Source organism: Anser brachyrhynchus (genome assembly GCF_964034855.1).
Source record: "Anser brachyrhynchus genome assembly, contig: SCAFFOLD_86, whole genome shotgun sequence".
NCBI lineage: Eukaryota > Metazoa > Chordata > Aves > Anseriformes > Anatidae > Anser > Anser brachyrhynchus.
In genome coordinates, this window is record NW_027664065.1 from 4,312 (window position 1) to 283,065 (window position 278,754).

The 278,754-nt window shown below is 53.5% G+C and overlaps 14 protein-coding genes, 1 long non-coding RNA gene and 4 pseudogenes across 19 annotated transcripts; 7 read left to right on the forward strand and 12 right to left on the reverse strand.

The window, feature by feature from the left end:
* Window positions 1-1,658: 1,658 nt before the first annotated feature.
* Window positions 1,659-4,260, reverse strand: LOC308186395 (olfactory receptor 14C36-like). The gene is made up of 2 exons (XM_080608541.1): window positions 3,594-4,260; window positions 1,659-3,429 (listed from the first exon to the last, which is right to left on the reverse strand). Exon 2 carries the CDS (start codon window positions 3,111-3,113, stop codon window positions 2,097-2,099), a length of 1,017 nt encoding a protein of 338 aa, XP_080464667.1. The 5' UTR covers window positions 3,114-3,429; window positions 3,594-4,260; the 3' UTR covers window positions 1,659-2,096.
* Window positions 4,261-14,033: 9,773 nt separating this feature from the next.
* On the reverse strand, window positions 14,034-197,111 carry LOC308186393 (uncharacterized protein). Its single transcript, XM_080608538.1, has 39 exons — window positions 197,071-197,111; window positions 63,041-63,098; window positions 62,539-62,795; window positions 62,070-62,140; window positions 61,555-61,643; window positions 61,321-61,438; window positions 60,298-60,424; window positions 59,622-59,827; window positions 59,237-59,382; window positions 51,641-51,897; window positions 51,172-51,242; window positions 50,657-50,745; window positions 50,423-50,540; window positions 49,400-49,526; window positions 48,726-48,931; window positions 48,341-48,486; window positions 40,745-41,001; window positions 40,276-40,346; window positions 39,761-39,849; window positions 39,527-39,644; window positions 38,504-38,630; window positions 37,830-38,035; window positions 37,445-37,590; window positions 29,847-30,103; window positions 29,378-29,448; window positions 28,863-28,951; window positions 28,629-28,746; window positions 27,606-27,732; window positions 26,932-27,137; window positions 26,547-26,692; window positions 18,951-19,207; window positions 18,482-18,552; window positions 17,967-18,055; window positions 17,733-17,850; window positions 16,710-16,836; window positions 16,036-16,241; window positions 15,651-15,796; window positions 15,246-15,371; window positions 14,034-14,675 (listed from the first exon to the last, which is right to left on the reverse strand). The coding sequence occupies exons 3-39, from the start codon at window positions 62,605-62,607 to the stop codon at window positions 14,605-14,607; spliced, it is 5,079 nt and encodes a 1,692-aa protein (XP_080464664.1). The 5' UTR covers window positions 62,608-62,795; window positions 63,041-63,098; window positions 197,071-197,111; the 3' UTR covers window positions 14,034-14,604.
* On the forward strand, window positions 62,810-79,956 carry LOC308186433 (olfactory receptor 14A16-like; annotated as a pseudogene). The gene is made up of 2 exons: window positions 62,810-71,105; window positions 79,318-79,956. The product of its transcript is annotated as an olfactory receptor 14A16-like (transcript).
* LOC308186434 lies at window positions 71,139-74,318 on the reverse strand. The gene is made up of 2 exons (XR_013944049.1): window positions 73,795-74,318; window positions 71,139-72,098 (listed from the first exon to the last, which is right to left on the reverse strand). It is a non-coding gene; the product is annotated as an uncharacterized lncRNA (long non-coding RNA).
* On the reverse strand, window positions 81,348-104,333 carry LOC308186392 (uncharacterized protein). The gene is made up of 3 exons (XM_080608537.1): window positions 102,474-104,333; window positions 84,326-84,381; window positions 81,348-84,127 (listed from the first exon to the last, which is right to left on the reverse strand). Exons 1-3 carry the CDS (start codon window positions 103,400-103,402, stop codon window positions 83,088-83,090), a joined length of 2,025 nt encoding a protein of 674 aa, XP_080464663.1. The 5' UTR covers window positions 103,403-104,333; the 3' UTR covers window positions 81,348-83,087.
* On the forward strand, window positions 92,981-96,473 carry LOC308186404 (olfactory receptor 14J1-like; annotated as a pseudogene). Its single transcript has one exon. The product of its transcript is annotated as an olfactory receptor 14J1-like (transcript).
* On the reverse strand, window positions 104,562-110,941 carry LOC308186430 (olfactory receptor 14A16-like). Its single transcript, XM_080608569.1, has 2 exons — window positions 109,049-110,941; window positions 104,562-108,392 (listed from the first exon to the last, which is right to left on the reverse strand). Exon 2 carries the CDS (start codon window positions 106,576-106,578, stop codon window positions 105,664-105,666), a length of 915 nt encoding a protein of 304 aa, XP_080464695.1. The 5' UTR covers window positions 106,579-108,392; window positions 109,049-110,941; the 3' UTR covers window positions 104,562-105,663.
* On the reverse strand, window positions 159,797-161,296 carry LOC308186418 (olfactory receptor 14C36-like). Its single transcript, XM_080608558.1, has one exon. It carries the CDS (start codon window positions 161,279-161,281, stop codon window positions 160,340-160,342), a length of 942 nt encoding a protein of 313 aa, XP_080464684.1. The 5' UTR covers window positions 161,282-161,296; the 3' UTR covers window positions 159,797-160,339.
* LOC308186407 (olfactory receptor 14C36-like) lies at window positions 170,927-172,204 on the forward strand. Its single transcript, XM_080608548.1, has one exon. The coding sequence runs from the start codon at window positions 171,029-171,031 to the stop codon at window positions 171,986-171,988; it is 960 nt and encodes a 319-aa protein (XP_080464674.1). The 5' UTR covers window positions 170,927-171,028; the 3' UTR covers window positions 171,989-172,204.
* LOC308186381 (uncharacterized protein) lies at window positions 179,507-194,498 on the forward strand (the record flags this gene model as incomplete). Its single annotated transcript, XM_080608528.1, has 3 exons — window positions 179,507-179,732; window positions 192,113-194,434; window positions 194,466-194,498. Exons 2-3 carry the CDS (start codon window positions 193,370-193,372, stop codon window positions 194,496-194,498), a joined length of 1,098 nt encoding a protein of 365 aa, XP_080464654.1. The 5' UTR covers window positions 179,507-179,732; window positions 192,113-193,369.
* LOC308186408 (olfactory receptor 14C36-like) lies at window positions 182,257-185,471 on the reverse strand. The gene has a single exon (XM_080608549.1). It carries the CDS (start codon window positions 184,556-184,558, stop codon window positions 183,599-183,601), a length of 960 nt encoding a protein of 319 aa, XP_080464675.1. The 5' UTR covers window positions 184,559-185,471; the 3' UTR covers window positions 182,257-183,598.
* Window positions 197,112-200,910: 3,799 nt separating the features above from the next.
* Window positions 200,911-206,405, forward strand: LOC308186424 (olfactory receptor 14C36-like; annotated as a pseudogene). Its single transcript has one exon. The product of its transcript is annotated as an olfactory receptor 14C36-like (transcript).
* A 2,768-nt stretch (window positions 206,406-209,173) lies between these two features.
* LOC308186425 (olfactory receptor 14C36-like) lies at window positions 209,174-211,370 on the reverse strand. Its single transcript, XM_080608564.1, has one exon. The coding sequence runs from the start codon at window positions 210,641-210,643 to the stop codon at window positions 209,720-209,722; it is 924 nt and encodes a 307-aa protein (XP_080464690.1). The 5' UTR covers window positions 210,644-211,370; the 3' UTR covers window positions 209,174-209,719.
* Window positions 211,371-212,033: 663 nt separating this feature from the next.
* LOC308186427 (olfactory receptor 14C36-like) lies at window positions 212,034-213,161 on the reverse strand (the record flags this gene model as incomplete). The annotated part of the gene is made up of 1 exon (XM_080608566.1): window positions 212,034-213,161. The coding sequence occupies exon 1, from the start codon at window positions 212,946-212,948 to the stop codon at window positions 212,034-212,036; it is 915 nt and encodes a 304-aa protein (XP_080464692.1). The 5' UTR covers window positions 212,949-213,161.
* Window positions 213,162-222,078: 8,917 nt separating this feature from the next.
* On the forward strand, window positions 222,079-223,011 carry LOC308186384 (olfactory receptor 14C36-like; the record flags this gene model as incomplete). The annotated part of the gene is made up of 1 exon (XM_080608530.1): window positions 222,079-223,011. The coding sequence occupies one exon, from the start codon at window positions 222,079-222,081 to the stop codon at window positions 223,009-223,011; it is 933 nt and encodes a 310-aa protein (XP_080464656.1).
* A 7,200-nt stretch (window positions 223,012-230,211) lies between these two features.
* LOC308186385 (uncharacterized protein) lies at window positions 230,212-239,701 on the reverse strand. Its single transcript, XM_080608531.1, has 2 exons — window positions 238,188-239,701; window positions 230,212-232,098 (listed from the first exon to the last, which is right to left on the reverse strand). Exons 1-2 carry the CDS (start codon window positions 239,142-239,144, stop codon window positions 231,109-231,111), a joined length of 1,947 nt encoding a protein of 648 aa, XP_080464657.1. The 5' UTR covers window positions 239,145-239,701; the 3' UTR covers window positions 230,212-231,108.
* Window positions 239,702-243,733: 4,032 nt separating this feature from the next.
* LOC308186414 (olfactory receptor 14C36-like) lies at window positions 243,734-245,152 on the reverse strand. The gene has a single exon (XM_080608554.1). The coding sequence runs from the start codon at window positions 244,854-244,856 to the stop codon at window positions 243,912-243,914; it is 945 nt and encodes a 314-aa protein (XP_080464680.1). The 5' UTR covers window positions 244,857-245,152; the 3' UTR covers window positions 243,734-243,911.
* A 6,678-nt stretch (window positions 245,153-251,830) lies between these two features.
* Window positions 251,831-258,260, reverse strand: LOC308186396 (olfactory receptor 14C36-like; annotated as a pseudogene). Its single transcript, XR_013956128.1, has 2 exons — window positions 252,458-258,260; window positions 251,831-252,154 (listed from the first exon to the last, which is right to left on the reverse strand). The product of XR_013956128.1 is annotated as an olfactory receptor 14C36-like (transcript).
* Window positions 258,261-264,931: 6,671 nt separating this feature from the next.
* Window positions 264,932-270,634, forward strand: LOC308186421 (olfactory receptor 14C36-like). Its single transcript, XM_080608561.1, has one exon. The coding sequence runs from the start codon at window positions 267,645-267,647 to the stop codon at window positions 268,578-268,580; it is 936 nt and encodes a 311-aa protein (XP_080464687.1). The 5' UTR covers window positions 264,932-267,644; the 3' UTR covers window positions 268,581-270,634.
* Window positions 270,635-278,754: the final 8,120 nt, after the last annotated feature.

Below are 278,754 nucleotides of genomic sequence, written 5' to 3' on the forward strand. Positions count from 1 at the left end.
AGCCGGCAGGGGGTGGGGCTCCGTTTGCCTGGCGGCTCTGGCAGCCAATCGGAGCCCGGCAACCGGTGCTGCTTCTTTCCTCTGCTCTCACTTCCGCGCTCTCCTCCGGGGCCTTGTGTTGGGTTGGGCCCGATTGCTCCTGGAGCTTGGGCACAGTGCTGCTGTGTGGCAGTCCTGTGACTGCAGGCGGGGACGAGCAAGGGATAAGTCTTTGCCACAGCATTTGCATCACGTGAAGGGAAGCTGCTCGGGATAGCACCTGAGGGCTTGGGTCTTCTTGCGCAGTTGCTGTCAAACACACTCACCAGAAAACAGACTCTAAATAGGGACCTTGTTTTGCTTGTTTCTACACGGGCTCAGGGTGATAAGGGACGTTTTTAGCCTAGAGAAGAGGAGGGTCTGAAGGGATCTCACCAATGCCTATAAATACGAGATGAAGGTGTTTTTTTTTCATATTTGTTTTTCCCCTTATATTTGTTGGTTTTTGTCTTTCTTATGAAGTTGTTAACTATCTGAACCCACGAGTTCTCACACTTTTACCTTTTTCAATTCTCTCATTCATCCTGCTGTGAGGGGAGAGGGGAAAAAATGGCTGTGCGGTGCTTAGGTGCCTGGCAGGTTTTACAGCATCAGTCCCTGTGTGTCTTCCCTTCCTTGTGCATGCTGTCTCCCACTGGAGCTGCAGAGTCATCTTTTGCCTGTGGACATCTTAATTCGGTACTGTCCCTATGGGTGACTCCAGCTTGACTGATCTCTCCCTTTGTGAGGCTCCAGTCACTGCCTACCCTGGGCAAATGCTGTTCCCAGTTGAACCGGTTTGTGTGTGCTCAGCTGTATCCGTGTGTGCACATTTGTGTGTGTGTACAAGACACTGTGTTTATGTACACACATGGGCGTATTTGCTTGTTAGCGCAAGAGTGTTGGGTACTCTGGGGCAATTTCTCCTGGTTGCTGATGCAACAAGAAGCTGGGCTGGATCTTAGGACTGAGGGACCTTTCCTGATGGCCTGAGGGGATGGTATATGGAGCATCAGGATGTTCTCAGTAGGCTCTCTTTTCCCATGGGGCTTGCAGAGGCTTCCAGCCATGCAGAGATCCAAGGATGTTGCAAGGATCCAAGGGCTTGCTCTTTCTGTGATCACAGCTTCACTCCAGTCCTTCAAGTGTACATGAGCTGAGAAGCCTCGTCCGGTGGTGACTTTTGAGGTAAGGGCCAACAGATAGCTTGGGGGAAACTGTCTCAAGGATGCGTGCTGGCCCTGGGAACTGAAGGACAGAAGCAAACAGACACAGCTGCACAGGGTGAGAAGTAGACCCAGCTGGGTTGGGATCACTGCTGCCAAACCCTCTCACTGGGTTCCATGGTTGTGGCAGGTGCTCGGAAAGACTAGGGAACATTTCAAGGACACCAGAGGTTTCCAGCTGTCTTTCTAGATCCACCTGATGGTAATTCCTCGGAGATGACAGCAATTCCTCTCCATACTCCCCACCTTGTGCGTGATGGTCCCCCACTGAATCCCCCAGGCATTGCAGAGTCCTTGTGTGCCTGTGGACATCTAAGTTTGGCACTCTCCCTATGGAGACTTCATCTTGGGGGAAGTGATCTCTCACTTTGTGGGGCTCCAGTCACTGACCACTCTGGGCACATGCTACTCAGGGAGAACACCTGGGCTCTTCAGGCAGCTCCCCATTAATTTCCTGGAGGATGTCCTCTGCCCTGACGGTTGTGGGACAGTCACGGCTGTGTACCTCAGTGACTGTTCACCATTTCTGCTGTCATCAGACACCAACAGGTTACTCCTAAATCCTACCCTCGGTCTCTCACAGCTCACAAAATGAGCTTTTTCTTTCCCTTATCCGTGGAGCAACAGGCTTTTCGGGGAGCAGCTGCTCAGCCCTGGTCTTGGCACCAGCTTTGAAAGAAGAACCAAGTCTTCAAGAAGAGCACTGGGGAGATGCAATTTTATTAGGCAGATGCTATCACAGAGTTTACTCTGGCCTGCTGTTATACACATATTATAAAGCCTCAAGAGTAAACAGAACAGTTTCATTCCGCAGTAGATGGCCGATGAATAAAGAAACATATTTCTAAGAAATTAGTAAATGCAAATGATACTGAGGATAAAAACTTCAATAATGATAAACAAGGAGCAGGCCTGCAAGGGAAGTCGTTTGTGTAGATAGAGGGGAAATTTATCACTAATCAGAAATATCCATGCAATCACTTTCCTAACAGCACTCTTAAGCTCCTTGTTTCTCATGCTGTAGATGAGGGGGTTCAATGCTGGAGGTACAACCGAGTACAGAACTGCCACTACCAGGTCCAGAGATGGTGAGATGGAGGGGGACTTTAGGTAGGCAAATATGGTCATGCTGAGAAACAGGGAGACCACGGCCAGGTGAGGGAGGCACGTGGAAAAAGCTTTGAGCTGTCCCTGCTCAGAGGGCATCCTCAGTACAGCCCTGAAAATCTGCACATAGGACAGCACGATGAAAACAAAACACCCAGACGCTAAACAGAATCCAACCATAATTATCCAAACTTTCCTGAGGTAGGAGTTTGAGCAGGAGAGCTTGAGGACCTTTGGAACTTCACAGAAGAACTGGTCCACAGCATTGCCTTGGCAAAGTGTCAGAGAAAATGCATTAGCAGTGTGCAGCACAGCATGGAGAAAGCCACTGCCCCAGGCAGCTGCTGCCATCTGGGCACAAGCTCTGCTGCCCAGGAGGGTCCCGTAGTGCAGGGGCTTGCAGATGGCAACGTAGCGGTCGTAGGACATGACAGTGAGAAGATAATACTCTGCTGAAAACAAAAAGACCTGGGCAGCACATCCTGCATAGGAAATGGCCCTGGTGTCCCAGAGGCAATTGACCACGGCTTTGGGGAGAGTGGTGGAGATGCAGCCCAAGTCGAGGAGGGCGAGGTTGAGGAGGAAGAAGTACATGGGGGTGTGGAGGCAGTGGTCGCAGGCTACGGCGGTGAGGATGAGGCCGTTGCCCAGGAGGGCAGCCAGGTAGATGGCCAGGAAGAGCCCAGAGTGCAGGAGCTGCAGCTCCCGCGTGTCTGCGAATGGCAGGAGGAGGAACTCGCTGATGGAGCTGCTGTTGGACATCTGACGCCTGTTGGGTATGGAGATGTGTACATGTAGTAAAAGGCAATGAAAAGTTAGGACAGGTTTCTCTGAGTGAACCCTGTGCCATTTCTTGTAGACCTCCCCCTGCCATACTCAAATGCTTTTTGTTTCTCTGCTGGAATCTTTCATTTAGCTCCATGACACGAGCTTCATTTTTAAGGTTCAGTGTGCAATGAGGAGCAGGCGCCTCTGCTGCTGGTCTCGCGAGGGAATCAGTCCTGACCCAGTGCAGGGAGTACATAGGAACATAGCAGGAGGGCAAGGTTTTATTTTCAGATTTTGTCAGATGAAATCCCTTCTTACGCAAAAGAGCATAGAATCACAGAATGGCTCGGGTTGGAAGAGACCTTACAGATAATCCATTTCCAAACGCCTTGCCATGGGCAGGGATGCTACCCACTAGGTCAGGATGTCCAGGACCTCATCCAACCTGGTCCTGAACACCTCTAGGAATAGGACATTCACAGCCTATCTGGGCAATATGTTTCAGTACCTCGCCTCCCTCTGAGTGAAGAATTTCCTGCTAATCTCTAATCTAAATCTCCCCTCTTTTAGTTTAACAAATTTCCCCTGATCCTGTCATGATTTGATTGATCAAAAAAATAGCTCTCCATCTTTTTTATAAGACCCCTTTAAATATGGAAAAGCTGCAGTGAGGTCACCCTGATCAGCCCCAGCTCTCTCAGCCTTTCTTCGAAGGAGAGGTGCTCCAGCATGCTGATCATCTTCATGTCAGCATGTTAACATCTGCATTCCGGAGCTACATAATGTAGTTGGCAGAAAGGAGTTTTAGGGGCAATTTTTTATACACATTCTCTTCCCCCTCTTCATGCCCAAACAGTGTTCTCTAAAGTCAGAAATCCTGAGCATTTCTGCTGCACTCACAGGGAATGGTTGTGAGACCTGAGAGGCAAAGGGATTCCCTGTGGCTCAGAGCAGAGTGAGGGAGCTGGCTGGACTTGTCCCCAGCTGCCTGAGCTTTTGTAGATGGAGGGCAATCACATTTATGTTACCCTGAAAAGAAGCCAGATGCTGCTGAGACCAGATGAATCCACTGCCAATCTGTCAATGCCCAGCCTTTCTCAAGGTACCTGAACAAGGTCGCAGCACCACACCTCTAGTCAAGGACACCCATCATTCGTTTCACCAACCCGACAGTTGCATGTAGCATCTCTCTGCTTCTTCCCTGGGTTTCACATAACACAGAGATGCTATGGAAAAGATTTGCATCCTGCAGGACAGCTCACAGATTGAAAGGACACCCCAAGGAGATAACCAAATGGCCTAGTGATGGTCTTTCGTGAAGGGAAAGTCAACTCTCTCCCCAGCCTCAAAAACTGCATTGCCCACGACCCCCAGGCAGCTGACCCCCTCTGCAGTTGCAGCACAGGTGGAAATGGGCGCATGGCTGGAGAGATGCACCTCTGCTCTGCTGGAGCTCTGGCTGCAGAAGACATGCCCCATGCCTTGGACCCATGGGCGTGAGGGCAGAGGGTTTTCTGGGTGGGAGAGGAGGCAAGGGGGCATGCTCAGAGGAAGGGGTCTGCACTGAATGGAAATAATATGGAGTTTTCTGATGAATTCTCCCTCTGACAAGATTTCTGATTAACTTTCCCCTCATTCCTTGATCATATCCCTGATGCCTGAAGGTTTTATTTCTGGGAGTTGTTTCCCTGTCTCATGTCTTATTCCTGTTTCTGCTCACAGCCTCAACCAAATCTGTGTGCAGTAATCGTTGCCCTTCAGAAACCTGCCTGTATGCAAGAGACTGCCTAGGTGCATGTGCATCTTTGCAGGTGCAAAAGGACCTGTCAGAAAGCCCTGCTGGGTTCAGCAAAGTTGATGCTGTCACTTTCAGTATGAAGAGGAGAGGCTGAAGGTACATTTGGGGCAGCTCACAAACATACCGATCCTCAGAGTTACAGTTCAGGAGTCTCAGCAATGTGCTCAAACTCACAGCTCCTCTTCCACTTCTTCCTGCTTCCCCTCCTGTCCAGTAGAGTAGGCAATTGAAAAGAGGGCAGAAAATCCCTATTTTGACCTTGTTTGCTTAGAAAAAATTGCTTGGGAAATGCCCTTGTCGTACAATGGAGCTGTGAGCAGGCTGCCCCAGGCAGCAGCCTCCCGCCAGCAGCAGGACCCTGCCCTGCCGGGGGGGCTCCTTCCACCCGCAGCTTCTCCGCGCAGCGCCCTGGGCAGCTCCCCGGGCAGGCTGAGTGCTGAGCCTGGCAGGCGGCAGAGGCCCTGCCCCGGCACACAGCCCCTGGGGCACAGCAGGGACCCTGCTCTGCACCACAGCCCTGGGCACCCCTGCCTGCACCCGCGGCTTCTCCTTCCTCCAGGAGCTGCGGCTGCATTGCCCTCCAGCCAGAGACTTACCGGGGTCAGGGCTGGCAAGTGTTCTCCCCCAGTGAGCTCTGTGCATCCTGCCACTTCTGCCTGCCTTTACCCACTCTGTCTCTGCAGGCAGTGCCCCCAGCCCTGCTGCGCTGGGCAGAGGAGCTGCTCCTGGGCAGAGCTGGCTCTCTGCAGCGCTGCCCGCTTGCCAGGAGCTCCCCTTGGGCCCAGGAGCCCGGCCCAGCTCAGCAGCACAGGCCCAGCCCAAGGCCTCCCTTGCTCTGCCCCCCACCAGGCTCCCTGCCCATGGCCCTGGGGCTGCAGGGGAACCTGCTGGGAAACAGCCCAAAGGGATCCCTGGGGTTCCCTCCCTCACCTGGCACACACACTTCTTCACACCTGGGTCATTTCTCCTAGCAGAAAACCAATTTAAGTGTAACAATCTCATCTTGTTGTCCCAGTATCAGTTTGGACATGAAGTCGTGGTCAGGGACTGATCTCCTTCATCCCCACTTGAGGAAGGAATTCAGCAGAGTCAGTCGAGGCATCTCATGCTGCTTGTTATTCCTGGGGCTGGAAGGGGTCTCAGCTCCCTCCCATGTCTGCCGCAGACCCGCAGGAGCTGGGATTCCTCTGGCCTCAGTTCAGGTGTCCACAACATAGGCAGCTTAATGCGAATTACTGAGCCACGATAGCTCCTTAGTGGAGATGGAGGACAGGCAGGAGCTGTTCAGATGCAAACATCTGGTGAAATTTGTGGATGATCCCCTGGGAGTGTGGTGGAGGCATATGTCCTTTGGGTAACTGAAATGGCAGCAGATGCCACATGTAGGACAACTGAACCTGTCCCTACTCCTTTTGTGCAGGGCAGCCTGCAGAGGCTGTCAGCAGAGCAAAAGGAGTCATGTGTCACAGGGAGAGCTAAACCTATTCTGTTCTCTTTTAAATGTTCTGTTCTCTTTTAACTGTTCTGTTCTCTTTTAAATGTTCTCTTTTTCCTTTCTCTTCTACATGTCCCTTGGCTGTAATGGCTGTTGTGTCACGGACATCTCCACAGGGCCTCAGCTCTCACCAGCAAGGTCTCCCTGCCCTTTGTGCCTTGAGGCAGGACTCTGCAGGGGTACAACAGCTGGTGGGTGGGGACAAAATCAGTGGTTACTTTGCAAACTACACCCTTAACAGTTCATGGGACCTTAGGGCGTGCATCCACGGGTACAGGGAGAGTGTTCTGGCCTGGAGGTACTGGTTCCTTATGATCCCAGGAAGGGATCGGACAGCAGCATTCAGATACTGTAAGGGATCATTTAACTGCTCTTAGAGCTAAGACTGTAAGGAGAGAAGACTATAGATGACCTACTGAATTTGGTGTGACTTCATTCTAGACTCAGTACTCCACTGTTAGTTGCAGCTCTCCATTAGACATTTGCACTGACCCTATGGGATTATTAAAGGGTGAACAAATTTTGCTGATCAGTCCTTGGCTCTCCAGTTAATGAATCAGCATATATATGGTAATCAGGGAGTCTCGGATAGTGCCATATTGCCACTGGTGCACCATTTGGGTAGCTACTGGCACTTTGACCCTGAGCAACCCCACAACAGAAGGTTACCATGAGAGACTAGGCAAGGTAGAAAAGTGTTTAATGTGCATAAATCACCTCCAGCATGGCCAATTCCATCAGATACAGGCTCCCTCTCTCCCTGGTGGTCCATTTGCCTGGGTGACATGCAACATCTTCCTTGAAGGGATACCTTTCCTTTACACCTGACAGGAGTTGCCTCAAGAGAGTGAGGGTTTGTGCCCCCTTTCCAACTGCTTTGTCAATGCCCCCTTCCCTGGGGAGGGATCCCAGCTGCTTGGCATCCCTGCCCTCTAATTCCAGGCTACTGGCCCTGTTATCCCAGTATAAGATCAGCTGGGTGACAATGTGCTGGCCTAGATGATGGCTGAAATCTTTTTACACATCTCACAACTCCCCAAGGAACAGTGATCAGGTGCTTACTGATGATTTTATGTTATCTCACTCTTCATCCACCTGTTCCTCTGATGGCCCTGCTTGGGAGTAGCCTGCCTTGTCATCTTCTTCCTCCTTCCCTGTATGAGTAGGAGCTTCTTTCCTTGCTAAACAAGCTGATTTTATCTCTCTTGTTTCTTCTCATGTCTACGTATGACTGATACAGGCACAGGTTGGTTCTGTGGCCCAGTCGCAGGGATTGGAGTTGTGTAGATTGCAACTCAGTAAGCAAAGGCCAAGCCCCAGCACATTGCAGTGATTTCTGTCTCTTTGGAATTGCCAGGGTGATGACAGTCCTTTTTCAAGCATTCTGTGATTATTTTTTTAGGATTCTGCACTTGTTCATGGGTGAAGTAACAAAGCATTGCAGGTGCCTACAGTTCTAGGTGCCTGCCCATATCCTCCCACATTCCCTGCCACTCACAATTATCCTGCCTCAAGGCACATCACTGTGTGGCATTCTAGAAGTAGGTTACCCTAACCTTAAACATACCTGAAACACATTCAGGAGAAATAAGAATAAGTTGGTTTGAACATCCCAAGGATATTGAAAGTTTTGAAGAGCTATTGTAACTAGCCTGGAGGAGAAAGGGGGAGGTGAAGGAGAAATGGAGAGGGAAGAAGTAGGGAGAAGAAGTGTCCCCCCTCATCCCTCCCATAGATTGTCTCCCCGAGGAGAAAAGGTAAAGACTGTTAATTATGAATAGTTTCCGAGAGAAGGTTCCTCAAGTATGGAGGTGACAGCAATGCTGAGTACAACTACCAGATTAGTCTCATGACCAGCAATTTCATCATAACATGAGGCAGCGTCACCCAGTAGAGTAAACTAATAACCATAAATCAGCCCCCAGAAAGCCCCCAGCACAACAGGGAATACACTGAGTACGTAATGTGCTATCTAACAGAATTCTGAGGCGAAACACAACTACTACACCGAGATTAAAAAATAAATAAAAAAATACACCTTGTGGTCAGCAGCTATGAAGCAGATATAATGCTTGTAACCATTTTATTTTAACATGATCTGGTCATATCTGTTATTATCTCAACCCTTTGGGCCCCACGCAGGACCCATTCAGGAAGGAGGGCATCCCACAGGAGAGACCCAGAGAGGGCAGAGATGGATTGTCAAGGAGCGGTGGAGACAAGTGTCATGGACTGACTGCAATCCCCATTCCCCTGCACCACTCAGGGGAAGGAGTTACAAGGGGCTGGATGGGGGGAATGGTGTTTTTAGTTTGCTTGTGGTTCCTGCTGGTTGTAGTCCACTGGTAATAGGCAATACATTCTATTAATCTACCTATGCTAAGTCTGCCTTTCCCGTGATGATAATTGGTGCCCATGATGGTATTTGGTGGGTGACCTCGTGCTCTGCCTCAACCCCTGAGGTCTTTTCATCATATTTTCTCCCCCTTTTCCTCGTAGAATCATAGAATCATAGAATATCCCGAGTTGGAAGGGACCCATAAGGATCATCAGGTCCAACTCCTGGCACCGCACAGGTCTGCCCAAAAGTTTAGACCATGTGACTAAGTGCACAGTCCAATCTCTTCTTAAATTCAGACAGGCTTGGTGCAGTGACTACTTCACTGGGGAGCCTGTTCCAGTGTGTGACCACCCTCTCGGTGAAGAACCTCTTCCTGATGTCCAGCCTAAACTTCCCCTGCCTCAGCTTCACACTGTTCCCACAGGTGCTGTAGGTTGGAAGTGAAAGAGCAGTTGCCGTGGAGTTCACCTGCGTAGCTGGATAACACCACCACAGTAATGGAGATGGAAAGGGTTCAGCACCAGGACTGTGGCCACCCAGGGATGGCATCTCAACACCCAGGACATGCTGTGCCAGCCTGGCTGCACAGAAGAGAAGGAACAGAGGTTCCCCTGAAGGAGAGCAGTAGAAGAGGAAGGCTTGATTTCCAACACAGGAATTTCTGGCACATCCCTGAGAGGCCTGTGGGAGCTGCAGGCCACACCAGTCTCTGGGACACCAGAGGTCTTTCCTCCCAGAGCCAGATTCCAAAGAGGCACCAGCTCCCAGGGAAACCTGGCCCTGGATTGTCCCCATCAGGAGAAGTCTGAGCCATGCCCAGAGGAGCCCTGGGGCTCAGGGCAGCCCTAGCATCAGGACCCAGGAATCCTGACTGCCACATTGTCCCCTCAGCCCAGAAGGACCCTCAGGCAGGGCTCTTGCAGCAGCCATCAGCCCTATCCAGCCTCCTCCCAAAGCCCTGGACATGAAGCTCTGGACAGCTGACAGCCCCTCGGCCACCCCTTGGGAAGGGGCTCCTGACACCCTCACCTTTGGGGGAGAGCTGCAGGAGCACTGGGAATGCAGAAGTCAGATCAGAGGTGATGGTCACACTCCAGCAACCCTCCATCTCACTTGCTGCTGGCCCTCAGCTCAGGACAAGGGATGCCCGCCCTGGCTCCTCAACCACAGCTCCTCTGCAAGGTGCCCCTGCTCCTCCGCCCGTCAGCGAGGGTCGCCCAGTGCAACCTTGCTGCCTGCTGCCCCCACTCCTGGCCACAGAAGGACAGCGGTGGGGAGCACCCAAGCAGTGCCCAGCAGGGACCAGGCCTTGCAGGGAAGTGCCGGCACTGGCGCTGCTCCAGTGAAGATATCCTGGTGATGCAGTGCATCCCTTTGTGACATCAGCACGTGTCATCTGAAGGCTTATGATGTCAGCAGCATGGAGACAGCACAGCTCAGGAGAGAGACGAGAGATTTCCTTTCTTGTCCTGAGAAACAGTCACCTCCCTTCTGCCCAGTTCTTTAGCAGCAGTTCCTGGCAAAGCCACCAGGAACATCTCCACATGGTGACAAAGGCCATAGAATAAAGGATTGGAGTGCTGGAGAAGTCCCCACTGTCTGCCTGCCCCAACACGCCTCTGCTCTGACCCTCTGACATCCCCCTCTGACATCAGCACGTGTCATTTGAAGGCCTATGAGGTCAGCAGCAAGGAGATGGCGCAGGTCGGGAGAGAGACGAGAGATTTCCCTTCTTGTCCTGAGAAACTGTCACCTCCCTTCTGCCCTGTTCTTTTCCACAGGATCTTGACAAATCTACCAGGAACATCTCCAAATGGTGACAAAGGCCATTGGATATAGGAAGTGGAGCGCTGGAAAAGTCACCGCTGTGTTCCTGCCCCAACACACCTCTGATCTTGGAAGCCCTTCCAGGAAGGTGGGGTTTGAGGCCTGTCCTGGGGCTGGGCCTTTTTCAAGAAAAAGATGGGAGCAAAGGCACCTGGGATACAGCAGTCCCTCACCGCACCTGAACTTGGCTGAACAACAGCCAGCCTTTGCTGTTGTCCGAGTAGGATGTGTTATACGGAGGGAATTGCAGCCCCGCACATCCCACGGGGCTCTGTGCTTTGAGGAGGCCTCAGCACCATCCCCCTGTCTGCCATGCGGGAGGCAGAGGTGGTACACGAGGGAATGGCAAACATACCCTCAGCACGTCATGGTGAGGGAGAGGAGTAGGGCATGCGCTGCAGATGAAGAGGAGAGTGGGGAGAACCGTCTGGGACAGACGCAGCGTGCTCCTGAAGGCTGCCGCAGCCTCCCCGCGGCCCGTGGCCATGATTCCCCCCCCTGCCATCACCCCACCCCCACTCCCCCCCGGCTGTTTTCCAGGTCAGCGTGGATCATCCCACAGCCTCAACAGAACGTATGGGTGACCATGGCTAATGCCACAGGCCAGGATATTACGTGCCTGAGTCTTGCTGCACCGCAGCACCCCTTTTGCATCTGTCGGGTCGGAGCGCTGCTGAGACGGGAACGGCTAGCCCGCTTATGTGACCAAGCCATGGCCTGAGAGCCACGCTGCGAGGCCTGGAGCGACTCCTGGAATGGTTGGTTATCCAGAGCTGGGCAGACACCAAGCCTCCCGTCCCAAGAATTGAGCCTCCTGGGCTCGTTGCCAGCGACCTACTGCACATTTTTCACCTATACAGGGAAAAACAACTCAGTGTCATGGTGGGTGAATAGTACGGAACCTGGTTTGGCTAGTGCTCGAGCGTTAACCACCCTGAATCGCCTAGCGTGCTGACTAAGTAAATTTAGTGATGCCACTAGTGCTGCGCTACCTGGCTTGCTGCTTGACGTAAATATTAATAAGGCATGCTACGCTACAAAATAGAGCTGGGATTGATTTTTGTTACTTGTCCATGGTCATGATTGCGAGGACTTTGCAGGTATGTCTTATATGAACCTGAGTGATCATTCCCACTTGGTACACGTGAAGATACAGGAATTACAAGAATTAACCAAACAACTGAAGACAAATGATAGCAGGACCCCATTTGGAGACTGGACATGAGGGTGGCCGTGGCTACAAAACTACTGTTATTTGGTTGCTTATTATGTGTAATTTTTCCTGTGCATTGCATTCTGTCTTCCATGTCTATTGTCCCTGGTGCGGTCAGTAAGAGCTTGACTCAGCCCTGATCGGGCACTGCCATGTGCGGTGCCTTGGCAGCATGGCTGTGGGACCACGCGTGGGGCAGTGGGGCGATAAGGTCTCCCTTGAGCCTCCTAGGAGGAATGCAGGAACATTTACCGAGCAGCCAGGGATCAAGTTCAGAAAGCTAAGCCCCACCAGAATTGACTCTTGTCAGGAGCGTCAGGGGCAACAGGAAGGGCTTCTACAGGTATATTGGTGATAAAAGTAAGACTAGGGAAAACGTGGGCCCTCTGCTGAAGGAAATGGGAGACCTGGTTACGTGGTACATGGAGGAGGCTGGGGTAGTCAATGACTTTTTTGCTTCAGTCTTCACTGTCAAGTGCTCTAGCCACACTAGCCAATTCACAGAATACAAAGGAACAGACTGGGAGAATGAGGTACTGCAGAGCCTCCTGGGAACTATTCCAAGGCACGTGGAAAACAAAGAGGTGCTTGGTGACAGTCAGCGTGGCTCCAGTAAGGGCAGATCATGCCTGAAAAATCTGGTGGCCTTCTACAGCAGGGTTACAGCACTGGTGGATAGGGGAAGAGCAGCTACCGTCATCTACCTGGACTTCTGCAAGGCATTTGACACTGTCCTGCATGACATCCTTGTCTCCAAATTGGAGAGTCGTGGATATGATGGATGAGCAACTCCATGGGCAAGGAATTGGCTGGATGGTTGCACTCAGAGAGTTGTGGTCAACGGCTTCATGCCCAAGTGGAGATCAGTGATGAGTCGTGTCCCTCAGGAGTCAGTATGGGGCCGGCACTATTTAATATATTTGTCAGCGACATGGACGGTAGATTGAGTGCACTCTCAGCACGTTTGCTGATGACTCTAAGCTGTGTGGCACGGTCGACACGCTGGAGGGAAGGGATGCCATCCAGGGGGACCTGCACAGGCTTGAGAGCTGGGCCAATGCAAACCTCGTGAGGTTCAACAAGGCCAAGTGGAAGGTCCTGCACCTGGATCAGGGCAATCCTAAGCACAAATCCAGGCTGGGTGGAGAATGGGTTGAGAGCAGCCCTGAGAAGGGCCTGGGAGCATTGGTGGGTGAGAGACTCCGCATGAACTGGCAATGTGCACATGCCATAAAAAAAAAGAAAGCCAGCCGTATCGCGGGCTGCATCAAAAGAAGTGTGGCCACGAGGCTGATCAGAGGGTTGTCCCACGAAGACAGGCTGGGAGAGTTGTTCAGTCTAGAGAAGAGAAGGCTCTGGGCAGACCTCATTGCAGCCTTCCAGTACCAAAAGGGGGCCTCCAAGAAAGCTGCGCAGGGACTCTTTCTCAGGGGGTGTAGTGATAGGACAAGGACTAGTGGTTTTAAACTAAAAAGGAGTAGATTTGGAGTAGATATAGGGCTACTCGGCTCCACCAGGTCTAAATCTCTGAACGTTAAGGCTACTTCTTTGCAACTGTGCATTTCCCGTCTCTACCTGATTCTTCAGGCATTTGGAAAGTTCGGTCTGTAGAAGGCTCAGCCTTTGCCTGATTCTGTCAGTTTTCTTCCAGCTCTCTACTATCATTTCTCATCTCCAGAGCTGGAAGTGATCAGGATCCAGGAGGTCTTGTACGTGCTTTGGTGAGCATTTCTTTTCAGCCCCTAAACGCTGAATACCAGCCACCAGGCCTGCAGTTTGAGCCATCTGTGCCTCTTACTTGTCTCCTCATGCTCTGTAAACATCTTTTCAATCCACTTGTTCCAATCAACCCAAGAATTTACTAGCACAGGTCCCATTTGGGTGCCCACACAATGCTCTAGTTTCCTTGTAAATATAACCCTAAGGGAACAGAAGCAAAGGATCGGTCCCCCAGCATATTATAAGCATTATGTACACGCAATCTCAGCAAGACACACAACTTGACCAGATCCTGCTGACTACCCCAGATGCTCTGGAGCCCAGTACAGACCGATACCACCCAGCATGGTCCTGCCCGGCCACTGGAACCCAGCCCAGTGCCCAGGGTCCCCAGCTCTCCGCCCAGGCTGAGGGACACGGCTGCCAGTTTCCCCTTTGCAGGTTCAACCAGCAACGAAGCTGAGCACCTGTGCCAGGGACACCCAGGGAGGACACTGATACAGCTGGTCACACAGATGACCACAGACAAGGCGCTGCTTGCAACAGCACCCACACACAGGACACACGTAACACACAGGCACAGACAGCCGAGTCCCCTCCTGACTGGGGCTGGCAGAGACAGCAGGTCACTGCTGCAGGCACACACACGGCACTCTCGGGGTTCACAAGCACATACACACCCGCACACCTGGCCCTGAGAGTCCTTTCAGATGCCCTCAGATTCCCCATGCCTCTGCCTGCTCCTCGTCCCCATGGGCCTCCCCTGCAGGTCTGCCACGGAGCTCCCCTAGCTAGGAGGGAGCTATGGGGACGTGGGCTGAGACACAGACTTCTGCACTGGAAATGCGCGCAACTGGCAGCGATGAGTATCATGACGGGAAGCCACACTTAGACAGCGCAGGCATAGCAATGGGAGCCTTGGAAAGAGCTCTCCTTTCAACCCACATTCCTCTTTCAAAGCAGAGATCCAGCTTATGCGTACTCAAGTCTAGGGTGGATGAAGTGACACAAGCAGTCTGTTTGGGAAGAGCCCCGGTGCTCTTTATTTTCCATTCAGGGGTGGAAAGCGGGGGAGCGTCCCAGCCCCTTTGCTCAGAGCTCCGCTGCTGCCGCCGTCACCATTCCCAGCACCTTCCCCTCCACTGCGGTACCAGCATCTAGCGCTAGGGAGTCAAAAGAAAAAGAGGATGAGCAGGTTGTGTACAGGCTGAACACAGAGAAATACTGCAGGCTTAGCTCGGGCCGTGCACGTAGGGGTCTGCTTCCCAGGAAGCTTCAAGGCTGCCGTGAAGTGAGACAGATGCCTCGTGCCCAAGCTCACGACAAGGTCCCCAGGGGTGCAGCTCACCAGCCTGGGGCTGGGTCAGGTGGAGCGGAGGACCCTGGGTATTCTGCACAGGTATTCCCCCTCAGGGCAAGGTGTCCTGGTGTCAGCGCTCTCCAAAGGAAGGACAGACTCTTGGCTTTGGAAAGGGGAGAGGCAGCCATCCAGGGGACCCCTCTGTTTTCAGACAGGACTTTCACATCCCACATGGGAAAGCCTGTTCTGGGTGCCCAGCCGCTCCCCGTCAGGTGTCAGGGAGCTCCAGTCCCAAAGTCTCCAGAGTCTCCAAAGCCCGCGTCTGTCTCGGGAGGGGTGTTGGAGACGTGCCCTCTTTCTCCCAGTGCTGCCCCCAGGGGAAGGATGGGCCTTGCAGCAGTGGGAAGCACCATCCCTTTTTGGAGATACTTACCAGGGGAGCTGCTGCTGCTGCTCTTGCCGCAGCCGGTTTGCCTCCGCAACATTTCTGAATACGCTTTGTTGATGGCGATGTGGCTCCAACCTTTCCAAAACTTGGCGTGCTCGTGGGGAAAGGCGGCTGCAACAACAGGAGAAAGGGATCCCTCAGCCTCTCTCAGACACCCCTTCTGCCTCTCCCCTCATCCAGACCCTGCACCCATGCAGTGCCACCTGCACCCACCCTTCCAACCTGATTTTTAGGCCTTGGTGGTAACCAAGGTCATGCCCGCTTTAGGAGGAATCAAAGGGTGTTAGAGGCAAGCCCAGGACTCAGGGACCAGGCTCCTGGACATGTCCTGACATCACTCAACAGCTACTCCAGTGCCCCAGGACGGGAACGGAGCCGGCACACACTTACTCAGGCCGGAGTCTCTCCAGCTTGGCTGCTGCTCCCAAATCCTCTGCTGGGGCAGGGTTCTCAGCCTTCCTCCACCTCCTCCTGACCTCCTTGCTCCTGGGCTGGGCTGGAGGATGGGGGGTCCAAGCATGTTGGCTGTTGAATCGCTGCAAGGAGAAGACACTCTCATCAAACAGGACTGGACACACAGGTGCTGTTTCCCAGAGGACCTCTTGAAAGGGCCCTGCAACAGGACCTGCGAACCAGGCGACTCGGCGCTGCCAGCCCACGTCTGGCTGCTGCTTTTATCCCTCCCTTTCTGCTGACAACCTCTCCCTCACAGGGAGGAGCAGGCAAAGCCCTGCCCTGCGGCCTGGTGCCCGTCCTGCTCCCACCACCCTGGGACCTGCCGCCCTCGGAGCCCTGGCGGAGAGGATCGCTGCTGTTCTCAGCGCTGTTGATCACTGCCAGTACCTGGGGTATCTGTTGGTCCTCCCCATCAGACCAGGCTTCCCATGCAGCCATTTCTGCCCGGGCTTGCTCTTGTAGCTTTTGGTACGTGGGCCATGAGCAGTCTGTTTGGTCCCACTGTGAAGACAGGTTCCAGACCTCCTGGAGGAAAAAAAAAAAAAACAAAAACACAACAGCAGACAGGATTGGTCTCAGCTGTCCCTCAGGCCTAACCCGCACTCCTGCCCCCTCGCCTCAGCCGGTCTGTCAGCAGTGCTTCGACCCTCAAGGATGAGGGGCCCTGAAGCTAGGCCAGGCTCCTCAACTCGTGACAAACACAGCTGAACAGCCCGCGGTGACCAAAGCCCTCTGCCATCAATGACCCAGAAAGGCCTTGTTCCTTTTCCATGGCCCCTGGTCAAAATGAAATGGCTCGTGGCAACACGGGAGGCAGTAAGAGGCAGGGAAGGTGTGCGGGACGCCACCTTCCGTCTCCTGAGGAAGAGATGAAGGAGGTAACAAACGTGAAAATGAACGCATCCCAAGGGACCTGCTCGGGATCGCTCCACACAAAGAGGCTTTTGCACAGGCCCAAACAGCACGGTCATTGCAGCAAGGCAGAGCAGGTACCTGCAGCGCTCTCCTGGAGGCTTCAGGAGCAGGGAGCGCAGTGGTGGTGGACATGGCTTCAGGAGCTGTTTCCTGCCTGTCTGTCCTCTTCGTCCTGGGGGTGCTGCCTGGACACGGGGGGAGCACGCTGCAAACAGACACCAGGAGGAGGCTGCATGAGCCCAGGGGAATTCGGTCTCCAGTCCGCGCTCGCAAGCTGCGTCAGCCTCTGCAGCAGACGACAGTTCCGCAGCGAGCGGGCATATTGGACTGGCCGTGTTCACTTCAGCAGAGACAGAGAGAGCCAAACGCGAAGCTGTGGCACCACCTGCCTTCAGGAAGGCTCGGGATGCCCGTATCCAGGCCCTTTTTGGTGGAAGAAGGAGAGGAGCGGTGTCTTGTGCAAGGACAGGAGCCGAGAGACACCATTATGGCCCACCCGGGCTTTACCTCAGCTTCTCCTCTGTGGCCCTGAAACACGGTGCGCTTACGGGTGGAAAACAGGTTATCGCTGGGGAGCCAGTAGCATCGGAGAAAACCGTCAGGTAAGGAGGGCAGTCATGCCACCTCCCTACCTCAGCACTCTCTTGTGCCTGCCACAACGTTTGGGATAGCATTTGAAAAAAATGCCTGAAAGAAACTTTTCCATCTGGTATCACAGCTCCTTAGGCTGGAAGAAACAGCAGGGGAGATGGGGCCACGGCAATCCTAAGCCACGGTGAGACATGTTAGAATGAAGGCAGGGGACATTTGCTCCCACAGACAAGAAGATGGACTCTGCTGCAATGTGGGGGGACTCCTGAAGGGAGAAGAGCTTCTGCAACAAGGCCCTGCATTCAGCTCCCCCAGGGATCGGGGCCCTGGTGGAAAATGAAGCTGGTGTGCCAGTCTCAGGCAAACGTGCTGCACGCTTGCCATCCGTTGAGAGAGCGGCCTCCGCTAGGACGTGTGTCAGGAGCCACCCTGCGGCTGGTGGGTCCAAAGGGGACATCTCTCCTGTGTGGCTGCAAGTGGCTCCTTCCTCCTTTCCCCCAGGGGTCTCACCTGGTAGACGGCTTCTTCTCCACATCTTGCTGCCTTGTGCCCGGCTCCCAGCTTGTCAGGATGGGGACGGAAAGCCTCTTCCTCCTCTGCAGCAGCTTGCCAGGATGGCACTCTGAAACTAGAAAAGGAGGAAGCTCTTCAGAGCAGCCGCGTGGGCACTGCCTTTTAACCTGGTTCAAGTCAGCCAGCACGGGACAGGGACCACCTCCAGACAGCAGGGACCTGTTCCCTTACCTCTTCTCATCCTGCGCTCTCCTGCAGCTTCCTCCTGTGAGGTGGTGGAAGCTTTGGCCTCTGGCCTTCTCCTCACAGTCAGATGAAACCTGGAAAACAAACGATGACACGGGCTTGAAGAAGGCTGGCCTCCTTCCCGTTGCAGCTTGCTGGCAGTAATCCTCCTGGTGTCGCGCAAGGCATGGCATCCCTTTTCCGTCATGTCCATGCATGGGGTTTGTTGTCAGTCTTCCCGCAGCACCAGAAAAGGTAGCCTAAATTCCCCTCCACATGCAGGCAACTCTCTCTGACGGGAATCGCAGCAGCGCGGGCACAAGAAACACAACCACAATGCCCCTCCTCTCCAGGTGAAGACACTCGTAGCCGAAACTCAGCAGTAGATAACCAGGAACCAGTCCCCGGGGTTTAGCCCTGACTGGGTGCTGAAGGTGGAGACCCAGCCGCGCACGTTCCAAAGCAGGAGGTGGGAAGCCTCCCGCTGGGTCAGCCAAGGGCTGCGGAGGAAACACACTCACCTTGGGAACATCGGGATCCCACGAGCGGTGGTCTCTCCACTGAAGGCGGTCAGATGCGCCGGCCACATTCTCTGCAAAGAGACACAGACCTGCTGGAGGGTTTCTGAGGCGGTTTTCTCACGGCTCTCATTGACAGGAAGCAAACCTGTCTCCCAAGCCAAAAGAAAGCCTTCTCTCCAAAGCCCTCCTCCAAAGCCTCTTCCATGAACCTTTGTTCTGCTCTGGAGGAGCTGCATGGCAGAATATGGAGGCTGTACAGTAACACTGCCAGGCTTTTTGCAGGGGCAAGCGCCCAGATGCTCAGAAGAAACTCTCTTTGTTAATGGAGAAAGCAGCTAAGGGGGCAAGCGTGGGGAAAGGCATTTGACTGGCCTGCCATGTCCAGGCTGGCCAACAGCGGTCGGATTCCTCACCCTTTGCTAGGATTCCCAAAGAAATTGAAGTAGCCCCCAAAACCTCACCAACTTACACTGTGGAGCAGTGCGACCAGGTCCGCAGTGCTCTCCAGACGTTTGACACAGTCCAGATAAAAGTTCATGCAGAGGAAACCATCTTTGCACGTCAGAACACCAATGTCCCTGAAGGCAAAGGGGACGTGCTCCTTGCTCCTCAGGAGGAAGCAGTACAACAGGATGGTCTCTTGCACACAGTTCTTCACCACGTGCAGTGGGAAGGAGGTGGCTCGCGATAGCTGCACGTAGTTCAGCGGCTCGATCTTGACACCATCTGCAAGGAGAAGCAACATCCTCAGTGCCACAGCAAGCCCAAGTTGCTTGCAACATTCAGAACAAGTTCCCAGAGAAAGGGTCGCTAAGAGAAAGAGCTCCTGGGGCACGGTTTCTTTTGGGGAACTCAAGCTGTACCCTGACCGTCGGAGACAATCCTCTACTTCTCCCGGGCCTTTCCAAAGAGCAGGGAGAACAAACCGTTCCGGACATGGGGCAGGAAGAGGGGGGCTGCTGCCTTCTCACCAGGGAGGAGCTCAGTGGGACAGTAGATCTCCTCCAGCCACAACTCGTCGATGTCTAGCTCGAAGAAAGGCCTTCGAACCAAGAGCGGCTCTTCTTTGCCATGGAATTGCTCTTGGACAACAGCAAAGGTCCCGAGTCCCGCAACCCGAACGCCCTGCACACAGAAAAGACAGAAAGGCCGATGAGGGAGTTCTTGAGAGACGGGAAAAGGGATGACTGTCAGAGCAGGGGGACACTGCTCTGTGCCCTGCCCGCTCCTGAGGGACAATGGGGCAAGGTGGGGCACTTTGGAAAGCTTTGCAAAAGAGCCGCATCCTCTGTTTCTTTCGTCACCCCCCTCACAGGATTTGCCAACATCCCTTGGCTAGAGAAGCGCCCGGAGGTTTCCAGCACACGGATTAGGCCTGGGACTGACTCCCAGCAATTGTCCTAGGCACGGAGCCAGGATATTCCCCCATCTCTCTGCTCGCCCTCCCCACTCAGACCGCAGGGAAGAGGGAAGCCCTAGGGTGTGCCAAACACCTGAGAGGCAGAGCACATCTGGCCTTGGTTTCTCTCCCAGCTGGCCAAGAAGCTGCTCCGGGCACCCCGGGCAGTCTTAGAGCACTGCCACGGTGCTCGGGCAGGGATTGCTCTGCAGGGCCCAGGACACCAACCCACCTTATCCCGCTTCAGCTCTTCCAGGATGTACTTGGATACAGCATCCCAGATAGCCTCAGTCTCTGGAAAGCGAGGAAAAGACACGTCAGGCTCCAGGCCAGCCAGCTCACAACCTCTTGGCAAGCACCTCACCCAGGCGATGACACATGCAGGCATACACAAGCATCCCAGAAAAACACCATGCAGGCACTCCTGGGACATTCCTGAGAGGCCTGTGGGACCTGCAGGCCACGCCAGTCTCTGGGACACCAGAGGTCTTTCCTCCCAGAGCCAGATCCCAAAGAGGCACCGGCTCCCAGGGAAAGCTGGCCCTGGACTGTCCCCCATCAGGAGAAGTCTGAGCCATGGCCAGAGGAGCCCTGGGCCTCAGGACAGCCCTGGCATCAGGACCCAGGAGTCCTGGCTGCCACATTGTCCCCTGAGCCCAGCGGGACCCTCAGGCAGGGCTCTCGTGGCAGCCACCAGCTCTGTGCAGCACCACCACCACCCCCCAGCCCAGGACCTGCAGCTTGGGACAGCTGACAGCCCCTGGGACACCCCTTGGGAAGGGGCTCCTGACACCCTCACCTTTGGGGGAGAGCTGCAGGAGCACTGGGAATGCAGAAGTCAGATCAGAGGTGATGGTCACACTCCAGCAACCCTCCATCTCACTTGCTGCTGGCCCTCAGCTCAGGACAAGGGATGCCCGCCCTGGCTCCTCAACCACAGCTCCTCTGCAAGGTGCCCCTGCTCCTCCGCCCGTCAGCGAGGGTCGCCCAGTGCAACCTTGCTGCCTGCTGCCCCCACTCCTGGCCACAGAAGGACAGCGGTGGGGAGCACCCAAGCAGTGCCCAGCAGGGACCAGGCCTTGCAGGGAAGTGCCGGCACTGGCGCTGCTCCAGTGAAGATATCCTGGTGATGCAGTGCATCCCTTTGTGACATCAGCACGTGTCATCTGAAGGCTTATGATGTCAGCAGCATGGAGACAGCACAGCTCAGGAGAGAGACGAGAGATTTCCTTTCTTGTCCTGAGAAACAGTCACCTCCCTTCTGCCCAGTTCTTTAGCAGCAGTTCCTGGCAAAGCCACCAGGAACATCTCCACATGGTGACAAAGGCCATAGAATAAAGGATTGGAGTGCTGGAGAAGTCCCCACTGTCTGCCTGCCCCAACACGCCTCTGCTCTGACCCTCTGACATCCCCCTCTGACATCAGCACGTGTCATTTGAAGGCCTATGAGGTCAGCAGCAAGGAGATGGCGCAGGTCGGGAGAGAGACGAGAGATTTCCCTTCTTGTCCTGAGAAACTGTCACCTCCCTTCTGCCCTGTTCTTTTCCACAGGATCTTGACAAATCTACCAGGAACATCTCCAAATGGTGACAAAGGCCATTGGATATAGGAAGTGGAGCGCTGGAAAAGTCACCGCTGTGTTCCTGCCCCAACACACCTCTGATCTTGGAAGCCCTTCCAGGAAGGTGGGGTTTGAGGCCTGTCCTGGGGCTGGGCCTTTTTCAAGAAAAAGATGGGAGCAAAGGCACCTGGGATACAGCAGTCCCTCACCGCACCTGAACTTGGCTGAACAACAGCCAGCCTTTGCTGTTGTCCGAGTAGGATGTGTTATACGGAGGGAATTGCAGCCCCGCACATCCCACGGGGCTCTGTGCTTTGAGGAGGCCTCAGCACCATCCCCCTGTCTGCCATGCGGGAGGCAGAGGTGGTACACGAGGGAATGGCAAACATACCCTCAGCACGTCATGGTGAGGGAGAGGAGTAGGGCATGCGCTGCAGATGAAGAGGAGAGTGGGGAGAACCGTCTGGGACAGACGCAGCGTGCTCCTGAAGGCTGCCGCAGCCTCCCCGCGGCCCGTGGCCATGATTCCCCCCCCGCCATCACCCCACCCCCACTCCCCCCCGGCTGTTTTCCAGGTCAGCGTGGATCATCCCACAGCCTCAACAGAACGTATGGGTGACCATGGCTAATGCCACAGGCCAGGATATTACGTGCCTGAGTCTTGCTGCACCGCAGCACCCCTTTTGCATCTGTCGGGTCGGAGCGCTGCTGAGACGGGAACGGCTAGCCCGCTTATGTGACCAAGCCATGGCCTGAGAGCCACGCTGCGAGGCCTGGAGCGACTCCTGGAATGGTTGGTTATCCAGAGCTGGGCAGACACCAAGCCTCCCGTCCCAAGAATTGAGCCTCCTGGGCTCGTTGCCAGCGACCTACTGCACATTTTTCACCTATACAGGGAAAAACAACTCAGTGTCATGGTGGGTGAATAGTACGGAACCTGGTTTGGCTAGTGCTCGAGCGTTAACCACCCTGAATCGCCTAGCGTGCTGACTAAGTAAATTTAGTGATGCCACTAGTGCTGCGCTACCTGGCTTGCTGCTTGACGTAAATATTAATAAGGCATGCTACGCTACAAAATAGAGCTGGGATTGATTTTTGTTACTTGTCCATGGTCATGATTGCGAGGACTTTGCAGGTATGTCTTATATGAACCTGAGTGATCATTCCCACTTGGTACACGTGAAGATACAGGAATTACAAGAATTAACCAAACAACTGAAGACAAATGATAGCAGGACCCCATTTGGAGACTGGACATGAGGGTGGCCGTGGCTACAAAACTACTGTTATTTGGTTGCTTATTATGTGTAATTTTTCCTGTGCATTGCATTCTGTCTTCCATGTCTATTGTCCCTGGTGCGGTCAGTAAGAGCTTGACTCAGCCCTGATCGGGCACTGCCATGTGCGGTGCCTTGGCAGCATGGCTGTGGGACCACGCGTGGGGCAGTGGGGCGATAAGGTCTCCCTTGAGCCTCCTAGGAGGAATGCAGGAACATTTACCGAGCAGCCAGGGATCAAGTTCAGAAAGCTAAGCCCCACCAGAATTGACTCTTGTCAGGAGCGTCAGGGGCAACAGGAAGGGCTTCTACAGGTATATTGGTGATAAAAGTAAGACTAGGGAAAACGTGGGCCCTCTGCTGAAGGAAATGGGAGACCTGGTTACGTGGTACATGGAGGAGGCTGGGGTAGTCAATGACTTTTTTGCTTCAGTCTTCACTGTCAAGTGCTCTAGCCACACTAGCCAATTCACAGAATACAAAGGAACAGACTGGGAGAATGAGGTACTGCAGAGCCTCCTGGGAACTATTCCAAGGCACGTGGAAAACAAAGAGGTGCTTGGTGACAGTCAGCGTGGCTCCAGTAAGGGCAGATCATGCCTGAAAAATCTGGTGGCCTTCTACAGCAGGGTTACAGCACTGGTGGATAGGGGAAGAGCAGCTGCCGTCATCTACCTGGACTTCTGCAAGGCATTTGACACTGTCCTGCATGACATCCTTGTCTCCAAATTGGAGAGTCGTGGATATGATGGATGAGCAACTCCATGGGCAAGGAATTGGCTGGATGGTTGCACTCAGAGAGTTGTGGTCAACGGCTTCATGCCCAAGTGGAGATCAGTGATGAGTCATGTCCCTCAGGAGTCAGTATGGGGCCGGCACTATTTAATATATTTGTCAGCGACATGGACGGTAGATTGAGTGCACTCTCAGCACGTTTGCTGATGACTCTAAGCTGTGTGGCACGGTCGACACGCTGGAGGGAAGGGATGCCATCCAGGGGGACCTGCACAGGCTTGAGAGCTGGGCCAATGCAAACCTCGTGAGGTTCAACAAGGCCAAGTGGAAGGTCCTGCACCTGGATCAGGGCAATCCTAAGCACAAATCCAGGCTGGGTGGAGAATGGGTTGAGAGCAGCCCTGAGAAGGGCCTGGGAGCATTGGTGGGTGAGAGACTCCGCATGAACTGGCAATGTGCACATGCCATAAAAAAAAAGAAAGCCAGCCGTATCGCGGGCTGCATCAAAAGAAGTGTGGCCACGAGGCTGATCAGAGGGTTGTCCCACGAAGACAGGCTGGGAGAGTTGTTCAGTCTAGAGAAGAGAAGGCTCTGGGCAGACCTCATTGCAGCCTTCCAGTACCAAAAGGGGGCCTCCAAGAAAGCTGCGCAGGGACTCTTTCTCAGGGGGTGTAGTGATAGGACAAGGACTAGTGGTTTTAAACTAAAAAGGAGTAGATTTGGAGTAGATATAGGGCTACTCGGCTCCACCAGGTCTGAATCTCTGAACGTTAAGGCTACTTCTTTGCAACTGTGCATTTCCCGTCTCTACCTGATTCTTCAGGCATTTGGAAAGTTCGGTCTGTAGAAGGCTCAGCCTTTGCCTGATTCTGTCAGTTTTCTTCCAGCTCTCTACTATCATTTCTCATCTCCAGAGCTGGAAGTGATCAGGATCCAGGAGGTCTTGTACGTGCTTTGGTGAGCATTTCTTTTCAGCCCCTAAACGCTGAATACCAGCCACCAGGCCTGCAGTTTGAGCCATCTGTGCCTCTTACTTGTCTCCTCATGCTCTGTAAACATCTTTTCAATCCACTTGTTCCAATCAACCCAAGAATTTACTAGCACAGGTCCCATTTGGGTGCCCACACAATGCTCTAGTTTCCTTGTAAATATAACCCTAAGGGAACAGAAGCAAAGGATCGGTCCCCCAGCATATTATAAGCATTATGTACACGCAATCTCAGCAAGACACACAACTTGACCAGATCCTGCTGACTACCCCAGATGCTCTGGAGCCCAGTACAGACCGATACCACCCAGCATGGTCCTGCCCGGCCACTGGAACCCAGCCCAGTGCCCAGGGTCCCCAGCTCTCCGCCCAGGCTGAGGGACACGGCTGCCAGTTTCCCCTTTGCAGGTTCAACCAGCAACGAAGCTGAGCACCTGTGCCAGGGACACCCAGGGAGGACACTGATACAGCCGGTCACACAGATGACCACAGACAAGGCGCTGCTTGCAACAGCACCCACACACAGGACACACGTAACACACAGGCACAGACAGCCGAGTCCCCTCCTGACTGGGGCTGGCAGAGACAGCAGGTCACTGCTGCAGGCACACACACGGCACTCTCGGGGTTCACAAGCACATACACACCCGCACACCTGGCCCTGAGAGTCCTTTCAGATGCCCTCAGATTCCCCATGCCTCTGCCTGCTCCTCGTCCCCATGGGCCTCCCCTGCAGGTCTGCCACGGAGCTCCCCTAGCTAGGAGGGAGCTATGGGGACGTGGGCTGAGACACAGACTTCTGCACTGGAAATGCGCGCAACTGGCAGCGATGAGTATCATGACGGGAAGCCACACTTAGACAGCGCAGGCATAGCAATGGGAGCCTTGGAAAGAGCTCTCCTTTCAACCCACATTCCTCTTTCAAAGCAGAGATCCAGCTTATGCGTACTCAAGTCTAGGGTGGATGAAGTGACACAAGCAGTCTGTTTGGGAAGAGCCCCGGTGCTCTTTATTTTCCATTCAGGGGTGGAAAGCGGGGGAGCGTCCCAGCCCCTTTGCTCAGAGCTCCGCTGCTGCCGCCGTCACCATTCCCAGCACCTTCCCCTCCACTGCGGTACCAGCATCTAGCGCTAGGGAGTCAAAAGAAAAAGAGGATGAGCAGGTTGTGTACAGGCTGAACACAGAGAAATACTGCAGGCTTAGCTCGGGCCGTGCACGTAGGGGTCTGCTTCCCAGGAAGCTTCAAGGCTGCCGTGAAGTGAGACAGATGCCTCGTGCCCAAGCTCACGACAAGGTCCCCAGGGGTGCAGCTCACCAGCCTGGGGCTGGGTCAGGTGGAGCGGAGGACCCTGGGTATTCTGCACAGGTATTCCCCCTCAGGGCAAGGTGTCCTGGCGTCAGCGCTCTCCAAAGGAAGGACAGACTCTTGGCTTTGGAAAGGGGAGAGGCAGCCATCCAGGGGACCCCTCTGTTTTCAGACAGGACTTTCACATCCCACGTGGGAAAGCCTGTTCTGGGTGCCCAGCCGCTCCCCGTCAGGTGTCAGGGAGCTCCAGTCCCAAAGTCTCCAGAGTCTCCAAAGCCCGCGTCTGTCTCGGGAGGGGTGTTGGAGACGTGCCCTCTTTCTCCCAGTGCTGCCCCCAGGGGAAGGATGGGCCTTGCAGCAGTGGGAAGCACCATCCCTTTTTGGAGATACTTACCAGGGGAGCTGCTGCTGCTGCTCTTGCCGCAGCCGGTTTGCCTCCGCAACATTTCTGAATACGCTTTGTTGATGGCGATGTGGCTCCAACCTTTCCAAAACTTGGCGTGCTCGTGGGGAAAGGCGGCTGCAACAACAGGAGAAAGGGATCCCTCAGCCTCTCTCAGACACCCCTTCTGCCTCTCCCGTCATCCAGACCCTGCACCCATGCAGTGCCACCTGCACCCACCCTTCCAACCTGATTTTTAGGCCTTGGTGGTAACCAAGGTCATGCCCGCTTTAGGAGGAATCAAAGGGTGTTAGAGGCAAGCCCAGGACTCAGGGACCAGGCTCCTGGACATGTCCTGACATCACTCAACAGCTACTCCAGTGCCCCAGGACGGGAACGGAGCCGGCACACACTTACTCAGGCCGGAGTCTCTCCAGCTTGGCTGCTGCTCCCAAATCCTCTGCTGGGGCAGGGTTCTCAGCCTTCCTCCACCTCCTCCTGACCTCCTTGCTCCTGGGCTGGGCTGGAGGATGGGGGGTCCAAGCATGTTGGCTGTTGAATCGCTGCAAGGAGAAGACACTCTCATCAAACAGGACTGGACACACAGGTGCTGTTTCCCAGAGGACCTCTTGAAAGGGCCCTGCAACAGGACCTGCGAACCAGGCGACTCGGCGCTGCCAGCCCACGTCTGGCTGCTGCTTTTATCCCTCCCTTTCTGCTGACAACCTCTCCCTCACAGGGAGGAGCAGGCAAAGCCCTGCCCTGCGGCCTGGTGCCCGTCCTGCTCCCACCACCCTGGGACCTGCCGCCCTCGGAGCCCTGGCGGAGAGGATCGCTGCTGTTCTCAGCGCTGTTGATCACTGCCAGTACCTGGGGTATCTGTTGGTCCTCCCCATCAGACCAGGCTTCCCATGCAGCCATTTCTGCCCGGGCTTGCTCTTGTAGCTTTTGGTACGTGGGCCATGAGCAGTCTGTTTGGTCCCACTGTGAAGACAGGTTCCAGACCTCCTGGAGGAAAAAAAAAAAAAACAAAAACACAACAGCAGACAGGATTGGTCTCAGCTGTCCCTCAGGCCTAACCCGCACTCCTGCCCCCTCGCCTCAGCCGGTCTGTCAGCAGTGCTTCGACCCTCAAGGATGAGGGGCCCTGAAGCTAGGCCAGGCTCCTCAACTCGTGACAAACACAGCTGAACAGCCCGCGGTGACCAAAGCCCTCTGCCATCAATGACCCAGAAAGGCCTTGTTCCTTTTCCATGGCCCCTGGTCAAAATGAAATGGCTCGTGGCAACACGGGAGGCAGTAAGAGGCAGGGAAGGTGTGCGGGACGCCACCTTCCGTCTCCTGAGGAAGAGATGAAGGAGGTAACAAACGTGAAAATGAACGCATCCCAAGGGACCTGCTCGGGATCGCTCCACACAAAGAGGCTTTTGCACAGGCCCAAACAGCACGGTCATTGCAGCAAGGCAGAGCAGGTACCTGCAGCGCTCTCCTGGAGGCTTCAGGAGCAGGGAGCGCAGTGGTGGTGGACATGGCTTCAGGAGCTGTTTCCTGCCTGTCTGTCCTCTTCGTCCTGGGGGTGCTGCCTGGACACGGGGGGAGCACGCTGCAAACAGACACCAGGAGGAGGCTGCATGAGCCCAGGGGAATTCGGTCTCCAGTCCGCGCTCGCAAGCTGCGTCAGCCTCTGCAGCAGACGACAGTTCCGCAGCGAGCGGGCGTATTGGACTGGCCGTGTTCACTTCAGCAGAGACAGAGAGAGCCAAACGCGAAGCTGTGGCACCACCTGCCTTCAGGAAGGCTCGGGATGCCCGTATCCAGGCCCTTTTTGGTGGAAGAAGGAGAGGAGCGGTGTCTTGTGCAAGGACAGGAGCCGAGAGACACCATTATGGCCCACCCGGGCTTTGCCTCAGCTTCTCCTCTGTGGCCCTGAAACACGGTGCGCTTACGGGTGGAAAACAGGTTATCGCTGGGGAGCCAGTAGCATCGGAGAAAACCGTCAGGTAAGGAGGGCAGTCATGCCACCTCCCTACCTCAGCACTCTCTTGTGCCTGCCACAACGTTTGGGATAGCATTTGAAAAAAATGCCTGAAAGAAACTTTTCCATCTGGTATCACAGCTCCTTAGGCTGGAAGAAACAGCAGGGGAGATGGGGCCACGGCAATCCTAAGCCACGGTGAGACATGTTAGAATGAAGGCAGGGGACATTTGCTCCCACAGACAAGAAGATGGACTCTGCTGCAATGTGGGGGGACTCCTGAAGGGAGAAGAGCTTCTGCAACAAGGCCCTGCATTCAGCTCCCCCAGGGATCGGGGCCCTGGTGGAAAATGAAGCTGGTGTGCCAGTCTCAGGCAAACGTGCTGCACGCTTGCCATCCGTTGAGAGAGCGGCCTCCGCTAGGACGTGTGTCAGGAGCCACCCTGCGGCTGGTGGGTCCAAAGGGGACATCTCTCCTGTGTGGCTGCAAGTGGCTCCTTCCTCCTTTCCCCCAGGGGTCTCACCTGGTAGACGGCTTCTTCTCCACATCTTGCTGCCTTGTGCCCGGCTCCCAGCTTGTCAGGATGGGGACGGAAAGCCTCTTCCTCCTCTGCAGCAGCTTGCCAGGATGGCACTCTGAAACTAGAAAAGGAGGAAGCTCTTCAGAGCAGCCGCGTGGGCACTGCCTTTTAACCTGGTTCAAGTCAGCCAGCACGGGACAGGGACCACCTCCAGACAGCAGGGACCTGTTCCCTTACCTCTTCTCATCCTGCGCTCTCCTGCAGCTTCCTCCTGTGAGGTGGTGGAAGCTTTGGCCTCTGGCCTTCTCCTCACAGTCAGATGAAACCTGGAAAACAAACGATGACACGGGCTTGAAGAAGGCTGGCCTCCTTCCCGTTGCAGCTTGCTGGCAGTAATCCTCCTGGTGTTGCGCAAGGCATGGCATCCCTTTTCCGTCATGTCCATGCATGGGGTTTGTTGTCAGTCTTCCCGCAGCACCAGAAAAGGTAGCCTAAATTCCCCTCCACATGCAGGCAACTCTCTCTGACGGGAATCGCAGCAGCGCGGGCACAAGAAACACAACCACAATGCCCCTCCTCTCCAGGTGAAGACACTCGTAGCCGAAACTCAGCATTAGATAACCAGGAACCAGTCCCCGGGGTTTAGCCCTGACTGGGTGCTGAAGGTGGAGACCCAGCCGCGCACGTTCCAAAGCAGGAGGTGGGAAGCCTCCCGCTGGGTCAGCCAAGGGCTGCGGAGGAAACACACTCACCTTGGGAACATCGGGATCCCACGAGCGGTGGTCTCTCCACTGAAGGCGGTCAGATGTGCCGGCCACATTCTCTGCAAAGAGACACAGACCTGCTGGAGGGTTTCTGAGGCGGTTTTCTCACGGCTCTCATTGACAGGAAGCAAACCTGTCTCCCAAGCCAAAAGAAAGCCTTCTCTCCAAAGCCCTCCTCCAAAGCCTCTTCCATGAACCTTTGTTCTGCTCTGGAGGAGCTGCATGGCAGAATATGGAGGCTGTACAGTAACACTGCCAGGCTTTTTGCAGGGGCAAGCGCCCAGATGCTCAGAAGAAACTCTCTTTGTTAATGGAGAAAGCAGCTAAGGGGGCAAGCGTGGGGAAAGGCATTTGACTGGCCTGCCACGTCCAGGCTGGCCAATAGCAGTCAGATTGCTCACCCTTCGCTAGGATTCCCAAAGAAATTGAAGTAGCCCCCAAAACCTCACCAACTTACACTGTGGAGCAGTGCGACCAGGTCCGCAGTGCTCTCCAGACGTTTGACACAGTCCAGATAAAAGTTCATGCAGAGGAAACCATCTTTGCACGTCAGAACACCAATGTCCCTGAAGGCAAAGGGGACGTGCTCCTTGCTCCTCAGGAGGAAGCAGTACAACAGGATGGTCTCTTGCACACAGTTCTTCACCACGTGCAGTGGGAAGGAGGTGGCTCGCGATAGCTGCACGTAGTTCAGCGGCTCGATCTTGACACCATCTGCAAGGAGAAGCAACATCCTCAGTGCCACAGCAAGCCCAAGTTGCTTGCAACATTCAGAACAAGTTCCCAGAGAAAGGGTCGCTAAGAGAAAGAGCTCCTGGGGCACGGTTTCTTTTGGGGAACTCAAGCTGTACCCTGACCGTCGGAGACAATCCTCTACTTCTCCCGGGCCTTTCCAAAGAGCAGGGAGAACAAACCGTTCCGGACATGGGGCAGGAAGAGGGGGGCTGCTGCCTTCTCACCAGGGAGGAGCTCAGTGGGACAGTAGATCTCCTCCAGCCACAACTCATCGATGTCCAGCTCGAAGAAAGGCCTTCGAACCAAGAGCGGCTCTTCTTTGCTATGGAATTGCTCTTGGACAACAGCAAAGGTCCCGAGTCCCGCAACCCGAACGCCCTGCACACAGAAAAGACAGAAAGGCCGATGAGGGAGTTCTTGAGAGACGGGAAAAGGGATGACTGTCAGAGCAGGGGGACACTGCTCTGTGCCCTGCCCGCTCCTGAGGGACAATGGGGCAAGGTGGGGCACTTTGGAAAGCTTTGCAAAAGAGCCGCATCCTCTGTTTCTTTCGTCACCCCCCTCACAGGATTTGCCAACATCCCTTGGCTAGAGAAGCGCCCGGAGGTTTCCAGCACACGGATTAGGCCTGGGACTGACTCCCAGCAATTGTCCTAGGCACGGAGCCAGGATATTCCCCCATCTCTCTGCTCGCCCTCCCCACTCAGACCGCAGGGAAGAGGGAAGCCCTAGGGTGTGCCAAACACCTGAGAGGCAGAGCACATCTGGCCTTGGTTTCTCTCCCAGCTGGCCAAGAAGCTGCTCCGGGCACCCCGGGCAGTCTTAGAGCACTGCCACGGTGCTCGGGCAGGGATTGCTCTGCAGGGCCCAGGACACCAACCCACCTTATCCCGCTTCAGCTCTTCCAGGATGTACTTGGATACAGCATCCCAGATAGCCTCAGTCTCTGGAAAGCGAGGAAAAGACACGTCAGGCTCCAGGCCAGCCAGCTCACAACCTCTTGGCAAGCACCTCACCCAGGCGATGACACATGCAGGCATACACAAGCATCCCAGAAAAACACCATGCAGGCACTCCTGGGACATTCCTGAGAGGCCTGTGGGACCTGCAGGCCACGCCAGTCTCTGGGACACCAGAGGTCTTTCCTCCCAGAGCCAGATCCCAAAGAGGCACCGGCTCCCAGGGAAAGCTGGCCCTGGACTGTCCCCCATCAGGAGAAGTCTGAGCCATGGCCAGAGGAGCCCTGGGCCTCAGGACAGCCCTGGCATCAGGACCCAGGAGTCCTGGCTGCCACATTGTCCCCTGAGCCCAGCGGGACCCTCAGGCAGGGCTCTCGTGGCAGCCACCAGCTCTGTGCAGCACCACCACCACCCCCCAGCCCAGGACCTGCAGCTTGGGACAGCTGACAGCCCCTGGGACACCCCTTGGGAAGGGGCTCCTGACACCCTCACCTTTGGGGGAGAGCTGCAGGAGCACTGGGAATGCAGAAGTCAGATCAGAGGTGATGGTCACACTCCAGCAACCCTCCATCTCACTTGCTGCTGGCCCTCAGCTCAGGACAAGGGATGCCCGCCCTGGCTCCTCAACCACAGCTCCTCTGCAAGGTGCCCCTGCTCCTCCGCCCGTCAGCGAGGGTCGCCCAGTGCAACCTTGCTGCCTGCTGCCCCCACTCCTGGCCACAGAAGGACAGCGGTGGGGAGCACCCAAGCAGTGCCCAGCAGGGACCAGGCCTTGCAGGGAAGTGCCGGCACTGGCGCTGCTCCAGTGAAGATATCCTGGTGATGCAGTGCATCCCTTTGTGACATCAGCACGTGTCATCTGAAGGCTTATGATGTCAGCAGCATGGAGACAGCACAGCTCAGGAGAGAGACGAGAGATTTCCTTTCTTGTCCTGAGAAACAGTCACCTCCCTTCTGCCCAGTTCTTTAGCAGCAGTTCCTGGCAAAGCCACCAGGAACATCTCCACATGGTGACAAAGGCCATAGAATAAAGGATTGGAGTGCTGGAGAAGTCCCCACTGTCTGCCTGCCCCAACACGCCTCTGCTCTGACCCTCTGACATCCCCCTCTGACATCAGCACGTGTCATTTGAAGGCCTATGAGGTCAGCAGCAAGGAGATGGCGCAGGTCGGGAGAGAGACGAGAGATTTCCCTTCTTGTCCTGAGAAACTGTCACCTCCCTTCTGCCCTGTTCTTTTCCACAGGATCTTGACAAATCTACCAGGAACATCTCCAAATGGTGACAAAGGCCATTGGATATAGGAAGTGGAGCGCTGGAAAAGTCACCGCTGTGTTCCTGCCCCAACACACCTCTGATCTTGGAAGCCCTTCCAGGAAGGTGGGGTTTGAGGCCTGTCCTGGGGCTGGGCCTTTTTCAAGAAAAAGATGGGAGCAAAGGCACCTGGGATACAGCAGTCCCTCACCGCACCTGAACTTGGCTGAACAACAGCCAGCCTTTGCTGTTGTCCGAGTAGGATGTGTTATACGGAGGGAATTGCAGCCCCGCACATCCCACGGGGCTCTGTGCTTTGAGGAGGCCTCAGCACCATCCCCCTGTCTGCCATGCGGGAGGCAGAGGTGGTACACGAGGGAATGGCAAACATACCCTCAGCACGTCATGGTGAGGGAGAGGAGTAGGGCATGCGCTGCAGATGAAGAGGAGAGTGGGGAGAACCGTCTGGGACAGACGCAGCGTGCTCCTGAAGGCTGCCGCAGCCTCCCCGCGGCCCGTGGCCATGATTCCCCCCCCTGCCATCACCCCACCCCCACTCCCCCCCGGCTGTTTTCCAGGTCAGCGTGGATCATCCCACAGCCTCAACAGAACGTATGGGTGACCATGGCTAATGCCACAGGCCAGGATATTACGTGCCTGAGTCTTGCTGCACCGCAGCACCCCTTTTGCATCTGTCGGGTCGGAGCGCTGCTGAGACGGGAACGGCTAGCCCGCTTATGTGACCAAGCCATGGCCTGAGAGCCACGCTGCGAGGCCTGGAGCGACTCCTGGAATGGTTGGTTATCCAGAGCTGGGCAGACACCAAGCCTCCCGTCCCAAGAATTGAGCCTCCTGGGCTCGTTGCCAGCGACCTACTGCACATTTTTCACCTATACAGGGAAAAACAACTCAGTGTCATGGTGGGTGAATAGTACGGAACCTGGTTTGGCTAGTGCTCGAGCGTTAACCACCCTGAATCGCCTAGCGTGCTGACTAAGTAAATTTAGTGATGCCACTAGTGCTGCGCTACCTGGCTTGCTGCTTGACGTAAATATTAATAAGGCATGCTACGCTACAAAATAGAGCTGGGATTGATTTTTGTTACTTGTCCATGGTCATGATTGCGAGGACTTTGCAGGTATGTCTTATATGAACCTGAGTGATCATTCCCACTTGGTACACGTGAAGATACAGGAATTACAAGAATTAACCAAACAACTGAAGACAAATGATAGCAGGACCCCATTTGGAGACTGGACATGAGGGTGGCCGTGGCTACAAAACTACTGTTATTTGGTTGCTTATTATGTGTAATTTTTCCTGTGCATTGCATTCTGTCTTCCATGTCTATTGTCCCTGGTGCGGTCAGTAAGAGCTTGACTCAGCCCTGATCGGGCACTGCCATGTGCGGTGCCTTGGCAGCATGGCTGTGGGACCACGCGTGGGGCAGTGGGGCGATAAGGTCTCCCTTGAGCCTCCTAGGAGGAATGCAGGAACATTTACCGAGCAGCCAGGGATCAAGTTCAGAAAGCTAAGCCCCACCAGAATTGACTCTTGTCAGGAGCGTCAGGGGCAACAGGAAGGGCTTCTACAGGTATATTGGTGATAAAAGTAAGACTAGGGAAAACGTGGGCCCTCTGCTGAAGGAAATGGGAGACCTGGTTACGTGGTACATGGAGGAGGCTGGGGTAGTCAATGACTTTTTTGCTTCAGTCTTCACTGTCAAGTGCTCTAGCCACACTAGCCAATTCACAGAATACAAAGGAACAGACTGGGAGAATGAGGTACTGCAGAGCCTCCTGGGAACTATTCCAAGGCACGTGGAAAACAAAGAGGTGCTTGGTGACAGTCAGCGTGGCTCCAGTAAGGGCAGATCATGCCTGAAAAATCTGGTAGCCTTCTACAGCAGGGTTACAGCACTGGTGGATAGGGGAAGAGCAGCTGCCGTCATCTACCTGGACTTCTGCAAGGCATTTGACACTGTCCTGCATGACATCCTTGTCTCCAAATTGGAGAGTCGTGGATATGATGGATGAGCAACTCCATGGGCAAGGAATTGGCTGGATGGTTGCACTCAGAGAGTTGTGGTCAACGGCTTCATGCCCAAGTGGAGATCAGTGATGAGTCATGTCCCTCAGGAGTCAGTATGGGGCCGGCACTATTTAATATATTTGTCAGCGACATGGACGGTAGATTGAGTGCACTCTCAGCACGTTTGCTGATGACTCTAAGCTGTGTGGCACGGTCGACACGCTGGAGGGAAGGGATGCCATCCAGGGGGACCTGCACAGGCTTGAGAGCTGGGCCAATGCAAACCTCGTGAGGTTCAACAAGGCCAAGTGGAAGGTCCTGCACCTGGATCAGGGCAATCCTAAGCACAAATCCAGGCTGGGTGGAGAATGGGTTGAGAGCAGCCCTGAGAAGGGCCTGGGAGCATTGGTGGGTGAGAGACTCCGCATGAACTGGCAATGTGCACATGCCATAAAAAAAAAAGAAAGCCAGCCGTATCGCGGGCTGCATCAAAAGAAGTGTGGCCACGAGGCTGATCAGAGGGTTGTCCCACGAAGACAGGCTGGGAGAGTTGTTCAGTCTAGAGAAGAGAAGGCTCTGGGCAGACCTCATTGCAGCCTTCCAGTACCAAAAGGGGGCCTCCAAGAAAGCTGCGCAGGGACTCTTTCTCAGGGGGTGTAGTGATAGGACAAGGACTAGTGGTTTTAAACTAAAAAGGAGTAGATTTGGAGTAGATATAGGGCTACTCGGCTCCACCAGGTCTAAATCTCTGAACGTTAAGGCTACTTCTTTGCAACTGTGCATTTCCCGTCTCTACCTGATTCTTCAGGCATTTGGAAAGTTCGGTCTGTAGAAGGCTCAGCCTTTGCCTGATTCTGTCAGTTTTCTTCCAGCTCTCTACTATCATTTCTCATCTCCAGAGCTGGAAGTGATCAGGATCCAGGAGGTCTTGTACGTGCTTTGGTGAGCATTTCTTTTCAGCCCCTAAACGCTGAATACCAGCCACCAGGCCTGCAGTTTGAGCCATCTGTGCCTCTTACTTGTCTCCTCATGCTCTGTAAACATCTTTTCAATCCACTTGTTCCAATCAACCCAAGAATTTACTAGCACAGGTCCCATTTGGGTGCCCACACAATGCTCTAGTTTCCTTGTAAATATAACCCTAAGGGAACAGAAGCAAAGGATCGGTCCCCCAGCATATTATAAGCATTATGTACACGCAATCTCAGCAAGACACACAACTTGACCAGATCCTGCTGACTACCCCAGATGCTCTGGAGCCCAGTACAGACCGATACCACCCAGCATGGTCCTGCCCGGCCACTGGAACCCAGCCCAGTGCCCAGGGTCCCCAGCTCTCCGCCCAGGCTGAGGGACACGGCTGCCAGTTTCCCCTTTGCAGGTTCAAGCAGTAACGAAGCTGAGCACCTGTGCCAGGGACACCCAGGGAGGACACTGATACAGCCGGTCACACAGATGACCACAGACAAGGCGCTGCTTGCAACAGCACCCACACACAGGACACACGTAACACACAGGCACAGACAGCCGAGTCCCCTCCTGACTGGGGCTGGCAGAGACAGCAGGTCACTGCTGCAGGCACACACACGGCACTCTCGGGGTTCACAAGCACATACACACCCGCACACCTGGCCCTGAGAGTCCTTTCAGATGCCCTCAGATTCCCCATGCCTCTGCCTGCTCCTCGTCCCCATGGGCCTCCCCTGCAGGTCTGCCACGGAGCTCCCCTAGCTAGGAGGGAGCTATGGGGACGTGGGCTGAGACACAGACTTCTGCACTGGAAATGCGCGCAACTGGCAGCGATGAGTATCATGACGGGAAGCCACACTTAGACAGCGCAGGCATAGCAATGGGAGCCTTGGAAAGAGCTCTCCTTTCAACCCAAACTCCTCTTTCAAAGCAGAGATCCAGCTTATGCGTACTCAAGTCTAGGGTGGATGAAGTGACACAAGCAGTCTGTTTGGGAAGAGCCCCGGTGCTCTTTATTTTCCATTCAGGGGTGGAAAGCGGGGGAGCGTCCCAGCCCCTTTGCTCAGAGCTCCGCTGCTGCCGCCGTCACCATTCCCAGCACCTTCCCCTCCACTGCGGTACCAGCATCTAGCGCTAGGGAGTCAAAAGAAAAAGAGGATGAGCAGGTTGTGTACAGGCTGAACACAGAGAAATACTGCAGGCTTAGCTCGGGCCGTGCACGTAGGGGTCTGCTTCCCAGGAAGCTTCAAGGCTGCCGTGAAGTGAGACAGATGCCTCGTGCCCAAGCTCACGACAAGGTCCCCAGGGGTGCAGCTCACCAGCCTGGGGCTGGGTCAGGTGGAGCGGAGGACCCTGGGTATTCTGCACAGGTATTCCCCCTCAGGGCAAGGTGTCCTGGTGTCAGCGCTCTCCAAAGGAAGGACAGCCTCTCGGCTTTGGAAAGGGGAGAGGCAGCCATCCAGGGGACCCCTCTGTTTTCAGACAGGACTTTCACATCCCACGTGGGAAAGCCTGTTCTGGGTGCCCAGCCGCTCCCCGTCAGGTGTCAGGGAGCTCCAGTCCCAAAGTCTCCAGAGTCTCCAAAGCCCGCGTCTGTCTCGGGAGGGGTGTTGGAGACGTGCCCTCTTTCTCCCAGTGCTGCCCCCAGGGGAAGGATGGGCCTTGCAGCAGTGGGAAGCACCATCCCTTTTTGGAGATACTTACCAGGGGAGCTGCTGCTGCTGCTCTTGCCGCAGCCGGTTTGCCTCCGCAACATTTCTGAATACGCTTTGTTGATGGCGATGTGGCTCCAACCTTTCCAAAACTTGGCGTGCTCGTGGGGAAAGGCGGCTGCAACAACAGGAGAAAGGGATCCCTCAGCCTCTCTCAGACACCCCTTCTGCCTCTCCCGTCATCCAGACCCTGCACCCATGCAGTGCCACCTGCACCCACCCTTCCAACCTGATTTTTAGGCCTTGGTGGTAACCAAGGTCATGCCCGCTTTAGGAGGAATCAAAGGGTGTTAGAGGCAAGCCCAGGACTCAGGGACCAGGCTCCTGGACATGTCCTGACATCACTCAACAGCTACTCCAGTGCCCCAGGACGGGAACGGAGCCGGCACACACTTACTCAGGCCGGAGTCTCTCCAGCTTGGCTGCTGCTCCCAAATCCTCTGCTGGGGCAGGGTTCTCAGCCTTCCTCCACCTCCTCCTGACCTCCTTGCTCCTGGGCTGGGCTGGAGGATGGGGGGTCCAAGCATGTTGGCTGTTGAATCGCTGCAAGGAGAAGACACTCTCATCAAACAGGACTGGACACACAGGTGCTGTTTCCCAGAGGACCTCTTGAAAGGGCCCTGCAACAGGACCTGCGAACCAGGCGACTCGGCGCTGCCAGCCCACGTCTGGCTGCTGCTTTTATCCCTCCCTTTCTGCTGACAACCTCTCCCTCACAGGGAGGAGCAGGCAAAGCCCTGCCCTGCGGCCTGGTGCCCGTCCTGCTCCCACCACCCTGGGACCTGCCGCCCTCGGAGCCCTGGCGGAGAGGATCGCTGCTGTTCTCAGCGCTGTTGATCACTGCCAGTACCTGGGGTATCTGTTGGTCCTCCCCATCAGACCAGGCTTCCCATGCAGCCATTTCTGCCCGGGCTTGCTCTTGTAGCTTTTGGTACGTGGGCCATGAGCAGTCTGTTTGGTCCCACTGTGAAGACAGGTTCCAGACCTCCTGGAGGAAAAAAAAAAAAAACAAAAACACAACAGCAGACAGGATTGGTCTCAGCTGTCCCTCAGGCCTAACCCGCACTCCTGCCCCCTCGCCTCAGCCGGTCTGTCAGCAGTGCTTCGACCCTCAAGGACGAGGGGCCCTGAAGCTAGGCCAGGCTCCTCAACTCGTGACAAACACAGCTGAACAGCCCGCGGTGACCAAAGCCCTCTGCCATCAATGACCCAGAAAGGCCTTGTTCCTTTTCCATGGCCCCTGGTCAAAATGAAATGGCTCGTGGCAACACGGGAGGCAGTAAGAGGCAGGGAAGGTGTGCGGGACGCCACCTTCCGTCTCCTGAGGAAGAGATGAAGGAGGTAACAAACGTGAAAATAAACGCATCCCAAGGGACCTGCTCGGGATCGCTCCACACAAAGAGGCTTTTGCACAGGCCCAAACAGCACGGTCATTGCAGCAAGGCAGAGCAGGTACCTGCAGCGCTCTCCTGGAGGCTTCAGGAGCAGGGAGCGCAGTGGTGGTGGACATGGCTTCAGGAGCTGTTTCCTGCCTGTCTGTCCTCTTCGTCCTGGGGGTGCTGCCTGGACACGGGGGGAGCACGCTGCAAACAGACACCAGGAGGAGGCTGCATGAGCCCAGGGGAATTCGGTCTCCAGTCCGCGCTCGCAAGCTGCGTCAGCCTCTGCAGCAGACGACAGTTCCGCAGCGAGCGGGCGTATTGGACTGGCCGTGTTCACTTCAGCAGAGACAGAGAGAGCCAAACGCGAAGCTGTGGCACCACCTGCCTTCAGGAAGGCTCGGGATGCCCGTATCCAGGCCCTTTTTGGTGGAAGAAGGAGAGGAGCGGTGTCTTGTGCAAGGACAGGAGCCGAGAGACACCATTATGGCCCACCCGGGCTTTACCTCAGCTTCTCCTCTGTGGCCCTGAAACACGGTGCGCTTACGGGTGGAAAACAGGTTATCGCTGGGGAGCCAGTAGCATCGGAGAAAACCGTCAGGTAAGGAGGGCAGTCATGCCACCTCCCTACCTCAGCACTCTCTTGTGCCTGCCACAACGTTTGGGATAGCATTTGAAAAAAATGCCTGAAAGAAACTTTTCCATCTGGTATCACAGCTCCTTAGGCTGGAAGAAACAGCAGGGGAGATGGGGCCACGGCAATCCTAAGCCACGGTGAGACATGTTAGAATGAAGGCAGGGGACATTTGCTCCCACAGACAAGAAGATGGACTCTGCTGCAATGTGGGGGGACTCCTGAAGGGAGAAGAGCTTCTGCAACAAGGCCCTGCATTCAGCTCCCCCAGGGATCGGGGCCCTGGTGGAAAATGAAGCTGGTGTGCCAGTCTCAGGCAAACGTGCTGCACGCTTGCCATCCGTTGAGAGAGCGGCCTCCGCTAGGACGTGTGTCAGGAGCCACCCTGCGGCTGGTGGGTCCAAAGGGGACATCTCTCCTGTGTGGCTGCAAGTGGCTCCTTCCTCCTTTCCCCCAGGGGTCTCACCTGGTAGACGGCTTCTTCTCCACATCTTGCTGCCTTGTGCCCGGCTCCCAGCTTGTCAGGATGGGGACGGAAAGCCTCTTCCTCCTCTGCAGCAGCTTGCCAGGATGGCACTCTGAAACTAGAAAAGGAGGAAGCTCTTCAGAGCAGCCGCGTGGGCACTGCCTTTTAACCTGGTTCAAGTCAGCCAGCACGGGACAGGGACCACCTCCAGACAGCAGGGACCTGTTCCCTTACCTCTTCTCATCCTGCGCTCTCCTGCAGCTTCCTCCTGTGAGGTGGTGGAAGCTTTGGCCTCTGGCCTTCTCCTCACAGTCAGATGAAACCTGGAAAACAAACGATGACACGGGCTTGAAGAAGGCTGGCCTCCTTCCCGTTGCAGCTTGCTGGCAGTAATCCTCCTGGTGTCGCGCAAGGCATGGCATCCCTTTTCCGTCATGTCCATGCATGGGGTTTGTTGTCAGTCTTCCCGCAGCACCAGAAAAGGTAGCCTAAATTCCCCTCCACATGCAGGCAACTCTCTCTGACGGGAATCGCAGCAGCGCGGGCACAAGAAACACAACCACAATGCCCCTCCTCTCCAGGTGAAGACACTCGTAGCCGAAACTCAGCATTAGATAACCAGGAACCAGTCCCCGGGGTTTAGCCCTGACTGGGTGCTGAAGGTGGAGACCCAGCCACGCACGTTCCAAAGCAGGAGGTGGGAAGCCTCCCGCTGGGTCAGCCAAGGGCTGCGGAGGAAACACACTCACCTTGGGAACATCGGGATCCCACGAGCGGTGGTCTCTCCACTGAAGGCGGTCAGATGCGCCGGCCACATTCTCTGCAAAGAGACACAGACCTGCTGGAGGGTTTCTGAGGCGGTTTTCTCACGGCTCTCATTGACAGGAAGCAAACCTGTCTCCCAAGCCAAAAGAAAGCCTTCTCTCCAAAGCCCTCCTCCAAAGCCTCTTCCATGAACCTTTGTTCTGCTCTGGAGGAGCTGCATGGCAGAATATGGAGGCTGTACAGTAACACTGCCAGGCTTTTTGCAGGGGCAAGCGCCCAGATGCTCAGAAGAAACTCTCTTTGTTAATGGAGAAAGCAGCTAAGGGGGCAAGCGTGGGGAAAGGCATTTGACTGGCCTGCCATGTCCAGGCTGGCCAACAGCGGTCGGATTCCTCACCCTTTGCTAGGATTCCCAAAGAAATTGAAGTAGCCCCCAAAACCTCACCAACTTACACTGTGGAGCAGTGCGACCAGGTCCGCAGTGCTCTCCAGACGTTTGACACAGTCCAGATAAAAGTTCATGCAGAGGAAACCATCTTTGCACGTCAGAACACCAATGTCCCTGAAGGCAAAGGGGACGTGCTCCTTGCTCCTCAGGAGGAAGCAGTACAACAGGATGGTCTCTTGCACACAGTTCTTCACCACGTGCAGTGGGAAGGAGGTGGCTCGCGATAGCTGCACGTAGTTCAGCGGCTCGATCTTGACACCATCTGCAAGGAGAAGCAACATCCTCAGTGCCACAGCAAGCCCAAGTTGCTTGCAACATTCAGAACAAGTTCCCAGAGAAAGGGTCGCTAAGAGAAAGAGCTCCTGGGGCACGGTTTCTTTTGGGGAACTCAAGCTGTACCCTGACCGTCGGAGACAATCCTCTACTTCTCCCGGGCCTTTCCAAAGAGCAGGGAGAACAAACCGTTCCGGACATGGGGCAGGAAGAGGGGGGCTGCTGCCTTCTCACCAGGGAGGAGCTCAGTGGGACAGTAGATCTCCTCCAGCCACAACTCATCGATGTCCAGCTCGAAGAAAGGCCTTCGAACCAAGAGCGGCTCTTCTTTGCTATGGAATTGCTCTTGGACAACAGCAAAGGTCCCGAGTCCCGCAACCCGAACGCCCTGCACACAGAAAAGACAGAAAGGCCGATGAGGGAGTTCTTGAGAGACGGGAAAAGGGATGACTGTCAGAGCAGGGGGACACTGCTCTGTGCCCTGCCCGCTCCTGAGGGACAATGGGGCAAGGTGGGGCACTTTGGAAAGCTTTGCAAAAGAGCCGCATCCTCTGTTTCTTTCGTCACCCCCCTCACAGGATTTGCCAACATCCCTTGGCTAGAGAAGCGCCCGGAGGTTTCCAGCACACGGATTAGGCCTGGGACTGACTCCCAGCAATTGTCCTAGGCACGGAGCCAGGATATTCCCCCATCTCTCTGCTCGCCCTCCCCACTCAGACCGCAGGGAAGAGGGAAGCCCTAGGGTGTGCCAAACACCTGAGAGGCAGAGCACATCTGGCCTTGGTTTCTCTCCCAGCTGGCCAAGAAGCTGCTCCGGGCACCCCGGGCAGTCTTAGAGCACTGCCACGGTGCTCGGGCAGGGATTGCTCTGCAGGGCCCAGGACACCAACCCACCTTATCCCGCTTCAGCTCTTCCAGGATGTACTTGGATACAGCATCCCAGATAGCCTCAGTCTCTGGAAAGCGAGGAAAAGACACGTCAGGCTCCAGGCCAGCCAGCTCACAACCTCTTGGCAAGCACCTCACCCAGGCGATGACACATGCAGGCATACACAAGCATCCCAGAAAAACACCATGCAGGCACTCCTGGGACATTCCTGAGAGGCCTGTGGGACCTGCAGGCCACGCCAGTCTCTGGGACACCAGAGGTCTTTCCTCCCAGAGCCAGATCCCAAAGAGGCACCGGCTCCCAGGGAAAGCTGGCCCTGGACTGTCCCCCATCAGGAGAAGTCTGAGCCATGGCCAGAGGAGCCCTGGGCCTCAGGACAGCCCTGGCATCAGGACCCAGGAGTCCTGGCTGCCACATTGTCCCCTGAGCCCAGCGGGACCCTCAGGCAGGGCTCTCGTGGCAGCCACCAGCTCTGTGCAGCACCACCACCACCCCCCAGCCCAGGACCTGCAGCTTGGGACAGCTGACAGCCCCTGGGACACCCCTTGGGAAGGGGCTCCTGACACCCTCACCTTTGGGGGAGAGCTGCAGGAGCACTGGGAATGCAGAAGTCAGATCAGAGGTGATGGTCACACTCCAGCAACCCTCCATCTCGCTTGCTGCTGGCCCTCAGCTCAGGACAAGGGATGCCCGCCCTGGCTCCTCAACCACAGCTCCTCTGCAAGGTGCCCCTGCTCCTCCGCCCGTCAGCGAGGGTCGCCCAGTGCAACCTTGCTGCCTGCTGCCCCCACTCCTGGCCACAGAAGGACAGCGGTGGGGAGCACCCAAGCAGTGCCCAGCAGGGACCAGGCCTTGCAGGGAAGTGCCGGCACTGGCGCTGCTCCAGTGAAGATATCCTGGTGATGCAGTGCATCCCTTTGTGACATCAGCACGTGTCATCTGAAGGCTTATGATGTCAGCAGCATGGAGACAGCACAGCTCAGGAGAGAGACGAGAGATTTCCTTTCTTGTCCTGAGAAACAGTCACCTCCCTTCTGCCCAGTTCTTTAGCAGCAGTTCCTGGCAAAGCCACCAGGAACATCTCCACATGGTGACAAAGGCCATAGAATAAAGGATTGGAGTGCTGGAGAAGTCCCCACTGTCTGCCTGCCCCAACACGCCTCTGCTCTGACCCTCTGACATCCCCCTCTGACATCAGCACGTGTCATTTGAAGGCCTATGAGGTCAGCAGCAAGGAGATGGCGCAGGTCGGGAGAGAGACGAGAGATTTCCCTTCTTGTCCTGAGAAACTGTCACCTCCCTTCTGCCCTGTTCTTTTCCACAGGATCTTGACAAATCTACCAGGAACATCTCCAAATGGTGACAAAGGCCATTGGATATAGGAAGTGGAGCGCTGGAAAAGTCACCGCTGTGTTCCTGCCCCAACACACCTCTGATCTTGGAAGCCCTTCCAGGAAGGTGGGGTTTGAGGCCTGTCCTGGGGCTGGGCCTTTTTCAAGAAAAAGATGGGAGCAAAGGCACCTGGGATACAGCAGTCCCTCACCGCACCTGAACTTGGCTGAACAACAGCCAGCCTTTGCTGTTGTCCGAGTAGGATGTGTTATACGGAGGGAATTGCAGCCCCGCACATCCCACGGGGCTCTGTGCTTTGAGGAGGCCTCAGCACCATCCCCCTGTCTGCCATGCGGGAGGCAGAGGTGGTACACGAGGGAATGGCAAACATACCCTCAGCACGTCATGGTGAGGGAGAGGAGTAGGGCATGCGCTGCAGATGAAGAGGAGAGTGGGGAGAACCGTCTGGGACAGACGCAGCGTGCTCCTGAAGGCTGCCGCAGCCTCCCCGCGGCCCGTGGCCATGATTCCCCCCCCGCCATCACCCCACCCCCACTCCCCCCCGGCTGTTTTCCAGGTCAGCGTGGATCATCCCACAGCCTCAACAGAACGTATGGGTGACCATGGCTAATGCCACAGGCCAGGATATTACGTGCCTGAGTCTTGCTGCACCGCAGCACCCCTTTTGCATCTGTCGGGTCGGAGCGCTGCTGAGACGGGAACGGCTAGCCCGCTTATGTGACCAAGCCATGGCCTGAGAGCCACGCTGCGAGGCCTGGAGCGACTCCTGGAATGGTTGGTTATCCAGAGCTGGGCAGACACCAAGCCTCCCGTCCCAAGAATTGAGCCTCCTGGGCTCGTTGCCAGCGACCTACTGCACATTTTTCACCTATACAGGGAAAAACAACTCAGTGTCATGGTGGGTGAATAGTACGGAACCTGGTTTGGCTAGTGCTCGAGCGTTAACCACCCTGAATCGCCTAGCGTGCTGACTAAGTAAATTTAGTGATGCCACTAGTGCTGCGCTACCTGGCTTGCTGCTTGACGTAAATATTAATAAGGCATGCTACGCTACAAAATAGAGCTGGGATTGATTTTTGTTACTTGTCCATGGTCATGATTGCGAGGACTTTGCAGGTATGTCTTATATGAACCTGAGTGATCATTCCCACTTGGTACACGTGAAGATACAGGAATTACAAGAATTAACCAAACAACTGAAGACAAATGATAGCAGGACCCCATTTGGAGACTGGACATGAGGGTGGCCGTGGCTACAAAACTACTGTTATTTGGTTGCTTATTATGTGTAATTTTTCCTGTGCATTGCATTCTGTCTTCCATGTCTATTGTCCCTGGTGCGGTCAGTAAGAGCTTGACTCAGCCCTGATCGGGCACTGCCATGTGCGGTGCCTTGGCAGCATGGCTGTGGGACCACGCGTGGGGCAGTGGGGCGATAAGGTCTCCCTTGAGCCTCCTAGGAGGAATGCAGGAACATTTACCGAGCAGCCAGGGATCAAGTTCAGAAAGCTAAGCCCCACCAGAATTGACTCTTGTCAGGAGCGTCAGGGGCAACAGGAAGGGCTTCTACAGGTATATTGGTGATAAAAGTAAGACTAGGGAAAACGTGGGCCCTCTGCTGAAGGAAATGGGAGACCTGGTTACGTGGTACATGGAGGAGGCTGGGGTAGTCAAAGACTTTTTTGCTTCAGTCTTCACTGTCAAGTGCTCTAGCCACACTAGCCAATTCACAGAATACAAAGGAACAGACTGGGAGAATGAGGTACTGCAGAGCCTCCTGGGAACTATTCCAAGGCACGTGGAAAACAAAGAGGTGCTTGGTGACAGTCAGCGTGGCTCCAGTAAGGGCAGATCATGCCTGAAAAATCTGGTAGCCTTCTACAGCAGGGTTACAGCACTGGTGGATAGGGGAAGAGCAGCTGCCGTCATCTACCTGGACTTCTGCAAGGCATTTGACACTGTCCTGCATGACATCCTTGTCTCCAAATTGGAGAGTCGTGGATATGATGGATGAGCAACTCCATGGGCAAGGAATTGGCTGGATGGTTGCACTCAGAGAGTTGTGGTCAACGGCTTCATGCCCAAGTGGAGATCAGTGATGAGTCGTGTCCCTCAGGAGTCAGTATGGGGCCGGCACTATTTAATATATTTGTCAGCGACATGGACGGTAGATTGAGTGCACTCTCAGCACGTTTGCTGATGACTCTAAGCTGTGTGGCACGGTCGACACGCTGGAGGGAAGGGATGCCATCCAGGGGGACCTGCACAGGCTTGAGAGCTGGGCCAATGCAAACCTCGTGAGGTTCAACAAGGCCAAGTGGAAGGTCCTGCACCTGGATCAGGGCAATCCTAAGCACAAATCCAGGCTGGGTGGAGAATGGGTTGAGAGCAGCCCTGAGAAGGGCCTGGGAGCATTTGTGGGTGAGAGACTCCGCATGAACTGGCAATGTGCACATGCCATAAAAAAAAAGAAAGCCAGCCGTATCGCGGGCTGCATCAAAAGAAGTGTGGCCACGAGGCTGATCAGAGGGTTGTCCCACGAAGACAGGCTGGGAGAGTTGTTCAGTCTAGAGAAGAGAAGGCTCTGGGCAGACCTCATTGCAGCCTTCCAGTACCAAAAGGGGGCCTCCAAGAAAGCTGCGCAGGGACTCTTTCTCAGGGGGTGTAGTGATAGGACAAGGACTAGTGGTTTTAAACTAAAAAGGAGTAGATTTGGAGTAGATATAGGGCTACTCGGCTCCACCAGGTCTAAATCTCTGAACGTTAAGGCTACTTCTTTGCAACTGTGCATTTCCCGTCTCTACCTGATTCTTCAGGCATTTGGAAAGTTCGGTCTGTAGAAGGCTCAGCCTTTGCCTGATTCTGTCAGTTTTCTTCCAGCTCTCTACTATCATTTCTCATCTCCAGAGCTGGAAGTGATCAGGATCCAGGAGGTCTTGTACGTGCTTTGGTGAGCATTTCTTTTCAGCCCCTAAACGCTGAATACCAGCCACCAGGCCTGCAGTTTGAGCCATCTGTGCCTCTTACTTGTCTCCTCATGCTCTGTAAACATCTTTTCAATCCACTTGTTCCAATCAACCCAAGAATTTACTAGCACAGGTCCCATTTGGGTGCCCACACAATGCTCTAGTTTCCTTGTAAATATAACCCTAAGGGAACAGAAGCAAAGGATCGGTCCCCCAGCATATTATAAGCATTATGTACACGCAATCTCAGCAAGACACACAACTTGACCAGATCCTGCTGACTACCCCAGATGCTCTGGAGCCCAGTACAGACCGATACCACCCAGCATGGTCCTGCCCGGCCACTGGAACCCAGCCCAGTGCCCAGGGTCCCCAGCTCTCCGCCCAGGCTGAGGGACACGGCTGCCAGTTTCCCCTTTGCAGGTTCAAGCAGTAACGAAGCTGAGCACCTGTGCCAGGGACACCCAGGGAGGACACTGATACAGCCGGTCACACAGATGACCACAGACAAGGCGCTGCTTGCAACAGCACCCACACACAGGACACACGTAACACACAGGCACAGACAGCCGAGTCCCCTCCTGACTGGGGCTGGCAGAGACAGCAGGTCACTGCTGCAGGCACACACACGGCACTCTCGGGGTTCACAAGCACATACACACCCGCACACCTGGCCCTGAGAGTCCTTTCAGATGCCCTCAGATTCCCCATGCCTCTGCCTGCTCCTCGTCCCCATGGGCCTCCCCTGCAGGTCTGCCACGGAGCTCCCCTAGCTAGGAGGGAGCTATGGGGACGTGGGCTGAGACACAGACTTCTGCACTGGAAATGCGCGCAACTGGCAGCGATGAGTATCATGACGGGAAGCCACACTTAGACAGCGCAGGCATAGCAATGGGAGCCTTGGAAAGAGCTCTCCTTTCAACCCAAACTCCTCTTTCAAAGCAGAGATCCAGCTTATGCGTACTCAAGTCTAGGGTGGATGAAGTGACACAAGCAGTCTGTTTGGGAAGAGCCCCGGTGCTCTTTATTTTCCATTCAGGGGTGGAAAGCGGGGGAGCGTCCCAGCCCCTTTGCTCAGAGCTCCGCTGCTGCCGCCGTCACCATTCCCAGCACCTTCCCCTCCACTGCGGTACCAGCATCTAGCGCTAGGGAGTCAAAAGAAAAAGAGGATGAGCAGGTTGTGTACAGGCTGAACACAGAGAAATACTGCAGGCTTAGCTCGGGCCGTGCACGTAGGGGTCTGCTTCCCAGGAAGCTTCAAGGCTGCCGTGAAGTGAGACAGATGCCTCGTGCCCAAGCTCACGACAAGGTCCCCAGGGGTGCAGCTCACCAGCCTGGGGCTGGGTCAGGTGGAGCGGAGGACCCTGGGTATTCTGCACAGGTATTCCCCCTCAGGGCAAGGTGTCCTGGTGTCAGCGCTCTCCAAAGGAAGGACAGACTCTTGGCTTTGGAAAGGGGAGAGGCAGCCATCCAGGGGACCCCTCTGTTTTCAGACAGGACTTTCACATCCCACATGGGAAAGCCTGTTCTGGGTGCCCAGCCGCTCCCCGTCAGGTGTCAGGGAGCTCCAGTCCCAAAGTCTCCAGAGTCTCCAAAGCCCGCGTCTGTCTCGGGAGGGGTGTTGGAGACGTGCCCTCTTTCTCCCAGTGCTGCCCCCAGGGGAAGGATGGGCCTTGCAGCAGTGGGAAGCACCATCCCTTTTTGGAGATACTTACCAGGGGAGCTGCTGCTGCTGCTCTTGCCGCAGCCGGTTTGCCTCCGCAACATTTCTGAATACGCTTTGTTGATGGCGATGTGGCTCCAACCTTTCCAAAACTTGGCGTGCTCGTGGGGAAAGGCGGCTGCAACAACAGGAGAAAGGGATCCCTCAGCCTCTCTCAGACACCCCTTCTGCCTCTCCCGTCATCCAGACCCTGCACCCATGCAGTGCCACCTGCACCCACCCTTCCAACCTGATTTTTAGGCCTTGGTGGTAACCAAGGTCATGCCCGCTTTAGGAGGAATCAAAGGGTGTTAGAGGCAAGCCCAGGACTCAGGGACCAGGCTCCTGGACATGTCCTGACATCACTCAACAGCTACTCCAGTGCCCCAGGACGGGAACGGAGCCGGCACACACTTACTCAGGCCGGAGTCTCTCCAGCTTGGCTGCTGCTCCCAAATCCTCTGCTGGGGCAGGGTTCTCAGCCTTCCTCCACCTCCTCCTGACCTCCTTGCTCCTGGGCTGGGCTGGAGGATGGGGGGTCCAAGCATGTTGGCTGTTGAATCGCTGCAAGGAGAAGACACTCTCATCAAACAGGACTGGACACACAGGTGCTGTTTCCCAGAGGACCTCTTGAAAGGGCCCTGCAACAGGACCTGCGAACCAGGCGACTCGGCGCTGCCAGCCCACGTCTGGCTGCTGCTTTTATCCCTCCCTTTCTGCTGACAACCTCTCCCTCACAGGGAGGAGCAGGCAAAGCCCTGCCCTGCGGCCTGGTGCCCGTCCTGCTCCCACCACCCTGGGACCTGCCGCCCTCGGAGCCCTGGCGGAGAGGATCGCTGCTGTTCTCAGCGCTGTTGATCACTGCCAGTACCTGGGGTATCTGTTGGTCCTCCCCATCAGACCAGGCTTCCCATGCAGCCATTTCTGCCCGGGCTTGCTCTTGTAGCTTTTGGTACGTGGGCCATGAGCAGTCTGTTTGGTCCCACTGTGAAGACAGGTTCCAGACCTCCTGGAGGAAAAAAAAAAAAAACAAAAACACAACAGCAGACAGGATTGGTCTCAGCTGTCCCTCAGGCCTAACCCGCACTCCTGCCCCCTCGCCTCAGCCGGTCTGTCAGCAGTGCTTCGACCCTCAAGGACGAGGGGCCCTGAAGCTAGGCCAGGCTCCTCAACTCGTGACAAACACAGCTGAACAGCCCGCGGTGACCAAAGCCCTCTGCCATCAATGACCCAGAAAGGCCTTGTTCCTTTTCCATGGCCCCTGGTCAAAATGAAATGGCTCGTGGCAACACGGGAGGCAGTAAGAGGCAGGGAAGGTGTGCGGGACGCCACCTTCCGTCTCCTGAGGAAGAGATGAAGGAGGTAACAAACGTGAAAATAAACGCATCCCAAGGGACCTGCTCGGGATCGCTCCACACAAAGAGGCTTTTGCACAGGCCCAAACAGCACGGTCATTGCAGCAAGGCAGAGCAGGTACCTGCAGCGCTCTCCTGGAGGCTTCAGGAGCAGGGAGCGCAGTGGTGGTGGACATGGCTTCAGGAGCTGTTTCCTGCCTGTCTGTCCTCTTCGTCCTGGGGGTGCTGCCTGGACACGGGGGGAGCACGCTGCAAACAGACACCAGGAGGAGGCTGCATGAGCCCAGGGGAATTCGGTCTCCAGTCCGCGCTCGCAAGCTGCGTCAGCCTCTGCAGCAGACGGCACTTCCGCAGCGAGCGGGCATATTGGACTGGCCGTGTTCACTTCAGCAGAGACAGAGAGAGCCAAACGCGAAGCTGTGGCACCACCTGCCTTCAGGAAGGCTCGGGATGCCCGTATCCAGGCCCTTTTTGGTGGAAGAAGGAGAGGAGCGGTGTCTTGTGCAAGGACAGGAGCCGAGAGACACCATTATGGCCCACCCGGGCTTTACCTCAGCTTCTCCTCTGTGGCCCTGAAACACGGTGCGCTTACGGGTGGAAAACAGGTTATCGCTGGGGAGCCAGTAGCATCGGAGAAAACCGTCAGGTAAGGAGGGCAGTCATGCCACCTCCCTACCTCAGCACTCTCTTGTGCCTGCCACAACGTTTGGGATAGCATTTGAAAAAAATGCCTGAAAGAAACTTTTCCATCTGGTATCACAGCTCCTTAGGCTGGAAGAAACAGCAGGGGAGATGGGGCCACGGCAATCCTAAGCCACGGTGAGACATGTTAGAATGAAGGCAGGGGACATTTGCTCCCACAGACAAGAAGATGGACTCTGCTGCAATGTGGGGGGACTCCTGAAGGGAGAAGAGCTTCTGCAACAAGGCCCTGCATTCAGCTCCCCCAGGGATCGGGGCCCTGGTGGAAAATGAAGCTGGTGTGCCAGTCTCAGGCAAACGTGCTGCACGCTTGCCATCCGTTGAGAGAGCGGCCTCCGCTAGGACGTGTGTCAGGAGCCACCCTGCGGCTGGTGGGTCCAAAGGGGACATCTCTCCTGTGTGGCTGCAAGTGGCTCCTTCCTCCTTTCCCCCAGGGGTCTCACCTGGTAGACGGCTTCTTCTCCACATCTTGCTGCCTTGTGCCCGGCTCCCAGCTTGTCAGGATGGGGACGGAAAGCCTCTTCCTCCTCTGCAGCAGCTTGCCAGGATGGCACTCTGAAACTAGAAAAGGAGGAAGCTCTTCAGAGCAGCCGCGTGGGCACTGCCTTTTAACCTGGTTCAAGTCAGCCAGCACGGGACAGGGACCACCTCCAGACAGCAGGGACCTGTTCCCTTACCTCTTCTCATCCTGCGCTCTCCTGCAGCTTCCTCCTGTGAGGTGGTGGAAGCTTTGGCCTCTGGCCTTCTCCTCACAGTCAGATGAAACCTGGAAAACAAACGATGACACGGGCTTGAAGAAGGCTGGCCTCCTTCCCGTTGCAGCTTGCTGGCAGTAATCCTCCTGGTGTCGCGCAAGGCATGGCATCCCTTTTCCGTCATGTCCATGCATGGGGTTTGTTGTCAGTCTTCCCGCAGCACCAGAAAAGGTAGCCTAAATTCCCCTCCACATGCAGGCAACTCTCTCTGACGGGAATCGCAGCAGCGCGGGCACAAGAAACACAACCACAATGCCCCTCCTCTCCAGGTGAAGACACTCGTAGCCGAAACTCAGCAGTAGATAACCAGGAACCAGTCCCCGGGGTTTAGCCCTGACTGGGTGCTGAAGGTGGAGACCCAGCCGCGCACGTTCCAAAGCAGGAGGTGGGAAGCCTCCCGCTGGGTCAGCCAAGGGCTGCGGAGGAAACACACTCACCTTGGGAACATCGGGATCCCACGAGCGGTGGTCTCTCCACTGAAGGCGGTCAGATGTGCCGGCCACATTCTCTGCAAAGAGACACAGACCTGCTGGAGGGTTTCTGAGGCGGTTTTCTCACGGCTCTCATTGACAGGAAGCAAACCTGTCTCCCAAGCCAAAAGAAAGCCTTCTCTCCAAAGCCCTCCTCCAAAGCCTCTTCCATGAACCTTTGTTCTGCTCTGGAGGAGCTGCATGGCAGAATATGGAGGCTGTACAGTAACACTGCCAGGCTTTTTGCAGGGGCAAGCGCCCAGATGCTCAGAAGAAACTCTCTTTGTTAATGGAGAAAGCAGCTAAGGGGGCAAGCGTGGGGAAAGGCATTTGACTGGCCTGCCATGTCCAGGCTGGCCAACAGCGGTCGGATTCCTCACCCTTTGCTAGGATTCCCAAAGAAATTGAAGTAGCCCCCAAAACCTCACCAACTTACACTGTGGAGCAGTGCGACCAGGTCCGCAGTGCTCTCCAGACGTTTGACACAGTCCAGATAAAAGTTCATGCAGAGGAAACCATCTTTGCACGTCAGAACACCAATGTCCCTGAAGGCAAAGGGGACGTGCTCCTTGCTCCTCAGGAGGAAGCAGTACAACAGGATGGTCTCTTGCACACAGTTCTTCACCACGTGCAGTGGGAAGGAGGTGGCTCGCGATAGCTGCACGTAGTTCAGCGGCTCGATCTTGACACCATCTGCAAGGAGAAGCAACATCCTCAGTGCCACAGCAAGCCCAAGTTGCTTGCAACATTCAGAACAAGTTCCCAGAGAAAGGGTCGCTAAGAGAAAGAGCTCCTGGGGCACGGTTTCTTTTGGGGAACTCAAGCTGTACCCTGACCGTCGGAGACAATCCTCTACTTCTCCCGGGCCTTTCCAAAGAGCAGGGAGAACAAACCGTTCCGGACATGGGGCAGGAAGAGGGGGGCTGCTGCCTTCTCACCAGGGAGGAGCTCAGTGGGACAGTAGATCTCCTCCAGCCACAACTCATCGATGTCCAGCTCGAAGAAAGGCCTTCGAACCAAGAGCGGCTCTTCTTTGCTATGGAATTGCTCTTGGACAACAGCAAAGGTCCCGAGTCCCGCAACCCGAACGCCCTGCACACAGAAAAGACAGAAAGGCCGATGAGGGAGTTCTTGAGAGACGGGAAAAGGGATGACTGTCAGAGCAGGGGGACACTGCTCTGTGCCCTGCCCGCTCCTGAGGGACAATGGGGCAAGGTGGGGCACTTTGGAAAGCTTTGCAAAAGAGCCGCATCCTCTGTTTCTTTCGTCACCCCCCTCACAGGATTTGCCAACATCCCTTGGCTAGAGAAGCGCCCGGAGGTTTCCAGCACACGGATTAGGCCTGGGACTGACTCCCAGCAATTGTCCTAGGCACGGAGCCAGGATATTCCCCCATCTCTCTGCTCGCCCTCCCCACTCAGACCGCAGGGAAGAGGGAAGCCCTAGGGTGTGCCAAACACCTGAGAGGCAGAGCACATCTGGCCTTGGTTTCTCTCCCAGCTGGCCAAGAAGCTGCTCCGGGCACCCCGGGCAGTCTTAGAGCACTGCCACGGTGCTCGGGCAGGGATTGCTCTGCAGGGCCCAGGACACCAACCCACCTTATCCCGCTTCAGCTCTTCCAGGATGTACTTGGATACAGCATCCCAGATAGCCTCAGTCTCTGGAAAGCGAGGAAAAGACACGTCAGGCTCCAGGCCAGCCAGCTCACAACCTCTTGGCAAGCACCTCACCCAGGCGATGACACATGCAGGCATACACAAGCATCCCAGAAAAACACCATGCAGGCACTCCTGGGACATTCCTGAGAGGCCTGTGGGACCTGCAGGCCACGCCAGTCTCTGGGACACCAGAGGTCTTTCCTCCCAGAGCCAGATCCCAAAGAGGCACCGGCTCCCAGGGAAAGCTGGCCCTGGACTGTCCCCCATCAGGAGAAGTCTGAGCCATGGCCAGAGGAGCCCTGGGCCTCAGGACAGCCCTGGCATCAGGACCCAGGAGTCCTGGCTGCCACATTGTCCCCTGAGCCCAGCGGGACCCTCAGGCAGGGCTCTCGTGGCAGCCACCAGCTCTGTGCAGCACCACCACCACCCCCCAGCCCAGGACCTGCAGCTTGGGACAGCTGACAGCCCCTGGGACACCCCTTGGGAAGGGGCTCCTGACACCCTCACCTTTGGGGGAGAGCTGCAGGAGCACTGGGAATGCAGAAGTCAGATCAGAGGTGATGGTCACACTCCAGCAACCCTCCATCTCGCTTGCTGCTGGCCCTCAGCTCAGGACAAGGGATGCCCGCCCTGGCTCCTCAACCACAGCTCCTCTGCAAGGTGCCCCTGCTCCTCCGCCCGTCAGCGAGGGTCGCCCAGTGCAACCTTGCTGCCTGCTGCCCCCACTCCTGGCCACAGAAGGACAGCGGTGGGGAGCACCCAAGCAGTGCCCAGCAGGGACCAGGCCTTGCAGGGAAGTGCCGGCACTGGCGCTGCTCCAGTGAAGATATCCTGGTGATGCAGTGCATCCCTTTGTGACATCAGCACGTGTCATCTGAAGGCTTATGATGTCAGCAGCATGGAGACAGCACAGCTCAGGAGAGAGACGAGAGATTTCCTTTCTTGTCCTGAGAAACAGTCACCTCCCTTCTGCCCAGTTCTTTAGCAGCAGTTCCTGGCAAAGCCACCAGGAACATCTCCACATGGTGACAAAGGCCATAGAATAAAGGATTGGAGTGCTGGAGAAGTCCCCACTGTCTGCCTGCCCCAACACGCCTCTGCTCTGACCCTCTGACATCCCCCTCTGACATCAGCACGTGTCATTTGAAGGCCTATGAGGTCAGCAGCAAGGAGATGGCGCAGGTCGGGAGAGAGACGAGAGATTTCCCTTCTTGTCCTGAGAAACTGTCACCTCCCTTCTGCCCTGTTCTTTTCCACAGGATCTTGACAAATCTACCAGGAACATCTCCAAATGGTGACAAAGGCCATTGGATATAGGAAGTGGAGCGCTGGAAAAGTCACCGCTGTGTTCCTGCCCCAACACACCTCTGATCTTGGAAGCCCTTCCAGGAAGGTGGGGTTTGAGGCCTGTCCTGGGGCTGGGCCTTTTTCAAGAAAAAGATGGGAGCAAAGGCACCTGGGATACAGCAGTCCCTCACCGCACCTGAACTTGGCTGAACAACAGCCAGCCTTTGCTGTTGTCCAAGTAGGATGTGTTATACGGAGGGAATTGCAGCCCCGCACATCCCACGGGGCTCTGTGCTTTGAGGAGGCCTCAGCACCATCCCCCTGTCTGCCATGCGGGAGGCAGAGGTGGTACACGAGGGAATGGCAAACATACCCTCAGCACGTCATGGTGAGGGAGAGGAGTAGGGCATGCGCTGCAGATGAAGAGGAGAGTGGGGAGAACCGTCTGGGACAGACGCAGCGTGCTCCTGAAGGCTGCCGCAGCCTCCCCGCGGCCCGTGGCCATGATTCCCCCCCCGCCATCACCCCACCCCCACTCCCCCCCGGCTGTTTTCCAGGTCAGCGTGGATCATCCCACAGCCTCAACAGAACGTATGGGTGACCATGGCTAATGCCACAGGCCAGGATATTACGTGCCTGAGTCTTGCTGCACCGCAGCACCCCTTTTGCATCTGTCGGGTCGGAGCGCTGCTGAGACGGGAACGGCTAGCCCGCTTATGTGACCAAGCCATGGCCTGAGAGCCACGCTGCGAGGCCTGGAGCGACTCCTGGAATGGTTGGTTATCCAGAGCTGGGCAGACACCAAGCCTCCCGTCCCAAGAATTGAGCCTCCTGGGCTCGTTGCCAGCGACCTACTGCACATTTTTCACCTATACAGGGAAAAACAACTCAGTGTCATGGTGGGTGAATAGTACGGAACCTGGTTTGGCTAGTGCTCGAGCGTTAACCACCCTGAATCGCCTAGCGTGCTGACTAAGTAAATTTAGTGATGCCACTAGTGCTGCGCTACCTGGCTTGCTGCTTGACGTAAATATTAATAAGGCATGCTACGCTACAAAATAGAGCTGGGATTGATTTTTGTTACTTGTCCATGGTCATGATTGCGAGGACTTTGCAGGTATGTCTTATATGAACCTGAGTGATCATTCCCACTTGGTACACGTGAAGATACAGGAATTACAAGAATTAACCAAACAACTGAAGACAAATGATAGCAGGACCCCATTTGGAGACTGGACATGAGGGTGGCCGTGGCTACAAAACTACTGTTATTTGGTTGCTTATTATGTGTAATTTTTCCTGTGCATTGCATTCTGTCTTCCATGTCTATTGTCCCTGGTGCGGTCAGTAAGAGCTTGACTCAGCCCTGATCGGGCACTGCCATGTGCGGTGCCTTGGCAGCATGGCTGTGGGACCACGCGTGGGGCAGTGGGGCGATAAGGTCTCCCTTGAGCCTCCTAGGAGGAATGCAGGAACATTTACCGAGCAGCCAGGGATCAAGTTCAGAAAGCTAAGCCCCACCAGAATTGACTCTTGTCAGGAGCGTCAGGGGCAACAGGAAGGGCTTCTACAGGTATATTGGTGATAAAAGTAAGACTAGGGAAAACGTGGGCCCTCTGCTGAAGGAAATGGGAGACCTGGTTACGTGGTACATGGAGGAGGCTGGGGTAGTCAATGACTTTTTTGCTTCAGTCTTCACTGTCAAGTGCTCTAGCCACACTAGCCAATTCACAGAATACAAAGGAACAGACTGGGAGAATGAGGTACTGCAGAGCCTCCTGGGAACTATTCCAAGGCACGTGGAAAACAAAGAGGTGCTTGGTGACAGTCAGCGTGGCTCCAGTAAGGGCAGATCATGCCTGAAAAATCTGGTAGCCTTCTACAGCAGGGTTACAGCACTGGTGGATAGGGGAAGAGCAGCTGCCGTCATCTACCTGGACTTCTGCAAGGCATTTGACACTGTCCTGCATGACATCCTTGTCTCCAAATTGGAGAGTCGTGGATATGATGGATGAGCAACTCCATGGGCAAGGAATTGGCTGGATGGTTGCACTCAGAGAGTTGTGGTCAACGGCTTCATGCCCAAGTGGAGATCAGTGATGAGTCATGTCCCTCAGGAGTCAGTATGGGGCCGGCACTATTTAATATATTTGTCAGCGACATGGACGGTAGATTGAGTGCACTCTCAGCACGTTTGCTGATGACTCTAAGCTGTGTGGCACGGTCGACACGCTGGAGGGAAGGGATGCCATCCAGGGGGACCTGCACAGGCTTGAGAGCTGGGCCAATGCAAACCTCGTGAGGTTCAACAAGGCCAAGTGGAAGGTCCTGCACCTGGATCAGGGCAATCCTAAGCACAAATCCAGGCTGGGTGGAGAATGGGTTGAGAGCAGCCCTGAGAAGGGCCTGGGAGCATTGGTGGGTGAGAGACTCCGCATGAACTGGCAATGTGCACATGCCATAAAAAAAAAAGAAAGCCAGCCGTATCGCGGGCTGCATCAAAAGAAGTGTGGCCACGAGGCTGATCAGAGGGTTGTCCCACGAAGACAGGCTGGGAGAGTTGTTCAGTCTAGAGAAGAGAAGGCTCTGGGCAGACCTCATTGCAGCCTTCCAGTACCAAAAGGGGGCCTCCAAGAAAGCTGCGCAGGGACTCTTTCTCAGGGGGTGTAGTGATAGGACAAGGACTAGTGGTTTTAAACTAAAAAGGAGTAGATTTGGAGTAGATATAGGGCTACTCGGCTCCACCAGGTCTAAATCTCTGAACGTTAAGGCTACTTCTTTGCAACTGTGCATTTCCCGTCTCTACCTGATTCTTCAGGCATTTGGAAAGTTCGGTCTGTAGAAGGCTCAGCCTTTGCCTGATTCTGTCAGTTTTCTTCCAGCTCTCTACTATCATTTCTCATCTCCAGAGCTGGAAGTGATCAGGATCCAGGAGGTCTTGTACGTGCTTTGGTGAGCATTTCTTTTCAGCCCCTAAACGCTGAATACCAGCCACCAGGCCTGCAGTTTGAGCCATCTGTGCCTCTTACTTGTCTCCTCATGCTCTGTAAACATCTTTTCAATCCACTTGTTCCAATCAACCCAAGAATTTACTAGCACAGGTCCCATTTGGGTGCCCACACAATGCTCTAGTTTCCTTGTAAATATAACCCTAAGGGAACAGAAGCAAAGGATCGGTCCCCCAGCATATTATAAGCATTATGTACACGCAATCTCAGCAAGACACACAACTTGACCAGATCCTGCTGACTACCCCAGATGCTCTGGAGCCCAGTACAGACCGATACCACCCAGCATGGTCCTGCCCGGCCACTGGAACCCAGCCCAGTGCCCAGGGTCCCCAGCTCTCCGCCCAGGCTGAGGGACACGGCTGCCAGTTTCCCCTTTGCAGGTTCAAGCAGTAACGAAGCTGAGCACCTGTGCCAGGGACACCCAGGGAGGACACTGATACAGCCGGTCACACAGATGACCACAGACAAGGCGCTGCTTGCAACAGCACCCACACACAGGACACACGTAACACACAGGCACAGACAGCCGAGTCCCCTCCTGACTGGGGCTGGCAGAGACAGCAGGTCACTGCTGCAGGCACACACACGGCACTCTCGGGGTTCACAAGCACATACACACCCGCACACCTGGCCCTGAGAGTCCTTTCAGATGCCCTCAGATTCCCCATGCCTCTGCCTGCTCCTCGTCCCCATGGGCCTCCCCTGCAGGTCTGCCACGGAGCTCCCCTAGCTAGGAGGGAGCTATGGGGACGTGGGCTGAGACACAGATTCTGCACTGGAAATGCGCGCAACTGGCAGCGATGAGTATCATGACGGGAAGCCACACTTAGACAGCGCAGGCATAGCAATGGGAGCCTTGGAAAGAGCTCTCCTTTCAACCCAAACTCCTCTTTCAAAGCAGAGATCCAGCTTATGCGTACTCAAGTCTAGGGTGGATGAAGTGACACAAGCAGTCTGTTTGGGAAGAGCCCCGGTGCTCTTTATTTTCCATTCAGGGGTGGAAAGCGGGGGAGCGTCCCAGCCCCTTTGCTCAGAGCTCCGCTGCTGCCGCCGTCACCATTCCCAGCACCTTCCCCTCCACTGCGGTACCAGCATCTAGCGCTAGGGAGTCAAAAGAAAAAGAGGATGAGCAGGTTGTGTACAGGCTGAACACAGAGAAATACTGCAGGCTTAGCTCGGGCCGTGCACGTAGGGGTCTGCTTCCCAGGAAGCTTCAAGGCTGCCGTGAAGTGAGACAGATGCCTCGTGCCCAAGCTCACGACAAGGTCCCCAGGGGTGCAGCTCACCAGCCTGGGGCTGGGTCAGGTGGAGCGGAGGACCCTGGGTATTCTGCACAGGTATTCCCCCTCAGGGCAAGGTGTCCTGGTGTCAGCGCTCTCCAAAGGAAGGACAGACTCTTGGCTTTGGAAAGGGGAGAGGCAGCCATCCAGGGGACCCCTCTGTTTTCAGACAGGACTTTCACATCCCACATGGGAAAGCCTGTTCTGGGTGCCCAGCCGCTCCCCGTCAGGTGTCAGGGAGCTCCAGTCCCAAAGTCTCCAGAGTCTCCAAAGCCCGCGTCTGTCTCGGGAGGGGTGTTGGAGACGTGCCCTCTTTCTCCCAGTGCTGCCCCCAGGGGAAGGATGGGCCTTGCAGCAGTGGGAAGCACCATCCCTTTTTGGAGATACTTACCAGGGGAGCTGCTGCTGCTGCTCTTGCCGCAGCCGGTTTGCCTCCGCAACATTTCTGAATACGCTTTGTTGATGGCGATGTGGCTCCAACCTTTCCAAAACTTGGCGTGCTCGTGGGGAAAGGCGGCTGCAACAACAGGAGAAAGGGATCCCTCAGCCTCTCTCAGACACCCCTTCTGCCTCTCCCGTCATCCAGACCCTGCACCCATGCAGTGCCACCTGCACCCACCCTTCCAACCTGATTTTTAGGCCTTGGTGGTAACCAAGGTCATGCCCGCTTTAGGAGGAATCAAAGGGTGTTAGAGGCAAGCCCAGGACTCAGGGACCAGGCTCCTGGACATGTCCTGACATCACTCAACAGCTACTCCAGTGCCCCAGGACGGGAACGGAGCCGGCACACACTTACTCAGGCCGGAGTCTCTCCAGCTTGGCTGCTGCTCCCAAATCCTCTGCTGGGGCAGGGTTCTCAGCCTTCCTCCACCTCCTCCTGACCTCCTTGCTCCTGGGCTGGGCTGGAGGATGGGGGGTCCAAGCATGTTGGCTGTTGAATCGCTGCAAGGAGAAGACACTCTCATCAAACAGGACTGGACACACAGGTGTTGTTTCCCAGAGGACCTCTTGAAAGGGCCCTGCAACAGGACCTGGGAACCAGGCGACTCGGCGCTGCCAGCCCACGTCTGGCTGCTGCTTTTATCCCTCCCTTTCTGCTGACAACCTCTCCCTCACAGGGAGGAGCAGGCAAAGCCCTGCCCTGCGGCCTGGTGCCCGTCCTGCTCCCACCACCCTGGGACCTGCCGCCCTCGGAGCCCTGGCGGAGAGGATCGCTGCTGTTCTCAGCGCTGTTGATCACTGCCAGTACCTGGGGTATCTGTTGGTCCTCCCCATCAGACCAGGCTTCCCATGCAGCCATTTCTGCCCGGGCTTGCTCTTGTAGCTTTTGGTACGTGGGCCATGAGCAGTCTGTTTGGTCCCACTGTGAAGACAGGTTCCAGACCTCCTGGAGGAAAAAAAAAAAAAAAACAAAAACACAACAGCAGACAGGATTGGTCTCAGCTGTCCCTCAGGCCTAACCCGCACTCCTGCCCCCTCGCCTCAGCCGGTCTGTCAGCAGTGCTTCGACCCTCAAGGACGAGGGGCCCTGAAGCTAGGCCAGGCTCCTCAACTCGTGACAAACACAGCTGAACAGCCCGCGGTGACCAAAGCCCTCTGCCATCAATGACCCAGAAAGGCCTTGTTCCTTTTCCATGGCCCCTGGTCAAAATGAAATGGCTCATGGCAACACGGGAGGCAGTAAGAGGCAGGGAAGGTGTGCGGGACGCCACCTTCCGTCTCCTGAGGAAGAGATGAAGGAGGTAACAAACGTGAAAATGAACGCATCCCAAGGGACCTGCTCGGGATCGCTCCACACAAAGAGGCTTTTGCACAGGCCCAAACAGCACGGTCATTGCAGCAAGGCAGAGCAGGTACCTGCAGCGCTCTCCTGGAGGCTTCAGGAGCAGGGAGCGCAGTGGTGGTGGGCATGGCTTCAGGAGCTGTTTCCTGCCTGTCTGTCCTCTTCGTCCTGGGGGTGCTGCCTGGACACGGGGGGAGCACGCTGCAAACAGACACCAGGAGGAGGCTGCATGAGCCCAGGGGAATTCGGTCTCCAGTCCGCGCTCGCAAGCTGCGTCAGCCTCTGCAGCAGACGACAGTTCCGCAGCGAGCGGGCGTATTGGACTGGCCGTGTTCACTTCAGCAGAGACAGAGAGAGCCAAACGCGAAGCTGTGGCACCACCTGCCTTCAGGAAGGCTCGGGATGCCCGTATCCAGGCCCTTTTTGGTGGAAGAAGGAGAGGAGCGGTGTCTTGTGCAAGGACAGGAGCCGAGAGACACCATTATGGCCCACCCGGGCTTTACCTCAGCTTCTCCTCTGTGGCCCTGAAACACGGTGCGCTTACGGGTGGAAAACAGGTTATCGCTGGGGAGCCAGTAGCATCGGAGAAAACCGTCAGGTAAGGAGGGCAGTCATGCCACCTCCCTACCTCAGCACTCTCTTGTGCCTGCCACAACGTTTGGGATAGCATTTGAAAAAAATGCCTGAAAGAAACTTTTCCATCTGGTATCACAGCTCCTTAGGCTGGAAGAAACAGCAGAGGAGATGGGGCCACGGCAATCCTAAGCCACGGTGAGACATGTTAGAATGAAGGCAGGGGACATTTGCTCCCACAGACAAGAAGATGGACTCTGCTGCAATGTGGGGGGACTCCTGAAGGGAGAAGAGCTTCTGCAACAAGGCCCTGCATTCAGCTCCCCCAGGGATCGGGGCCCTGGTGGAAAATGAAGCTGGTGTGCCAGTCTCAGGCAAACGTGCTGCACGCTTGCCATCCGTTGAGAGAGCGGCCTCCGCTAGGACGTGTGTCAGGAGCCACCCTGCGGCTGGTGGGTCCAAAGGGGACATCTCTCCTGTGTGGCTGCAAGTGGCTCCTTCCTCCTTTCCCCCAGGGGTCTCACCTGGTAGACGGCTTCTTCTCCACATCTTGCTGCCTTGTGCCCGGCTCCCAGCTTGTCAGGATGGGGACGGAAAGCCTCTTCCTCCTCTGCAGCAGCTTGCCAGGATGGCACTCTGAAACTAGAAAAGGAGGAAGCTCTTCAGAGCAGCCGCGTGGGCACTGCCTTTTAACCTGGTTCAAGTCAGCCAGCACGGGACAGGGACCACCTCCAGACAGCAGGGACCTGTTCCCTTACCTCTTCTCATCCTGCGCTCTCCTGCAGCTTCCTCCTGTGAGGTGGTGGAAGCTTTGGCCTCTGGCCTTCTCCTCACAGTCAGATGAAACCTGGAAAACAAACGATGACACGGGCTTGAAGAAGGCTGGCCTCCTTCCCGTTGCAGCTTGCTGGCAGTAATCCTCCTGGTGTCGCGCAAGGCATGGCATCCCTTTTCCGTCATGTCCATGCATGGGGTTTGTTGTCAGTCTTCCCGCAGCACCAGAAAAGGTAGCCTAAATTCCCCTCCACATGCAGGCAACTCTCTCTGACGGGAATCGCAGCAGCGCGGGCACAAGAAACACAACCACAATGCCCCTCCTCTCCAGGTGAAGACACTCGTAGCCGAAACTCAGCAGTAGATAACCAGGAACCAGTCCCCGGGGTTTAGCCCTGACTGGGTGCTGAAGGTGGAGACCCAGCCACGCACGTTCCAAAGCAGGAGGTGGGAAGCCTCCCGCTGGGTCAGCCAAGGGCTGCGGAGGAAACACACTCACCTTGGGAACATCGGGATCCCACGAGCGGTGGTCTCTCCACTGAAGGCGGTCAGATGTGCCGGCCACATTCTCTGCAAAGAGACACAGACCTGCTGGAGGGTTTCTGAGGCGGTTTTCTCACGGCTCTCATTGACAGGAAGCAAACCTGTCTCCCAAGCCAAAAGAAAGCCTTCTCTCCAAAGCCCTCCTCCAAAGCCTCTTCCATGAACCTTTGTTCTGCTCTGGAGGAGCTGCATGGCAGAATATGGAGGCTGTACAGTAACACTGCCAGGCTTTTTGCAGGGGCAAGCGCCCAGATGCTCAGAAGAAACTCTCTTTGTTAATGGAGAAAGCAGCTAAGGGGGCAAGCGTGGGGAAAGGCATTTGACTGGCCTGCCATGTCCAGGCTGGCCAACAGCGGTCGGATTCCTCACCCTTTGCTAGGATTCCCAAAGAAATTGAAGTAGCCCCCAAAACCTCACCAACTTACACTGTGGAGCAGTGCGACCAGGTCCGCAGTGCTCTCCAGACGTTTGACACAGTCCAGATAAAAGTTCATGCAGAGGAAACCATCTTTGCACGTCAGAACACCAATGTCCCTGAAGGCAAAGGGGACGTGCTCCTTGCTCCTCAGGAGGAAGCAGTACAACAGGATGGTCTCTTGCACACAGTTCTTCACCACGTGCAGTGGGAAGGAGGTGGCTCGCGATAGCTGCACGTAGTTCAGCGGCTCGATCTTGACACCATCTGCAAGGAGAAGCAACATCCTCAGTGCCACAGCAAGCCCAAGTTGCTTGCAACATTCAGAACAAGTTCCCAGAGAAAGGGTCGCTAAGAGAAAGAGCTCCTGGGGCACGGTTTCTTTTGGGGAACTCAAGCTGTACCCTGACCGTCGGAGACAATCCTCTACTTCTCCCGGGCCTTTCCAAAGAGCAGGGAGAACAAACCGTTCCGGACATGGGGCAGGAAGAGGGGGGCTGCTGCCTTCTCACCAGGGAGGAGCTCAGTGGGACAGTAGATCTCCTCCAGCCACAACTCGTCGATGTCTAGCTCGAAGAAAGGCCTTCGAACCAAGAGCGGCTCTTCTTTGCTATGGAATTGCTCTTGGACAACAGCAAAGGTCCCGAGTCCCGCAACCCGAACGCCCTGCACACAGAAAAGACAGAAAGGCCGATGAGGGAGTTCTTGAGAGACGGGAAAAGGGATGACTGTCAGAGCAGGGGGACACTGCTCTGTGCCCTGCCCGCTCCTGAGGGACAATGGGGCAAGGTGGGGCACTTTGGAAAGCTTTGCAAAAGAGCCGCATCCTCTGTTTCTTTCGTCACCCCCCTCACAGGATTTGCCAACATCCCTTGGCTAGAGAAGCGCCCGGAGGTTTCCAGCACACGGATTAGGCCTGGGACTGACTCCCAGCAATTGTCCTAGGCACGGAGCCAGGATATTCCCCCATCTCTCTGCTCGCCCTCCCCACTCAGACCGCAGGGAAGAGGGAAGCCCTAGGGTGTGCCAAACACCTGAGAGGCAGAGCACATCTGGCCTTGGTTTCTCTCCCAGCTGGCCAAGAAGCTGCTCCGGGCACCCCGGGCAGTCTTAGAGCACTGCCACGGTGCTCGGGCAGGGATTGCTCTGCAGGGCCCAGGACACCAACCCACCTTATCCCGCTTCAGCTCTTCCAGGATGTACTTGGATACAGCATCCCAGATAGCCTCAGTCTCTGGAAAGCGAGGAAAAGACACGTCAGGCTCCAGGCCAGCCAGCTCACAACCTCTTGGCAAGCACCTCACCCAGGCGATGACACATGCAGGCATACACAAGCATCCCAGAAAAACACCATGCAGGCACTCCTGGGACATCCCTGAGAGGCCTGTGGGACCTGCAGGCCACGCCAGTCCCTGGGACACCAGAGGTCTTTCCTCCCAGAGCCAGATCCCAAAGAGGCACCGGCTCCCAGGGAAAGCTGGCCCTGGACTGTCCCCCATCAGGAGAAGTCTGAGCCATGGCCAGAGGAGCCCTGGGCCTCAGGACAGCCCTGGCATCAGGACCCAGGAGTCCTGGCTGCCACATTGTCCCCTGAGCCCAGCGGGACCCTCAGGCAGGGCTCTCGTGGCAGCCACCAGCTCTGTGCAGCACCACCACCACCCCCCAGCCCAGGACCTGCAGCTTGGGACAGCTGACAGCCCCTGGGACACCCCTTGGGAAGGGGCTCCTGACACCCTCACCTTTGGGGGAGAGCTGCAGGAGCACTGGGAATGCAGAAGTCAGATCAGAGGTGATGGTCACACTCCAGCAACCCTCCATCTCACTTGCTGCTGGCCCTCAGCTCAGGACAAGGGATGCCCGCCCTGGCTCCTCAACCACAGCTCCTCTGCAAGGTGCCCCTGCTCCTCCGCCCGTCAGCGAGGGTCGCCCAGTGCAACCTTGCTGCCTGCTGCCCCCACTCCTGGCCACAGAAGGACAGCGGTGGGGAGCACCCAAGCAGTGCCCAGCAGGGACCAGGCCTTGCAGGGAAGTGCCGGCACTGGCGCTGCTCCAGTGAAGATATCCTGGTGATGCAGTGCATCCCTTTGTGACATCAGCACGTGTCATCTGAAGGCTTATGATGTCAGCAGCATGGAGACAGCACAGCTCAGGAGAGAGACGAGAGATTTCCTTTCTTGTCCTGAGAAACAGTCACCTCCCTTCTGCCCAGTTCTTTAGCAGCAGTTCCTGGCAAAGCCACCAGGAACATCTCCACATGGTGACAAAGGCCATAGAATAAAGGATTGGAGTGCTGGAGAAGTCCCCACTGTCTGCCTGCCCCAACACGCCTCTGCTCTGACCCTCTGACATCCCCCTCTGACATCAGCACGTGTCATTTGAAGGCCTATGAGGTCAGCAGCAAGGAGATGGCGCAGGTCGGGAGAGAGACGAGAGATTTCCCTTCTTGCCCTGAGAAACTGTCACCTCCCTTCTGCCCTGTTCTTTTCCACAGGATCTTGACAAATCTACCAGGAACATCTCCAAATGGTGACAAAGGCCATTGGATATAGGAAGTGGAGCGCTGGAAAAGTCACCGCTGTGTTCCTGCCCCAACACACCTCTGATCTTGGAAGCCCTTCCAGGAAGGTGGGGTTTGAGGCCTGTCCTGGGGCTGGGCCTTTTTCAAGAAAAAGATGGGAGCAAAGGCACCTGGGATACAGCAGTCCCTCACCGCACCTGAACTTGGCTGAACAACAGCCAGCCTTTGCTGTTGTCCGAGTAGGATGTGTTATACGGAGGGAATTGCAGCCCCGCACATCCCACGGGGCTCTGTGCTTTGAGGAGGCCTCAGCACCATCCCCCTGTCTGCCATGCGGGAGGCAGAGGTGGTACACGAGGGAATGGCAAACATACCCTCAGCACGTCATGGTGAGGGAGAGGAGTAGGGCATGCGCTGCAGATGAAGAGGAGAGTGGGGAGAACCGTCTGGGACAGACACAGCGTGCTCCTGAAGGCTGCCACAGCCTCCCCGCGGCCCGTGGCCATGGGCCTCCAGAGCAGGAGGAGCCCGTGGAAGAGGCTGAGGTGGAGGGGCAGCCTGCCCCTTGCAGCCAGGCTGCCAGATCGGCCTGCAGAAGACCACTTCTGCCTTTGTGTGCACAACGAAGGAGGAACCCGTTATGATTTAGGATCTAAAGTCTCTCACTTCAGGAGACCTGTGGCATACCGCACGCAGAGGCACGTGGTCTTGTGTCAGCTGGACTATGACAAATGGGCTGCAGGGAAAGACAAGAGTGAGCCAGTGCAGCGCTGGGTGTAGGGTTGGGCCCCGAAACCTCATCTCTTTCCATGTGCTGAAAAGCAGCTGGACTACCACATGCATTTGGCAAGGGGAGTGTCAAGATACAGGTTGTCCTGTTTCCAAGTCCCAGATCCTGGTGACCATCACCTATGTCGGCCCATCGCGTAGCTGTGCACAGAAGCTGTCTCCAAGAACCCACAGGAACCTTGGGAATGTTTGCACCCAGCAGTGTCCCTTTCCTGTGACCGTCCGAGTGATTAAAGGCCCCCAGGGTGACATGGAGTCATTGAACTCAGCTTAGTCCAATGGCTTCCACAAGACTTTGTCCACTTCTTCAGCCTGACTGCAGGCATTTACCTCCGACCACACTGTCACCCTAACTGGCTCTGCTCTGACCCTCACCCACAAGGGCTCCCCCAGTCTGCTGCCCATCCCATAGAGGAGCTCCATGCATCCAGACAGATCCTTCACATGGAGGGCAACCCCCTGTTGATCATCCCCGCTTGCCTCTTCTGAAGAATCTGCACCCATCCAGCACAGCACCCCAAGCTGAGGGACCTGTCCCCCCACACCTCAGCAGCTCTTCCATCCATGTCCCAGCCCTGTGACAGCAGGCGGGGATCCAGCTCCTCCTGCCTGTGCCCCACGCTGAGGGCATTGGGGCACATCTGGGCTGCAGCACCTCAGCTGTGGCACAAGGGCCAAACTCAGCCTTGTCCCAGATCCTGTGCCCAAGCATGGGCATGCAGAGGCTTTCCTTCACAGCAGAGACCTGCTGCCGTGGATGGCAGATGGCCATGGGAGGATGAATGAGGGGCCCGAAGCAGAGCACGCCCTGGTGTTCCTGAGGCCAGAAGGCAACAGGCCTGGGCTGTGCTGCCCTGACAGCAGAGGGTCTTTTGTGGTGTTGGTGCAGCCCTGAGGGCCAGTGCTGGAGCTGGGGCTGATCTCCAGGCAGGAGAAGGGGCTGCTGCCAAAGTCCTTGGCTATGGGCGTCCTGTGATCCAGGGACACAGAAAAAATCACTGGGCTGTGTCTTGAGTAGAGGATGGGGGTAAGAAGCAGCAGCAGTGTTTGCAAACACAAGTGGAAACCCCGGTGTGATGTGCCTCATATCCATGCACTGCCTGCCTCTACTGGATAGAGGAGGGACAGACCTTGGCTTGCTGCAGCCCTGAGAAGCAGTCACTTGCTCATAAGCACCAGATCTGTCGGAGATGCCATCAGGGATTCCCGTTAAGTACCAGCTATGAATGGCCAGAGCTGTCCTGTGGGTCCTGTGCTGCCCGTGTCAGCTGCATGCTCCAGTGGTGCTGGGCAGCGTTGGCATCTCAGGTAGCACTGCAGGCCTGGAACTGGCTATTACATGGAGCAGCTGCCCTGAACGAGGTTAGGCAATGTAGGGATGTCCGTGAGACAAGTGCCGTTACAGTCACTGGAGATGGAGGGAAAACTAAATGGAGAAGAGGGAGAGAGACTCAGGTCTCCCTGTGGCACAGTTCTCCATGGGTCAGGTGGATACCTCTACAGGCTGCCCTGAGCCTACTGAGGAGGGACAGGTTTAGTTGTCCTAAATGTGTGCATTTGGTGTCACTTCAGCTGGCCAAAAGTATTCCCCACCAGCCTCAATGGGATTCCTCCAGGGCAATATTATTGCCCTGTCCCTCAGGGTAGAGCAGGGTAGATACCTGCACATCCCTCTGCCCCCTGACATGTCACCAGGTGTTTGCAGCCCCCTGATTTCCTCCATCTCCATTAATGATGTTGGAGCTGAGACAAGGAGCTCACCTTCAGGTGCCCATGTGGTGTACATTAAAGGGAGGGCAGAGGAATCCCAGGTCCTGTGGGTCTGGGGCAGGCATGGGAGTGAGATGAGCACCCTTCTATCCACAGGACTAAAATCCTGAATGAGATGCTTTAACTGACTCTGCTGGATCTCTACCTTAAGGGGGGATGAAGGAGATCAGTCCCTGACCATGACTTCATGTCCTAACTGATACTGCGACATGAAGAAGTTATTGTTACAGCTAAATCACTTTCTGCTAGGAGAAAAGACCCTGGTGTGAAGAAGTGTGTGTGCCAGGGGAGGGAGGGAAGCCCATCTGCTGCCGTTTCAGTTACCCAAAGGAATGCCTCCACCACACTCCCAGGGGATCAACCTCAAATTTCACCAGATGTTTGCATCTGAACAGCTCCTGCCTGTCCTCCATCTCCACTAAGGAGCTATTGTGGCTCAGTAATTCGCATTAAGCTGCCTATGTTGTGGACACCTGAACTGAGGCCGGAGGAATCCCAGCTCCTGCGGGTCTGTGGCAGACATGGGAGGGAGCTGAGACCCTCTTCCAGCCCCAGGAATAACAAGCAGCATGAGATGCCTCGACTGACTCTGCTGAATTCCTTCCTCAAGTGGGGATGAAGGAGATCAGTCCCTGACCATGACTTCATGTCCAAACTGATACTGGGACAACAAGATGAGATTGTTACATTTAATTGGTTTTCTGTTAGGAGAAATGACCCTGGTGTGAAGAAGTGTGTGTGCCAGGGGAGGGAGGGAACCCCAGGGATCCCTTTGGGCTGTTTCCCAGCAGGTTCCCCTGCAGCCCCAGGGCCATGGGCAGGGAGCCTGGTGGGGGGCAGAGCAAGGGAGGCCTTGGGCTGGGCCTGTGCTGCTGAGCTGGGCCGGGCTCCTGGGCCCAAGGGGAGCTCCTGGCAAGCGGGCAGCGCTGCAGAGAGCCAGCTCTGCCCAGGAGCAGCTCCTCTGCCCAGCGCAGCAGGGCTGGGGGCACTGCCTGCAGAGACAGAGTGGGTAAAGGCAGGCAGAAGTGGCAGGATGCACAGAGCTCGCTGGGGGAGAACACTTGCCAGCCCTGACCCCGGTAAGTCTCTGGCTGGAGGGCAATGCAGCCGCAGCTCCTGGAGGAAGGAGAAGCCGCGGGTGCAGGCAGGGGTGCCCAGGGCTGTGGTGCAGAGCAGGGTCCCTGCTGTGCCCCAGGGGCTGTGTGCCGGGGCAGGGCCTCTGCCGCCTGCCAGGCTCAGCACTCAGCCTGCCCGGGGAGCTGCCCAGGGCGCTGCGGGGAGAAGCTGCGGGTGGAAGGAGCCCCCCCGGCAGGGCAGGGTCCTGCTGCTGGTGGGGGGCTCCTGCCTGGGGCAGCCTGCTCACAGCTCCGCAGCACAACTGGTATGTATCCAAGGGGACGTTGCAAGAGCAGGGATAATGATAGGAAATTCCTGCTGCACTCTTAGCTTTCCAGACTCTCTGCTTTCAGTTTTCTCTTCTTTGGCTCAGTGAGAATAGAAATAAAGGCTGTCACTTCAGGTCACTTCAGGAGCATTACAAGGACCCCCAACAAGTCCCTTTCCTGCCCCTCATGCCCTAGAAAACTCCACCACCACATGTGCAGTGCCAGCAGGGTCTGTGTGACCTGGTCTCTAGGACGTGCCCCCAGCGAGCTGCCCGTGGGCAGAGCCCTGCTGCCAGGAGGTGTCTGCAGGGCAGAGCTGAGCACCCAGCGGGTGGGATGGGGGCTGTGACCTGCAGGCAGGAGGCGTGGGGACAGAGACCCAGCTGCAGGCAGGGACAGCTGCAGGCAGCAGAACCATGGGCAGGGAATGGCAGGACAGTGCTAGCAGAATACTCTGGTACTTCCCTTTCCGCCCTCAGTCCCACAAGATTCAGGACGTGACTCATAACCTCAGCAGCACGACTTCCAGCAAAGCAGACTCTCCTGAGTTTCTGTCAGTACCTCTCTGGCTTTGCCTCTCCTGGCAGAAGCCCTGTGATATTTTTCTCTGCTCCTACACCTACTGTTGCTGTTGTTGCTTTATGGCTCCCTGTAGATCTGGCTTTCAGCTGAAGCTCAAGCTCTGACCCTCTGGGTCCCACCACGCAGACCTGTCCTTAGGGGAAAGGTGCCCAAACCCCGTTCTAAACTCTGGGACTTGGGGCAATGCAGTCTATGGGGAAGGAAAAAGCTGAATCACTTTCCAGGGTGTTCCTGAAGCCACAATAATTGAGCAGCTCAATGTGGGCAACTGGACTGAGCCCTAGAGGAGTCTGGCTGAGGCCAGGGTAGATGGACAGACTGGCTACCAACACTGCACTAAGGACATTCGCTTTGCCCCTGGGACTCACAAAATTGCACCTGGAATATATTACAAACGCCATGGTATTCTACCCTCAAAAAAACTCTTCCGAGTGTCACACATGCAGTTGGAACAAATTAAACCACAAACGCTGTTTGGCAGTCAAGAGTGTTGAGAGTGGTAATGCTGGGAAGTCGACATACATCGGAGGTAGATTTAATCAGAGGTCACTCCTGATTTCTTTATACCTAGAATTGTAGGGCAAGTGTGACGCCTCCAAAGTGCACAGCAGGGTCCCCTGCTCCCAGAGGCACTCTCCTCCAGCACCATCCAAAGCTCAAGCAACAGAGCAGCAGAAAGGTCTCAGAAAGGGGAAAGTCACTGTGGGGGGTTTCAGTGAGAGATGGAGTAAGGTTTTCTCAGAGATGTCTCTGCTAATTATCACTGTCTTTTCTTCCTTGGATCGTCCCTTTGTCCAGGAGGATCAGATGTCCAACAGCAGCTACATCACCGAGTTCCTCCTGCTGGCATTCGCAGACACGCGGGAGCTGCAGCTCCTGCACTTCGCGCTCTTCCTGGCCATCTACCTGGCTGCCCTCCTGGGCAACGGCCTCATCCTCACAGCCGTAGCCTGCGACCACCGCCTCCACACCCCCATGTACTTCTTCCTCCTCAACCTCGCCCTGATCGACCTGGGCTGCATCTCCACCACTCTCCCCAAAGCCATGGCCAATTCCCTCTGGGACACCAGGGCCATTTCTTATGCAGGATGTGCTGCACAGGTCTTTGCATTTGTCTTCCTGATATCAGCAGAGTATTTTATTCTCACCATCATGGCCTATGACCGCTACGTTGCCATCTGCAAGCCCCTGCACTACGGGAGCCTCCTGGGCAGCAGAGCTTGTGCCCAGATGGCAGCAGCTGCCTGGGGCAGTGGGGTTCTCTATGCTCTGCTGCACACTGCCAGTACATTTTCCCTGCCCCTCTGCCAAGGCAATGCTGTGGACCAGTTCTTCTGTGAAATCCCCCAGATCCTTGCTCAGATTCTTGCACAGATTCCTACCTCAGGGAAGTTGGACTTCTCATGTTCACTTCCTTTTTGGGTTTTGGATGCTTTGTTTTCATTGTGCTCTCTTATGTGCAGATCTTTAGGGCTGTGCTGAGGATGCCCTCTGAGCAGGGCCAGCACAAAGCCTTTTCCACCTGCCTCCCTTGTTAGCGTTCATGAAAACACATAATCCACAAAGTGATTATATGAAGGTGCTTTATTAGGCGCCGGAAGTTAGGGGCATGCCTGCCCAAATCTAACTTCGTCTGATTTGTTTTCTTAGTTCTCTTTTATCTCCTAAGATACTACATATGCATTAGGTTTCACAACTCATCTATGCATATTCATTTCCTAGCTCCACCTAGCCTCGCTTCGTATGCTAATTATCTTATCAGTCCTTCTGCGCTTGCGTATTACTCTCTGGTGGTCGTCCGGGTGGTCGTCGGGATGAAGTAAGATGTCTTCATCAGAGTTGAACTTTTTAACCTTTCCTTCTCACACATGCTCTCTGAGCCCTTGGTCTCAGTCCAAACCGCAAGGTTGGTTTGATCCAGTTCCCAGGGTCCAAGAAGCCCCAGTTATCTAGATGTCTTGCAAATTGAGCATTCTTTTAATCCTCCTTACTCCTCATCATGAATTGGTGCATTCTCATGTTACCCTTGCACATATATTTTGTATCTTCCAAGCGCAGCCTCGGAACAGTACATCGCAAATGTAACATATTAAACAATATTGTATTATTTCTTCTTCTATTACTAACATTTCCCCCCTTTGAAAGCATTTCACTCCTTTCAAGGAGGGCAAATGCTTTCACTAACTAACTAAAATGTTTTACACTGAGTGCTCACCAATAATATAATCAAGGAAAAGTACTTCATTAGGAATCAAGAAAATTACAAAGATTAGGATTGTCACAACATTTCATAAGTCCACCACTTCTGCTTTATGTTACGTTCACTCTTCTGGTTGGGTTCACTTGATCTGAAACTGATCTTGTCTATTCGGTTTTCATTCCATTTCACCTCCTGGGTTCCTCAGATTCTTTCTCTGAAATCCAAAGTTGTTAGATGCCGGTGGAGGATATTGAGAATGTGGTTCCATTTGCCGAGCAATAGTTTGCATCACTGTCCGGTTCCAGGTTGTCTTCCTTAGAATCAGACTTTTCAGCATTATAAATGTTAACCAAATTAGTACCCCTACAACCACCAATATAATTATTGTCTCCAGTAAGGACTTAACCCAATTACTAATATTCCATCCACTAAAAATTTTATCCAACCAGCTTGTTGTCATATCTTTCTCTTCCTGTTCTGCATCTTGTTCCACTCGAGCCAGTTGTTCTATGTCATGTTCTACATCAATAGTCACATTTGGAATGTGGATGCAGCAATGATCAATACGATCTTTTAGAAATCCACATACTCCATGTTCCTTTAATAACAGTGTATCTAATGCCAATCGATTTTGTAGCACCATTTTAGTTGTAGATTGTAGTTGGATATTAAGGTCTCTAAAGCCTTCTTTCGTGGCTCTCGTGCGCCTACTCACTTGTCCTGTAAGTTTATAAATCATTTCCCTATTTCAATAAGTAGCTACCTTTGCAAATAGAGGTTCTAATGCCCAATTGAATTTTACTCCATCCGAGGGTTCATGCCATATATCTTCATCTGCCCCTTCTTCTAAACTTCTTTTTGCCCTACTAATTTGTAGGGTTTCCAACTTTCCCTTAAAAGGAGACTTTTTCCATATTGGACGCAGTGTGGGGAGGGAGTCCTAGAGTTATTTCTTTTACTTCCCCATCTATCGGCGGGTGTGTAGTCCAAGTTCCATTACTGGCTGCCCATACAAATTGTCCTGGACTTTGTATGGTACTATAGCTACAATCCACTGCGACTTGACTAGCCTGGCTATTTCTTTCCGAATTGTACTTAATTCCTCGGCAAGCACATCCTGCCCTAAGAGCTATCAATACCGGAAGTAAGTGCTCGATATCTTCATTATTACTGTCGCAAGTATATTTCTTCTCACAAGTCCACCAAGCTACCTTTGTTGACTCTTGTCTACCACTCCTATCAACCCGGCTTACTGTATAAAACTGATCAGTTCCATTCTGCTTCCCCTGCCATTTAATACACCATGATGTATTCCCTCCATACTGGAATTTCTGCAATAAACTTACTGTCCAATCACTATCCCACCCTTTCATTCCTTTTGGCTCATTTTTCTCTTGACATTCCCAAACAATCTTTTCTCTAACTCCTTCTACTACACGTAGTTCGTCGTAATAACACTGTCCCACATTCTTAAATCTGCCTATCGTTATGAAATGATAGTTCTTCTTTTCACATTCAGACCTCGATGTTGGGGGGCTCAGTTTCCTATAGTATTGTGTACCATTTATCCTCTCTAAAACTTTCACTTCTTTACATTGAATTGTTTCATTTCCTTTTACTTGGGGCAGTGGGGAGGTTATTATACCCCACTCAAGCGGGTCCCCTGTTGCTTTTGGGATGGGCAAACAAGCAGTAATTCTATCAGTTCCTTTCATTATGGCAAAATCTTTAATCAATCCTACCAGTAAATTCTCTGATGGTTGCCTAGGTGGGATCTGTACCACTTGTGTCCATGGTGCCTGGCCCTCTCTTCTTCTTCTAGATCCTTTTTGGTGGGCTACCAATATTCCTTTATCCAATTTCGGATATACCAATATCTCTCTTATCCCGTAATCTGTGCTATTTTCATGTGTTACCATGCACCGGTAGTTTCCTTTGTTGACTTTAGTAACACTAAACAGGGTTCAGGTGGTAGCTCCTCTCAGTTGTTGGCCCAATTCTATGGGTTTATGTATGCCTTACGTATGCCTTCCCCTTCCATCCAGCCTTCAGTCCAGTATTGTCCCTGGTTGTGTCTACGTATATTTCCTGGCTCTGTCCGGAGTCATTTATTTTTCCCCAGACCACCTGTAGAGAGCTAATTGTTATTGGTTTATCGTTGTGCATTCCACATTCCAAAGTAACATTTTCTCCTTTGAATATTTCCTCTTTCTTATATTTTCCTGGTATTTCTAGGAACTCAATTACAAGGTATTTACAAAAAACAATTACTGTTATCGTTACTGTTGTTAAGAACCCCAACATTGTATGGTTATACGCGCCTCATCTGTAGTTTTGTATCTCCGATTGCTCGCACTGACCAAAATTCGGGAACCTTTTTCACCCGAGTATAATGAATCCAAGCATCCACCCCTTCTACCTTTAAAAGTAGTCAATAATACTTAATAAGGTCCAGCCCACCGTTCTCTCAGGGGTTCTTCATTCCGGTTTTTAATGTACACTTGGTCACCTGGCTGAATGTCGTGGACAGGATTTTCCAGTGCCAACGTTCGCTTCCACACCAGAACACTTTGAAGTTGAGCTAAAGTTTTACCAAGAGACAATATATAATTATAAACATCCTGGCTCCCTGTTATATGCATATTAGGATTTGGTTCTGGGGATTCATAAGGCTTTCCATACGTAATCTCATATGGGCTTACTGACATTCCACTCCTTGGCTTTATCCTTATTCTCAGTAAAGCTATAGGGAAAGCTTGTGGCCATCGTATTTTGGCTTCCTGGCAGATTTTACTGATCTGTCCCTTTAGAGTTTGGTTCATCCTTTCTACCTGTCCACTAGATTGGGGTCTCCATGCAGTATGTAAATTCCAAGAAATTCCTAATAGCCGACTTACGTCCTTAACCACAGATGAAACAAAGTGCGGCCCCCTATCCGAGGATATTCCTAATGGTACCCCAAACCTCGGAATGATTTCCCGCAGTAACCATTTTACTGTCTCTTTAGCTTGATTGGTGCGACAGGGAAGGGCTTCTGGCCATCTGAAAAAGGTGTCAACCCCTACTAACAAATACCTACATCCCCCGGTCCGAGGTAACTCTACAAAATCAACTTGCCAGTAATCTCCTGGTTCTATTCCTACTCTAACTCTTCCCATTTCAGCATGTTTTTTTGCTACTGGATTATTTTTCAGAAATCTCACACTTTGACATTACTGATTTTGCCATTGTTAACATATGTGTAGAGATAATGCTACGTTTTAAAATGTTACCATTGCCTCTGCACCCCAGTGACACTCATTATGTCTTGTCTGAAGTATTTCTCGCATCACCAAGGGGGGTATTACTACTTGGCCCGTAGCGGTTACATACCGTCCATCAGAGTTCTTTCGGGCCTTTAGGAGATTTGCTAATTTCTCATCCTCTGGTGAATATCTTGGTTCCTTGGGAAGATTAAGACAAGTGGGGCCTACCTTAAGTGGTACCAAAGCCATTACATTCCACACCTCCCGAGCAATTTGTCGAGCTGCTCGATCTGCCAGCCGATTCCCTTCTGATATTTTCAAGGTTCCTCCTTGATGAGCTTTACAGTGCATAATAGCCACTTGTTTTGGTTTTTGTACCGCATTTATCAAATTTAACACCTCCTCTTGATATCTTATATTGGCTCCTTGTGAGGACAACAGCCCTCTTTCTTTCCATAATGCTCCATGAACATGGACTACTCCAAAAGCATACTTTGAATCTGTCCAAATATTTACCATCTTTCCTTTACTCAGTTCCAGTGCTCGAGGTAGGGCTATCAGTTCCGCTCGCTGTGCTGATGTTCCAGGTGGTAAAGGTTTTGCTTCGATCACTGTCTTCAGGGTTGTTACTGCATACCCTGCATATCGTGTTCCATTCTCCACAAAACTACTACCATCAGTAAAAAGTTCCCAGTCATACCTTTCAAGGGGTACATCCTTCAAATCCTCGCGGCTGGCATGGGTATGTTCAATTATTTCCACACAATTGTGTTCCAACAGTCCTTCTTCTGGAACAGTTCCTAGAAATACTGCTGAATTTAACAGGTTAGTTGTTTTCAAGGTTACGTCATCTTGTTCAGTTAGTATTGCCTGATATTTCATCATTCGGCTGGGTGATAGCCAGTGGCCCCCCTTTTGTTCTAAAACAGTTGTTACCATATGTGGTACAAAAACTTCAATATGTTTTCCCATTTGAAGGCAAATAATTTTCTACTATCTTTATCAAGAGGTATGCAAAAGAAGGCATCCTTTAAATCTATCACAGTAAACCATTTATATATCTCTCTCACAGATGTTAACAATGTGTAAGGATTAGCCACTACCGGGTAAATGTCCTTTGTTATTTCATTTATTGCTCTAAGATCTTGTACCAATCTATACTCACCATTCGGCTTCCTTACTGGAAAAATTGGAGTATTGTATTCCGATTTACATTCTTCCAGAATCTGATGTTTGAGAAATTTGTCAATAATTTTCACTGTCCCCTGCCTAGCTTCTATCTTAAGTGGATATTGTTTGATTCGAACAGGTTTGGCTCCTTCCTTTAATTCCACCTTTACCGGTTGTGCCAGTTTCGACTTCCCTGGTATATCTGTTTCCCATACTGTTGGTATAACTGCATTTTCTACTTCTCTTGGAATATTAACAAAGGGTTTATCTTTGATCATTAGGATTTGTCCTACTTTGGACTCAGGTACCTTCATTATTAATTCTCCATCCTCAAAGGTTATTGTTGCATCTAATTTAGCTAATAGATCCTGTCCCAAGAGTGGAATCGGGCATTCTGGTACATACAAAAATTCATGGGTTAGTTCCTTACCCCCAAAACGCAAATCAAGGGGTTGTAAGAATGGCCGTTCCTCCTCCTTCCCTGTGGCTCCAATTATTGTAGTTGTCTTAGTTCCAAATCGTCCTTTTAAACTATTTAACACTGAATATGTTGCTCCTATTACATTTACAGACTAATTAACACAGAGAAAGAAGCTCCTGTAACCAACAACAACAAAAAAATTCAAGCCTCTCTCTTCGTTTCCTAGCTTTATTTCAACTAGTGGACCTGCTAGGGTAGATGCCCCAGGTCCCCGTCATTTCTGACTGTTGTAAGTTTATCCTGCAGCCTAAGACAAATTCTTTCTGATATCAGGGGCCGATTGCCCTAGAAAGAGGCTAGCCAATTGCCTCTGTTTGTTTTCTGAAGCCAGGTCCAAATTTTCTGTCTTTTTTTTTTTTTTTTTTCCATTGCATTTCAAAGTTGGTCCAAAAATTCAAAAATTCCATAGGGTTTTCTTTTGGACCTTGTTGGAACAGATTCTCATTTCCCAATTTAACCAGATTTTGGTATTTACATAATTTCCGGGGTGGTAAGGGTCTCGGGGGGGGGGGGGGGGGGGGGGGTCGGTCAGGGGAATGCAATGGTTGAAAGTTCCCTGAGCGGTCCCATTGGCAATCTGAGCTCACACAGGAACTCAGGTTGTTTTAAGAGTTAGCTGCTTTTCTGTTTCCATGACAACTCTCTCCCGGACCCATCATGGTCCCTCCGCCCCAGAGGGCTCACACCGCGATTTTGAGATCTCAGCCTCGGGTTGAGGCGGAACTATTAACATTCCTACATCCTCTTCCCCTGCTCATTCAACTTCAAACAGCTCTGTTAAATACTACATGCCACACAGCCTTTAACACCTTCAACAACCCTTTTAACACTTCCTTTATCTTCTTCCAGCCTGTACTTTTCTAATGCCAACACCAAAGGCTCAGTCAGGGACCAACTTAATTCCATACCTTTTCCCTCCAAGATGCTGAAACAACATATCAGTATACAACATTTCATCCTATTTTCCTTCTCTCCTCAAAAACAACATTAATTGCAAGACACTGTTATAGTCGATTGATCCATAAAGTGGCCATTTAGTTTATATAGTGGCCACAATTGATTGCAATACTTAGTGGAAATCCTCTTGCTTTCCGCGCCCGCCTCCCCCGATACTTGGGAAACTGACCAAACACCACCGCAAATATACCGAAACTTTTAAACTGTTACTTAGATAATGCTCCCACCTTCCTCCTTGTCACACTCAAAACATTTAAGAACGAAATAGGATTGCAAGATGCACCGCCGGGCCCGTGTATTGGGCACCACCAATCAACATTTGGATAAAGCAGCACTTCTTTTTGGTCTGTCATGCGCTTCGTTCATCTCCGGCCGCTCCCCTCGCGGAGAATACGGAACCGCGGATCAGAACTCCGCACTCGCTTCGCAGCAATGCTGCGTCTCACTCACAACACAATCACGCAAGCACACAGAGAGGCCCCTTGCACTCTCGCTCACCAAATAACATTAATTGTAAGATAGTATTGTACTGTAAGGTTCCGTTTTCTGGCCAACTTTCTTGATCTTCTAGTTCATACTGTGGCCACCAAACATTACAGTAATCAACCAGTTTACCCTTTCGTAACTCCTGCCCGAAACACCCCTCCTTCCAGTGTGCTAGTAAACAGCCCAAAGGGGAGGATCGCTGGTACCGAAGCATTACCGCCCAGAATACTTTTAAGTTTTTCCATTATCAGCTATAGCTTTTACCGAACCGAACCAGATGCTGAGCCTGCAGCAAAACCAGACCACTGATGCCGAACCTGCAGCGCTTTCGCGACTGTCTGACGGACGGCGCCTAGGCTTACCACGGGAATTCCCTAGCCCAACCGTGCGTGGCTTTCGCCGCGTCTGACCGGCAGGCTCCCAGACAAGATCGGTACCGATTACCAGAAAGCACCTTTTTCTTACCCTTTCAGAGGTACGTTGTGAGCAGCGGGGGTCGGTCGCGGCCGATGGCTCCCCGAGAAACTCCTCGGTGCCGGCTGGAGCGTGATCAGTTCGCGAGCCGCCTCAGCAGTGCCCGCAAGGTCCCACCTGGGTCGCCAAAATGTTAGCGTTCATGAAAACACATAATCCACAAAGTGATTATATGAAGGTGCTTTATTAGGTGCCGGAAGTTAGGGGCATGCCTGCCCAAATCTAACTTCGTCTGATTTGTTTTCTTAGTTCTCTTTTATCTCCTAAGATACTACATATGCATTAGGTTTCACAACTCATCTATGCATATTCATTTCCTAGCTCCACCTAGCCTCGCTTCGTATGCTAATTATCTTATCAGTCCTTCTGCGCTTGCGTATTACTCTCTGGTGGTCGTCCGGGTGGTCGTCGGGATGAAGTAAGATGTCTTCATCAGAGTTGAACTTTTTAACCTTTCCTTCTCACACATGCTCTCTGAGCCCTTGGTCTCAGTCCAAACCGCAAGGTTGGTTTGATCCAGTTCCCAGGGTCCAAGAAGCCCCAGTTATCTAGATGTCTTGCAAATTGAGCATTCTTTTAATCCTCCTTACTCCTCATCATGAATTGGTGCATTCTCATGTTACCCTTGCACATATATTTTGTATCTTCCAAGCGCAGCCTCGGAACAGTACATCGCAAATGTAACATATTAAACAATATTATATTATTTCTTCTTCTATTACTAACACCCTCAACTGGCCGTGGTCTCACTCTTTTTTAGCACTGTCATATTTGCCTACCTGAAGCCCCGTTCCATCTCCTCCCCAAACCTGAACCTGGCGGTGGCAGTTCTGTACTCCGTGCTGCCTCCAGTAGCGAACCCCTTCATCTACAGTATGAGGAACCAGGATCTCAAGGATTCAATATGGAAAATGTTGATTGGGTTTTTATCTGTGGTGACAGACTGTCTACCTTTTTCTGCAAATGACTCCCACTGTATGTCACGACAGGCAGTCTTGCCTTTCTGCTTTGTGTTTGTTGGTTTGTTTGGTTGTTTTTCCCTTGTGTCCCTGTGATAATGTTCTCTATGCAGAAAAGCCCTTCACTAGCTGAGTATTCCGTTGTCTGTGTGACCTATGGTTTCAGTAAAAAAAGGCTCCAGGCTCTGTGTATTTAATCAAAATAAATGAAGCTGGAGCAATTTCTTTCTCTGAGACCTACGTTCAGTGGATTAAAAACAGGAATAATAAACTGTTTTCTCTCTGCAGCAGGTCAGGGCAGGCTGCCCTGGCCCTGGGGTGGCAGGAGCTGCCTGAGGGCCCCCAGGGATGGCACAGAGGGGCTGAAGGCCTCTGAGGATGTGCTGCAGAGGAGATCAGGGGACACAGCAGGGGACACTGACCTTTGTATGCTTGTGCCATGGTACCAAGGTGAACTGTTCCTGTTACAGTTAAAGAGGAAACAAAGATAACACAGGGCCACTGCCAAATTTATCAGGAAGGGCTGTATAGAGGTCAGAGTTTGTTAGCTTGTCGTCTTTGGCCTGAGCCAAATGATCTGAGAGGTCTTTTCCAATCTACATGGCTCTATTGTTCTATGGTTCTGTGAGTGTAAATAAGTCACAATCATTGGAAGGCAGCCACTGCAGTCTGGGAACTCGAGACTATGGCCTGGACAAGACCATAGGTTCTGCAAGGGATTCCTGTGGGCTGGCACCATGCATCCTGGCACACGTTCCAGTGGATTCCTGGAGTTAACTACACTTGAAACAGCCATTGAGACCCCGAGAAACTCGTGTTGGGTCATGTGTGATAAACTCAGGTGGAAAGACTCAAGAGCAGGTGATTTTGAGTGGCCGTGGCAGAGCCCAGCAGCTTGCCCCAGTCTGGGAATATGTCCCCTTCCAACTAGGGAATGAAAAGAGATTAATATGAAGAGACCTATTGGGTCAATCCGCACAGTAAGGGAAAGTAATAGTTCTTGTGCTGTAGGTGCAGCAGGCAATAGGCCTTGGATTTGGCCTCAGAAGACTCAAGCAGATCTCATGCAGTTCATCCCTGAGCTAAGACAAACACTGTGAGCAGAGCGAAGGACACCGAGTGGTGCCCTACCATGAAGGAGGATGCAGAGCACAGCTGTAAGAGGTGTCTTTCTTCTGCCACGACCGACACAGGTTCGTCTGAAGCGAAAGCCCCAGCCCAGGACTCATGGAGTGAAAGTCCCTGGGCACAACTGCAGAAAGACTTTGCAAGACCTCTGCCAGTGACAGCTTGAAACACCAAATGCATCTTGGCAGTAGTAGGTCCTTTTGGCACAGGGGCAGATGTCCCCCCTGGCAACACCACCACGGAGGCCACCACTGCAAAGCTGCTGCGTGACACCGACTGCGTGACACCCCGGGGTCCAGAGAGGGGAGAGGGGAAGGGGAGAGGCAGGCCGTGGGGAGGGGGCTGGAGTGAGGTCACTGCCACTGCAGCAGCCTGACTGGCCCTCAGAAGGGCTGGCCGGCAGGCACTGTGACATCATCCCGCGCATCAGAGAGCCCCTGGGCAGAAATGATGTCACTGCAGAGGGGAGGGCGAGGGGCTGGCAGAGCCCCATCGAGGGGCTGGTTGTGGGTCCCCTCTGCTACAGCCACCTGACGGCGCGGGGCAGGCAGGAGGGCAGGCAGGGCTCGTGGCCGCCTTACTCAGGACGAGCCCTGGGCGAGCTGGGTGAGAAATCTGTGCCTTAGCTCCAGGCCTGGCACCTCTGGTTTCACCCAACACCCATTGTCTGTCATCCTCCCGCTGTGCACCACGGATGGGGAGCCTGGCCCTCTGTTCTGCATGACCTCCTCATAGGCAGTGCGGTGAGGTCCCCTCAGCCTTCCCTTCTCCAGGCTGGACAGGCCCAGCTCCGTCAGCCTCTCCTCACAGGCCAAGGGCTCCAGGCCCTGACCATCCTGGGGGCCCTTTCGTAAACCTGCTCCAGCTCGCTGAAGTCTTTCCTGTGTAGGGGATCTGAATGGATGCAGCACTGTGCCACTCTCCAAGGCCTGGCCATGCCCCTGGTTGTACAGCCCAGGAATCTGCTGGCCTCTCTTGATGCCAGGGCACACTTCTGCCTCCTGACCAGCTCCTTGTCCACCAAGACCTTTCTCGCGGGGCTGCTTCCAGACAGGAAGCGTGTGCTGGGGCCTCGGTTATTGAAGTTCTGGTCAATAGGTTTCCTTGTCCTCCTTGAGCACTTTCCCCGAACATAGTAGCCTGGAGACCTTTTCAGTAAGGACTCGGGCAAAGAAGGCACAGAGTCCCTCAGGCTAAGCTTTGGCTGCTATCATTAAATCAGCCTCCCCACTCAGCAGCAGCCCTGCATTTCCCTTCTTCATCCTTGGTCTCCATTCCAGTAATCAAAGCTCTTCTCTTTGACCTTGACTTTTCTTGCAAACACCAATTGCAGATGAGCTCTGCCATTGCCAAAACCATGCCTCCACCACCATCATAGGTTACTTTTTTTTGGAGCCAGTCTTTGCTGTCATTCCCTGGAAGCTGCTTCATGGTCCCTGCTGCAGCCCAGCCCCACTGCCCCACACATGCTCCCACAGCCGTGCTGCCAAGGCACCGCACATGGCAGTGCACATCCAAGGCTGGGTCAAGCTCCCTCTGTTACAATCCCAATGGCACCCTCAGGCCCCTTCCCTCCATGTCCCTCCTGCTTTTGCAGCCTTCTCCAGACCCCGGCCCATGTCATGTCCCAGCCACGTCCCATGGGGGCCTCTGCAGACAGCCCTGCTCCAGGTCTGCAGGGCTATGGGCCAGGACAGAGGCCGAAAGGGCTGGCTGTTCCCCTGACACAGGCCCTGAGCCTGGCATGAGGATAGAGATGGCCTGGCAGCCAAAAACACCCCTAAACATGGGGGGAGTGGCCAGTGCTGGACATGGCCGACAAGAGAGGCTGCAGGTGACGAAGGCACTGGGCCCTGTCCATTCCACCAGGGCACAGCCTGGCCTCCTCCCTCCTGCATCGGCCTGTTTTCCATCCCTGCCTCACGACCCAAAGCCAGCAGTGTGTGTCCTCCCCATGCATGGCCACACATCCCAGCTTGACACGGATGTTTCTCTGTGCTGGGTAGCTTCCAGCCCAGCCCAGCTGCCCCCCAGCTCTCCCACCTCCCTGCCCTCTGCCCACCTCCCTGCCCTCTGCCCAGCCCAGCCCAGCAGCCCAGGCTGGGCTGGCCCCACAGCAGTGCCCACCACAGGCTGCTGCAGGGCTCTGGGCACTGCCTCCACAGCCCCAGTTCCCATTCACTCCTGATCTGCTGAGATTGGGTCTCAGACCAAGGTTTATTTGGTTTAAATACACAGAGAGCCTGCCTTCTTGGCTACAGAAACCCTGGGTCACATGTACAGGCAGATGGATACTCAGGTAGAAGGGCATGAAGAAGGGCATTTCTGGGTAGACAACAGTATCACAAGGGCAGAAAGGAAAACCAACAAACTGAACAAACAAGCAAACTCCTCATAAAAGGGGGAGATAGATTGTCACGACATACACGGAGAGTCATCCGCAGAAAAAGGAAAACAGTCTGTGGTCACTGATAAACACCCTGTTAGCAGTTTCCATATTGAATTCTTGAGCTCCTGGTTCCTCATGCTGTAGATGAAGGGGTTCAATACTGGAGGCAGCATGGAGTACAGAACTGCCACCACCAGGTTCAGGGATGGGGAAGAAATGGAGGAGGGGTTCATGTAGGCAAAAATTCCGGTGCTGACAAAGAGGGAGACCACGGCCAGGTGAGGGAGGCATGTGGAAAAAGCTTTGTGCCGTCCCTGCTCAGAGGGCATCCTCAGCACAGCCCTAAAGATCTGCACATAAGAGAAAAGAACGAAAACAAAACACCCAAACCCTAAAAAGGAAATGAACGTGAGAAGCCCAACTAACCTGAGGTAGGCATCTGAGCAGGAAAGCTTGAGGATCTGGGGGATTTCACAGAAGAACTGGTCCATGACATTGCCTTGGCAGAGAGGCAGTGAAAATGTATTGGCAGTGTGCAGCAGAGCATTGAAAAAAGCAGTACCCCAGGCAGCTGCTGCCATCTGGGCACAAGCTCTGCTGCCCAGGAGGGTCCCATAGTGCAGGGGCTTGCAGATGGCAACGTAGCGGTCGTAGGCCATGATGGTGAGAAGAGAATACTCTGAACCAAAGAAGAAGACGAAAAACAGGACTTGTGAAGCACACCCTTGATAGGAGATGGCCCTGGTGTCCCAGAGGGAATTGGCCATGGCTTTGGGGAGAGTGGTGGAGATGCAGCCCAGGTCGAGGAGGGCGAGGTTGAGGAGGAAGAAGTACATGGGGGTGTGGAGGCGGTGGTCGCAGGCTACGGCGGTGAGGATGAGGCCGTTGCCCAGGAGGGCAGCCAGGTAGATGGCCAGGAAGAGTGCGAAGTGCAGGAGCTGCAGCTCCCGCGTGTCTGCGAATGGCAGGAGGAGGAACTCGCTGATGGAGCTGCTGTTGGACATCTGATGCCTCTTGGCCTTTGGGCCTGTCCAAAGACGAAAGCACATGGAGAACTTTGGGCAGACTTCTCTGAGAAAATCTCTGTCCTTTCAGCAACACCCTTCCTTTCTCACCCACCTCCACAAATACGCGCTTTCTCAGCAGCATCTTCATTCTCCTTCCTGGCTGAAGCTCTGGTTTGTGCTGGCTGAGCACTGTTTGGAGCCACGGCCTCTGCCCATGAGCTCCATCGGACTCAGCACTGCTGTGCAGCAGCAGGTACCTGGGAAAGCTGGTGACCCATTCTGAAACTCATAGTTTGGTTCAGATGCTGTGCACCTGTAATACAGAGGGGCTGTTCAACATCCTCCAGCAGGATAACCCCAGGGACACCGCTGGATGTCCGTAAACCAGAGTGACCTGAACAGAGCCAGCTCATTTCCCAGCACTAGACACTGCAGTGACCAGAGCCATTTTGGCTAGAGCCGGCTTGGGCACTTTGCTCCCAGGGATGCACCTCCAGAGCAGGACTCACTATTCTGCTGTTTGAGCTCTACCTTTAAACCCACTGCTCCGGGAGTCTGAGGGGAATAGCAAGGGCAGGATGGATGGGAGGGGAAACACAGAGAAAAGGTCCAGGGTTCCTAGTGAGGGAGGCAGGAATGGGAGTGAGAGATGGGCACTTGGGGGTGTTCTCTGTTCTGAGGGTCCTGCTGCCAAGGGGACAATGCAGCCTGAGATCCCATACTTGTGGGGACAGAGGCTTTGCTGGATGGCAGTCGAGATAATGGAAGGTGTCAGCAGTGCAGGGATGGTGCTGAGGTGCCCAAATTCCCCTACCATGGAGTTTCTGGGAGCAGCTCCCGCTCACTCCCTGCCCATGGCTCTGCTGCCTGCAGCTGTCCCTGCCTGCAGCTGGGTCTCTGTCCCCACGCCTCCTGCCTGCAGGTCACAGCCCCCATCCCACCCGCTGGGTGCTCAGCTCTGCCCTGCAGACACCTCCTGGCAGCAGGGCTCTGCCCAGGGGCAGCTCGCTGGGGGCACGTCCTAGAGCCCAGGTCACACAGACCCTGCTGGCACTGCACGTGTGGTGGTGGAGCTTTCTATGGGCTGAGGGGCAGGAAAGGGACTTGTTGGGGGTCCTTGTAATCCTCAGTGGGAAGGCTTAGGCGTATCAGCCTCTTCTTGGAAATAGCAGCCTCTATTTCCATTCCCACAGAGACAAAAAAGAAAAAACTGAAAGCAAATAGTCTGGAAAGCTGAGCCTAAAGTATCTAACCCCTGATTGTCTTCTCGCCTTAGATACATCCCAGTTGTGCTTTGGAGCTGTGAGCAGGCTGCCCCAGGCAGCAGCCTCCCACCAGCAGCAGGACCCTGCCCTGCCGGGGGGGCTCCTTCCACCCGCAGCTTCTCCCCGCAGCGCCCTGGGCAGCTCCCCGGGCAGGCTGAGTGCTGAGCCTGGCAGGCGGCAGAGGCCCTGCCCCGGCACACAGCCCCTGGGGCACAGCAGGGACCCTGCTCTGCACCACAGCCCTGGGCACCCCTGCCTGCACCCGCGGCTTCTCCTTCCTCCAGGAGCTGCGGCTGCATTGCCCTCCAGCCAGAGACTTACCGGGGTCCGGGCTGGCAAGTGTTCTCCCCCAGCGAGCTCTGTGCATCCTGCCACTTCTGCCTGCCTTTACCCACCCTGTCTCTGCAGGCAGTGCCCCCAGCCTCCCTTGCTCTGCCCCCCACCAGGCTCCCTGCACTTGGCCCTGGGGCTGCAGGGGAACCTGCTGGGAAGCAGCCCGAAGGGATCCCTGGGGTTCCCTCCCTCCCCTGGGCACACACACTTCTTGACAGCAGGCTCTTTTCGCTTAGCACAGAAATAATTATCTGTAACAATCACCTCTTCTCATCCCAGTTGATGATGGGACACCCAGATATGGTCACAAAAATAACTCCTTTAATCCCCTGCTTACGGAAGGGATTCAGCAGAGTCACTTGAGGCATCTCATGCTGGGTTTTTGTCCTGGGGCTGCAATGGGGCTCAGATCCCTACCATGCCTGCCACAAACCCACAGTACCTGGGATTCCTCTGCCCTCAATTTAGGTGTGCATAACATGGGCACCTGCAGGTGAGCTCCATTTCTCACCTCCAGGAAGCCACATGATCACCAATGGAGATGGAGGAAATCAGGGGGCTGCAAACACCTGGTGACATGTCAGGGGGCAGAGGGACGTGCAGGTATCTGCAAGCTCTCATGGAGGAACCCTGAGGGACAGGGCAGCACCTGGGGGCATCCCCTTGGAGGCTGGTGGGGAATGCCTTTGGCCAGCTGAAGCGACAGCAAATGCACACATTTAGGACAACTAAACCTGTCCCTCCTCAGTGGGCTCAGGGCAGCCTGCAGAGGCATCCACTTGACCCAATGGAGAACTGTGCCACAGGGAGACCTGAGTCTCTCTCTCCCTCTTCTCCATCTGGTTTTCCCTCCATCTCCAGTGACTGTAACGGCACTTGTCTCAGGGACATCCCTACATTGCCTAACCTCGTTCAGGGCAGCTGCTCCATGTAATAGCCAGTTCCAGGCCTGCAGTGCTACCTGAGATGCCAACGCTGCCCAGCACCACTGGAGCATGCAGCTGACACGGGCAGCACAGGACCCATGGACAGCTCTGGCCATTCATGTCTGGTACTTAACGGGCACCCCTGGTGGCATCTCCGACAGATCTGGTGCTTATGAGCAAGTGGCCGCTTCCCAGGGCTGCAGCAAGCCAAGGTCTGTCCCTCCTCTATCCAGTAGAGGCAGGCAGTGCATGGATATGAGGCACATCACACCGGGGTTTCCACTTGTGTTTACAAACACTGCTGCTGCTTCTTACCCCCATCCTTTATTCAAGACACAGCCCAGTGATTTTTTTCTGTGTCCCTGGATCACAGGATGCCCATAGCCAAGGACTTTGGCAGCAGCCCCTTCTCCTGCCTGGAGATCAGCCCCAGCTCCAGCACTGGCCCTCAGGGCTGCACCAACACCACAAAAGGCCCTCTGCTGTCAGGGCAGCACAGCCCAGGCCTGTTTCCTTCTGGCCTCAGGAACACCAGGGCGTGCTCTGCTTCGGGCCCCTCATTCATCCTCCCATGGCCATCTGCCATCCACGGCAGCAGGTCTCTGCTGTGAAGGAAAGCCTCTGCATGCCCATGCTTGGGCACAAGATCTGGGATAAGGCTGAGTTTGGCCCTTGTGCCACAGCTGAGGTGCTGCAGCCCAGATGTGCCCCAATGCCCTCAGCGTGGGGCACAGGCAGGAGGAGCTGGATCCCCGCCTGCTGTCACAGGGCTGGGACATGGATGGAAGAGCTGCTGAGGTGTGGGGGGACAGGTCCCTCAGCTTGGGGTGCTGTGCTGGATGGGTGCAGATTCTTCAGAAGAGACAGGTGGGGATGATCAACAGTGATTACGTTTGCCATTCCCTCTTGTACCACCTCTGCCTCCTGCATGGCAGACCGGGGGATGTTGCTGAGGCCTTCTCAGAGCACAGAGCCTTGTGGGATGTCCAGGGAGGAAGGCCCTGGCATGCACTGCAATTCCATCTGTATAACACATCCTACTTCTCCAAGTGAGGGACTTGCAGTGAAAAGGAGTTCAGGCACGGTGAGGGGCTGCTGCATCCCAGGTGCCTTCACTCCCATCTTTTGAAAAAAGGCCAGGCCCAGGACAAGCCTCAAACCCCACCTTCCTGGAAGGGCTTCCAAGATCAGAGGTTTGTTGGGGCAGGAACACAGCGGTGACTTCTCCAGCGCTCCACTTCCTATATCCAATGGCCTTTGTCGCCATTTGGAGATGTTCCTGGTGGATTTGTCAGGATCCTGTGGAAAAGAACTGGGCAGAAGGGAGGTGACAGTTTCTCAGGACAAGAAGGGAAATCTCTCGTCTCTCTCCCGACCTGCGCCATCTCCTTGCTGGTGACCTCACAGGCCTTCAAATGACACGTGCGGATGTCACAGTGGATGCACTGCATCACCAGGATATCGTCACTGGAGCAGAGCCAGTGCCGGCACTTCCCTGCAGGGCCTGGTCCCTGCTGGGCACTGCTTGGGTGCTCCCCACCGCTGTCCTTCTGTGGCCAGGAGTGGGGGCAGCAGGCAGCAAGGTTGCACTGGGCGACCCTCGCTGACGGGCGGAGGAGCAGGGGCACCTTGCAGAGGAGCTGTGGTTGAGGAGCCAGGGCGGGCATCCCTTGTCCTGAGCTGAGGGCCAGCAGCAAGCGAGATGGAGGGCTGCTGGAGGGTGACCATCACCTCCGAACTGACTTCCATGTTCCCAGTGCTCCTGCAGCTCTCCTCCAAAGGTGAGGGTGTCAGGAGCCCCTTCCCAAGGGGTGGCCCAGGGGCTGTCAGCTGTCCAGAGCTTCATGTCCAGGGCTTTGGGAGGAGGCTGGATAGGGCTGATGGCTGCTGCAAGAGCCCTGCCTGAGGGTTCTTCTGGGTCCGGGGACAATGTGGCAGTCAGGATTCCTGGGTCCTGATGCAAGGGCTGCCCTGATCCCCGGGGCTCCTCTGGCCATGGCTCAGACTTCTCCTGATGGGGACAATCCAGGGCCAGGTTTCCCTGGGAGCTGGTGCCTCTTTGGAATCTGTCTCTGGGAGGAAAGACCTCTGGTGTCCAGAGCCTGGTGTGGCCTGCAGCTCCCCCAGGCCTCTCAGGGATGTGCCAGAAATGCCTGTGTTGGAAATCAAGCCTTCCTCTTCTACTGCTCTCCTTCAGGGGAACCTCTGTTCCTTCTCTTCTGTGCAGGCAGGCTGGCAGAGCATGTCTTGGGTGTTGAGATGCCATCCCTGGGTGGCCACAGTCCTGGTGCTGAAGCCTTTCCATGTCCATTACTGTGGTGGTGTTATCCAGCTACGCAGGTGAACTCCACGGCAACTGTGCTTTCACTTCCAACCTACAAGGAAAAGGGGGAGAAAATATGATTACAAGAGCTCAGGGGTTGGGGTAGAGCACGAGGTCACCCACCAAATACCGTCATGGGCATCAATTATCATCATGAGCAAGACAGACTTAGCATAGGCAGATTAATAGAATTTATTGCCTATTACCAGTGGACTACAACCATCAGGAACCACAAGCAAACTAAAAACACCCTTCCCCCCATCCAGCCTCTTGTAACTCCTTCCCCTGAGTGGTGCAGGGGAATGGGGATTGCAGTCAGTCCATGACACTTGTCTCCACCGCTCCTTGACAATCCATCTCTGCCCTCTCTGGGTCTCTCCTGCGGGATGCCCTCCTTCCTGAATGGGTCCTGCGTGGGGCCCAAAGGGTTGAGATAATAACAGATATGACCAGATCATTTTAAAATAAAATGGTTACAAGCATTATATCTGCTTCATAGCTGCTGACCACAAGGTGTATTTATTTATTTATTTATTTATTTATTTATTTATTTATTTATTTATTTATTTATTTAAGATCACCCGTATGATGGACCAAGGGAAACCAGCTGATGTGATTTTTTTGGACTTCAGCAAGGCTTTTGACACGGTTTCCCATAGGATCCTACTGGACAAAATATCCACCATACAGCTAAATAAAAACATCATACGATGGGTGAGCAATTGGCTAACGGGCAGGGCCCAAAGGGTTATGGTAATTGGGGCTGCGTCAGGCTGGCGGGCGGTCACCAGTGGGGTCCCTCAAGGCTCCATTTTAGGGCCGGTACTTTTCAATATTTTTATAAACGATCTGGATGTAGGAATAGAAGGTATTTTGAGCAAGTTTGCTGATGACACCAAACTTGGAGGAGTTGTGGACTCGAATGAGGGTGGAAAGGCCTTGCAGAGGGATCTGGATAGGTTGGAGAGCTGGGCGATCACCAACCGCATGAAGTTCAATAAGAGCAAGTGCCAGGTCCTGCACCTGGGATGGGGAAACCCTGGCTGCACGTACAGACTGGGCGATGAGACGCTAGAGAGCAGCCTAGAAGAGAGAGATCTGGGGGTCGTGGTTGACAGAAAGTTGAATATGAGCCAGCAGTGTGCCCTGGCGGCCAGGAGGGCCAACCGTGTCCTGGGGTGCATCAAGCACGGCATCGCTAGTAGGTCAAGGGAGGTGATTGTCCCGCTCTACTCTGCGCTGGTGCGGCCTTACCTCGAGTACTGTGTGCAGTTCTGGGCACCACAGTATAAAAAGGACATGAAACTGTTGGAGAGTGTACAGAGGAGGGCTACGAAGATGGTGAAAGGCCTGGAGGGGAAGACGTATGAGGAACGGCTGAGGTCACTGGGCCTGTTCAGCCTGGAGAAGAGGAGACTGAGGAGAGACCTCATCACAGTCTACAACTTCCTTGTAAGGGGGTGTCGAGAGGCAGGAGACCTTTTCTCCATTAACACCAGTGACAGGACCCGCGGGAACGGGGTTAAGCTGAGGCAGGGGAAATTTAGGCTCGACATCAGGAGGGGGTTCTTCACAGAGAGGGTGGTTGCACACTGGAACAGGCTCCCCAGGGAAGTGGTCACTGCACCGAGCCTGTCTGAATTTAAGAAGAGATTGGACTGTGCACTTAGTCACATGGTCTGAACATTTGGGTAGACCTGTGCGGTATCAAGAGTTGGACTTGATGATCCTTAAGGGTCCCTTCCAACTCAGGATATTCTATGATTCTATGATTCTATTTTTTAATCTCAGTGTAGTAGTTGTGTTTCGCCTCAGAATTCTGTTAGATAGCACATTACGTACTCGGTGTATTCCCTGTTGTGCTGGGGGCTTTCTGGGGGCTGGTTTATGGTTATTAGTTTACTCTACTGGGTAACGCTACCTTATGTTATGATGAAATTGCTGGTCATGAGACTAATCTGGTAGTTGTACTCAGCATTGCTGTCACCTCCATACTTGAGGAACCTTCTCTCGGAAACTATTCATAATTAACAGTCTTTACCTTTTCTCCTCGGGGAGACATCTATGGGAGGGATGAGGGGGGACACTTCTTCTCCCCACTTCTTCCCTCTCCCTTTCTCCTTCACCTCCCCCTTTCTCCTCCAGGCTAGGTACAATAGTTCTTCAAAACTTTCAATATCCTTGGGATGTTCAAACCAACTTCTTATTCTTATTTCTCCTGAATGTGTTTCAGGTTTTGTTTAAGGTTAGGGTAACCTATTTCTAGAATGCCACACAGGGATGTGCCTTGAGGCAGGATAATTATGAGTGGCAGGGAGTGTGGGAGGATATGGGCGGGCACCTAGAACTGTAGACACCTGCAATGCCTTGGAACGTCACCCCTGAACAAGTGCAGAAACCTAGAAAAATGTCAGAATGCTTGAAAAAGGAGTGCCATCACCCTGGCAATTCCAAAGAGACAGAAATCACTGCAATGTGCTGGGGCTTGGCCTTTGCTTACTGAGTTGCAATCTACACAACTCCAATCCCTGTGACTGGGCCACAAAACCAACCTGTGCCTGTATCAGTCATACGTATACGTGAGAAAAAAACACCTTGTTTAGCAAGGAAAGAAACTCCTACTCATACAGGGAAGGAGGAAGAAGAAGATGAGGCAAGCTACTCCCAAGTAGGGCCATCAGAGGAACACGTGGATGAAGAGTGAGATATCATAAAATCATCAGTAAGCACCTGATCACTGTTCCTTGGGGAGCTGTGAGATGTGCGAAAAGATTTCAGCCATCATCTAGGCCAGCACATTGTCACCTGTCTGTTCCGATACTGGGATACCAAGGCCAGTAGCCTGGAATTTGAGGGCAGGGAAGCCAAGAAGCTGGGATCCCTCCCCAGGGAAGGGGGCATTGACAAAGCAGTTGGAAAGGGGGCACAAAGCCTCACTCTCTTGAGGCAACTCCTGTCACGTGTAAAGGAAAGGTATCCCTTCAAGGAAGATGTTGCATGTCACCCAGGCAAATGGACCACCAGGGAGAGAGGCAGCCCGTATCTGATGGAATTGGCCATGCTGGAGGTGATTTATGGTGATTTATGCACATTAAACAGTTTTCTGCCTTGCCCGGTACCTCACAGGATCCTTCAGTTGTGGGGTTGCTCAGGGTCAAAGTGCCAGTAGCTACCCAAATGGTGCACCAGTGGCAATATGGCACTATCCGAGACTCCCTGATTACCATATATATGCTGATTCATCAACTGGAGAGCCAAGGACTGATCAGCAAAATTTGTTCACCCTTTAATAATCCCATAGGGTCAGTGCAAATGTCTAATGGAGAGCTGCAACTAACAGTGGAGTACTGTGTCTAGAATGAATTCACACCAAATTCAATAGGTCATCTATAGTCTTCTCTCCTTACAGTCTTAGCTCTAAGAGCAGTTAAATGATCCCTTACAGTATCTGAATGCTGCTGTCCGATCCCTTCCTGGGATCATAAGGAACCAGTACCTCCTGGCCAGAACACTCTCCCTGTACCCGTGGATGCACGCCCTAAGGTCCCATGAACTGTTAAGGGTGGACTTTGCAAAGTAACCACTGATTTTGTCCCCACCCACCTGTTGTACCCCTGCAGAGTCCTGCCTCAAGGCACAAAGGGCAGGGAGACCTTGCTGGTGAGAGCTGAGGCCCTGTGGAGATGTCTGAGACACAACAGCCATTACAGCCATGGGGCATGTAGAAGACAAAGAAAATGGTTTAGCTCTCCCTGTGACACATGACTCCTTTTGCTCTGCTGACAGCCTCTTCAGGCTGCCCTGCACATAAGGAGTAGGGACAGGTTCAGTTGTCCTACATGTGGCATCTGCTGCCATTTCAGTTACCCAAAGGAATGCCTCCACCACACTCCCAGGGGATCAACCTCAAATTTCACCAGATGTTTGCATCTGAACAGCTCCTGCCTGTCCTCCATCTCCACTAAGGAGCTATTGTGGCTCAGTAATTCGCATTAAGCTGCCTATGTTGTGGACACCTGAACTGACGCCAGAGGAATCCAGGGTCCTGTGAATCTGTGGCAGACATGGGAGGGAGCTGAGACCCCTTCCAACCCCAGGAATAACAAGCAGCATGAGATGCCTCGACTGACTCTGCTGACTTCCTTCGTTAAGGGGGGATGAAGAAGATCAGTCCCTGACCATGACTTCATGTCCTAACTGATACTGGGACATGAAGAAGTTATTGTTACAGCTAATTCACTTTCTCCTAGGAGAAATGAGCATGCTAGCAAGAAGTGTGTGTGCCCAGGGCAGGGAGGGAAGCCCAGAGATCCCTTCGGGCTGTTTCCCAGCAGGTTCCCCTGCAGCCCCAGGGCCATGGGCAGGGAGCCTGGTGGGGGGCAGAGCAAGGGAGGCCTTGGGCTGGGCCTGTGCTGCTGAGCTGGGCCGGGCTCCTGGGCCCAAGGGGAGCTCCTGGCAAGCGGGCAGCGCTGCAGAGAGCCAGCTCTGCCCAGGAGCAGCTCCTCTGCCCAGCGCAGCAGGGCTGGGGGCACTGCCTGCAGAGACAGAGTGGGTAAAGGCAGGCAGAAGTGGCAGGATGCACAGAGCTCGCTGGGGGAGAACACTTGCCAGCCCTGACCCCGGTAAGTCTCTGGCTGGAGGGCAATGCAGCCGCAGCTCCTGGAGGAAGGAGAAGCCGCGGGTGCAGGCAGGGGTGCCCAGGGCTGTGGTGCAGAGCAGGGTCCCTGCTGTGCCCCAGGGGCTGTGTGCCGGGGCAGGGCCTCTGCCGCCTGCCAGGCTCAGCACTCAGCCTGCCCGGGGAGCTGCCCAGGGCGCTGCGGGGAGAAGCTGCGGGTGGAAGGAGCCCCCCCGGCAGGGCAGGGTCCTGCTGCTGGCAGGAGGCTGCTTCCTGGGGCAGCTTGCTCACAGATCCACAGCACAACCAGGGTGTATTCAAGCCACATTGCAAGAGAGGAGAAAAGGCAAGGGTTAGCGCCTTGAATCTCTGCTTTTCTGACCCTTTTCTTTCAGTCGTCTCTTCTTTGGCTCGGTGGGAATGGAAATAGATACTGTTATTTCCTAGAGAAGGCTGACATTTCTAAGCCATCACAAGGAGCATTACAAGGACCCCCAGCAAGTCCCTTTCCTTCCCCTCAGCCCCTAGAAAGCTCCACCACCACCGCATGTGCAGTGCCATCAGGGTCTGTGTGACCTGGGCTCTAGGACGTGCCCCCAGCGAGCTGCCCCTGGGCAGAGCCCTGCTGCCAGGAGGTGTCTCCAGGGCAGAGCTGAGCACCCAGCGGGTGGGATGGGGGCTGTGACCTGCAGGCAGGAGGCATGAGGACAGAGACCCAGCTGCAGGCAGGGAGAGCTGCAGGCAGCAGAGCCATGGGCAGGCAGTGAGACGGAACTGCTCCAAGAAACACCATGGCAGGGGAGATCTGGACATCTCTCCGACATCTGTGCACTGCAGACACCTTCCCTGGAGCAACCCCCTTCTCATCCATTATAGTACTTCAGACATAATGTCTTGGGAACTTGGTCATGAGTTTCCTTTGGATTTCCTGGGGTGGTGGTGTGAGAATTCACACATACCTGAAATAAGTTTGTCAGGTGAAAGTTCAAGGTATGGTCTACCTCTAGGGTAAGCAGTCAATCCACTATTTGATGCCCTACAGGTAAGCCAGGCTGTTGGTATTGGAGGAACAGTGTTTTTATTACAGATTGAGGCTCCTAGACCATTGCTCTGGAAAAGGTCTGCATGTCTTTAAAGAATCTCACCAAGTTCTTTCATAGACCTCAGCCTAAAGCCAGTGCCAGAATCAATTTTATTGTTTCTTGAGGGATTATTTGACCTGCTCCTCTGGATCTGCAAAGAGGGAGATGCCCCTGGCCAGCAGGCATCTGAGGTCGCACCCAGTTCCTATGCCTTTGGCTGCAGAGCAGAACTGACTCTCCCAGTGCCAAAGGGCAGTTTCTCCTGCTCACAGAAAGAGCATCACCAACAGAACCCAGCCAGAACTCTGGCCAGGATGTTGCACAGAGGTCTTCCAGAAAGGAGTAAGGCAGTGCATGTCTGTTGTGTGTTGGTGAGACAGCAGTAGCTTAAACGACCTATGCAATAGATTTTGTAGATGTTTGACTATTCACTTGTTATTCCCTCCTTGGACAGAACCCCATGTCCAGAGGCAGAAAATGTCCAACAGCAGCTCCATCACCGAGTTCCTCCTCCTGCCATTTGCAGACACGCGGGAGCTGCAGCTCCTGCACTTCGCGCTCTTCCTGGCCATCTACCTGGCTGCCCTCCTGGGCAACGGCCTCATCCTCACCGCCGTAGCCTGCGACCACCGCCTCCACACCCCCATGTACTTCTTCCTCCTCAACCTCGCCCTCCTCGACCTGGGCTGCATCTCCACCACTCTCCCCAAAGCCATGGCCAATTCCCTCTGGGACACCAGGGCCATCTCCTAATCAGGATGTGCTGCACAGGTCTTTTTCTTTTTCTTTTTATTGTCAGGAGAGTATTATTTTCTCACCATCATGTCCTATGATCGCTATGTTGCCATCTGCAAGCCCCTGCACTATGGGACCCTCCTGGGCAGCAGAGCTTGTGCCCAGACGGCAGCAGCTGCCTGGGGCAGTGGCTTTCTCTATGCTGTCCTGCACACTGCCAATACATTTTCATTGCCACTCTGTGGAGGAAATACCCTGGACCAGTTCTTCTGTGAAATCCCACAGATCCTCAAGCTCTCTTGCTCTGACTCCTACCTCAGGGAAATTGGGCTTCTCACATTTAGTGTTTTTGTGGTTTTGGGGTGTTTTGTATTCATTGTTCTCTCCTATGTACAGATCTTCAGGGCCGTGCTGAGGATGCCCTCTGAGCAGGGCCGGCACAAAGCCTTTTCCACGTGCCTCCCTCACCTGGCCGTGGTATCCCTCTTTCTCAGCACTGCCATTTTTGCCTACCTGAAGCCCCCCTCCCTCTCCTCTCCATATCTGGATCTGGTGGTGGCAGTTCTATACTCGGTGGTTCCTCCAGCAGTGAACCCCCTCATCTACAGCATGAGGAACCAGGAGCTCAAGGATGCACTGCGCAAACTCATGAGTGGGTGTACATCAGAAGTAATGCACTGCCTGTCTTCTTCTGCAAAGCACTCGTAATGTAACTCATGATATGTCAAGCTTGTCTTCTGTTCTTTGGTGGTTTTTATTTGTTTACTAATGAGGGGTGTAAGGGACAACAATGTTTTCCATGTAAATTGTCATTATTTATCCTACTCACGTATTTAAACAAAATAAAGGAACCTGCAGTGGAGCGTGCCTGAGATGCTTCCTCTGAGAACTTTGCTAGGGGTTGCAGGGTAATGCCCATGGGTAGAAGTGGAGAGGAATAGAGTCCCATCACAGCAGCACTGCCAGGAAGCACCAGTGCTTGGTCTGTCTAGAGCTGCTTTCATTCCACTTCCACACTCTCCTGCTGAGCCTTTTCTGTTGGCGTAAGCCTGATTGTTCCTGTAGCTTGGTCATAGTACTGCTGTGTGGCAATCCTGTGATCACAGGCAGGGACAGTCAATGGGCACTTTTGTGACACACTTGGCCTCCAGAACAGCATTTCTGTCCCATAAAGTGATTCTGCTCAGGGTAGTGCCTGAGGGCTCAGGTCTTCCTTCTCAGTTGTTGTCAAGAACATTGCAGTCCAGAAATGGACTCCAAAGAGGGACCTGGCTTTGCCTGTTTCTCCATGGGCTCAGGGTGAAGTGATCAGAGCCCCAGCTGGGTGTTTGAGGGCATGGGGGCTGGCTCAGGTGTTGCTTGTTGGTGTCCAGCACTCAGGTGTATGCTGAAGAGTCTCCAATTAACCTGCCTGGGGCACTAGAGCATGTGATGGGGCTGGCTGTTGTGGTTTAACCCAGCTGGCAGCTAAGCAGCACACAGCCATTTGCTCAACCTCCCTCCTCCCTCTCTGGGATGGGGGAGAGAATCAGGAAAACAAAGCATGTGGGTTGAGATAGAGACAATTTATTAGGACAGAAAATAATAATAATAATAATAACAACAACAACAACAATAATAATAATAATAGTACTACTAATAATAATGTGTACAAAACAAGTGATGCACAATGCAATTGCTCACCACCCGCTGACCAATGCCCAGCCTATCCCCGAGGAGCCAGTCCCCCCACCCCGGCCAGTCCCCCCATATTAATTGTTTAGCATGACGTCAGATGGTATGGAATACCCCTTTGGCCAGTTTGGGTCAGCTGCCCTGGGTCTGTCCCCTCCCAGCTCCTGCTGCACCCCCAGCCTGCTCGCTGGCAGGACAGAGCGAGAAGCTGAAAAGTCCTTGGCTTAGTGTAAGCACTGCTCTGCAACAATTAAAACATCAGTGTGTTATCAACATTATTCTCATCCTAAATCTCAAACACAGCACCCTACCAGCTACTAGGAGGAAAATTAACTCTGTTCTAGCTGAAACCAGGACACTGGCAGCAGGTGAGCATTTTTTGGAAAGAATCAGGAGCTGCCCGGAGAGCCCAGAGGAGCTGCAGGGACAGCGTCTGCCAGGGAGTCAGCAGTGAATGGAGCCCACGGAGTGTGAGCCTGTCTCAGGTGGAGTTCCCCTGAGATAAAGTGCTAGATCTGGGTGTGAGAAGAAGAGCCCCGCGACCCAGGGGACACAGCGGGAACAGGGAAGGGAGTCTGGTGACTGATTTGTTTTACCCCTAGTGAAACACCATAGGCTGGATGCAGTGCAGCAGCCAAACACTTCTGATGGCACTCGAGGAAAGAAAGAAGGCTACTGCTGAGCACCCTTGACAGCCTCAGAAGAGCTGGTGTGGGAGGCAGTCAGTGGAAGAGACCCATGACCTGTCTCTACCTCCCAGCCTGCACAGCACGGCCCTGCAGAGTAGCAGAGTGCCCCTGTGTCCTGGACACCACAGCCCCCTCGCTCTGCAGAGCAGCACCACCAGCTGGGGCTGTGGGATGCATGGGGAGAGGGTGCAGGAATGGCTGGCCAGGCCAGCACAGGCGTACTCCTTCCTGGGAAAGGCTCTTTGTTGAGGTGGGAAGTCCTGGGAGGAGAGTGGGGCCCCGTGTGTGTGCAGGGGATCCCTGGAAAGAGAAACCCCTTGGTATGTATGCAGCTTGGGGCAGGCCGCCAGGGCTCGGGGGCAGCAGGAGCTGCCTGAGGAGCTCCAGGACCAGGGCTCTCAGCCCAGCTCAGAGAGGTGGTTTGTTCCTCCACAGAGGGACACAGAATGGCTCAGTCAGAAGGCCACGTGTGCCCTGTACAGATGAGGCTTCAATGTGCATATTGTGTGCATGTAAGGCAAACCTGAGCACAAATGCCCTCAGCCTGTGTCCGTTCCTCATGCCGTGGGGTATCTCAGACAAGTGCAGAGCAGGGCGATGTACCACAGGGCTGAGACGCCTCTCAGCCTTTGGGAGAGGCAACACGAGCCAGAAGGACACCACAACCACTGCAGTGCCCTGTCTTTGGATGTGCAAGACTCATGTCTCTGAACACTGCTGTGTTTACAAGAAGTACATGAGGCCAGCTCAGATGTGGACACCTCACAGAGCCCTGACACTTCCATGTGTGACACCAGGAACAACCCCCACCACCTCCATGAAATCCATCTCACCTGTCCTGGACAGATTCATTGCAAATGCCCCAGTCTGCTGCATCACCCTCCCCTGCCTTTCCGGACTGTGTCAGCAAATGTGCCAGGGGGACCAGAGAGCTTTCTGGAGACTTGGAATGACATCAGACTGTCTTCCGGAAGAGGAAAGAGGAGGGTGGGGAGAATTAAGGCTGGTCAGCCTCACCTCAGTCCCTGGGAAGGTGATGGGGCAAGCTTTTCCACAGCTACTTCCAGGCACTTCAAGGACAAAAAAGGGATTGCTGAACCCATAGGGGAGGAGAAAGAAAGTGACACTGTCTACCTGCAGTTTAGCAAGGCCGTTGACATTGTCTCCCAGAGACTTGTTGTAGTGAGAATGGTGCTATGTGGACGTAACTAATGGATGAGGCTGTGGGTGGGAATTTGGCAGGACAATCAGGCCCAGGTGTCATCCGCTGTGCAAAGTTCTCCTGTCAGGCAGTTCCTAGCAGCATCCCTCAGTGATCAGCACTTGTGCCAACACTGTTGAGTGTTGTCATTAAATCTCGGAATTACAGGATGGAGCATGCTTTCAGACCCTTTCTGGTTTGTGCCAAGCCGAAAGGAGCCCTTGAGAAACCTCATCTATTTGGTTTGCTTTGAGCAAGACAGTCCAAGAAGATGCCATTCAGGGGTCTCCTCGAATATGAGTTATTTTGAAATTCAAAGATTCTTTCCATTGGAGAGCTCTCTGAAGACATAATATGCAGAGAAAGAAAAAGAGAAAGGCAGGGGTAGAGATACATCATGTCTCACTATGAACACAGTAGATCCTATGAAGAATGTTTCTAGCAGTGGCAGAAAATTTACTTCATAAATTTCATGTGAGAAGCTTACTTTTTTAACACCTCATGTGCTGGCCCACAAGGAAGGTGTTGGGTGGGTATGTTATTAGGAGGTCTGTTGTGCCTCAGAAACTTAAAATCCAGTAGGAAGCCTCGGGTCACCTCTGACTCTGGAGCTGACAGGCCAGCAGCAGTAACATGGCTGGGGACAAAGAATCTGAGGTGACCTCTTTCTGAAGCAGCTGATGTGTCAGCCCTTGCCTCCTGGCTGACATCTGTACTTTTTGGCTTGCACCTGCTAGAATCCCCTGATAAGGCAGCAGAAGGCACCTGCTTGGCACACTGATTGTGAGATGCCCTCTGTCTGAGAGCCTGATAGGCCCCATGCAGCAAGAGGCCTTGGGTGTGGGTTTTCATGTCTCTCCTGCATGGTGGAACATGGTGGGACATGGTGGTACATGGTGGGACAGCAACAGGCACACAGTTTGGTCATGTCAACTTGAGAAATTGGAAGGCCAGCAGCAGACCTGTGGAGAAAACCAAGAGCACTGGCAAGTCTGCAAGGCCCCAACCGAACTAAGGTCTTTGTCCCCTTGGCTGTAGCAGCTGTCTCTGCTACTGAAGCTCATAAGGAGACATGCTGTGCTCGTGACACTGGGTCCTTGCTGCCTCCTTACAACCCTGTGTAAAGACATAGTGACCTTGTGACTGTGATTGTGTTGTTTGGTGCATTGTGGAACAGCTCGTCCTTGTAGGGAGGGGTGTAAGTTGCTGAGCACATATGCAGGGGAAAAGAGGAAGAAAAACAAGGAACTAACCAAGCTCTGAGACAACGCTAGTGAAACTGTGGCAAGGCTGGTGAAACTTTGCAGCTTGGCTTATACCCATGACACTTGCAGCTGGAAAAGCTGGCCAGAGGGCAGCAGGGGAAGATGATGATGGAACAACCTTCGCGGAGTGGGTGCAACCCCAACTCAAATGGTGCACATGCGCATTTGTAGACATGCTTATACAAGACCAAGGAGGAGCCTGGTGGCCCTTGTGACATGTGTTGGCCTCACGTGTCAGAACAGCTAGTGGGTAGGAGGGGATAAAACTGGGACTCCCCCAGAGGAGAGAGACAAGGCGCACTACCAAGGACAATGTTCCCTCAGTGGGAATGTCTGTTCAAGCGGTGTGCCTAATGACTCCTTCCTCTAGGCCATCAATGATTGGGAAAAGCTTCACACTCATCGGTACCATTGTCATTGCCCTGGGGTTGGTATGTGTGTAAATAGCTCGTAATAAAGCTTGCTTACTTTATATATATATATATAAATATTGTCTGCTCCTTGCTAAACTGAACCAATCAGCTTCAGCCCCTGGAATCTCACTAGAATAGAGCCTGCTACGCCCCATGCAGGAAGAGGTCTTGGGCATGGGTTTTCAAGTCCCTTCTGTCTGAGCACATGGTGGGACAGCAACAGGCACACAGCTTGGTCATGACTACCTGAGAAGCTGGAAGGGCAGCAGCAGACCTGGAAGATCCTGGTGAGGTTTCTTCTGTCTGATCAGTTCACAGTGCAACAGAAGGCTGATGGGTTAGGGCCAGAGGCCACCAAGAAAGAGTCTGTGGTCAGCCCATGCCATTGTGTTTCAAGGAACTGCCAGGGAGGGTGAGGAGACATCAATGAGAGTAAGGAAATGCATGTATGAGAGCAAGGGGGAGAAGCAAGGTGGGTGGCTAAAGCTTGCAGGGAAAAGGGGGCACAGACAGGACAGCATAGGACTGCCTGTAATGGAAAAGACCAAGAGCACTGGCAAGACTGGAAGGCCCCAGCAGAACCAAGGTCTTTGTCCCCTTGGCTATGGCAGTTGTCTCTGTTACTAAGGCTCATGAGGAGACATGCTGTGCTCATGACACTGGGGGCTTGTTGCTTCCTTGCAACCCAGTGAGGAGGCCAGGAGGTGTCATAGCATTGTCCTTCACACAGCATCACACACCCCACATCCCACTGCCCCAGGAAGAGCCCTGAGCCATCGGTGAGGGACAGGACCTCATTTTTACTCAGTATCAGAGTCTCCTGCGCAGTGCCTTGGCCTATCTGTAATCATGGCCTCCAATTGTGTCCCGTAATAAGTCCATGGGGAGGCTTTGTCAGTAATGACCCTCACTGGAGACCACTAAACTCCAGGACACTTCGAAGTCTCCTTCTGACTTTAACTTCTCCTGCAGTTGCATCATTCTCTCACCACCTGAGGTTTGTGGACTCAGCGCCAAATGCACCGTGGGGCTCATTACCATTCAGCCATTTTCATCCAGTCTTCCAGACTTGTCCTGTTAATTAGTGAGATATCAAAAGTGCAGGTAAACAAGGAAGTTTCAGTGACAACTTTACAGAAAGCATTTTCTTTATTTAAGATTAGTTTCCATTAGTTTAGAGTTTTGAGAAGAAGTGATAGCATCATTCTCTAGTTGACATTGGCCCCATGTGTCTCCTAAGGAGCTCTGTATGTATAGGAAAAGCAGTCCCTTGAAGTCCTAGACTGCATGGACAGCCTTGCTGCTCACCTCCACATGCCCAGCACTTCTCTCATCAGCCATGTGGGACTTCACATTTGGGAATGTTTGAGATATGTAGGAAATGATGTATAGAAACACAACTACAGAGCTGGCTGTAGGGATGATGAGACAGAAAACTGGAATACAGGCAAGCTTGAAGCTCCCTCAGGATCCGAAAACCAACTGGGTAGGTGAGATGTATCTGTATGACCAAAGAGTAGGGAAATGGGAATCTGGAGAAGAATGGAGAGTGCATGTGTCCAGAAAGTCTGCTGGAAAGGTGGCATCCAATATGGCCTGTTTAATCAGGCCAGGTGGAAATACCTGAAGGACTGTGGAGATTAAGTGAAGTGCATAAGAGACAGAGTCCTGGCAATGCAAGTATGGGAGAAGATGAGTACATTTTCTACTCCTGCAATACACATCCTAAAAAAAAAAATATTCTAATGTCATGGGGGAAAAAAAAGCAAAAAAAAAAAATTTGCATTAGAAGTGTTCCATCATTTCAGATGATTGTAATGTACTGATGGAAATAAAGAAAAGGAGTCTATATCTGCTGAAAGGTCCAATTAAATTCCTCAGCACATCCTGGAAAACATCCGTGACATCACTTTCCTAATGGCATCCTTGAGCTCCTGGTTCCTCATGCTGTAGATAAGGGGGTTCAATACTTGAGGCAGCACCGAGTACAGAACTGCCACTGCCAGGTTCAGGGATGGGGAGGAGACAGAGTGGGGCTTCAGGTAGGAAAACATGCCAGTGCTGATAAAGAGGGAGACTACAAAAAGGTGAGGGAGGCACGTGGAAAAGGCTTTGTGCCGGCCCCACTCAGAGGGCATCCTCAGCACAGCCTTGAAGATCTGCATATAGGAGAGTACAATGTAAACAAAACACCCCAAAAACACAAAAACACTAAATGTGAGAAGCCCAATTTCCCTGAGGTAGGAGTCAGAGCAAGAGAGCTTGAGGATCTGGGGAACTTCACAGAAGAACTGGTCAATAGCATTGCCTTGGCAGAGGGGCAGGGAAAATGTATTGGCAGCGTGCAGCAGAGCATAGAGAAAGCCACTGCCCCAGGCAGCTGCTGCCGTCTGGGCACAAGCTCTGCTGCCCAGGAGGGTCCCATAGTGCAGGGGCTTGCAGATGGCAACGTAGCGGTCGTAGGACATGATGGTGAGAAGAGAATATTCTACTGAAAACAAAAAGAAGAAGAAAAACACCTGTGCAGCACATCCTGCATAGGAAATGGCCCTGGTGTCCCAGAGGGAATTGGCCATGGCTTTGGGGAGAGTGGTGGAGATGCAGCCCAGGTCGAGGAGGGCGAGGTTGAGGAGGAAGAAGTACATGGGGGTGTGGAGGCGGTGGTCACAGGCTACGGCGGTGAGGATGAGGCCGTTGCCCAGAAGGGCAGCCAGGTAGATGCCCAGGAAGAGCGCGAAGTGCAGGAGCTGCAGCTCCCGTGTGTCTGCGAATGGCAGGAGGAGGAACTTGGTGATGGAGCTGCTGTTGGACATCTCATCCTCCTGGAGAAAGGGGACAATCCAAGGAGGATATTACAGTGATAATTAGGAGAGGCATGTCTGAGAAAAATCTACTCCTCATTGAAGAAGTGACTTTCTCCTTTCTGAGACCTTTCTTCTGCTCCCTTGCTTGAGCTTTGGTTGGTGGTGCCACTGGGAACAGGGGACTCTGCTGTGGCCTCTGCAGAAGTCAGGCCTGCCCTACAGCTCAATGTAAAAACAAACCAGGAGAGATCTCTGATTAAATCTCTCTGTGATGTATGTGGACTTCCCAGCAATACCACTCTCAAAACCCTTGACTACAGAATAGAGTGCATGGTGTACTTTGTTCCAGTTGCCTGTGTGTTGTGGTGTAACCTGGCTGGCAGCTAAACACCACACAGCCGTTCGCTCACCCTCCCCCCTCCCTCTCTGGGATGGGGGAGAGAAACGGGAAAGTGAAGCCTGTGAGTTGAGATAAAGACAGTTTATTAAGACAGGAATATAATAACAACAATAATAATAATAGTGATAATGATAATAGTATTAATAATAATAATGTGTAAGAAACAAGTGATGCACAACGCAATTGCTCACCACCCACTGACCGATGCCCAGCCTATCCCTGAGCAGCCGGCCCCCCACCCCGGCCAGCCACCCCTATATATTGTTTAGCGTGACGTCAGATGGTATGGAATACCCCTTTGGCCAGTTGGGGTCAGCTGTCCTGGGTCTGTCCCCTCCCAGCTCCTGCTGCACCCCCAGCCTGCTCGCTGGCAGGACAGAGCGAGAAGCCGAAAAGTCCTTGGCCTGGTGTAAACACTGCTCTGCAACAATTAAAACATCAGCATGTTATCAGCGCTCTTCTCATCCTAATCCAAAACATAGCACCCTACCAGCTACTATGAGGAAAAATTAACTCTGTCCTAACTGGAACCAGGACACTCTGACATGACAACAGCTATCCAAGACCTCTTCCTCTACGGGGCCTGCCAGGTACTTAGAAAGAGAGGATCTTACAACCTACGTGCAAAGCAGGTGCATCTGCTGGCCTGTCATGGACACCAGCAGATGTCAGCCTAAAGGCACAGATCCCAGCCAGAAGTCAAGGGAAGACCTGTTGGCTACTTCAGAAAGAAGTCAACTCACAGGCCATTTAACAGCCGTTCGTGTCCTACTGGACTTAGAGCTTCTGAGGCACCACTGCCCTCGTAACACCACACCTACAAAACATCCCCTTCTTGGGCAAGGCTCTGCCCACGTAGAAGTGAGCTGGCTGTGATCCTTCAAGCCCATGGCACTGCTGCTGGACTCCCAGCCTCTCTGATGCACGGGAGCCAGTTCTGTGCCAGTCCTGGGAGGTGCTAGGGCAGGAGGGACCTTGCAGGCAGTGTTCAAGCCCCGTGCCTGTTGGCAGTCTCTCAGCTCCTTCCACACAGTGAAGATCACGCTGACGTCCAGAAGCCATGTGCCTGCAGCTGGCCTAGAAGACACTCAGGGGAGGCACCCTCCCAGCCCCAGCCCCAGCCCCAGCCGCAGCTGGCGGTGCTGCTTTGCAGAGCGAGGGGGCTGTGGTACCCGGGGCACAGGGGCACTCTGCAGGGCTGTGTTGGGCAGGCGGGGAGGCAGACCCAGCTCATGGGGTCACTGCCATTGCCCCAGGGCTGCAACGAATCACTCGCTGGACTCCTTTGCCAGGCCTGATGCATGCCCTGGGGCTACAGAGCTCTCCTCTGCCTGTTCACACCAGATTGAGCACTTGAGCTCTGCTCAGGCCACCTGGGATAGGCTCATGCTCTGCAGGCTCCATTCACTGCTGTTTCCTGGGCTCAAACTTCCCCTGCAGATCCAAGCACTGGTGCTCCCTGGCTGTGCTGCTGGGATGGGACTCTTTTCCTCTGCACCCCTGCACACGGGCACTGTTCCTGCAGAGCCAGGACAGGTCTCAGAGGATGGACGTCAGACAAAGAAGGCAGTGCAGGCTCCTTTATTTTGTTTAAATTCATAGAGAGCATGGCTCCTCAGGTACAGAATCTCAGTACATATACTCAACATGTACATACTGAACTGGAAATGGGACAAATAATGAAATTTTATTGGGCAACAGCTGAATTAAAGCTAAAAAATACTGGTACTAGAAACATACTCAAAGACACAAACAAACAAACAAACAAACAAAAAGAGAATATTGAAGAGAATATTGGCTCTTCCTGTAATAAGTGACGTTATGAGTCATTTGCAGAAGATGGCTGAAAGATAATTTCTTCTGAAACACCTCAAGATATAAGTTTCCACAGGGCATGTTTCAGTCCCTTATTCCTCATGCTGTAGATGAAGGGGTTCAATGCTGGAGGAACCACTGAGTACAGAACTGCCACCACATGGTCCAGGGATGGGGAAGAGATGGAGGGGGGCTTCAGGTAGGCAAAGATGGCAGTGCTGATAAACAGGAAGACCACGGCCAGGTGAGGGAGGCACATGGAAAAGGCTTTGAGCTGGCCCCGCTCAGAGGGCATCCTCGGCACAGCCCTGAAGATCTGCACATAGGACACCACAATGAAAATAAAACAACCAAAGCCTAAAGAAAAGCTAAACACAAGCGCCCTGACTTCCCTGAGGTACGAATCTGAGCAGGAGAGCTTGAGGATCTGGGAGATTTCACAGAAGAACTGGTCTACAGCATTGCCTTGGCAGAGGGGCAAGGAAAATGTACTGGCCGTGTGCAGGACAGCATTGAGAAAGCCACTGCCCCAGGCAGCTGCTGCCATCTGGGCACAAGCTCTGCTGCCCAGGAGGCTCCCGTAGTGCAGGGGCTTGCAGATGGCAACGTAGCGGTCATAGGCCATGATGGTGAGAAGTGAATATTCCACGGACATAAAAAGTACAAACAAAAACACCTGTGCAACACACCCTTGATAGGAGATGGCCCTGGTGTCCCAGAGGGAATTGGCCATGGCTTTGGGGAGAGTGGTGGAGATGCAGCCCAGGTCGAGGAGGGCGAGGTTGAGGAGGAAGAAGTACATGGGGGTGTGGAGGCGGTGGTCACAGGCTACGGCGGTGAGGATGAGGCCGTTGCCCAGGAGGGCAGCCAGGTAGATGGCCAGGAAGAGCGCGAAGTGCAGGAGCTGCAGCTCCCGCGTGTCTGCGAATGCCAGCAGGAGGAACTCGCTCACTGAGCTGCTGTTGGCCATTTGCTGTTTTTGGTCTTTTGGTCCTGCCCAAGGAAGAAAAAGCACTGCCAAGTTACCGCAGACTTATCTGAGAAGTTATGGCAGATTTAGTGAGAAAAACTCATTCTATTTCTCAGCTTAAACCCCCCAAAATTCTTGTTCCCTTCCAGGCAGACAATTGGCAGGTCCCTTTCAGGAGTTCTGATTCATGCTGCCTGAGGGTATTCCTGGGAGAAGGGGACTCTGCTGTAGGCAACAGAGGAGTAAGTCCTGCCCTATAGCAAGAGGTAAAGAGGAACATGGGGTAATCTCAGATAAAATTTAGTGATGATATCAAAGAGTCTTACCCCTTTGTTGCTCACAGTTCAACCAATTGCCGAGCAGGACTTTGGGGATTTATTTTTTTGTATTTTTTGTTATTGATACCTCCCCAGCGTTTAAGTTCTTTTTCTGAGGCAGAAATCCTGGGCATTTCTACTGCACTCCAAGTGAAATCCGGTGGATCCTCAGAGGCAAAGGGACTGTCCCTTTAGTGCAGAGTGTCCTTCAGGGAGGACAGCCAGTCTGTCCATCAGTGCTGGTCTGAGCTGCCCTGTGCTGGTATCTCTTTGAGCTGCAGGACAACTGCAATCAGAGTTTCACCTGAGCAGGACCTGAACACTGCTGAGAGCAGAGCAATCCAGGCTCAAATTGCACATCTCCAGACCCCCCACCCTGTCCCCGTACTCCCCTTCCCCCAAGCACACCGAGGGCTCACTCCATGTGCATGTGAAACCCCCATCCCCAGCCAGCCTGGAAACAAGAACGGCAGCAGCACGGCCAGGTGGAGAAGCCAGGAGGAATGGCAGCGTGTTGCTGCCAGGGGAGGCAAGGCCAGGGAGGGACAGACAGACACTCAGCAGACCCTCCTCTGCTGCAGCTCTGCCTGCAGAGGAGACTGCTCATGCTCGTTGCAAATACTATGTGTTCTGTTCTGGCAGGAAGACACAAAGGCAGGGCCCTGGGCATCAGAGGGTTTCCAGCTCCTGAAGATCAGCTAGGATAAAACAGGAGAGGACCACAAAGATAGTGTTGGTGCAGCCTGTGGGCTGAGGTGTGGAAAGGGACTTCATGAAGTCCATCGCTGACACATTATCTCCCATTGCAATGCTCTAGGTGTCTCAGTCTCCTGTACAATCCCAACAACCCATTACCATGAAACCTGCCTGCCTTTCACTGCAAGAATCTGCAAGCACAGACGTGAGAAAAATTCTTACCCTTTGGTTATCCCCTGCCTTGGTCTTTCTCTTGAAAAATCCAATCACCAATGCCATTCTCTACAGCATCTTCTACTCTGTGCTGGAGAAACAAAAAGAGCCGCCCTGAGAGATGCTATCAGCGATCAGATGTGCCAGCTGTAGAAGACCCCTTTGGCAACCCCATCTGCATTGCCCTGCTGCCAGAGACTCATGGTGTCAAGAGTCTGCAGATCTGTCCTGCCACACGCTGCCCTCTGTTGTTGTGCTCCTCGCTGCCTCCAGCACCTCTTTCCTTCCCTCCTCTCCCCGTGCCACCTGTGGTCAGAGCCCCCAGCCCTGCTGCACTGTGCAGAGGAGCTGCTCCTGGGCAGAGCTGGCTCTCTGCAGCGCTGCCCGCTTGCCAGGAGCTCCCCTTGGGCCCAGGAGCCCGGCCCAGCTCAGCAGCACAGCACCCGATCATGGCATCGCTTGCTCTGTGCCATTGGGCTCCCTCGAGGTATCTCCAAGGCCTCAGGGCTGACAGCTCCTGAAGGCAGCAGGGTCTCTCCTGGGGTATGGTGTTTGCAGCAGACTGAAGTCACCACCAACTGCTCCTCACTGAACACAGAAGAGACTGATTTTAGAAGTGTGATTTGTGCTGTTGATGTGCAGTTGTCAAACATGACGTTGTGGTTTAACCCAGCCGGCAGCTCAGCACCACACAGCTGTTAGCTCACTGCCCCTGCAGCTCCACACCTGTAAAGCTCATGGGTTGAGATAAAGACAGTTTAAAAGGACAGAAAAGGAAGAGACTAATAATAACAACAACAATAACAACAGTAATAATTAGGTGTACAAAGCAATGATGTACAAGGCAATTGCTCACCACCCAATGATCGATGCCCAGCCCATCCCCGAGCAGCGGTCCCCCCGACCCTGGCCAGCCTGCATCGGGATCCAGTGTTGCGGTCCCTTGACATTTGTTTGAGGGTAAAACCAGCTTTCAGAAGGATTTGGTTATTTCTTTCCCTTTCTCAAATACTTCTGCTCTGTTGCCCCACATGACAATGTCACCAAGGTATTGCAGGTGTTCAGGAGCTTCCCCCATTCCAGGGCAGTCTGGGTCAGTCCATGGTAAATGGTAGAGCCAATTGCTTTGTCAGTCACCCCTTCCCTAGAGGGGGATCCCAGCTGCTTGGCTTCCCTGCCCTCTAATTCCAGGCTATTAGCCCTGTTCTCCCAGCACTGGAGCAGCCAAGTGACAGTGTGCTCACCTAGATGATGACTGAAATTTTTTCACAAATCTCATAGCTCGCCCTGGGATAAGGGTCTTGTAGGTTACTGATGCCGTTCTGATCTCTTCCTCTTTGCCCTCCTTCTTCCTTGGTGGCCCAACTTTGTTGAAGCATTCCTTGTCTTCTTCCTCCTTTCTTGTCTGCATAGGAGTTTCTTTCCTTTCTAAGAAAAAAATAAACAAATGTTTTTTACATCCATAGTTTTCTCTTGCATATAGGAGCAACCAATAGTGGCACAGGTTGGTTCTCTGGCACAGCAATGGGGCCCATCAGAGAGGCTGGAGTGGCTGCAGGGCCTGTCACAGGGGTTGGAGCGGCGGCAGGGCCCATCCCAGGAGTTGTTGTGGCTGCAGGGCCTTTCAGAGGAGTTGGAGTGGCTGCAGGGACCGTCACACAGGTTGGAGTGGCGGCCTGTCACTGGACTTGGAGTAGCATTGACTGTGTCTTCTATACTTAGGAAAAGCCCCAGCATGTTGCAGTGATTTGTGTCTTTTCACAAGACTTTTTCATGCATTTCACCAATTTTTTAGGATTCTGCACTTGCTCAGGGGTGAATTTCCAAAGCATCGGATGTGCCCACTGCTCTAGGGGCCTGCCAGTGTCCTCCCATGCTCCTAGCCCCTACTAAATCTCCTGCCTCGGGGCAGACTTCTGGATGGCGTTCTCAAGTACTTGTTTAATCTTAAACAAAAGCTGAAACACATTCAGGAGACATCACAATAGGAACAGGCTGGTTTCACCATCCCAGGGATATTCAAAGCTTTGAAGAGCTATTGTAACTAGCCTGGAAGAGAAGGGGGAGGTGAAGGAGAAAGGGAGAGTGAAGAAGTTGTGAAAAGTGTCACCCTTTTGTCAGCTCCCTGTCCCTATCTACCAGCTCAGGGGCTGAGTACCAGGGGAACAACTGGTCTTGCTGCTAAAGGCTGAGGCAAAGAAGGCATTAAATACCTCAGTCTTTTCCTCATCTCTTCTCAAAATGTTTCCCTCCACATCCAATAAAGTATGAAGATTCTCCTTAATCCTCCCCTTCTCGTGTATTTCTAAAAACATTTTTATTGTCTTTGATGGTAACAGCCAGACTGATCTCCAGTTAGGCTTTGGCCCTTCTAATTTTGTCCCTGCAAAGCCTTGCAACATTTAGGACAAAGCTCCAAACAAAATGACAGAAGGCATGAGAAGGAAGCACAGAAAAGGTGCCTTCCATGCTCTAGCCTTCTGTGAGTCTGTGCTGCAATTCCGTTCAACTAGTTACTCCTGCATTGTCCAAACCCTCCTCCAACAGCAGCTCCATCACTGAGTTCCTCCTCCTGCCATTCGCAGACACGTGGGAGCTGCAGCTCCGGCACTTTGGGCTCTTCCTGGCCATCTACCTGGCTGCCCTCCTGGGCAACGGCCTCATCCTCACCGCCGTAGCCTGTGACCACCGCCTCCACACCCCCATGTACTTCTTCCTCCTCAACCTCGCCCTCCTCGACCTGGGCTGCATCTCCACCACTCTCCCCAAAGCCATGGCCAATTCCCTCTGGGACACCAGAGCCATCTATCAAGGGTGTGTTGCACAGGTCTTTTTCTTTCTTTCTTCATATCAGCAGAAATTTCTGTCCTTACTACCATGTCCTACGACCACTATGTTGCCATCTGCAAGCCCCAAGCAAGTTCTTTCAGCATCTCGGTCGTTCAAAAAGCACCTCTGTGAAGCATGCAGAGACCTCTCTGGAGTACCCTAACTTCTCCCTGGGGTAGGAGAGGTAGATCCCCCGGATCCCCAAGCATCACTCTGTGTCACCCATCACAGCCTTGGTACGCACAAGCACCTCCCCGTGCTGCACAAGCAATTTGCTGAGGCAGCCAAAGATCTCCCCAGAGCACCCGGTCACCTGCGTGGGGCATTCAAGAACCTGCATGTGCCAGGGCAACCAAGGTTGAAATGGAGATTCCAGGGTGCTCCAGGGAGGTGCTTGATTGCCCTGGGAAGAGCCTGGTGTGCCCAGGGAGCTTCTTGTCTCCTCCAAGGCTCTGCAGGGCTGATCCCGGGAGGTGCTTGTGTGCGCCAAGGCCATGCTCGGTTTCCAAAAGGAGGGAATTGCATGTTGCAGGGGGATGCTTGGTGTCACCCAGACACTGAGCAGCCCTGGGGAGATGGGTGTGTGCCTCAGGAGGTGCTTGGGTTCCCAGGGGAGATGCTTCGGTGCTGCAGTGAGATGCTGGTGTTCTGTCGGGAGGTGTGTTGGTGCTCCAGGCAGATGTTTGGGTGCCCTGGGGAGATGCTTGGGTTCCTCATGGAGGCGTCTGCATATTCAAGGGAGGTGTTTGGGTGTCCTGGGGAGATTCTTTGGTGCTCCAAGGTAGTGCTTGTGTGCCCCGTGGACAGAGTATGTAATGAGCAAGGGAGGAGCCTTGGGGCTTTCGGAAAGTGTAGGGGTGACGTGGATTGATGCCCGTTTGCCCCGGGGAGATCCTGGGATGTCCAGGAAGATGCTTGGGTGACCAGGGAGATGCTTGGGTGCCAGATGGAAAATGCTGGCGTCCCCTCGGCTGATGGCTGGCAGGAGCGTGTGCATCCCACAGAAGCTCTTGGGTGCCAAGGGAGGTGCTTCCCATGTCCAGTGAGATGTTTGTGTGCCCCAGGTGGTGTTGTGGAGCCCTGGGGAGATGCTTGCGTTCTCCACTCAGATGCACGAGTGCTGTGGGAAGAATCTTGGGCACTCCAATGAGGTGCTTGGGTGTTGCAGGCAGGTGCTTCTGTGCTGCAGGGAGATGCTTGGGTGATTGGGCAGAACTTTGTGTGATTAGGGGATAACTTTGTGTGCTCCAGGGAGGCTTTTCTTGTGGCCCAGGGCTATGCTTATGTACCCCGGGGAGATGCTTGTGTGCCCTGGGAATGTCTTCGGGCTCTCTAGGAAGATGCTCTATTGCTCTGGGGCCACTTGGGTGCCCCAGGATGTGCATGAGTACTGCAGAGAGCAGTTTGTGTGCTCCAGGGAGGTGCTTGAGCGCTCCAAGAGTGTTGTTGAGTTCCCTGAGAAGGTGTTTGTTTGCCCCGCTGAGGTGCTTGCATGCTCCAACGAGAGCGCTGAGCGCTGGAGAACGATGCGTGGGTGCTGTGGGGATATGTGTGTTTCCTCAGGTGAGAAGCATTGGTTTACTGGAAACAAGCTTGTGTCCGCCTGGGAAGTGCTTGTGGACCACAGGGAAGTGCTGGGGGTCCCCAGGAAGATAGCTGGATGCCCCTGGAGGTGCTTGTGTACCCTGAGGAGATGCTAGATTGCACGAAGGAGATGCTTGGGTGCTTTCGAGACATGCCTGGGTGCCCCTGTGTTGTGCTTTCTTGCTCCAAATCGATGCTTGGGTGCTCTGGGAATGTTCTTGGGTGCCTCCAGGAGAAGACTGTGTGCTCCTGGAATGTGCTTGAACGCCCTGAGGAGATGGCAGCACGCCCTGGGAAAATGCTTGGGTCCCCCAGGGAGATCTTTGCTCTTCAAGGGAGGTGATTGCGTTCCCCAGCAAGGTGTTTGGCTGTCCCAGGGAAATGGGACGCAGGAAATGTGTCAGCCAGGCGTCACAATGGGCAGCGGGGCAGCGGTGGCTGTGTCACCCAGGCGTCACAGTGGGGCCGTGACACGGCAGCCCAGTCGGGATAAAAGGCCCCTGGTTGCGGGCAGGCCCCAGTCGGGATGGAAGCCCCTGGCAGCAGGCAGCAGAGGGCAGAGCAGGGCAGGACAGGGAGGTGAGTGCGCGATGGAGCAGGGGCTGAAGTGCAGTGCGAGCCTGAACGGCCCAGGAACCGCTGTGGGGAGGAGATGCTTGTGTGCTCATCCCGGTGCGGAGATGATGCCTGGGTGCCTCAGAAGATGCCCGCGGGACTCAGGAGCTGCTTTCTTGCTCGATGGAAGTTCTTGGCTATGCCAGGAAGAATCTGGGTGCTCCCCAGGCTTCTTAGCTGCTGTGTCCAGATGCTCCCTGGGTGTGCAGGGAGATGCTTGGTTTCTCCAAGAAGACAGCTGGGTGATGCAGAGATTCTTTTGGATGTCTCAGGAAGATGGATTGGTGATCCTGGCTGTTTCTTGGTGGCTCCAGAGAAATGCTTGAGTGCTCTTTGGGGATGCTTGTGTACCCTAGGAGATGTGCTTGTGTGCCCAAGGGAGAGGCTAGTTTGATCCAGGGTAAAGCTTTGTTTGTCCAGGGAGGATTTTGGGTGCTCCAGGGAGATGGTTGGGTGCTTTTTGTGTGATGCTTGGTTCCAGGGAGATGCTGGAGTGCTGTGGGGAGATGCTTGGTTCCTGCTCTTTGGTGTCTGTGTCCCCTGGGGGATGCGTGCATGAGCACGGGGACGTACTTGAATGACCCTGGTAGGTACTTGTGCAGCCCTCGGAAGCTCTTGGGTGCCAAGGGAGGTGCTTCCCATGTCCAGTGAGATCTTTGTGTGCCCCAGGTGGTGTTTTGGTGCCCTGGGGAGATGCTTGGGTTCTCCAGTCAGATGTAGGACTGTGGTGGGAAGGTTCCTGTGGGAGGTGCAATGAGGTGCTTGGGTGTTGCAGGGGGGTGCTTCTGTGCTGCAGGGAGATGCTTGGGTGCCTGGGGCAGAACTTTGTGTGATTAGGGGATAGATTTTTGTGCTCTAAGGTGCAGCCAAACATTCCCCAGACCAGTCCCCATCTTGGGAGCAGCCAAGCATCTCCCCGGAGCACCCGACTATTGTACTAGGAGTACCCAAGCAGCTCCCCAGAGTACACGAGCATGTCCAAGGAGCATTCAGGCACCTCCCTAGAGAAGGCATGAACCTCCCTAGGGAAAGAACCAGTCTCCCTTGGGAATACAAGCATCTTCCTGGAGCACTCTCCACGACACCCAAGCCTCTCGCCAAGGAACATAAGCACCTCTTGAAATCACCGAGATTTTCCCCAGGGCACACAAGCCTTGTGTTGGAGTAGACAAGCATCTCCCCACGACACCTAAGCACTACATTCTACCCGTGAGGCATCATCCAAGGGCATTCCAGCACCTTCCAGGAGATCCCAACATCACCCTGAGCTCACAAGGTTCTGCCTGGCTCAGCCAGGCATCTCTCTGGAGCACCCAAGCGTCATTGCAGGGCATCCAAACGTGACCCTTTTAAGGACCCAAGCATTTTGGGTAGACCTGTGCGGTGCCAGGGGTTGCACTTGATCATCCTTATGGGTCCCTTCCAACTCGGGATATTCTGTGATTCTACGATTCCCCAGCAGCAGCAAAGCATCTCCCCAGGAACGCAGCTATTTCCCTGAGGCACACAAGCATAACCCCCCGAGAACGCAAGCATCTTCCTGGAGGACCCACGCATCTCCCCGCAGCACTCAGGCACCCCACTGCAGCATTATTGAAACATCTCCCCAGGGAACCCAAGCACATCCCAAGGTACTCGGACGTCCCTCCAGAGCTCCCAAGCAAGTTCTTTCAGCATCTCGGTCGTTCAAAAAGCACCTCTGTGAAGCATGCAGAGACCTCTCTGGAGTACCCTAACTTCTCCCTGGGGTAGGAGAGGTAGACCCCCAGGACCCCCGAGCATCACTCTGTGTCACCCATCACAGCCTTGGTACGCACAAGCACCTCCCCGTGCTGCACAAGCAATTTGCTGAGGCAGCCAAAGATCTCCCCAGAGCACCCGGTCACCTGCGTGGGGTATTCAAGAACCTCCCTGGAGCACCCAAGTCTCTCAGCAAGCCACCGTGGTGTCTCTTGGAGCATGCAAACGTCTCTGTGCAGCACCCAAGCGTCTGCCCCAGGCATACTTGGACATCCTAGAGCATTTTCCTGGAAACACAGGCGCCTCCCTGGGAGCACCCAAGCATATCCCCAGGCCACCCAGACACCTTCCTGAAACACCCAAGCATCTTCCTGTGGCACCCAGGCGTCTCCCTGGGGAAACCAAGCACGTACTTGGAGAGCCCAAGCATCGTTGTGAGTCTCCACCTTTTGTGCGTGAGCAAACCAAGGGGCACCAAAGGATCACCTGGGGGCACCCAAGCATCTCCATGGGGCACCCAGGATCATCCTTGGAACACCCAAGCACCTGCACACAGCAGCCATGCACCTCCCTGGAGAAAGCATGCGTCTCCCTGGGGCACAGAAGCGTCGTCTTGGAGCTCCAGAACATCTCCCTGCATTGTTCAAGCATGTCTCTGGAGCAGCCAAGCAGCTTCCCACATCCCCAAGCATTTGAGCAGGTCACTCAAGCACCTCCCTGGATCCCACAGGCATCTTCCGCAGGTAGCCAGGCATTTCCCAGGCATCTCCCAGAGCACTCCAGCATCTCCACAGGACACTGAAGCACTTCCCTGGTGAAGCTAAGCACTTCCGTGGAACACCCAGGCATCACCCCAGGGCACCCAAGCACCTCTCTTAAGTTGCCAAGCATAGCCACAGGGCACTAAAAAGATCTCCTTGGATGACACAAGCATTTCCTCAGAGCAAACCAGCATCTCCCTGGAGTGCCCAAGAGCCTCTGGAGTGCCCATCCATCGCCCCAGGACCCCAACTCTTCCCCTGGTGCTCGCAAGTAATTCCCTTTGCACCCAAGTAGAAAGTCAGGGGAAAAAAGGGAAAGCGTCCCAGGGCACCCAAGCACATAACCCTAGAACGCAAGCTCTCACTTTGAGCACTGAAGCATCTCCCCATGCCATGCAAGCCCCATTCTGGAGCACTCAAGCATCTTCTAGGAGACGGTCTTAAACTACCAGAGCATTCATTTCCATTAGATATTAGGCATGTTCGTGGAGCACCCAGGCATGTCCCAGGGCAACCAAGGTTGAAATGGAGATTCCAGGGTGCTCCAGGGAGGTGCTTGAGTGCCCTGGGAAGAGCCTGGTGTGCCCAGGGAGCTTCTTGTCTCCTCCAAGGCTCTGCAGGGCTGATCCCGGGAGGTGCTTGTGTGCGCCAAGGCCATGCTCGGTTTCCAAAAGGAGGGAATTGCATGTTGCAGGGGGATGCTTGGTGTCACCCAGACACTGAGCAGCCCTGGGGAGATGGGTGTGTGCCTCAGGAGGTGCTTGGGTTCCCAGGGGAGATGCTTCGGTGCTGCAGTGAGATGCTGGTGTTCTGTCGGGAGGTGTGTTGGTGCTCCAGGCAGATGTTTGGGTGCCCTGGGGAGATGCTTGGGTTCCTCATGGAGGCGTCTGCATATTGAAGGGAGGTGTTTGGGTGTCCTGGGGAGATTCTTTGGTGCTCCAAGATAGTGCTTGTGTGCCCCGTGGACAGAGTATGTAATGAGCAAGGGAGGAGCCTTGGGGCTTTCGGAAAGTGTAGGGGTGACGTGGATTGATGCCCGTTTGCCCCGGGGAGATCCTGGGATGTCCAGGAAGATGCTTGGGTGACCAGGGAGATGCTTGGGTGCCAGATGGAAAATGCTGGCGTCCCCTCGGCTGATGGCTGGCAGGAGCGTGTGCATCCCACAGAAGCTCTTGGGTGCCAAGGGAGGTGCTTCCCATGTCCAGTGAGATGTTTGTGTGCCCCAGGTGGTGTTGTGGAGCCCTGGGGAGATGCTTGCGTTCTCCACTCAGATGCACGAGTGCTGTGGGAAGAATCTTGGGCACTCCAGTGAGGTGCTTGGGTGTTGCAGGCAGGTGCTTCTGTGCTGCAGGGAGATGCTTGGGTGATTGGGCAGAACTTTGTGTGATAGGGGATAACTTTGTGTGCTCCAGGGAGGCTTTTCTTGTGGCCCAGGGCTATGCTTATGTGCACCGGGTAGATGCTTGTGTGCCCTGGGAATGTCTTCGGGCTCTCTAGGAAGATGCTCTATTGCTCTGGGGCCACTTGGGTGCCCCAGGATGTGCATGAGTACTGCAGAGAGCAGTTTGTGTGCTCCAGGGAGGTGCTTGAGCGCTCCAAGAGTGTTGTTGAGTTCCCTGAGAAGGTGTTTGTTTGCCCCGCTGAGGTGCTTGCATGCTCCAACGAGAGCGCTGAGCACTGGAGAACGATGCGTGGGTGCTGTGGGGATATGTGTGTTTCCTCAGGTGAGAAGCATTGGTTTACTGGAAACAAGCTTGTGTCCGCCTGGGAAGTGCTTGTGGACCACAGGGAAGTGCTGGGGGTCCCCAGGAAGATAGCTGGATGCCCCTGGAGGTGCTTGTGTACCCTGAGGAGATGCTAGATTGCACGAAGGAGATGCTTGGGTGCTTTCGAGACATGCCTGGGTGCCCCTGTGTTGTGCTTTCTTGCTCCAAATCGATGCTTGGGTGCTCTGGGAATGTTCTTGGGTGCCTCCAGGAGAAGACTGTGTGCTCCTGGAATGTGCTTGAACGCCCTGAGGAGATGGCAGCACGCCCTGGGAAAATGCTTGGGTCCCCCAGGGAGATCTTTGCTCTTCAAGGGAGGTGATTGCGTTCCCCAGCAAGGTGTTTGGCTGTCCCAGGGAAATGGGACGCAGGAAATGTGTCAGCCAGGCGTCACAATGGGCAGCGGGGCAGCGGTGGCTGTGTCACCCAGGCGTCACAGTGGGGCCGTGACACGGCAGCCCAGTCGGGATAAAAGGCCCCTGGTTGCGGGCAGGCCCCAGTCGGGATGGAAGCCCCTGGCAGCAGGCAGCAGAGGGCAGAGCAGGGCAGGACAGGGAGGTGAGTGCGCGATGGAGCAGGGGCTGAAGTGCAGTGCGAGCCTGAACGGCCCAGGAACCGCTGTGGGGAGGAGATGCTTGTGTGCTCATCCCGGTGCGGAGATGATGCCTGGGTGCCTCAGAAGATGCCCGCGGGACTCAGGAGCTGCTTTCTTGCTCGATGGAAGTTCTTGGCTATGCCAGGAAGAATCTGGGTGCTCCCCAGGCTTCTTAGCTGCTGTGTCCAGATGCTCCCTGGGTGTGCAGGGAGATGCTTGGTTTCTCCAAGAAGACAGCTGGGTGATGCAGAGATTCTTTTGGATGTCTCAGGAAGATGGATTGGTGATCCTGGCTGCTTCTTGGTGGCTCCAGAGAAATGCTTGAGTGCCATTTGGGGATGCTTGTGTACCCTAGGAGATGTGCTTGTGTGCCCAAGGGAGAGGCTAGTTTGATCCGGGGTAAAGCTTTGTTTGTCCAGGGAGGATTTTGGGTGCTCCAGGGAGATGGTTGGGTGCTTTTTGTGTGATGCTTGGCTCCAGGGAGATGCTGGAGTGCTGTGGGGAGATGCTTGGTTCCTGCTCTTTGGTGTCTGTGTCCCCTGGGGGATGCGTGCATGAGCACGGGGACATACTTGAATGACCCTGGTAGGTACTTGTGCAGCCCTCGGAAGCTCTTGGGTGCCAAGGGAGGTGCTTCCCATGTCCAGTGAGATCTTTGTGTGCCCCAGGTGGTGTTTTGGTGCCCTGGGGAGATGCTTGGGTTCTCCAGTCAGATGTAGGACTGTGGTGGGAAGGTTCCTGTGGGAGGTGCAATGAGGTGCTTGGGTGTTGCAGGGAGGTGCTTCTGTGCTGCAGGGAGATGCTTGGGTGCCTGGGGCAGAACTTTGTGTGATTAGGGGATAGATTTTTGTGCTCTAAGGTGCAGCCAAACATTCCCCAGACCAGTCCCCATCTTGGGAGCAGCCAAGCATCTCCCCGGAGCACCCGACTATTGTACTAGGAGTACCCAAGCAGCTCCCCAGAGTACACGAGCATGTCCAAGGAGCATTCAGGCACCTCCCTAGAGAAGACATGAACCTCCCTAGGGAAAGAACCAGTCTCCCTTGGGAATACAAGCATCTTCCTGGAGCACTCTCCACGACACCCAAGCCTCTCGCCAAGGAACATAAGCACCTCTTGAAATCACCGAGATTTTCCCCAGGGCACACAAGCCTTGTGTTGGAGTAGACAAGCATCTCCCCACGACACCTAAGCACTACATTCTACCCGTGAGGCATCATCCAAGGGCATTCCAGCACCTTCCAGGAGATCCCAACATCACCCTGAGCTCACAAGGTTCTGCCTGGCTCAGCCAGGCATCTCTCTGGAGCACCCAAGCGTCATTGCAGGGCATCCAAACGTGACCCTTTTAAGGACCCAAGCATTTTGGGTAGACCTGTGCGGTGCCAGGGGTTGCACTTGATCATCCTTATGGGTCCCTTCCAACTCGGGACATTCTGTGATTCTACGATTCCCCAGCAGCAGCAAAGCATCTCCCCAGGAACACAGCTATTTCCCTGAGGCACACAAGCATAACCCCCCGAGAACGCAAGCATCTTCCTGGAGGACCCACGCATCTCCCCGCCGCACTCAGGCACCCCACTGCAGCATTATTGAAACATCTCCCCAGGGAACCCAAGCACATCCCAAGGTACTCGGACGTCCCTCCAGAGCTCCCAAGCAAGTTCTTTCAGCATCTCGCTTGTTCAAAAAGCACCTCTGTGAAGCATGCAGAGACCTCTCTGGAGTACCCTAACTTCTCCCTGGGGTAGGAGAGGTAGACCCCCAGGACCCCCGAGCATCATTCTGTGTCACCCATCACAGCCTTGGTACGCACAAGCACCTCCCCGTGCTGCACAAGCAATTTGCTGAGGCAGCCAAAGATCTCCCCAGAGCACCCGGTCACCTGCGTGGGGTATTCAAGAACCTCCCTGGAGCACCCAAGTCTCTCAGCAAGCCACCGTGGTGTCTCTTGGAGCATGCAAACATCTCTGTGCAGCACCCAAGCGTCTGCCCCAGGCATACTTGGACATCCTAGAGCATTTTCCTGGAAACACAAGCGCCTCCCTGGGAGCACCCAAGCATATCCCCAGGCCACCCAGACACCTTCCTGAAACACCCAAGCATCTTCCTGTGGCACCCAGGCGTCTCCCTGGGGAAACCAAGCACGTACTTGGAGAGCCCAAGCATCGTTGTGAGTCTCCATCTTTTGTGCGTGAGCAAACCAAGGGGCACCAAAGGATCACCTGGGGGCACCCAAGCATCTCCATGGGGCACCCAGGATCATCCTTGGAACACCCAAGCACCTGCACACAGCAGCCATGCACCTCCCTGGAGAAAGCATGCGTCTCCCTGGGGCACAGAAGCGTCGTCTTGGAGCTCCAGAACATCTCCCTGCATTGTTCAAGCATGTCTCTGGAGCAGACAAGCAGCCTCCCACATCCCCAAGCATTTGAGCAGGTCACTCAAGCACCTCCCTGGATCCCACAGGCATCTTCCGCAGGTAGCCAGGCATTTCCCAGGCATCTCCCAGAGCACTCCAGCATCTCCACAGGACACTGAAGCACTTCCCTGGTGAAGCTAAGCACTTCCGTGGAGCACCCAGGCATCACCCCAGGGCACCCAAGCACCTCTCTGAAGTTGCCAAGCATAGCCACAGGGCACTAAAAAGATCTCCTTGGATGACACAAGCATTTCCTCAGAGCAAACCAGCATCTCCCTGGAGTGCCCAAGAGCCTCTGGAGTGCCCGTCCATCGCCCCAGGACCCCAACTCTTCCCCTGGTGCTCGCAAGTAATTCCCTTTGCACCCAAGTAGAAAGTCAGGGGAAAAAAGGGAAAGCGTCCCAGGGCACCCAAGCACATAACCCTAGAACGCAAGCTCTCACTTTGAGCACTGAAGCATCTCCCCATGCCATGCAAGCCCCATTCTGGAGCACTCAAGCATCTTCTAGGAGACGGTCTTAAACTACCAGAGCATTCATTTCCATTAGATATTAGGCATGTTCGTGGAGCACCCAGGCATGTCCCAGGGCAACCAAGGTTGAAATGGAGATTCCAGGGTGCTCCAGGGAGGTGCTTGAGTGCCCTGGGAAGAGCCTGGTGTGCCCAGGGAGCTTCTTGTCTCCTCCAAGGCTCTGCAGGGCTGATCCCGGGAGGTGCTTGTGTGCGCCAAGGCCATGCTCGGTTTCCAAAAGGAGGGAATTGCATGTTGCAGGGGGATGCTTGGTGTCACCCAGACACTGAGCAGCCCTGGGGAGATGGGTGTGTGCCTCAGGAGGTGCTTGGGTTCCCAGGGGAGATGCTTCGGTGCTGCAGTGAGATGCTGGTGTTCTGTCGGGAGGTGTGTTGGTGCTCCAGGCAGATGTTTGGGTGCCCTGGGGAGATGCTTGGGTTCCTCATGGAGGCGTCTGCATATTGAAGGGAGGTGTTTGGGTGTCCTGGGGAGATTCTTTGGTGCTCCAAGATAGTGCTTGTGTGCCCCGTGGACAGAGTATGTAATGAGCAAGGGAGGAGCCTTGGGGCTTTCGGAAAGTGTAGGGGTGACGTGGATTGATGCCCGTTTGCCCCGGGGAGATCCTGGGATGTCCAGGAAGATGCTTGGGTGACCAGGGAGATGCTTGGGTGCCAGATGGAAAATGCTGGCGTCCCCTCGGCTGATGGCTGGCAGGAGCGTGTGCATCCCACAGAAGCTCTTGGGTGCCAAGGGAGGTGCTTCCCATGTCCAGTGAGATGTTTGTGTGCCCCAGGTGGTGTTGTGGAGCCCTGGGGAGATGCTTGCGTTCTCCACTCAGATGCACGAGTGCTGTGGGAAGAATCTTGGGCACTCCAATGAGGTGCTTGGGTGTTGCAGGCAGGTGCTTCTGTGCTGCAGGGAGATGCTTGGGTGATTGGGCAGAACTTTGTGTGATTAGGGGATAACTTTGTGTGCTCCAGGGAGGCTTTTCTTGTGGCCCAGGGCTATGCTTATGTACCCCGGGTAGATGCTTGTGTGCCCTGGGAATGTCTTCGGGCTCTCTAGGAAGATGCTCGATTGCTCTGGGGCCACTTGGGTGCCCCAGGATGTGCATGAGTACTGCAGAGAGCAGTTTGTGTGCTCCAGGGAGGTGCTTGAGCGCTCCAAGAGTGTTGTTGAGTTCCCTGAGAAGGTGTTTGTTTGCCCCGCTGAGGTGCTTGCATGCTCCAACGAGAGCGCTGAGCGCTGGAGAACGAGGCGTGGGTGCTGTGGGGATATGTGTGTTTCCTCAGGTGAGAAGCATTGGTTTACTGGAAACAAGCTTGTGTCCGCCTGGGAAGTGCTTGTGGACCACAGGGAAGTGCTGGGGGTCCCCAGGAAGATAGCTGGATGCCCCTGGAGGTGCTTGTGTACCCTGAGGAGATGCTAGATTGCACGAAGGAGATGCTTGGGTGCTTTCGAGACATGCCTGGGTGCCCCTGTGTTGTGCTTTCTTGCTCCAAATCGACGCTTGGGTGCTCTGGGAATGTTCTTGGGTGCCTCCAGGAGAAGACTGTGTGCTCCTGGAATGTGCTTGAACGCCCTGAGGAGATGGCAGCACGCCCTGGGAAAATGCTTGGGTCCCCCAGGGAGATCTTTGCTCTTCAAGGGAGGTGATTGCGTTCCCCAGCAAGGTGTTTGGCTGTCCCAGGGAAATGGGACGCAGGAAATGTGTCAGCCAGGCGTCACAATGGGCAGCGGGGCAGCGGTGGCTGTGTCACCCAGGCGTCACAGTGGGGCCGTGACACGGCAGCCCAGTCGGGATAAAAGGCCCCTGGTTGCGGGCAGGCCCCAGTCGGGATGGAAGCCCCTGGCAGCAGGCAGCAGAGGGCAGAGCAGGGCAGGACAGGGAGGTGAGTGCGCGATGGAGCAGGGGCTGAAGTGCAGTGCGAGCCTGAACGGCCCAGGAACCGCTGTGGGGAGGAGATGCTTGTGTGCTCATCCCGGTGCGGAGATGATGCCTGGGTGCCTCAGAAGATGCCCGCGGGACTCAGGAGCTGCTTTCTTGCTCGATGGAAGTTCTTGGCTATGCCAGGAAGAATCTGGGTGCTCCCCAGGCTTCTTAGCTGCTGTGTCCAGATGCTCCCTGGGTGTGCAGGGAGATGCTTGGTTTCTCCAAGAAGACAGCTGGGTGATGCAGAGATTCTTTTGGATGTCTCAGGAAGATGGATTGGTGATCCTGGCTGTTTCTTGGTGGCTCCAGAGAAATGCTTGAGTGCTCTTTGGGGTTGCTTGTGTACCCTAGGAGATGTGCTTGTGTGCCCAAGGGAGAGGCTAGTTTGATCCGGGGTAAAGCTTTGTTTGTCCAGGGAGGATTTTGGGTGCTCCAGGGAGATGGTTGGGTGCTTTTTGTGTGATGCTTGGCTCCAGGGAGATGCTGGAGTGCTGTGGGGAGATGCTTGGTTCCTGCTCTTTGGTGTCTGTGTCCCCTGGGGGATGCGTGCATGAGCACGGGGACATACTTGAATGACCCTGGTAGGTACTTGTGCAGCCCTCGGAAGCTCTTGGGTGCCAAGGGAGGTGCTTCCCATGTCCAGTGAGATCTTTGTGTGCCCCAGGTGGTGTTTTGGTGCCCTGGGGAGATGCTTGGGTTCTCCAGTCAGATGTAGGACTGTGGTGGGAAGGTTCCTGTGGGAGGTGCAATGAGGTGCTTGGGTGTTGCAGGGAGGTGCTTCTGTGCTGCAGGGAGATGCTTGGGTGCCTGGGGCAGAACTTTGTGTGATTAGGGGATAGATTTTTGTGCTCTAAGGTGCAGCCAAACATTCCCCAGACCAGTCCCCATCTTGGGAGCAGCCAAGCATCTCCCCGGAGCACCCGACTATTGTACTAGGAGTACCCAAGCAGCTCCCCAGAGTACACGAGCATGTCCAAGGAGCATTCAGGCACCTCCCTAGAGAAGACATGAACCTCCCTAGGGAAAGAACCAGTCTCCCTTGGGAATACAAGCATCTTCCTGGAGCACTCTCCACGACACCCAAGCCTCTCGCCAAGGAACATAAGCACCTCTTGAAATCACCGAGATTTTCCCCAGGGCACACAAGCCTTGTGTTGGAGTAGACAAGCATCTCCCCACGACACCTAAGCACTACATTCTACCCGTGAGGCATCATCCAAGGGCATTCCAGCACCTTCCAGGAGATCCCAACAGCACCCTGAGCTCACAAGGTTCTGCCTGGCTCAGCCAGGCATCTCTCTGGAGCACCCAAGCGTCATTGCAGGGCATCCAAACGTGACCCTTTTAAGGACCCAAGCATTTTGGGTAGACCTGTGCGGTGCCAGGGGTTGCACTTGATCATCCTTATGGGTCCCTTCCAACTCGGGATATTCTGTGATTCTACGATTCCCCAGCAGCAGCAAAGCATCTCCCCAGGAACGCAGCTATTTCCCTGAGGCACACAAGCATAACCCCCCGAGAACGCAAGCATCTTCCTGGAGGACCCACGCATCTCCCCGCAGCACTCAGGCACCCCACTGCAGCATTATTGAAACATCTCCCCAGGGAACCCAAGCACATCCCAAGGTACTCGGACGTCCCTCCAGAGCTCCCAAGCAAGTTCTTTCAGCATCTCGGTCGTTCAAAAAGCACCTCTGTGAAGCATGCAGAGACCTCTCTGGAGTACCCTAACTTCTCCCTGGGGTAGGAGAGGTAGACCCCCAGGACCCCCGAGCATCACTCTGTGTCACCCATCACAGCCTTGGTACGCACAAGCACCTCCCCGTGCTGCACAAGCAATTTGCTGAGGCAGCCAAAGATCTCCCCAGAGCACCCGCTCACCTGCGTGGGGTATTCAAGAACCTCCCTGGAGCACCCAAGTCTCTCAGCAAGCCACCCTGGTGTCTCTTGGAGCATGCAAACATCTCTGTGCAGCACCCAAGCGTCTGCCCCAGGCATACTTGGACATCCTAGAGCATTTTCCTGGAAACACAGGCGCCTCCCTGGGAGCACCCAAGCATATCCCCAGGCCACCCAGACACCTTCCTGAAACACCCAAGCATCTTCCTGTGGCACCCAGGCGTCTCCCTGGGGAAACCAAGCACGTACTTGGAGAGCCCAAGCATCGTTGTGAGTCTCCACCTTTTGTGCGTGAGCAAACCAAGGGGCACCAAAGGATCACCTGGGGGCACCCAAGCATCTCCATGGGGCACCCAGGATCATCCTTGGAACACCCAAGCACCTGCACACAGCAGCCATGCACCTCCCTGGAGAAAGCATGCGTCTCCCTGGGGCACAGAAGCGTCGTCTTGGAGCTCCAGAACATCTCCCTGCATTGTTCAAGCATGTCTCTGGAGCAGCCAAGCAGCTTCCCACATCCCCAAGCATTTGAGCAGGTCACTCAAGCACCTCCCTGGATCCCACAGGCATCTTCCGCAGGTAGCCAGGCATTTCCCAGGCATCTCCCAGAGCACTCCAGCATCTCCACAGGACACTGAAGCACTTCCCTGGTGAAGCTAAGCACTTCCGTGGAACACCCAGGCATCACCCCAGGGCACCCAAGCACCTCTCTTAAGTTGCCAAGCATAGCCACAGGGCACTAAAAAGATCTCCTTGGATGACACAAGCATTTCCTCAGAGCAAACCAGCATCTCCCTGGAGTGCCCAAGAGCCTCTGGAGTGCCCATCCATCGCCCCAGGACCCCAACTCTTCCCCTGGTGCTCGCAAGTAATTCCCTTTGCACCCAAGTAGAAAGTCAGGGGAAAAAAGGGAAAGCGTCCCAGGGCACCCAAGCACATAACCCTAGAACGCAAGCTCTCACTTTGAGCACTGAAGCATCTCCCCATGCCATGCAAGCCCCATTCTGGAGCACTCAAGCATCTTCTAGGAGACGGTCTTAAACTACCAGAGCATTCATTTCCATTAGATATTAGGCATGTTCGTGGAGCACCCAGGCATGTCCCAGGGCAACCAAGGTTGAAATGGAGATTCCAGGGTGCTCCAGGGAGGTGCTTGAGTGCCCTGGGAAGAGCCTGGTGTGCCCAGGGAGCTTCTTGTCTCCTCCAAGGCTCTGCAGGGCTGATCCCGGGAGGTGCTTGTGTGCGCCAAGGCCATGCTCGGTTTCCAAAAGGAGGGAATTGCATGTTGCAGGGGGATGCTTGGTGTCACCCAGACACTGAGCAGCCCTGGGGAGATGGGTGTGTGCCTCAGGAGGTGCTTGGGTTCCCAGGGGAGATGCTTCGGTGCTGCAGTGAGATGCTGGTGTTCTGTCGGGAGGTGTGTTGGTGCTCCAGGCAGATGTTTGGGTGCCCTGGGGAGATGCTTGGGTTCCTCATGGAGGCGTCTGCATATTCAAGGGAGGTGTTTGGGTGTCCTGGGGAGATTCTTTGGTGCTCCAAGATAGTGCTTGTGTGCCCCGTGGACAGAGTATGTAATGAGCAAGGGAGGAGCCTTGGGGCTTTCGGAAAGTGTAGGGGTGACGTGGATTGATGCCCGTTTGCCCCGGGGAGATCCTGGGATGTCCAGGAAGATGCTTGGGTGACCAGGGAGATGCTTGGGTGCCAGATGGAAAATGCTGGCGTCCCCTCGGCTGATGGCTGGCAGGAGCGTGTGCATCCCACAGAAGCTCTTGGGTGCCAAGGGAGGTGCTTCCCATGTCCAGTGAGATGTTTGTGTGCCCCAGGTGGTGTTGTGGAGCCCTGGGGAGATGCTTGCGTTCTCCACTCAGATGCACGAGTGCTGTGGGAAGAATCTTGGGCACTCCAATGAGGTGCTTGGGTGTTGCAGGCAGGTGCTTCTGTGCTGCAGGGAGATGCTTGGGTGATTGGGCAGAACTTTGTGTGATTAGGGGATAACTTTGTGTGCTCCAGGGAGGCTTTTCTTGTGGCCCAGGGCTATGCTTATGTACCCCGGGGAGATGCTTGTGTGCCCTGGGAATGTCTTCGGGCTCTCTAGGAAGATGCTCTATTGCTCTGGGGCCACTTGGGTGCCCCAGGATGTGCATGAGTACTGCAGAGAGCAGTTTGTGTGCTCCAGGGAGGTGCTTGAGCGCTCCAAGAGTGTTGTTGAGTTCCCTGAGAAGGTGTTTGTTTGCCCCGCTGAGGTGCTTGCATGCTCCAGCGAGAGCGCTGAGCGCTGGAGAACGATGCGTGGGTGCTGTGGGGATATGTGTGTTTCCTCAGGTGAGAAGCATTGGTTTACTGGAAACAAGCTTGTGTCCGCCTGGGAAGTGCTTGTGGACCACAGGGAAGTGCTGGGGGTCCCCAGGAAGATAGCTGGATGCCCCTGGAGGTGCTTGTGTACCCTGAGGAGATGCTAGATTGCACGAAGGAGATGCTTGGGTGCTTTCGAGACATGCCTGGGTGCCCCTGTGTTGTGCTTTCTTGCTCCAAATCGATGCTTGGGTGCTCTGGGAATGTTCTTGGGTGCCTCCAGGAGAAGACTGTGTGCTCCTGGAATGTGCTTGAACGCCCTGAGGAGATGGCAGCACGCCCTGGGAAAATGCTTGGGTCCCCCAGGGAGATCTTTGCTCTTCAAGGGAGGTGATTGCGTTCCCCAGCAAGGTGTTTGGCTGTCCCAGGGAAATGGGACGCAGGAAATGTGTCAGCCAGGCGTCACAATGGGCAGCGGGGCAGCGGTGGCTGTGTCACCCAGGCGTCACAGTGGGGCCGTGACACGGCAGCCCAGTCGGGATAAAAGGCCCCTGGTTGCGGGCAGGCCCCAGTCGGGATGGAAGCCCCTGGCAGCAGGCAGCAGAGGGCAGAGCAGGGCAGGACAGGGAGGTGAGTGCGCGATGGAGCAGGGGCTGAAGTGCAGTGCGAGCCTGAACAGCCCAGGAACCGCTGTGGGGAGGAGATGCTTGTGTGCTCATCCCGGTGCGGAGATGATGCCTGGGTGCCTCAGAAGATGCCCGCGGGACTCAGGAGCTGCTTTCTTGCTCGATGGAAGTTCTTGGCTATGCCAGGAAGAATCTGGGTGCTCCCCAGGCTTCTTAGCTGCTGTGTCCAGATGCTCCCTGGGTGTGCAGGGAGATGCTTGGTTTCTCCAAGAAGACAGCTGGGTGATGCAGAGATTCTTTTGGATGTCTCAGGAAGATGGATTGGTGATCCTGGCTGTTTCTTGGTGGCTCCAGAGAAATGCTTGAGTGCTCTTTGGGGATGCTTGTGTACCCTAGGAGATGTGCTTGTGTGCCCAAGGGAGAGGCTAGTTTGATCCGGGGTAAAGCTTTGTTTGTCCAGGGAGGATTTTGGGTGCTCCAGGGAGATGGTTGGGTGCTTTTTGTGTGATGCTTGGCTCCAGGGAGATGCTGGAGTGCTGTGGGGAGATGCTTGGTTCCTGCTCTTTGGTGTCTGTGTCCCCTGGGGGATGCGTGCATGAGCACGGGGACATACTTGAATGACCCTGGTAGGTACTTGTGCAGCCCTCGGAAGCTCTTGGGTGCCAAGGGAGGTGCTTCCCATGTCCAGTGAGATCTTTGTGTGCCCCAGGTGGTGTTTTGGTGCCCTGGGGAGATGCTTGGGTTCTCCAGTCAGATGTAGGACTGTGGTGGGAAGGTTCCTGTGGGAGGTGCAATGAGGTGCTTGGGTGTTGCAGGGAGGTGCTTCTGTGCTGCAGGGAGATGCTTGGGTGCCTGGGGCAGAACTTTGTGTGATTAGGGGATAGATTTTTGTGCTCTAAGGTGCAGCCAAACATTCCCCAGACCAGTCCCCATCTTGGGAGCAGCCAAGCATCTCCCCGGAGCACCCGACTATTGTACTAGGAGTACCCAAGCAGCTCCCCAGAGTACACGAGCATGTCCAAGGAGCATTCAGGCACCTCCCTAGAGAAGACATGAACCTCCCTAGGGAAAGAACCAGTCTCCCTTGGGAATACAAGCATCTTCCTGGAGCACTCTCCACGACACCCAAGCCTCTCGCCAAGGAACATAAGCACCTCTTGAAATCACCGAGATTTTCCCCAGGGCACACAAGCCTTGTGTTGGAGTAGACAAGCATCTCCCCACGACACCTAAGCACTACATTCTACCCGTGAGGCATCATCCAAGGGCATTCCAGCACCTTCCAGGAGATCCCAACAGCACCCTGAGCTCACAAGGTTCTGCCTGGCTCAGCCAGGCATCTCTCTGGAGCACCCAAGCGTCATTGCAGGGCATCCAAACGTGACCCTTTTAAGGACCCAAGCATTTTGGGTAGACCTGTGCGGTGCCAGGGGTTGCACTTGATCATCCTTATGGGTCCCTTCCAACTCGGGATATTCTGTGATTCTACGATTCCCCAGCAGCAGCAAAGCATCTCCCCAGGAACGCAGCTATTTCCCTGAGGCACACAAGCATAACCCCCCGAGAACGCAAGCATCTTCCTGGAGGACCCACGCATCTCCCCGCAGCACTCAGGCACCCCACTGCAGCATTATTGAAACATCTCCCCAGGGAACCCAAGCACATCCCAAGGTACTCGGACGTCCCTCCAGAGCTCCCAAGCAAGTTCTTTCAGCATCTCGGTCGTTCAAAAAGCACCTCTGTGAAGCATGCAGAGACCTCTCTGGAGTACCCTAACTTCTCCCTGGGGTAGGAGAGGTAGACCCCCAGGACCCCCGAGCATCACTCTGTGTCACCCATCACAGCCTTGGTACGCACAAGCACCTCCCCGTGCTGCACAAGCAATTTGCTGAGGCAGCCAAAGATCTCCCCAGAGCACCCGGTCACCTGCGTGGGGTATTCAAGAACCTCCCTGGAGCACCCAAGTCTCTCAGCAAGCCACCGTGGTGTCTCTTGGAGCATGCAAACGTCTCTGTGCAGCACCCAAGCGTCTGCCCCAGGCATACTTGGACATCCTAGAGCATTTTCCTGGAAACACAGGCGCCTCCCTGGGAGCACCCAAGCATATCCCCAGGCCACCCAGACACCTTCCTGAAACACCCAAGCATCTTCCTGTGGCACCCAGGCGTCTCCCTGGGGAAACCAAGCACGTACTTGGAGAGCCCAAGCATCGTTGTGAGTCTCCACCTTTTGTGCGTGAGCAAACCAAGGGGCACCAAAGGATCACCTGGGGGCACCCAAGCATCTCCATGGGGCACCCAGGATCATCCTTGGAACACCCAAGCACCTGCACACAGCAGCCATGCACCTCCCTGGAGAAAGCATGCGTCTCCCTGGGGCACAGAAGCGTCGTCTTGGAGCTCCAGAACATCTCCCTGCATTGTTCAAGCATGTCTCTGGAGCAGCCAAGCAGCTTCCCACATCCCCAAGCATTTGAGCAGGTCACTCAAGCACCTCCCTGGATCCCACAGGCATCTTCCGCAGGTAGCCAGGCATTTCCCAGGCATCTCCCAGAGCACTCCAGCATCTCCACAGGACACTGAAGCACTTCCCTGGTGAAGCTAAGCACTTGCGTGGAACACCCAGGCATCACCCCAGGGCACCCAAGCACCTCTCTTAAGTTGCCAAGCATAGCCACAGGGCACTAAAAAGATCTCCTTGGATGACACAAGCATTTCCTCAGAGCAAACCAGCATCTCCCTGGAGTGCCCAAGAGCCTCTGGAGTGCCCATCCATCGCCCCAGGACCCCAACTCTTCCCCTGGTGCTCGCAAGTAATTCCCTTTGCACCCAAGTAGAAAGTCAGGGGAAAAAAGGGAAAGCGTCCCAGGGCACCCAAGCACATAACCCTAGAACGCAAGCTCTCACTTTGAGCACTGAAGCATCTCCCCATGCCATGCAAGCCCCATTCTGGAGCACTCAAGCATCTTCTAGGAGACGGTCTTAAACTACCAGAGCATTCATTTCCATTAGATATTAGGCATGTTCGTGGAGCACCCAGGCATGTCCCAGGGCAACCAAGGTTGAAATGGAGATTCCAGGGTGCTCCAGGGAGGTGCTTGAGTGCCCTGGGAAGAGCCTGGTGTGCCCAGGGAGCTTCTTGTCTCCTCCAAGGCTCTGCAGGGCTGATCCCGGGAGGTGCTTGTGTGCGCCAAGGCCATGCTCGGTTTCCAAAAGGAGGGAATTGCATGTTGCAGGGGGATGCTTGGTGTCACCCAGACACTGAGCAGCCCTGGGGAGATGGGTGTGTGCCTCAGGAGGTGCTTGGGTTCCCAGGGGAGATGCTTCGGTGCTGCAGTGAGATGCTGGTGTTCTGTCGGGAGGTGTGTTGGTGCTCCAGGCAGATGTTTGGGTGCCCTGGGGAGATGCTTGGGTTCCTCATGGAGGCGTCTGCATATTCAAGGGAGGTGTTTGGGTGTCCTGGGGAGATTCTTTGGTGCTCCAAGATAGTGCTTGTGTGCCCCGTGGACAGAGTATGTAATGAGCAAGGGAGGAGCCTTGGGGCTTTCGGAAAGTGTAGGGGTGACGTGGATTGATGCCCGTTTGCCCCGGGGAGATCCTGGGATGTCCAGGAAGATGCTTGGGTGACCAGGGAGATGCTTGGGTGCCAGATGGAAAATGCTGGCGTCCCCTCGGCTGATGGCTGGCAGGAGCGTGTGCATCCCACAGAAGCTCTTGGGTGCCAAGGGAGGTGCTTCCCATGTCCAGTGAGATGTTTGTGTGCCCCAGGTGGTGTTGTGGAGCCCTGGGGAGATGCTTGCGTTCTCCACTCAGATGCACGAGTGCTGTGGGAAGAATCTTGGGCACTCCAATGAGGTGCTTGGGTGTTGCAGGCAGGTGCTTCTGTGCTGCAGGGAGATGCTTGGGTGATTGGGCAGAACTTTGTGTGATTAGGGGATAACTTTGTGTGCTCCAGGGAGGCTTTTCTTGTGGCCCAGGGCTATGCTTATGTACCCCGGGGAGATGCTTGTGTGCCCTGGGAATGTCTTCGGGCTCTCTAGGAAGATGCTCTATTGCTCTGGGGCCACTTGGGTGCCCCAGGATGTGCATGAGTACTGCAGAGAGCAGTTTGTGTGCTCCAGGGAGGTGCTTGAGCGCTCCAAGAGTGTTGTTGAGTTCCCTGAGAAGGTGTTTGTTTGCCCCGCTGAGGTGCTTGCATGCTCCAGCGAGAGCGCTGAGCGCTGGAGAACGATGCGTGGGTGCTGTGGGGATATGTGTGTTTCCTCAGGTGAGAAGCATTGGTTTACTGGAAACAAGCTTGTGTCCGCCTGGGAAGTGCTTGTGGACCACAGGGAAGTGCTGGGGGTCCCCAGGAAGATAGCTGGATGCCCCTGGAGGTGCTTGTGTACCCTGAGGAGATGCTAGATTGCACGAAGGAGATGCTTGGGTGCTTTCGAGACATGCCTGGGTGCCCCTGTGTTGTGCTTTCTTGCTCCAAATCGACGCTTGGGTGCTCTGGGAATGTTCTTGGGTGCCTCCAGGAGAAGACTGTGTGCTCCTGGAATGTGCTTGAACGCCCTGAGGAGATGGCAGCACGCCCTGGGAAAATGCTTGGGTCCCCCAGGGAGATCTTTGCTCTTCAAGGGAGGTGATTGCGTTCCCCAGCAAGGTGTTTGGCTGTCCCAGGGAAATGGGACGCAGGAAATGTGTCAGCCAGGCGTCACAATGGGCAGCGGGGCAGCGGTGGCTGTGTCACCCAGGCGTCACAGTGGGGCCGTGACACGGCAGCCCAGTCGGGATAAAAGGCCCCTGGTTGCGGGCAGGCCCCAGTCGGGATGGAAGCCCCTGGCAGCAGGCAGCAGAGGGCAGAGCAGGGCAGGACAGGGAGGTGAGTGCGCGATGGAGCAGGGGCTGAAGTGCAGTGCGAGCCTGAACGGCCCAGGAACCGCTGTGGGGAGGAGATGCTTGTGTGCTCATCCCGGTGCGGAGATGATGCCTGGGTGCCTCAGAAGATGCCCGCGGGACTCAGGAGCTGCTTTCTTGCTCGATGGAAGTTCTTGGCTATGCCAGGAAGAATCTGGGTGCTCCCCAGGCTTCTTAGCTGCTGTGTCCAGATGCTCCCTGGGTGTGCAGGGAGATGCTTGGTTTCTCCAAGAAGACAGCTGGGTGATGCAGAGATTCTTTTGGATGTCTCAGGAAGATGGATTGGTGATCCTGGCTGCTTCTTGGTGGCTCCAGAGAAATGCTTGAGTGCCATTTGGGGATGCTTGTGTACCCTAGGAGATGTGCTTGTGTGCCCAAGGGAGAGGCTAGTTTGATCCGGGGTAAAGCTTTGTTTGTCCAGGGAGGATTTTGGGTGCTCCAGGGAGATGGTTGGGTGCTTTTTGTGTGATGCTTGGCTCCAGGGAGATGCTGGAGTGCTGTGGGGAGATGCTTGGTTCCTGCTCTTTGGTGTCTGTGTCCCCTGGGGGATGCGTGCATGAGCACGGGGACATACTTGAATGACCCTGGTAGGTACTTGTGCAGCCCTCGGAAGCTCTTGGGTGCCAAGGGAGGTGCTTCCCATGTCCAGTGAGATCTTTGTGTGCCCCAGGTGGTGTTTTGGTGCCCTGGGGAGATGCTTGGGTTCTCCAGTCAGATGTAGGACTGTGGTGGGAAGGTTCCTGTGGGAGGTGCAATGAGGTGCTTGGGTGTTGCAGGGAGGTGCTTCTGTGCTGCAGGGAGATGCTTGGGTGCCTGGGGCAGAACTTTGTGTGATTAGGGGATAGATTTTTGTGCTCTAAGGTGCAGCCAAACATTCCCCAGACCAGTCCCCATCTTGGGAGCAGCCAAGCATCTCCCCGGAGCACCCGACTATTGTACTAGGAGTACCCAAGCAGCTCCCCAGAGTACATGAGCATGTCCAAGGAGCATTCAGGCACCTCCCTAGAGAAGACATGAACCTCCCTAGGGAAAGAACCAGTCTCCCTTGGGAATACAAGCATCTTCCTGGAGCACTCTCCACGACACCCAAGCCTCTCGCCAAGGAACATAAGCACCTCTTGAAATCACCGAGATTTTCCCCAGGGCACACAAGCCTTGTGTTGGAGTAGACAAGCATCTCCCCACGACACCTAAGCACTACATTCTACCCGTGAGGCATCATCCAAGGGCATTCCAGCACCTTCCAGGAGATCCCAACAGCACCCTGAGCTCACAAGGTTCTGCCTGGCTCAGCCAGGCATCTCTCTGGAGCACCCAAGCGTCATTGCAGGGCATCCAAACGTGACCCTTTTAAGGACCCAAGCATTTTGGGTAGACCTGTGCGGTGCCAGGGGTTGCACTTGATCATCCTTATGGGTCCCTTCCAACTCGGGATATTCTGTGATTCTACGATTCCCCAGCAGCAGCAAAGCATCTCCCCAGGAACGCAGCTATTTCCCTGAGGCACACAAGCATAACCCCCCAAGAACGCAAGCATCTTCCTGGAGGACCCACGCATCTCCCCGCAGCACTCAGGCACCCCACTGCAGCATTATTGAAACATCTCCCCAGGGAACCCAAGCACATCCCAAGGTACTCGGACGTCCCTCCAGAGCTCCCAAGCAAGTTCTTTCAGCATCTCGGTCGTTCAAAAAGCACCTCTGTGAAGCATGCAGAGACCTCTCTGGAGTACCCTAACTTCTCCCTGGGGTAGGAGAGGTAGACCCCCAGGACCCCCGAGCATCACTCTGTGTCACCCATCACAGCCTTGGTACGCACAAGCACCTCCCCGTGCTGCACAAGCAATTTGCTGAGGCAGCCAAAGATCTCCCCAGAGCACCCGGTCACCTGTGTGGGGTATTCAAGAACCTCCCTGGAGCACCCAAGTCTCTCAGCAAGCCACCGTGGTGTCTCTTGGAGCATGCAAACGTCTCTGTGCAGCACCCAAGCGTCTGCCCCAGGCATACTTGGACATCCTAGAGCATTTTCCTGGAAACACAGGCGCCTCCCTGGGAGCACCCAAGCATATCCCCAGGCCACCCAGACACCTTCCTGAAACACCCAAGCATCTTCCTGTGGCACCCAGGCGTCTCCCTGGGGAAACCAAGCACGTACTTGGAGAGCCCAAGCATCGTTGTGAGTCTCCACCTTTTGTGCGTGAGCAAACCAAGGGGCACCAAAGGATCACCTGGGGGCACCCAAGCATCTCCATGGGGCACCCAGGATCATCCTTGGAACACCCAAGCACCTGCACACAGCAGCCATGCACCTCCCTGGAGAAAGCATGCGTCTCCCTGGGGCACAGAAGCGTCGTCTTGGAGCTCCAGAACATCTCCCTGCATTGTTCAAGCATGTCTCTGGAGCAGCCAAGCAGCTTCCCACATCCCCAAGCATTTGAGCAGGTCACTCAAGCACCTCCCTGGATCCCACAGGCATCTTCCGCAGGTAGCCAGGCATTTCCCAGGCATCTCCCAGAGCACTCCAGCATCTCCACAGGACACTGAAGCACTTCCCTGGTGAAGCTAAGCACTTGCGTGGAGCACCCAGGCATCACCCCAGGGCACCCAAGCACCTCTCTTAAGTTGCCAAGCATAGCCACAGGGCACTAAAAAGATCTCCTTGGATGACACAAGCATTTCCTCAGAGCAAACCAGCATCTCCCTGGAGTGCCCAAGAGCCTCTGGAGTGCCCATCCATCGCCCCAGGACCCCAACTCTTCCCCTGGTGCTCGCAAGTAATTCCCTTTGCACCCAAGTAGAAAGTCAGGGGAAAAAAGGGAAAGCGTCCCAGGGCACCCAAGCACATAACCCTAGAACGCAAGCTCTCACTTTGAGCACTGAAGCATCTCCCCATGCCATGCAAGCCCCATTCTGGAGCACTCAAGCATCTTCTAGGAGACGGTCTTAAACTACCAGAGCATTCATTTCCATTAGATATTAGGCATGTTCGTGGAGCACCCAGGCATGTCCCAGGGCAACCAAGGTTGAAATGGAGATTCCAGGGTGCTCCAGGGAGGTGCTTGAGTGCCCTGGGAAGAGCCTGGTGTGCCCAGGGAGCTTCTTGTCTCCTCCAAGGCTCTGCAGGGCTGATCCCGGGAGGTGCTTGTGTGCGCCAAGGCCATGCTCGGTTTCCAAAAGGAGGGAATTGCATGTTGCAGGGGGATGCTTGGTGTCACCCAGACACTGAGCAGCCCTGGGGAGATGGGTGTGTGCCTCAGGAGGTGCTTGGGTTCCCAGGGGAGATGCTTCGGTGCTGCAGTGAGATGCTGGTGTTCTGTCGGGAGGTGTGTTGGTGCTCCAGGCAGATGTTTGGGTGCCCTGGGGAGATGCTTGGGTTCCTCATGGAGGCGTCTGCATATTCAAGGGAGGTGTTTGGGTGTCCTGGGGAGATTCTTTGGTGCTCCAAGGTAGTGCTTGTGTGCCCCGTGGACAGAGTATGTAATGAGCAAGGGAGGAGCCTTGGGGCTTTCGGAAAGTGTAGGGGTGACGTGGATTGATGCCCGTTTGCCCCGGGGAGATCCTGGGATGTCCAGGAAGATGCTTGGGTGACCAGGGAGATGCTTGGGTGCCAGATGGAAAATGCTGGCGTCCCCTCGGCTGATGGCTGGCAGGAGCGTGTGCATCCCACAGAAGCTCTTGGGTGCCAAGGGAGGTGCTTCCCATGTCCAGTGAGATGTTTGTGTGCCCCAGGTGGTGTTGTGGAGCCCTGGGGAGATGCTTGCGTTCTCCACTCAGATGCACGAGTGCTGTGGGAAGAATCTTGGGCACTCCAATGAGGTGCTTGGGTGTTGCAGGCAGGTGCTTCTGTGCTGCAGGGAGATGCTTGGGTGATTGGGCAGAACTTTGTGTGATTAGGGGATAACTTTGTGTGCTCCAGGGAGGCTTTTCTTGTGGCCCAGGGCTATGCTTATGTACCCCGGGGAGATGCTTGTGTGCCCTGGGAATGTCTTCGGGCTCTCTAGGAAGATGCTCTATTGCTCTGGGGCCACTTGGGTGCCCCAGGATGTGCATGAGTACTGCAGAGAGCAGTTTGTGTGCTCCAGGGAGGTGCTTGAGCGCTCCAAGAGTGTTGTTGAGTTCCCTGAGAAGGTGTTTGTTTGCCCCGCTGAGGTGCTTGCATGCTCCAGCGAGAGCGCTGAGCGCTGGAGAACGATGCGTGGGTGCTGTGGGGATATGTGTGTTTCCTCAGGTGAGAAGCATTGGTTTACTGGAAACAAGCTTGTGTCCGCCTGGGAAGTGCTTGTGGACCACAGGGAAGTGCTGGGGGTCCCCAGGAAGATAGCTGGATGCCCCTGGAGGTGCTTGTGTACCCTGAGGAGATGCTAGATTGCACGAAGGAGATGCTTGGGTGCTTTCGAGACATGCCTGGGTGCCCCTGTGTTGTGCTTTCTTGCTCCAAATCGATGCTTGGGTGCTCTGGGAATGTTCTTGGGTGCCTCCAGGAGAAGACTGTGTGCTCCTGGAATGTGCTTGAACGCCCTGAGGAGATGGCAGCACGCCCTGGGAAAATGCTTGGGTCCCCCAGGGAGATCTTTGCTCTTCAAGGGAGGTGATTGCGTTCCCCAGCAAGGTGTTTGGCTGTCCCAGGGAAATGGGACGCAGGAAATGTGTCAGCCAGGCGTCACAATGGGCAGCGGGGCAGCGGTGGCTGTGTCACCCAGGCGTCACAGTGGGGCCGTGACACGGCAGCCCAGTCGGGATAAAAGGCCCCTGGTTGCGGGCAGGCCCCAGTCGGGATGGAAGCCCCTGGCAGCAGGCAGCAGAGGGCAGAGCAGGGCAGGACAGGGAGGTGAGTGCGCGATGGAGCAGGGGCTGAAGTGCAGTGCGAGCCTGAACGGCCCAGGAACCGCTGTGGGGAGGAGATGCTTGTGTGCTCATCCCGGTGCGGAGATGATGCCTGGGTGCCTCAGAAGATGCCCGCGGGACTCAGGAGCTGCTTTCTTGCTCGATGGAAGTTCTTGGCTATGCCAGGAAGAATCTGGGTGCTCCCCAGGCTTCTTAGCTGCTGTGTCCAGATGCTCCCTGGGTGTGCAGGGAGATGCTTGGTTTCTCCAAGAAGACAGCTGGGTGATGCAGAGATTCTTTTGGATGTCTCAGGAAGATGGATTGGTGATCCTGGCTGTTTCTTGGTGGCTCCAGAGAAATGCTTGAGTGCTCTTTGGGGATGCTTGTGTACCCTAGGAGATGTGCTTGTGTGCCCAAGGGAGAGGCTAGTTTGATCCGGGGTAAAGCTTTGTTTGTCCAGGGAGGATTTTGGGTGCTCCAGGGAGATGGTTGGGTGCTTTTTGTGTGATGCTTGGCTCCAGGGAGATGCTGGAGTGCTGTGGGGAGATGCTTGGTTCCTGCTCTTTGGTGTCTGTGTCCCCTGGGGGATGCGTGCATGAGCACGGGGACATACTTGAATGACCCTGGTAGGTACTTGTGCAGCCCTCGGAAGCTCTTGGGTGCCAAGGGAGGTGCTTCCCATGTCCAGTGAGATCTTTGTGTGCCCCAGGTGGTGTTTTGGTGCCCTGGGGAGATGCTTGGGTTCTCCAGTCAGATGTAGGACTGTGGTGGGAAGGTTCCTGTGGGAGGTGCAATGAGGTGCTTGGGTGTTGCAGGGAGGTGCTTCTGTGCTGCAGGGAGATGCTTGGGTGCCTGGGGCAGAACTTTGTGTGATTAGGGGATAGATTTTTGTGCTCTAAGGTGCAGCCAAACATTCCCCAGACCAGTCCCCATCTTGGGAGCAGCCAAGCATCTCCCCGGAGCACCCGACTATTGTACTAGGAGTACCCAAGCAGCTCCCCAGAGTACACGAGCATGTCCAAGGAGCATTCAGGCACCTCCCTAGAGAAGACATGAACCTCCCTAGGGAAAGAACCAGTCTCCCTTGGGAATACAAGCATCTTCCTGGAGCACTCTCCACGACACCCAAGCCTCTCGCCAAGGAACATAAGCACCTCTTGAAATCACCGAGATTTTCCCCAGGGCACACAAGCCTTGTGTTGGAGTAGACAAGCATCTCCCCACGACACCTAAGCACTACATTCTACCCGTGAGGCATCATCCAAGGGCATTCCAGCACCTTCCAGGAGATCCCAACAGCACCCTGAGCTCACAAGGTTCTGCCTGGCTCAGCCAGGCATCTCTCTGGAGCACCCAAGCGTCATTGCAGGGCATCCAAACGTGACCCTTTTAAGGACCCAAGCATTTTGGGTAGACCTGTGCGGTGCCAGGGGTTGCACTTGATCATCCTTATGGGTCCCTTCCAACTCGGGATATTCTGTGATTCTACGATTCCCCAGCAGCAGCAAAGCATCTCCCCAGGAACGCAGCTATTTCCCTGAGGCACACAAGCATAACCCCCCGAGAACGCAAGCATCTTCCTGGAGGACCCACGCATCTCCCCGCAGCACTCAGGCACCCCACTGCAGCATTATTGAAACATCTCCCCAGGGAACCCAAGCACATCCCAAGGTACTCGGACGTCCCTCCAGAGCTCCCAAGCAAGTTCTTTCAGCATCTCGGTCGTTCAAAAAGCACCTCTGTGAAGCATGCAGAGACCTCTCTGGAGTACCCTAACTTCTCCCTGGGGTAGGAGAGGTAGACCTCCAGGACCCCCGAGCATCACTCTGTGTCACCCATCACAGCCTTGGTACGCACAAGCACCTCCCCGTGCTGCACAAGCAATTTGCTGAGGCAGCCAAAGATCTCCCCAGAGCACCCGGTCACCTGCGTGGGGTATTCAAGAACCTCCCTGGAGCACCCAAGTCTCTCAGCAAGCCACCGTGGTGTCTCTTGGAGCATGCAAACATCTCTGTGCAGCACCCAAGCGTCTGCCCCAGGCATACTTGGACATCCTAGAGCATTTTCCTGGAAACACAGGCGCCTCCCTGGGAGCACCCAAGCATATCCCCAGGCCACCCAGACACCTTCCTGAAACACCCAAGCATCTTCCTGTGGCACCCAGGCGTCTCCCTGGGGAAACCAAGCACGTACTTGGAGAGCCCAAGCATCGTTGTGAGTCTCCACCTTTTGTGCGTGAGCAAACCAAGGGGCACCAAAGGATCACCTGGGGGCACCCAAGCATCTCCATGGGGCACCCAGGATCATCCTTGGAACACCCAAGCACCTGCACACAGCAGCCATGCACCTCCCTGGAGAAAGCATGCGTCTCCCTGGGGCACAGAAGCGTCGTCTTGGAGCTCCAGAACATCTCCCTGCATTGTTCAAGCATGTCTCTGGAGCAGCCAAGCAGCTTCCCACATCCCCAAGCATTTGAGCAGGTCACTCAAGCACCTCCCTGGATCCCACAGGCATCTTCCGCAGGTAGCCAGGCATTTCCCAGGCATCTCCCAGAGCACTCCAGCATCTCCACAGGACACTGAAGCACTTCCCTGGTGAAGCTAAGCACTTGCGTGGAGCACCCAGGCATCACCCCAGGGCACCCAAGCACCTCTCTTAAGTTGCCAAGCATAGCCACAGGGCACTAAAAAGATCTCCTTGGATGACACAAGCATTTCCTCAGAGCAAACCAGCATCTCCCTGGAGTGCCCAAGAGCCTCTGGAGTGCCCATCCATCGCCCCAGGACCCCAACTCTTCCCCTGGTGCTCGCAAGTAATTCCCTTTGCACCCAAGTAGAAAGTCAGGGGAAAAAAGGGAAAGCGTCCCAGGGCACCCAAGCACATAACCCTAGAACGCAAGCTCTCACTTTGAGCACTGAAGCATCTCCCCATGCCATGCAAGCCCCATTCTGGAGCACTCAAGCATCTTCTAGGAGACGGTCTTAAACTACCAGAGCATTCATTTCCATTAGATATTAGGCATGTTCGTGGAGCACCCAGGCATGTCCCAGGGCAACCAAGGTTGAAATGGAGATTCCAGGGTGCTCCAGGGAGGTGCTTGAGTGCCCTGGGAAGAGCCTGGTGTGCCCAGGGAGCTTCTTGTCTCCTCCAAGGCTCTGCAGGGCTGATCCCGGGAGGTGCTTGTGTGCGCCAAGGCCATGCTCGGTTTCCAAAAGGAGGGAATTGCATGTTGCAGGGGGATGCTTGGTGTCACCCAGACACTGAGCAGCCCTGGGGAGATGGGTGTGTGCCTCAGGAGGTGCTTGGGTTCCCAGGGGAGATGCTTCGGTGCTGCAGTGAGATGCTGGTGTTCTGTCGGGAGGTGTGTTGGTGCTCCAGGCAGATGTTTGGGTGCCCTGGGGAGATGCTTGGGTTCCTCATGGAGGCGTCTGCATATTCAAGGGAGGTGTTTGGGTGTCCTGGGGAGATTCTTTGGTGCTCCAAGGTAGTGCTTGTGTGCCCCGTGGACAGAGTATGTAATGAGCAAGGGAGGAGCCTTGGGGCTTTCGGAAAGTGTAGGGGTGACGTGGATTGATGCCCGTTTGCCCCGGGGAGATCCTGGGATGTCCAGGAAGATGCTTGGGTGACCAGGGAGATGCTTGGGTGCCAGATGGAAAATGCTGGCGTCCCCTCGGCTGATGGCTGGCAGGAGCGTGTGCATCCCACAGAAGCTCTTGGGTGCCAAGGGAGGTGCTTCCCATGTCCAGTGAGATGTTTGTGTGCCCCAGGTGGTGTTGTGGAGCCCTGGGGAGATGCTTGCGTTCTCCACTCAGATGCACGAGTGCTGTGGGAAGAATCTTGGGCACTCCAATGAGGTGCTTGGGTGTTGCAGGCAGGTGCTTCTGTGCTGCAGGGAGATGCTTGGGTGATTGGGCAGAACTTTGTGTGATTAGGGGATAACTTTGTGTGCTCCAGGGAGGCTTTTCTTGTGGCCCAGGGCTATGCTTATGTACCCCGGGTAGATGCTTGTGTGCCCTGGGAATGTCTTCGGGCTCTCTAGGAAGATGCTCTATTGCTCTGGGGCCACTTGGGTGCCCCAGGATGTGCATGAGTACTGCAGAGAGCAGTTTGTGTGCTCCAGGGAGGTGCTTGAGTGCTCCAAGAGTGTTGTTGAGTTCCCTGAGAAGGTGTTTGTTTGCCCCGCTGAGGTGCTTGCATGCTCCAGCGAGAGCGCTGAGCGCTGGAGAACGATGCGTGGGTGCTGTGGGGATATGTGTGTTTCCTCAGGTGAGAAGCATTGGTTTACTGGAAACAAGCTTGTGTCCGCCTGGGAAGTGCTTGTGGACCACAGGGAAGTGCTGGGGGTCCCCAGGAAGATAGCTGGATGCCCCTGGAGGTGCTTGTGTACCCTGAGGAGATGCTAGATTGCACGAAGGAGATGCTTGGGTGCTTTCGAGACATGCCTGGGTGCCCCTGTGTTGTGCTTTCTTGCTCCAAATCGATGCTTGGGTGCTCTGGGAATGTTCTTGGGTGCCTCCAGGAGAAGACTGTGTGCTCCTGGAATGTGCTTGAACGCCCTGAGGAGATGGCAGCACGCCCTGGGAAAATGCTTGGGTCCCCCAGGGAGATCTTTGCTCTTCAAGGGAGGTGATTGCGTTCCCCAGCAAGGTGTTTGGCTGTCCCAGGGAAATGGGACGCAGGAAATGTGTCAGCCAGGCGTCACAATGGGCAGCGGGGCAGCGGTGGCTGTGTCACCCAGGCGTCACAGTGGGGCCGTGACACGGCAGCCCAGTCGGGATAAAAGGCCCCTGGTTGCGGGCAGGCCCCAGTCGGGATGGAAGCCCCTGGCAGCAGGCAGCAGAGGGCAGAGCAGGGCAGGACAGGGAGGTGAGTGCGCGATGGAGCAGGGGCTGAAGTGCAGTGCGAGCCTGAACGGCCCAGGAACCGCTGTGGGGAGGAGATGCTTGTGTGCTCATCCCGGTGCGGAGATGATGCCTGGGTGCCTCAGAAGATGCCCGCGGGACTCAGGAGCTGCTTTCTTGCTCGATGGAAGTTCTTGGCTATGCCAGGAAGAATCTGGGTGCTCCCCAGGCTTCTTAGCTGCTGTGTCCAGATGCTCCCTGGGTGTGCAGGGAGATGCTTGGTTTCTCCAAGAAGACAGCTGGGTGATGCAGAGATTCTTTTGGATGTCTCAGGAAGATGGATTGGTGATCCTGGCTGTTTCTTGGTGGCTCCAGAGAAATGCTTGAGTGCTCTTTGGGGATGCTTGTGTACCCTAGGAGATGTGCTTGTGTGCCCAAGGGAGAGGCTAGTTTGATCCGGGGTAAAGCTTTGTTTGTCCAGGGAGGATTTTGGGTGCTCCAGGGAGATGGTTGGGTGCTTTTTGTGTGATGCTTGGCTCCAGGGAGATGCTGGAGTGCTGTGGGGAGATGCTTGGTTCCTGCTCTTTGGTGTCTGTGTCCCCTGGGGGATGCGTGCATGAGCACGGGGACATACTTGAATGACCCTGGTAGGTACTTGTGCAGCCCTCGGAAGCTCTTGGGTGCCAAGGGAGGTGCTTCCCATGTCCAGTGAGATCTTTGTGTGCCCCAGGTGGTGTTTTGGTGCCCTGGGGAGATGCTTGGGTTCTCCAGTCAGATGTAGGACTGTGGTGGGAAGGTTCCTGTGGGAGGTGCAATGAGGTGCTTGGGTGTTGCAGGGAGGTGCTTCTGTGCTGCAGGGAGATGCTTGGGTGCCTGGGGCAGAACTTTGTGTGATTAGGGGATAGATTTTTGTGCTCTAAGGTGCAGCCAAACATTCCCCAGACCAGTCCCCATCTTGGGAGCAGCCAAGCATCTCCCCGGAGCACCCGACTATTGTACTAGGAGTACCCAAGCAGCTCCCCAGAGTACACGAGCATGTCCAAGGAGCATTCAGGCACCTCCCTAGAGAAGACATGAACCTCCCTAGGGAAAGAACCAGTCTCCCTTGGGAATACAAGCATCTTCCTGGAGCACTCTCCACGACACCCAAGCCTCTCGCCAAGGAACATAAGCACCTCTTGAAATCACCGAGATTTTCCCCAGGGCACACAAGCCTTGTGTTGGAGTAGACAAGCATCTCCCCACGACACCTAAGCACTACATTCTACCCGTGAGGCATCATCCAAGGGCATTCCAGCACCTTCCAGGAGATCCCAACAGCACCCTGAGCTCACAAGGTTCTGCCTGGCTCAGCCAGGCATCTCTCTGGAGCACCCAAGCGTCATTGCAGGGCATCCAAACGTGACCCTTTTAAGGACCCAAGCATTTTGGGTAGACCTGTGCGGTGCCAGGGGTTGCACTTGATCATCCTTATGGGTCCCTTCCAACTCGGGATATTCTGTGATTCTACGATTCCCCAGCAGCAGCAAAGCATCTCCCCAGGAACGCAGCTATTTCCCTGAGGCACACAAGCATAACCCCCCGAGAACGCAAGCATCTTCCTGGAGGACCCACGCATCTCCCCGCAGCACTCAGGCACCCCACTGCAGCATTATTGAAACATCTCCCCAGGGAACCCAAGCACATCCCAAGGTACTCGGACGTCCCTCCAGAGCTCCCAAGCAAGTTCTTTCAGCATCTCGGTCGTTCAAAAAGCACCTCTGTGAAGCATGCAGAGACCTCTCTGGAGTACCCTAACTTCTCCCTGGGGTAGGAGAGGTAGACCCCCAGGACCCCCGAGCATCACTCTGTGTCACCCATCACAGCCTTGGTACGCACAAGCACCTCCCCGTGCTGCACAAGCAATTTGCTGAGGCAGCCAAAGATCTCCCCAGAGCACCCGGTCACCTGCGTGGGGTATTCAAGAACCTCCCTGGAGCACCCAAGTCTCTCAGCAAGCCACCGTGGTGTCTCTTGGAGCATGCAAACGTCTCTGTGCAGCACCCAAGCGTCTGCCCCAGGCATACTTGGACATCCTAGAGCATTTTCCTGGAAACACAGGCGCCTCCCTGGGAGCACCCAAGCATATCCCCAGGCCACCCAGACACCTTCCTGAAACACCCAAGCATCTTCCTGTGGCACCCAGGCGTCTCCCTGGGGAAACCAAGCACGTACTTGGAGAGCCCAAGCATCGTTGTGAGTCTCCACCTTTTGTGCGTGAGCAAACCAAGGGGCACCAAAGGATCACCTGGGGGCACCCAAGCATCTCCATGGGGCACCCAGGATCATCCTTGGAACACCCAAGCACCTGCACACAGCAGCCATGCACCTCCCTGGAGAAAGCATGCGTCTCCCTGGGGCACAGAAGCGTCGTCTTGGAGCTCCAGAACATCTCCCTGCATTGTTCAAGCATGTCTCTGGAGCAGCCAAGCAGCTTCCCACATCCCCAAGCATTTGAGCAGGTCACTCAAGCACCTCCCTGGATCCCACAGGCATCTTCCGCAGGTAGCCAGGCATTTCCCAGGCATCTCCCAGAGCACTCCAGCATCTCCACAGGACACTGAAGCACTTCCCTGGTGAAGCTAAGCACTTGCGTGGAGCACCCAGGCATCACCCCAGGGCACCCAAGCACCTCTCTGAAGTTGCCAAGCATAGCCACAGGGCACTAAAAAGATCTCCTTGGATGACACAAGCATTTCCTCAGAGCAAACCAGCATCTCCCTGGAGTGCCCAAGAGCCTCTGGAGTGCCCATCCATCGCCCCAGGACCCCAACTCTTCCCCTGGTGCTCGCAAGTAATTCCCTTTGCACCCAAGTAGAAAGTCAGGGGAAAAAAGGGAAAGCGTCCCAGGGCACCCAAGCACATAACCCTAGAACGCAAGCTCTCACTTTGAGCACTGAAGCATCTCCCCATGCCATGCAAGCCCCATTCTGGAGCACTCAAGCATCTTCTAGGAGACGGTCTTAAACTACCAGAGCATTCATTTCCATTAGATATTAGGCATGTTCGTGGAGCACCCAGGCATGTCCCAGGGCAACCAAGGTTGAAATGGAGATTCCAGGGTGCTCCAGGGAGGTGCTTGAGTGCCCTGGGAAGAGCCTGGTGTGCCCAGGGAGCTTCTTGTCTCCTCCAAGGCTCTGCAGGGCTGATCCCGGGAGGTGCTTGTGTGCGCCAAGGCCATGCTCGGTTTCCAAAAGGAGGGAATTGCATGTTGCAGGGGGATGCTTGGTGTCACCCAGACACTGAGCAGCCCTGGGGAGATGGGTGTGTGCCTCAGGAGGTGCTTGGGTTCCCAGGGGAGATGCTTCGGTGCTGCAGTGAGATGCTGGTGTTCTGTCGGGAGGTGTGTTGGTGCTCCAGGCAGATGTTTGGGTGCCCTGGGGAGATGCTTGGGTTCCTCATGGAGGCGTCTGCATATTCAAGGGAGGTGTTTGGGTGTCCTGGGGAGATTCTTTGGTGCTCCAAGGTAGTGCTTGTGTGCCCCGTGGACAGAGTATGTAATGAGCAAGGGAGGAGCCTTGGGGCTTTCGGAAAGTGTAGGGGTGACGTGGATTGATGCCCGTTTGCCCCGGGGAGATCCTGGGATGTCCAGGAAGATGCTTGGGTGACCAGGGAGATGCTTGGGTGCCAGATGGAAAATGCTGGCGTCCCCTCGGCTGATGGCTGGCAGGAGCGTGTGCATCCCACAGAAGCTCTTGGGTGCCAAGGGAGGTGCTTCCCATGTCCAGTGAGATGTTTGTGTGCCCCAGGTGGTGTTGTGGAGCCCTGGGGAGATGCTTGCGTTCTCCACTCAGATGCACGAGTGCTGTGGGAAGAATCTTGGGCACTCCAATGAGGTGCTTGGGTGTTGCAGGCAGGTGCTTCTGTGCTGCAGGGAGATGCTTGGGTGATTGGGCAGAACTTTGTGTGATTAGGGGATAACTTTGTGTGCTCCAGGGAGGCTTTTCTTGTGGCCCAGGGCTATGCTTATGTACCCCGGGTAGATGCTTGTGTGCCCTGGGAATGTCTTCGGGCTCTCTAGGAAGATGCTCGATTGCTCTGGGGCCACTTGGGTGCCCCAGGATGTGCATGAGTACTGCAGAGAGCAGTTTGTGTGCTCCAGGGAGGTGCTTGAGCGCTCCAAGAGTGTTGTTGAGTTCCCTGAGAAGGTGTTTGTTTGCCCCGCTGAGGTGCTTGCATGCTCCAGCGAGAGCGCTGAGCGCTGGAGAACGATGCGTGGGTGCTGTGGGGATATGTGTGTTTCCTCAGGTGAGAAGCATTGGTTTACTGGAAACAAGCTTGTGTCCGCCTGGGAAGTGCTTGTGGACCACAGGGAAGTGCTGGGGGTCCCCAGGAAGATAGCTGGATGCCCCTGGAGGTGCTTGTGTACCCTGAGGAGATGCTAGATTGCACGAAGGAGATGCTTGGGTGCTTTCGAGACATGCCTGGGTGCCCCTGTGTTGTGCTTTCTTGCTCCAAATCGATGCTTGGGTGCTCTGGGAATGTTCTTGGGTGCCTCCAGGAGAAGACTGTGTGCTCCTGGAATGTGCTTGAACGCCCTGAGGAGATGGCAGCACGCCCTGGGAAAATGCTTGGGTCCCCCAGGGAGATCTTTGCTCTTCAAGGGAGGTGATTGCGTTCCCCAGCAAGGTGTTTGGCTGTCCCAGGGAAATGGGACGCAGGAAATGTGTCAGCCAGGCGTCACAATGGGCAGCGGGGCAGCGGTGGCTGTGTCACCCAGGCGTCACAGTGGGGCCGTGACACGGCAGCCCAGTCGGGATAAAAGGCCCCTGGTTGCGGGCAGGCCCCAGTCGGGATGGAAGCCCCTGGCAGCAGGCAGCAGAGGGCAGAGCAGGGCAGGACAGGGAGGTGAGTGCGCGATGGAGCAGGGGCTGAAGTGCAGTGCGAGCCTGAACGGCCCAGGAACCGCTGTGGGGAGGAGATGCTTGTGTGCTCATCCCGGTGCGGAGATGATGCCTGGGTGCCTCAGAAGATGCCCGCGGGACTCAGGAGCTGCTTTCTTGCTCGATGGAAGTTCTTGGCTATGCCAGGAAGAATCTGGGTGCTCCCCAGGCTTCTTAGCTGCTGTGTCCAGATGCTCCCTGGGTGTGCAGGGAGATGCTTGGTTTCTCCAAGAAGACAGCTGGGTGATGCAGAGATTCTTTTGGATGTCTCAGGAAGATGGATTGGTGATCCTGGCTGTTTCTTGGTGGCTCCAGAGAAATGCTTGAGTGCTCTTTGGGGATGCTTGTGTACCCTAGGAGATGTGCTTGTGTGCCCAAGGGAGAGGCTAGTTTGATCCGGGGTAAAGCTTTGTTTGTCCAGGGAGGATTTTGGGTGCTCCAGGGAGATGGTTGGGTGCTTTTTGTGTGATGCTTGGCTCCAGGGAGATGCTGGAGTGCTGTGGGGAGATGCTTGGTTCCTGCTCTTTGGTGTCTGTGTCCCCTGGGGGATGCGTGCATGAGCACGGGGACATACTTGAATGACCCTGGTAGGTACTTGTGCAGCCCTCGGAAGCTCTTGGGTGCCAAGGGAGGTGCTTCCCATGTCCAGTGAGATCTTTGTGTGCCCCAGGTGGTGTTTTGGTGCCCTGGGGAGATGCTTGGGTTCTCCAGTCAGATGTAGGACTGTGGTGGGAAGGTTCCTGTGGGAGGTGCAATGAGGTGCTTGGGTGTTGCAGGGAGGTGCTTCTGTGCTGCAGGGAGATGCTTGGGTGCCTGGGGCAGAACTTTGTGTGATTAGGGGATAGATTTTTGTGCTCTAAGGTGCAGCCAAACATTCCCCAGACCAGTCCCCATCTTGGGAGCAGCCAAGCATCTCCCCGGAGCACCCGACTATTGTACTAGGAGTACCCAAGCAGCTCCCCAGAGTACACGAGCATGTCCAAGGAGCATTCAGGCACCTCCCTAGAGAAGACATGAACCTCCCTAGGGAAAGAACCAGTCTCCCTTGGGAATACAAGCATCTTCCTGGAGCACTCTCCACGACACCCAAGCCTCTCGCCAAGGAACATAAGCACCTCTTGAAATCACCGAGATTTTCCCCAGGGCACACAAGCCTTGTGTTGGAGTAGACAAGCATCTCCCCACGACACCTAAGCACTACATTCTACCCGTGAGGCATCATCCAAGGGCATTCCAGCACCTTCCAGGAGATCCCAACAGCACCCTGAGCTCACAAGGTTCTGCCTGGCTCAGCCAGGCATCTCTCTGGAGCACCCAAGCGTCATTGCAGGGCATCCAAACGTGACCCTTTTAAGGACCCAAGCATTTTGGGTAGACCTGTGCGGTGCCAGGGGTTGCACTTGATCATCCTTATGGGTCCCTTCCAACTCGGGATATTCTGTGATTCTACGATTCCCCAGCAGCAGCAAAGCATCTCCCCAGGAACGCAGCTATTTCCCTGAGGCACACAAGCATAACCCCCCGAGAACGCAAGCATCTTCCTGGAGGACCCACGCATCTCCCCGCAGCACTCAGGCACCCCACTGCAGCATTATTGAAACATCTCCCCAGGGAACCCAAGCACATCCCAAGGTACTCGGACGTCCCTCCAGAGCTCCCAAGCAAGTTCTTTCAGCATCTCGGTCGTTCAAAAAGCACCTCTGTGAAGCATGCAGAGACCTCTCTGGAGTACCCTAACTTCTCCCTGGGGTAGGAGAGGTAGACCCCCAGGACCCCCGAGCATCACTCTGTGTCACCCATCACAGCCTTGGTACGCACAAGCACCTCCCCGTGCTGCACAAGCAATTTGCTGAGGCAGCCAAAGATCTCCCCAGAGCACCCGGTCACCTGCGTGGGGTATTCAAGAACCTCCCTGGAGCACCCAAGTCTCTCAGCAAGCCACCGTGGTGTCTCTTGGAGCATGCAAACGTCTCTGTGCAGCACCCAAGCGTCTGCCCCAGGCATACTTGGACATCCTAGAGCATTTTCCTGGAAACACAGGCGCCTCCCTGGGAGCACCCAAGCATATCCCCAGGCCACCCAGACACCTTCCTGAAACACCCAAGCATCTTCCTGTGGCACCCAGGCGTCTCCCTGGGGAAACCAAGCACGTACTTGGAGAGCCCAAGCATCGTTGTGAGTCTCCACCTTTTGTGCGTGAGCAAACCAAGGGGCACCAAAGGATCACCTGGGGGCACCCAAGCATCTCCATGGGGCACCCAGGATCATCCTTGGAACACCCAAGCACCTGCACACAGCAGCCATGCACCTCCCTGGAGAAAGCATGCGTCTCCCTGGGGCACAGAAGCGTCGTCTTGGAGCTCCAGAACATCTCCCTGCATTGTTCAAGCATGTCTCTGGAGCAGCCAAGCAGCTTCCCACATCCCCAAGCATTTGAGCAGGTCACTCAAGCACCTCCCTGGATCCCACAGGCATCTTCCGCAGGTAGCCAGGCATTTCCCAGGCATCTCCCAGAGCACTCCAGCATCTCCACAGGACACTGAAGCACTTCCCTGGTGAAGCTAAGCACTTGCGTGGAGCACCCAGGCATCACCCCAGGGCACCCAAGCACCTCTCTGAAGTTGCCAAGCATAGCCACAGGGCACTAAAAAGATCTCCTTGGATGACACAAGCATTTCCTCAGAGCAAACCAGCATCTCCCTGGAGTGCCCAAGAGCCTCTGGAGTGCCCATCCATCGCCCCAGGACCCCAACTCTTCCCCTGGTGCTCGCAAGTAATTCCCTTTGCACCCAAGTAGAAAGTCAGGGGAAAAAAGGGAAAGCGTCCCAGGGCACCCAAGCACATAACCCTAGAACGCAAGCTCTCACTTTGAGCACTGAAGCATCTCCCCATGCCATGCAAGCCCCATTCTGGAGCACTCAAGCATCTTCTAGGAGACGGTCTTAAACTACCAGAGCATTCATTTCCATTAGATATTAGGCATGTTCGTGGAGCACCCAGGCATGTCCCAGGGCAACCAAGGTTGAAATGGAGATTCCAGGGTGCTCCAGGGAGGTGCTTGAGTGCCCTGGGAAGAGCCTGGTGTGCCCAGGGAGCTTCTTGTCTCCTCCAAGGCTCTGCAGGGCTGATCCCGGGAGGTGCTTGTGTGCGCCAAGGCCATGCTCGGTTTCCAAAAGGAGGGAATTGCATGTTGCAGGGGGATGCTTGGTGTCACCCAGACACTGAGCAGCCCTGGGGAGATGGGTGTGTGCCTCAGGAGGTGCTTGGGTTCCCAGGGGAGATGCTTCGGTGCTGCAGTGAGATGCTGGTGTTCTGTCGGGAGGTGTGTTGGTGCTCCAGGCAGATGTTTGGGTGCCCTGGGGAGATGCTTGGGTTCCTCATGGAGGCGTCTGCATATTCAAGGGAGGTGTTTGGGTGTCCTGGGGAGATTCTTTGGTGCTCCAAGATAGTGCTTGTGTGCCCCGTGGACAGAGTATGTAATGAGCAAGGGAGGAGCCTTGGGGCTTTCGGAAAGTGTAGGGGTGACGTGGATTGATGCCCGTTTGCCCCGGGGAGATCCTGGGATGTCCAGGAAGATGCTTGGGTGACCAGGGAGATGCTTGGGTGCCAGATGGAAAATGCTGGCGTCCCCTCGGCTGATGGCTGGCAGGAGCGTGTGCATCCCACAGAAGCTCTTGGGTGCCAAGGGAGGTGCTTCCCATGTCCAGTGAGATGTTTGTGTGCCCCAGGTGGTGTTGTGGAGCCCTGGGGAGATGCTTGCGTTCTCCACTCAGATGCACGAGTGCTGTGGGAAGAATCTTGGGCACTCCAATGAGGTGCTTGGGTGTTGCAGGCAGGTGCTTCTGTGCTGCAGGGAGATGCTTGGGTGATTGGGCAGAACTTTGTGTGATTAGGGGATAACTTTGTGTGCTCCAGGGAGGCTTTTCTTGTGGCCCAGGGCTATGCTTATGTACCCCGGGTAGATGCTTGTGTGCCCTGGGAATGTCTTCGGGCTCTCTAGGAAGATGCTCTATTGCTCTGGGGCCACTTGGGTGCCCCAGGATGTGCATGAGTACTGCAGAGAGCAGTTTGTGTGCTCCAGGGAGGTGCTTGAGCGCTCCAAGAGTGTTGTTGAGTTCCCTGAGAAGGTGTTTGTTTGCCCCGCTGAGGTGCTTGCATGCTCCAGCGAGAGCGCTGAGCGCTGGAGAACGATGCGTGGGTGCTGTGGGGATATGTGTGTTTCCTCAGGTGAGAAGCATTGGTTTACTGGAAACAAGCTTGTGTCCGCCTGGGAAGTGCTTGTGGACCACAGGGAAGTGCTGGGGGTCCCCAGGAAGATAGCTGGATGCCCCTGGAGGTGCTTGTGTACCCTGAGGAGATGCTAGATTGCACGAAGGAGATGCTTGGGTGCTTTCGAGACATGCCTGGGTGCCCCTGTGTTGTGCTTTCTTGCTCCAAATCGATGCTTGGGTGCTCTGGGAATGTTCTTGGGTGCCTCCAGGAGAAGACTGTGTGCTCCTGGAATGTGCTTGAACGCCCTGAGGAGATGGCAGCACGCCCTGGGAAAATGCTTGGGTCCCCCAGGGAGATCTTTGCTCTTCAAGGGAGGTGATTGCGTTCCCCAGCAAGGTGTTTGGCTGTCCCAGGGAAATGGGACGCAGGAAATGTGTCAGCCAGGCGTCACAATGGGCAGCGGGGCAGCGGTGGCTGTGTCACCCAGGCGTCACAGTGGGGCCGTGACACGGCAGCCCAGTCGGGATAAAAGGCCCCTGGTTGCGGGCAGGCCCCAGTCGGGATGGAAGCCCCTGGCAGCAGGCAGCAGAGGGCAGAGCAGGGCAGGACAGGGAGGTGAGTGCGCGATGGAGCAGGGGCTGAAGTGCAGTGCGAGCCTGAACGGCCCAGGAACCGCTGTGGGGAGGAGATGCTTGTGTGCTCATCCCGGTGCGGAGATGATGCCTGGGTGCCTCAGAAGATGCCCGCGGGACTCAGGAGCTGCTTTCTTGCTCGATGGAAGTTCTTGGCTATGCCAGGAAGAATCTGGGTGCTCCCCAGGCTTCTTAGCTGCTGTGTCCAGATGCTCCCTGGGTGTGCAGGGAGATGCTTGGTTTCTCCAAGAAGACAGCTGGGTGATGCAGAGATTCTTTTGGATGTCTCAGGAAGATGGATTGGTGATCCTGGCTGTTTCTTGGTGGCTCCAGAGAAATGCTTGAGTGCTCTTTGGGGATGCTTGTGTACCCTAGGAGATGTGCTTGTGTGCCCAAGGGAGAGGCTAGTTTGATCCGGGGTAAAGCTTTGTTTGTCCAGGGAGGATTTTGGGTGCTCCAGGGAGATGGTTGGGTGCTTTTTGTGTGATGCTTGGCTCCAGGGAGATGCTGGAGTGCTGTGGGGAGATGCTTGGTTCCTGCTCTTTGGTGTCTGTGTCCCCTGGGGGATGCGTGCATGAGCACGGGGACGTACTTGAATGACCCTGGTAGGTACTTGTGCAGCCCTCGGAAGCTCTTGGGTGCCAAGGGAGGTGCTTCCCATGTCCAGTGAGATCTTTGTGTGCCCCAGGTGGTGTTTTGGTGCCCTGGGGAGATGCTTGGGTTCTCCAGTCAGATGTAGGACTGTGGTGGGAAGGTTCCTGTGGGAGGTGCAATGAGGTGCTTGGGTGTTGCAGGGAGGTGCTTCTGTGCTGCAGGGAGATGCTTGGGTGCCTGGGGCAGAACTTTGTGTGATTAGGGGATAGATTTTTGTGCTCTAAGGTGCAGCCAAACATTCCCCAGACCAGTCCCCATCTTGGGAGCAGCCAAGCATCTCCCCGGAGCACCCGACTATTGTACTAGGAGTACCCAAGCAGCTCCCCAGAGTACACGAGCATGTCCAAGGAACATTCAGGCACCTCCCTAGAGAAGACATGAACCTCCCTAGGGAAAGAACCAGTCTCCCTTGGGAATACAAGCATCTTCCTGGAGCACTCTCCACGACACCCAAGCCTCTCGCCAAGGAACATAAGCACCTCTTGAAATCACCGAGATTTTCCCCAGGGCACACAAGCCTTGTGTTGGAGTAGACAAGCATCTCCCCACGACACCTAAGCACTACATTCTACCCGTGAGGCATCATCCAAGGGCATTCCAGCACCTTCCAGGAGATCCCAACAGCACCCTGAGCTCACAAGGTTCTGCCTGGCTCAGCCAGGCATCTCTCTGGAGCACCCAAGCGTCATTGCAGGGCATCCAAACGTGACCCTTTTAAGGACCCAAGCATTTTGGGTAGACCTGTGCGGTGCCAGGGGTTGCACTTGATCATCCTTATGGGTCCCTTCCAACTCGGGATATTCTGTGATTCTACGATTCCCCAGCAGCAGCAAAGCATCTCCCCAGGAACGCAGCTATTTCCCTGAGGCACACAAGCATAACCCCCCGAGAACGCAAGCATCTTCCTGGAGGACCCACGCATCTCCCCGCAGCACTCAGGCACCCCACTGCAGCATTATTGAAACATCTCCCCAGGGAACCCAAGCACATCCCAAGGTACTCGGACGTCCCTCCAGAGCTCCCAAGCAAGTTCTTTCAGCATCTCGGTCGTTCAAAAAGCACCTCTGTGAAGCATGCAGAGACCTCTCTGGAGTACCCTAACTTCTCCCTGGGGTAGGAGAGGTAGACCCCCAGGACCCCCGAGCATCACTCTGTGTCACCCATCACAGCCTTGGTACGCACAAGCACCTCCCCGTGCTGATCGAGGGAGGTGCTTGTGTGCGCCAAGGCCATGCTTGGTTTCCAAAAGGAGGAAATTGCATGTTCCAGGGGGATTATGTCTAGTTCTGGGCGGCAATGTAGAGATTCAATCCAATGACAATTCAAGCAAATGTGGGGCTGGGACATACTGGCTGATAAACTTCCAATAGGGTGAGGCTGTGGAAGAAGCCTGATGTGTTGTGGGGAAGCCACAGGTATTGGGAAATCCTCAGGAAAACACAGGTTTGTGTTTGAAGCCAAAGCTAGTAAGGATGGAGAGAAATTAGGAGAGCTTTGGCAATCATGGGGTCAGAGGGAGGTGGGAATGTGAGTGTGTGGTAAAATTCTGCAGGGATGCAAGCACAGATACAGGAAAATGTACGACAGGATGTGGAGGGGCATGGCGGAGGGCCACTGTGGGGCTGGAGCCCCCCAATGGAACCGGTGTCTTTAGGGCTACAGCTGCAGCCTCTTCCACTGAGGCCCAGCAGAGGACACCGGTCCCTTACAGCCCCTGGGCCTTGTTACCTCCTCAACCCCACAGAGCCTGGCAAGTGTCCTACCAATGTCCTGCACTCGGAATTGCACACCCCCACATCACACTGCCCCTGCCAGAGCCCCGAGCAGCCCAGGAAGTGCAGGATGCCCCTTTCCAGGGGATGCGCTCAGGCCTTGGCCATCCCCCTTGGTGAAACACATCAAGGGCTTTCAGAGCCACATCCCCACTTGATTTTCCACCTGTAACCAGTGCCTCTGATTTCCTCCTTCACCATCTCCCAGGGACAGGCACCTTGTCCGCTTGTTCCCATCGTGGTCTCTTCAGGGATGGCCCTCAGTGGAGCTGGCCAACACCCTCAAACATTTCGAGGCTTGCTTGTCTTTTACTTCTTCAGAGGCTTGCTCAAGCTTCCTGGTTCTGCAGTTCAGGAACTTGGAGCAGAAGGCAAATCAACATGCAAAACTCCCTCAGAAGCCAAGGCTCTGGGCATAATTCTCCTGAAGTCTTCAATTCTTATGGGGTTAATTAGGGAGATGCCAGGAGTCTTCTTAAAGGGAAAGAATTCAATAATAATAATAATAATAATAATAATAATAATAAACAACCTTCTAGGAAAGAATCTCTTCTTTCTGCATTTTTTTTTTTTAGTTGTCTGCCTACAGATAAAATGATATCAGCGACCTCCAACTGATATTAATTCTGAATGTCTTCTAAGGGACTCTGAACATGTGTTTTTAAAGACTGAAGGTCCTGTGTCATATCTCATAGTCCCAAATGGGTGCTTCAGCTATTCCAGGGTATCCTTGAGGCAGCAGCAACATCTTTGTGGGCAACTGAATTTAGCCCTGAAGGACATTGTAGGCCAAACTGAAATGTATATGGAAAATTCCTTAATGTAATAAATTTGTAAGAAGGCTTCAATTTCAGAATTTTTTATGCTTGTCTGCAAGTTATCATCATTTTTTTAAAAGGTGATGTACATGGAGCAGTGAGTTATGACACTTTCTCCCCCTTTATGTGAAGAAAAAAGAATGCAACTCTCTCCAAAAATATATTTCTTCCCAACACTTGAAAGGGAGATTATGTTCCCAGGACATGCGCATATTGGCACATTTCACCTTTACATCTCAGGTCTAAGCAGAGCAGAGAGCAATGAAGGTTAGAGAGGTTGGACACATCCTGCTTTTATCTCTTTGCTGTCAAGCAGCGGCCACACCTGTGCTAGGAATTCCCTCACACATCCTTCCTGTTTATGAACCAGCCAAATCTTTATGGCACAAGTGGCAGACTCCAACACCCAGAAGCCCAGAGCACAGAATTATCAGCAAATCACAGAATCATTTAGGTTGGAAACGACCTCTAAGATTATCCAGTCCAACCTTTGACCTAGCACTGCAATGCCCACCATTAAAACATGTCACAAAGCCCTACATCTTCATGTTTTTTAACGACCTCCAAGGATGATGACTCAACTACTTCCCTTGGCAGCCTGTTCCAATACTTCATAACTCTTTCAGAGAAGAAATTATTCTGAATATCAAACCTAAACCTCTCCTGGCACAACTTAAGGCTATTTCCTCTTGTCTTATCACTTGGTACTTTGAGAAGAGACTGATCCCCACGTCACTATAGTCTTTTTAAGGTGATTGTAGAGCACCATAAGGTCTTCCCTGAGACTCCTTTTTAAGGCCCAGGGCACAGCTGAGGAAAGCAAATGTGACCCCTGTCTTCAGGGAATGCAAGATGAAAGACCCTGGAAACTATAGCCCAGACAGCCTTTCCTCAGTTCCTGGGAATCGGATGGGGTAGCTAAACATGGAAAACATTTCCAAGCACACGGAGGATAACAAAGTGATCAGGAGTCAGCATGGATTCACCAAGAGTTTCTTGAGACTTACCAGCTTGACAGCCAGTGATATCCCTTTTGGGAAACTGGAATTCCTGGGCATCTCCCTGAAGTGCCAGGGCACTGATGTGTATAGTGCGTAGAACAAGAGGAAGAACCAGAGGTCTGTGTGTGGTTACAGAGGTGTCATTTTGGATAGCAGAGATGGTGTGACAGCCCACAACAGGGGTGCATCCAGGGGTGGAGAGGATTGTAAGGCATGGAGGGAGAGCAGACCTTTTCGGGGGAGAGCAGCAGCAACGTAAGGAGCTTTGCCCTGGTTTTGGTGATGAGAACTCATGGGTCTGGATTAGCAGGCACACGAACATGGGTGACCTTGTCGTTGGTGTCACCTAGAGACCTCCTGTAAGGAAGAAGCAGCAGGTATGGCCTTCCTCAGACAACTGGAAAATGCCTCAAGTTTGCAGGAAATGGTCCTCACGGGGGAAGTTGAAACACCCAGATTTCTGCTAGAATACCAGTACAACAGAGCACAAGCCATCTAACGGGTTTCTGGAGGGCATCAATGCTAAATTGATGAGCATGCAGAGATATTGTTAGGACAACCAAAGCCCTCCTGGAGTTGAATCTGGCAAAGGACGTGAAGAACAACAAGAAGGACTTCTACAAGGACATTGAATGGAAGGCTGGATAAAATGCAGACTCACTGCTAAATACAGAGAAGGCACAGGTGGCAGAGGACATAGAGAAGGCTGAGGCACTGCTCACTGTCCTCTTTGCTGCATTCTTTCCAACCTTGGCTTCTGGAACAGCAAGTCCTTGAGATCAGAACAAAAAAAAGCCTGAAGCAAGGAAGTCGTACTTTGTGAGGTGGAGGAACTTGTTAGGGAACCCTTGGGCAAACTGGATTCCAAAGAAGTGGTGGTTAAGAACATGACTGGGAGGAGTAAGTAGGAATTTATAAAGCGGAAAATGTGTTTAACAAACCTGACTGCCTTCCACTAAAAGAGGTCCTCAGATTGTGGAGGCTTGTGGTTGCTCAGAGAAGTTGTGGAGCCTCCAACCCTGGAGGTATTCAGAACCCATCTGGACATGGACCTGGGCAACCTGCTCAGGCTGATCCTGTTTGAGCAAAGGGGTTGGCCTAGGCAATCTCCAGAGCTCCCTTCCAACCTCAAACATTCTGTCGTTCTGTGATACCTGGCAGTGTTTCTGGAAACTTTTCCGTGGTACCTCAAACCAGTCTGAGTCCTGGTGCCCATGGAACAGAGTTTGCTTTTAGGATGACCTCACTCACTAGGTAACCCTGATGAGCAGAGATTACAAAAGCAGGCAGTGTCTCAACCCACAGCAGTATTCCCAGGTCCAGACTCCACTGCCTTGAGGATTATGAATTGGAAGAACCTTTGGAGGCCTGTACCTTGGCCTGCCCTCAGCTGGGATAACTTGGCAGCTAGATCACGTTGGTCAGTGCTTGGTTCACCTCTCATGCTCAGAGGTGATTTTTTTCCCCCTTTTATTTGATATCTCTCTTTCTGCTTTTTCTATCTTCTCTGCCCCAACTTGTGCCCCTGCCAGATCACCACACCTACTCAGACCAAGGGCAATCCCAGCCTGCTCTTGAAGCACAGCCTCACCAGGATCCCATTACTCTATAGGCAGGCTGTGAGGGACTACTCCAGGACGAGACGCACTGCATGAGATCAGAGGAGGGCACGTGAGAAACCCAACAGCCAGTGCAGAGGGACAGTGGCAGTAATTGCGAGCTGATGTGGGGCCAGAGCCAGGGGCTACAGAGATCACCAGTGAAGCCCTCCAGCAGCTCCTTTCCACACCCAGGCAGGGAATAACACACCCAGCAGTGCTCCTGAGAGAGGTCAGGACACGGGACAGGAGGCACTGTGAGCTGTGGTGCCAGGCACTGACGCTCAGCCCTGGCTCTGGGGTCTCCCAGCAGGTGCTGTCAGTACCTGCAGTCCCAAAGCCCCTGGCCCTGTGGGCAGCGCTGAGGCCCGTCCTGACCTTTGGGAGCTGCTCTGGCTGCAGAGGGGCTGCCAGGAGTGCTGGGGCTGGTGCTGCCCACCCACACATCCTGCCCCAGGTGTCTCCTGGTCCCTACAACCACGGCTGTGACTGAGGGGAGAGGCCGGCCTGGCTGGGGCCTGGGGCCTGGCAGTAGTTTGGGGGTGGTGGCCGTGTGAGAACTTGCTGCAGTGCTGTGGCTCCTGTCCACAGGCCTGTCTCTGGGCTGGCCCAGCATCACTGCCCCACTCACAGCCACGGATCCCAACAGGAGGAAGGAGTCAGACATTTCCAAGACCAGCTCCCACCTGGGATTTTGTACTTTCCCTTTGGTTGATGCCACCAATAGTGAGCTTTAAACAAAAAGCTCAGCCATCAGGAAGTGAAAAAGTCCCATTTAATTTATATACAGCTATTACTTTGCTACGAGAAAGTCCACATTGATACACACTTTTAAACAGGCTTGGACAGGCTTCATCTGACACAATGCATGTTCATTCCTCAATAGCAGTGGTAGGAGTGAAAATATTGGGGGGGATGAAAAGCAGAAGCACAAACAGTTAAAAATAATGAAATATGAAAACAAGACAAAATATAATAATGTAAAAGAAGGAAACACAAGGTTTGAATGGGATATACAGGGGGTCACCTGTGGAGAGATATGGGACATTTATGATTCCTGAAAAATGTCCATAAAAGCACTTTCACAATAGCATCCTTTAGTGCTTGCCTCCTTGTGCTGTAGATGAGGGGGTTCAGTGCTGGGGGAACCACAGAGTAAAGAACTGCCACCACCAGGTCCAGGGCTGGGGAAAAGATAGAGGGGGGCTTCAGGTAGGCAAACATGCCAGTGACGATTAACAAAGAGACCACGACCAAATGAGGGACACATGTGGAAAAGGCTTTGTGCCGTCCCTGCTCAGAGGGCATCCTCAGCACAGCCTGAAGATCTGAACATAGGAGAGAACAATGAAAAAAAAAACAGCCCAAAAACAGAAAACTACTAAATGTGAGAAGTCTAAGATCCCTATGGTAGGAATGTGAGCAGAAGAGCTTGAGGATCTGGGGGATTTCACAGAAGAACTGGTCCACAGCATTGCCTCGGCAGAGGGGCAGGGAAAATGTATTGGCAGTGTGCAGCACAGCATTGAGAAAGCCACTGCCCCAGGCAGCTGCTGCCATCTGGGCACAAGCTCTGCTGCCCAGGAGGCTCCCGTAGTGCAGGGGCTTGCAGATGGCAACGTAGCGGTCATAGGACATGACAGTGAAAAGGGAAAAATCTGTACCAGCCAAGAAGGCAAAGAAAAAGACCTGTGCAGCACATCCTTGATAGGAGATGGCCCTGGTGTCCCAAAGGGTATTGACCATGGCTTTAGGGAGAGTGGTGGAGATGGATCCCAGGTCGAGGAGGGCGAGGTTGAGGAGGAAGAAGTACATGGGGGTGTGGAGGCGGTGGTCGCAGGCTACAGCGGTGAGGATGAGGCCATTGCCCAGGAGGGCAGCCAGGTAGATGCCCAGGAAGAGGGCACAGGGTGAGAAGTAGACCCAGCTGGGTTGGGATCACTGCTGCCAAACCCTCTCACTGGGTTCCATGGTTGTGGCAGGTGCTCGGAAAGACTAGGGAACATTTCAAGGACACCAGAGGTTTCCAGCTGTCTTTTTAGACCTACCTGATGGTAATTCCTCGGAGATGACAGCAATTCCTCTCCATACTCCCCACCTTGTGCGTGATGGTCCCCCACTGAATCCCCCAGGCCTTGCAGAGTCCTTGTGTGCCTGTGGACATCTAAGTTTGGCACTCTCCCTATGGAGACTTCATCTTGGGGGAAGGGATCTCTCGCTTTGTGGGGTTCCAGTCACTGACCACCCCAGGCACATGCTACTCAGGAGAACACCTGGGCTCTTCAGGCAGCTCCCCATTAATTTCCTGGAGGATGTCCTCTGCCCTGACGGTTGTGGGACAGTCACGGCTGTGTACCTCAGTGACTGTTCACCATTTCTGCTGTCATCAGACACCAACAGCTTACTCCTAAATCCTACCCTCGGTCTCTCACAGCTCACAAAATGAGCTTTTTCTTTGCCTTATCCGTGGAGCAACAGGCTTTTCGGGGAGCAGCTGCTCAGCGCTGGTCTTGGCACCAGCTTTGAAAGAAGAACCAAGTCTTCAAGAAGAGCACTGGGGAGATGCAATTTTATTAGGCAGACGCTATCACAGAGTTTACTCTGGCCTGCTGTTATACACATATTATAAAGCCTCGAGAGTAAACAGAACAGTTTCATTCCGCAGTAGGTGGCCGATGAATAAAGAAACATATTTCTAAGAAATTAGTAAATGCAAATGATACTGAGGATAAAAACTTCAATAATGATAAACAAGGAGCAGGCCTGCAAGGGAAGTCATTTGTGTAGATCATTTAAATTTATCACTAATCAGAAATATCCATGCAATCACTTTCCTAACAGCACTCTTAAGCTCCTTGTTTCTCATGCTGTAGATGAGGGGGTTCAATGCCGGTGGCACAACTGAGTACAGAACTGCCACCACCAGGTCCAGAGATGGTGAGATGGAGGGGGACTTCAGGTAGGCAAATATGGTCATGCTGAGAAACAGGGAGACCACGGCCAGGTGAGGGAGGCACGTGGAAAAGGCTTTGAGCTGTCCCTGCTCTGAGGACATCCTCAGTACAGCTCTGAAAATCTGCACATAGGACAGCACGATGAAAACAAAACACCCAGACGCTAAACAGAATCCAACCATAATTATCCAAACTTCCCTGAGGTAGGAGTTTGAGCAGGAGAGCTTGAGGATCTTTGGAACTTCACAGAAGAACTGGTCCACAGCATTGCCTTGGCAAAGTGTCAGAGAAAATGTATTAGCAGTGTGCAGCACAGCATGGAGAAAGCCACTGCCCCAGGCAGCTGCTGCCATCTTGGCACAAGCTCTGCTGCCCAGGATGCTCCCGTAGTGCAGGGGCTTGCAGATGGCAACGTAGCGGTCGTAGGACATGACAGTGAGAAGATAATACTCTGCTGAAAACAAAAAGAAAAAGAAAAAGACCTGGGCAGCACATCCTGTGTAGGAAATGGCCCTGGTGTCCCAGAGGGAATTGGCCATGGCTTTGGGGAGAGTGGTGGAGATGCAGCCCAGGTCGAGGACGCCGAGGTTGAGGAGGAAGAAGTACATGGGGGTGTGGAGGCGGTGGTCGCAGGCTACGGCGGTGAGGATGAGGCCATTGCCCAGGAGGGCAGCCAGGTAGATGGCCAGGAAGAGCCCAAAGTGCAGGAGCTGCAGCTCCCGCGTGTCTGCGAATGGCAGGAGGAGGAACTCGCTGATGGAGCTGCTGTTGGACATTTAATTCCTCTGGGCCTGGAGACCTGTCTGAAGAGGAAAATAAAGCAAAATGTTAAGCTAGACCATGTGAGCAAAACCTACTCTATTTCTTGTTACACCTCAAAACTGCTGCTACCCTTTCAGGAAAACCTCTGCTGCAGGTGCCTTGCTAGAGCGCTGGTTGGTGCTGCCAGAGGGTGCTGCTGGGAGCAGGGGATTCTGGACGTCCTTGGCATTTCTGCTGTACTCCAGGTGAAATCTTGTGGGTCCTGTGAGGTAATGACTCTGTCCTTGAGATCAGAGTGAGGGAAGTAATCTGGGTATGGAGAGCTGTCTGAGGAGGAAAAAACAGGAAAACATTAGGACAGAACTCCGTGATCAAACCTACTCCATTTCTTGTAGAAACCTCCACAACTGCGTCTGCCCTTTCAGGAACACCTTTGCAGGTTCCGTTCATGAGCTGTGGTTGGTGCTGGTTGATGGCACCACTGGGATGAGAAGGGCTCTGGAGGAGGCAGTCCTGCCCTCCGCAGTTACGGAAATGAGAACATGGGCTGTTCTTGGATTAATTACAGATGAGATACCAAACTATTTTCAGCATGCTTGCTGCCAATTCACAATAACTCTCTGTTCTTGTGAAAACCCACCATCCAGACTCCAGTGTGTTTTTTAAAGTTTCCACGCCTCATCTAAGGGGTCCTTTTAGGTATATATCCTTGGCGTTTGTCCTACTCGCCCATGGAAATCTTGGAGGTCCCGCAAGGCTAAGGTCACACTCAGGTGTACCTCTGAATAGAACCTTAATGCTGCTGAGAGCAGAGGAATCCAGGTTCAAAGAGCAGATCTCTTAACCCCTCACCCATGTCATCATATCTGAGGAGGATCTCAGCTCTCTGCTCTTCACCACGGACACACAGCGATCATAGCAGCTGCCCACATACAACCATTCAGCAACATTTCTATGACCTTAGGACTGATGTGTCTTCTCCATGGATAGATAACACAGAGCTGCTAGGGCAGAGCTGTGCCCTTCTGCATGGACACACGCAGCCCAGCAGAAGCCCCATGTAAAGAGTCAAATTTCCTTAGATGTGGTGTCCTGAAGGGAGAGTCAGCTCCTTCCCCACACACAGCATTTTCCAGAGACCCAACAGTTAGGAGGAAACATGTATGCCTTTTATTCATGGACGTATTGAAGAGATAGGAACATCATCACCAGTTTTTGAGCTGCACACGAATTCTCCTCCCCAAAGCTCTAGTTAGTCAAAAGAAACTCATGACATTATTATTAGATGAGAAAAGAAGCTCAGGAGTTTGTATGAAGAAGGCGTCAGCAGGGCAGGTGCCCAAATCCTCCGTCCCATGTTGCTTCTGGGAGCAGCTCCCACTCACTCCCTGCCCATGGCTCTGCTGCCTGCAGCTGTCCCTGCCTGCAGCTGGGTCTCTGTCCCCACGCCTCCTGCCTGCAGGTCACAGCCCCCATCCCACCCGCTGGGTGCTCAGCTCTGCCCTGCAGACACCTCCTGGCAGCAGGGCTCTGCCCAGGGGCAGCTCGCTGGGGACACGTCCTAGAGACCAGGTCACACAGAGCCTGCTGGCATTGCACGTGTGGTGGTGGAGCTTTCTAGGGGTTGAGGAGAAGGAAAGGGACTTGATGGGAGTCCTTGTAACCCTCAGTAGTATGGCTTAGGAGTGTCAGCTTTTCTTGGAAATAACAGTCTCTATTTCCATTCCCACAGAGCCAAAGAAGCAAATAGTCTGGAAAGCTGAGCCTGCAGCATCTAACCGCTGACTGCCTTCTCGCCTTAATACATCCGATGGGTGCTGTGGAGCTGTGAGCAGGCAGCAGCCTCCCGCCAGCAGCAGGACCCTGCCCTGCCGGGGGGGCTCCTTCCACCCGCAGCTTCTCCCCGCAGCGCCCTGGGCAGCTCCCCGGGCAGGCTGAGTGCTGAGCCTGGCAGGCGGCAGAGGCCCTGCCCCGGCACACAGCCCCTGGGGCACAGCAGGGACCCTGCTCTGCACCACAGCCCTGGGCACCCCTGCCTGCACCCGCGCCTTCTCCTTCCTCCAGGAGCTGCGGCTGCATTGCCCTCCAGCCAGAGACTTACCGGGGTCAGGGCTGGCAAGTGTTCTCCCCCAGCGAGCTCTGTGCATCCTGCCACTTCTGCCTGCCTTTACCCACTCTGTCTCTGCAGGCAGTGCCCCCAGCCCTGCTGCGCTGGGCAGAGGAGCTGCTCCTGGGCAGAGCTGGCTCTCTGCAGCGCTGCCCGCTTGCCAGGAGCTCCCCTTGGGCCCAGGAGCCCGGCCCAGCTCAGCAGCACAGGCCCAGCCCAAGGCCTCCCTTGCTCTGCCCCCCACCAGGCTCCCTGCCCATGGCCCTGGGGCTGCAGGGGAACCTGCTGGGAAACAGCCTCAAGGAATCCCTGGGGTTCCTCCCTCCCCTGGCACACACACTTCTTCACACCAGGGTCATTTCTCCTTACAGAAAACCAATTAAGTGTAACAATCTCATCTTGTTGTCCCAGTATCAGTTTGGACATGAAGTCATGGTCAGGGACTGATCTCCTTCATCCCCACTTGAGGAAGGAATTCAGCAGAGTCAGTCGAGGCATCTCATGCTGCTTGTTATTCCTGGGGCTGGGAGAGGTCTCAGCTCCCTCCCATGTCTGCCACAGACCCGCAGGAGCTGGGATTCCTCCGGCCTCAGTTCAGGTGTCCACAACATAGGCAGCTTAATGCGAATTACTGAGCCACAATAGCTCCTTAGTGGAAATCGAGGACAGGCAAGAGCTGTTCAGATGCAAACATCTCGTGAAATTTGTAGCTGATCCTCTGCGAGTCAGGTGGAGGCATATGTCCTTTGGGTAACTGAAATGGCAGCAGATGCCACATGTAGGACAACTGAACCTGTCCCTACTCCTTATGTGCAGGGCAGCCTGCAGAGGCTGTCAGCAGAGCAAAAGGAGTCATGTGTCACAGGGAGAGCTAAACCATTTTCTTCATTTTCTACATGCCCCATGGCTGTAATGGCTGTTGTGTCTCAGACATCTCCACAGGGCCTCAGCTCTCACCAGCAAGGTCTCCCTGCCCTTTGTGCCTTGAGGCAGGACTCTGCAGGGGTACAACAGGCGGTGGGTGGGGACAAAATCAGTGGTTACTTTGCAAACTACACCCGTAACAGTTCATGGGACCTTAGGGCGTGCATCCACGGGTACAGGGAGAGTGTTCTGGCCTGGAGGTACTGGTTCCTTATGATCCCAGGAAGGGATCCGACAGCAGCATTCAGATACTGTAAGGGATCATTTAACTGCTCTTAGAACTAAGACTGTAAGGAGAGAAGACTATAGATGACCTACTGAATTTGGTGTGACTTCATTCTAGACACAGTACTCCACTGTTAGTTGCAGCTCTCCATTAGACGTTTGCACTGACCCTATGGGATTATTAAAGGGTGAGCGAGTTTTGCTGATCAGTCCTTGGCTCTCCAGTTAATGAATCAGCATATATATGGTAATCAGGGAGTCTCGGATAGTGCCATATTGCCACTGGTGCACCATTTGGGTAGCTACTGGCACTTCGACCCTGAGCAACCCCACAACAGAAGGATCCTGTGAGGGACCGGGCAAGGTAGAAAACTGTTTAATGTGCATAAATCACCATAAATCACCTCCAGCGTGGCCAATTCCATCAGATATGGGCTGCCTCTCTCCCTGGTGGTCCATTTGCCTGGGTGACATGCAACATCTTCCTTGAAGGGATACCTTTCCTTTACACCTGACAGGAGTTGCCTCAAGAGAGTGAGGCTTTGTGCCCCCTTTCCAACTGCTTTGTCAATGCCCCCTTCCCTGGGGAGGTATCCAGCTGCTTGACTTCCCTGCCCTCTAATTCCAGGCTACTGGCCCTGTTATCCCCGTATCAGATCAGCGAGGTGACAATGTGCTGGCCTAGATGATGGATGAAATCTTTTCGCACATCTCACAGCTCCCCAAGGAACAGTGATCAGGTGCTTACTGATGATTTTATGTTATCTCACTCTTCATCCATATTTCCCTCTGATGGCCCTACTTGGGAGTAGCCTGCCTCATCTTTTTCTTCCTCCTTCCCTGTATGAGTAGGAGCTTCTTTCCTTGCTAAACAAGCTGATTTTGTTTTTTTTCTCACGTATACGTATGACTGATACAGGCACAGGTTGGTTCTGTGGCCCAGTCGCAGGCCTTGGAGTTGTGTAGATTGCAACTCAGTAAGCAAAGGCCAAGCCCCAGCACTTTGCAGTGATTTCTGTCTCTTTGGAATTGCCAGGGTGATGACACTCCTTTTTCAAGCATTCTGTGATATTTTTTTTTAGGATTCTGAACTTGTTCATGGGTGAAGTAACAAAGCATTGCAGGTGTCTACAGTTCTAGGTGCCCGCCCATATCCTCCCACATTCCCTGCCACTCATAATTATCTTGCCTCAAGGCACATCCCTGTGTGGCATTCTAGAAATAGGTTACCCTAACCTTAAACAAAACCTGAAACACGTTCAGGAGAGGTAAGAATAAGAAGAAGTTGGTTTGAACATCCCAAGGACATTCAAAGTTTTGAAGAGCTATTGTAACTAGCCTGGAGGAGAAAGGGGGAGGTGAAGGAGAAAGGGAAAGGGAAGAAGTGGGGAGAAGAAGTGTCCCCCCTCATCCTTCCCATAGATTGGCTCCCCGAGGAGAAAAGGTAACAACTGTTAATTATGAATAGTTTCTGGGAGATGGTTCCTCAAGTATGGAGGTGACAGCAATGCTGAGTACAACTACCAGATTAGTCTCATGACCAGCAATTTTATCACAACATAAGGCAGTGTTAGGCTGTAGAGTGGCCATTCAGGGATGGCATCTCAGCATCCAGGACATGCTCTGCCAGCCTGGCGGAACAGGAGGGAAGGAACAGAGGTTCCCCTGAAGGAGAGCAGTACAAGGGGAAGGCTTGATTTCCAACTCAGGCATGGCTGGAACATTCCTGAGAGGCCTGTGGGAGCTGCAGGCCACACCAGTCTCTGGGACAACAGAGGTCTTTCCTCCCAGAGACAGATCTCAAAGAGGCACCAGCTCCCAGGAAAACCTGGCCCTGGATTGTCCCCCATCACGACGAGGCTGAGCCATGCCTAGTGGATCCGTGGGGCTCAGGGCAGCCCTAGCATCAGGACCTAGGAGTCGTGGTTGCTGCAACGTCCCCTGAGCCCATTGGAATCCTCAGGCAGGGCTCTTGCAGCAGACACTTGTCCTGCCCAGCTCCCCAAAACAGCCCAGGGCTTGCAGCTTGGGACAGCTGACAGCCCCTGGGACACCCCTTGGGAAGGGGCTCCTGACACCCTCACCTTTGGAGGAGAGCTGCAGGAGCACTGGAAAAAGGGAAGTCAGGTTGGAGGTGATGGTCACCCTCCAGCAGCCCTCCATCTCGCTTGCTGCTGGCCCTCAGCTCAGGACAAGGGATGCCCGCCCTGGCTCCTCAACCACAGCTCCTCTGCAAGGTGCCCCTGCTCCTCCGCCCATCAGCGAGGGTCGCCCAGTGCAACCTTGCTGCCTGCTGCCCCCACTCCTGGCCACAGAAGGACAGCGGTGGGGAGCACCCAAGCAGTGCCCAGCAGGGACCAGGCCTTGCAGGGAAGTGCCGGCACTGCCGCTGCTCCAGTGACGATATCCTGGTGATGCAGTGCATCCCCCTGTGACATCAGCACGTGTCATCTGAAGGCCTGGGAGGTCAGCAGCATGGAGATGGCACAGCTTGGGAGAGTGACGAGAGATTTCCCTTCTTGTCCTGAGAAACAGTCACCTCCCTTCTGCCCAGTTCTTTTCCACAGGATCCTGACAAATCCACCAGGAACATCTTGAAATGGTGACAAAGGCCACGGAATAAAGGATGTGGAGCGCTGGAAAAGTCACCCCTGTGTTCCTGCACCAACACGCCTGTGCTCTTGGGAGCTGTCCCCGGAAGGTGGGTTTTGAGGCTTGTCCTGGGCCTGGGCTTTTTTCAAAAGATGGGAGCGAAGGCAGCTCGGTATGCGAAGACAGCCCCTCGGTATGCCTGAACTCCTCTTCAATGCATGTCGCTCACTTGGAGAAGTAGGATGTGTTATATGAAGGGAATTGCAGCACATGCCAGTGCCTTCCTTCCCGGACATCTCACGGGGCTCTGAGATTTGAGAAGGCCTCAGCAACATCCCCCAGTCTGCCATGCAGGAGGCAGAAGTAGTACACGAGGGAATGGCAAACATACTCTCAGCACCTCATGGCAAGGGAGAGGGGTAGGGCAGTGCAGCAGACAAAGGGGAGAGTAGGGAGAACAGCTTGGGACAGATGCAGTGCACTCCTTAAGGCTGACGCAGCTTCCTTACGGTGGGGATTCAGCTCCTCCTGCCTGTGCCCCACGCTGAGGGCATTGGGGCACATCTGGGCTGCAGCACCTCAGCTGTGGCACAAGGGCCAAACTCAGCCTTGTCCCAGATCCTGTGCCCAAGCATGGGCATGCAGAGGCTTTCCTTCAGAGCAGAAACCTGCTGCCGTGGATGGCAGATGGCCATGGGAGGATGAAATGAGGGGCCCGAAGCAGAGCACGCCCTGGTGTTCCTGAGGCCAGAAGGAAACAGGCCTGGGCTGTGGCGCCCTGACAGCAGAGGGCCTTTTGTGGTGTTGGTGCAGCCCTGAGGGCCAGTGCTGGAGCTGGGGCTGATCTCCAGGCAGGAGAAGGGGCTGCTGCCAAAGTCCTTGGCTATGGGCATCCTGTGATCCAGGGACACAGAAAAAATCACTGGGCTGTGTCTTGAGTAAAGCATGGGGGTAAGAAGCAGTAGCAGTGTTTGCAAACACAAGTAGAAACCCCGGTGTGATGTGCCTCATATCCATGCACTGCCTGCCTCTACTGGATAGAGGAGGGCCAGACCTTGGCTTGCTGCAGCCCTGAGAAGCGGCCACTTGCTCATAAGCACCAGATCTGTCGGAGATGCCATCGGGGTTCCCGTTAAGTACCAGCTATGAATGGCCAGAGCTGTCCTGTGGGTCCTGTGCTGCCCGTGTCAGCTGCATGCTCCAGTGGTGCTGGGCAGCGCTGGCATCTCAGGTAGCACTGCAGGCCTGGAACTGGCTATTACATGGAGCAGCTGCCCTGAACGAGGTTAGGCAATGTAGGGATGTCCGTGAGACAAGTGCCGTTACAGTCACTGGAGATGGAGGGAAAACTAAATGGAGAAGAGGGAGAGAGACTCAGGTCTCCCTGTGGCACAGTTCTCCATTGGGTCAGGTGGATACCTCTACAGGCTGCCCTGAGCCTCCTGAGGAGGGACAGGTTTAGTTGTCCTAAATGTGTGCATTTGCTGTCGCTTCAGCTGGCCAAAGGCATTCCCCACCAGCCTCCAAGGGGATGCCCCCAGGTGCTGCCCTGTCCCTCAGGGTTCCTCCATGAGAGCTTGCAGATACCTGCACGTCCCTCTGCCCCCTGACATGTCACCAGGTGTTTGCAGCCCCCTGATTTCCTCCATCTCCATTAATGATGTTGGAGCTGAGAAAAGGAGCTCACCTTCAGGTGCCCATGTGGTGTACATTAAAGGGAGGGCAGAGGAATCCCAGGTCCTGTGGGTCTGGGGCAGGCACGGGTGTGAGCTGAGCCCCGTTCTAGTCCCAGGACTAAAACCCTGAATGAGATGCCTTAACTGACTCTGCTGGATCCCTTCCCTGAACAGAGGATAAAGAAGATGATTCCCTGACTTTGTCTGGATGCCCAAACTGATAGCGGGACAAGAAGATGTGATTGTTACACTTAATTGGTTTTCTGTAAAGAGAAATGAGCATGCTGTCAAGAAGTGTGTGTGCCCAGGGGAGGGAGGGAACCCCAGGGATCCCTTCGGGCTGTTTCCCAGCAGGTTCCCCTGCAGCCCCAGGGCCATGGGCAGGGAGCCTGGTGGGGGGCAGAGCAAGGGAGGCCTTGGGCTGGGCCTGTGCTGCTGAGCTGGGCCGGGCTCCTGGGCCCAAGGGGAGCTCCTGGCAAGCGGGCAGCGCTGCAGAGAGCCAGCTCTGCCCAGGAGCAGCTCCTCTGCCCAGCGCAGCAGGGCTGGGGGCACTGCCTGCAGAGACAGAGTGGGTAAAGGCAGGCAGAAGTGGCAGGATGCACAGAGCTCGCTGGGGGAGAACACTTGCCAGCCCTGACCCCGGTAAGTCTCTGGCTGGAGGGCAATGCAGCCGCAGCTCCTGGAGGAAGGAGAAGCCGCGCGTGCAGGCAGGGGTGCCCAGGGCTGTGGTGCAGAGCAGGGTCCCTGCTGTGCCCCAGGGGCTGTGTGCCGGGGCAGGGCCTCTGCCGCCTGCCAGGCTCAGCACTCAGCCTGCCCGGGGAGCTGCCCAGGGCGCTGCGGGGAGAAGCTGCGGGTGGAAGGAGCCCCCCCGGCAGGGCAGGGTCCTGCTGCTGGCGGGAGGCTGCTGTCTGGGGCAGCCTGCTCTCAGCTCCAAAGCACAACTGGGATGTATCTAAGGCGAGAAGAAAATCAGGGGTTAGATACTTTAGGCTCAGCTTTCCAGACTATTTGCTTTCATTTTTTTCTTTTTTGTCTCTGTGGGAATAGAAATAGAGGCTGCTATTTGCAAGAAGAGGCTGATACGCCTAAGCCTTCCCATTGAGGGTTACAAGGACTCCCAACAATTCCCTTGCCTGCCCCTCAGCCCAGAAGAAGCTCCACCACCACACGTGCAGTACCAGCAGGGTCTGTGTGACCTGGTCTCTCGGACGTGCCCCCAGCGAGCTGCCCCTGGGCAGAGCCCTGCTGCCAGGAGGTGTCTGCAGGGCAGAGCTGAGCACCCAGTGGGTGGGATGGGGGCTGTGACCTGCAGGCAGGAGGCGTGGGGACAGAGACCCAGCTGCAGGCAGGGACAGCTGCAGGCAGCAGAGCCATGGGCAGGGAGTGAGAGGGAGCTGCTCCCAGAAACTCCGTGGCAGAGGGGATTCAGGCACCTCCCTGCCATCCCTGCACTGGAGACGCCTTCCCCTGAGCAGCTGCATGGTCTGCTCTCCCATCCAGTAAAGCCCCTACCCCCACAACCATGGAGTCTTTCAACGTTAGCCCCTTGGCTGCCCAATCTTCAGGACAAGAGGTCACCCCAAATGCCCAGCTCTCACTCTCATTCTTGGCTTCTTCAGCAGAAGCAATGGGGCATTTCTTTGTGTTTCCCCTCCCATCCATCCTGCCCTTACTATTCTCCTCAGACTCTGGGCAGTGGGATTAAAGCCAGATCTCAAACACCAGAGTACTGAGTCCTGCTCTGGAGGTGTATCCCTGGGAGCAAAGTGCCCAAGTTGTTCTAGCCAATATGGCTCTGGGCACTGTGGTGCGTAGGGCTGGGAAATGAGCTGGCTCTATTCAGCTCACTCTGGTTTAAGGACATCCAGCGGTGTCCCTGGGGTTATCCTGCTGGAGGTTGTTGAACAGCCACTCTGCGTTACAGGTGCACAGCATCTGAACCAAACTATGAGTTTCAGAATGGGTCACCAGCTTTCCCAGGTACCCACTGCTGCAAAGCAGGGCTGAGTCCTAGAGAACTCATGGGCAGAGGCTGCTGCTCCAAACAGCACTCAGCCAACACGAAGCAGAGCTCCAGCCAGAGAAGAGAATGAAACTGCTGCTGAGAATGCGTTTGTGTAGGTGAGTGAGAAAGGAAGAGTGTTGCTGAAAGTACAGAGCTTTGTTCAGAGAAGTCTGCCCTAAATTCTCTGTGTCCTTTTGTCTTTTGGACAGGCTCCAAGGCCAAGAGTCAGCACATGTCCAACAGCAACTCCATCAGTGATTTCCTCCTCCTGCCATTCGCAGACACGCGGGAGCTGCAGCTCCTGCACTTCGCGCTCTTCCTGGCCATCTACCTGGCTGCCCTCCTGGGCAACGGCCTCATCCTCACCGCCGTAGCCTGCGACCACCACCTCCACACCCCCATGTACTTCTTCCTCCTCAACCTCGCCCTCCTCGACCTGGGCTGCATCTCCACCACTCTCCCCAAAGCCATGGCCAATGCCCTCTGGGACACCAGGGCCATTTCCTATGCAGGTTGTGCTGCACAGGTCTTTTTGTTCCTCTTCTTCATATCAGCAGAATTTTATGTTCTCACCATCATGTCCTACGACCGCTACGTTGCCATCTGCAAGCCCCTGCACTATGGGACCCTCCTGGGCAGCAGAGCTTGTGCCCAGATGGCAGCAGCTGCCTGGGGCAGTGGGTTGCTCAATGCTCTGCTGCTCACTGCCAATACATTTTCCCTGCCCCTCTGCCAAGGCAATGCTGTGGACCAGTTCTTCTGTGAAATCCCCCAGATCCTGCAGATATCCTGTGCACACTCCTACCTGAAGAGTTTTTGGGTAGTTGTGACTGGTGTCTTTTTAGCATCTGGATGTTTTGTTTTCATTGTTTTTTCCTATGTGCAGATTTTCAGGGCTGTGCTGAGGATGCCCTCTGAGCAGGGCCGGCACAAAGCCTTCTCCACCTGCCTCCCCCCCCTCTTTGTAGTCTCCCTGTTTATCAGCACTGGCTTTTTTGCTTACCTGAAGCCCCCCTCCATCTCCTCCCCATCCCTGAACCTGGTGGTGGCAGTTCTGTACTCGGTGATACCTCCAACATCGAACCCCCTCATCTACAGCATGAGGAACCAGGAGCTCAAGTGGGCTATAAGGAAAGTGATTTCATGGACGTTTCTGAATAGTGAGAAATTTCCCCTCTTTTTCCAGAAATGACTTAACTTGGTACCTCCCCTCAGGCCTGGTCCTTCTTTCATTATCATTATTGTTATTCTTATCTTTGGTATCATTTGCATTTATTATGCTCTTAGAGTAATATTTCTTTTTCATCTTACTTCTGCTGAGGATCGACACTGCTCTATTTGCTCTTGAGGCTCTGTAAATATGTGTCTAACAGAAGGTCAGAGCTGACTCTTCCATAGCATCTGCAAAATAAAACGGGATCTCCACAGTGCACTGTCTGAAGCGTCCTGCCCTGTGGCCACAACAACCCCATGCAGTGCTACAGGCTTGGGACAGACTGGCTGGAAAGCTGTGCAGAGGAAAAGGTTGGATGTAGTACTTAGGGACATGGTTTAGTGAGTGATGTTGGTGGTAGGGGGATGGTTGGACCAGATGATCTTGGAGGTCTTTTCCAACCTTAATAATTCTATGATTCTACACTTCTTACGATACAGAGCCACAAGTCCACGGTTTCCTGGTGCTTCACCAAGCCTAGGAAGTGGCTGAGGAAGAACTGGTGCCCTATATTCTCCAGCCCTTATTGCAACCATTTTTCTAGTTGGGTGCCATCGAAAGCAATGCCTGTGCCCTGTGTCTGGGCTTTGACTGATGGAAACAGGGCCCAGCAGCCATAGCAGTTTGCTGCTGTTCCTCTGGCTGTGTCCAGCACATGGCCGTGAGACAGACTCCCCCAGTCTGTGTGAGCTGAACCTGAGCCCAAAAGTCCTCAGCAAGTCCTCAGCTTGGGTCCTCCCCAAGGACTGGAGTGCGGTTGTGACTACAGGAAGGACGATCCCTCTCCTTGGGCCTGTCCATGGCTGGATGCCTTTGCATGCTCCACAGGAAAAGGGAGCATATTGATAACATGCTAACACCCCTTTCACCATCTCTGTGTCTGTGGAAGCATCAGAAAATGTCCCTCAGTCCTAAGATCCAGCAAAGCCCAGCTTCTTCTTTCGTCAGGAACCTGGAGAAATTCTCTCAAAATTTCCAACACTCTTGTGCACACAGAAAAAACACACACGTGCATGCACAAACATACACTCTCATACATGCAAAGATGTGCACACAGGGCATGGACACAGCCGACCACACACAGAGCAACTCCAACAGGGAGCAGCACCTTCACAGCCACCACACCACCAGCAGCACACACAGAGCCATGAGCAACACACCTGGCCCCATCCCATTCCCCACCTCAGCCTGATCTGCTCTGAAGGTCACCAGTGCTCCACGCATCCCCAGCAGCAATTACCCATGGGTGCAGACGCACACATGGCTATGTGGTTCCATAATTGTATGATTCACCCCTAACACACCCAGGAGTGAGCACACTCACACAGCAAATAGCCAGCAACAGAGGTGAATAAGAAGGCAGGACAGTGATCAGGAACAGGGCCTGAGCAGACCAGCCCTGACCAGCCCCATATCCACATGCAGCCGGCCCCTTGCATCCCTCTCCCCTCCTCTTCCACAGGATTCTTCCTCCTCGAGACACTTTAATCCCTTCCTTTCTTACATGCAGTGCCCTGCTCAACTACCAGTTCTCACCAATCGCATTTTCCCCCACTGATCCCTAATTTGCTATACCTGTACCCGCATTTGGTAATTCAGATACCATTGCCTACATCATCTGGGCCTCTAACAGGCAGGAGAGGTCGACATGTCACAGATTTGCTCTGTGGCAGGAGTGAGGGGTGGCATGAACAGTCCCAAGCAGGCAGTGTTTTATGGCAACTGTGCTCAAGGCAGGACAGAAAATCGTCGTTTTATGGCTGTAGGCCCGAGTATTGCCTCCATTTTTTTTAACCATTACAAACATTTCACTTCAATCAGCACACTTCAATCAACTGAAATGACTGAACAGTTCTAATACAATGTTTGAATTGTCCCATGACATTTTTTTTCTTGAATGTTTATTACAGCAAAAGAAAAAAATACCAATCTTCCCCTGTACTTGCATTGCCAGAACTCTGTCTCTTATGCACCGCACTTCATCTCCCCAGTCTTTCTGATATTTCCACCTGGCTTTATGAAACAGACCATGTTGGAAGTCACTTTTCCAGCAGACTCTCTGGACATGTGCAGTTTCCATTCTTCTCCAGATTCCCCTCCCCTCACCCTTTGATCATTCAGATAGCTGTCACCTACACAGTTGGTTCTCAGAACTTGAGGGATCTCAAGCTTGCCCATATTTCAGTTTTCTATCTCATCATCCCTACAGCCAACTCTGTAATTGCATTTCTATTCATTATTTCCTACCTATGTCAAACATTTATGTATAGTCATCCCTTGTGGAAGTTGCACCTCATTGGAGGCAACTTGGATTTGGCTCACAGCTGGGGATTGTGGGGTTTGCTTCTTTGTTGTAAAATGTTAATAACAACGACATCAAAAACTGTGCCTGTGAGCAGCCAGTTGTCTGAGGAAAAGAGGTGGGACTTGGTGCAAAGTATCTATAACAACTGTGGACTTAACAGCTATAACAGCTCTGGAATATAACAGCTATAACAGCTACAACAGGTGTGAACTTAAGTGGAGAAGTTTGGTGTAAGGCAAAGTGATGCAAGTCCCAGGTGCCTGATGAGGGAAATGGAGATGGGGATGGAGAGCTGGGGATGGAGAGGTGAGCAGCAAGGTTGTCCGTAGGTTGTCCATACAGCAGCAAGGTTGTCCATACAGTCTAGGACTTCAAGGGACTGCTTTTCCACTTATACAGATCACCTTAGGAGGCACATTGGATACATGACAACTAGAGAATGATGCTATCAGTTCTTCTGAAAACTCTAAACTAATGGAAACTAACCTTAAATAAGGAAAATGCTCTTAGTGAAGTGGTCATTGAAAACTTCCTCTTTAAACTGCATTCTTGAAACCTCACTAATTAATTGTACAAGTCTGGAAGACTGAATGAAAATGACTGAATTGTAATGAGCCCCATGGTGCATTTGGTGCTGAGTCCATAAACTTCAGGTAGTGATAAGAGAATGATGTAACTGCAGGAGAAGTTCAAGTCAGAAGGAAACTTTGAAGTGTCTAGGAGTGTTAATGGGCCCCAGTGAGGTTCATTACTGACAAAGCCTCCCCATGGACTTGTTAGAGCAGACAATGGGAGGCCATGATTGCAGGTAGGCAAAGGCACTGGGCAGGAGACTCTGATGCTGAGTAAAGGCCTTGGTTTGTTTGGTGAAGCACAAAGGCTAAAGCCTTGTCCACAGCCCCTGGGAAGGGAGGCCCTGACCCTCACCCATGGCTCAGGGCTCTTCCTGGGGCAGTGGCATGTGGGGTGTGTGATGCTGTGTGAAGGACAATGCTATGACACCTCCTGGCCTCCCCGCTGGGTTGCAAGGAGGCAACAAGGCCCCAGTGTCATGAGCACAGTATGTCTCCTCATGAGCCTCAGTAGCAGAGACAACTGCCATAGGCAGGGGGACAAAGCCCTTGGTTCTGCTGGGGCCTTCCAGCCTTGCCAGTGCTCTTGGTCTTCTCCACCACAGGCTGTCCTGCGCTGTCTTATCCCTTCCCACTTTTCCCTGAAAGCTGTAGGCACCCACCTTGCTTCTCCACCTTGCTCTCATCCAGGCATTTCCTTACTTTCACTGATGTCTCCCCACCCTCCACGGCAGTTGCTTGAAACACAATGGCATGGGCTGACCACAGGCTCCTTCTGGGTGACCTCTGACGCCACAGCACTACCCTTTCAGTGACATTTCCTCCTCCTCATGCCCAGTCTTAAACTTCCAAGAAGCAAATTGCAGCAGCTTTTACTCTCTCCTGCTGTTTCCCACCACCAGAGAAAGCTCCATCATCCACAAACCACTTCTTTAGCAGATGTCCCAAGCCATCAGCCTTCTGGAGCCCTATGGCCTGACCAGACAGAAGAAACCTCACCATAGTCTTCCAAGCCGTATTCCTGCTGCTGGCCTTCCAGCCTCTCAGGTAGATGTGACCAAGTTGTGTGCCTGTTGCTGGCCCACCATGTGCTCAGGCAGAAGGGATGTTATAACTCACACCAAGGCCTCTTCCTGCATGGGGTTTATCAGGCTCTCAGACAGAGGGCATCTCACAATCAATGTGCCAAGCAGCTGCCTTCTGCTGCCTTATCAGGGATGCTGGCAGGTGTAAGCGGAAAAGCACAGGTCTCAGCCAGGAGGCAAGGGCTGACACATCAGCTGCTTCAGGAAGAAGCCACCTCATAGGCCCTGTCCCCAGCCATGTTACTGCTGCTGGCCTGTCAGCTCCAGAGACTGAGGTGACCAGATGCTTCCTACTGGATTTTAAGTTTCCGAGGCACAACAGACCACATAAGAACACATTCACCCAGCACTCGCCTTGTGGGCCAGGACCTGAGGACACAAAAAGTAAGCTTTTTAAATGAAATTTATCAATCAAATTTTCTAACACTTTTTTAAATACGGAAACATTCTTCACAGGATCTACTGTGTTCATAGTAACACACGATGTACCTGTACCTCTGCCTCTCTCTCTTTTCTTCTTCCTCTCCCTATTATGTCTTCAGAGAGCTCTCCAATGGAAAGAGTCATGGAATCACAAAATAACTCATGTTGGAAGAGACCCCTGAATGGCATCCTCTTCAACTGTCCTGCTCAAGGCACACTAAACTAGATGCGGTTGGTCAAGGGCTCCTCTGAGCTTGGCACCATCCAGAAAGGATTTGAAAGTGTGCTCCATTCTGTGATTCAGAGAGTTAATAATGAGATTCAACAGTGTTGGCTCAAGTGCTCATCACTGAGGGATGCTGCTACAAACTGCCTGACAGGAGAACAACCACAGATGTCAACTGGGCCTGATTGTCCATCACACTTCCTACCCTCAGCCTCATCCATTTGTTAAGTCCACATAGCACCAATCGGGCCAGGAGAAGTCTTCAGGAGACAACATCAAAGGCCAAGGTGCAGGTAGACAGTGTCCCTTTCTTTTCCCTCACCTATGGGTTCAGCAATCCCATTTTTGTCCTTCAAATGCCCAGAGGTGGCTGTGGAAAAACTTGCCCCATCACCTTCCCAGGGATGGAGGTGAGGCTGACCAGCCTTAATTCTTCCCACCCTCTTTTTTCCTCTTCTGGAAGGCAGGTCTGATGTCATTCCAAGTCTCCAGAAAGCTCTCTGGTCCCCCTGGCACATTTCTGACACAGTCCAGGAAGGCAGGGGAGGGTGGTGCAGGAGACAGGCAAGAACACACAAGTCCTACCCTTGTACACCCAAAGGCAGGGCATTGCAGTGGTTGTGGTGTCCCTCTGGCTCCTGCTGCCTCTCCCAGATTCTGGGAGGCACCTCAGCCCTGCAGTGCATGACCCTGCTCTGCACTTCTCTGAGATACCCCATGGCATGAAGAATGGACACAGGGAGAGGGCATTTGTGCTCACTCATGTTCACCTCACATGCACATGCACACAATGTGCACACTGAAGCCTCATCTGTACAGGGCACACATAAGGACTTCTGACTTATCCATTAAGTGTCCCATTAAGTGTGGGGGAGTAAAACACCTCTCTGAGCTGCTTTGAGAGCCAAAAAAAGTCACACAAGAAGTAATACTCACCCCTTATTCTGTACTGTTTATACCATGACAGGTTCCAGACTTTCCAATATGTCTTCATTAATCAGCCCCCTGCAATTAGAACACGGATATCATTCCCTTAGTCTATGGGCCACCTCCCAGAAATGTCCATATTAATCAAATGTTCAGTGAATCCATTTAGTTCATGAATTGGTTTCTATCTGTTGTTGTGGCTTCACAGGACAGGAGAAGGCAGTTTGGCCCACACTGGCCAAAGGGATATCCCATACCACATGATGTGATGCTAAGCAAGAATACCGGGGGAATCGGCCAGGGGTGTCTGGGCACTGGTCAGCAGGAGGTGAGCAATAGCATTTTGCATCACTTTTTTTTTTTCCCCCTTTGTTACAAAACACTTGTTTGTTACACCAACAAGTACCTACACTTTTACCATTTTCAGTCCTCTGCCCTATTGCGCTGGTGCAGGGTATTTGAACCAATGGCTGTGGGGTGCTTATCTGCCTGCTGGGTTAAACCACAGCACAGACCAGGCCGCAGAATCTGACCCTGCAATGAACTCCTCCCCTCACCCCTGCTCCAGCCTGGGCTCATCCACTGGCCACAGTCCCTTAGGTGTGTACCTGTTCCAACACATCCTTATCCATGAGCCACAGTCCCTTCAAGGCTCTACCTACTGTGTCGTGGGCTTACCGACAGCCATAGATGGTTGCAGGTGTGCCTTCAGAGGTGTGGACTTATCCATGTGCCACACTCTCTTCAGAGGTGTACCTGCTCTAGTGTGGCCTTTTCCATTCCAGAAGGATTATGTCGAGTTCAGGGCGGCAATGTAGAGATTCAATCCAATGACAATTCAAGCAACTGTGGGGCTGGGACATACTGGCTGATAGAGTTCCAATAGGGTGAGGCTTTGGAAGAAGCCTGATGTGTTGTGGGGAAACCACAGGTATTGGTAAATCCTCAGGAAAACACACGTTTGTGTTTGAAGCCAAAGCTAGTAAGGATGGAGAGAAATTAGGAGAGCTTTGGCAATCATGGGGTCAGAGGGAGGTGGGAATGTGAGTGTGTGGTAAAAGTCTGCAGGAATGCAAGCACAGATACAGGAAAATGTAGGACAGGATGTGGAGGGGCATGGCGGAGGGCCACTGTGGGGCTGGAGCCCCCCAATGGAACCGGTGTCTTTAGGGCTACAGGTGCAGCCTCTTCCACTGAGGCCCAGCAGAGGACACCGGTCTCTTACAGCCCCTGGGCCTTGTTACCTCCTCAACCCCACAGAGCCTGGCAAGTGTCCTACCAATGTCCTGCACTCGGAATTGCACACCCCCACATCACACTGCCCCTGCCAGAGCCCCGAGCAGCCCAGGAAGTGCAGGATGCCCCTTTCCAGGGGATGCGCTCAGGCCTTGGCCATCCCCCTTGGTGAAACACATCAAGGGCTTTCAGAGCCACATCCCCACTTGATTTTCCACCTGTAACCAGTGCCTCTGATTTCCTCCTTCACCATCTCCCAGGCACAGGCACCTTGTCCGCTTGTTCCCATCGTGGTCTCTTCAGGTATGGCCCTCAGTGGAGCTGGCCAACACCCTCAAACATTTGGAGGCTTGCTTGTCTTTTACTTCTTCAGAGGCTTGCTCAAGCTTCCTGGATCTGCAGTTCAGGAACTTGGAACAGAAGGCGAATCAACATGCAAAACTCCCTCAGAAGCCAAGGCTCTGGGCATAATTCTCCTGAAGTCTTCAATTCTTATGGGGTTAATTAGGGAGATGCCAGGAGTCTTCTTAAAGGGAAAGAATTCAATAATAATAATAATAATAATAATAACAAACAACCTTCTAGAAAAGAATCTCTTCTTTCTGCATTTTTTTTTTTTAGTTGTCCGCCTACAGATAAAATGATATCAGCGACCTCCAACTGATATTAATTCTGAATGTCTTCTAAGGGACTCTGAACATGTGTTTTTAAAGACAGAAGGTCCTGTGTCATATCTCATAGTCCCAGGTGGGTGCTTCAGCTATTCCAGGGTATCCCTGAGGCAGCAGCAACATCTTTGTGGGCAACTGAATCAAGCCCTGAAGGACATTGTAGGCCAAACTGAAATGTATGTGGAAAATTCCTTAATGTAATAAATTTGTAAGAAGACTTCAATTTCAGAATTTTTTATGCTTGTCTACAAGTTATCATCATTTTTTTAAAAGGTGATGTACATGGAGCAGTGAGTTATGACACTTTCTCCCCCTTTATGTGAAGAAAAAAAAATGTAACTCTCTCCAAAAATATATTTCTTCCCAACACTTGAAAGGGAGATTATGTTCCCAGGACATGCGCATATTGGCACATTTCACCTTTACACCTCAGGTCTAAGCAGAGCAGAGAGCAATGACGGTTAGAGAGGTTGGACACATCCTGCTTTTATCTCTTTGCTGTCAAGCAGCGGCCACACCTGTGCTAGGAATTCCCTCACACATCCTTCCTGTTTATGAACCAGCCAAATCTTTATGGCACAAGTGGCAGACTCCAACACCCAGAAGCCCAGAGCACAGAATTATCAGCAAATCACAGAATCATTTAGGTTGGAAACGACCTCTAAGATTATCCAGTATAACCTTTGACCTAGCACTGCAATGTCCACCATTAAAACATGTCACAAAGCCCTACATCTTCATGTTTTTTAACGACCTCCAAGGATGATGACTCAACTACTTCCCTTGGCAGCCTGTTCCAATACTTCATAACTCTTTCAGAGAAGAAATTATTCTGAATATCAAACCTAAACCTCTCCTGGCACAACTTAAGGCTATTTCCTCTTGTCTTATCACTTGGTCTCCTGGCACAACTTAAGGCTATTTCCTCTTGTCTTATCACTTGGTACTTTGAGAAGAGACTGATCCCCACTTCACTATAGTCTTTTTAAGGTGATTGTAGAGCACCATAAGGTCTCCCCTGAGACTCCTTTTTAAGGCCCAGGGCACAGCTGAGGAAAGCAAATGTGACTCCTGTCTTAAAGGAATGCAAGATGGAAGACCCAGGAAACTGTAGGCCAGACAGCCTTTCCTCAGTTCCTGGGAATCGGATGGGGTAGCTAAACATGGAAAACATTCCCAAGCACACGGAGGATAACAAAGTGATCAGGAGTCAGCATGGATTCACCAAGAGTTTCTTGAGACTTACCAGCTTGACAGCCAGTGATATCCCTTTTGGGAAACTGGAATTCCTGGGCATCTCCCTGAAGTGCCAGGGCACTGATGTGTATAGTGCGTAGAAAAAGAGGAAGAACCAGAGGTCTGTGTGTGGTTACAGAGCTCTCATTTTGGATAGCAGAGATGGTGTGACAGCCCACAACAGGGGTGCGTCCAGGGGTGGAGAGGATTGTAAGGCATGGAGGGAGAGCAGACCTTTCAGGGGGAGAGCAGCGGCAACATAAGGAGCTTTGCCGTGGTTTTGGTGATGAGAATTCATGGGTCTGGATTAGCAGGCACACGAACATGGGTGACCTTGTTGTTGGTGTCACCTAGAGACCTCCTGTAAGGAAGAAGCAGCAGGTATGGCCTTCCTCAGACAACTGGAAAATGCCTCAAGTTTGCAGGAAATGGTCCTCACGGGGGAAGTTGAAACACTCAGATTTCTGCTAGAATACCAGTACAACAGAGCACAAGCCATCTAACGGGTTTCTGGAGGGCATCAATGCTAAATTGATGAGCATGCAAAGATATTGTTAGGACAGCCAAAGCCCTCCTAGAGTTGAATCTGGCAAAGGACGTGAAGAACAACAAGCAGGACTTCTACAAGGACATCAGCATTGAATGGAAGGCTGGATAAAATGCAGACTCACTGCTAAATACAGAGAAGGCCAAGGTGGCAGAGGACATAGAGAAGGCTGAGGCACTGCTCACTGTCCTCTTTGCCGCATTCTTTCCAACCTTGGCCTCTGGAACGGCAAGTCCTTGAGATCAGAACAAAAAAATCCTGAAGCAGGGAAGTCGTACTTTGTGAGGTGGAGGACCTTGTTAGGGAACCCTTGGGCAAACGGGATTCCAAAGAAGTGGTGGTTAAGAACACGACTGGGAGGAATAAGTAGGAATTTATAAAGCAGAAAATGTGTTTAACAAACCTGACTGCCTTCCACTAAAAGATGTCCTCAGATCGTGGAGGCTTGTGGTTGCTCAGGGAAGTTGTGGAGCCTCCATCCCTGGAGGTATTCAGAACCCATTTGGACATGGGCAACCTGCTCAGGTTGATCCTGTTTGAGCAAAGGGGTTGGCCTAGGCAATCTCCAGAGCTCCCTTCCAACCTCAAACATTCTGTCATTCTATGATACCTGGCAGTGTTTCTGGAAACTTTTCCGTGGTACCTCAAACCAGTCTGAGTCCTGGTGCCCATGGAACAGAGTTTGCTTTTAGGATGACCTCACTCACTAGGTAACCCTGATGAGCAGAGATTACAAAAGCAGGCAGTGTCTCAACCCACAGCAGTATTCCCAGGTCCAGACTCCACTGCCTTGAGGATTATGAATTGGAAGAACCTTTGGAGGCCTGTACCTTGGCCTGCCCTCAGCTGGGATAACTTGGCAGCTAGATCACGTTGGTCAGTGCTTGGTTCACCTCTCATGCCCAGAGGTGATTTTTTTTCCTCCTTTCATTTGATATCTTTCTGCTTTTTCTATCTTCTCTGCCCCAACTTGTGCCCCTGCCAGATCACCACACCTACTCAGACCAAGGGCAATCCCAGCCTGCTCTTGAAGCACAGCCTCACCAGGATCCCATTACTCTACAGGCAGGCTGTGAGGGACTACTCCAGGACGAGACGCACTGCATGAGATCAGAGGAGGGCACGTGAGAAACCCAACAGCCAGTGCAGAGGGACAGTGGCAGTAATTGCGAGCTGATGTGGGGCCAGAGCCAGGGGCTGCAGAGATCACCAGTGAAGCCCTCCAGCAGCTCCTTTCCACACCCAGGCAGGGAATAACACACCCAGCGGTGCTCCTGAGAGAGGTCAGGACACAGGACAGGAGGCACTGTGAGCTGTGGTGCCAGGCACTGACGCTCAGCCCTGGCTTTGGGGTCTCCCAGCAGGTGCTGCCAGTGCCTGCAGCCCCCAGAGCCCCCCAGCCCTGTGGGCAGCGCTGAGGCCCGTCCTGACCTTTGGGAGCTGCTCTGGCTGCAGAGGGGCTGCCAGGAGTGCTGGGGCTGGTGCTGCCCACCCACACATCCTGCCCCAGGTGTCTCCTGGTCCCTGCAGCCATGGCTGTGACTGAGGGGAGAGGCCGGCCTGGCTGGGGCGTGGGGCCTGGCAGTAGTTTGGGGGTGGTGGCCGTGTGAGAACTTGCTGCAGTGCTGTGGCTCCTGTCCACAGGCCTGTCTCTGGGCTGGCCCAGCATCACTGCCCCACTCACAGCCCCATGTCCCCTCTGTGTCGGCACTGCTTGGGGCAGAGGGCATCAGGGCCAGGGAAACAACCCCCCTGGCACGGTCCCCACAACAGAGCTTGGTGCCTTGTCCCCCCACAGCCCTCCTGGTCTGGCTACTTTTCCCAGTGCCAGGCCCCAGACCAGCCCTTGCTACGTCTCACACAGGGGCTCGCTGACAGCCCCACTCTAGAGTCTGTAGGGTCTGGGCATGGGTGACAGGACTGGTTGTTCCTCTAGTGCAGACACAGATCATAGCATGAGGAAGGAGCCAGACATTTCCAGGACCAGTTCCCACCTGGGATTTTATACTTTCCTTTTGGTTGATGCCAGCTCTGCTGAGCTTTGAAAGAAAAGCCCAGCCTTCAGGAAGTGGAAAAATCCCATTTATTATATAGAGAAAGCAATTATGTTGCTATGAGACAGTCTGCACTGCTACACACTTTGAGACTGACTTTTATCCAAGCTTCTGCTGAGACAACGCAGGTTCATTCAGCAATAGCAGTGGGAGGAGTGAATATATATTTTGGGGGGGGGGGGGAGGAGAACAGCAGAAGAACAAACAGTTAAAAATAATGAAATTAAAATAATGAAATATGGAAACAAGAAAAAATATAATAATGGAAAAGAACAAAGCACAAGGCTGGAATGGGATATATTGAGAGTCACCTGTGGAGAGATACGGGAACTTTATGATTCCTAAAAAATATAATTAAAAACACTTTCAAAATAGCATCCTTTAGTGCTTCAATCCTCACACTGTAGATGAGGGGGTTCACTGCTGGGGGAACTGCTGAATACAGAATTGCAACTGCCATGTCTAGGGATGGGGAGGAGATGGAGGGGGGCTTCAGGTAGGCAAATATGGCCATGCTGATAAACAGGGTGACCACAGTCAGGTGAGGGAGGCACGTGGAGAAGGCTTTGTGCCGTCCCTGCTCAGAGGGCATCCTCAGCACTGCCATGAAGATCTGCACATAGGACACCACAATGAAAGAAAAACATCCAAACCCCAAAAAAGCACTGAACATGAGAAATCCAGCTTCCCTGAGATAGGAGTCAGTGCAGGAGAGCTTGAGGATCTGAGGAATTTCACAGAAGAACTGGTCAACCGCATTGCCTTGGCAGAGGGGCAGGGAAAATGTATTGGCGGTGTGCAGCAGAGCATAGAGAACCCCACTGCCCCAGGCAGCTGCTGCCATCTGGGCACAAGCTCTGCTGCCCAGGAGGGTCCCATAGTGCAGGGGCTTGCAGATGGCAACGTAGCGGTCATAGGACATGACGGTGAGAACATAAAATTCTGCTGATATGAAGAAGAGGAACAAAAAGACCTGTGCAGCACATCCTGCATAGGAAATGGCCCTGGTGTCCCAGAGGGAATTGGCCATGGCTTTGGGGAGAGTGGTGGAGATGCAGCCCAGGTCGAGGACGCCGAGGTTGAGGAGGAAGAAGTACATGGGGGTGTGGAGGCGGTGGTCGCAGGCTACAGCGGTGAGGATGAGGCCGTTGCCCAGGAGGGCAGCCAGGTAGATGGCCAGGAAGAGCGCGAAGTGCAGGAGCTGCAGCTCCTGCATGTTTGCGAATGCCAGCAGGAGGAACTCGGTGGTGGAGCTGCTGTTGGACATCTGGTGCTGCCTCTGGGTATGGAGATCTGGACAGGTCGGAAAACAGCATGACAAGTCAGGGGAGTCTTCTCTGAGTTAAACCTATGCCATTCCTTGTAGACCCTCCCCCTGCCAGACTCAAATGGTTCTTCTTTCTTTGTTGAAAAATGTCATTCAACTTCATGACATAAGCTTCATTTCTAAAGTTCAGTGTGCCGTGAGAAGCAGGGACCTCTGCTCCTGGACTCTTGAGGGAATCAGTCCTGACTCAGAGCAGTGAGTGCACAGGAACATGACAGCTGGGCAAAGTTTTATTTTCAGATTTTGTCAGATGAAATCCTTTCTTACACAGAAGGCCATGTCAGCATCTGCATTCACAGTGCTACAGAATTGTTGTGGTTTAACCCGGCTGGCAGCTAAACACCACACAGCTGTTTGCTTACCCTCCCCCCTCCCTCTCTGGGATGGGGGAGAGAAACGGGAAAGTGAAGCCTGTGAGTTGAGATAAAGACAGTTTATTAAAACAGGAATATAATAATAACAATAATAATAATAGTGATAATGATAATAGTATTAATAATAATAATGTGTAAGAAACAAGTGATGCACAATGCAATTGCTCACCACCCGCTGACCGATGCCCAGCCTATCCCCGAGCAGCCGGCCCCCACCCCGGCCAGCCACCCCTATATATTGTTTAGCATGACGCCAGATGGTATGGAATACCCCTTTGGCCAGTTGGGGTCAGCTGTCCTGGGTCTGTCCCCTCCCAGCTCCTGCTGCACTCCCAGCCTGCTCGCTGGCAGGACAGAGCGAGAAGCTGAAAAGTCCTTGGCCTGGTGTAAACACTGCTCTGCAACAATTAAAGCATCAGCATGTTATCAGCGCTCTTCTCATCCTAATCCAAAACATAGCACCCTACCAGCTACTATGAGGAAAAATTAACTCTGTCCTAACTGGAACCAGGACAAGAACGAAGTTGGCAGAAAGCAGTTTTAGTGACATTTTTTTTCTACATACCCTTTTCCCCCTCTTCATGTTGAAGCAGTGTTCTCTGAAGTCAGAAATCCTGAGCATTTCTGCTGCACTCACAGGGAATGGTTTTGAGACCTGAGAGGCAAAGGGATTCCCTGTGGCTCAGAGCAGAGTGAGGGAGCTGGCTGGGCTTGTTCCCAACTGCCCTGAACCTGCAGCTTTTGGACAGCAATCACATTTCTGTTACCTGAAAAGTTGCCAGACACTGCTGAGAGCAAAGGAATCCACTGCCAGTCACTGAGTGCCCAGCCTTTCTCTAGGTACCTGAGCAAGGTCTCAGCATCACAACTCTAGCCAAGGACACCTATCACTCCTTTCACCAACCCAACGGCATGTCCTTGCATGCAGCATCTCTCTGCTTCTTTCCTGGGCTTTCAAATAACATGAAGATGCTATGGAAAATATTTGCATCCTGCAGGGCAGCTCACCACTTGAAAGGACACCTCAAGGAGATAGCCAAGTGTCCTATTGACGGTGTCTCATTAAGGGAAAGTCAACTCATTCCCCAGCCTCACAGAATGCATTGCCCGTGATCCTAGGCAGCCCCCCTGCACCACAAAGGAAAATGGGCACATGGCTGGAGAGATGCGCCTCTGCTCTGCTGGAGGTGTGGCTGCAGAGGACGTGCTTCACGCCTTGGAGCCACGGCCACCAGGGCAGGGGTTTTCCTGGGTGGGAGAGGAGACAAGGGGACTTGCTCAGAGGAAGGGCTCTGCACTGATTCGAAAAAAAATATGGTCGTTTCTGATGAATTCTCCTTCTGACAACATTTTTGGTTTTAATTGCTTATCATTCCTTGATCGTATCCCTGGAGGTTTTATTTCCAGGTTTCCCTGTCTCATATCTTAGTCCTGTTTTTGCTCACAGCCCCAACCCAATCCCTGTGCAGTAAGCTTTGCCCTTCAGAAACTTGCCTGTATGCAGGGCACCAGCTAGGGGCACGAGCATCTTTGAAGGTGTAAAACAACATGTCAGAAAGCACTGATGGGTTCAGCAAACTTGATGCTGAACCTGTCCATGAACAAAATGGAGGCTGAAGGCAATTTATCAGCCCCCTCAAAAACCTTCCGATGATCAAAGTTACAGTTCAGGAATCCCAGAGATGTGTTCAAACCTCACAGTTACTTTTCCATTTCATTCTGCAACCTCTCTCCATCCCGTAAGTGTTGGAAAGTGAAAACAAAGCAGAAAATTCCTGCCTTGAAATTCCTCATGAAAAGTCCCCTTGGATACAACCAAGGGTCAGGAAACCCCCTTGGGTTGTGCTGCGGATCTGTGAGCAGGCTGCCCCAGGCAGCAGCCTCCCACCAGCAGCAGGACCCTGCCCTGCCGGGGGGGCTCCTTCCACCCGCAGCTTCTCCCCGCAGCGCCCTGGGCAGCTCCCCGGGCAGGCTGAGTGCTGAGCCTGGCAGGCGGCAGAGGCCCTGCCCCGGCACACAGCCCCTGGGGCACAGCAGGGACCCTGCTCTGCACCACAGCCCTGGGCACCCCTGCCTGCACCCGCGGCTTCTCCTTCCTCCAGGAGCTGCGGCTGCATTGCCCTCCAGCCAGAGACTTACCGGGGTCAGGGCTGGCAAGTGTTCTCCCCCAGCGAGCTCTGTGCATCCTGCCACTTCTGCCTGCCTTTACCCACTCTGTCTCTGCAGGCAGTGCCCCCAGCCCTGCTGCGCTGGGCAGAGGAGCTGCTCCTGGGCAGAGCTGGCTCTCTGCAGCGCTGCCCGCTTGCCAGGAGCTCCCCTTGGGCCCAGGAGCCCGGCCCAGCTCAGCAGCACAGGCCCAGCCCAAGGCCTCCCTTGCTCTGCCCCCCACAGGCTCCCTGCCCATGGCCCTGGGGCTGCAGGGGAACCTGCTGGGAAACAGCCTGAAGGGATCCCTGGGCTTCTCTCCCTCCCCTGGGCACACACACTTCTTGCTAGCATGCTCATTTCTCCTAGGAGAAAGTGAATTAGCTGTAACAATCTCATCTTGTTGTCCCAGTATCAGTTAGGACATGAAGTCATGGTCAGGGACTGATCTCCTTCATCCCCACTTGAGGAAGGAATTCAGCAGAGTCAGTCGAGGCATCTCATGCTGCTTGTTATTCCTGGGGTTGGAAGGGGTCTCAGCTCCCTCCCATGTCTGCCACAGACCCGCAGGACCCGGGATTCCTCCGGCCTCAGTTCAGGTGTCCACAACATAGGCAGCTTAATGCGAATTACTGAGCCACAATAGCTCCTTAGTGGAGATGGAGGACAGGCAGGAGCTGTTCAGATGCAAACATCTGGTGAAATTTGAGGTTGATCCCCTGCGAGTCAGCTGGAGGCATTCCTTTGGGTAACTGAAATGGCAGCAGATGCCACATGTAGGACAACTGAACCTGTCCCTACTCCTTATGTGCAGGGCAGCCTGCAGAGGCTGTCAGCAGAGCAAAAGGAGTCATGTGTCACAGGGAGAGCTAAACCATTTTCTTCGTCTTCTACATGCCCCATGGCTGTAATGGCTGTTGTGTCTCAGACATCTCCACAGGGCCTCAGCTCTCACCAGCAAGGTCTCCCTGCCCTTTGTGCCTTGAGGCAGGACTCTGCAGGGGTACAACAGGTGGGTGGGGACAAAATCAGTGGTTACTTTGCAAACTACACCCTTAACAGTTCATGGGACCTTAGGGCATGCATCCACGGGTACAGGGAGAGTGTTCTGGCCAGGAGGTACTGGTTCCTTATGATCCCAGGAAGGGATCGGACAGCAGCATTCAGATACTGTAAGGGATCATTTAACTGCTCTTAGAGCTAAGACTATAAGGAGAGAAGACTATAGATGACCTACTGAATTTGGTGTGACTTCATTCTAGACACAGTACTCCACTGTTAGTTGCAGCTCTCCATTAGATGTTTGCACTGACCCTATGGGATTATTAAAGGGTGAACAAATTTTGCTGATCAGTCCTTGGCTCTCCAGTTGATGAATCAGCATATATGTGGTAATCAGGGAGTCTTGGATAGTGCCATATTGCCACTGGTGCACCATTTGGATTGCTACTGGCACTTCGACCCTGAGCAACCCCACAACTGAAGGATCCTGTGAGGGACCGGGAAAGGCAGAAAAGTGTTTAATGTGCATAAATCACCATAAATCAGCTCCAGCATGGCCAATTCCATCAGATATGGGCTGCCTCTCTCCCTGGTGGTCCATTTGCCTGGGTGACATGCAACATCTTCCTTGAAGGGATACCTTTCCTTTACACCTGACAGGAGTTGCCTCAAGAGAGTGAGGGTTTGTGCCCCCTTTCCAACTGCTTTGTCAATGCCCCCTTCCCTGGGGAGGGATCCCAGCTGCTTGACTTCCCTGTCCTCTAATTCCAGGCTACTGGCCCTGTTATCCCAGTATCAGATCAGCCAGGTGACAATGTGCTGGCCTACATGATGGATGAAATCTTTTCGCACATCTCACAGCTCCCCAAGGAACAGTGATCAGGTGCTTACTGATGATTTTATGTTATCTCACTCTTCATCCACCTGTTCCTCTGATGGCCCTATTTGGGTGTAGCCTGCCTCATCTTCTTCTTCCTCCTTCCCTGTATGAGTAGGAGCTTCTTTCCTTGCTAAACAAGCTGATTTTGTTTTTTTCTCACGTATACGTATGACTGATACAGGCACAGGTTGGTTTTGTGGCCCAGTCACAGGGCTTGGAGTTGTGTAGATTGCAACTCAGTAAGCAAAGGCCAAGCCCCAGCACATCGCAGTGATTTCTGTCTCTTTGGAATTGCCAGGGTGATGACAGTCCTTTTTCAAGCATTCTGACATTTTTTTTAGGTTTCTGCACTTGTTCAGGGGTGACGTTCCAAGGCATTGCAGGTGTCTACAGTTCTAGGTGCCCGCCCATATCCTCCCACACTCCCTGCCACTCATAATTATCCTGCCTCAAGGCACATCCCTGTGTGGCATTCTAGAAATAGGTTACCCTAACCTTAAACAAAACCTGAAACACATTCAGGAGAAATAAGAATAAGAAGAAGTTGGTTTGAACATCCCAAGGATATTGAAAGTTTTGAAGAACTATTGTACCTAGCCTGGAGGAGAAAGGGGGAGGTGAAGGAGAAAGGGAGAGGGAAGAATTGGGGAGAAGAAGTGTCCCCCCTCATCCCTCCCATAGATGTCTCCCTAAGGAGAAAAGGTAACGACTGTTAATTATGAACAGTTTCCGAGAGAAGGTTCCTCAAGTATGGAGGTGACAGCAATGCTGAGTACAACTACCAGATTAGTCTCATGACCAGCAATTTCATCATAACATAAGGTAGCGTTACCCAGTAGAGTAAACTAATAACCATAAACCAGCCCCCAGAAAGCCCCCAGCACAACAGGGAATACACCGAGTACGTAATGTGCTATCTGACAGAATTCTGAGGCGAAACACAACTACTACACCGAGATTAAAAAATAAATAAAAAAATACACCTTGTGGTCAGCAGCTATGAAGCAGATATAATGCTTGTAACCATTTTATTTTAACATGATCTGGTCATATCTGTTATTGTCTCAACCCTTTGGGCCCCACGCAACACCCATTCAGGAAGGAGGGCATCCCACAGGAGGGACCCAGAGAGGGCAGAGATGGATTGTCAAGGAGCGGTGGAGACAAGTGTCATGGACTGACTGCAATCCCCATTCCCCTGCACCACTCAGGGGAAGGAGTTACAAGAGGCTGGATGGGGGGAATGGTGTTTTTAGTTTGCTTGTGGTTCCTGATGGTTGTAGTCCACTGGTAATAGGCAATACATTCTATTAATCTGCCTATGGTAAGTCTGTCTTGCCCATGATGATAATTGATGCCCATGACGGTATTTGGTGGGTGACCTCGTGCTCTACCCCAACCCCTGAGCTCTTGTAATCATATTTTCTCCCCCTTTTCCTTGTAGGTTGGAAGTGAAAGCACAGTTGCCGTGGAGTTCACCTGCGTAGCTGGATAACACCACCACAGTAATGGAGATGGAAAGGGTTCAGCACCAGGACTGTGGCCACCCAGGGATGGCATCTCAACACCCAAGACATGCTCTGCCAGTCTGGCTGCACAGAAGAGAAGGAACAGAGGTTTCCCTGAAGGGAAGAGGAAGGCTTGATTTCCAACACAGGCATTTCTGGCACATCCCTGAGAGGCCTGTGGGAGCTGCAGGCCACAGAAGTCTCTGGGACACCAGAGGTCTTTCCTCCCAGAGACAGATTCCAAAGAGGCACCAGCTCCCAGGGGAACCTGGCCCTGGATTGTCCCCATCAGGAGAAGTCTGAGCCATGCCCAGAGGAGCCCTGGGGCTCAGGGCAGCCCTAGCATCAGGACCAAGGAGTCCTGACTGCCCCATTGTCCCCGGACCCAGAAGGACCCTCAGGCAGGGCTCTTGCAGCAGCCATCAGCCCCATCCAGCCTCCTCCCAAAGCCCTGGACTTGGAGCTCTGGACAGCTGACAGCCCCTGGGACACCCCTTGGGAAGGGGCTCCTGACACCCTCACCTTTGGGGGAGAGCTGCAGGAGCACTGGGAACGTGGAAGTCAGGTCGGAGGTGATAGTCGCACTCCAGCAACCCTCCATCTGGCTTGCTGCTGGCCCTCAGCTCAGGACAAGGAATGCCTGCCCTGGCTCCTCAACCACAGCTCCTCTGCAAGGTGCCCCTGCTCCTCCGCCCGTCAGCGAGGGTCGCCCAGTGCAACCTTGCTGCCTGCTGCCCCCACTCCTGGCCACAGAAGGACAGCGGTGGGGAGCACCCAAGCAGTGCCCAGCAGGGACCAGGCCTTGCAGGGAAGTGCCGGCACTGCCGCTGCTCCAGTGAAGATATCCTGGTGATGCAGTGCATCCATCCCCCTGTGACATCAGCACGTGTCATCTGAAGGCCTGGGAGGTCAGCAGCAAGGAGATGGCGCAGGTCGGGAGAGAGACGAGAGATTTCCCTTCTTGTCCTGAGAAACAGTCACCTCCCTTCTGCCCAGTTCTTTTCCACAGGATCCTGACAAATCCACCAGGAACATCTCCAAATGGTGACAAAGGCCATTGGATATAGGAAGTGGAGCGCTGGAGAAGTCACCACTGTCCTCCTGCCCCAACACACCTCTGATCTTGGAAGCCTTTCCAGGAAGGTGGGGTTTGAGGCTTGTCCTGGGCCTGGGCTTTTTTCAAAAGATGGGAGCGAAGACACCTGGGATGCAGCAGCCCCTCACCGTGCCTGAACTCCTCTTCTCTGCATGTCCCTCACTTGGAGAAGTAGGATGTGTTATATGGATGGAATTGCAGTGCATGCCAGGGCCTTCCTCCCTGGACGTCCCACAAGGCTCTGTGCTCTGAGAAGGCCTCAGCAACATCCCCTGGTCTGCCATGCAGGAGGCAGAGGTGGTACAAGAGGGAATGGCAAACGTAATCGCTGTTGATCATCCCCACCTGTCTCGTCTGAAGAATCTGCACCCATCCAGCACAGCCCCCCAAGCTGACGGACCTGTCCCCCCACACCTCAGCAGCTCTTCCATCCATGTCCCAGCCCTGTGACAGCAGGCGGGGATCCAGCTCCTCCTGCCTGTGCCCCAGTGTCCTGGTTCCAGTTAGGACAGAGTTAAGTAGCTCATAGTAGCTGGTAGGGTGCTATGTTTTGGATTAGGATGAGAAGAGCGCTGATAACATGCTGATGTTTTAATTGTCGCAGAGCAGTGTTTACACCAGGCCAAGGACTTTTCGGCTTCTCGCTCTGTCCTGCCAGCGAGCAGGCTGGGGGTGCAGCAGGAGCTGGGAGGGGACAGACCCAGGACAGCTGACCCAAACTGGCCAAAGGGGTATTCCATACCATCTGACGTCATGCTAAACAATATATAGGGGTGGCTGGCCGGGGTGGGGGGGCCGGCTGCTCGGGAATAGGCTGGGCATCGGTCAGCGGGTGGTGAGCAATTGCATTGTGCATCACTTGTTTTCTTACACATTATTATTGTTAATACTATTACCATTATCACTATTATTATTATTATTGTTATTATTATATTCCTGTCTTAATAAACTGTCTTTATCTCAACTCACCGGCTTCACTTTCCCGTTTCTCTCCCCCATCCCAGAGAGGGAGGGGGGAGGGTGAGCGAACGGCTGTGTGGTGTTTAGCTGCCAGCCGGGTTAAACCACAACAGTCCTTTTGGCGCCCAACGTGGGGCCCGAAGGGTTGAGATATCGACAAATCTGACCAGAGTGTGTTAAACTAAAATTGGTATAAGTATTGGACCTGCTTAATAGTTGCTAGTCACGATGTTGATTGCCTTAATCTCCAGTCTGCTGTACCTGTATTCCAAATTGAGTTTTATGGTGCGTTACTTTCTGTATGTGCTCCCTGTTGCACTGTTTATCCTTTCCGTGCCCTGGTTTAAGATTGTTATGGTACTGTGCGGTGTAACAATGGCTTATGAAGTGATGAAATATCTGGTCACGACTCTAACCTGGTATTTGTACTCAGCACTGACGTCGACTCTATACTTTGGAACCCATATCTCGGAAACTATTAGCAATTACACCTATTGCCTGTTTTCGTTAGGGAGCCAATCTGTGAAGGGGACAGGGGAAGACATGTTTCCCTACTTGTTCACTCTCCCTTTCTCCTTCACCACCACCCTTTTATCCCCCGAGCTAGTTACGGTGGTTCTCTGAGATGTTGAATATCCTTGGGATACTCAGACCAGCCTGCTCTTGTTGTTATGTCTCCTGAATGCGCTTCAGGTTTTGTTGAGGGTTAAACAACTACTTAGGAATCTCATCCGGAGATCTGTCTTGAGGCGGGATAGTTGCGAGTGGCAGGGAGTGTGGGAGGATATGGGCAGGTTTCTAGAGCAGTGGTCACCTCCAGTGTTTTGGACATTCACCCCTGAACAACTGCAAAATCCTAAAAAGCTGGCAGAATGCTTGAAAAAAAGGTGTCATGACTCTGGCAGTTCCAAAGTGACACAAATCACTGTAGCGTGCTGGGGTCTGGCTTGTGCCTATCGAGCTGCAATTGATGCTACTAGCAACCTAGCTCCAGCTCCTGCAGCCGCTCCAGCTCCAGCTCCTGCAGCCACTCCAGCTGCAGCTCCTGCAGCCGCTCCAGTTCCAGCTCCTGCAGCCGCTCCAGCTCCAGCTCCTGCAGCCGCTCCAGCTCCTGCAGCCGCTCCAGCTCCAGCTCCTGCAGCCGCTCCAGCTCCTGCAGCCGCTCCAGCTCCAGCTCCTGCAGCCGCTCCAGCTCCAGCTCCTGCAGCCGCTCCAGTTCCAGCTCCTGCAGCTACTCCAGCTCCAGCTCCTGCAGCCGCTCCAGCTCCTGCAGCCGTTCCGGCTCCTGCAGCCGCTCCAGCTCCAGCCCCTGCAGCCACTCCAGCTCCAGCTCCTGCAGCCGCTCCAGCTCCTGCTCCTGCAGCCGCTCCAGCTCCTGCAGCCGTTCCGGCTCCTGCAGCCGTTCCGGCTCCAGCTCCTGCAGCTGTTCCGGCTCCTGCAGCCGCTCCAGTTCCAGCTCCTGCAGCCGCTCCAGCTCCAGCTCCTGCAGCCGCTCCAGTTCCAGCTCCCGCAGCCACTCCAGCCCCTGCAGCTGCCCCAGCTCGTGCAGCTGCTCCCACTCCTGTGGCTGGGTCAGAGAAACGAGCTGTAGCAGTGCAAGTTGACCCCGCAGAGGGTATTCCAACCCCTGTGGCAGACCCTGTGTCTGGGTCAGAGAAACGAGCTGTAGCAGTGCAAGTTGACCCCGCAGAGGGTATTCCAACCCCTGTGGCAGACCCTGTGTCTGGGTCAGAGAAACGAGCTGTAGCAGTGCAAGTTGCCCCTGTAGACAAGGTGAAAAAATGGTATAGAGGCTCAGGTCGTTTAAAACGCAGACAGTCTTCTGCTAAGTCTGGGCGTAGTGAAGACGAGGCTGGGCCATCAAAGGTGCAGGAGACTGAAGATGAGGATGAGGATGGCGAAAAATCAACAGTAACTACCCGGACTCCATACCAGCCATCAAAGGTGCAGGAGACTGAAGATGAGGATGAGGATGTCGGAAAATCAACAGTAACTACCCGGACTCTACACCGGCCATCAAAGGTGCAGAAGACTGAAGATGAGGATGAGGATGTCGAAAAATCAACAGTAATTACCCGGACTCTATACCAGCGTGAGCTACGAGATGTGCGAAAAGATTTTGGTCGCTGTATAGGCGAGCAGCTTGTCACCTGGCTGCTCCGGTGCTGGGACACGGGAGCCAATTATGTGGAATTGGAGGGCAAGGAAGCCAGGCGGCTGGGATCCCTTGCTAGGGACGCATGCATTGACAAAGCAATTGGAGATGGAGCACAATCTCGCAGCCTCTGGAGGCGTCTCCTGTCAGCTGTGAAGGAAAGGTATCCCTTCAAGGAAGAACTTGTATGTTTACCAAGCAAATGGACCACCATGGAGAAGGGAATTCAGTACCTGAGGGAATTGGCCGTACGGGAAGTAATTTATAAGGACCTAGACGACGCACAAACATCCGCAGATCCAGATGCAGTCCGGTGTACACTACCCATGTGGCGGAAGTTTGTACAGAGTGCCCCATCATCATATGCCAACTCATTGGCAATACTAGCCTGGAAAACGGAGGAGAATCCCACAGTGAATGAAGTGACTAAAATACTCCGGCAGTACGAAGGAAATCTCTCCTCTTCCCTAAAGGCCTGTGTCTCAGCTGTGGAGAAACTCTCTGAAGAGGTCCACCAACTTAAAGAGAATTTATCTTCCCCTCCACCTGAACGAACCAGTGTCCACCAGCTAAAAGAGAATGCTTTAGAGAAACTTTCTGAAAAGATCCACCAACTTGAAGAGAGATTATTTTCCTCCCCACCTGTACAAACCAGTGTCTCAGCTATTAGGTGTAAACGTTCATCTATGCAAGGAAGACAATATGGTGGGCACACACACCGCGCCACCCTGTGGTTTTACCTACGTGACCATGGAGAAGACATGAGAAAATGGGATGGAAAATCTACTGCGACCCTAGAGGCACGGGTACGTGAATTGCAAAGGAAAACAATTGGGAAAAAGGAGTTCTCTGAAAGGTTTGCTGCTCCAACTTCCAGCAGGCAGTCCTTTAAACACAGAAATGAAGATTCTGACCAGGACTAGAGGGGCCCTGCCTCCAGCCAGGGGGAGGAAAGGGACAATCGAGTTTATTGGACTGTGTGGATTCGATGGCCTGGCACGTCAGACGCACAGAAGTATAAGGCTTTGGTAGACACCGGTGCACAATGTACTCTAATGCCATCAAGCTATAAAGGGCCAGAGCCCATCTGTATTTATGGTGTGACGGGGGGATCCCAGCAGTTAACTGTATTGGAGGCTGAAGTGAGTCTAACCGGTAATGAGTGGCAAAAGCACCGTATTGTGACTGGCCCAGATGCTCCGTGCATCCTTGGCATAGACTATCTTAGAAGAGGATATTTCAAGGACCCAAAAGGGTTCCGCTGGGCTTTTGGCATAGCTGCTTTGGAGACAGAGGACATTAAACAGTTGTCTACCTTGCCTGGTCTCTCAGAGGACCCTTCTGTTGTGGGGTTGCTGAGGGTTGAAGAACAGCAAGTGCCGATCGCTACCACAACTGTGCACCGGCGGCAATATCGCACCAACCGAGACTCCCTGAGTCCCATCCATAAGCTAATTCGTCAACTGGAGAGCCAAGGAGTGATCAGCAAGACTCATTCACCTTTTAATAGTCCCATATGGCCAGTGCGAAAGTCTAATGGTGAGTGGAGACTAACAGTGGACTATCGTGGCCTGAACGAAGTCACGCCACCACTGAGTGCTGCAGTGCCGGACATGCTAGAACTCCAGTATGAACTGGAATCAAAGGCAGCCAAGTGGTATGCCACAATTGATATCGCTAATGCATTTTTCTCCATCCCTCTAGCAGCACAGTGCAGGCCACAGTTTGCTTTCACTTGGAGGGGAGTCCAATATACTTGGAATCGGCTGCCCCAGGGGTGGAAACACAGCCCTACCATTTGCCATGGACTGATCCAGTCTGCGCTGGAGCAGGGGGAAGCTCCTGAACACCTGCAGTACATCGATGACATCATTGTGTGGGGTGACACTGCAGAAGAAGTTTTCGAGAAAGGGAAGAAAATAGTCCAAATCCTTCTGAAGGCCGGTTTTGCCATAAAACAGAATAAAGTTAAAGGACCTGCACGAGAGATCCAGTTTTTAGGAATAAAATGGCAAGATGGACGTCGTCAAATCCCAATGGATGTGATCAACAAGATAACAGCTATGTCTCCACCAACTAGCAAAAAAGAAACACAAACTTTCCTAGGTGTCGTGGGGTTTTGGAGAATGCATATTCCAAATTACAGTCTGATTGTAAACCCGCTCTACCAAGTAACCCGTAAGAAGAATGCTTTTGAATGGGGCCCTGAGCAACGACAAGCCTTTGAACAAATTAAGCAGGAAATAGTTCATGCAGTAGCCCTCGGGCCAGTCCGAACAGGACCAGATGTAAAGAATGTGCTCTACACCGCAGCCAGAGAGAATGGTCCCACCTGGAGCCTCTGGCAGAAAGAACCTGGGGAAACTCGAGGTCGACCCCTGGGGTTTTGGAGTCGGGGATACAGAGGATCTGAAGCCCGCTATACTCCAACTGAAAAGGAGATATTGGCAGCATATGAAGGAGTTCGATCTGCTTCGGAAGTGGTCGGTACTGAAGCGCAGCTCCTCCTGGCACCCCGACTGCCGGTACTAGGCTGGATGTTCAAAGGAAGGGTCCCCTCTACGCATCATGCAACTGATGCTACATGGAGCAAGTGGGTTGCACTGATTACTCAGCGGGCTCGAATAGGAAACCCCAGTCGCCCAGGAATCTTGGAGGTGATTATGGACTGGCCAGAAGGCAAATACTTTGGGATATCATCAGAGGAGGAGGTGGTTCGTGCTGAAGAAGCCCCCCTGTACAACAAGCTACCGGAAAATGAGAAGAAATATGCCTTGTTCACTGACAGGTCCTGTCGTATTGTGGGAAAGCATCGGAGATGGAAAGCTGCTGTATGGAGTCCTACACGACGAGTTGCAGAAGCTGCTGAGGGAGAAGGTGAATCGAGTCAGTTTGCAGAAGTGAAAGCCATTCAGCTGGCTTTAGATATTGCTGAACGAGAAAAGTGGCCAGTTCTCTATCTCTATACTGATTCATGGATGGTAGCAAATGCCCTGTGGGGGTGGTTACAGCAATGGAAGCAGAACAACTGGCAGCGCAGGGGCAAGCCCATCTGGGCTGCGGCATTGTGGCAAGATATTGCTGCCCGGGTAGAGAACCTGGTTGTAAAGGTACGCCATGTAGATGCTCATGTGCCCAAGAATCGGGCTACTGAAGAACACCAAAACAACCAGCAGGTGGATCAGGCTGCTAAGATTGAAGTGGCTCAGGTGGACCTGGACTGGCAACATAAAGGTGAATTATTTATAGCCCGATGGGCCCATGACACCTCAGGCCATCAAGGTAGAGATGCAACCTACAGATGGGCTCGTGATCGAGGGGTGGACCTGACCATGGACACTATAGCACAGGTTATTCATGATTGTGAAACATGTGCTGCAATCAAGCAAGCCAAACGGTCAAAACCTCTTTGGTATGGAGGACGATGGCTGAAATATAAATATGGAGAGGCCTGGCAGATTGATTACACCACACTCCCTCAAACCCGCAACGGCAAGCGCCACGTACTTACAATGGTGGAAGCAACCACCGGATGGCTGGAAACATATCCTGTGCCCCATGCCACCGCCCGGAACACTATCCTGGGCCTTGAAAAGCAAGTCTTATGGCGACATGGCACCCCAGAGAGAATTGAGTCAGACAACGGGACTCATTTCCGAAACAACCTTATAGACACTTGGGCCAAAGAACATGGTATTGAGTGGGTGTATCACATCCCCTATCATGCACCAGCCTCTGGAAAAGTTGAACGATACAATGGACTGTTGAAGACTACACTGAAAGCAATGGGTGCTGGGACATTCAAAAATTGGGATACACATTTGGCAAAGGCCACCTGGTTAGTCAATACCAGGGGATCTGCCAACCGAGCTGGACCTGCCCAATCAAACCTGTTACGCACTGTAGAAGGGGATAAAGTTCCTGTAGTGCACGTAAGAAACATGCTGGGTAAAACAGTCTGGGCTACTCCTGCCTCAGGAAAAGGCAAACCCATTCGTGGAATTGCTTTTGCTCAGGGACCTGGATGCACTTGGTGGGTAATGCAAAAGAATGGGGAGGTCCGGTGTGTACCTCAAGGGGATTTGATACTGGGTGAGAATAGCCCATGAGTTGAATTGTAGTATGTTAATTATTATATAATAATGTATGTCATCACTACCATGATTGCTATATATCATAGATGAAAATGGTGATTAATTAGAATGTATTGGACAGAGTGTAACCTGAGCATGACATAAATGGTATGGAATAAGGGGTGGATATCTGTCCTGGTTCCAGTTAGGACAGAGTTAAGTAGCTCATAGTAGCTGGTAGGGTGCTATGTTTTGGATTAGGATGAGAAGAGCGCTGATAACATGCTGATGTTTTAATTGTTGCAGAGCAGTGTTTACACCAGGCCAAGGACTTTTCGGCTTCTTGCTCTGTCCTGCCAGCGAGCAGGCTGGGGGTGCAGCAGGAGCTGGGAGGGGACAGACCCAGGACAGCTGACCCCAACTGGCCAAAGGGGTATTCCATACCATCTGACGTCATGCTAAACAATATATAGGGGTGGCTGGCCGGGGTGGGGGGGCCGGCTGCTCGGGAATAGGCTGGGCATCGGTCAGCGGGTGGTGAGCAATTGCATTGTGCATCACTTGTTTTCTTACACATTATTATTGTTAATACTATTACCATTATCACTATTATTATTATTATTGTTATTATTATTTTCCTGTCTTAATAAACTGTCTTTATCTCAACTCACAGGCTTCACTTTCCCGTTTCTCTCCCCCATCCCAGAGAGGGAGGGGGGAGGGTGAGCGAACGGCTGTGTGGTGTTTAGCTGCCAGCCGGGTTAAACCACAACACCCAGGCTGAGGGCATTGGGGCACATCTGGGCTGCAGCACCTCAGCTGTGGCACAAGGGCCAAACTCAGCCTTGTCCCAGATCTTGTGCCCAAGCATGGGCATGCAGAGGCTTTCCTTCACAGCAGAGACCTGCTGCCGTGGATGGCAGATGGCCATGGAAGGATGAATGAGGGGCCTGAAGCAGAGCACGCCCTGGTGTTCCCAAGTCCAGAAGGAAACAGGCCTGGGCTGTGCTGCCCTGACAGCAGAGGGCCTTTTGTGGTGTTGGTGCAGCCCTGAGGGCCAGTGCTGGAGCTGGGGCTGATCTCCAGGCAGGAGAAGGGGCTGCTGCCAAAGTCCTTGCCTATGGGCATCCTGTGACCCAGGGACACAGAAAAAATCACTGGGCTGTGTCTTGACTGAGTGAAGGATGGGGGTGAGAAGCATCAGCAGTGTTGGCAAACGCAAGTGGAAACCCCGGTGTGATGTGCCTCATATCCATGCACTGCCTGCCTCTGCTGGATAGAGGAGGGACAGACCTTGGCTTGCTGCAGCCCTGGGAAGCGGCCACTTGCTCATAAGCATCAGGTCTGTCGGAGATGCCATCAGGGATTCCCGTTAAGTACCAGCTATGAATGGCCAGAGCTGTCCTGTGGGTCCTGTGCTGCCTGTGTCAGCTGCATGCTCCAGTGGTGCTGGGCAGCGTTGGCATCTCAGGTAGCACTGCAGGCCTGGAACTGGCTATTACATGGAGCAGCTGCCCTGAATGTGGTTAGGCAATGTAGGGATGTCCGTGAGACAAGTGCCGTTACAGTCACTGGAGATGGAGGGAAAACCAGATGGAGAAGAGGGAGAGAGAGACTCAGGTCTCCCTGTGGCACAGTTCTCCATTGGGTCAGGTGGATACCTCTACAGGCTGCCCTGAGCCTACTGAGGAGGGACAGGTTTAGTTGTCCTAAATGTGTGCATTTGCTGTCACTTCAGCTGGCCAAAGGCATTCCCCACCAGCCTCAGTGGGATTCCTCCAGGGCAATATTATTGCCCTGTCCCTCAGGGTAGAGCAGGGTAGATACCTGCACGTCCCTCTGCCCCCTGACATGTCACCAGGTGTTTGCAGCCCCCTGATTTCCTCCATCTCCATTAATGATGCTGGAGCTGAGACAAGGAGCTCACCTGCAGGTGCCCATGTGGTGTACATTAAAGGGAGGGCAGAGGAATCCCAGCTCCTTTGGGTCTGGGGCAGGCATGGGAGTGAGATGAGCACCCTTCTATCCACAGGACTAAAATCCTGAATGAGATGCTTTAACTGACTCTGCTGGATCTCTGCCTTAAGGGGGGATGAAGGAGATCAGTCCCTGACCATGACTTCATGTCCTAACTGATACTGGGACATGAAGAAGTTATTATTACAGCTAATTCACTTTCTGATAGGAGAAAAGACCCTGGTGTGAAGAAGCGTGTGTGCCAGGGGAGGGAGGGAAGCCCATCTGTTGCCATTTCAGTTACCCAAAGGAATGCCTCCAGCTGACTCTCAGAGGATCTACCACAAATTTCACCAGATGTTTGCATCTGAACAGCTCCTGCCTGTCCTCCATCTCCACTAAGGAGCTATTGTGGCTCAGTAATTCGCATTAAGGTGCCTATGTTGTGGACACCTGAACTGAGGCCGGAGGAATCCCGGGTCCTGAGGGTCTGTGGCAGACATGGGAGGGAGCTGAGACCCCTTCCAGCCCCAGGAATAACAAGCAGCATGAGATGCCTCGACTGACTCTGCTGACTTCCTTCCTCAAGTGGGGATGAAGGAGTTCAGTCCCTGACCATGACTTCATGTCCAAATTGATACTGGGACAAGAAGATGAGATTGTTACACTTAATTGGTTTTCTGTTAGGTGAAATGAGCCTGCTGTCAAGAAGTGTGTGTGCCAGGGGAGGGAGGGGACCCCAGGGATCCCTTCAGGCTGTTTCCCAGCAGGTTCCCCTGCAGCCCCAGGGGCATGGGCAGGGAGCCTGGTGGGGGGCAGAGCAAGGGAGGCCTTGGGCTGGGCCTGTGCTGCTGAGCTGGGCCGGGCTCCTGGGCCCAAGGGGAGCTCCTGGCAAGCGGGCAGCGCTGCAGAGAGCCAGCTCTGCCCAGGAGCAGCTCCTCTGCCCAGCGCAGCAGGGCTGGGGGCACTGCCTGCAGAGACAGAGTGGGTAAAGGCAGGCAGAAGTGGCAGGATGCACAGAGCTCGCTGGGGGAGAACACTTGCCAGCCCTGACCCCGGTAAGTCTCTGGCTGGAGGGCAATGCAGCCGCAGCTCCTGGAGGAAGGAGAAGCCGCGGGTGCAGGCAGGGGTGCCCAGGGCTGTGGTGCAGAGCAGGGTCCCTGCTGTGCCCCAGGGGCTGTGTGCCGGGGCAGGGCCTCTGCCGCCTGCCAGGCTCAGCACTCAGCCTGCCCGGGGAGCTGCCCAGGGCGCTGCGGGGAGAAGCTGCGGGTGGAAGGAGCCCCCCCGGCAGGGCAGGGTCCTGCTGCTGGCGGGAGGCTGCTGCCTGGGGCAGCCTGCTCACAGGTATACAGCACACAGTGGCATTTCCCAGTCAAGTTTTTCACAAGAAAAGTCCAATTAGGAATATTCTGCCCTCTTGTCAGTTACCTACTCTGCTGGATGGGGACGGGAAACAGGGAGAAATGGAAAAGGAGCTGTCAAGTATGAGCACATTGCTGAGATTCCTGAACTGTGATACTGATGATCAGTGGGTTTGTGAGTTGCCCCGGAACTGCCTTCAGCCTCTCCTCTTCCTATCAATAGCAACAGCATCATCTTTGCTGAACCCATCCGGGCATTTCTACAGGTTCTTTTCCACCTGTAAACATGCACATGCAACTAGCCAGTCCCCTGCATACAGGCAGGTTGCCGAAGGGCAAAGATTACTGCACAGAGATTGGGTTGAGGCTGTGAGCAGAAACAGGAATAAGACTTGAGACAAGGAAACAGCTCCCAGAAATAAAACCTTCAGTCATCAGGGATATGATCAAGGAATGAGAGGAAGGTAAGTCATAAAACCTGTCACAGGGCTAATTCATCAGAAAACTCCATATTTTTCCATTCAGTAAAGACCCCTTCCTGTGAGCCTACCTCCTAGCCTCCTCTCACACCTAAAAAAAAAGTCGCTGCCCTCTTGGTCTTTCGAGCTGTGAGCTGCCCTGCAGGATAGAAATCTTTCCCATAGTATGTTTGTAATATCTGGAAGGCATACGTAGTAGAGGAGATGCTAAATGCAAGGACATACTATTGGGCTGGTGAAATGAACGTTAGGTGTCCTGGGCAGGAGGTGTGGTGCTGAGACCTTGCTCAGGTACCTTGACAAAGGCTGGGCATTGAGGAATTGGCAGTGGATTCCTCCTCTCTCAGCAGTGTCTGGCGTCTTTCTGGGTAACAGAAATGTGATTGTCCTCCATCTGCAAAAGCTGCACACTCAGGGCAGGTGGGAACAAGCCCAGCCAACTCCCCTCATCCTGCTCTGAGCCAAAGGGAATACTTTGCCTCTCAGGTCTCACAACCGTTCACGGTGAGTGCAGCAGAAATCCTCAGGATTTCTGAGTGTAGAGAACACTGCTTGGGCATGAAGAGAGGGAAAAGGATATGTAGAAAAAAATGCCCCTGAAACTCCTTTCTGTCAACTACATTCTGTAGCACTGGAATGCAGATGCTGCCATGCCCTTCTGTGTAAGAAAGGATTTCATCTGACAAACTCTGAAAATAAAACCTTTCCCAGCTGCCATGTTCGCGTGTACTCATTGCACTGAGTAAGGACTTATTCCCTCAAGAGCCCAGGAGCAAAGGCCCCTGCTCCTCATGGCGCTCTGAACCTTTAAAATGAAGCTCATGTCATGGAGCTGAATGAAAGATTCCAGTAGAGAAAGGAAAAGCCTTTAAGTATGGCAGGGGGAGGGTCTACAGGGAATGGTATAGGTTTCACTCGGAGAAGCCTGACCTAACTTTTCATTGTCTTTTACTACCCGTACAGATCCCCATACCCAACAGGCAGCACATGTCCAACAGCAGCTCCATCAGTGAGTTCCTCCTCCTGCCATTCGCAGACACGCGGGAGCTGCAGCTCCTGCACTTCGCGCTCTTCCTGGGCATCTACCTGGCTGCCCTCCTGGGCAACGGCCTCATCCTCACCGCCGTAGCCTGCGACCACCGCCTCCACACCCCCATGTACTTCTTCCTCCTCAACCTCGCCCTCCTCGACCTGGGCTGCATCTCCACCACTCTCCCCAAAGCCATGGCCAATTCCCGCTGGGACACCAGGGCCGTCTCCTATGCAGGATGTGCTGCACAGGTCTTTCTGTTTGTCTTCTTTATTGGAACTGAATTTTCAGTTCTCACCATCATGTCCTATGACCGCTACGTTGCCATCTGCAAGCCCCTGCACTACGGGAGCCTCCTGGGCAGCAGAGCTTGTGCCCAGATGGCAGCAGCTGCCTGGGGCAGTGGGGTTCTCTATGCTCTGTTGCATACTGCCAGTACATTTTCTCTGCCCCTCTGCCAAGGCAATGCCTTGAACCAGTTCTTCTGTGAAATTCCCCAGATCCTCAAGCTCTCCTGCACTAACTCCTACCTCGGGGAAGTCTGGGTGCTTCTGTTTAGTGCTTGTTTGACATCTGGATGTTTTGTTTTCATTGTTTTTTCCTACGTGCAGATCTTCAGGGCCGTGCTGAGGATGCCCTCTGAGCAGGGACGGCACAAAGCCTTTTCCACGTGCCTCCCTCACCTGGCTGTGGTCTCTCTTTTTCTCAGCACAGCCATTTTTGCCTACCTAAAGCCCCCCTCCATCTCCTCCCCATCCTCTGACCTGGTGGTGGCAGTTCTGTACTCGGTCATGCCCCCAACACTGAACCCCCTCATCTACAGCATGAGAAGCCAGGAGCTCAAGGGTGCCATTAGACAAATGATTTCATGGATGTTTCTGAGTAGTGATAGATTTTCCCTCTTTCTACACAAGTGACTTTCCTATCCCCATGAAGGCCTCAGCCTTGTTCCATATGTATATTTTCATTGTTATCTTTAGTATCATTAGCATTTATGTTCTTAGAGAAATGTTTGCAGATGTCTCATTTCTAATGAGGAATGACACTGCTCTGTTTACTCTGGAGGCTCTATAAATGTGTCTTACAGAAGGTCAGCACTGACTCTTTTAGTAACTGCTTAATAAAACAGGATCTTAATAGTGCAGTCTGAACACTTCACTCTTCTTTCACAGCTTGTGCCAAAATCAGGGCTGTGCACTTGCTCCCCGGCAGGCCTGTTGCTGCATGGATTTGGGAGAGACCAAGCATAGGATTTAAGAGCAACGTGTTGGTGTCTAATGACAGCAGAGATGGTCACTGAGGTACATAGGCATGATTGTCCCACATGGGGCAGGGCAGAGGACATCCTCCAGGACATAAATGTGAAGCTGCCTGAAGAGTCCATCAGCTACGTGCAGATCTTTAGGGCTGTGCTGAGGATGCCTTCTGAGCAGGAAGGTCTGCAGGCCTCTTGGGGATCTGTTGCAGAAGAGAGCAGGGGACACGGCAGGGGACACTGACCTCTGTACGCTTGTGCCATGGTTGTCCCATCTGTGGGGCTGAGCCCTCTGTGCCCCCAGGAGCTTCTGTGCCCGTCAGAGGGGCTGGGGCTGTGGTGGCAGTGCCCAGAGCCCTGCAGCAGCCTGTGGTGGGCACTGCCCTGGGGCTGCTGCCACTGGACTGGGATGAGGGCAGGGAGGTGGGCAGAGGGCAAGGAGGTGGGAGAGCCATGCTCCGGGTCTGTGCTGGGGGAATGGCCAGCTGTGCTGGCCTCTGTCCTGGCCCAGAGCCCTGCAGACCTGGAGCAGGGCTGTCTGCAGAGGCCCCCATGGGATGTGGCTGGGTCAGGGCAGAGGCCATGGGCTGGAGGAGGCTGCAAAGGCAGGAGGGCCATGGCGGGAAGGGACCCTGAGGGTCTCATTGGGATTGTAACAGGGGGATCTTGACCCAGCCCTGAATGTGCACTGCCATGTGCGGTGCCTTGGCAGCACGGCTGTGGAAGCATGTGTGGGGCAGTGGGGCTGGGACGCTGCAGGGACAGGGTGCTGAGAGGGGCCACAGAGGATCTGCCAGGGTGTGACAGGAAGGACAGGCTCTGAAACAGAAATTTATGGTGGAGGTGGAGGTATGGTTTTAGCAAGGGCAGAGCTCACCTGGAAGTGGTGTTATCGAGAAAAGTCAAGAGCAAAGAGAAGAGCTTTTGCTGGAGCTAAGGCTCAGATTTCCCACCCAGCTCGCCCAGGGCTCGTCCTGAGCAAGGCGGCCACGAGCCCTGCCTGCCCTCCTGCCTGCCCCGCGCCGTCAGGTGGCTGTAGCAGAGGGGACCCACAGCCAGCCCCTCGATGGGGCTCTGCCAGCCCCTCGCCCTCCCCTCTGCAGTGACGTCCTTTCTGCCCAGGGGCTCTCTGATGCGCGGGAAGATGTCATAGTGCCTGCCGGCCAGCCCTTCTGAGGGCCAGTCAGGCTGCTGCAGTGGCAGTGACCTCACTCCAGCCCCCTCCCCACGGCCTGCCTCTCCCCTTCCCCTCTCCCCTCTCTGGACCCCGGGGTGTCACGCAGTCGGTGTCACGCAGCAGCTTTGCAGTGGTGGCCTCCGTGGTGGTGTTGCCAGGGAGGACATCTGCCCCTGAGCCAAAAGGACCTACTACTGCCAAGATGCATTTGGTGTTTCAAGCTGTCACTGGCAGAGGTCTTGCAAAGTCTTTCTGCAGTTGTGCCCAGGGACCTTCACTCCATGGGTCCTGGGCTGGGGCTTTCACTTCAGACGAACCTGCGTCAGTCGTGGCACAAGAAAGACGCCTCTTACAGCTGTGCTCTGCATCCTCCTTCATGCTAGGGCACCACTCGGTGTCCTTCGCTCTGCTCACAGTGTTTGTCTTAGTTTAGTTCATGGATCAACCAGATTAGACCTGCTTGAGTCTTATGAGGCCCTATCCAAGGCCTCCTGCCTGCTGCACCTACAGCACAAGAACCGTTACTTCTCCATATTATGCAGATTGACCTGATGGGTCTGTTCATATTAATCCCTTTTAAATTCACTAGATGGAAGGGGACATATTCCCAGACTGGGGCAAGCTGCTGGGCTCTGCCACAGCCACTCAAAATCACCTGCTCTTGAGTCTTTCAGCCTGAGTTTATCGCACATGGACCAAAACGATTTTCTTGGGGGTCTCAATGGCCATTTCAAGTGTAGTTAACTCCGGGAATCCACTGGAACGTGTGCCAGGATGCATGGTGCCAGCCCACAGGAATCCCTCACACAGCCTATGGTCTTGTCCAGGCCATAGTCTCGAGTTCCCAGACTGCAGTGGCTGCCTTCCAATGATTATGACCTATGTTAGACTCCTAGAACCATGGAACCACAGAATCATGTAGATTGGAAAAGACCTCTCAGATCATCAAGTTCAACCGTTAACCTAACACTGCCACGTCTATCACTAAACCATGTCCCTAAGCACCACATCTGTATGTCTTGTGAATACCTCCAGAGATGACCCCACCACCACATCGCTGGGCAGCCTGTTCCAATGTATCACAACCCTTTCAGGGAAGACATTTTTCCCAATATCCAACCTAAACCTCCCCTGGTGCAACGCGAGGCCATTTCTTCTTGTCCTGTTGCTGAGCTGTGGGGGACACCACTTGTGGCTGGCCGCCAATTGGATTTAACTCTGGGAAACAGAGTCAAAACCTTTACTAAACCTTAGGCAGACAACATCCACAGCCTCTCCCTCATCCACTAAGTGCATCACCTTTTCATAGGAGAACAGGTTCGTCAAGCAGGACCTGCCTTCCATAAATTCCATAAATCCAGATGGCAGCAGCTGCCTGGGGCAGTGGGGTTCTCTATGCTCTGCTGCACACGGCCAATACATTTTCCCTGCCCCTCTGCCAAGGCAATGCTGTGGACCAGTTCTTCTGTGAAATCCCCTAGATCCTCAAGCTCTCCTGCACTAACTCCTACCTCAGGGAAGCTGGGCTTCTCACATTCAGTAGTTTTTGGTGTGTTATGCTTCCATTGTACTCTCCTATTTGCAGATCTTTAGGGCCGTGCTGAGGATGCAATCTGAGCAGGGGCGGCACAAAGCCTTTTCCACGTGCCTCCCTCACCTGTTTGTGGTCTTTCTGTTCCTCAGCACTGGCATGTTTGCCTACCTGCAGCCCCCCTCCCTCTCCTCCCCGTCCCTGGATCTGGTGGTGGCAGTTCTGTACTCAGTGGTGCCCCCGATATTCAACCCTTTCATCTACAGCATGAGAAACAGGGAGCTCAAGCGTGCTATCAGGAAAGTGATTACATGGATTTTTCTTAAGATTGATACATTTCTCCTCTTTCTCCACAAGTGACTTCCTTTGGTTTCCCTTGGAGGCTTGGTACTTACTTTCATTACCATGATGTTATATTTATCTTCAGTGTCATTTCCATGTATTACTTTTGTAGAAAAAAGTATTTTATTCACCCCACTTCTCCCGAGGTATGAAATTGCTATTTTTTTTTTTCTCTGGACATTTTTTGTCTACCTGGATGCCAGTACTCTCTCTTAGCATCTACTTAATAAAATGGAATCTCCCCAGTGCACTGCCTGAAATCCTGTCTCTTCTTTCAAAGATGTTGCCAATAACATGGCTGAGCATGTTCCCCTCTAAAGGAAAAGCTGGAGAAAAAAAATGGAAAAGGACTCCAGGGTTGATTTAAGGGAGAGGCAGATGACTGATATATTTTAGTCATGGTCTTAACAGACTTCGTAGAGAGATTCAGGTAAGTTATTGAGCATTACTAACAGACGAGAGCAGTGAGAAACTAAAGGCCTAAAACCACCTTCACCCCCGTCCACCGTCTTCTACCTCCTCCCCCCAGTGGTGCAGCGGAACAGGGAATGGGGGCTGCAGTCAGTCTATAACACTTTGTGTCTGCCGCTCCTTCATGGTCACCCTCTGCCCCTGCTCCAGTATGGGGTCCCTCCCATGGATGCCATCCTTCCCGAACTGATCCCCCCAGGCCCCCAGCTCCTGCGTGGGCTCCTCTCCATGGGATACAGTGCAGCCTGGAGTCTGCTCCGGCAGGGGTCCTCCATGGGCCACAGCCTCCTCCAGGCCACATCCACCTGCTCCACCGGGGGCTTCTCCACGGGCTGCAGCGTGGAGATCTGCTCCGTGTGGGACCCATGGGCTGCAGGGGGACAGCCTGCTCCACCAGGGGCCTGTCCACAGGCCGCAGGGGAACTTCTGCTCTGGTGCATGGAGCACCTCCTGCCCTCCTTCTGCACTGACCTTGGTGTCCGTACCAAGGACTGCTTCTCACGACATTTTCTCACTCCTCTCTCCCAGCTGCAGCTTCAGAGCAGGTTTTTTTTCCCCTTCCTTAAATCTGTTCTCATAGAGGCCAATCCAGCATGGGGCTGGCTGGGCTCTGGGCCCAGAGAGGAACCAGGCTGGGCTGGCCGTTCCCCCGGTACAGGCCCTGAGCCCAGCAGGAGGATGGAACTGCTCACATTTCAGCAAGCAGCCCTCCCCAAACCGTGGTGGAAGGCTGGTGCTGGGAACTGTGAGGGGCGGGGGCTGGTGGTAGCTTTCTTGGGCAGTTTCTCCTTTTAGTTCATGTTACAAACTGGGCTGAATCTGTGCCCTGACACACCTGGCTTGAGGGCCCTGTGGGTGTGGGGATAGTCTTTACTGTCTGACCACCCTCATGGTAAGGAAATTTTTCCTAATGTCCAGTCTGAACCTCCCCTGGTGCAGCTTTGTGCCATGCCTTTGTGCCTGAGGATGACATGAATCCTTTTCCAGACCCACCTTCCCTGTGCCCGCTGGGTCCACATTTCCTCCGTGGAGACTGCAAACATCTCATTTGCCTGTAGAAGCCGAGATATCAAACAGACACTATGGGAGAGTCAGCTCAGTCCCAGTGGCACACATATCTTATAGGGGCTATAGAGAAAGAGAGCAGGTTGATGTTTCAGATGAAATGAGATGAAGCCAAATGTGTGTAGGAACATCACAATGGTACTTAACAACAACAACAAAAATAATATAATATAATAATAACAATAATAATAATAATACAACACACAGGAATGTACTGAATATACAATGAATATACTGTGAGTCATTTGTGGAGACAGATGAGAAGTTTACCACCACTGAAAAATGCCAATGAAATCACTTTGTTCAGTGCAACTTTCAGCTCCTGGTTTCTCATGCTGTAGATGAAGGGGTTCACTGCTGGGGGCACCACCGAGTACAGAATTGCCACAACCAGGTCTAGGGATGTGGAGGAGATGGAGGGGGGCTTCAGGTAGGTAAACATGACAGTGCTGATAAAGAGAGAGACCACAGCCAGGTGAGGGAGGCACATGGAGAAGGCTTTGTACCGTCCCTGCTCAGAGGGCATCCTCAGCACGGCCCTGATGATCTGAACACAGGAGAGCACAATGAATACAAAACACCCAAAGTCGATGAAAACATTACCCACAAGAACCCAAACTTCACTGAGGAAGGACTGTGAACAGGAGAGCTTGAGGATCTGGGGGATTTCACAGAAGAACTGGTCCACAGCATTGCCTTGGCAGAGGGGCAGGGAAAATGTATTGGCCGTGTGCAGCAGAGCATAGAGAACCCCACTGCCCCAGGCAGCTGCTGCCATCTGGGCACAAGCTCTGCTGCCCGGAAGGGTCCCATAGTGCAGGGGCTTGCAGATGGCAACATAACGGTCATAGGACATGATGGTGAGAAGAGAATACTCTGCTGAAAACAGGAAGACGAACAGAAAGACCTGGGCAACACATCCTGCATAGGAAATGGCCCTGGTATCATGAAGGGAATTGGCCATGGCTTTGGGGAGAGTGGTGGAGAGGCAGCCCAGGTCAAGAAGGGCGAGGTTGAGGAGGAAGAAGTACATGGGGGTGTGGAGGCGGTGGTCGCAGGCTACAGCGGTGAGGATGAGGCCGTTGCCCAGGAGGGCAGCCAGGTAGATGCCCAGGAAGGGGCATCTTGGGAATATCCCAAGTTGGAAGGGACCCATAAGGATCATCAAGTTCAACTCCTGGCACCGCACAGGTCTGCCCAGAAGTTTAGACCATGTGCCTAAGTGCACAGTCCAATCTCTTCTTAAATTCGGACAGGCTTGGTGCAGTGACTGCTTCACTGGGGAGCCTGTTCCAGTGTGCAACCACCCTTTTGGTGAAGAACCTCTTCCTGATGTCTAGGCTAAAAGTCTAGCCAAAGTCTAGCCCCTTTCTGAGGGACCCCTTGAGGGACTTTGTTCCACTAATGTCCAGCCACCTTCCTTCCCCCAACATCATCCCCTTCTTCAGTCCAAATATCACCAGTCTGGCTAAAGGGAGACTCCAGGAGACCACAGCAAAGGCCTTGCTAAAGTCCAGGTTCACCACAATGCCTTCTTTCCCCTCCCCTTCTGTTTCAGCAGTTCCTTTGTTTCCTCCATGTCCCTGAAGATGGCTGTGGCAGGACTTTCCCCACCACGTTCCCAGGGGTAGAGGTGACAATTGCAATTCTGCCAATCCTTTTTCTTGCCCTTCCTGAAGATGTGTTTGATGCCTGCCTTTTCCAAGTCCCCAGAAATCTTGCTGATCCAAATGCTTGATGGCCTGGTCCAGAAAGGCAGGGTAGTGTGACATAGCAGAGAGGGGCATCTGCAATGAACGTGTGCAAGGGGGGTGACAGAAATCTCACAGGGACACTGGGGGTTGTTTCTGGAGTCACACAGGGCAATGGCAGGGCTCTGTGAGGTGTCCACATCTGAGCTTGCCTCATACACACAGGGCTGTTGAGAGATATGAGTCAAGGGCTTGCACACCCATGCACAGTGCAATGCACTATTTGCAGCGTCCCTCTGGCTCCTGCAGCCACTGCCAGAGGCTGGGAGGCACCTCAGCCCTGCAGTACCTCACCGTGCTCTTCCCTCATCTGAGATACCCCAGGACATGAGGAATGGGCACACGGACCGTGGTTCAAGGAAGCACATCCCAGAGCTGCCTTCAGGTGGCTTCCCAGGGGACGTTACTTGGTCTTGTGACACTATCTGCCCAACTGGCCTTCGTGACACTTGTGGGAATAGCTGATGGACTTTGTGCTCCATCGTGTTCATCTCTCCATATGCATATGATGTGCCTGCTGGCACCAGCACTGGGTTTCTCTTTCCACATCTCCCATGCACATACAGCAGGCCCTGATCTTCTGGAAAATCCTGTCTCCCAGGGAGCATTTCCCAAGTGAGCAATGAGCAATGGCCTGGCCAGCTATTGCTGAACCTCCTACCCATACACCCCACAGCTCTGAGCTTGTGATGACACTCTCCAGAGTATGAAAAATGACGAAAAAGATAACCTTGTTCCTGCAATGAATTATGAGTCATATACAGAAGAAAATGGGCTTTTTTTTTTTTTTTTTTTTGAAAGATATCAGGTCATCAGTTTCCTCAAGGCATCCTTGAGCTCCTGGTTCCTCATGCTGTAGATGAGGGGGTTCACTGCCGGGGGCACCACGGAGTACAGAACTGACACCACCAGGTCCAGGGATGGAGAAGAGATGGAGGGGGGCTTCAGGTAGGCAAACATGTCTGTACTGACAAACAGGGAGACCACAGCCAGGTGAGGGAGGCACGTGGAAAAGGCTTTGTGCCGGCCCTGCTCAGAGGGCATCCTCAGCACAGTCCTGAAGATCTGCACATAGGATAACACAATGAAAACAAAACAACCAAATACTAAAGAAAAACTGAAAACAAGTAGCTCAAATTCTCTGAGGTAGGCATCTGAGCAAGAGAGCTTGAGGATGTGGGGGATTTCACAGAAGAACTGCTCCACAGCATGGCCTTGGCAGAGGGGCAGGGAAAATGTATTGGCCGTGTGCAGGACAGCATTGAGAAAGCCACTGTCCCAGGCAGCTGCTGCCATCTGGGCACAAGCTCTGCTGCCCAGGAGTCTCCCGTAGTGCAGGGGCTTGCAGATGGCAACGTAGCGATCATAGGACATGATGGTTAGAATTGAATACTCTGAACCAAAGAAGAAGACAAAAAAGAGGACTTGTGAAGCACACCCTTGATAGGAGATGACCCTGGTGTCCCAGAGGGAATTGGCCATGGCTTTGGGGAGAGTGGTGGAAATGCAGCCCAGGTCGAGGAGGGCGAGGTTGAGGAGGAAGAAGTACATGGGGGTGTGGAGGTGGTGGTCGCAGGCTACGGCGGTGAGGATGAGGCCGTTGCCCAGGAGGGCAGCCAGGTAGATGCCCAGGAAGAGCGCGAAGTGCAGGAGCTGCAGCTCCCGCGTGTCTGCGAATGGCAGGAGGAGGAACTCAGTGATGGAGCTGCTGTTGGGCATTTTCTGACATTGGACACAGATGTCTGTTGAAGAGGATAAGGCAGAAAAAAGTTAGAAGAGACTTCTCTGAGGAAAAGCTATCACAAAACTTAGAGCAACCCACGCCTGAGCCTCTCTCTTTGCAAGAGAACATTTCTGCAGCTCTATCACTTGAGTGCCAGCTGATGCTGTCTGAGAGTGGCACTGGGAGTAGGGATTGCTGTGGGCTCCAGAGGAGTCCCTCCTGCTGTGAAGCAGGCGGCAAGCAGGACCACGGGGGAAACTCAAGTTCAGTCCACTTATCAGATCCATGAACTTTGCAGTGTTTTTGCAAAGAACACCTCCAACCACAGTGTAGAGCAAGGCAGATTTTCTTTTGCTTAGGGCAATGATCACACTCTTGTGTTTCCCAATAAATGGAGACAGCTTAAAGCCCCAGTCCCAGTGCAGCTGGACAGAGTCCTCACCTTGTCTGCAGGTGCATGAGCAGGATCTCAGCTCTTTCCTCCTAACCAGGGCTGCAGATGCCTCCCTCCAGCTGCCCACAGACAGCCATCCAGCAGCACGAACATGGCCTTAGCACGGTGGTGTCTTCTCCTTCAGGCACCTGGATAACACAAGGATGCCATGAGAGAGCTGCATCCTGTTGGAGAGCAGCCTGCACACCAGGAGGACGCCCCAAGGACAGAGATGAATATTTGCAAGCTGGGGTGTCCCAGCATCCCAGCTGCACCCCTGCAGTGTCTGGAGCAGGCTTGGCCACTCTGCTCTTGGTTTACTAGGGGCAGCTAGGTTATGACACTCCAAGGGGCTTCTGCCAGACTTCCTCACCACGCAGTGCAATCCAGCAGGACTCTCAAAGCCCACTGTATTGCCCACTGCCCTCCCAGAAACAAGACCCAGGAGGAGACCCTTCCAGAACGTGCAGCTGCATGGCCCTGCAACCAGAGACTTACCTTGTCAAGGCCTGTGCAGATTTCTCCTGCAATCAGCTCTCAGCATCCTCCCACTCCCAACTGCCTCCAAGCCCTCTCTCCTTCTCTCCTCTCTGTGTCTCTGCTTCAGTCAGAGCCCCCAGCCCTGCTGCGCTGTGCAGAGGAGCTGCTCCTGGGCAGAGCTGTCTCTCTGCACCAGGGCCCTCTTGCCACGAGCTCCCTCTGTCCCACGAGCCCGGCCCAGCTCAGCACCAGAAGCCCAGCCCAAGGCATTGGAATCACCCCTCTGGGGGCTTTGGTGATGAGCCCACGAACCTCAGGCACTGAGAGACAATTGAAGAAATCTCTCAAGAAGTCCAAGTCAGATGCAAGTTTCCTGCAGTGTCCCTCGAGGGCCAGGACTGACACAGCCTCCCTTGGAGCTCGTTAGAGCAGAACACTGGAGGCAGTGAGGACAAGGAGACAAAGGCAATGTGAAGGTGACACTGATGTGTAGACAACCTGGATGTGTTTCACCAAAGAAAAGGACTAGGCCTTGTCCCCTGGCCCCTGGGAAGGGAGGTCCTTTCCCTTCATACCTTGCTCACGGTTCTTCCTGGGGCAGTAGGAGATGGGGATGTGCATGGCCAAGTGCAGGAGAATGGTACGACCCCTGCCTGGTTCATGGGTGGGGTCGAGGAGGCAATGATTCCCTGGTACTTTAATGACAAGCTGTCTCCTCATAGGCCTCAGTGGCAGAGACAACAGCCATAGCCATGGACACAAAGACCTGGGTCCTGTTGGGACTTTCAGCCTTGCCTATGTCCTTGCTCCTCTAAAGGCCAGAGTATCCTAGTGTCTCCCAGACCTACACCTCTTTCCCAGCTGGCTGTAGACGCTTGTCCATGTTGTGTCACACCGGGTCTTAGCTGAGTAGCTTGTATGAGATCCCTCACGGTGCCCAGGCCCTCCTCCTCCTGGGCACTGCTCACTCAGCAGGGTCCCAATCTGTCCTGATGTGTGGGGTTCCTCTTCCTCTGGTGTAGGACTAGGCTCTTCTCGTTGTAAATGTCAGGATGTTTCTGTAGGCAGAATCCTGCAGTTTCTCAAGATTCCCCCACACTGATGCTCCATTTTGTCAGCGTTTAATGTCTGCAGGCAGACAGTTCAACCTTCACGTGATTGTGCTCTGTCTGACAAGATGGCAGCATCAGGAGTTGCAGGAAAGTTTGGATAATACAGGAGTAACCAACTGAATGGAATTGCAGCATAGAGTCACAGAAGGGTAGGGGATGGAATGCTGCCAGGTTCCACCTTTTCTGTTCTTCATTCTCATGCATACTGTCAGTTTGTCTGGAGCTGTGTCCTAAATGTTATGGGGCTGTGCAGGTCAAAATTAGAAGGGCCAAAGCCCAGCTGGAGGTCAATCTGTCTATTACTGTCAAAGAAAACAAAAACTGTTTATATAAACACTTTAAATAAAGGAGGATTAAGGGGAATCATCTTCCTTTATTGGATGTGGGAGGAAACCTGGTGACAAGAGATGAGGTAAAGGCTGAGGCACTTAATGCCTTCTTTGCCTCAGTCTCTAGAGCAAGAGCAGTTGATCCCCTGGGCATTTCTTCCTCCTCATGGCCAGTGCCAACCTTCCAATGTGCACTTTGTGGCAGTTTTTTCTCTCCTGATCTTTCCTGCCACCAAAGAAAGCTCCATCAGGGTGGAAACCACTCCTAAAGTAGGCATCCCAACCCATCAGCCTTCTTGTGGCCTGTCAGCCCAGCAGACAGAAGTCACCTCACCAGCATCTTCCAAGCCATGGGCCTGCTGCTGGCCTTGCACTTCTTGGCTAGACACAACCAAGCCTTGTGCCTCCTGCTGTTCAGTCATGGACTCAAGCAGAAGGGACAGCACAACCCATATGTGGGCCTTCTTTCTGTCTGGGTCCTCCTGGGTATGGAGGCAGAGGGGATCCCACAGTCAGCATGCCAACCAGGTGCCTTCTGCTGGCCTACCAGGGCCACTGGCAGATGCCAGCCAAAAAGTGCAGGTCCCAGGGAGAAGCCAAGGGTGACCTGTCAGCTACTTCAGACAGAAGTGACCTCACAGTCCCTTTCCGTGACATGTTCCTGCTGCTGCCCTATCATCTGCAGAGACAGAAGGGACCTCACAGTCACTGCCTTAGTCACATTCCTCCTGCTGGGGCAGGGGATCCTGAGGCAGAGCTGACCTCTCTCTAGTCCCCTAGGGATTAGGGCTCACCTTTCTGGGTTAGAGAGTAAAGCAGACTTTTACTGGGAAGTTTTGGTGTGCTTCTGTGTTTAGGGTATGGACAAGCTCTGCGGTTTAGGGTTTTGTTTAGGTCTGCCAAGAAGTCTAGGGATAAATAGAGCATTTTAATGCTAGTGTCAAGGGAAGGCATTTGGGTGAGTAAGAGAATAAAGGTAAGGGAAAGGGGCTATGGCCTGAGTTTTGCTTCACGGGATACTTTGAGTTCAAGCATTAGAGTAGGGGATTTCTGTCAGAGTGCTGGAGTAGCATTTAGGTTTAGGGATTAAAACTACTGTTAAAATAAGGTAAGGGCCATACATGACTGTTTTAAGTCAGTGTTACCGCAATATTTACATTACATGACCCCTCTTACCTCTACAAAATCATTATTTTCTGCTTCCATGCTCCTCTTCCCACCCCAAAATCTCATGTCTTTCTTGTCCAGGCTGCTCTTAACCTTCCCATATTTTATTGGGATCAGCTTTCTGATGACATTGATGATCGTAGAGTATCTGTCTCACCTCTGTTGGCTTACTCCATTCCTGAGAAGGAAGTGGCATTGTAGTCAGGAGGGAAAAGGGCATACATGTCTTTAGGAGCATCCTCGGCAGTGTGTCCATCAGCTCTGCACCTCCACAAAATTGCGCTTCCTACCTACAAGTTTTGTTTCCCAAATGGCTTCTATGGATCCAGGGTTCCTTTTCCCAGGCCCTCACGCATGCTTCAGTTTCGGATGAGCAGGGATGGGATAAGGAAAGCCAAGGCACGGATGGAACTGAGCTTGGCAAGGGATGCAAAGCGTAACAGGAAGGGATTCTATAGATACATTGCTCAGAAAAGAAAGGCCAAGGAGAGTGTACCCCCTGTGACGGATGAGGGGGGTGAACTGGTAATGACAGACACAGAGAAGGCTGAGGTACTCAACAACTTCTTTGCCTCAGTCTTCACTGCCAGTCAGGCTTCCCAAGTCTTTCATTTCCCTGAACCCATAGATGGAAGCTGGGGGGGCAAAGTCCCACCTGCTGTAAGTGAAGAGCAGGTTCAGGACCACCTGATGAACATAAACACATACAAGTCTATGGGGCCTGATGACTTGCATCCCAGGGTCTGGAGGGAACTGGCTGATGTAGTTGCCAAGCCTCTCTCCATCATATTTGAAAAGTTCTGGCAGTCGGGTGAAGTCCCTGGTGACTGGAAAAGGGAAAACATCACTCCCATTTTAAAAAAGGGTAGAAAGGAGGACCCAGGGAACTACAGAATGGTGAGCCTCGCCTCACTGACTGGCAAGATCATGGAAAAGATCCTCCTGGAATCAATGTCAAGGCACTTGCAAGACAAAGAGGTGATCTCAGACAGCCAGCATGGCTTCACCAAAGGGTAAATCATGCCTGACCAATCTGGTGGCTTTCCACAATGGAGTGACCACATCAGAAAACAAGGGAAGACCAACCAATGTCATCTACTTGAATTTCCGTAAGACATTTGACACGGTCCCACACGACATCCTGGTCTCCAAACTGGAGAGAGATGCATTTGATGGGTGCACCAGTGAGTGGATAGGGAGTTGGCTTGAATGTCACACCCAGAGAGCAGCGGTCAATGGCTCTATGTCCAGGTGGAGGCTGGTGATGAGTGGTGTACCTTAGGGGTCTGTCCTGGGACCAGTACTTTTTAATATCTTTATCAATGACATAGACAGTGGGGTCGAGTGCACCTTCAGCAAGCTTGCAGATGACACCAAGCTGAGAGGTGTAGTTGATGCAACAGAGGAAGGGATGATGTCCGGAGGGTCCTGGACAAGCTTGAAATGTGGGCCCATGTGAACCTAAGGAGGTTCAACAAGTCCGAGTGCAAGGTGCTGCACCTGGGCTGGGGAAGTCCCAGACAGGAGGAGAGGCTGGGAGAAGAACTCATTGAGAGCAGCCCTGCAGAGAAGGATTTGGAGGCTCTGCTGGACGAAAAGCTCAACATGAGCCAGCAGTGCGTGGTTATAGCCCAGAAGGCCAACTGTATCCTGGGCTGCATCAAGAGAGGAGTGGGCAGCAGGTGGAGGGAGGTGATTGTCCCCCTCTGTTCTGCCCTTTTGAGGCCCCACTTGGAGTCCTGCGTCCAGGTGTGGGGCCCCCAGCACAAGAAGCATGTGGATCTGTTAGAACAGGTCCAGAGGAGGGCCAAGAAGATGATCAAGGGGCTGGAGCACCTCTCCTTTGAAGAAAGGCTGAGAGAGCTGGGGCTGTACAGCCTGGAGAAGAGAAGGTTCCTGGGTGACCTCATCGCAGCCTTTCAGTACTTAAAGGTGGCTTATAAAGAAGATGGAGAGTGACTCTTTGTTCAAGGACCTCACAATCCCTGCCCTGCCCAAGGGGACAAACAGCTGAAGTTAGGGGTAGGAGTGGGGTTGAAGATGAGATGTGCTCTGTGTGTAGTGGAGGGCTTTGGGGCTTAGGTGTTCAATTTAACGTTTAGAGATTAGAAGTCGACTGCTTGGGCTAATGGAATGGCTAATGGAATGGCAAGGGCTTTGAGGGAGGGATTGGTGGGATTGCTCAAGATGCCTACTCAAGGTGTAGGATGAGGGCAAACTTTGTGGGTTAGAGTTTTGTTTAGTTCTTGGCTGAGGGCTAGGGTTAAGGCTAGCATTTTAATTCTTGACTAGGCATAATCATCCTTCTGCTCGTGCTTCTAGTAGAAAATGGGTTTGACATCTGCCTTTTCTGAGTCCCAAGGAATGTCATTGATCAATTTGTCCTTTCCCATCTCTTTGAGACAGGTCTTATGACTACGTCAGCAGCTCAACCAGCTCCTTTCCCACCCTTCCCACATCACCTCTATTCAACCTGAGGATTGACCAGGAGGATGATGAAGGTTTGGGAAAAGGCTTGCTTAAAATCTCTGAGGAGGGCTGTGTTGTGGTTTAACCCGGCCGGCAGCTAAGCACCACACAGCCATTCGCTCCCCCTCCTCCCTCCCTCTCTGGGATAGGGGAGAGAATCAGGAAAATAAACCCTGTGGGTTGAGATAGAGACAGTTTATTAGGACAGAAAAGAAAGGAAAAAAATAATAATTATAATAATAATACTGATAATAATGTATACAAAACAAGTGATGCACAATGCAATTGCTCACCATCCACTGACTGATGCCCAGCCTATCTCTGAGCAGCTGCCCACCCCACCCCTGCTAGCCACCCCTATATATTGTTTAGCATGACGTCAGATGGTATGGAATACCCCTTTGGCCAGTTGGGGTCAGCTGTCCTGGGTCTGTCCCCTCCCAGCTCCTGCTGCACCCCCAGCCTGCTCGCTGGCAGGACAGAGCGAGAAGCCGAAAAGTCCTTGGCTTAGTGTAAGCACTGCTCTGCGACAACCAAAACATCAGTGTGTTATCAACATTATTCTCATCCTAAATCCCAAACACAGCACCATAGCAGCAACTAGGAGATAAAATTAACTCTATCCTAGCCAAAACCAGGGCAGGCTGTTATGGGCTCCGCACTGACGATGATGGCAGTATCATAGAAAACAGTGACACTAGTGAGGAGAGAGGAGCAGGTGGATAAGGCCTTGGGCATGCCAACACAGGATGCACACACATGAAAACCACATGAGAAGGAAGAGGAAAATTGGATCCAAAATGCAGATTATGAAGGCAAAGACTATGAGAATCACCGTGGCACTGCAGGAGAGCTCCAGTAAGGGGAAAAATCACAGAAGGGGTCCACAACATTGGGACCACAGAACTGTAGCTGGGAAAAGAATTAAATGGTTTCTGTGCATGAAAGAAATCCTTTGTGTTAAGGTACAGCTGCCTTCTAGAGTCACACCTTCCACTTTCGAGCCTTGCAGAGAACAGGGATAGCATACAGCCCAGGGCTGACCGTAGGACATGGCCCTCAGCAGGAAGCACTCAATTCATGCAGAAGGTGCAGCTGATAGTGCTCCCACCTCTGTGAGCAAAGGAGGTGCTGTCCCCAGTCAGGAAGCTGGCCAGCATCTGGCACAGGGTGGTGGAGCTGTACAAGGTCTGCAAGGAGAACAAATCTCCCCCAGGAAGAAGGCCACAGGCATCTGCAGGTGTTAGCTTGTAGGCACCAGCACAATGATGAGGGTGTTCCACATCCCAGTCACCGTGCTGGTCATGCGAGAGAGGAAGAAGAGATTTGTCTATGGGTAGAGGATCTTCCAGATGAACAGCTGGGGAAACTCAACAAATGGTGTCTTAGTCTCCCACTCCCCTTTCTTCACGGAAACCCTTTTAGAGCATTCTGTTCCCCTATCTCTTGTTAGGACACCAATAAGCAAGATGTTTCTTTCTCAGTTCCTAAAAGAAATGGTGAAGGGTGTTTGAATGGTTAAAATGATCCCTGCCTGCCATGGCTGAGGTGTGCTACCGCACCATGGAAAAGGGAAGGGTTAAGGGAGGGAATCATTTGTACTGTTGTTAGAAAACCACACGCTCCAGCACAAATCACACTTCTAAAATGCTTTTCTCCCATGGTCAGAGAGGAGCAGTCAGTGATGCCTTCAGTCTGCTTCAAACACCACACCCCAGGAGAGACCCTGCTGCCTTCAGGAGCTGTCAGCCCCGAGGCCTTGGGGACACCTCGAGGGAGTCCAATGGCACAGAGCAAGCGATGTCATGGTCGGGTGTTGTGCTGCTGAGCTGGGCCGGGCTCATGCAGACTCTTGACACCGTGAGTCTCTGGCAGCAGGGCAATGCAGGTGCAGTTGCCAGAGGGGTCTTCGACAGCTGGCACATCCGATGGCTGATAGCATCTGTCAGGACGGTTCTCTCTGTTTCTGAAGCGCTTTAGAGAATGGCATTATGAGGGGACATTTCAATAGGAAGATCAAGTCTTGGTTTATCTGAAGGGTAAGGCTTTTTCTGCTGTCTGTGCTTTCAGATTCCTGCAGTGGAGCAGAGCCAGATTTCATGTTAATGAATTGTCAGTATTGTACAGGAGGCTGAGACTCCTGGAGCATTGCACTGAGAAATCAGAATGTCAGTGATTAAATTTGTAAAGTACCTTCCCAAACCTCATCTCATGGACTGCACCAACATCATATTTTCATCCTTTTACCCAGCTAAGTTTTATCCTAGCTGATTTTTAGGAGCTACAAACCCCCTGATACCCCCTATCTTTGGGAGGTGTCTGCAGGCCAAAGCAGAGCACACAGCAATTGCAATGAGCATGAGCTGCCTCCTCTGCAGCCAGATGGCAGCACAGGAGGGTCTGCTGAGTGTCCGTCTGTCCCTCCCTGGCCTTACCTCCCCTGGCAGCAGCACGCTGCCATTCCTCCTGGCTTCTCCACCTGGCCGTGCTGCTGCTGGTCTTGTTCCCAGGCTGGCTGGGGATGGGGGTTTCACATGCCCATGGAGTGAGCCCTCGGTGTGCTTGGGGGAAGGGGAGTATGGGGACAGGGTGAGGGGTCTGGAGATGTGCACTTTGAGCCTGGATTCCTCTGCTCTCAGCAGTGTCCTGGTTCTTTTCAGGTAAGGATGTGACTGTCATTGTCATACAGCTGAAAGAGATGCCAGCAGAAGAGACTAGCCTTGATGGACAGATGGGCATTCCCCTCTGAAGGATATTCTGAAGTAAAGGGAGTGTCCCTTTCTCTGAGGATCTAGTTTTCACTTGGAGTGCAGCAGGAAGGAAAATATACAAAAAAGAAAAGCCTGTAGCCCTGCTTCCTTTCAGGTGAATTGGGAACAAAAAATGTGGATAATCACATATCAGGAATGAATTGAATCTGGCATTACCCTTTGCCTGTCTTTATCTGTTGCTGTAGAGCAGGACTGCTTATTGCATTACTAAAGCAGTGTCCTCTGCTTCCAGGGACACCCTCAGGCAGAACTCATGAAGGGGACCTCCATATGCGTGCATGAATTACTCCTTGTCAGATAATTCTGTTGTATTTTCTTACTGCGTTTTTCCCCCTTGGGCAAGACCCCATGAACCAAACCAGCAAATGCCCAACAGCAGCTCAGTGAGCGAGTTCCTCCTCCTGGCATTCACAGACACGTGGGAGCTGCAGCTCCTGCACTTTGGGCTCTTCCTGGCCATCTACCTGGCTGCCCTCCTGGGCAACGGCCTCATCCTCACCGCCGTAGCCTGCGACCACCGCCTCCACACCCCCATGTACTTCTTCCTCCTCAACCTCGCCCTCCTCGACCTGGGCTGCATCTCCACCACTCTCCCCAAAGCCATGGCCAATTCCCTCTGGGACACCAGGGCCATCTCCTATCAAGGATGTGCTACACAGGTCTTCTTTCTATTCTTCTTGGTTGGAGCAGAGTATTTCCTTCTCACCGTCATGGCCTATGATCGCTACGTTGCCATCTGCAAGCCCCTGCACTACGGGAGCCTCCTGAGCAACAGAGCTTGTGCCCAGATGGCAGCAGCTGCCTGGGGCAGTGGCTTTCTCATTGCTGTCCTGCACACTGCCAATACATTTTCACTGCCCCTCTGCCAAGGCAATGCCGTGGACCAGTTCTTCTGTGAAATCCCCCAAATCCTCAAGCTCTCTTGCTCAAATGCCTACCTCAGGGAAGTCTGGGCTCTTCTGGTTAGTGCCTGTTTAGGTGTTGGTTGTTTTGTTTTCATTGTGTTGTCCTACGTGCAGATCTTCAGGGCCGTGCTGAGGATGCCCTCTGAGCAGGGCCGGCACAAAGCCTTTTCTACGTGCCTCCCTCACCTGGCCGTGGTCTCCTTGTATCTCAGTACTGCCATGTTTGCCTATCTGAAGCCCCCTTACGTCTCCTTCCCAGCTCTAAATCTGGTGGTGTCATTTCTGTACTCAGTGGTGCCTCCAGCAGTGAACCCCCTCATCTACAGTATGAGGAATAAGGAGCTCAAGGAGGCACTGAGGATGTTCATTATTCAATATTCATTATTTCAATGAGGAACCCATCTTCTGCATGTGATTCCCTGAAATATACCTGGATAAAGCAGAAACATCTTTGTTCATATATTTCAAAAATTGTTCATCCTTTTCAATTTTATTCCAATATGTTAAATATTTTTTTTATAATTTTATTTTATAAAATTAAGATATTTTTCTTCCTCTAACTTCTACTTTTTCTTCTAACCCAAATGCCTCATGTAGAGGTGCTGCTAAGCTCTTTCTAACTAACTAAATAAAGGAATTAGCAGGTAGTCAATTTCTGTGGATCTCATTTCTCTTAAATTCTTCTCAGGTACAGCAGTGGTTGTGGGATGAAGATCCTTGCTGCAACGTGGTGGAAAAGCCCTTGTGTCCTTTGGGGCTGCCTTCTTCTGCCCTGGCAGGCACTCCCTCCCTGCAGCCTTTGAGTTAGGGTCGCCACTTTCTTGGACCCACGAACACTGACAGCAGCAGAACACGGTCGTTTTGGTGCTGGTCACCCCTCTCTTCCATACTGTTGTCTTGTAGCACCACTGAATCAGAACTGGCCTTCCAGCTAGCGCCCCTAGAAGTATGGCTTTCAAAAGTGAGGTGGAGGAAGCATTGAGGAAGCAGCCTGATGTGATGTGAAAGTTCTCCCTGCTCAGAGCAGATCTTGGCACTGGAAACCTCCAGAGGTCCCTTCTGACTCTAATCCTGAAGGAAAGAAGGGTCAGTAGAGGGAGGCAGGGGGAGGAAACAGTGCTGTGGGTTGAGGTATTGCTGACATTTGTAATCCCTGCTCCACGTTGTCCTCAGGGTTACATCATGAATGAGTTCATCCTCAAACGATCCTCTGGCCCATGAGCACCTGGTGTCCAGCCGGTTTGGAGATACTGCAGAGAAGTTCTCAGAAACACTGCCAGGCACTGCAGAGTGACAGATTTATTGAGACTGGAGGGGACCTCCAAAGCCCATCTAGCCCTCCCCCACTAGCCAAGCATGGACACATAAACAAGGCAGCCCAGGCACATTTCCAGTTGGGCATTGGGTATCTCCAGTGATGGGGACTCTCCCACTTCTGGGGAAACATGATCCAGTGCTTGGTATTGCTCACAGTAAAAGTGTTTTCCTGTGTGGAGTTCTCATGTCTTGTCCTGTCACTGGGCACTGCTGAGATTGTCAGAGGAAAAGATCTGATAGTGAACCCATGTCCCATAGCCACTTCATAGCAGCAGACAGAGACGGGGCTGAGGTACTCAGTGTTTTCTCCGTATTAGTCTGTACCAAAAAGTTCTCCTAGGCCTATGTATTCAGTAAAAGAGTTCAAGGATGAGAAGAGAATGTACTGAGAGGAAGGCCAAGAAAAGCCACCAGGACAAGGGCCAGTTTCTGCCCCTGCAGGGGACTGACCCTGGGCAAGGCCCAGCTTGGGAAGCAGCCCTGTCAGACGTTCTTGGTGGGCAGTGAGCTGGGAATAAGGCAGCTGTGTGCCCTGGCAGCACAGGAGGGAAGGCTGAGGGGCACGTCACTGCAGCCTGCCAGGAGCTGCAGGGATGTCAGGAAGAGCCCAGGACCAGGCTCTGCCCTGTGGTGTGCAGGGAGAGGGCAAAGCCACAGGGTGTGGGGCGAAGCAGGAGCTGTTCGGCCTGCAGAGCAGGAAAAGCTTTGCCCCCCAGCTCGGGGCTCGTCTGCAGCAAGGCGGCCACGAGTCCTGCCTGTCCTCCTCCTGCCACACTCCATGTGGTGGCTGCAGCAGAGGGGACCCCCAGCCAGCCCCTGCATGGGGCTCTGCCACCCGCCTCGCCCCGGCCCTCTGCAGCACCCTCCTTGCTGCTCTCTGATGCACACCAGGACCTCCCTGTGTGTGCCGGCCAGCACATCTGCTGAGGGCCAGTGCGGCTGCTGCAGGGGCAGGGAGCTCAGCATGGCCCTTTCAGCCCCCTGCCCTGGGCCTGCCTCTCCCCCTGCCCTCGGCCCCAGCCTTGTCTCTGCTGGCAGGAGCGCTTTTGGCTTGCTCTTCCTGGCCTCCCCTCGCCTGTGCACAGCTGCTGCCCACTCAGGCTGCTGGCACAAACGTGTCCTCACAAGCAGCACCACTGATTGGGATGCTTCTGCTGGCCTCCCCCACCCCACTGCCTTGACTGTTTGTCTCTGCTGAGCCCCACCTCCTGCACCGAATTGCATCCCTTGGCTGTCAGCTCACTCTCCCCTGTCCTGTGGGATGACAGTGCTATGGTGGGACGTGTTTCCAGTGGGCCATCTACCAGACACAGTAATGAATACTATGAGCAGGACTAGAGACGTCCTGCTTCCAGCCAGGGGGAGGCAGGGAGGAAAGGGACAATAGGGTTTACTGGACTGTGTATATTTAATGGCCTGGCACATCAGACCCACAAATTTATCAGGCTCTACTAGACACCGGTGCACAGTGTACCCTAATGCCATCAAGCTATAAAGAGGTAGAACCCACCTGTATTTCTGGAGTGACAGGGGGATCCCAAGAGTTAACTGTATTGGAGGCTGAAGTGAGTCTAACTGGGAGGGAATGGTGAAAGCACCCCATTGGGACTGGCCTGGAGGCTATCTGCATCCTCAGCATAGACTACTTCAGGAGAGGGTACTTCAAAGTTCCAAGAGGGCACCAGTGGGGCTTTGGCATAGCTGTCTTGGAGATGGAGGACATTAAACAGCTGTCTACCTTGCTTGGCCTGCCACAGAATCCTTCTGTTGGGGGTTTGCTGAGGGTTGAAGAAGAGCAGGTGCCAATGGCTACCACGCTGGCACACCTGAGGCAGCGTCACACTGACCGAGACTCCCTGATTGCCATCCATGAGCTGGTTCATCGACTGGAGAGCCAATGTGTAGATGTAGAACTTAGTAGCATGGTTTAGTGATGGACTTGTCAGTACTAAGGTAAAGTTGCATGACCTGGCTTACACATCCCAGAGTAGTGTAAGGCACAATGCAATTCTTCTTGCCTTCTGCATCTATAGCACAGGAAGTATGACTTTGCCCTACCCTATTGACCGGACAGGTCTTTTCACATTACTCAGTTTAGTTTTCTGTGGCTGGAAGGGGACGATTTCCCAAAAGAGGCTAAGCTCATGGGTACAGCTACAGCCACTTGAAGATACATTTTCTTTACTTTCATCCTGAGTTTTCAACAGAAGACCCAAGAGAGACCATGGATGTCCAGGTGTCTACTAAGTTTCAAGCCGAATTTCTCAGGTTCCAATGGTAATTTCAACTTTTTATTTTATTTTATTTTATTTTATTTTATTTTATTTTATTTTATTTTATTTTATTTTATTTTATTTTATTTTATTTTATTTTATTTTATTTTATTTTATTTTATTTTATTTTATTTATTTTATTTTCCCAAGGAAGCCAGGACTTATCTTAGAAAGGGTTTCATGTGCTGGGCTGGGCTGCAGTTACAGGGACAAAGACCACTGCTGGCAGTGGCGGTGTCAGACCTCCAGACTCTGCTTTTCCTCCCGATGAAGGTCTCCAAAGAAGTCACCCTGGATCAACAGCAATAGGAGAATGATGCTCAAAACTGAAATGCAGCAAAATTCAGCCTTTAAAACAAGAAAAGATTTGTGTTAGGTGCTTTTTGAAATCTTCCTTAACTACATCATGCAGGCTCTGCAATTAGCTGTACAAGCTGTGAAGACTTGAAGAAAACTGTGGAAGAGACGTTAGGAGTTTCTGCATTTTAATGAGTTCCATGGTGTACTTTGGTGCTGAGTCTATGAAGCTCAGGTGCTGAGAGGAGAATGATGTAACCGCTTGAGCAAGTAAAGTCAGGAGGAAAAGTTGAAGTGACTTGGAGTATTAATGGGCCCCACTGAGGGCTGTTACTAACAAAGTCTCCCCTGGGGTGCGTTAAGGCAGATAATTGGAGGCCATGACTACAGACAGGCAAAGCGCTGTGCTGAGAAAAGTCTTGGTTGGTTTTGGTGAAGCAGAAGAGCCAAGGCCTGACCCCAGCCACTGGGAGAGGAGATCCTGCACCCCCACATCTGGCTCAAGGCTCTTCCTGGGGGTCTGTGGGATGCAGTGGGCAGTGTGATGCCACGAGAAGAACAGTGGTATGCCACCTCCGAGCTGCTGCACAGGGTTGAGAGGAATCAATGAGGCCCCATTGCAATGAATATAACATATCTCCTCATAAGCTCTAGCCAAGGGGACAAAAACTTCAGGGCTGCTGGGTCCTTCCCTTCTTACCAGCACGCTCTGCCTTCTCCTCTGCAGGCTTTCCTATGAATCCCAACCCATCAGCCTTCTTGCGGCCTGTCAGCCAACCAGACAGAAGTCACCTCACCAGCATCTTCCAAGCCATGGGCCTGCTGCTGGCCTTGCAGCTTCTTGGCTGGACACAACCAAGCCTTGTGCCTCCTGCTGTCCAGTCATGGACTCAAGCAGAAGGGACAGCACAATCCATATGCGGGCCTTCTTTCTGCCTGGGTCCTCCTGGGTATGTAGGCAGAGGGGATCCCACAGTCAGCATGCCAACCAGGTGCCTTCTGCTGGCCTAGCAGGGCCACTGGCAGATGTCAGCCAAAAAGTACAGATCCCAGGGAGAAGTCAAGGGTGACCTGTCAGCTACTTCAGACAGAAGTGACCTCACAGTCCCTTTCCGTGACACGTTCCTGCTGCTGCCCTATCATCTGCAGAGACAGAAGTGACCTCACAGTCACTGCCACAGCCACATTCCTCCTGCTGGGGCAGGAGATCCTGAGGCAGAGCTGAGCTCATCAGAGCATTCCCACCCATCTCCTCCTTGTGTTTGACGAGCTGATCAGATCCATGGCCCCTCACATTCATCTTTGAATGCCATGTGACTGCACAGCAATCTCAAATTTCTGCCCTGCCCCAAAGGGCCAAGTGCATAAAGTTAAGGGTTAGGAGAGGGGTTGAAGGTGAGGAGGTTAATGCACAGGAACGGGGGCTTTGGGTGTTAGTTGTTCATGTACGGCATTAAGGACTAGAGCTCACTTTTCTGGGTTAGAGATTAAGGAAAATCTAGTGGAAGGGTTTGGTGTTCTGTTTAAGGTGTGACCTCTGTGGTTAGGGTATGGACAAGCTTTGCGGTTTAGGGTTTTGTTTAGGTCTGTTAAGAAGTTGTCCAGGGTTAAACAGAGCATTTCAATGCTGGTATTAAGGGCAGGGATCAAGGTAAGCATGAGAAAAAGCATAAGGGAAAGAGGCTATGGGCTGAGTTTTGGCTTCAAGGGATACTTTGAGGTCTGGCATTAGAGTAGTGTATTCCTCTCAGGGTGTGGAGTAGCATTTAGGTTTAGGGATTAAGGTTACTGGTTGAGACATGGGAAGGGCCTCACATGAATTTTTGAAGTTAGTGTGAGAGCAGCATTAACATTACCTGAACTCTTTTCCTCTTCAAAATCATTAATTTCTGCTGCCCTAGGTCCTCTTCCCTCCCCTAAATCTCACATTGCTCCTAGCCAGGGTTTAGCTGACCTGCCCATAGCAGTAATCTTGTTGGGATCAGCTTTCTGATGGCTTTCATGATCTCAGAGTATCTGTCTCACCTCTGTTGGCTACTCCATTCCTAAAACAGAAGTGTCACCTAAGGCAAAATGGAAGAGGACACAAACATGTCTGGGAGCACCTTGCACAATGTGCCCAGCAGCTCTGCACCACCACAAAAGTGAGCTTCTTGCTCTTAAGTTTTGGTTCCAGAATGGCTCCTATGGATTCAAGCTAACTATTCCCAGGCCCTCATGCATGCTTCAGTTTCCCCCAAGGATCATGGAGGCACTGGCTGACTCTGTGTAGAAAACTGAAAGCAGCCGTGGAGGATGACTTTAGGCCAAAGTTGAAATCTCTGACATGACAGCCAGAGGTGCTGCTCTGCAGAGAGAGGGGGCAGTGGTGCCTGGGGCATGGGGGCACTCTGCAGGACTGTGTTGGGCAGGCTGGGAGGCAGACCCAGCTCATGGGGTCACTGCCATTGCCCCAGGGCTGCAACAAATCACTCGCTGGACTCCTTTGCCAGGCCTGATGCATGCCCTGGGGCTGCAGAGCTCTCCTCTGCCTGTTCACACCAGATTGAGCACTTGAGCTCTGGTCAGTCCACTTTGGACATAACATGGTGCTCAGCAGGAAATACTGGGGTCATCTTTCCAAGACAAGGTGGCAGTTTCTCAGAGATTGGCAGCACAGCGGTCTGCTTGTGGGAACTGATGAGTTACTAAATATTCATCATGTTTGGGGTTGGAATTTCTTTTTCTTTAATTTTTCTTTTCCTTTCCCTTCCTTATGTGTCTATCTCTCTGTGAGTTTTTATGTTCTTTCCCTTCTCTCTCGAGATGTGTTTCCTCCTCTTCCTCTAGAGGAGGAGGAAGCAGGCAGCTCATGCATGTGTAGTTGCTGGTTGGGGTGAGCAAGGAGGAGGCTGGCTATGGTGCAAGGAAATGGAGGTCGGTGAAGCTGCAGGAGCCCTGGTCTCTTGCCTGGGAGATCCCCAGCACAGAGTGCCTGTGCCCCGCAGGGCCAGCCCCGCTCCCCAGGCCAGCACAAGAGGCCTGCCCCAGGCACAGAGCTGCCTGCCCCAAGCAGGTGCCTGCAAAAAGAGCTTTCCCTTTCTCCTTTACCCATCTGTGCAGGCCCAGAAATGCTGCCCTACTCTTCCCCAGGGCCATCCCTGCTCCCAGAGAGCCTTGCCCAGGGCAGTGTGTCTGTGATGGCCTGGCTGGCTGTTGCTGCTTCCCTCCTGGTGCTCCCTGCAGGGCCCCAGCTGGTGGTGCTGCTGCAGGGGCTGTTGTGCCCTGGGACCCCCGGGGGTCTCCCCCCTGCCTGTGCTGCTCAGGGTGGGCAGCAGACCCAATTCCATGGGGATCTCTGCTGCTGAACCCATTTCCATCTGCCCTGATGGCTCAGCAGCACAGGGCACTGCTTAGCAGGGCCACGGGGTGTCTCTAAGGGCACAAAGGGCAAGCGAATGCTGCACCAGACCTCGCCCACAGCACTTCAAAATGGTTATCCTCAATTAATCTGCAGTCTTATGGGCCTTTGCCTGCTGGCTCTTCACCACCTCTTCTGGCATTGCAGAGCCCTCCTTTAGCCCATGGACTCCTCAGATTTGCCTTTTCCTTTACCAGACCCTTCTTTGGATGGTCACTCATTTTATGAGGTTCTAATCACTGCCCACTGAGCACATTGTCCCTGCAGATCCCCTGACATCTGCTGGAAGCTTCAGATTCCTCTTCAGGCTGGCACTGGCCATCTACCCCTCTTCAGGGGACAGTGTTGTCTATTTGGGCATGTGCTGCCACAAAAGGAGTTCTTGGCCCAGCCCTTGGTTCCTCACAAACCACACTGGGACTTTCAGCCCGTGTCCTTCATTCCATGAAGAACCCCAAAAAATCAGAAGAGCAGGGAGCAACCCCTTGGCTCTATTCCTGATAACACATTTGGAAGAGGTGTCCAGGCTTCTGGATTTGCCCTGAGCAGCCCCTTTTGTTATTTTGGAGCTAGCAGGGAGGCCAGCTGTGACCCAGGGCTGCACATTGCCTGCTGCTGCCTGCAGGGACAGGGATGTCACTGTAGGGACAACAGGACTGTCACCAAGGTACATGAGATCTCACGGATTATCCAAATGCAAGAAGCACAATGAGGAAGCCAAAATAGAGCAGCAGTGAAAAGACCAGGTCCTGCTGCTGGCCATGGCCATGGCTCCAGGGAAGCAGCAGCCCCAACCTGAAGGCAGCAGAGAGGCAGAGCCCAGCGGGCAGTGAGGGGCAGCCCCGAGGGCCAGCAGGACTGCTCCTCCATGTGGCAGCTGGACTCTTGGCTCCGAGCCCCTCCTGCATGCTGGGGCAGCTCTCCAAGCTGCAGAGGAGGTGGGAAGAGCGGGATACTGAGACCAATCAGGTTCTGACAGCTTCTCAATTGTCATTATCTACAAGGCAAGCATGGTTCTACAGGTACATGAGACATTTATGTGAAAAAAAAAAGAATAATTAAGAGATATGAAAATAAAAATACCATTATTAAATGAAAATCTAAAGATGCAGTATAATATATTATAAAAGAATTATAACAAAAGACTATCTTAACAATTTTATAGAAAAACAGTGAGTTCTGATTGGATTGTGGGCTTCAATATTACTGATGAAGAAGCATGTATCCAAAGAGTATCCTCACTGCGTCTTTGAGCTCCTGGTTCCTCATGCTGTAGATGAGGGGGTTCAGAGCTGCAGGAAAGACTGAGTACACAACTGCCACCACCAGATCCAGGGACGGGGAGGAGAGGGAGGGGGGCTTCAGGTAGGAAAACATGCCAGTGCTGAGAAAGAGGGAGACCACAAAGAGGTGGGGGAGGCACGTGGAAAAGGCTTTGTGCCGGCCTTGCTCAGAGGGGATCCTTAGCACTGCCCTGAAGATCTGCACATAGGAGAAAACGATGAAAACAAAACAAAGAAAGACTAAAGAAACACTAACTACAATAAGCCCAACCTCCCTGAGGAATGACTTTGAGCAGGAGAGCTTGAGAATGTGGGGGATTTCACAGAAGAACTGGTCCACGGCATTGCCTTGGCAGAGGGGCAGGGAAAATGTATTGGCAGTGTGCAGGACAGTATACAGAAAGCCACTGGTCCAGGCAGCTGCTGCCATCTGGGCACAAGCTCTGCTGCCCAGGAGGCTCCCGTAGTGCAGGGGCTTGCAGATGGCAACGTAGCGGTCATAGGCCATGATGGTGAGAAGGAAATACTCTGCTGATATGAAGAAGAGAAAGAAAAAGACCTGTGCAGCACACCCTTGATAGGAGATGGCCCTGGTGTCCCAGAGGGAATTGGCCATGGCTTTGGGGAGAGTGGTGGAGATGCAGCCCAGGTCGAGGAGGGCGAGGTTGAGGAGGAAGAAGTACATGGGGGTGTGGAGGCGGTGGTCACAGGCTACGGCGGTGAGGATGAGGCCGTTGCCCAGGAGGGCAGCCAGGTAGATGGCCAGGAAGAGCGCGAAGTGCAGGAGCTGCAGCTCCCGTGTGTTTGCAAATGCCAGGAGGAGGAACTCGGTGATGGAGCTGCTGTTGGGCATTTGATGAGCTTGGACACAGTTGTCTGTTGAAGAGGAGAAGGCAGAATGAACAGATTCCTAAGAAGAAAACCTATTGCAAGACTTAGAGCACCCCCAGCCTGAGCCTCTCTCTTTGCAAAGAACCTTTCTGCAGCTCTCTTGAGCTGTGGCTGGTGCTGGCTGAGAGTGGCACTGGGAGCTGGGGCTTCTGTGGGCTCCAGAGGAGTCCCTCCTGCTTTGCAGCAGGAGGAAAGCAGGAACATGGGGGAAACTCAAGTTCGGTCTATGAGTTTTGCAGGGTTGTTGCAACAACAGATCTGAATACAGAGCAGAGCAGAGCTGCGGGGATTTTGTTTGCTTTCTTTTTGTTTGCTTTTCTTATCCCAGTTGCCCCATAATGCTTAAGAGAGGCGTTGGATTGTTGAACTACCTGACATTTCCTGTGCGCTCCTCGTGAAATCCTGTGGGTGCTAGGAGGCAAAGGGACTGTGCCTTGCTGAAGACTGAGCAGAGCAGATATTCCCACCAGACCTGTTCTCAGCTGCCCTGTGTCACCCCTCTGTGAGCTGCAGGACCATCCCACTGAGGTGTTTCCCTGAGAAGTAACTGGAGACAGCTGAGAACAGAGAAGCCCCAGTCCAAGTGCAACTGGACAGCATCCTCACCTTGTTTCTGTAAGGCTGATCAGGATCTCAGCTCTTCCCTCCTAACCAGGGGTGCAGAGGCCTCACTCCAGCTGCCCACAGACAGCCTTCCAGCAGCACGGACATGGCCTTTGCATGGAGGTGTCTTCTTCTTGGGGAACCTGGATAACACAAGGATGCCATGAGAGAGTGGCTCTAGCTGGAGAACAGCCCGCAGCCCAGGAGTATGCCCCCTGCACAGAGCCCCATGCACCCCACAAGCTGGGGTGTCCCAGAATTGCAGCTGCAACCCCTGCAATGTCTGGAGGATGCCTGGCGACTCCACTCTTGGCTGACCAAGGGCAGCTAGGTTAGGGCGCTCAATGTGGCTTCTGCCAGTCTTCCTCACCTCACAGTGCAATCCAGCAGGACTCTCAAAGCCCACTGCATTGCCCACTGCCCTCCCAGAAACAACACCCAGGAGGAGACCCTTCCAGGACGTGCAGCTGCATGGCCCTGCAGCCAGACACTTACCTTGTCAAGGGCTGTGCAGATTTCTCCTGCAGTCAGCTCTCAGCATCCTCTCACTCCCAACTGCCTCCAAGCCCTCTCTCCTTCTCTCCTCTCTGTGTCTCTGCTGTGGTCAGAGCCCCCAGCCCTGCTGCGCTGTGCAGAGGAGCTGCTCCTGGGCAGAGCTGTCTCTCTGCACCAGGGCCCTCTTGCCAGGAGCTCTCTCTGTCCCAGGAGCCCAGCCCAGCTCAGCAGCAGGGGCCCAGCCCAAGACATTGGAATCACCCCTCTGGGGGCTTTGGTGATGAGCCCACAAACCTCAGGCACTGAGAGACAATTGAAGAAATCTCTCAAGAAGTCCAGGTCAGATGCAAGTTTCCTGCAGTGTCCCCCTGAGGGCCAGGACTGACACAGTCTCCCTTGGAGCTCGTTACAGCAGAGCATTGGAGGCAGTGAGGACAAGGAGACAAAGGCAATGTGAAGGTGACACTGATGTGTAGACAACCTGGATGTGTTTCACCAAAGAAAAGGACTACGCCTTGTCCCCTGGCACCCTGGAAGGGAAATCTGTTTCTGTCACACCTTGCTCAGGGCTCTTCCTGGGGCAGTAGGAGATGGGGATGTGCATTGCCAAGTGCAGGAGAATAGTCTGACCCCTGCCTGGTTCATAGGTGGGCGAGGTGTCAATTAGACTCTGGTGCTTTAGCAATTGGCTGTCTCCTCATAGGCTTTAGTGGCAGAGACAACAGCCATAGCCATGGACACAAATATCTCATAAGACAGCTGTCTATGAAGCCGGCCTGGTTCCTGGTGAGCAGGCACCTCTGCTCTATGGCATCGCTCGTGGTGTCCAGGCCCTCCTCCTCCTGGGCACGGCTCACTCAGCATGGTCCCAGTCTGCCCTGATGTGTGGGGTTACTCTTGTCTGGTACAGGACTAGGCTCTTCTCCTTGTAAATGTCAAGAGGTTTCTGCAGGAGAAATCCTGGGATTTCTCAAGGTTCTCCCTGACTGACGCTCCATTCTGTCAGCTGTTAATATCTGCAGGCGGATGGCTCACCCTGACTGTGCTGTCTATTATAAGATAACTGCATCAACAATTGCAGGACTATTTGGACAATACAGGATTTAGTGGAATAAAACTGCAGCACAGTATCACAGAATGATAGGGGATGGAATTCCACCGGATTCTACCTTTTCTCTGCTTCCTTCTCATGCATGCTGTCATTTTGTTTGGAACCGTAACCTAAATGTTGTGAGGCTGTGCAGGGACAAAATTAGAAGGTCGAAAGACCAACTGGAGCCCAATTTATTTACTAAAGATATATAAAAAATAATATATATTTTTAAATTCATAAAATTAAAAAAAAAAAAAGAGGATATATGAGAATCTTCATCCTCTATTGGTTGTGGGGGGAAACATAGGTAAAAGTGATGAGGAAAATGCTGAGGTTTTGATTGCTTCCTTTGCCTCAGTCTCCAGCAGCAAGAACAGTTGTTCCCCTGGTACTCAGACTCCTGAAGTAGTAGATAGGGACAGTGAGTGGAATGAAGCTCTCATACTCCGTGAGGAAATATTTAGAGACACGCTACTCCACGAAGATATATGCAAGTCTACAGGGGCCAGATGGGATCCACCCAAGGGTACTGAGGGAGCTGGCCGAAGCACTCACCAAGCGGCTTTCCATCACTGATCAGCAGTCCTGCCTATAAGGGGAGGTCCCAGTCAACTGGTGACTAGCAAAGGTGACGGCCATCTACAAGAAGGGCCAGAAGGAGGATCTGTGAACTGCAGGCCTGTCAGTCTGACCTTGGTGCCAGGGAAGCTCATGAAGGGGAAGCAGATTATCTTGAGTACCATCACACAACATTTACAGGACAACCAGGAGATCAGGCCCAGTCAGCATGAGGGAAAGTAGTCAGCATGAATAGATGAGGTAAAGTCTGTGGATATGGCCTACCTAGACTTCAGTAAGTCTTTTGAGACCATTTCGCACAGCATTCTCCAGGAGAAACTGGTTACTCGAGGCCTAGATGGATGTATGCTTCATTGGGTTAAAAACTGGCGGGGTGGCCAGGTCCAAAGAGTCATGGTAAGTGGAGCTAAATGCAGTTGGAGGCTGGTCACTACTGGTGTCCCCCCGGGCCCAGTACTGGGGCCAGTTCTCTTCAATATCTTCATCAATGATCTGGATGAGGGGAACAAGTGCACCCTCAGTAAGTTTGCAGATGACACCAAATTCAGAGCGAGTGTTGATCTGCTCAAGGGTAGGAGGGCTCGGCAGAGGGATCTGTATAGGCTGGACCCATGGGCTGAGTCTTGCACTTGGGGCACAACAGCCCCATCCATGCTGGGGGAAGAGTGGCTGGTCAGCTGTCCAGCAGAAAGGGCCCTAGGGATATTGGTGGATAGTCGGCTGAATATGAGCCAGCAGTTTGCTCAGGTAGCCAAGAAGGCCAAGAGCATCCTGGCTTGTACCAGGAATACTGTGGTCAGCAGGCCTAGGGAAGTGATTGTCCCTTTGTTCTTGGCCGTGGTGAGGCCACACCTCAAGTACTGCTTTTAGCTCTCAGGCCCCCAGCACAAGAAGGACATGGATCTATTAGAATGAGTCCAGAGGAGGGCCATGAGGATGATCAAAGGGCTGGAGCATCTCTCCTATGTAGACAGGCTGAGGGAGTTGAGGTTGTTCGGCCTGGAGAAGAGAAGGCTCTGTGGAGACCTTACAGTGGCCTTCCAGTACCTAAAGGGGACTACAGGAAAGCTGGGGAGGGACTCTTCATCAAATAGTGTAGCGATAGGACTAGGGGTAATGGTTTTAAACTGAAAGAGGGTAGATTTAGATTAGATATTAGAAAGAATAGGTTGGAATTATATGATCTTTAAGGTCTTTTCCTACCCAGACCATTCAGTGATTCTGTAAATATGAAACACAGCACCAAAGCAGCTATTAGGAAGAAAAATTATCGCAGCCAAAACTAGGACAATATCCCCCGCTTATTCCATACATTCTACATCATGCTCAGGTCTGACACTTTCCAATTAATCACTACCACCTTTTCTGTCTTTTGAGACACATAAAGAATGTCATGTCCTTAGTCTATTGGTGTCTATAATAATAATAATAATCATAATAATTCCTTTTGTGTCCTATGAAACAGCCTTTATCTCAACCCATGAACTTTTACTTTTTTTTTTTCTCCCAGTTCTCTCCTCCATCCCATTGGATGAATAGCTTAGGCATCTGAGCAAGAGAGCTTGAAAATCTGGGGGATTTCACAGAAGAACTGGTCCACAGCATTACCTTGTCAGAGGGTCAGTGAAAATATGTTGGCAGTGTGCAGGACAGCATTGAGAAAGCCACTGCCCCAGGCAGCTGCTGCCATCTTCACAGAATCACACAGAGAATCACAGAAGGTTAGGGATTGGAAGGGACCTTGAAAGATCATCTACTCCAATCCCCCTGATGGAGCAGGAACGCCTAGATCAGGTCACACAGGCATGTGCCCAGGTGGGTTTTGAATGTCTCCAGAGGAGGAGGCTCCACAACCCCCCTGGGCAGCCAGTTCCAGTGCTCTGTCACCCTCACTGTAAAAAAGTTTCATCTCATATTTAAGTGGAACCTCCTATCTTCTAGCTTGCACCCACTGTCACTTCTCCTATCATTAGATGTCACTGAGAAGAGCCCCTGGTTCCGTCCTCCTGACACTCACCCTTTACATATTTATAAACATTAATAAAGTCACCCCTCAGTCTTCTCTTCTCCAAGCTAAAGAGACCCAGCTCTCTGAGCCTTTCCTCATAAGGGAGATGCTCCACTCCCTTAATCATCCTCCTGGCTCTGCGCCGGACTCTCTCAAGCAGTTCCCTGTCCTTGAGCTGAGGGGCCCCGAACTGTACACAATATTCCAGATGAGGTCTCACCAGGGCAGAGTAGAGGAGGAGGAGAATCTCTCTCGACCTACTAACCACAGCTGTTCTGATACACCCCAGGAGGCCATTGGCCTTCTTGGCCACAAGGGCACAGTGTTAGCTCATGGTCATCCTGCTGTCCACCAGGACCCCCAGGTCCCTTTACCCTTCGCTGCTCTCCAGCAGGGCAGTCCCCAGCTTCCACTGGTGTCTGGAGTTGTTCTTGCCCAGATGCAGGACTCTACACTTGCCCTCATTACATTTCATTAAATTTCTCCCCACCCAACTCTCCAGCCTGTCTAGGTCTCACTGGATGGCAGCACAGCCCTGTGGCATGTCAGCCACTCCTCCCAGTTTAGTGTCATCAGCAAACTTGCTGACAGTGCGCTCCATTTCCTCATCCAAGTTGTTGATGAATATATTGAATAGTACTGGTTACAGTACCAACCTTGAAGGACTCCAGTAGATACAGGCCTCCAACTAGACTCCATCCCATTAACCACAACCATCTGGCTTCTTCCCTTCAGCCAGTTCACAGTCCACCTCACCATCTGATTGTCCGGACCACACTTTCTCAGTTTAGCTGTGAGGATGCTGTGGGAGACGGTGTCAAAGGCTTTACTGAAATCAAGATAAACCACGTCCACTGCTTTACCATCATCTGTCCACCCAGTTATATCCTCATAAAAGGCTATCAGGCTGGTCAAGCGTGACTTCCCCTTGGTGAAGCCATGTTAACTGCCTGTTGACAGCTGTTCGTTTGAGGAGGGGGAGTGAAAGAGCAGTGTGGCAGAGTTCAGCTGTCCATCAGTGTGAAACTACCAAACTGTTCAGCTCTGTTATTGGCACCAGCTACGAAAGGAGAGGAAAACTTTCTGTCAGTATATTGGGGAGATTCTGTTTTATTACAGAAAAGCAAAGAGAGAGGCAGTGCTGACATATAGGTAGACAAAAAACAAAACAAAACAAACAAACAAACAAAAAAAAAACTGCATAGAGCAGTTTCATAACTGAATGGACACTGTATAAATCAAAACCATTTTTCTAGGAAACTAATGAACGGAAGTGACAATGAAGATAAAAGTAACAATAATGATAATGAAACAAGTATCCAGGAAATCACTTTTGGAGAAAGAGGAGAAATTTATCAATATTCAGAAACATCCATGAAGCTACTTTTCTAACAGCATCTCTGAGCTCCTTGTTTCTTATGCTGTAGATGAGGGGGTTCACTACTGGAGGCACCACCGAGTACAGAACTGCCACCACCAGATCCAGGGATGGGGAAGAGACGGAGGGGGTCTTCAGGTAGCCAAATATGACAGTGCTGAGAAACAGGGAGACCACAAACAGGTGAGGGAGGCATGTGGAGAAGATTTTGTGCCGTCCCTGCTCCGAGGGCATCCTCAGCACTGCCATGAAGATCTGCACATAGGACAGCACGATGAAAACAAAACAGCCAAACCCCAAAAAAGCACTGAACATGAGAAATCCAACTTCCCTGAGGTAGGAGTCTGTGCAGGAGAGCTTGAGGATCTGGGGAACTTCACAGAAGAACTGCTCCACAGCATTGCCCTGGCAGAGGGGCAGGGAAAATGTACTGGCCGTGTGCAGCAGAGCATAGAGAAAAGTACTGCCCCAGGCAGCTGCTGCCATCTGGGCACAAGCTCTGCTGCCCAGGAGGCTCCCGTAGTGCAGGGGCTTGCAGATGGCAACGTAGCGGTCATAGGCCATGATGGTGAGAAGAGAATACTCTGCTGAAAACAGGAAGACAAACAGAAAGACCTGTGCAACACATCCTGCATAGGAAATGGCCCTGGTGTCCCAGAGGGAATTGGCCATGGCTTTGGGGAGAGTGGTGGAGATGCAGCCCAGGTCGAGGAGGGCGAGGTTGAGGAGGAAGAAGTACATGGGGGTGTGGAGGCGGTGGTCGCAGGCTACGGCTGTGAGGATGAGGCCGTTGCCCAGGAGGGCAGCCAGGTAGATGGCCAGGAAGAGCGCGAAGTGCAGGAGCTGCAGCTCTCGTGTGTCTGCGAATGGCAGGAGGAGGAACTCGGTGATGGAGCTGCTGTTGGACATCTAATCTTCCTGGACAAACGGAACTACACAAGGAAGAAAAGATGGTGATAAACTAGGAGACAACTCTGAGGAAAACCTACCCCAGTTCTCATCGAAGCCCCCCTACAGTTACTTTCCCCTTTCTGAGACCTTGCTTGAGATCTGGTTGGTGATGTCTTGAGGGTGCCCCTGGGAGCAGCGGTCTGTGCTGTGGGCACTGGAGGAATCAGACTTGCCCTACAGCTCTAGGTAAATAAGAACAGGTTGTTTTCTCTGCTTTAATCTATCTCTGATCTATGTAGCATTACAACTGTCAATACTCTTGACTGCAGAAAAGCGTTTGTGGTTTAGTTTCTTCCAGCTGCCTATGTCACACTCAGAAGCATTTCATATGAGGGAAGAAAACCCTGGCATTTGTAAGGTATTCCAGGGGAGATCTTGTGAGTCCCAGGAGGCAAAGGAACTGTCCTTACTACAGTAAGGACAGCCAGTCTTTCCATTTGTCCTGGTCCCAGCCAGAGTCCTCAAGGGCTTGGTCTAGTTGCCCACAAGGAGCTGCCCAATTACTGTGGCCTCAGGAACTCACTGGACAGAGATTCAGCTGCTGTTGGATATTACCAACTTACTCATCAATGAAGTGAATGATGTAACAGAGTGCACCCTCACAAACTTTGCCGATGACACAAAGCTGGAAGGAGTGGCTGATACCACAGAGGGACCTCAACAGGCTGGAGAGATAGGCTGAGAGGAACCCCGTGAAGTTCAACAAGGGCAAGTGCAGGGTCCTGTCTCCTTCCTAGGGCGGAATAACCCCCAGCACCAGTACAGGCTGGGAATGACCTGCTGGAAAGCAGCTCTGCAAAGAAGGACCTGGGAGTCCTGGTGGACAGCACGCTGAGCGTGAGTCAGCACTGTGCCCTTGTGGCCAAGAAGGCCGACGGGACCCTGGAGTGCATTTGGAAGAGTGTTGCCAGCAGGCCAAGGGAGGTGATCCTCCCCCTCTACTCAGCCTGTACAGGTGCTTGGTGTTATTCCTCCCTAGGAAGGAGACACCACAAAGAAATGGTGGTATGCATGAGAAGCCTGACACGGTTAGAAAAGCAGCGTTTAGTTGCAGAATAAGCACTAGGGCTGAATTCTCCTGAAATGCTACTAGTTGCTTGACAGAGCAGCACACTGCCACAGTCATGGTGACAGCCTGGCAGCTTTGCACCTGGGTATCGCTGTGAGATCAGCCAAATGGGATGAAGGCTTTGTTCCTCATCCCTTCTGTTGAGAGAGGGGTTTTGCCTCTCGGCAGGAGCTATCTCTGCCACATGTCACCCAGGCAACCTCTGTGAGTGGCATCTGCCCCTGGGGCCCAGAGATGTGCAAAGCCTTGGTTCTCTTGCTTTCCAATATCCACTGGCATTCCATCCAAGCTGAACAACCCAAGGCCTTCTCCGGAGCTGGTCATCACGGAAAGGCACTTCTGGGACTCCTTGCAACAGCCTGCAGTAATGCTGCCGTTGCTTATGTCAATTGTGGGTGCCTGGAGTGTTTTGGACTCTTCTAGAGGTGAGTTTGAAGTATGGGAATGCTTTATACAAACACAAAAAAGCTTTGACATGTGGGCTTGTGTTCAGTGACTTCTGACCTAGAGCACTGCAGGTTATTGAATCAAAGACTGGAGTGCGCGGAGCGCATCCAGTGTCCTAGAGCCACTCACACACTGGCCGATACTGACTTGGTTACTGAAAATACAGTCAGGTTGGGGTCTTCAGCTTCCAAGATGTCTGCCGGAAAGACAGTACAGCAGAGAGGAAATAGTCTAGGAGGTGTCTGGAGTGCTTGGAAGATGAGCAGGGGAGGTCCCAGTCAATTGTCGGTTAGCAAATGTGACGTCCATCTACAAGAAAGGCCCAAAGGAGGACCCAGTGAACTACAAGCCTGTCAGTCTGACTTTGGTGCCGGGGAAGGTTATGGTGCAGATTATCTTGTGTGCCATCCTACTGCATATACAGGACAACATACAGGTGATCAGGCCCAGTCAGCATGGATTTATGGAAGGCAGGTCCTGCTTGACGAACCTGTTCTCCTATGAAAAGGTGATGCACTTAGTGGATGAGGGAGAGGCTGTGGATGTTGTCTGCCTAAGGTTTAGTAAAGGTTTTGACTCTGTTTCCCAGAGTTAAATCCAATTGGAGGCCAGTCACAAGTGGTGTCCCCCACGGCTCAGCGACAGGACAAGAAGAAATGGCCTCGCGTTGCACCAGGGGAGGTTTAGGTTGGATATTGGGAAAAATGTCTTCCCTGAAAGGGTTGTGATACATCGGAACAGGCTGCCCGGCGATGTAGTGGAGTGGTCTTCCCTGGAGGTATTCACAAGACATACAGATGTGGTGCTTAGGGACATGGTTTAGTGGTAGACGTGGCAGTGTTAGGTTAACGGTTGAACTTGATGATCTGAGAGGTCTTTTCCAATCTACATGATTCTATGGTTCCATGGTTCTAGGAGTCTAACATAGGTCATAATCATTGGAAGGCAGCCACTGCAGTCTGGGAACTCGAGACTGTGGCCTGGACAAGACCATAGGTTCTGTGAGGGATTCCTGTGGGCTGGCACCATGCATCCTGGCACACGTTCCAGTGGATTCCCGGAGTTAACTACACTTGAAATGGCCATTGAGACCCCCAAGAAAATCGTTTTGGTCCATGTGCGATAAACTCAGGCTGAAAGACTCAAGAGCAGGTGATTTTGAGTGGCTGTGGCAGAGCCCAGCAGCTTGCCCCAGTCTGGGACTATGTCCCCTTCCATCTAGTGAATTTAAAAGGGATTAATATGAACAGACCCATCAGGTCAATCTGCATAATACGGAGAAGTAATGGTTCTTGTGCTGTAGGTGCAGCAGGCAGGAGGCCTTGGGTAGGGCCTCAGAAGAGTCAAGCAGATCTAATCTGGTTCATCCCTGATCTAAGACAAACACTGTGAGCAGAGCGAAGGACACCGAGTGGTGCCCTAGCATGAAGGAGGATGCAGAGCACAGCTGTAAGAGGCGTCTTTCTTGTGCCACGACCGACGCAGGTTCGTCTGAAGTGAAAGCCCCAGCCCAGGACCCATGGAGTGAAGGTCCCTGGGCACGACTGCAGAAAGACTTTGCAAGACCTCTGCCAGTGACAGCTTGAAACACCAAATGCATCTTGGCAGTAGTAGGTCCTTTTGGCTCAGGGGCAGATGTCCTCCCTGGCAACACCACCACGGAGGCCACCACTGCAAAGCTGCTGCGTGACACCGACTGCGTGACACCCCGGGGTCCAGAGAGGGGAGAGGGGAAGGGGAGAGGCAGGCCGTGGGGAGGGGGCTGGAGTGAGGTCACTGCCACTGCAGCAGCCTGACTGGCCCTCAGAAGGGCTGGCCGGCAGGCACTATGACATCATCCCGCGCATCAGAGAGCCCCTGGGCAGAAATGACGTCACTGCAGAGGGGAGGGCGAGGGGCTGGCAGAGCCCCATCGAGGGGCTGGCTGTGGGTCCCCTCTGCTACAGCCACCTGACGGCGCGGGGCAGGCAGGAGGGCAGGCAGGGCTCGTGGCCGCCTTGCTCAGGACGAGCCCTGGGCGAGCTGGGTGGGAAATCTGTGCCTTAGCTCCAGCAAAAGCTCTTCTCTTTGCTCTTGACTTTTCTCGATAACACCACTTCCAGGTGAGCTCTGCCCTTGCTAAAACCGTACCTCCACCTCCACCATAAATTTCTGTTTCAGAGCCTGTCCTTGCTGCCACACCCTGGCAGATCCTTTGTGGCCCCTCTCAGCGCCCTGTCCCTGCAGCGTCCCAGTCCCACTGCCCCACACATGCTCCCACAGCCGTGCTGCCAAGGTACCACACATGGCAGTGCACATTCAGGGCTGGGTCAAGATCCCCCTGTTACAATCCCAATGGCACCCTCAGGGTCCCTTCCCGCCATGGCCCTCCTGCCTTTGCAGCCTCCTCCAGCCCATGGCCCCTGCCCTGACCCAGCCACGTCCCATGGAGGGCTCTCCAGACAATCCTGCTCCAGGTCTGCAGGGCTCTGGGCCAGGACAGAGGCCAACAGGGCTAGCCGTTCCCTCGACACAGGCCCCGAGCCTGGCTCTCCCAAATCCTTGCCCTCCGCCCACATCCCTGCCCTCATCCCAGTCCAGTGGCAGCAGCCCCAGGGCAGTGCCCACCACAGGCTGCTTCAGGGCCCTGGGCACTGCCACCACAGCCCCAGCCCCTCTGAAGGGCACAGCAGCTCCTAGGGCACAGAGGGCTCAGCTCCACAGATGGGAACATCCATGGAACAAGCGTACAGAGGTCAGTGTACCATGCTGTGTCCCCTGCACTCCTCTGCAGCACATCCTCAGAGGCCCGCAGCCCTTCTGTGACATCCCTGGGGGTCCTCAGGCAGTTCCTGCTGCCCCAGGGCCAGGGCAGCCTGACCTGAGCTGCTGCAGCCAGAAAGGGGTTTGCTATTCCCATTATGTCCTGCTCTGCTGAGAGTGGGGTCCAGACAAAGAATTTGCTGTAGGTTCATTTATTTTGTTTAAATACACAGAGAGGCTGGCTCCTTGTTTATGCAGAGCCTCAGGGTCACAAAAGATATGTTGGTATTTAAGTACAAGGTCATGAAGAATGGCATTTCTCTGTGGAAAACATTATCACAAGGGGAAAATGAAAAAGAAAACCAAATTCATCTAGAAGTACAACCAGGCTTAGCCTGTCATGACATAAACCACAATTCAAGTGTAGAAGAAGACAAGAAGCAGTCTATAGCTGCTGAAAGGTCCAATCAATTTCCTGAGCAAATCCTGATAAACATCCATGACATCACTTTTCTAATGGCATTCTTGAGCTCCTGATTTCTCATGCTATAGATGAGGGGGTTCACTGCTGGGGGCATCACTGCATATAGAACAGCCATTATCATGTCCAGGGATGGAGAGGAGATAGTGGGAGGCTTCAGGTAGGCAGATACACCAGTGCTAACCAGCAGGGAGACCACGACCAGGTGAGGGAGGCACGTGGAGAAGGCTTTGTACCACCCCTGCTCAGAGGGCATCCTCAGCACAGCCCTGAAGATCTGTACATAGGACAGCACGATGAATACAAAACACCCCAAAACCAGGAAACCACTGAATGTGAGAAGCCCAACTTCCCTGAGGTAGGAGTCTGAGCAGGAGAGCTTGAGGATCTGGGAGATTTCACAGAAGAACTGGTCCACAGCATTGCCTTGGCAGAGGGGCAGGGAAAATGTATTGGCAGTGTGCAGCAGAGCATAGAGAACCCCACTGCCCCAGGCAGCTGCTGCCATCTGGGCACAAGCTCTGCTGCCCAGGAGGGTCGCATAGTGCAGGGGCTTGCAGATGGCAACGTAGCGGTCGTAGGCCATGACGGTGAGAAGAAACAAATCTGCTGACATCAGAGAGGGAAAGAAAAAGACCTGTGCAACACATCCCGCATAGGAAATGGCCCTGGTGTCCCAGAGGGAATTGACCATGGCTTTGGGGAGAGTGGTGGAGATGCAGCCCAGGTCAAGGAGGGCGAGGTTGAGGAGGAAGAAGTACATGGGGGTGTGGAGGCGGTGGTTGCAGGCTACGGCGGTGAGGATGAGGCCGTTGCCCAGGAGGGCAGCCAGGTAGATGCCCAGGAAGAGCGCGAAGTGCAGGAGCCGCAGCTCCCGCGTGTCTGCAAATGCCAGCAGGAGGAACTCGGTGATGGAGCTGCTGTTGGACATCTGATCCTCCTGGACAAAGGGGACTACCCAAGAAAGAAAAGACAGTGATAATTAGGAGAGACGTCTCTGAGAAAAACCTACTCCACTTCTCACTGGAACCCCCCACAGAGACTTTCCCCTTTCCAAGACCTTTCTGCTGCTCTGTTGCTTGAGCTTTGGATGGTGCTGGAGGAAGGTGCTGCTGGGAGCAGGGGACCCTGCTGTGCACTTTGGAGGAGTCACGCCTGTCCTACAGGTCTAAGCATAAAGAAATCAGGAGTGATCTCTGATTAAATCTACCTCTGACGTATGTGGACTTCCCAGCATTACCACTCTCAACACTATAGACTGCCAAATGGCATTTGTGGTTTAATTTGTTCCAACTGCATGTGTGACACTCGGAAGAGTTTTTTTTTGATGGTAGAAAACCCTAGCATTTTTCGTACATTCCAGGTGAGATTTTGTGAATGTCCTTAGCGTAGTGAAGAAAGCCAGTCTGCCCATCTACCCTGGTCTCAGCCAGACTCCTCTAGGGCTCAGTCCAGTTGCCCACATCGAGCTGCTCAATGACTGTGGTCTCAGGAATATCCGGGAAAATGATTCAGTGTTTTTCTTCCCCATAGACTGCATTGCCCCAAGCCTCAGAGTTTAGAAGGGGGTTTGGGCACCTTTCCCCTAAGGACAGGTCTGCGTGGTGGGACCCAGACGGTCAGAGCCTGAGCTGCAGCTGAAAGCCAGATCTGCAGGGAGCCCCAAAACAAGAACAGCAACAGTAGGTACAGGAACAGAGGGAAATAGCACAGGGCTTCTGCCAGGCGAGGCAAGGCCAGGGAGGGACCAACCGGAACTCGGGAGAGTCCTCTCTACTGCAGGTCCTCCTGATGAGAGGTTATGAGTCATGTCCTGAATCCTGTGGGCTTGACGGTGGACAAGGAGGTGCCAGAATACTTTGCAGGCTTTGCTGCCTGCAGCTGGTTCTCTGTCCCCACGCCTCCTGCCTGCAGGTCACAGCCCCTATCCCACCCGCCGGGTGCTCAGCTCTGCCCTGCAGACACCTCCTGGCAGCAGGGCTCTGCCCAGGGGCAGCTCACTGGGGGCATGTCCTAGAGACCAGGTCACGCAGGGGACACTGCATGTAAGCTCCACATGTGGTGGTGGAGCTTTCTATGGGCTGAGGGGAAGGGAAAGATCCTTGTAACCGCTCAGCCATCATGGAGCCCCAGCCTCTTCTTGGAATTAAAAGCATATATTTCTATTACCACTGAAGCAAGTAGAGAAGATTGAAAGCTCAGGAGGCTCAGGAAAACTGTGACAGAAGCTGAAATCCCCTACCTTACCCCGGCTGTTGCAAAGTCCCCTTGGATACATCCTGGTTGTGCTGTGGAGCTGAGAGCAGGCTGCCCCAGGCAGCAGCCTCCCGCCAGCAGCAGGACCCTGCCCTGCCGGGGGGGCTCCTTCCACCCGCAGCTTCTCCCCGCAGCGCCCTGGGCAGCTCCCCGGGCAGGCTGAGTGCTGAGCCTGGCAGGCGGCAGAGGCCCTGCCCCGGCACACAGCCCCTGGGGCACAGCAGGGACCCTGCTCTGCACCACAGCCCTGGGCACCCCTGCCTGCACCCCCGGCTTCACAGCCTGCAGCCGGAACATGACAAGGGAGCCCTCGGGGCCTGGACACTGACCCTGCAGCTTAGAAACCCCTGCTCTGGAGCTTGTGCTTCTCTACAAGAAAAAAACACACAGTGTCTCCAGCCTGATCTGCTCTGGGACAATCCAGGTGTAGGACACCTCCAGGATACTCGAGTGCATTGCAGTTCACTTAGACTTACCATGTTAAGGGTTGCAAGCATTGCTTCTCCAGTGTACTCTCAGTTTTCTAACACTCCACACAGCCTTAAGTATCTCTCCCTTCTTTCCCCTCCCTGTGCCAGCTGCAGGCAGTGCCCCCAGCCCTGCTGCGCTGGGCAGAGGAGCTGCTCCTGGGCAGAGCTGGCTCTCTGCAGCGCTGCCCGCTTGCCAGGAGCTCCCCTTGGGCCCAGGAGCCCGGCCCAGCTCAGCAGCACAGGCCCAGCCCAAGGCCTCCCTTGCTCTGCCCCCCACCAGGCTCCCTGCCCATGGCCCTGGGGCTGCAGGGGAACCTGCTGGGAAACAGCCTGAAGGAATCCCTAGCGTTCCCTCCCTCCCCTGGGCACACACACTTCTCGACAGCATGCTCATTTCTCCTTGCAGAAAACCAATTAAGTGTAACAATCACATCTTCTCTGAGAATTAGTTTGTTATGTCATGGACATGTCCACATGGCTTCATCTAACACCAGCAAGGTCTGCCTGCCTTTTATGCCCTGACACAGGACTCTGCCTGGGTACAAGAGGTGCTGGGTGGGGAGAAAATCACTGGTACTTTGCAAACTACATCCTTATAGTCCGTGGGACAGTAGGGCCTACATTGAAGAATTCTTGGTTGTGACCAGGAGGTGCTGGTTCATTATGATCCCAGGAGAAAGGCACTCTAGGTCTTGTGCAGGGAGAGTTGGCGTGTTACCCACCCCCTTGCACTGCATTGCCTGTGGCCCCACAAGTCAGATGGGCGATGGAACACCTCATTGCTGTGCCGACACATCTGTGGCAGGATGTTCAGGGTCATTTTTGGAGCTGCACCTGAAACCCCCATCCCTAGAGAGCCTAAACACAATAGCAGGAGCAGCATGAACGGGTGGAGAAATGTGGGGAAATATCACGGTGCTCACTCTGAGGAAGACAAAGAGGCAGAGAAACCCCCCCCGAGAGCCTCACCCAGCTGTGCACAGCCCCCAGGGATGGGCACTGCTGGGCAGTCACTGGCATCCCCTCTGTCATGCAAGAGGAAAGGGGAGCGTGTCCGCAGAGATGCGCCTCTCCCCTTCTGGGGCTCTGGTTGCAGACATGGCAGCTAATGGCCGGGACACCATGATCAGCTCCACATGATCCAGCAGGGTTCGCTTGCAGCATAGTCCAGCTGACACAGGACCACGTGTATCTCTGTGCAGCACAGTCAGGGACGGTAGTCCTGCCTTCAGCATGCCACAGGTCTCCTGAAATGAGAGACTTGGTCGGTTGTAAGAGAGAGCCCAGATTCATGCAGAAGAGGAGTTCAGGCACAGTGAGGGGCTGCTGCCTCCCAGGTTCCTTCGCTCCCATCTTTTGAAAAAAGCCCAGGCCAAGGAGAAGGTGAAAACCCCACCTTCCTGGAAGGGCTCCAAACAAGAGGCATATTGGTGCAGGAACACAGTAGTGATTCTTCCAGCACTCCACTTCCTATATTCAATGGCCTTTGTCACCATTTGGAGATGTTCCTGATGGATTTGTCAGGATCCTGTGGAAAAGAACTGGGCAGAAGGGAGGTGACTGTTTCTCAGGACAAGAAAGGAAATCTCTCGTCTCTCTCCTGAGCTGTGCCATCTCCATGCTGCTGACCTCCCAGGCCTCCAAATGACACATGCTGATGTCACAGTGGATGCACTGCATCACCAGGATATCGTCACTGGAGCAGCGGCAGTGCCGGCACTTCCCTGCAAGGCCTGGTCCCTGCTGGGCACTGCTTGGGTGCTCCCCACCACTGTCCTTCTGTGGCCAGGAGTGGGGGCAGCAGGCAGCAAGTTTGCACTGGGTGAACCTCGCTTATGGGTGGAGGAGCAGGGGCACCTTGCAGAGGAGCTGTGGCTGAGGAGCCAGGGCGGGCATCCCTGAGCTGAGGGCCAGCAGCAAGCGAGATGGAGGGCTGCTGGAGGGTGACCATCACCTCCGAACTGACTTCCATGTTCCCAGTTCTTCTGCAGCTCTCCTCCAAAGGTGAGGGTGTCAGGAGCCCCTTCCCAAGGGCTGGAACAGGAGCTGTCAGCTGTCCAAAGCTGCAGGTCCTGGGCTTTGGGGCAAAGTTGAACATGGCTGGAGGCTGATGCAAGAGCCCTGCCTGAGGGTCCCTCTGGACTCGGGACAATGTGGCAGTCAGGACTCCTGGGTCTTGATGCTAGGGCTGTCCTGAACCCTAGGGCTCCTCTGGGCACGGCTCAGCCTCCTCGTGATGGGGACAATCCAGGGCCAGGTTTCCCTGGGAGCTGGTGCCTCTTTGGGATCTGGATCTGGGAGGAAAGATGCCCAGTGTCCCAGAGACTGGTGTGGCCTGCAGCTCCAACAGCTGTCTCAGGAATGTGCCAGCAATGCCTGAGTTGGGAAACAAACCTTCCCCTTCTACTTCTCTCCTTCAGGGGAACCTCTTTTCATTCCCTCCTGTGCCACCAGGCTGGCAGAGCATGTCCTGGATGCTCAGATGCCATCCCTGGATGGCCACAGTCCTGGTGCTGAACCCTTTCCATGTCCCCACTGGGGTGGTTTTATCCTGCTATGCATCTGAACTCCACCACAACCTCTCTTTCATATCCCTACATACAAGGAAAAGGGGGAGGAAATACGACGAAAGAGCCCGAGGGTTGAGATAAGAACATGAGATCATCCTCCGTGCATTGTTACGGGCACCAATTATTACTCAGTCCTCGTGAGGCCACGCCTGGAATAGTGTGTCCATTTCTGGGCTCCCCAGTACAAGAGGGACATGGAAGTCCAGAGGAGGTCTATGAAGACGATTAGAGGAATTGGAGCACCTGTCGTACTAGGACAGGCTGAGGGAACTCTTTAGCCTGGGAAAGAGAAGACTGAGAGGGAATCTTAACCAATGTGTACAATTATCTGAGGGAAGGGTGTCCAGAGGATGGGGCCGGACTCTTTTCAGCGGTGCCCAGCAACACGACAAGAGGCAAGAGGCACAAACTGACACAGAGGAAGTTCCAGCTGAATATGAGAAAACATTTCTTTACTGTAAGGGTGACAGAGCACTGGAATAGGTTGCCCCCCAATGGCCCTCTGCCATGCCCCTCCACATCCTGTCCTACATTTTCCTGTATCTGTGCTTGCATCCCTGCACACTTTTACCACGCACTCACATTCCCACCTCACTCTGACCCCATGATTGCCAAAGCTCTCCTAATTTATCTCCATCCTTACTAGCTTTGGCTTCAAACACAAACCTGTGCTTTCCTGAGGATTTACCAATACCTGTGGTTTCCCCGCAACACATCAGGCTTCTTCCAAAGCCTCACCCTATTGGAACTCTATCAGCCAGTATGTCCCAGCCCCACATTTGCTTGAATTGTCATTGGATTGAGTCTCTACATTGCCGCCCTGAACTCGACATAATCCTTCTGGAATGGAAAAGGCCACACTAGAGCAGGTACACCTCTGAAGAGAGTGTGGCACATAGATAAGTCCACACCTCTGAAGGCACACCTGCAACCATCTATGGCTGTTGGTAAGTCCACGCACAGTAGGTAGAGCTTTGAAGGGGCTGTGGATAAGGATGTGTTGGAACAGTTACAGCTCTAAGGGTGTGTGGCCAGTGGATGAGCCCAGGCTGGAGCAGGGGTGAGGGGAGGAGTTCATTGCAGGGTCAGATTCTGCGGCCTGGTCTGTGCTGTGGTTTAACCCAGCAGGCAGATAAGCACCCCACAGCCATTGGTTCAAATACCCTGCACCAGCGCAATAGGGCAGAGGACTGAAAATGGTAAAAGCGCAGGTACTTGTTGGTGTAACAAACAAGTGTTTTGTAACAAAGGGGAAAAAAAAAAAACAAAAAAGTGATGCAGAATGCTATTGCTGACCTCTGCTGACCAATGCCCAGACACTCCTGGTCAATTCCCCCAGCATTCTTGCTAGGCATTACATCATGTGGTATGGGATATCCCTTTGGCCAGTGTGGGCCAAACTGCCTTCTCCTGTCCTGTAAGGCCTCAACAACAGATAGAAACCAATTCATGAACTAAATGGATTCACTGAATATTTGATTAATACGGACATTTCTGGGAGGTGGCCCATAGACTAAGGGAATGATATCCGTGTTCTAATTGCAGGGTGCTGATTAATGAAGACATATTGGAAAGTCTGGAACCTGTCATGGTATAAACGGTACAGAATAAGGGGTGAGTATTATCCTGGTTACTTCTTGGGTGACTTTTTTGGCTCCCAGCGCAGCTCAGAGAGGTGGTTTACTCCCCCACACTTAATGGGACACTTAATGGATAAGTCAGAAGTCCATATCTGTGCCCTGCACAATTGAGGCTTCAGTGTGCACATTGTGTGCATGTGCATGTGAGGTGAACATGAGTGAGCACAAATGCCCTCTCCCTGTGTCCATTCCTCATGCCATACAGTATCTCAGAGAAGTGCAGAGCAGGGTCATGCACTGCAGGGCTGAGGTGCCTCCCAGAATCTGGGAGAGGCAGCAGGAGCCAGAGGGACACCACAACCACTGCAATGCCCTGCCTTTGGGTGTACAAGGGTAGGACTTGTGTGTTCTTGCCTGTCTCCTGCACCACCCTCCCCTGCCTTCCTGGACTGTGTCAGCAAATGTGCCAGGGGGATCAGAGAGCTTTCTGGAGACTTGGAATGACATCAGATCTGCCTTCCAGAAGAGGAAAAAAGAGGGTGGGAAGAATTAAGGCTGGTCAGCCTCACCTCAGTCCCTGGGAAGGTGATGGGGCAAGTTTTTCCACAGCTACCTCCGGGCACTTGAAGGACAAAAATGGGATTGCAGAACCCATAGGTGAGGGAAAAGAAAGGGACGCTGTCTACCTGCACTTTAGCAAGGCCGTTGACATTGTCTCCTGGAGACTACTTACAGCCTGATTGGTGCTATGTGGACTTAACAAATGGATGAGGCTGTGGGTGGGAATTTGGCTGGACACTCAGGCGCAGTTGTCATCTGTGATGGAAAGTTCTCCTGTCAGGCAGTTCCTAGCACCATCCCTCAGTGAGCAGTACTTGGGCCAACACTGCTGAATGTCGTTATTAACTCTCTGAATTAGAGGATGGAGCACACTTTCAGATCCTTTCTGGATGGTGCCAAGCTCAGAGGAGCCCTTTAGCTACCTCATCTGGTTTAGTTTGCCTTGAGCAGGACGGGTGAAGAGGATGCCATTCAGGGGTCTCTTCCAACATGAGTTATTTTGTGATTCAATGACTCTTTCCATTGGAGAGCTCTCTGAAGACATAATAGGGAGAGGAAGAAGAAAAGAGAGAGAGGCAGAGGTACAGATACATCGTGTCTTACTATGAACAAAGTAGATCCTGTGAAGAATGTTTCCATATTTAAAGAAGTGTTAGAAAATTTGATGGATAAATTTCATTTAAAAAGCTTACTTTTTGTGTCCTCATGTCCTGGCCCACAAGTGGGTGCTGGGTGAATGTGTTCTTATGTGGTCTGTTGTGCCTCAGAAACTTAAAGTCCAGTAGGAAGCATCTGGTCACCTCAGTCTCTGGAGCTGACAGGCCAGCAGCAGTAACATGGCTGGGGACAGGGCCTATGAGGTGACTGCTACCTGAAGCAGCTGATGTGTCAGCCCTTGCCTCCTGGCTGAGACCTGTGCTTTTCCGCTTACACCTGCCAGCATCCCTGATAAGGCAGCAGAAGGCACCTGCTTGGCACACTGATTGTGAGATGCCCTCTGTCTGAGAGCCTGATAGGCCCCATGCAGGAAGAGGCCTTGGGTGTGGGTTTTCAAGTCCCTTCTGCCTAAGCACATGGTGGGCCAGCAACAGGCACACAACTTGGTCACATCTACCTGAGAAACTGGAAGGCCAGCAGCAGGTATATGGCTTGGAAGACCATGGTGAGGTTTCTCCTGTCTCGTCAGGCCATAGGGCTCCAGAAGGCTGATGGCTTGGGACATCTGCTAAAAAAGTGGTTTGTGGATAATGGAGCTTTCTCTGGTGGTGGGAAACAGCAGGAGAGAGTAAAAGCTGCTGCAATGTGCTGCTTGGAAGTTTAAGACTGGGCATGAGGAGGAGGAAATGTCACTGAAAGGGTAGTGCTGTGGTGTCAGAGGTCACCCAGAAGGAGCCTGTGGTCAGCCCATGCTATTGTGTTTCAAGCAACTGCCGTGGAGGGTGGGGAGACATCAGTGAAAGTAAGGTAATGCCTGGATGAGAGCAAGGTGGAGAAGCAAGGTGGGTGCCTACAGCCTGCAGGGAAAAGGGGGAAGTGATAGGACAGGGCAGGACAGCCTGTGGTGGAGAAGACCGAGAGCACTGGCAAGGCTGGAAGGCCCCAGCATATCCAAGGGCTTTGTCCCCCTGCCTATGGCAGTTGTCTCTGCTACTGAGGCTCATGAGGAGACATGCTGTGGTCATGACACTGGGGCCTTGTTGCCTCCTTGCAACCCAGTGGGGAGGCCAGGAGGTGTCATAGCATTGTCCTTCACACAGCATCACACACCCCACATCCCACTGCCCCAGGAAGAGCCCTGAGCCATGGGTGAGGGTCAGGGCCTCCATTCCCAGGGGCTGTGGACAAGGCTTTAGCCTTTGTGCTTCACCAAACAAACCAAGGCCTTTACTCAGCATCAGAGTCTCCTGCACAGTGCCTTTGCCTACCTGCAATCATGGCCTCCCATTGTCTGCTCTAACAAGTCCATGGGGAGGCTTTGTCAGTAATGACCCTCACTGGGGCCCATTAATACTCCTAGACACTTCTAAGTTTCCTTCTGACTTGAACTTCTCCTGCAGTTACATCATTCTCTTATCACTACCTGAAGTTTATTGACTCGGCACCAAATGCACCATGGGGCTCATTACAATTCAGTCATTTTCATTCAGTCTTCCAGACTTGTACAATTAATTAGTGAGGTTTCAAGAATGCAGTTTAAAGAGGAAATTTTCAATGACCACTTCACTAAGAGCATTTTCCTTATTTAAGGTTAGTTTCCATTAGTTTAGAGTTTTCAGAAGAACTGATAGCATCATTCTCTAGTTGTCATGGATCCAATGTGCCTCCTAAGGAGATCTGTATAAGTGGAAAAGCAGTCCCTTGAAGTCCTAGACTGTATGGACAACCTTGCTGCTGTATGGACAACCTATGGACGACCTTGCTGCTCACCTCTCCATCCCCAGCACTTCCCTCATCAGGCACCTGGTACTTGCATCACTTTGCCTTACACCAAACTTCTCCACTTAAGTTCACAGCTGTTGTAGCTGTTATAGCTGTTATAGTCCACAGCTCTTATAGCTGTTAAGTCCACAGTTGTTATAGCTTCTTTGCACCAAGTCCCACCTCTTTTCCTCAGACAACTGGCTGCACACAGGCACAGTTTTTGATGTCGTTGTTATTAACATTTTACAACAAAGAAGCAAACCCCACAGTCCCCAACTGTGAGCCAAATCCAAGTTGCCTCCAATGAGGTGCAACTTCCACAAGGGATGACTATACATAAATGTTTGACATAGGTAGGAAATAATGAATAGAAATGCAATTACAGAGTTGGCTGTAGGGATGATGAGATCGAAAACTGAAATATGGGCAAGCTTGAGATCCCTCAAGTTCTGAGAACCAACTGTGTAGGTGACAGCTATCTGAATGATCAAAGGGTGAGGGGAGGGGAATCTGGAGAAGAATGGAAACTGCACATGTCCAGAGAGTCTGCTGGAGAAGTGACTTCCAACATGGTCTGTTTCATAAAGCCAGGTGGAAATACCAGATAGACTGGGGAGATGAAGTGCGGTGCATAAGAGACAGAGTTCTGGCAATGCAAGTACAGGGGAAGATTGGTATCTTTTTCTTTTGCTGTAAAAGACATACAAGAAAAAAAAATGTCATGGGGCAATTCAAACATTGTATTAGAAGTGTTCAGTCATTTCAGTTGATTGAAGTGTGCTGATTGAAGTGAAATGTTTGTAATGGTTAAAAAAAATGGAGGCAATACTCAGGCCTACAGCCATAAAATGACGATTTTCTGTCCTGCCTTGAGCACAGTTACCATAAAACACTCCCTGCTCAGGACTGTTCATGCCACCCCTCACTCCTGCCACAGAGCAAATCTGTGACATGTCGACCTCTCCTGCCTGTTAGAGGCCCAGATGATGTAGGCAATGGTATCTGAATTGCCAAATGCGGGTACAGGTATAGCAAACTAGGGATCAATGGTGGAAAATGTGATTGGTGAGCACTGGTAATTGAGCAGGGCACTGCATGTAAGAAAGGAAGGGATTAAAGTGTCTCGAGGAGGAAGAATCCTGTGGAAGAGGAGGGGAGAGGGATGCAAGGGGCCAGCTGCATGTGGATATGGGGCTGGTCAGGGCTGGTCTGCTCAGGCCCTGTGCCTGATCACTGTCCTGCCTTCTTATTCACCTCTGTTGCTGGCTATTTGCTGTATGAGTGTGCCCACTCCTGGGTGTGTTGGGGGTGAATCATACAATCATGGAACCACATAGCCATGTGTGCGTCTGCACCCATGGGTAATTGCTGCTGGGGATGCGTGGAGCACTGGTGACCTTCAGAGCAGATCAGGCTGAGGTGGGGAATGGGGTGGGGCCTGGTGTGTTGCTCATGGCTCTGTGTGTGCTGCTGGTGGTGTGGTGGCTGTGAAGGTGCTGTTCCCTGTTGGAGTTGCTCTGTGTGTGGTCGGCTGTGTACATGCCCTGTGTGCACAACTTTGCGTGTATGAGAGTGTATGTTTGTGCATGCACGTGTGTGTTTTTTCTGTGTGCACAAGAGTGTTGGAAATTTTGAGGGAATTTCTGCAGGTTCCTGACGAAAGAAGAAGCTGGGCTTTGCTGGATCTTAGGACTGAGGGACATTTTCTGACGCTCCCACAGACACAGAGATGGTGAAAGGGGTGTTAGCATGTTATCAATATGCTCCCTTTTCCTGTGGAGCATGCAAAGGCATCCAGCCATGGACAGGCCCAAGGAGAGGGATCATCCTTCCTGTAGTCACAACTACACTCCCGTCCTTGGGGAGGACCCAAGCTGAGGACTTGCTGAGGACTTTTGGGCTCAGGTTCAGCACACAGACGGGGGGAGACTGTCTCATGGCCATGTGCTAGACACAGCCAGAGGAACAGCAGCAAACTGCTATGGCTGCTGGGCCCTGTTTCCATCAGTCAAAGCCCTGACACAGGGCACAGGCATTGCTTTCGATGGCACCCAACTAGAAAGATGGTTGCAATAAGGGCTGGAGAATATAGGGCACCAGTTCTTCCTCAGCCACTTCCTAGGCTTGGTGAAGCACCAGGAAACCGTGGACGTGTGGCTCTGTATCGTAAGAAGTGTAGAATCATAGAATTATTAAGGTTGGAAAAGACCTCCAAGATCATCTGGTCCAACCATCCCCCTACCACCAATATCACTCACTAAACCATGTCCCTAAGTACTACATCCAACCTTTTCCTCTGCACAGCTTTCCAGCCAGTCTGCCCCAAGCCTGTAGCACTGCATGGGGTTGTTGTGGCCACAGGGCAGGACGCGGCACTTAGCCGTGGTGAACCTCATCCCATTGGCCTCTGCCCATCGATCCAACATGTCCATGTCCCTCTACAGGGCCTTCCTATCCTCCAGCAAATCGACACTTCCCCCCAACTTGTTGTCATCTGCAGACTTACTGAGGGTGCACTCAATTTCCTCATCCAAATCATCAATAACGCTGTTAAAGAGCATGGGCCCCAACACCAACCCCTGTGGAACACCACTAGTGACCGGTCACCAGCTGGATTTCACTCCGTTCACCACTACTCTCTGGGTCCGGCAGTCCGGCCAGTTTTAACCCAGCAAAGAGTGTACCAGTCCAAGCCATGGGCTGCCAGCTTCTCCAGGAGAACACTATGGGAGACCGTGTTAAAGGCCTTGCTGAAGTCTAGGTGGACTGCATCAACATGATTTCCCTCATCCACCACGCAAGTCACCCAGACAAAGAAGGAGATGAGGTTGGTCAGGCAGGACTTGCCTTTCATGAACCCATGCTGACTGGGCCTGATCCCCAGGTTGTGCCACATACATTGTGTGACTGCATTCAAGATGATCTGTTCCATCACCTTTCCTGGCGCCGAGGTGAGGCTGACAGGCCTGTAATTCTCCGGGTCCTCCTTACAAACCTTCTTGTAGATGGGCTTCACATTAGGAAGTCGCCAGTCATCTGGGACCTCTCTGGATGACCATGACCACTGACAGAGGATGGAAAGCATCTGATAGGTGATGGAAAGCGGCACAAGCATCAGGAAAGCTTGGCAACAACCTTGAAAAAAGAGCCAAGGCTTCAGACAGTGCACTGTGGAGATCCCGTTTTATTTTGCAGATGCTATGGAAGAGTCAGCTCTGACCTTCTGTTAGACACATATTTACAGAGCCTCAAGAGCAAACAGAGCAGTGTCGCTCCTCAGCAGAAGTAGGATGAAAAAGAGATATTACTCTAAGAGCATAATAAATGCAAATGATACCAAAGATAAGAATAACAATAATGATAATGAAAGAAGGACCAGGCCTGAGGGGAGGTACCAAGTTAAGTCATTTCTGGAAAAAGAGGGGAAGTTTGTCACTATTCAGAAACATCCATGAAATCACTTTGCTAATAGCCCACTTGAGCTCCTGGTTCCTCATGCTATAGGTGAGGGGGTTCAATGTTGGAAGTATCACCGAGTACAGAAGTGCCACCACCAGGTTCAGGGAGGGGGAGGAGATGGAGGGGGACTTCAGGTAAGCAAAAAAGCCAGTGCTGATAAACAAGGAGACTACAAAGAGGTGGGGGAGGCAGGTGGAAAAGGTTTTGTGCCGTCCCTGCTCAGAGGGCATCCTCAGCACAGCCCTGAAAATCTGCAAGTAGGAAAAAACAATGAAAACAAAACAGCCAGATGCTAAACAGACACCAGTCACAACTACCCAAAAACTTTTCAGGTAGGAGTGTGCGCAGGATATTTTCAGGATCTGGGGGATTTCACAGAAGAACTGGTCCACAGCATTGCCTTGGCAGAGGGGCAGGGAAAATGTATTAGCAGCGTGCAGCAGAGCATAGAGAACCCCACTGCCCCAGGCAGCTGCTGCCATCTGGGCACAAGCTCTGCTGCCCAGGAGGCTCCCGTAGTGCAGGGGCTTGCAGATGGCAACGTAGCGGTCATAGGCCATGATGGTGAGAAGAGAATATTCTGCTGAGAGGAAGAATAGAAATAGAAAGACCTGTGCAGCACACCCTGAGTAGGAAATGGCCCTGGTGTCCCAGAGGGAATTGGCCATGGCTTTGGGGAGAGTGGTGGAGATGCAGCCCAGGTCGAGGAGGGCGAGGTTGAGGAGGAAGAAGTACATGGGGGTGTGGAGGCGGTGGTCGCAGGCTATGGCTGTAAGGATGAGGCCGTTGCCCAGGAGGGCAGCCAGGTAGATGCCCAGGAAGAGCCCGAAGTGTAGGAGCTGCAGCTCCCGCGTCTGCCAATGCCAGCCGGAGAAACTCGCTGATGGAGCTGCTGTTGGACATCTGATGCCTCTTGGCCTTTGGGCCTGTCCAAAGACAAAAGCACATGGAGAACTTTGGGCAGACTTCTCTGAGAAAATCTCTGTCCTTTCAGCAACAGCCTTCCTTTCTCACCCACCTCCACAAATACGCGCTTTCTCAGCAGCATCTTCATTCTCCTTCCTGGCTGAAGCTCTGGTTTGTGCTGGCTGAGCACTGTTTGGAGCCACGGCCTCTGCCCGTGAGCTCCATCGGACTCAGCACTGCTGTGCAGCAGTGGGTACCTGGGAAAGCTGGTGACCCATTCTGAAACTCATAGTTTGGTTCAGATGCAGTGTACCTGTAATACAGAGGGGCTGTTCAACATCCTCCAGCAGGATAACCCCAGGGACACCGCTGGATGTCCATAAACCAGAGTGACCTGAACAGAGCCAGCTCATTTCCCAGCACTAGGCACTGCAGTGACCAGAGCCATTTTGGCTAGAGCTGGCTTGGGCACTTTGCTCACAGGCAGGAGTGAGAGATGGGCACTTGGGGGGGTTCTCTGTTCTGAGGGTCCTGCTGCCAATGGGAAAATGCAGCCTGAGATCCCATAGTTGTGGGGACAGAGGCTTTGCTGGATGGCAGTCGAGATAATGGAAGGCATCGGCAGTGCACGGATGGCACTGAGGTGCCCAAATCTCCCCTACCACGAAGTTTCTGGGAGCAGCTCCCGTTCACTCCCTGCCCATGGCTCTGCTGCCTGCAGCTGTCCCTGCCTGCAGCTGGGTCTCTGTCCCCATGCCTCCTGCCTGCAGGTCACAGCCCCCATCCCACCCGCTGGGTGCTCAGCTCTGCCCTGCAGACACCTCCTGGCAGCAGGGCTCTGCCCAGGGGCAGCTCGCTGGGGGCACGTCCTAGAGACCAGGTCACACAGACCCTGCTGGCACTGCATGTGTGGTGGTGGAGCTTTCTATGGGCTGAGGGGCAGGAAAGGGACATGGTTCAGTCCTTCTAATGCTTGTTGTGAAGGCTTAGGAGAGTTTGGAAAAAACGGCATCTATTGCTATTCCCACTCAGCCAAAGAAGACAAAATGGAAAGCTCAGCAGGCTCAGGAAAGCTGGGACTGAAGCTGAAATCCCCTGCCTGATCCCTTCTCTTGCAATGTCCCCTTGAATACATCAAGGTTGTGCTGAGGATCTGTGAGCAGGCTGCCCCAGGCAGCAGCCTCCCACCAGCAGCAGGACCCTGCCCTGCCGGGGGGGCTCCTTCCACCCGCAGCTTCTCCCCGCAGCGCCCTGGGCAGCTCCCCGGGCAGGCTGAGTGCTGAGCCTGGCAGGCGGCAGAGGCCCTGCCCCGGCACACAGCCCCTGGGGCACAGCAGGGACCCTGCTCTGCACCACAGCCCTGGGCACCCCTGCCTGCACCCGCGGCTTCTCCTTCCTCCAGGAGCTGCGGCTGCATTGCCCTCCAGCCAGAGACTTACCGGGGTCAGGGCTGGCAAGTGTTCTCCCCCAGCGAGCTCTGTGCATCCTGCCACTTCTGCCTGCCTTTACCCACTCTGTCTCTGCAGGCAGTGCCCCCAGCCCTGCTGCGCTGGGCAGAGGAGCTGCTCCTGGGCAGAGCTGGCTCTCTGCAGCGCTGCCCGCTTGCCAGGAGCTCCCCTTGGGCCCAGGAGCCCGGCCCAGCTCAGCAGCACAGGCCCAGCCCAAGGCCTCCCTTGCTCTGCCCCCCACAGGCTCCCTGCCCATGGCCCTGGGGCTGCAGGGGAACCTGCTGGGAAACAGCCTGAAGGGATCCCTGGGCTTCCCTCCCTCCCCTGGGCACACACACTTCTTGACAGCAGGGTCATTTCTCCTAGCAGAAAACCAATTAAGTGTAACAATCTCATCTTGTTGTCCCAGTATCGGTTTGGACATGAAGTCATGGTCAGGGACTGATCTCCTTCATCCCCACTTGACGAAGGAATTCAGCAGAGTCAGTCGAGGCATCTCATGCTGCTTGTTATTCCTGGGGTTGGAAGAGGGTCTCAGCTCCATCCCATGTCTTCCACAGACCCACAGGAGCTGGGATTCCTCTGGCCTCAGTTCAGGTGTCCACAACATAGGCACCTTAGTGCGAATTACTGAGCCACAATAGCTCCTTAGTGGAGATGGAGGACAGGCAGGAGCTGTTCAGATGCAAACATCTGGTGAAATTTGAGGTTGATCCCCTGGGAGTGTGGTGGAGGCATTCCTTTGGGTAACTGAAATGGCAGCAGATGCCACATGTAGGACAACTGAACCTGTCCCTACTCCTTATGTGCAGGGCAGCCTGCAGAGGCTGTCAGCAGAGCAAAAGGAGTCATGTGTCACAGGGAGAGCTAAACCATTTTCTTCGTCTTGTACATGCCCCATGGCTGTAATGGCTGTTGTGTCTCAGACATCTCCACAGGGCCTCAGCTCTCACCAGCAAGGTCTCCCTGCCTTTTGTGCCTTGAGGCAGGACTCTGCAGGGGTACAACAGGTGGTGGGTGGGGACAAAATCAGTGGTTACTTTGCAAACTACACCCTTAACAGTTCATGGGACCTTAGGGCGTGCATCCACGGGTACAGGGAGAGTGTTCTGGCCTGGAGGTACTGGTTCCTTATGATCCCAGGAAGGGATCGGACAGCAGCATTCAGATACTGTAAGGGATCATTTAACTGCTCTTAGAGCTAAGACTGTAAGGAGAGAAGACTATAGATGACCTACTGAATCTGGTTTGACTTCATTCTAGACACAGTACTCCACTGTTAGTTGCAGCTCTCCATTAGACATTTGCACTGACCCTATGGGATTATTAAAGGGTGAACAAATTTTGCTGATCAGTCCTTGGCTCTCCAGTAATGAAGCAGCATATATATGGTAATTGGGGAGTCTCGGATAGTGCCATATTGCCAGTGGTGCACCATTTGGGTAGCTAATGGCACTTCGACCCTGAGCAACCCCACAACTGAAGGATCCGGGGGGGACCGGGCAAGGTAGAAAACTGTTTAATGTGCATAAATCACCATAAATCACCTCCAGCATGGCCAATTCCATCAGATATGGGCTGCCTCTCTCCCTGGTGGTCCATTTGCCAGGGTGACATGCAACATCTTCCTTGAAGGGATACCTTTCCTTTACACCTGACAGGACTTGCCTCAAGAGAGTGAGGATTTGTGCCCTCTTTCCAATTGCTTTGTCAATGCCCCCTTCCCTGGGGAGGGATCCCAGCTGCTTGGCTTCCCTGCCCTCTAATTCCAGGCTACTGGCCCTGTTATCCCTGTATCGGAACAGACAGGTGACAATGTGCTGGCCTAGATGATGGATGAAATCTTTTCGCACATCTCACAGCTCCCCAAGGAACAGTGATCAGGTGCTTACTGACGATTTTATGTTATCTCACTCTTCATCCACCTGTTCCTCTGACGGCCCTATTTGGGAGTAGCCTGCCTCATCTTCTTCTTCCTCCTTCCCTGTATGAGTAGGAGCTTCTTTCCTTGCTAAACAAGCTGATTTTGTTTTTTTTCTCACGTATACGTATGACTGATACAGGCACAGGTTGGTTCTGTGGCCCAGTCGCAGGGATTGGAGTTGTGTAGATTGCAACTCAGTAAGCAAAGGCCAAGCCCCAGCACATCGCAGTGATTTCTGTCTCTTTGGAATTGCCAGGGTGATGACAGTCCTTTTTCAAGCATTCTGTGATTATTTTTTTTAGGATTCTGCACTTGTTCATGGGTGAAGTAAGAAAGCATTGCAGGTGCCTACAGTTCTAGGTGCCTGCCCATATCCTCCCACATTCCCTGCCACTCATAATTATCCTGCCTCAAGGCACGTCCCTGTGTGGCATTCTAGAAATAGGTTACCCTAACCTTAAACAAAACCTGAAACACATTCAGGAGAAATAAGAAGAAGTTTTTTGAACATCCCAAGGATATTGAAAGTTTTGAAGAGCTATTGTAACTAGCCTGGAGGAGAAAGGGGGAGGTGAAGGAGAAAGGGAAAGGGAAGAAGTGGGGAGAAGAAGTGTCCCCCCTCATCCCTCCCATAGATTGGCTCCTCGAGGAGAAAAGGTAACAACTGTTAATTATGAATAGTTTCCGAGAGAAGGTTCCTCAAGTATGGAGGTGACAGCAATGCTGAGTACAACTACCAGATTAGTCTCATGACCAGCAATTTCATCATAACATGAGGTAGTGTTACCCAGTAGAGAAAACTAATAACCAGATACCAGCCCCCAGAAAGCCCCCAGCACAAGAGGGAATACACCGAGTACGTAATGTGCTATCTAACAGAATTCTGAGGCGAAACACAACTACTACACCGAGATTAAAAAATAAATAAAAAAATACACCTTGTGGTCAGCAGCTATGAAGCAGATATAATGCTTGTAACCATTTTATTTTAACATGATCTGGTCATATCTGTTATTATCTCAACCCTTTGGGCCCCACGCAGGACCCATTCAGGAAGGAGGGCATCCCACAGGAGAGACCCAGAGAGGGCAGAGATGGATTGTCAAGGAGCGGTGGAGACAAGTGTCATGGACTGACTGCAATCCCCATTCCCCTGCACCACTCAGGGGAAGGAGTTACAAGAGGCTGGATGGGGGGAATGGTGTTTTTAGTTTGCTTGTGGTCTTTCCTCCCAGAGACAGATCCCAAAGAAGCACTAGCTCCCAGGGAAACCTGGCCCTGGATTGTCCCATCAGGAGAAGTCTGAGCCATGCCCAGAGAAGCCCTGGGGCTCAGGGCAGCCCTAGCATCAGGACCGAGGAATCCTGACTGCCACATTGTCCCCTGAGCCCAGAGGGACACTCAGGCAAGGCTTTTGCCGCAGCCATTAGCCTTGTCCAGCCTCCCCCCAAAGCCCTGGACTTGGAGCTCTGGACAGCTGACAGCCCCTGGGACACTCCTTGGGAAGGGGCTCCTGACACCCTCACCTTTGGAGGAGAGCTGCAGGAGCACTGGGAACGCGGTAGTCAGGTCGGAGGTGATGGTCACACTCCAGCAACCCTCCATCTCGCTTGCTGCTGGCCCTCAGCTCAGGACAAGGGATGCCCGCCCTGGCTCCTCAACCACAGCTCCTCTGCAAGGTGCCCCTGCTCTTCCGCCCGTCAGCGAGGGTTGCCCAGTGCAACCTTGCTGCCTGCTGCCCCCACTCCTGGCCACAGAAGGACAGCGGTGGGGAGCACCCAAGCAGTGCCCAGCAGGGACCAGGCCTTGCAGAGAAGTGCTGGCACTGCCGCTGCTCCAGTGACGATATCCTGGTGATGCAGTGCATCCACTGTGACATCAGCACGTGTCATTTGGAGGCCTGGGAGGTCAGCAGCAAGGAGACAGGACAGCTTGGGAGGGAAACGACAGATTTCTCTTCTTGTCCTGAGAAACTGTCACCTCCCTTCTGCGCAGTTCTTTTCCACAGGATCCTGAGAAATCCACCAGGAACATCTCCAAATGGTGACATAGGCCATGAAATATAGGAAGTGGAGCGCTGGAGAAGTCACCGCTGTTTTCCTGCCCCAACATGCCTCTGCTCTTGGGAGCCCTTCCAGGAATGTAGGGTTTGAGTCTTGTCCTCGGCCTGGGCTTTTTTCAAAAGATGGGAGCGAAGGCACCTGGGATGCAGCAGCCCCTCACCACGCCTGAACTCCTCTTCAATGCATGTCACTCACTTGGAGAAGTAGGATGTGTTATATGGAGAGAATTGCAGCACATACCAGGGCCTTCCTCCCCGGACATCCCACGGGGCTCTGAGATTTGAGAAGGCCTCAGCACCACCCCCCATGACATCCCCCCCTGCAATGCCAGAGGCAGATGTCGTACACAAGGGAATGGCAAACGTACCTTTAGCACCTCATGGTAAGGGAGAGGGGTAGGGCAGTGCTGCAGACAAAGGGGAGAGTAGGGAGAACAGCTTGGGACACTTGCAGTGCACTCCTTAAGGCTGACACAGCTTCCTTATGGTGGGGATCCAGCTCCTCCTGCCTGTGCCCCACGCTGAGGGCATTGGGGCACATCTGGGCTGCAGCACCTCAGCTGTGGCACAAGGGCCAAACTCAGCCTTGTCCCAGATCCTGTGCCCAAGCATGGGCATGCAGAGGCTTTCCTTCACAGCAGAGACCTGCTGCCGTGGATGGCAGATGGCCATGGGAGGATGAATGAGGGGCCCGAAGCAGAGCACGCCCTGGTGTTCCTGAGGCCAGAAGGAAACAGGCCTGGGCTGTGCCGCCCTGACAGCAGAGGGCCTTTTGTGGTGTTGGTGCAGCCCTGAGGGCCAGTGCTGGAGCTGGGGCTGATCTCCAGGCAGGAGAAGGGGCTGCTGCCAAAGTCCTTGGCTATGGGCGTCCTGTGATCCAGGGACACAGAAAAAAATCACTGGGCTGTGTCTTGAATAAAGGATGGGGGTAAGAAGCAGCAGCAGTGTTTGCAAACACAAGTGGAAACGCCGGTGTGATGTGCCTCATATCCATGCACTGCCTGCCTCTACTGGATAGAGGAGGGACAGACCTTGGCTTGCTGCAGCCCTGGGAAGCAGTCACTTGCTCATAAGCACCAGATCTGTTGGAGATGCCATCAGGGGTGCCCGTTAAGTACCAGCTATGAATGGCCAGAGCTGTCCTGTGGGTCCTGTGCTGCCCGTGTCAGCTGCATGTTCCAGCGGTGCTGGGCAGCGTTGGCATCTCAGGTAGCACTGCAGGCCTGGAACTGGCTATTACATGGAGCAGCTGCCCTGAACGAGGTTAGGCAATGTAGGGATGTCCGTGAGACAAGTGCCGTTACAGTCACTGGAGATGGAGGGAAAACTAAATGGAGAAGAGGGAGAGAGACTCTGGTCTCCCTGTGGCACAGTTCTCCATTGGGTCAAGTGGATACCTCTACAGGCTGCCCTGAGCCTACTGAGGAGGGACAGGTTTAGTTGTCCTAAATGTGTGCATTTGCTGTCCCTTCAGCTGGCCAAAGGCATTCCCCACCAGCCTCCAAGGGGATGCCCCCAGGTGCTGCCCTGTCCCTCAGGGTTCCTCCATGAGAGCTTGCAGATACCTGCACGTCCCTCTGCCCCCTGACATGTCACCAGGTGTTTGCAGCCCCCTGATTTCCTCCATCTCCATTAATGATGTTGGAGCTGAGAAAAGGAGCTCACCTGCAGGTGCCCATGTGGTGTACATTAAAGGGAGGGCAAACGAATCCCAGGTCCTGTGGGTCTGGGGCAGGCATGGGAGGGAGATGAGCTCCCTTTTGGTCCCAGTCCTAAAATCCATCATGAGATGTCTCAACTGACTCTGCAGAATCCCTTCCCTGAACAGGGGATAAAGAAGATGATTCCCTGACTTTGTCTGGATGCCCAAACTGATAGCGGGACAAGAAGATGTGATAGTTACACTTAATTGGTTTTCTGCTATGAGAAATTAGCGTGCTCTCAAGAAGTGTGTGTGCCCAGGTGAGGTAGGGAACCCCAGGGATCCCTTCAGGCTGTTTCTCAGCAGGTTCCCCTGCAGCCCCAGGGCCATGGGCAGGGAGCCCGGTGGGGGGCAGAGCAAGGGAGGCCTTGGGCTGGGCCTGTGCTGCTGAGCTGGGCCGGGCTCCTGGGCCCAAGGGGAGCTCCTGGCAAGCGGGCAGCGCTGCAGAGAGCCAGCTCTGCCCAGGAGCAGCTCCTCTGCCCAGCGCAGCAGGGCTGGGGGCACTGCCTGCAGAGACAGAGTGGGTAAAGGCAGGCAGAAGTGGCAGGATGCACAGAGCTCGCTGGGGGAGAACACTTGCCAGCCCTGACCCCGGTAAGTCTCTGGCTGGAGGGCAATGCAGCCGCAGCTCCTGGAGGAAGGAGAAGCCGCGCGTGCAGGCAGGGGTGCCCAGGGCTGTGGTGCAGAGCAGGGTCCCTGCTGTGCCCCAGGGGCTGTGTGCCGGGGCAGGGCCTCTGCCGCCTGCCAGGCTCAGCACTCAGCCTGCCCGGGGAGCTGCCCAGGGCGCTGCGGGGAGAAGCTGCGGGTGGAAGGAGCCCCCCCGGCAGGGCAGGGTCCTGCTGCTGGTGGGGGGCGGCTGCCTGGGGCAGGCTGCTTTCAGTTCCACAGCACAGCTGGGATGTATCTAAGGCGAGAAGACAATCAGGGGTTAGATACTTTAGGCTCAGCTTTCCAGACTGTTTGCTTTCAGTTTTCTCTTTTTTGTCTCTGTGGGAATAGAAATAGAGGCTGCTATTTCCCAGAAGAGTCTGATACGCCTAAGCCTTCCCACTGAGGGTTACAAGGACCCCCAACAATTCCCTTGCCTGCCCCTCAGCCCATAGAAAGCTCCACCACCACACGTGCAGTGCCAGCAGGGTCTGTGTGACCTGGGCTCTAGGACGTGCCCCCAGCGAGCTGCCCCTGGGCAGAGCCCTGCTGCCAGGAGGTGTCTGCAGGGCAGAGCTGAGCACCCAGCGGGTGGGATGGGGGCTGTGACCTGCAGGCAGGAGGCGTGGGGACAGAGACCCAGCTGCAGGCAGGGACAGCTGCAGGCAGCAGAGCCATGGGCAGGGAGTGAGCGGGAGCTGCTCCCAGAAACTCAGCGGCAGGGGAGATTTGAGCACTTCCCTGCCATCCTTGTACTGCAGATGCCTCCCCTGGAGCCACTCCCTACTCTCCTTTTTCTCACACCATAGACTTCCAGCCCTAATGTCACTGGGGCTTTTGATGGGCTGCAGGCTGCCTTGCACAAGGGCACAGCTCTTCCCTAGCAGCCCTGTGTTATCTAGCATCCCCATGGAGAAGACACGTCAGTCCTAAGGCCATAGAAATGCTGCTGGATGGCTGTATGTGGGCAGCTGCTATGATCCCTCTGTGTCCGTGGTGAAAAGCAGGGCGCTGAGATCCTCCTCAGGTACGATGAGATGGGTGAGGGGCTTGGAGATCTGCCCTTTGAACCTGGATTCCTCTGCTCTCAGCAGCATCCAGGTTCTTTTCAGGGGAACACCTGAGTGTGACCATCCTCCAGAGGTGCCCGCACAGGGTAGCTGAGACCAGGAGTGATGGACACACCAGCTGTCCTCACTCTGCCCTGAGGGACAGTCCCTTTGCCTCCCAGGAGGCCAAGGTTTCACTTGGTGGGCAGTAAATGTGCCAAGGATTTGTGCCTTAAATGCACTCCTCAGGTGTAGGGGGACAAGTATAAAGTAACAAACCAAAGCATTGTGCACAAAGCCGTGCTCTGCAGTTGGGTGAATTTTGAGAAAGTGTACTCCAAAACTCCTTGTTACATCAAACACAGTTCATCTGAGACCACCCCATGTTCCATTTACTTCTTGCTATAGGTCAGCACTGTCTCCTGCAGAGTCTCTTGCCCCCACCAGCACCCTCAGGCAGCACCACTTTGACATCAAGCAGAGGACCAGTCCTCCCAGAAGTGAAGAGGCAGTTTTTTATAGATTAAAAAACATAAAAAAAAAAATGTAATAAAATAGGCTAGGTTTTCCTCACAGAGGTCTACCCTAACATTTTAATTCTCTTTCCTCCTTCGACATGCCTCCCTATTCAGAGCAGCAGATCCGCATTCCCAGGAGGATCAGATGTCCAACAGCAGCTCCATCACCGAGTTCCTCCTCCTGCCATTCGCAGACACACGGGAGCTGCAGCTCCTGCACTTCGCGCTCTTCCTGGGCATCTACCTGGCTGCCCTCCTGGGCAACGGCCTCATCCTCACCGCCATAGCCTGCGACCACCGCCTCCACACCCCCATGTACTTCTTCCTCCTCAACCTCGCCCTCCTCGACCTGGGCTGCATCTCCACCACTCTCCCCAAAGCCATGGCCAATTCCCTCTGGGACACCAGGGCCATCTCCTATGCAGGATGTGTTGCACAGCTCTTTCTGTTTGTCTTCTTAATATCAGCAGAGTTTTATGTTCTCACCATCATGGCCTACGACCGCTACGTTGCCATCTGTAAGCCCCTGCACTATGGGACCCTTCTGGGCAGTACAGCTTGTGCCCAGATGGCAGCAGCAGCCTGGGGCAGTGGCTTTCTCCATGCTGTCCTGCACACTGCCAATACATTTTCCCTGCCCCTCTGCCAAGGCAATGCTGTGGACCAGTTCTTCTGTGAAATCCCCCAGATCCTCAAGCTCTCCTGCTCAGACTCCTACCTCAGGGAAATTGAGCTTCTCACATTTAGTGGTTTTCTGTTTTGGGGGTGTTTTGTTTTCATTCTTTTCTCCTATGTGCAGATCTTCAAGGCTGTACTGAGGATGCCCTCTGAGCAGGGACGGCACAAAGTCTTCTCCACGTGCCTCCCTCACCTGTTTGTGGTCTTTCTGTTTCTCAGCACTGGCATGTGTGCTTACCTGAAGCCCCCCTCCATCTCCTCTCCATCCCTGGACCTTGTGATGGCTTTCCTGTACTCGGTGATGCCCCCAGCAGTGAACCCCCTCATCTACAGCATGAGGAACCAGGAGCTCAAGAATGCCATTAGGAAAGTGATGTCATGGATGTTTGTAAGGATGTGGTGAGGAAACTGATTGTGCCTTTCCACAGCTATAAAGTGCTTCTTTTCTTCTTCAGATGAATTACAGTTTATGTAATGACATGGCAAGCCTGTCTTAACTTCTGGAGGGATTTGTTTGGTTTTCTTTTTCTTTTTCCCCGTGTGATAATGTTTTCCACAAAGCAATGCTGTTCTTCATCCTGTTGTACTCAAGTACCAACATATCATAGAATCATAGAATGGCCAGGGTTGAAAAGGACCTTCAAGATCACGTAGTTTCAACCGCTCTGCTCTGGGCAGGGTTCCAGCCACTAAAGCAGGCTGCCCAGAGCCGCCTCCAGCCTGATGGATATCTTGTGTGACCCTGAGGCTTTGCAGAAATGAGGAGCCAGACTCTTTGTGTATTTAAACAAAATAAATGAAGCTACAACAAGTTCTTTGTCTGAGACCCACTCTCAGCTGATCAGGAAGTAATGGGAATAGCAAACCCCTTTCTGGCTGCAGCAGCTCGGGGCAGGCTGCCCTGGCCCTGGGGCAGCAGGAGCTGCCTGAGGACCCCCAGGGATGGCCCAGAGGGGCTGCGGGCCTCTGAGGATGTGCTGCAGAAGAGAGCAGGGGACATAGCAGGGGACACTGACCTCTGTACGCTTGTGCCATGGTTGTCCCATCTGTGGGGCTGAGCCCTCTGTGTCTCCGGGAGCTGCCGTGCCCGTCAGAGGGGCTGGGGCTGTGGTGGCAGTGCCCAGAGCCCTGCAGCAGCCTGTGGTGGGCACTGCCCTGGGGCTGCTGCCACTGGACTGGGATGAGGGCAGGGAGGTGGGCAGAGGGCAAGGAGGTGGGAGAGCCATGCTCCGGGTCTGTGTTGGGGGAATGGCCAGCTGTGCTGGCCTCTGTCCTGGCCTAGAGCCCTGCAGACCTGGAGCAGGGCTGTCTGCAGAGGCCCCCATGAGATGTGGCTGGGTCAGGGCAGGGGCCATGGGCTGGAGGAGACTGCAAAGGCAGGAGGGCCATGGCAGGAAGGGACCCTGAGGGTCTCGTTGGGATTGTAACACGGGGGGCTTGACCCAGCCCTGAATGTGCACTGCCATGTGCGGTGCCTTGGCATCACGGCTGTGGGAGTATGTGTGGGGCAGTGGGGCTGGGACGCTGCAGGGACAGGGTGCAGACAGGGTCCACAAAGCAGCCACCCACGGGTGACAGCAAGGACAGGCTCCAAAACAGAAATTTATGGTGGAGGTGGAGGTATGGTTTTAGCAAGGGCAGAGCTCACCTGGAAGTGGTGTTATCGAGAAAAGTCAAGAGCAAAGAGAAGAGCTTTTGCTGGAGCTAAGGCACAGATTTCTCACCCAGCTCGCCCAGGGCTCGTCCTGAGCAAGGCGGACACGAGCCCTGCCTGCCCTCCTGCCTGCCCCGCGCCGTCAGGTGGCTGTAGCAGAGGGGACCCACAGCCAGCCCCTCGATGGGGCTCTGCCAGCCCCTCGCCCTCCCCTCTGCAGTGACGTCATTTCTGCCCAGGGGCTCTCTGATGCGCGGGATGATGTCACAGTGCCTGCCGGCCAGCCCTTCTGAGGGCCAGTCAGGCTGCTGCAGTGGCAGTGACCTCACTCCAGCCCCCTCCCCACGGCCTGCCTCTCCCCTTCCCCTCTCCCCTCTCTGGACCCCGGGGTGTCACGCAGTCGGTGTCACGCAGCAGCTTTGCAGTGGTGGCCTCCGTGGTGGTGTTGCCAGGGAGGACATCTGCCCCTGAGCCAAAAGGACCTACTACTGCCAAGATGCATTTGGTGTTTCAAGCTGTCACTGGCAGAGGTCTTGCAAAGTCTTTCTGCAGTTGTGCCCAGGGACCTTCACTCCATGGGTCCTGGGCTGGGGCTTTCACTTCAGCTGAACCTGTGTCAGTCGTGACACAAGAAAGACGCCTCTTACAGCTGTGCTCTGCATCCTCCTTCGTCCTAGGGCACCACTCGGTGTCCTTCGCTCTGCTCACAGTGTTTGTCTTAGCTCAGGGATGAACCAGATTAGATCTGCTTGAGTCTTCTGAGGCCCTATCCAAGGCCTCCTGCCTGCTGCACCTACAGCACAAGAACCATTACTTTCCCTTACTGTGCAGATTGACCTAATGGGTCTGTTCATATTAATCCCTTTTAATTTCCCTAGTTGGAAGGGGACATATTCCCAGACTGGGGCAGGCTGCTGGGCTCTGCCACAGCCAGTCAAAGTCACCCACTCTTGAGTCTTTCAGCCTGAGTTTATCACACATGGTCCAACACGAGTTTCTCGGCATCTCAATGGCTGTTTCAAGTGTAGTTAACTCCAGGAATTTACGGGTAAGTGTGCCAGTGTGAGAAACATAGTTGTGGTTTTGCAATAGAAGGCGAAGGTCCCACTGTCCCAAATTAAGGAGGAGAGCTAAGAAAAACAGGACAAGAAGTGCGAAGTCAGTAAAAAGAAAAATCATGAACCTCTAGTCATGAGAGAATAAGGAAAAAAAAAAAAAGGAAAAGGAGAAATTACCAGTTGGTCAAAAAAAATGTACATATATGGCATAGAAGGGCATCGAGTAGGCTGTGAACCTGCAGTACTCAGCCAGTGAGGACATGGGGGAAATCAGGTCATAGAATCATAGAAACACAGGGTTGGAAAGGAACTATAAGATCATCTAGTCCAAATGTCCTCCTATTACCAATACTACCCACTAAGCTACTAAATCATATAACATAGTGCCTCATCCAGGTGCTTCTTGAACACCGCAAGGGACAGTGACTCCTCCACCTCCCTGGGCAGGCCGTTCCAGTGCCTGACCACTCTTTGAGAGAAAAAGTTTTTCCTGATATCTAATCTAAATCTCCCCAGTCGCAACTCACAGACATTTCCTCGAGTCCTATCATTAGTTATCTGGGAGAAGAGGCCGACCCCCTCGTCATCACAACCTCCCTTCAGGAAGCCTTGGAGTGCAAAAGTGTAGGTGTTGGGTAATAGGGAATACAAGGTTATGATAAACTTTTACTGTGCACTTCTGCTTGCAGGACGCCTGCCATTGCAATTGCGAATAAAATAGCTTTGCAGAAGATCCTGTCTGAAGAAAATTATTGAGATTTTTCTCACAGCCAGGATGCGTGGTGCCAGCACGCAGGAATCCCTCGCACAACCTACAGACTTGTCCAGGCCATAGTCTCGAGTTCCAATTGGATTTAACTCCATTCACCACAACCCTTTGGGCCCAGACACACAGCCATTTTTTTTACCCAGCAAAGCTCACGCCCATCCAAGACATGAGAAGCCAGTTTCTCCAGGAGAATGCTCTGGGAAACAGAGTCAAAAGCTTTACTAAACCCTAGGTAAACAACATCCTCAGTCTTTCCCTCATCCACCAAGTGCATCGCATTTTCATAGAAAGAGATCAGGTTCATCAAGCAGGAGCTGCCTTTCATAAATCCATGCTGACTGATATCAATCACCTGGTTGTCCTGTATGTGTCGAATGATGGCACTCAAGATAATCTGCATCATAATGTTCCCCGGCACCAATGTAAGACTGACAGGCCTGTAGCTCCATGGGTCCTCCTTTTGGCCTTTCCTGTAGATGGGCATCACATTTGCTAGCCGACAGTAAGCTGTGACCTCCCCTGGCAGCCAGGACTGCTGATAAATGACGGAAAGTGGCTTGGTAAGTACTTCTGCCAGCTCCTTCAATACTCTTGGGTGGGTCCCCTCTAGCCCCATAGACTTCTGTATGACTAAGCGGAGTAGCAGGTTGCTAACCATTTCCTCTTGGATTAGGAGGGCTTCATTCTGCTTTCTGTCCCTACCTACCAGCTCAGGAGGCTAGGTACCCAGAGAACAACTGGGCTTCATACTAAAGACTGAGGCAAAGAAAGCATTAAGTACCTCTGCCTTTTCCTCATCTCTTGTCACTATGTTTCCCCCCATACAATTAAGGATGGAGATTCTCCTTAGTCCTCCTTTTGTTGCTAAGGCATTTATAAAGACATTTTTTATTCTGTTGCATGGCAGTAGCCAGACTGAGTTCCAGCTGGGCTTTGGCCCTTCTAATTTTCTCCCTGCACAGCCTCACAACATCTTTGTAGTTCTCCTGAGTGTCCTGCTCCTTCTTCCAAAGGTCATAAACTCTCTTTTCCTTACTGAGCCCTATCCAAACCTCTCTGTTCTGCCAGGCCAACCTTCTCCACTGGCTCATCTTTTGGGACATGGGAATGGCTTTTTCCTGTGCCTTTAGGATTTCCTTCTTGAAGAGTGTCCAGCCTTCCTGGACTCCTTTGCCTTTCACAACTGCCTCCTAAGGGACTCTGCCAGCCAAGCTCTTTAACAGGCCAAAGTCAGCCCTCTTGAAGTCCAGGGCGGCAATTATGCTAACCCCGCTCCTTACCTCTCCAAAAAACAAAAACTCTATTAATTCGTGATCGTTATGCCCAAGATGGCCTCCAACCTTCACATTCCCCCCAAGGCCTTCTCTGTTCACAATCAAAAGGTCCAGCCGGGCACATTCCCTGGTTGGCTCACTCAGCAGCTTTGTCAGGAAGTTATCTTCCACCCACTCCAGAGACCTGCTAGACTGATTCCTCTCTGCTGTGTTGTCTTTCCAGAAGACATCTGGGAAGTTGAAGTCTCCCACCAAACTGTATTTTCAGTAACCAAGTCAGTATCAGCCAGTGTGTGAGTGGCTCTAGGACACTGGACACACTCCAGGTATTCCAGACTTTGATTCAATAACCTGCAGTGCTCTAGGACAGAAGTCACTGAGCACAAGCCAACATGTCAAAGCTCTTTTGTGTTTGTATAAAGCATTCCCATACTTCAAACTCACCTCTAGAAGAGTCCAAAACACTCCAGGCACCACACAATTGACATAAGCAATGGCAGCATTACTGCAGGCTGTTGCAAGGAGTCCCAGAAGTGCCTTTCTGTGATGATCAGCTCTGGAGAAGGCCTTGGGTTGCTTAGCTTGGATGGAATGCCAGTGGATATTGGAAAGCAAGAGAACCAAGTCCTTGCACATCTCTGGGCCCCAAGGGCAGATGCCACTCACAGACATTGCCTGGGTGACATGTGGCAGCGATAGCTCCTGCTGAGAGGCAAAACCCCTCTCTCAACAGTAGGGATGAGGAACAAAGCCTTCATCCCATTTGGCTGATCTCACAGTGATACCCAGGCACAAAGCTGCCAGGCTGTCACCATGACTGTGGCAGTGTGCTGCTCTGTCAAGCAACTAGTAGCATTTCAGGAGAATTCAGCCCTAGTGCTTCTTCTGCAACTAAATGTTGCTTTTCTAACCCTGTCAGGCTTGTCATTCATACCACCTTTTCTTTGTGGTGTCTCCTTCCTAGGGAGGAATAACACCAAGCACCTGTACAGGCTGAGTAGAGGGGGAGGATCACCTCCCTTGGCGTGCTGGCAACACCCTTCCGAATGCACCCCAGGATCCCGTTGGCCTTCTTGGCCACAAGGGCACACTGCTGACTCACGCTCAGCCTGCTGTCCACCAGGACTCCCAGGTCCTTCTTTGCAGAGCTGCTTTCCAGCAGGTCATTCCCAGCCTGTACTGGTGCTGGGGGTTATTCCACCCTAGGAAGGAGACAGGACCCTGCACTTGCCCTTGTTGAACTTCGTGGGGTTCCTCTCAGCCTATCTCTCCAGCCTGTTGAGGTCCCTCTGGGGTATCAGCCACTCCTCCCAGCTTTGTGTCATCGGCAAAGTTTGTGAGGGTGCAGTCTATTACATCATTGACTTCACTGATGAGTAAGTTGAACAACAGAGAGGAACTTTGGCACATCCCGTAGCCCTGCACAACCTGGTAGGGCAATTTCTGCTGCAGGAATCAGACAGCGCAGTGCTTAGAGAGGGCCAGTCAGTGTTTGCTTTGTCTGCTTCCAAGTGTGTTCCCCAGGAGGGACCCTGCTGCCTTCCAGGAGCTGTGAGCCCAGGAGCCCCAGGGCCATGTGCAGGGAGCCCGGTGGGGGGCAGAGCAAGGGAGGCCTTGGGCTGGGCCTGTGCTGCTGAGCTGGGCCGGGCTCCTGGGCCCAAGGGGAGCTCCTGGCAAGCGGGCAGCGCTGCAGAGAGCCAGCTCTGCCCAGGAGCAGCTCCTCTGCCCAGCGCAGCAGGGCTGGGGGCACTGCCTGCAGAGACAGAGTGGGTAAAGGCAGGCAGAAGTGGCAGGATGCACAGAGCTCGCTGGGGGAGAACACTTGCCAGCCCTGACCCCGGTAAGTCTCTGGCTGGAGGGCAATGCAGCCACAGCTCTGCCCGGGGAGCTGCCCCGGGTGCTGCGGGGAGGCTGCTGCATGGGACAGCCTGCTCACAGCTCCAAAGCACCCAGTATCATTTCCCAGGCATTTTTTTTTTTTCACAAGAATGATCAAAGAAGGGATTTTCTGCCCTCTTTTTAGTTACCTACTCTACTGGACAGGGAGACACGGAAAAGGAACTGTCCAGTGTGAGCACATTGCTGAGACTCCTGAGCTGTTAACTTTGATGATCAGTGGGTTTGTGAGCAGCCCCAAAACTGCCTTCAGCCTCTCCTCTTCCTATCGAAAGCTACAGCATCAACTTTGCTGAACCCAGCAGGGCTTTCTGACAGGTCCTTTTCCACCTACAAAGACGCACATCCAGCTAGCCACTGTCCTGTATACAGGTAGGTTTCTGAAGGGCAAAGATTACTGCATAGAGTTTGGGGTGGTGTGAGTAAACCCCAATAATTTTCTCGGACAGGATCTTCTGTGAAGCTATTTTATTCGTGATTGCAATGGCAAGTGTCCTGCAGGCAGGAGCGCCCAGCAAAAGTATATCATAACCCCATATTTCCTATTACCCAACACTTGTTTCCTCCCGTTTCCTCACTGGCTGAGTACAAGTTCACAAACTATTCGATGCTTATTACTATACCATATATGTACGATTAGATTTGACCAGCTGTTAATTTCTCCTTTTCCTTTTTTATTTCCTTCTTCTCTCATGACCAGAGGGCGCGTGATTTTTTGTTTTTACTGATTCTGCACTGCTCATCCTGTTTTTCTTAGCTATCCTAGTTTTGGGAGAGTGGGACCTTTCCTTTACCTGTGTATCATACTCCCCACTTCCATGTCACTGTCATGCCTGCACAATCACTTTTGAATATGCAAGGTTAGTGGAATTTTCCACTGCAAAAACACATTCCACTGCAAAAACACAAGACTCTTTCTCACACTGCGGTTGTGAGCAGAAACAGGAAGAAGACGTGAGACAGGGAAAGAGCTCCTGGAAGTAAAAGCTTCAGGGATATGACCGAGGAATGAGTGGAAGGTAAATCAGAAATCTTGTCGGAGGGAGAATTCATCACAAAACTCCATATTTTTTCATTCAGTGCAGACCGCTTCCCCTGTGCAAGCCCCCTTGCCTCCTGTCCCGCTAAGAAAAGCCTCTGCCCTCACAGCCTTTAGAGCTGTGAGCTGCCCTGCAGGATGCAAATCTTTCCCATCGTCTGCTTGCATGATCTAGAAGCCTTGTGTAGTGGAGGAGATGCTACACGCAAGGACATGCTGTTGCGCTGGAGAAATGAATGTTAGGTGTCCTTGGCTAGAGGTGTGGTGCTGAAACCTTGCTCAGGTACCTTCAAAAGGGCTGGGCATTGAGGGATTGGCAGTGGCCTCCTCTGCTCTCAGCAGAGCCTGGCTTCTTTTCAAGTGTAATATGAATGTTATTGCCCTTGGTGCCCAAAATCTGCAAGTGCTGGGCAGCTGGGAACAAGCCCAGCCAGCTCCCTTCACTCTGCACCAAGCCACAGTGAATCCCTTTGCCTCTCAGGTCTCACAGCCATTCACTCTGAGTTAAGCAGAAAATCTCCCGGTTTCTGACTTCAGAGAACACTGTTGGGGCATGATGAAGGGGATGAGGGTGTGTAGAATAAAAGTGGCCCTAAAGCACTTTTCTGCCAACTATATTCTGTAGCTCTGGGAATGCAGATGCAGACATGCCCTTCTGGGTAAGAAATGATTTCATTTGACAAAATCTGAAAATAAAACCTTGTCCTGCTGCCATGGTCCTGTATACTCACTGCGCTGGGTTAGGACTGATTCCCTTGAGAGCCCGGGAGCAGAGGCCCTTGCTCCTCATTGCACACTGAACCTTAAAAAATGAAGCTCATGTCATGGAGCTGAATGAAAGATTCCAGTAGAGAAAGAAAAAGCATGGCAGTATGGCTGGGGGAATGGCACAGGTTTCACTCAGAAAAGCCTGTCCTAGTATATCATTGTCTTTCCCTTCCTGTGCAGATCTTAGAGGCAGCACATGTCCAACAGCAGCTCCATCAGCGAGTTCCTCCTCCTGCCATTCGCAGACACGCGGGAGCTGCAGCTCCTGCACTTTGCGCTCTTCCTGGCCATCTACCTGGCTGCCCTCCTGGGCAACGGCCTCATCCTCACCGCCGTAGCCTGCGACCACCGCCTCCACACCCCCATGTACTTCTTCCTCCTCAACCTCGCCCTCCTCGACCTGGGCTGCATCTCCACCACTCTCCCCAAAGCCATGGCCAATGCCCTTCATGATACCAGGGCCATTTCCTACTCAGGGTGTGCTGCACAGGTCTTTCTGACTGTCTTCTTGTTTTCAGCAGAGTATTCTCTTCTCACCATCATGGCCTACGACTGCTATGTTGCCATCTGCAAGCCCCTGCACTACGGGAGCCTCCTGGGCAGCAGAGCTTGTGCGCAGATGGCAGCAGCAGCCTGGGGCAATGGGGTTCTCTATGCTCTGCTGCACACTGCCAATACATTTTCCCTGCCCCTCTGCCAAGGCAATGCCATTGACCAGTTCTTCTGTGAAATGCCCCAGATCCTCAAGCTCTCCTGCAATAACTCCTACCTCGGGCAGGGTAGCCTTTCCCCAGGCAAACAAGAACTCAGTACCTGTGGGATTCAGTGAGGGACCAGCATGCTCAAAGAAGGAAGGTTGGAGAGGGGTTCCTCTCATCCTCAGGGAAGTACAGCTGCCTGGATCTATAAAATACCTGGAAACCCCTAGAGTCCTTGGAAATATTCCCTAGTCTTCCTGAGCATCTGCCACAGATGTTGAATCCAGAGTGAGAGTTTAGCAGCAGTGATCCCAATACAGATAGGTCTACTTCCCACCGTGTGCAGCACAGCCAGTGTGCCGTCACCTCTTGGGCACCACAGCATGCTTGGTCTGCTCAGAGCACCACCAGCTCAGGGCCACATGGGGAGCACGGGGAGGTGGCCAGGAAGAGCTGGAGAGGAGAGAGGAGGCATGAGGAGAGATCAGATGGGAGCTGACCTTGTCTAGAAGTTGCCTCAAATACTGGTGTTCATCTCATCCAAGACAAGGTCTGGACATATCCATTAATCCCTAAACCTAAATGCTACTCCACACCCTGACAGGAATCCACTTCTCTAATGTTTGTCCACAATATCCCTTGAAGCCAAACTTAGTCCATAGCCTTTTTCCATTACCCTTACACTCTTGCTCGCCCTGATCCCTGCCCTTAACACTAGCATTAAAATGCTCTAGTTAACCCCAGTCTTCTTGCAAACCTAAACAAAAACCTAAACCACAGAGCTTGACCATACCCTAACCACAGACCTGACACCACAAGCAGAACACCAAACACTTCCACTAGAATTTGCTTAATCTCTAACCCAGAAAAGTGAGCTCTAGTCACTAATGCCATACATGAAAAACTAACACCCCAAAGCCCCATTCCTGTGCATTAACCTCCTCACCTTCAACCCCTCTCCTAACCCTTAACTTTAGGCGCTTACCCCCTTGGCGCAGGGCAGGAGCCGTGAGGTTGCTGTGCAGTCACATGGCATTCAAAGATGAATGTGAGGGGCCGTGGATCTGATCAGCTCGTCAAACACAAGGAGGAGATGGGTGGGAATGCTCTGATGAGCTCAGCTCTGCCTCAGGATCTCCTGCCCCAGCAGGAAGAATGTGGCTGTGGCAGTGATTGTGAAGTCACTTCTGTCTGAAGTAGCTGACAGGTCACCCTTGGCTTCTCCCTGGGATCTGTACTTTTTGGCTGGCATCTGCCAGTGGCCCTGGTAGGCCAGCAGAAGGCACCTGGTTGGCTTGCTGACTGTGGGATCCCCTCTGCCTCCATAGCCAGGAGGACCCAGACAGAAAGAAGGCCCACATATGGGTTGTCCTGTCCCTTCTGCTTGAGTCCATGACTGGACAGCAGGAGGCACAAGGCTT

Coding starts and splice junctions, on each gene's coding strand:
- LOC308186421 (XM_080608561.1), top strand. CDS start 267,645: ATGTCCAACAGCAGCTCCATCACCGAGTTCCTCCTCCTGCCATTCGCA.
- LOC308186407 (XM_080608548.1), top strand. CDS start 171,029: ATGTCCAACAGCAACTCCATCAGTGATTTCCTCCTCCTGCCATTCGCA.
- LOC308186385 (XM_080608531.1), bottom strand. CDS start 239,144: ATGTCCAACAGCAGCTCCATCACCGAGTTCCTCCTCCTGCCATTCGCA. Junction 232,099..238,187: donor TTCTCCTCTTTCTCCAAAAG/TGATTTCCTGGA, acceptor TTTTCTTCTTAG/GAATCTGTTCATTCTGCCTT.
- LOC308186393 (XM_080608538.1), bottom strand. CDS start 62,607: ATGAACTTTTATCTGGACTGTGTCAAACGTCTGGAGAGCACTGCGGAC. Junction 48,487..48,725: donor CAGGGCTCCGAGGGCGGCAG/GTCCCAGGGTGG, acceptor TTCTCCTTGCAG/CGATTCAACAGCCAACATGC. Junction 15,797..16,035: donor CAGGGCTCCGAGGGCGGCAG/GTCCCAGGGTGG, acceptor TTCTCCTTGCAG/CGATTCAACAGCCAACATGC.
- LOC308186425 (XM_080608564.1), bottom strand. CDS start 210,643: ATGATCCTTATGGGTCCCTTCCAACTTGGGATATTCCCAAGATGCCCC.
- LOC308186430 (XM_080608569.1), bottom strand. CDS start 106,578: ATGGCCAACAGCAGCTCAGTGAGCGAGTTCCTCCTGCTGGCATTCGCA.
- LOC308186395 (XM_080608541.1), bottom strand. CDS start 3,113: ATGTCCAACAGCAGCTCCATCAGCGAGTTCCTCCTCCTGCCATTCGCA.
- LOC308186408 (XM_080608549.1), bottom strand. CDS start 184,558: ATGTCCAACAGCAGCTCCACCACCGAGTTCCTCCTGCTGGCATTCGCA.
- LOC308186414 (XM_080608554.1), bottom strand. CDS start 244,856: ATGTCCAACAGCAGCTCCATCACCGAGTTCCTCCTGCTGGCATTTGCA.
- LOC308186392 (XM_080608537.1), bottom strand. CDS start 103,402: ATGTCCAACAGCAGCTCCATCACCAAGTTCCTCCTCCTGCCATTCGCA. Junction 84,382..102,473: donor TCACGGATGTTTTCCAGGAT/GTGCTGAGGAAT, acceptor TCTGTATTACAG/GTGCACAGCATCTGAACCAA. Junction 84,128..84,325: donor TGGGTCACCAGCTTTCCCAG/GTACCTGCTGCT, acceptor TTCTCAGAGAAG/TCTGCCCAAAGTTCTCCATG.
- LOC308186418 (XM_080608558.1), bottom strand. CDS start 161,281: ATGTCCAACAGCAGCTCCATCAGCGAGTTCCTCCTCCTGCCATTCGCA.